At 42.6% G+C, this 258,886-nt stretch overlaps 2 protein-coding genes across 2 annotated transcripts; both read left to right on the top strand.

Annotated features, from left to right (window-relative positions):
- Window positions 1-7,502: 7,502 nt before the first annotated feature.
- Window positions 7,503-20,928, top strand: si:ch211-210p4.6 (malignant fibrous histiocytoma-amplified sequence 1 homolog). Its single transcript, XM_020476636.2, has 10 exons — window positions 7,503-7,678; window positions 8,803-9,688; window positions 9,927-10,224; window positions 10,367-10,553; window positions 10,828-11,009; window positions 12,814-13,313; window positions 13,475-13,644; window positions 20,054-20,228; window positions 20,381-20,448; window positions 20,523-20,928. Exons 1-10 carry the CDS (start codon window positions 7,663-7,665, stop codon window positions 20,552-20,554), a joined length of 2,514 nt encoding a protein of 837 aa, XP_020332225.1. The 5' UTR covers window positions 7,503-7,662; the 3' UTR covers window positions 20,555-20,928.
- A 111,022-nt stretch (window positions 20,929-131,950) lies between these two features.
- On the top strand, window positions 131,951-258,403 carry LOC109874221 (SH3 and multiple ankyrin repeat domains protein 2-like). Its single transcript, XM_031815693.1, has 17 exons — window positions 131,951-132,139; window positions 132,613-132,780; window positions 139,985-140,101; window positions 142,554-142,631; window positions 146,392-146,458; window positions 165,779-166,325; window positions 169,183-169,322; window positions 172,657-172,770; window positions 181,306-181,387; window positions 195,012-195,094; window positions 197,735-197,859; window positions 215,984-216,150; window positions 216,288-216,388; window positions 225,732-225,892; window positions 226,030-226,153; window positions 230,862-233,457; window positions 253,534-258,403. Exons 1-17 carry the CDS (start codon window positions 131,951-131,953, stop codon window positions 254,075-254,077), a joined length of 5,403 nt encoding a protein of 1,800 aa, XP_031671553.1. The 3' UTR covers window positions 254,078-258,403.
- Window positions 258,404-258,886: the final 483 nt, after the last annotated feature.

Here is a 258,886-nt window from a genome sequence, read left to right as displayed (position 1 = left end):
GGGATCAAACACGGGTCTGTAGTGACGCCTCAAGAACTGCGATGCAGTGCCTAAGACCACTGCACCACCCGGGAGCAGGGACATCTTCATTTATCCACCATATTTGGTCGTGCGACTGGACTTTATGCAAACTGGAATCCATATATCCTGAGGCCGCATTTATTGTAGCTGGGGATTTTAACAAAGCAAAATTGAGGAAAATGCTACGGAAGTTCTATCAACACATTGACTGTAGTACTTGCGTTGATAAAACACTCGACCACTGCTAGTCCAAGTTCCGGTATCCCTACAAGGCCCTCCTTTGCACTCCCTTCGGCAAATCTGATCACGACTCCAAATTTGCTCTTCCCTTCCTCTAGGCAGAAACTCAAAACAGGAAGTACCCATGCTAAGGCCTATTCAACTGACCAATCGGAATCCACGCTTGTTTTGATGGACTGGGAAATGTTCCAGGTAGCCTCTAAGAATAACATAGACGAATACACAGATATGTTGACTGATTTTATCAGAAAGTGTATAGGAGATGTTGTACCCACTGTACCCAAATTAAAAGCGCAAACCACTGCATTTAACCATGGCAAGGTGACTGGGATGGCCGAATACGAAAGGTGTAGTTATTCCCTCCTTAAGGCAATCAAACAGGCAAACCTCAGTATAGAGACAAAGTGGAGTCGTAATTCAATGGCTCAGACACGAGGTGTAAGTGGCAGTTTCAACAGACAATCACGGACTAGGGAAAACTAGCCACAACGTCTTGCTTCCGGACAAGCTAAACACCTTCTTCGCCCACTTTGAGGATAACACAGTGGCACTTTTATTTACATTTATTTGTCATATACAATGCCTATAGAAAGTCTACACCTCCTTGAACGTTTTACACATTTTGCTGCCTTAAAATGACATCTAAAAAGGGATTGAACTTTTTCCTACAGATCTACACAACCTGCTTCACATTTTAAAGGTAAAAGAAAGTTATAGAACAGCCCCCCCCCCCCCCGAGGAAGTATCATAATCGGATAAGTCTCCACCCAGAGTTAATATTTGGTGGAAGCACCATTGGCAGCCATTACAGCTGTGAATCATTTGTAAGATACTATCAACTTTGCACAACTCTTATCCTGCCTGTTTGGCCCTGTCTGGGGGTATCGTCGGATTAGGCCACAGTGTCTCCCGACCCTTCCTATCTCAGCCTCCAGTATTTATGCTGCAGTAGTTTATGTGTCGGGGGGCTAGGGTAAGTCTGTTATAACCGGAGTATTTCTTCTGTCTTTTCCGGTGTCCAGTGTGAATTTAAGTATGCTCTCTCTAATTCTCTCTCTTTCTCTCTATCTCTCGCTCTTTCTCTCGGAGGACCTAAGCCCCAGGACCAGGCCTCAGGACTACCTGGCCTAATGACTCCTTGCTGTCCCCAGTCCACCTGGTTGTGCTGCTGCTCCAATTTCAACTGTTCTGCCTGAAGCTATGGAACCCTGACCTGTTCACCGGACGTGCTACCCTGTCCCAGACCTGCTGTTTTCAACTCTCTAGAGACAGCAGGTGCGGTAGAGATACTCTGAATGATCAGCTATGAAAAGCCAACTGACATTTACTCCTGAGGTGCTGACCTGTGGCACCCTCTACAACCACTGTAATCATTATTATCTGACCCTGCTGGTCATCTACAGTATGAACATTTGAACATCTTGGACATGTTCTGTTATAATCTCCACCTGGCACAGCCAGAAGAGGACTGGTCACCACTCAGAGCCTGGATCCTATCTAGGTTTATTCTTAGGTTTCAGCCTTTCTAGGGAGTTTTTCCTAGCCACCATGCTTCTACACCTGCATTGCTTGCTGTTTGGGGTTTTAGGCTGGTTTTCTGTACAGCACTTTGTGACATCAGCTGATGTAAGAAGGGCTTTATAAATACATTTGATTGAATTTGATTGATTAGGGCAACATATGCATAGTTTTTGTCAAAATTGCTCAGGTTCTGTAAATTTGGTTGGGGATTATTGATGGACAGTGATATTTAACCTTGTCTCTTATTGTCACGACTTCCGCCGAAGTTGGCTCCCCTGCCTGTTCGGGTGGTGCTCGGCGGTCGTCGTCGTCGTCCTACTAGCCGCTACCGATCCCTTTTTCATTTGTCTGTTGGTTTTGTCTTATTAGTTCACCTGTGTGTATTTTGGTTTAATTAGCTTCCCTATATGTAGTAGTTTGACCCGCCCTTGTTTTGTGTGGGATTGTATTTTGTTACGTGTGTACATATTAGGTCGTGGTGTATTTTGTTTTCTATACTGGACACCCTGTGGTTTTGGGTTGTCTGGTATAGTGTCCTGCGCCCTGTATTTTATTGGGCTTATCAGTTTGGTGTGCAATAGTAAAGCACTTTACTCCGTTACTCTCTCTCTGCGTCTGATTCCTGCACACACACCTAGTCCCGCGTGACACTTATTTTTTAAGCAGATTTAAGACAGCACCAAGACTAGATCATTTAGGAACATTTAACACTTCTTAGAAAGCCATTCTGTCTTTTGCATAAAAGTTTGTGTAATTGTCCCACAGAAAAATAAAACCAGGGTTAGGTTTTCAGAAGACTGATTCCAGTGAGGTTTGCATGTAGCTTTGAACTGTTTGCTCAACCCACAATTCAGCACTTGAAATTATCTGGATGTGCATTTAATGTGCTTGAAGCAGAGGAAGAGAATTGCCACTAAAATGAGCTGTACTTTATTCTCCCTGACAAAGGAACTAACAATCATGTGACCAAAACTGAAACGTTCATCAAAATTGTTAAAAGGTTTAAAAAAACAATTATAACAGTTTAACAACATTGCAACAGTTTGACACAATGGATGAAGATACAATTTTTCGATCCATCAGGTGTTGACTGAATAGCACATAAAACATTTTACTGGCACGAACAATTAATGAATGGAGTTCAGGTATTTTGGTAGGAATTCAGGTATTCAATTTATTGTAAAATGTCACCGTTTGTTTCTTAGAATGCACTCATATATAAATGTTCTAATGGTACTAAAATAAAGAAAATTATATACGTAATTTCCATAAATACACTGGGTGTATATGTATATATGAATACATTTACATAAAGGGGTGGAACAGGGCCGGAACCACAAATAATTCCTCTGTCTAGACAAGGGATGGGCAACTGGCAGTCTGCGGATCAATATCCCCCAAAAATATAATATTCTTATAGATGCAACAAAAGACAACGGCCTCGTGTGAGTGGTAAGCCGAAAGTAGCTGACTGTAGACGGAAGTGAACAAGTAAAGTTAGGGGAGGTACATATGCACACAACTTTAGCTGTTTCTAGAAAACGCGACGATAGACATGGCATTTGCCTTTGTTATTGCCAATGAAGTGGATGCTATCGAAGTTCCACTTCTCCTACACGAAGCTGCACATGATCAACATGGTCCAAGGAATGAATAAGACTAACATTCACAAGACTTGTTTTATATTATTGTGATGTTTTTTTTCAAAATTATAACCAGGCAGTGTGTGCATAGGCTACTAAAATGAGAATATAAGCATTTTTGCAGCATTTGGGCTATGCCCTGCTGTTTGCCATTAATACATGCCCTTGTACCTTCCTCATTATTATTTGTGTTTATGCAACATGGAATTGTAACAGATGTGATTAAATGTCCACAACGATTCTTACTGTATGGTAATGGTTTGCATGTCAGCATCACTACAGCCTGCAGTGTATGGACTTGTTTTAAGAAGGTCATACCTTGAATCATTTAGCTATGTGAGTTTGAATTTTAGGACCCGTTGAGGTATCTAAAAAAATATATAATTTTATTTGTTGATAAAATATTGAATTTGACCTTTACTACTATAGCCCATAGAAAAGCATTGAATAACACATTCATAAATGGCAAAAAAAAGACAGTCAAAGAACAAATCATAAGGAATAAGGTTTTTAAATGTCTGTCCTATATCTAGGAGTGTCATGTTGTCTAATGATTGGAGACAGGTGCAGGAATACGTAATAGAGGTTTTTATTTTCCCAAAGGAAAGAGGTGAGGTGTAAATCTCAAAATAATATACGGGACGTAAAACAAATGCACAAATACACATAGCATGGAAGCCGATACAGCAGCACAGGTACTCACAGGACCAACGGACACGGTAACAAAAACCAACAAGGACCATGGGGAAGAGAAGGCACATACAGTTGAAGTCGGAAGTTTACATTCACTTAGGTTGGAGTCAATGAAAACTTGTTTTTCAACTACTCCACAAATTTCTTGATAACAAACTATGTTATAAGGAGACGTGTTCTGTCTCCTAGAGATTAATGTACTTTGGGGCAAAAAGTGAAAATCAGGGGGAGGCTTGCAAGCCGAAGAACACCACCCCCCAACCGTGAAGTACGGGGGTGGCAGCATTATGTTTTGGAGGTGCTTTGCTGCAGGAGGGACTGGTGCACTTCACAAAATAGATGCCATCACGAGGAAAGGAAGATTATGTGGATACATTGAAGCAACATCTCAAGACAGCAGTCAGGAAGTTAAAGCTTGGTTGCAAATGAGTCTTCCAAATGGACAATGACCCCAAGCATACTTCCAAAGTTGTGGCAAAATTGCTTAAGGACAACAAAGTCAAGGTATTGGAGTGGCCATCACAAAGCCACTGACCTCAATCCTATATCAAATTTGTGGGCAGAACTGAAAAAGCATGTGTGAGCAAGGAGGCCTACAAACCTGACTCAGTTACACCAGCTCTGTCAAGAGGAATGGGCCAAAATTCACCCAACTTATTGTGGGAAGCTTGTGGAATGCTACCCAAAATGTTTGACCCAAGTAAAACAATTTAAAGGCAATGCTACCAAATACTATTTGAGTGTATGTAAACGTCTGACCCACTGGGAATGTGATGAAAGAAATAAAAGGTGAAATAATTAATTATCTCGACTATTATTCTGACATTTCCAATTCCTAAAATGAAGTGGCGATCCTAACTGACCTAAGACAGGCAATTTATACTAGGATTGAATGTCAGGAATTGTGAAAAACTGAGTTTAAATGTATTTGGCTAAGGTGTATGTAAACTTCCGACTTCGACTGTATATAACATACTAATCAGGGGGAATGGGAACCAGGTGTGCATAATGAGACAAGACAGTCTGGGGTTGGTGGTAACGCATCCAGTTCAGTGACGCCTAGAAGGCCAGTGACGTAGACCTCCGGAGCTGGTGAATGGAAGGAGCAGCAGTACCGGGGGATCCGTGACAAAGAGATATAAGAAAGCTTAAGAAATATATTTCTTTAGCTTTAGACTAGTCCCGGGACACTTGTAAAGCAAAATGGAGAACACAATCGTGTTCGTGAAAGTCTCCCCTTTCTACAGTGGGGTCACATTACTGTAGTTTTAGCTCAAACTGTGCAGACGCTACAGACAAACGTTGGCACACCAGCGTTACCTAATTCAGATGAGTCCCGTGGGGTTTGTGTAGGTCGTAAAGCAAAACGGAGAACACTATCGTGTTCGTGAGAGTCTCCTCTTTCTATAGAGTGTTCATAATAGTTTGTAACCATTTGTAAGCATTTGGATGCTACAAACACATGCTTTTTCACGAGAAGACCAATTTTCAGGATGTCTCCTGGTCTGACAAACAGAGCTGTAGCTCTGTCACTTTCCACCGCAGATGCGGAAGGGTAGGCAGATGTGTTGGATTGAGACACAGCCCATGGAAAAAAACACATCTCTAGCTTAAACTGACAGATTTTGCAGTGGATTTTTTGTATTGTGTTACTTAAATTGACACACCGGTGTGTCAATAGATTAGGGGGTTTAAGGGCCGGTTTCCTTGACACAGATTAAGCCTCTTAAATTGCCAGTGTCGAAATCCCCTACAATAACCCATGTGTAGCCTACAACATATTCCATTTTATTCACACTTAATAAACAATCAACAAATGTGAATTTGTTTGGTGACAGCAATACTACAGACAAGACTAATTGTAGGCTTTAACATGGGACACAACATTGCAGTAACATCTAGATAAATATTGTTGAAAGTAGGATACTGCATTTATTTATGTTTGAAATTTGGATCACATGTAGGCCTATGTAATTAGATTGTAAGGATGTAAGGATAAATATGTATTTAAGTTCTAAATAGTCATGCACCCAAAACAGTAAACATGCATTGATAATAACCAATGATAGGTGGCTATATTTATGAGCATGTGGTGCCTTTCACTTCCAGAAAAACAGGTCTCACACAATGCTGTGGTTCTGACTTCAAGTTGCAGTTGTTGGTGAGGAGCAAATGGAGACATTTCCAGTCGACTGCAGTCGAAAGCTCATGACCTGTGGTCATGTGGTTGTTGTAAAGGTCATGCAGTCGACATGTAGTTGCAAGTTGGACAAGTTTATACCCATTATGCAGCACACTTTGAAAGGCGGTGACCAACGTTGTTCAACGTCTTATCAAAACTGGTCCACTCGAACGCGCCCAATGTTTTCAATTGAGCCCATTTCAGCCAGACCTGTGTGTTCGACAGGTCATTACAAACATTTTCGCAGTCTTAATATTAACAGGCAAAAATGGCAGGCACAAGCAAGAGTATTAAAGGGTCACAGGAGTAAAATGAAACCATTCAAGTGGATTTTGCAACACTCAACCGCAGAAAATAGATGGCTGAAAAAGACAGATCCTCCGGTGGGCTGGGCTTGTGCGTTGCGACTGAAACTAATAACGTATTTTTCTTGGCACTAACTCCGTTATGGTTCGTTGGACAAAGCCTGTCGGGAAATGAATGCCGTTTAAGTAGGGTTTTTCGATAAATGCCGAAGATATGATATGTGGTATACACAGGCTTAGGCGATCTTATACATTTTGTTCTATGGTCATCTTTATCAGCTAACGTGACTTTTTGTGGATTTTGAAGTGTTTATGTCATAAAAAAGCACATAAAGGCTTCATAATTCATAAAGGTAATGTTAACTATCTGATATTATCCATTAGAACAAAACGTATAAGATCTCCTAAGCCTGTGTTAACTTCAGACCTGATTTTTGGCGTTTATCCCGAAACCCTATTTCTTTCCCCATTCATTTTCCCCATGATAATGGCTGAACAAACCAGACGTAACTCATTTCCGTTTTTTAGGACTACAAACTGGTGAGCTCTATACCGAGGGGACATTTACAGTAAACGAAAGTCAAGTATGACAGAGGATATCGAAACCAAAGCGTTCTAGATTTTTGAATGTCGATTAGATACATTGTATATATTATTTGAAATGCATAGTGCCACTTTTTCCCCCTTGCCATTCATTGTCACACAACCGCACTTGGTTCTTTATAGATGCAAAACATCTGTACAATCAGACTATTTAGAGTATCAGAATAATTGTATGTGTTTTGAAAAAGTTTTGGCAGTAAAAATGTGTATCTTGTAAGCCCTTATATTCTTTTTTAAATACCTATTCTGTGTTGTACTTCAGAGTCTATACTTTTCTTTTATGAAAAAGGAGAAATAATCTTGCATGAATGGGATGAGAAGTGAACTGTTTGGACCTGCCTATTAGAGACAACCAGGAAGTAAGAAGAGTGGTGAATTTGCCTGTGTGTAGAGCTCCTTGCATACCGGTTGTGGAAGTGGGTGAGACAACGCACCACAAACACTGTCTGGCAACATGTCTCGACCTAATGGCAAGTACCATGACGCTCTTCATAATAAACTAGCATTAGATAATAGATAATAATTATATGATTGCCTATGTAACTCATTGATGAGAGAGAGGATTGGGGATTTGAAATGAAAATATGAAAGACAGACAACTCTCTTTGCTTTCGTCTCGTTACTTTCTCTTTTGCCATAGTGAAATTCAGTTTATTGTATAACTGACAACTGTTATCAAATGAAGGATTGCGTAATACAACTGTAACTAGATTAAATAATACATATCAGAGTCACATTCAGGAATATAAGGCTGACTTTAACCCAGTCATAAATGACTGTAAAGGAAACATCGTAGTTACTGGTAATGACAACTGAGTGAGCTGATGAGTCATATACTGAGTGTACAAAATATTAGGAACACCTGCTCTTTCCATGATATGAACTGACCAGGTGAATCCATGTGTAACCTTCAATCAGTGTAGATGAAAGGGAGGAGACAGGTTAAAGAAGGATTTTTAAACCTTAGGGAAATTGAAACATGGATTGTGCATGTATGCCATTCAGAGGGTGATTTGGCAAAACAAATGATTTAAGTGCCTTTTAACTTTTATGGTAGAAGGTGCCAGACCCACTGGTTTGAGGGTGTCAATAACTACAATGCTGCTGGGTTTTCACGCTCAACAGTTTCCTGTGTGTATAAAGAATGGTCCACCACCCAAGGGATATCCATCCAGCTTGACACAACTGTGGAAGCATTGGAGTCAACATGGGCCAGCATCCATGTGGAACGTTTTCAACACCTTGTAGAGTCCATTCCCCCACGAATTGAGGCTGTCTGAGGGCAAAATGGGGTGCAACTCAATATTAGGAAGGTGTTCATACATTTACTCCTTATTTGTTTGTGTGGAAACCTCACACATGAATTCAGTCTTGTAACTACTGTTGATAGGAGACTTCATAGATGTTGATGCTGTTGTGGCCAGACATAATCTGCTTTTATTGTGGATAGATTACAGATTGGATTATAAAAGTGTATTAAGTGCCGCTCCTCAATGTAACAACATTTAATTGTTTGCCCTGAATATATACTGCTTCAACAGTGTAAAAGAGATGCCTTCATGGCAAGGTCTCCCTAACATGTATGTCATTTTAGGTACTGGGCAGAGTAAGAAAGATTGGAACCTGTCTGGTACAAAGCTGAAGTCCGTCCCTCCGAATCTCCTGAAGTATGCTGACGAGGTCAGAAGGTTGGACCTCCAGAGCAACAAACTGAGACAGCTCAATTGGATCTCCAACCTGGTAAACCTGAGAGAGCTCAACCTCTCCAAGAATGAGCTGGTGGACTTTCCCCTGGAGTTTAGATCTTTGAAACTTCTGGAGAAGCTCTACATCAACCAGAACAACATCAAGGTCATCCCTGAAGATGTCTTCCCTCATCTGGGGAAGCTACAGTTCCTCAAGCTCAGCACCAACCGTCTGGCCAAACTCCCGGTGGACCTGAGTCAATGCCACAGCCTCACCTACCTCAACCTGTCCAATAACTGCCTGAAGGACATCCAGGCAGTGGTGGGGCTACCTAAACTCAAGGAGCTGTTTGTAGAACGGAATAGCCTGACCGAACTTCCAGCCCAGCTGTTCCAGAAGGGGAACTCGGAGCTGACTCTGTTCAAGGCCACAGGGAACCCGCTGAGGACCCCCCCAGAGGAGGTGTGTGACGCAGGAGTGAGGGACATTCAGAGCTACTTCGCCATGATGGAGGAGGAAGGCCCTGACACGCACACCACAGCCTGGACAGTCAAGACCATGTTCCTGGGTTCCTCCATGGCTGGAAAGTCCACGCTGTGTCGTAGCCTGAAGCAGGGGGGGCCTGTGAGGGTAGATGAGGAGGACAGAACGGAGGGGATAGAGATCAGTGAGATGGATATGGAGGGGATCCGGTTCCTATTCTGGGACTTCGCAGGGCAGGAAGAATACTACCTGACGCATCACGTCTTCATCACCCCCAGAGCCCTCGTTATCCTCGCTGTTGATTTGGCCAGGTAAACATGTCAGTTGATGGAGATCACTGTGCACACGTGTTAATTTGTGGGAAACTGACATTTGTCATTTATCAGTCTTTTACAGTCTTCTAATATTTTCATCAACAGATCGTTTCGAAGATCACTAATGTTTTATTGATAGTACAGTATATTGATGAATATACTGTAGTTTGTTGGTTTTACTGACTTGGGCATGACCTTGCCTTACATGTCAAAATGTATCTTTGTAATGTCTCAGCTACAACATGGAAGACCCCCAGTCTTACAAAGAGAAGGTGTGTTTCTGGATCAATAACATCCAGCTTCGCGTCCCTGCCTCTGTGGTCTTACTGGTGGGAACTCATTGTGACCAGTGTCAAGACCAAGATGAGGTGAGGGAGAAGAAGAGACACATCGAGGAGAATGTTCGAGTCATGCTCAAAGAAAGGAAGGAGGTTTTACAACTACAGCAGAAGAACCTGAAGGCCAATACAAACCCCTCTCTGTTTTCTGAACAGATGAGCGAACTTGACCGGCTTATGGAGTATCATTTACAGGTATTGTGTCCTAATTTCAGTGTTGTAAAGAGTGTTTGCTCTGCAAGTATATGAATTGGTTTCTAATGTGTTTGCAGGTCCTGGAACTTGTACCTAACATTTGATCTGCAAGTATATGAATTGGTTTCTAATGTGTTTGCAGGTCCTGGAACTTGTACCTATTGACTGCACTATGCATGAGGACATTGTCAAGCTCAAGGAGCACATTGTGAGGCATATCTTAACAAAGGATACATTCCCATGTGCTGAAAGGACCCTGCCCAAAAGCTACAAAGAAGTTGAGTTAGTCATTCATGACCTAGTGAAACAAAACCAAATACCTCAACACGGTAAGTTATTTAAAGTTTTAAAAAAAATCCCGATTGAAAGTTAATGGCTTTTGAATTGTAATTTTATAATTAACTTTCTCAAGTTACTGAATTGAAATGAAATCAACTTCAACACTGTTAATTGCATTTTTTATAATTATATTATCAATACTGACATATATCCATGTTAGGACAGTCAAATTGTGCTTGTCCTAATATCGACACAATGAGGTAGGTACCGCATTATAACTAGGTCACATTACTCTAATCAGACGTCTCTTTTCCTCAACACCAGGAATAATTTCTTTTGATGACCTTCTGAGTGACCTCCTTCTGCACCTTGACTTGGGCGAGGAGAACGTCCACTCCATCCTACGCTACCTCCATCGTATCGGCATCATCGTGTGGTACGAGGAGATCCCTGCTCTGAAGGATAGGGTGTTCGTTCAGCCATCTTTTCTCATCTCACTCTTCAAGGTGAGACCTGAGGGTGACGGAAGGAAAACCTCTAAATTAGTGATCAACGATACTTGGTCCAGGAGAGTTACAGGGGTACGGAGGCTTTTTGCCCAGTATTTGACAAATGCATACTCTCAATTAGTTGAATCAGGTACTTTTATGCTGGGCTAGAGCAAGAACTGGTATTTCCTGCCCCTGTAGCTCTCCAGGATTAGGTTAAGTGTGCTTTGAGTACATTGGCATGCGAAAGTATTCACCCCCCTTGGCATTTTTCATATTTTGTTGTCTTACAACCTGAAATTAAACATGGATTTCTGGGAGGTTTGTATCATTTGATTTACACAACATGCCTACCACTTTGAAGATGCAATATATTTTTTATTGTGAAACAAACAAGAAATAAGCGTGCATAACTATTCACCCCCCAAAGTCAATACTTTGTAGAACCACCTTTTGCAGCAATTACAGCTGTAAGTCTCTTGGGGTATGTCTCTATAAGCTTGGCACATCTAGCCACTGGGATTTTTGCCCATTCATCAAGGCAAAACCTTTCCACCTCCTTCAAGTTGGATGGGTTCCGCTGGTGTACAGAAATCTTTAAGTCATACCACAAATTCTCAATTGGATTGAGGTCTGGGCTTTGACTAGGCCATTCCAAGACATTTAAATGTTTCCCCTTAAATCACTCGAGTGTTGCTTTAGCAGTATGCTTAGGGTCATTGTACTGCTGTAAGGTGAACCTCCGTCCCAGTCTCAAATCTCTGGACGACTGAAACAGGTTTCCCTCAAGAATTTCCCTGTATTTAGCGCCATCCATCATTCAAGATATAGCGTTTTCCTTGATGGCCAAAAAGCTCAATTTTAGTCTCATCTGACCAGAGTACCTTCTTCCATATGTTTGGAAGTCTCCCACGTGCCTTTTTGCGAACAACAAACATGCTTTTTTGGGGGGGGCCACTCTTTCGTAAAGCCCAGCTCTGTGGAGTGTATGGCTTAAAGTGGTCCTATGGACTAATAAATCCAATCTCCGCTGTGGAGCTTTGCAGCTCCTTCAGGGTTGTCTTTGGTCTCTTTGTTACCTCTCTGATGGTGGGCGGCCCTCTTTTGGCAGGTTTGTTGTGGTGCCATGTTCTTTTCATTTTTTTAAATAACGGATTTGATGGTGCTCTGTGGGATGTCCAAAGTATCTGATATTCTTTTATAACCCAACCTTGATCTGTACTTCTCCTCAACTGTCCCTGACTTGTTTGGCGATCTCCTTGGTCTTTATTGTGCCGCTTGCTTGGTGGTGTTGCAGACTCTGGGGCATTTCTTTTACTGAGATCATGTGACAGATTATGTGACACTTATATTGCACACAGGTGGACTTTATTTAACTAACTATGTGACTTCTGAAGGTAATTGGTTGCACCATATCCTATTTAGGGGCTTCATAGCAAAGGGGGTGAATACATATGCACGCACCATTTTTCAGTATTTCATTTTTTTCATTTACTTAACCAATTTGGACTATTTTGTGTATGTCCATTACATGAAATCCAAATAAAAATCCTTTTAAATGACAGGTTGTAATGCAACAAAATAGGGAAAAAGGGGCGTGAATACTTTTGCAAGACACTGTAGGTGGCACAATTAAGTAGCAAAGTGAACATGCTGTAATCTATTTCAATTACAGTGTTGTATTTAAATTCTTCTCCAGTACGGTGTCCATATCAGGACAACATCATATGTCCATGAAAGTTGAGCCAGAGTCACTCTGACTGCTGTCCTAATATGGACACCGTACTCCTATTACCAACGTCTCTCCTTTCTACTAACCCAGACCATCGTGAGGCACGACCTGGTCAAGCAGATGGAGGCCATCCCCAGAGACGAGCTGCGGAAAGAGGGCAACCTATTGGTCCACCGGGGCACGTGGGTGGATGACTTCAAGGAGAAGGGCACCCTGCACAACGCGGCCACACGGATCCTGGTACGCAGAGAACTGAGGCGGCTGCGACTGGACGATGAAGACCTGGTGGAGGAGGTGGTGGGGAGTAGGACTAAGGAGGGGACGCTACTTAGCCTCCTGCAGCACTTTGAGGTCTGTCTCCCGGCTAAGGTGGGTAGTCCCCTGAACCCGGCGGCACCGGTGTTCAAACCCGGGGAGAAGCAGTGGAAGTCATCCAACTTGGCCAGGGGTCATCTGGACGGAGCATGTCTCTTCCCCAGCTACCTGCAGGACAATCAAATGGTGGTGCAGATGTGGGGAGAAGACAAGCTGGACGATATAAATGTCTGTGTTTACTTTCTACCTGAGATCCCTCATGGCTTCTTCCACAGGTAGCATTGGAATCTAGTCTACCATTTCATTGCCCTGATGTTTCACCTTAATTGTCACAAATGTCCCTAAAGAAATATTTATGTGCAGTTTATATGGTTTTACAAGTAAACTATTGATAGATAAAATATGTGGTTATTTACGACATTTATTTGTATTTCAGGCTGATCATCAAGACGTGCTCCCTGTACCCGACTCACTGGATAGGGAAGGACCACTGCCTGCTCAGCTCTGGAGACAAACTGGTGCTGATGAGAGAGAACAATAAAGATGGAGACAATAAAGATGGAGATCAACACATACAGATTCGCTGCAAGAGACCTGAGACCAGCGGTACAGTATGCTATTCCTCTATTTCATCTGGAGAGGCAAATTAATGAGAATATGGGGTAAATTCAATCAGTCAGCATAGTAAGAAAAGTGCTCATAAGGACCAGCTGATCACTTTTAGTTTAAATAAGGTCACATACTTGGTGTTCAGAAAATACGTTTTCAAACATTCAAACCATGAAACTGAAAATAATGTATTTGAAGGGCGACTGCGCTTCCTGATTTGGCCTTGTTTTTAATCCATGCTTATTAAGAAATGGCTGAAGGCAAATAAGAGTTGTCTTGGGGCGTGGTTTGATGTGAGTGTGCAGTTGAGAAGTTGAGGACTTCTCCTTTCCCGACTGACTCGCCATCTCAAGATAGTCAGCTAATTCAGTTCTATGTGTAGGTTAAAGCCTGCGCTTACCTTGTGTTTACCCTTAGCTGGCCTGGGCTCCCGAGTGACACAGCGGTCTAAGGCACTGTATCTCAGTGCAAGAGGTGTCACTACAGTCCCTGTTTCGAATACAGGCTGTATCACATCTGGCTGTGATTGGGAGTCCCATAGGGCGGCGCACAATTGGCCCAGCATCGTCCGGGTTTGGCCGGGGTAGGCTGTCATTGTAAATAAGAATTTGTTCTTAACTGACTTGCCAAGTTAAATAAAGGTTAAAAAATATATATTTAAAGCTGAGGCCAGCTACCTAGCATAGCTTGGTGATAGCTGCAGCTGGCTATCCTATCTAGCTGATATTTCTCTGTCAAGTCGGTTATGGCAAGCGCCAGTGTCTGGAATGTGTTTCATAAGACACCCGCTCTACAACGCCTTGCTACGAAAGAAGCTTGCAACTTAATGTCGACGTTTCATCACATCATGTGAAAATATGTTACATTGGAAACGATAGCAACTACTGCGAGTTGAATGCCCGCGGTCTTCAGTCAGTTCAGCTGTCCTACAACACACTATTCTATAACTGCCTAGTTTTGTCTCATCTCTTCTTATGTCCACTGTCAGATTTTTCCCGGGATACAAATCCCAGAACTAATACCCCTACAGGTGTTGGTTACATGTGGACATTGCACAAACATCACCCTGCTTGAGTGTACATGCAGTACATCAACAACAACAACAAAAATCGATGGATGTGTTCCTGTTAAAGAAAGACAAAACATTTTCTGCTGTAAATATCATATTGATGTTCTTATAAAGACAGTTTGCCTACACTTTACCTAACAAATCAAAGTCCGGTGTGTTTAGAGTACAACATCAGCTGTGTAACCAGAACTAGAATGGCATTTCTATGGTCTATTTCCCAAAATCTAGGGTTTGGCTATCTAACACACTAACATGCACAACTCTCTGGGTGAGGTTCTGTCTTCAATTCTCCATGGAGTGATGAAGACCCTTCCGTTCATGTAATGTATTACAGGTTATGTACATGTGCAGTCGGCAGGGTTGGGCAGTAAAGGATTAAAATATAAAGGATTCAAAATAATAATAATGGTCACTGTAATCCGTTACATTACCAGCAAAAATATTGTAATCCGATTACAGATACTTTTGAAAAACTAGGTGATTACCCTCGAGGATTACTTTTAAATTCAGAAAGGATGTTTGCGAAACAAAATCTTTGACACTTTTTCTCAATGACGTTCAAATCAACATTGAAAAAAGGAGCAAGTTTAAGTTTGTTCCACCTGAGTGAGTCTGACCACAAGTCAGAGACCATCATGATGACACACCAAATGTGTTTGATGGATCGCGGGAAAAGAGCAGGAATAGGTTATTGTAGGCTACAGTCCAAGTTATTTCTTCCAATGGTGCGACTGCTGTCGGCATACAAAGATTATCCAACTTGAATAAACGCTTGGAGGTAAGGACGACAGCAGTGGTGTAGTCTACGGTGATATGGGTGTCACTTATTATTATCTACAGAGCGTGTCGATGTGAATCACACTCCTGCTCTCTCATTTAGCTATTTGCGCCTTTCGGATTGTGATTGTTGTGGATGGCTGTTCACAAATCTAAATATATATTAGAACCCAATAATGGTTGAATTCAAGAGGTTTAAGCTGCCTATCAATCATTGTATTTGAAACCAGTGGACAGCCAGTGAAAAATGCGCTCTTGCAACAGCTGCTTAGTGGGGATCCCAGACTATGGAATAAAAGTGGGGCTTTTATTGCTCAATCTAATTCATGCTGATAAAATAAATTAATCCATAGGCCTAATGGACACATGCTCAAACTAGCACACTTTTGATAGACTTAAAGGGGCAATCTGTAGTTGCTACATCCGTTCTTGGGACTTATAAATTAATTATATATATATATATATCCTTTGATTCCTTAATTTCACCTCATGAGCTTAGTTCAACTGTCACACTCCACTGTCACACTCCACACTCCGTGAGGTCGGGCACTGATGTTGAGCAATTAGGCCTGGCTTGCAGTCGGCGTTCCAATTCATCCTAAAGGTGTTCGATGGGGTTCAGGTCAGGGGTCTGTGCAGGCCAGTCAAGTTCTTCCACACCAATCTCGACAAACCATTTCTGTATGGACCTGAACTGGTATTGTCATGCTGAAACAGGAAAAGGCCTTCCCCAAACTGTTGCCACGAAGTTGAAAGCACAGAATCGTCTAAAATACCATTGTATGCTGTAGCGTTAAGATTTCCCTTCACTGGAACTAAGAGGCCTAGTCCGAACCATGAAAAACAGCCCCAGACTATTATTCCTCCTCCACCAAACTTTACTGAAGTTCGCTAGAGAGCATTTGGATGATCCAGAAGAAGATTGGGAGAATGTCATATGGTCAGATGAAACCAAAATAGAACATTTTGGTAAACACTCAACTCGTCGTGTTTGGAGGACAAAGAATGCTGAGTTGCATCCAAAGAACACCATACCTACTGTGAAGCATGGGGGTGGAAACATCATACTTTGGGGCTGTTTTTCTGCAAAGGGACCAGGACGACTGATCCGTGTAAAGGAAAGAATGAATGGGGCCATGTATCGTGAGATTTTGAGTGAAAACCTCCTTCCATCAGCAAGGGCATTGAAGATGAAACGTGGCTGGGTCTTTCAGCATGACAATGATCCCAAACACACCACCCGGGCAACGAAGGAGTGGCTTCATAAGAAGCATTTCAAGGTCCTGGAGTGGCCTAGCCAGTCTCCAGATCTCAACCCCATAGAAAATATTTGGAGTGAGTTGAAAGTCTGTGTTGCCCAGCAACAGCCCCAAAACATCACTTCTCTAGAGGAGATCTGCATGGAGGAATGGGCCAAAATACCAGCAACAGTGTGTGAAAACCTTGTGAAGACTTACAGAAAACATTTGACCTCTGTCATTGCCAACAATGGGTATATAACAAAGTATTGAGATAAACTTTTGTTATTGATCAAATACTTATTTTCCACCATAATTTGCAAATAAATTCATTAAAAACCCTACAATGTGATTTTCTGGATTTATTTTTCTAATTTTGTCTGTCATAGTTAAAGTGTACCTATGATGAAAATTACAGGCCTCTCTCATCTTTTTAAGTGGGAGAACTTGCACAATTGGTGGCTGACTAAATACTTTTTTGCCCCACAGTACATGTCTTGGAAAAGTTTACAGATCTTGTAACTATTAACTTTGATAGAAAACTTAGCTAAATAGATAGAATCTTGAAACCGTGGAGAGAGAAACACCTATCCATTTAGAGGTAGATTACCCTGGTTAATTATTTAGTGATTTCTCAGTTTACGTATTTATTCATGGCTCTACCAACTCCAGGAGAATCCTTTTTCAAATCATGCAAGAAAAAATATTTCTCTTTATTTGGAATGGCAATTTAAATGTCATCCTCCAGAAAAGACCGATCTAATATTAAAGGCAATTAAAATGGCTAATCTTCAATGTACTGATAGAGAAAAAAAAAAAAGTGTTTCTTGTACAAGAAGTGCAAGAAATGTACAAGAAGAGTATAATATTTATGAAGTACGGTAAAATTGCCATACAAGCAACTAAGAACAGTATATGGAGTTGTATGCGCAATAGAAAATTATAACCAACTCATAAAAGTCTTAAGTTCTGCCATAAAATTGGAAGCGACAATTACTTTAAAAAAATATTAATCAATTAGTCTGTCTGCCACCCATTAAAAATCAAATAATGGCTTAAAATTATTAGTATGAATTGAAAAATGTATCAGTCTCACTTAGTCAAAAGGTTTGATGTATAAAATTCAAGTACGTTGGGAACAGGTCTTTGATGTCCCAATACCTTGGCATTGGGCTTATAAACTGATATATAAAACAACAATTGACACATCAATCCATTAGTTTCAAATTGAAATTATTACGGTATATAAAATACTTGCTATAAACCGAATCAATACAGCATCTTTTTCTGGTACTGTCCATCGCTGGCTCGCTTTTGGAGTCAGGTCCAGGAATGGTTGTTATGTCATAATATCAGAGTTCAGATGGACCTGCAAACTGTGTTGCCAGGAGATCTGAAAAAACACGACCAATCAATGGGAAATATCATTATACTCTTGGGTAAAGTATTTATTTTTAGGGCAACATTGGTAGAAGTGTTACAGATAGGGAGGTTCAGGACCCTCATAAGACATCACAGTAAAATGGAGGGATGTATTGCAAAAAGAAAAATGGCATTATACTGGGAAAGATGGGTTAATCTGTGGGCATCGGCAGGTTGGAGTTGAAATCAGAATAGCATTATCCTGGGAAAGATGGGTTAATCTATGGACATCGGCAGGTTGGAGTTAAGCTCAGAATGAATGGAGGATTGGTCGCTGTGGGTGAAAATCCAACACTTGCAGAAAGAGAATATTAGGAACAAACACCTTCCTAATATTGAGTTGCACCCCCTTTTGCCCTCAGAACAGCCTCAATTCGTTGGGGCATGGACTCTACAAGGTGTCGAAAGTGTTCCACAGGGATGCTGGCCGAATGTTGACTCCAATGCTTCCCACAGTTGTGTCAAGTTGGATGGATGTCCTTTGGGTGGTGGACAATTCCTGATACACACGGGAAACTGTTGAGTGTGAAAAACCCAGCAGCATTGCAGTTCTTGACACACTCAAACCAGTGTGCCTGGCACCTATTACCATACCCCGTTCAAAGACACTTAAATATTTTCATGCCCATTCACCCTATGAACGGCACACACACACAATACATCTCAATTGTCTCAAGGTAAAAAAAATAAATAAAATGTATTACCTGTTTCCTCTCCTTCATCTACACTGATTGAAGTGGATTTAACAAGTGACGTCAATAAGGGATCATAGCTTTCACCTTGTCAGTCTATGTCATGGAAAGAGCAGGTGTTCCTAATGATGTGTACACTCAATGTACAGTATGTATAATTTAAATACATGTACCGTATTTGTGAGCGGAAATAGCTGTAAGTAGCAGTAGAAGTATTGTTGTTCATTAGTTTACTCCAATCAGAGGAGGAATGGTAGGGTTAGAGAAAATAAATGATGTAGAAAACATTTCATAAAATAAGGGGGATTAGAAATGATGCAAACAGTTACATTGATAGAACCCCTGGAATACCACAGTTGCTCTACGAGTTGAATTATTATTGTAAGTAAGCTGGCAACATGTATCACACATGTCGTTAGGTTTGCTTGATTATGAGCTAACGTTACCTAGCAGGAATCAAACCTGTCTTCATGTGCACCACATATCTGCCTCACATTTACACATTAGGGAGAGGTTATGTATTTAGCTAGTTACATCAAAGTATCATAGCCTAGTATCATAGCGACATAGGCAATCAAATAATGACATGTAGTTAGCTAGCTATAAACAAAACATAGCAATTTACAACATTCCAGTCTCAGGTTTGACGGTAAACAGCCCAAGTAGAAGCTAGTTGGATGTAATCCATAATCTGCACTTCTCAAAATTGTTGAACAACTTTATGGAAAGCCATTTGTACTAGAATAGCTATTTTCCAAGTTAGTTTTGCGTGACCTGGTGCCCCGGGTGCACGGGGTTCGCTCTATTTTTACCATTCCATTGGTCCTCCTAGGCAAAATAGGACATGAATTGTTCACATGATTGTAATACAAACGAAACCATCAAGTACAGTAAGTCATGTCGCATTCACTAACCAAATTCCATTTTGGATGAGACTTCATAAACCAAAATGATCCTATTTACACTTTGTAGTCAATTTGGAAACTATAATAAATGTTTCTGACTCATATCGATGCCATAGACCGTTTTCAAAAAGAGAAGTTGGTTTTCAAGGGCAGATGACATTTGAGCTCAAACTATGTAGTTACGCTATGAACACAAAACATTTAGTCCTAATGAGGAAAAACATTTAAAAGTATGTCATTAATGTGTTGTAAACAATTTCATCTCATTGACATCAACATATTTGTCTTTTTTTTCCCGAGAAGAGTTCCGTCGTTCTTGGGATCTCTTCCTGTCGGTGATGAAAAAGCTAGTGGAGCTGTCTAGACAGTGGCCTGGCCTATCCCAACATGTCCACACCCCCTGTAAGGAGAAAGGTTGCACAGCCTACTTCGTCTGGAGAGACTGGCAGAACCTCCAAATCTCAGACATATATGACCTGTAAGCCAAATGTATCTAATGTAATTGTTATTTGTCAATGCACAACTGTGTAGTTATTATATTCTTGCACTTATTTCAAATGATAATTATGTTGTTTCTCTACCAATATACTATTAAAATACTTTTAAAACTGAAGTGTGTGTGTTGAACAGTGTGCGGGAGGAAAAACAACTCTGCCGAAACGGACACACGCGACGGACCGAGTTGCTTTTCCCAAAAGGTACCGTATGTTTTTAATCTTAAAGTAAGAAGGATTTACCTACCGTTTACAATTAATATATATTTTTTTTTTAGATCCTGTTGTCAACAAATCTAAAGGACAATGACCAGAACCAAGAAAGCAGAACTTCATCAGAGGGAGATGTTTTCTCTTTCAGTGATGTCTCCAAGTGAACTATCTTACTATCAAAAATCTTTTCCTTATTTGCAATATCAAAATCTTCACTCCTTACAGTTTGGGTTTAGGCTTGAGGTGTCATTTATATATAAAAGTGCACAGAGGGAGCAACCATATTCATGTTTCTCTCTCAATATTATGAAAATATGACTTTTCATATCCTGCCACAGGGTAGCGCTCTTGATCCATTCTGCAAAAAAAAAATACTGATGTACACCTACACAGAACTGTTCATTGCAGTCCAGATATACACTTTTTGATGCCTTACCCTGACACCAAATAAATAATATCAAGTCCCTGACATGACAGAATCCTTTTTTTATTTGTAATGTATTTAATTAATTTATGCAATACTTAATTCCAGATGTAGAATGTAATGGGTTACTTGATATCCAATTCATAAATTCAGCGTGATGAACAATCTATGAGGATAATACAATTCAACCGTTTGTCTTCCATTAATTTCAGAACTGAATTGAAATGGAGTTGACCCAAACCCCTGGCTATAATGTTTTTATACTGAAGGAATTCTCTGTATGTTCTATCGTGGGGGAATGGTGCACCTAACTGAATTACAGTGCCTTCAGGAGGTATTCACGCCCCTTGACTTTTTCCACATTTTGTTGTATTACAACATTAATTTAAAATGGATTACATTTAGATTTTGTGTCACTGGTTAACACACAATATCCCATAATGTCAAAGTGGAATTATGTTTTAGACATTTTTACAAATTAATTAAAAATGAAAAGCCGAAATGTCTTAAGTCAATAAGTATTCAACCCCTTTGTTATGACAAGCCTAAATTAGTTCAGGAGTAAAAATGTGCTTCACATGTTACATAATAAGTTGCATGGACTCCGTGTGCAATAATAGTGTTTAACACGATTGTTGAATGTCTACCTCATCTCTGTACCCCACACATACAATTATCTGTAAGGTCCCTCAGTCGAGCAGTGATTTTCAAACACTGATTCAACCACCAAGACCAGGGATGTTTTACAATGCCTCGCAAATAAGGGCCTTTATTCAAAAACATGCATCCTGTTTGCAATAGGTAAAGCTAAGTACAGGCAAAATCCTAGAGGAAATCCTGATTCAGTCTGCTTTCTAAAATCCCCGGTGAGATAAATTCACCTTTTAGCAGTGGAGGAAAAAGTACCTGATTGTCATACTTGAGTAAAAGTAAAGCTACCTTAACAGAAAATTACTCAGGTAAAAGTGAAAGTCACCCAGTAGAATACTACATGAGTAAAAGTCTAAAAGTATTTGGTTTTAAATAATATACTTAAGTATTAAAAGTAAATGTAAAAGTATAATCATTTCACATTCTTTATATTAAGCAAACCAGACCAGACTATTTTCATTTTTTTTCTTTTTCTTTACGAATCGCCAGGGGCACACTCCAACATAATTTACAAACAAAGCATTTGTGTTTAGTGAATCTGCCAGATAAGAGGCAGTAGGCATAACCAGGGATGTTCTTTTGATGTGTTCTTTTGAAGTGTGTGAATTTGACCATTTTCCTGTCCTGCTTAAGCGTTGGAAATGTAACGAGTACTTTTGGGCGCCAGGGAAAATGTATGGAGTAAAAAGTACATTTTTTTTATTTTGGAATGTAGTGAAGTAAAAGTAAAAGTAGTCAAAAATATAAATAGTAAAGTACAGATAGCCCAAAAAACGACTTAAATAGTACTTTAAAATATTTTTACTTCAGTACTTTACACCACTGGCTTTTAGCAGGACAATAACCTAAAAGACAAGGCCAAATATACACCGGTGTTGCTTACTAAGATGACATTGAATGTTCCTGAGTGGCCTAGTTACAGCTTTCACTTAAAACAACTTGAAAATCTATGAAAAGACTTGAAAATGGCTATCTGGCAATGATCAACAATCAACTTGACAGAGCTTGAAGAATGTTTAAAAGTGCAAATATTGTACAATCCAATTGTGCAAAGCTCTAAGAGACATACCCAGAAAGACTCACTGCTGTAATTGTTGCTAAAGGTGATTCTAACATGTATTTACTAAGGAGTGTGAATACTTATGTAAATGAGATATTTCTGTATTTCATTTTCAATACATTTGCAAGCATTTCTAAAAACATGTTTCACTTTGTCATTATGGAGTTGTGTGTAAATGGGTGAGAAAAAAACTTAACAATTTGATCCATTTTGAATTCAAGCTGTAACACAACAAAATGTGGAATAAGTCAAGGGGTATGAATACTTCCTTGAAGGCACTGTCTATGTCACATTTCTCATTCCTCTTTCCTAATTTACCCCTTGACCTGCTAAATGCCCATTTCCATCAACCAGTTTCCTCTGACCCACTTGTGTCCAACTGCAACGGAGAGACAAAGAAAGTGTGAGAGAGAGGGTAGAAGAATGAAGGTGAAAACATCTGGGAGGTTTGCTCATGCCCTTTTTTGTAAAAGCTGTTTGAAAAGACCATTAAGAAAGAGAGTTCCAAACTTCTTTTCCAATAACAGCTAGTTTTCCCCTTCCCACTCAGACCACTCCCAGACAGTCCTAGTTAAATTATTATTGCTAAATTATTGCTTGAGAAATTGCTCTTTGCTTAGAAGCTATTTTTATTTATTTTGACCATTAATGTGTTAATGTGTTTGATATTGAGATAAAAACGGCTGCATTGGACCTTTTAATGGGCTTTGTGAGTGTGTGTGTGTGTGTGTGTGCACATGTGTGTGAGAGAGAGGTGCGTAGGCAGAGGGGTCATGCCCATAGGGGGTACAGGGGTAAGTGCACCCTCAGATTTGTTCTGTAAAAAATAAAATACATGTTTTTTTTTCTCTGTAATGCTTCTAGCCACTTAGCAATTTTATGAAGTTGGCTAAATATGTTCCCAGTCTCCCAACCTCATAACTAGCTACCAAGAAACCATTTTAGGCGATCAATCAAGTTACAAGTAGCTAGCTTGTCTTACTACCTTAGCTGACATGCCTGCTGGCAAGGTTGGTAGACTTCAGAAAAGCAAGTAATAACTAAATGTAGCAGAGATGCATATTTATTTTCTTTAAAAAAAAAAGAACCACCACCAGTCAGGAGGATGCAGAAAGCTCAAGAGTTATGCTTAAATATGCAGAAAAATATGAATATTTTTTACATAGAATTAAGAATAATGGTTATGGCTCTAGATTGCAGGAACAATGAAAAATGCTAAATTCTCCAATTTACAGGGGGGCCTAACCCCCCTCCGGACCACCTATCAGCCATCCAGACATACTTTGTGCCCCCTTAGATTTTTGGGGTGCTCGACACCCCTATGTGTAAGGGGGAACGAGTACAGGAGTGATTGTGAAAAGGCAAGGAACTACCACTTAAGTGGGACATATCTTTTTCATGACTAGGGCTTAATACTTAGGTGTTTTAGCCAGACAAATGATCATCATTAACTACCATTGACCACAATCCCAAGTGATTCATGCAGGTGTTGAACACAAACATATTTCTCTTTGGTCCACAGTATCACTCTAAGGTCAGATACTGCATACAAGACTTGTTTTAATCTACTATAACATTTACATTTGTATTTCCTTTGGGGGGAGGGGAAGGTCATGGTAGGTGGCTGCAGAACAAGCCAAATGCAGAGCCAGTGGATGGTAGGGAGCGTGGGGGGAAGGTTACTCATACAGCATTCGATTGAATACTTCTCGAAATGCTACATCACAGTCCAATAATGTGTTGACATGTGTATGTTTGCTCTACCTGTGTTTTGGTCATGCCTCACTCTGTGTATGTGTGTCTGTTTGCCGTGTTAGTGGGCACGCCACTCTGGGTTTTAGGGTGAAGACTTGCCATTGTCTTCTGACTCTAAACTCTGCCATGAATCTGTTCTCGTTGGCTTCTCATTCTCTGTTATACAGATTTATGTGTGCCCTACATAGTCTCACAGTATAAAATTAGGTCTGCCTCCACTGTGTAGGAGTGCAAGGACAGTGACATGCAGATTGCTACAGTAAAACTCCTGGAGTGACAGTGTCAATCCTGTGCAATGTCTTATCGCATAAACTGTTACAGATAGAAGTGAGCATTGCACTGGCACATACAAGTTTTCATACACAGAAATTGACCCAGTTCAGTGAACTTCGGTACAACATAGTATGGGGAGTCGCACTCTCCCGACTTCAGTTGAAGGAACTAAAATCACCAATGAAATCCGGGCCTCTCTGGAAGCCCCGCCTTTCACAGGTAATAAGTGATAGGCTCAGATCCATTCCTTCAAATATTCCACTCTTCAACTCAGTGTAAACAGGAATGATTCACACTGCTAAAAACAAGTTGAACACTAGACTGTCTTACGTTGTACTAGACTGTCCATTAGTGGTAGAGCGTGCTCACCCCCTGGATATTGTGTGCTGAAGTTTGCCTGATTCTCATAAGTTTCCTAATCACAAGCAATTAGTTGTTCTTCGGATTGCTTGGCCTGGCTATAGCAATAAGTAAGATGGCTAACGCGACTGAAAGATAGATATTCACGTTTATTGTCTTGTCCAGTTGAAGTGGGAAGTTTACATACCCCTTAGCCAACTACATTTAAACTCAGTTTTTCACAATTGCTGACATTTAATCGTAATAAAAATTCCCTGTCCTGGGTCAGTTAGGATCACCACTTTATTTTGAGAATGTGAAATGTCAGAATAATAGTAGAGAAAATGATTTAATTTCAGCTTTTTCAGCTCTTTCATCACTTTCCCAGTGGATCAGAAGTTTACATACACTCAATTAGTATTTGGTAGCATTGCCTTTAAATTGTTTAACTTGGGTCAAACGTTTCGGGTAGCCTACCACAAGCTTCCCAAAATAAGTTGGGTGAATTTTGGCCCATTCCTCCTGACAGCGCTATTGTAACTGAGTCAGGTTTGTAGGCTTCCTTGCTCGCACATGCTTTTTCAGTTCTGCCCACAAATGTTCAATATGATTGAGGTCAGGGCTTTGTGATGGCCACTCCAATACCTTGACTTTGTTGTCCTTTGGAAGTATGCTTGGGGTCATTGTCCATTTGGATGACTCATTTGCGACCAAGCTTTAACTTCCTGACTGATGTCTTAAGATGTTGCTTAAATACATCCACATAATTTCCCTCCCTCATTATGCCATCTATTTTATGAAGTGCACCAGCCCCTCCTGCAGCAAAGCACCCCCACAACATGATGCTGCCACCCCCGTGCTTCACAGTTGGGATGGTGTTCTTCGGCTTGCAAGCCTCCCCCTTCTCCGCCAAAGAAAACAATGGTCATTATGGCCAAACAGTTCTATTTCTGTTTCATCAGACCAGAGGACATTTCTCCAAAAAGTACGATCTTTGGCCCCATGTGGATTGGCAAACCGTAGTCTGGCTTTTTTTATGGCAGTTTTGGAGCAGTGGCTTCTTCTTTGCTGTGCGGCCTTTCAGGTTATGTCAAAATATGACTCGTTTTACTGTGGATATAGATACTTTTGTACCTGTTTCCTCCAGAATCTTCACAACGTCCTTTGCTGTTGTTCTGGGATTGATTTGCACTTTTTGCACCAAAGTACGTTCATCTCTAGGAGACAGAACATGTGTCATTCCTGAGCGTTATGATGGCTGCATGGTCTTATGGTGTTATACTTGCATACTATTGTTTGTACAGATGAACATGGTACCTTCAGGTGTTTGGAAATTGCTCCCAAGGATGAACCAGACTTGTGAAGGTCTATTTTTTTTTCTGAGGTCTTGGCTGATTTCTTTTGATTTCCCCATGAAGTCAAGCAAGGAGGCACTGAGTTTGAAGGTAGGCCTTGAAATACATCCACAGGTACATCTCCAATTGACTCAAATTATGTCGATTAGCTTGCCATGGCTCTAGAAGCTTCTGATATCATTTTCTGGAATTTTCCAAGCTGTTTAAAGGCACAGTCAACTTAGTGTATGTAAACTTCTGACCCACTGGAATTGTGATACAGTAAATTATAAGTGAAATAATCTGTATGTAAACAATTGTTGGAAAAATTACTTGTGTCATGCACAAAGTAGATGTCCTAACCGACTTACCAAAACTATAGTTTGTTAACAAGAAATTTGTGGAATGGTTGGAAAAATGAGTTTTATTGACTCCAACATAAGTGTATGTAAACTTCCGACTTCAACTCTATGTCTCAGCTCGGTCCATGCATGCTCAGGCTGCCCTCGCTCGAATCTGTTTGTGTGCGGGACTAGGGGACGGCTGGCACAGGTTCTCTTGACAATCGTGTAGCATTTTTTAGGGGGCTTGGAGATTCATATAATTACTTCCTCTCCCGGGGGAGCCGTACCTCGTCTGAGTTGTGGGACCTGGAGATGGATTGGGTTGTTGGTCGGGTTAAATGTCTCACGACTCCTGTGCACTCTGTCACTAGTTACTGGAGGCTACTTGAAGAGAGAGGGTGACTAGGTTCTGTGGGCATCCCTTTGCCACCTATGTCTGCTTTGGTTAAGCAAAGCTTGCCTCTCTTCCTAGACTTACCGATACAGACTTATCGATTATTTGGTCTTGCATAGACTTTCGAGACCAGGCTAGCTAACAAGCGCTGCATAGCGTGCTAGCCAGGTTAGCTAACTCGGTTCACAGAGATCGTTCGCCTGTTGTCGCGGTCCCGGTCCCGTTCTGTTGTCCCAGGTACACTGGCAGGTTTGGCACCCTCGGCCAGAGATTTGGGATCTGTGGGCTTGAAGTTTACTGCGGAACATAATTTCTGCTATTCAGTCCACAATAATTTTGAATGGTCTGTGTGAGGCCCCCTTTGGAACCACTGGAGGCTGTGGATCTGAAGACCCTCTCCTACAGGACAACCCTGCTTGTGGCTTTGGCTAAAAGCGTTGGGCACAATACACAGACTGTTCACAGACTGTTCGCAATACACAGAATTCTACATCTTGCGGGGTCATGTCTAGGTGGTCTACCATGAGCCGTTTCATTTAGTATCCTTTGGGGTCGGCTTGGGGCGGGATTCCATTTCCCCATTGTATATTGACTGACAGAAAGAGAACGTAAATGTTATGACTATAACTACTGTTCCCTGAAGGAAACGAGGGACAACACCTATTCTGCCCCGCACTGCCCGTTCCTTGGCTCAGTGAAGTGCAGTATTATATTGAAGGAATGAATCCAAGTCTCATGCTTATCCTGTGGAAGGCGGGGCTTCTAGCATGGCATGAATTTCGTCGGCCTTGTCAGGCGTGTGTTTAGTTCCTTCAACAGAAGTCACGAGAGTTATACTTCCCCATAGTATATTTGACCCCCTTCAGGGAACAGTAGGTATAGTCATAACATTAAGTTTTCCTAATGGCTATGCTGATTGAGAATATTGCTTGTCCCTTGTGACGTGTGACATGTGACGTGTGTGTGTGTGTGAACTAGCACGTCATTCATTCCTAGTTTTAATTCTTTATTTACGTGGCTGTTAGCTGCCCAGTCAAACTCATTTTATCAGCAGTTTAAAAAGGGGGTTGGCTAGATAACAACAATGCTGGGTGGGGATCCAAAAGCTTACTACAAGCTCTACGGAGACGCAAGATTCGGAGCATAGCACAATGTTGCAATGTCGTTTTTCCGTCACTTAGAGGGTGGCTCCTTATAATACACTCTGGCATTCAACATACTTTTTTACTACCTGAAAAGACATGCCGTATCATTCCTTCCACAGCCATGTGGGCAATGTTGTCACTTGGTTCCTTGATATGATCTATAGAATTTGCTTTAATAACCAAATATATTCTCAGGGACTGTTCAAACAGTAAACAAAGAACCCACTCAAAAAGCTATTTTGTTTAGAAGTAAAAACTAGTGATTACAACCTATTGTGAAATGGTAGAACCTGCCAACTAGCTAGCCATGTGCTTTTTTCTCCATGACTAAAACATGATGATGTTCTATTTTTAGCTGATATGGGAATGAATACACAAGCAGCAATCCAACTGGGAAAATGTTTGAGGTTACACCGGCAACTGTAAAAATATTAGGTTGGGCATATTGTTTATTATTAATCTGATTATGTCACATGGATATGTGGGAAGATAAAAAGGCTAGCTAGCGTGCAATGTTTTTAGCCAGGCTAAAACCAGATAGCCAGGCTGCCAGCTAGATACTGCCACAGACTTTAAAACCAGTATATATTGATAGAGCTGATGTCATCCACGTATTGATATGAAAAACTCCTGATGCCACATGAAGCCAGAATTTTAAGCATGCCATATAGTTGAATAAGGGTGAATGTCTCAAAAAAATTGCTAAGGATCATGTTGAATGTAGCTGTAACTAGCAAAGGATCATGGTCGATTTAGTCGTTTTCATCCTGCCTGAGAGCCTCCTCGTAGCCTGCCGGTCCGTTATTGGTCTGTGTCAGCACGTGGTCCTGTGTGACGACAAATGTAGTAGTCAGAATGGATCACTATTGAATTAAATTACAAACTTTCAAATAATTTACCGTGGGGATGGAACTTGATCATAATAAACGAAAGTTAGAGCCCAAAACAGCCGCCTAAACATTTTTTGTTTGGCCGTTCTGGCGATCGTAATTTACAGTTCATATAGGGAAATCAGTCAATAGATTTTTTTTTATTAGGCCCTAATCGATTGATTTCAAATGAATGGGAACAGATATGCATCTTTTGGTCACAGATCCCTTTTTTTGAAACGTAGGGGCGTGGATCAGAAAACCAGTATCTGGTGGGACCACCATTTGCCTGATGAAGCGCGACTCATCTCCTTCGCTTAGAGATTATTAGGCTGTTGATTGTGACCTGAGGAACATTGTCCCACTCCTCTTCAATGGCTGTGCGAAGTTGCTGGATATTGTCAGGCACTGAAACACGCTTTCGGTTGTGAGGCCGGTTGGATGTACTGCCAAATTCTCTGAAATGACGTTGGAGGTGGCTTATGGTAGAGAAATTAACATAAAATTATCTTGCAATAGCTCTGGTGGACATTCCTGCAGTCAGCATGCCAGTTGCATGCTCCTTCAAAACTTGAGACATCTGTGGCATTGTGTTGTGTGACAAAACTGCACATTTTAAAGTGGCCTTTTATTGTCCCCAGCACAAGATGCACCTGTGTAATGATCATGCTATTTAATCAGCTTCTTGATATGCCACACCTGTCAGATGGATGGATTATTTTGGCAAAGGAGAAATGCTCACTAACAGGGATATAAACAAATTTGTGCTCAACATTTGAGAGAAATACGTTTTTGTGCGTATGGAACAATTCGGGGATCTTTTATTTCAGCTCATGAAACTTTATATGTTCTTTATATTTGTGTTCAGTTATCTAGGGCAGATCAGGGCTTTTGGCACTGTTAGGCTGCTACGCAGTAGCCGACAAGCAGAGCTCATGACTTCAAGCCCCAGACCCTACACTGGGGGCTGGTTACTACTAGCAAGTGAAAGCGACTCTTCTATGTTTTTACCAAATCGAGAAAAAAATAAGAAAGAAAACGTGGCAATTGCCCCCTTGCGAATGGAAGTAGTACCAGCGAGGATATCATGTTACCAAAAGGTGTATGCTGCTCCAAAATTCCCACTCCACCCAGACACGCGCAGGCACATAGATCAATGAAGTGAAGCTTGTTGTAACCCATAGGCTACTCTAATTGTCATATCTTTGCTGGAACAGCATTTTCGTATAAAAATGACATTCTATCCACATGTATCAAAGTTGCAACTTACTACGTTATTTACAGTAACTGGTGTTTTAACTCCTCTTCTCACTCCTTTGGATAGAACTTTGGATAATAGTAGAATGTTGATTTGTGAAACAGTGCTCTGTATATTATGAGTGCATGGGAGGATCTTAGTGGTTGATCCGACCAATGTTTGCACTCAGATTCCCCCTCCTGGTTGTCATGGTGAGAAAGACTCCCCTGCACCCTCGCTGTGGTCAGGAGTCTCCCTTTTTCTCTTTTCTATCTTTCTACCGCTTCCTCTCTCCTTCCCCACTCTTAATAGCATTCAATATCTCTTTCCAACTGTAATGTAACTAAACCACCTCATATAAAATGTGACATTTTGTCCATTGATCAGACCTATTTTTTATACAGCCAAGCCATGATAACATTGGTGAGGAAATGGTGCCGCAACAGAGTGGTGGCACAACAAACCAGGCACGAGGATTCCACATCAATGCCAGCTAGTGAACTCAACAAAGCATTACCTAGAGCAGTCAATTATTCAAGGGCTTCCCACTGAAAACACAACAGAATAGAAAACACCTAACAGGTCCCAGTTTGTTCTAGGGTAGACAAACCTATACACAAACCGTGGTGTTGTTTTTTTTGCAGTGCTCCCTGTATCCCAGGACCCAATCACCCGAACTGGGATGTATGATGGGTGGCATCCCCTGGTTTGCTGTATAAGTGGAAAGGGTGGTGGTGGGGGTTTGGCTGGATTTCACTTTTTCACTGCCATGTTTTACATCCAATTTCAGTGTATAGGCTGCTGGTTTCCATGGGGATGATGGCCATTCATTTTGCAGAAGTCGGTCCAAACTGTTTATGGAATGGGTGACTGGGGGTGGGGAGATCACATCTTTGACAAGAAGAAAAACACATACGTCTTGTTGTCCACATGTTAACTGTGACCCCTGGACAAGATGAGAGCAAAGGGACTGTGTTTCTCTGTTATAGTGAGTTGTATCTATACGAGTGTGAAAATGCACCTTCCAGACAATTGTGTGTGTGTGTGGGGGGGGGGGGAAATACTTTCAATGCTAGAGGGGTATCCCACAGTCTATGTCCAATAACATATATTTACATATCGAATGGCACATCATCATTTCACAGGATCTCTGTGTCCAATAACATCAACTACATGTTGAAAATGGTTATTGCAGACATATAGCCTACAATATACATTCACATTTACATCTACTACATGTTGAAAATGTTGCATTTAGACATATACCATACTATATACATTCACATTTACATGTTGGCTACTGTAGGTTACTGTACATGTCAGTCATACAGTGCAAATATTGAATATGGAAGTAATGCATACACTATGACATCAGTTAGACATCAGTTAGGCACATATGAATAGGTAGTCTTACAGATAGTCCCAATGTAATGTCACAACGTTATCTCGCCCACTCTACATCACTATATAAGAGCCAATTTATGCTTGATCCGATAAATGTGGTCGGAGGCGTTGTATGGATGGTGTGACGCAATTGCCAACACAATTGCGGAGCCTCAGGAGGCACGCAGAGGCCACATTGAGCTCTATACCACATCACTGTGCGCCTCTCAAATGTTGGAACAATTCGGAGGGCTCAGTATAGCTGTCACGAATCCCGCTTCCTGAGTCTGTGTTTGCCTGTGTTTCTGTCCTGGAGTGTTTCCGGTGTCCTGGAACGCACCCTGTCTGGTTGCCGGGCGAATTAGCTTGTTGGGAGATCGATGTTCACCCGCACCTGTATCCCATCAGTAATCTGCACACCTGTCCTGATCATCACCTCTCCCCTTCAAAAGCTCTGACCTGACATCCATTCCCTGCCGGATCGTTAGCCATGAACAGTATGTTGTGCCCACGACCCAGCCTCCAGTTTATAGAGTTTGTTTTGTTTTATTGTTTTTAACGTCTTGCTTGCCTTTAACTTACCGCCGTTTGTTTTGTCTACAGCCATTCACCCAGAACCCATACCCCATCCCTGTCTGCTCGTCGCCAGTGTGTTGTTATCCATTGGATCTGCATATCCACTCCCATCAACCCACCTCCGCTGCCCGCTCCTCCACCCGGAACTATCTACCTCCACGTTCTCATTGATTAATAAATACTCACCATCTTTATACTCACCTTGTCCTGGTCTGCTTCTGGGTCCAATTCTGGTAATCCATGACAATAGCTCTGCATTGACATGAATGGTTGATGGTAGGTGGGGGCATGATGGTAGCTGTGTTCGTATACTGATACTAACCGCACTAACCATACTATTTGTGACATAAATTGAGAATACAAAATGCTTATTGGTCATAGCATGTTAGTATGCCAAAAGTTCCAGGATGTCATACCACATTTGCCAAAATACGAAATATACAAACAGTGGACACGATTTCTGTGCTTTTAGGGCCAATAATGCAATTATTCTGAAAACGGGCATGGCTTAACATCGTCTTCAGATTTGAAGAATATGGAGGAAAATATGCAGTCGAACGAGAGCGGATACAAATTCATTGCTTTAACTAATTATGACAAATGTTAAGAAAATGTTGAGCAATGTAATAAAGTAATGACTTTTCAAATAAGTTACCTTACACTTTATGTTGGCTGACAATTTGTTAGCTACGCTGTTTTACGCACCACATACCGGTACATACTGCTGTAATGATATGCAATGTTAGCTAGCTACCTAACGTTAGTTGACTACTAATACATCACACTTGCCAGTATATTAACTATATTCTATCTAACTAACAACCCAACTTGATTATTCCAGCCATTCTTAGCTAAATGGTATAGTCGTTGTTCGATCTCAATGGACATTCGAGTGCTTTCGTAAATTCACTCTATCTACTCCGATTTCAGAGCACTCTCGTCTGAGTTGTTGAATAACTTACGAACGCTCAACACCCGTTTATTATTTATTTTTATTTCACCTTTATTTAACCAGGTAGGCTAGTTAAGAACAAGTTCTCATTTGCAACTGCGACCTGACCAAGATAAAGGAAAGCAGTTCGACACATACAACAACACAAATCAAATCAAATCAAATTGTATTTGTCACATACACATGGTTAGCAGATGTTAATGCGAGTGTAGCGAAATGCTTGTGCTTCTAGTTCCGACAATGCAGTAATAACCAACAAGTAATCTAACTAACAATTCCAAAACTACTGTCTTATACACAGTGTAAGGGGATAAAGAATATGTACATAAGGATATATGAATGAGTGATGGTACAGAGCAGCATAGGCAAGATACAGTAGATGGTATCGAGTACAGTATATACATATGAGATGAGTATGTAAACAAAGTGGCATAGTTAAAGTGGCTAGTGATACATGTATTACATAAGGATACAGTCGATGATATAGAGTACAGTATATACGTATGCATATGAGATGAATAATGTAGGGTAAGTAACATTATATAAGGTAGCATTGTTTAAAGTGGCTAGTGATATATTTACATCATTTCCCATCAATTCCCATTATTAAAGTGGCTGGAGTTGAGTCAGTGTCAGTGTGTTGGCAGCAGCCACTCAATGTTAGTGGTGGCTGTTTAACAGTCTGATGGCCTTGAGATAGAAGCTGTTTTTCAGTCTCTCGGTCCCAGCTTTGATGCACCTGTACTGACCTCGCCTTCTGGATGATAGCGGGGTGAACAGGCAGTGGCTCGGGTGGTTGATGTCCTTGATGATCTTTATGGCCTTCCTGTACGGGTGGTGTAGGTGTCCTGGAGGGCAGGTAGTTTGCCCCCGGTGATGCGTTGTGCAGACCTCACTACCCTCTGGAGAGCCTTACGGTTGAGGGCGGAGCAGTTGCCGTACCAGGCGGTGATACAGCCCGCCAGGATGCTCTCGATTGTGCATCTGTAGAAGTTTGTGAGTGCTTTTGGTGACAAGCCGAATTTCTTCAGCCTCCTGAGGTTGAAGAGGCGCTGCTGCGCCTTCTTCACGATGCTGTCTGTGTGAGTGGACCAATTCAGTTTATCTGTGATGTGTATGCCGAGGAACTTAAAACTTGCTACCCTCTCCACTACTGTTCCATCGATGTGGATAGGGGGGTGTTCCCTCTGCTGTTTCCTGAAGTCCACAATCATCTCCTTAGTTTTGTTGACGTTGAGTGTGAGGTTATTTTCCTGACACCACACTCCGAGGGCCCTCACCTCCTCCCTGTAGGCCGTCTCGTCGTTGTTGGTAATCAAGCCTACCACTGTTGTGTCGTCCGCAAACTTGATGATTGAGTTGGAGGCGTGCGTGGCCACGCAGTCGTGGGTGAACAGGGAGTACAGGAGAGGGCTCAGAACGCACCCTTGTGGGGCCCCAGTGTTGAGGATCAGCGGGGAGGAGATGTTGTTGCCTACCCTCACCACCTGGGGGAGGCCCGTCAGGAAGTCCAGTACCCAGTTGCACAGGGCGGGGTCGAGACCCAGGGTCTCGAGCTTGATGACGAGCTTGGAGGGTACTATGGTGTTGAATGCCGAGCTGTAGTCGATGAACAGCATTCTCACATAGGTATTCCTCTTGTCCAGATGGGTTAGGGCAGTGTGCAGTGTGGTTGAGATTGCATCGTCTGTGGACCTATTTGGGCGGTAAGCAAATTGGAGTGGGTCTAGGGTGTCAGGTAGGGTGGAGGTGATATGGTCCTTGACTAGTCTCTCAAAGCACTTCATGATGACGGAAGTGAGTGCTACGGGGCGGTAGTCGTTTAGCTCAGTTACCTTAGCTTTCTTGGGAACAGGAACAATGGTGGCCCTCTTGAAGCATGTGGGAACAGCAGACTGGTATAGGGATTGATTGAATATGTCCGTAAACACACCGGCCAGCTGGTCTGCGCATGCTCCGAGGGCGCGGCTGGGGATGCCGTCTGGGCCTGCAGCCTTGCGAGGGTTAACACGTTTTAATGTCTTACTCACCTCGGCTGCAGTGAAGGAGAGACCGCATGTTTTTGTTGCAGGCCGTGTCAGTGGCACTGTATTGTCCTCAAAGCGGGCAAAAAAGTTATTTAGTCTGCCTGGGAGCAAGACATCCTGGTCCGTGACTGGGCTGGATTTCTTCCTGTAGTCCGTGATTGACTGTAGACCCTGCCACATGCCTCTTGTGTCTGAGCCGTTGAATTGAGATTCTACTTTGTCTCTGTACTGACGCTTAGCTTGTTTGATAGCCTTGCGGAGGGAATAGCTGCACTGTTTGTATTCGGTCATGTTACCAGACACCTTGCCCTGATTAAAAGCAGTGGTTCGCGCTTTCAGTTCCACGCGAATGCTGCCATCAATCCACGGTTTCTGGTTAGGGAATGTTTTAATCGTTGCTATGGGAACGACATCTTCAACGCACGTTCTAATGAACTCGCACACCGAATCAGCGTATTCGTCAATACTGTTATTGACGCAATACGAAACATATCCCAGTCCACGTGATGGAAGCAGTCTTGGAGTGTGGAGTCAGCTTGGTCGGACCAGCGTTGGACAGACCTCAGCGTGGGAGCCTCTTGTTTTAGTTTCTGTCTGTAGGCAGGGATCAACAAAATGGAGTCGTGGTCAGCTTTTCCGAAAGGGGGGTGGGGCAGGGCCTTATATGCGTCGCGGAAGTTAGAGTAACAATGATCCAAGGTCTTTCCACCCCTGGTTGCGCAATCGATATGCTGATAAAATTTAGGGAGTCTTGTTTTCAGATTAGCCTTGTTAAAATCCCCAGCTACAATGAATGCAGCCTCCGGATAAATGGTTTCCAATTTGCAAAGAGTTAAATAAAGACCAGAAGACCGCCTCGTTTCCCTCTTTTTCTGAGTCGTTTTTTTGGGTCGCTGCATGGGATCCACTCCGTTGTCCTGTTTGTAAGGCAGAACACAGGATCCGCGTCGCGAAAAACATATTCTTGGTCGTACTGATGGTGAGTTGACGCTGATCTTATATTCAGTAGTTCTTCTCGACTGTATGTAATGAAACCTAAGATGACCTGGGGTACTAATGTAAGAAATAACACGTAAAAAAACTAAAAACTGCATAGTTTCCTAGGAACGCGAAGCGAGGCGGCCATCTCAGTTACACATGGAATAAACAAACATATAATCAATAATACAGTGTTGTATGTGTGTGCAAATGAGGTAAGATAAGGGAGGTAAGGCAATACATAGGCCATGGTGGTGAAGAAATTACATTATACCAATTAAACACTGGAGTGATTGATGTGCAGAAGATGAATGTGCAAGTAGAGATACTGGGGTGCAAAGGAGCAAGATAAATAAATAAATACAGTAAGGGGATGAGGTAGTTGGATGGGCTATTTACAGATGGGCTATGTACAGGTGCAGTGATCTGTGAGCTGCTCTGACAGCTGGTGCTTAAAGCTAGTGGGGGAGATATGAGTCTCCAGCTTCAGTGATTTTTGCAGTTCGTTCCAGACATTGGCAGCAGAGAACTGGAAGTGAACTGGACTAAATGAGGAATTGGCTTTGGGGGTGATGCTACGGGTGGGTGCTGCTATGGTGACCAGTAAGCTGAGATAAGGCGGGGCTTTGCCTAGCAAAGACTTGTAGATGACCTGGAGCCAGTGGGTTTGGCAACGAGTAGGAAGCGAGAGCCAGCCAACGAGAGCGTACAGGTCGCAGTGGTGGGTAGCATATGGGGCTTTGGTGACAAAACGGATGGCACTGTGATAGACTGCATCCAATTTATTTAGAGTGTTGGAGGCTATTTTGTAAATGACATCGCCGAAGTCGAGGATCGGTAGGATGGTCAGTTTTACGAGGGTATGTATGGCAGCATGAGTGAAGGATGCTTTGTTGCGAAATAGGAAGCTGATTCTAGATTACATTTTGGATTGGAGATGTTTAATGTGAGTCTGGAAGGAGAGTTGACAGTCTAACCAGACACCTAGGTATTTGTAGTTGTCCACATATTCAAAGTCAGAACCATCCAGAGTAGTGATGCTGGACTGGTGGGCAGGTGCGAGCAGCGATCGGTTGAAGAGCATGCATTTAGTTTTACTTGCATTTAAGAGCAGTTGGAGGCCACAGAAGGAGAGTTGTATGGCATTGAAGCTCGTCTGGAGGTTAGTTAACACAGTTGGCAAAAAAGTGCAATTAAATTGTTGCCAGCAGCACAGTTACATTTTACAACGCTGCCTAACCAGCTCTGGTACCGCGAGTAAAATGGTAAAAGGGTCAGAGTGAGGTGTTCTCTCATTTGTGTCTGGAACTAGCTAGCCAGTTGGCTTGAGTGCTTGACTGCTGTTGTAAGGTCAAAAAGCTTGAATCAACCTTCCTCTGCTAGAGCGTCCAGTGTGCTCTGGACAATCTGACAAGGCTCTGAATTTTTCGAACGCCCAGAGTGCACTCTGAGCGCACCCTGGCACTCCAGATTGAATTTAAGAACACACCCGAAATTGTAAAATGTCTAGCTGGTCATTTGTTATGGTAACAAGCTAGCAAGAGGTTGCATAGCAACGGCATCAACTTCCAGTAGACAGGCGAAGCACTAGTACACACAACTAGAAGAATACGAAAGAAAACAAGTTTGTTTACGTATACTAAAATGAACTTATAGTATGTAGTATATACTCATTCAGTATGTAGTATACAGTATGTTAGTATGGGTATTCGAACACAGCTAAACTCTTCCATGACAACTGCCCCATGAAGCGAGAGAAGTATGAATGCCCTGACTTCTGCAGAGGCCGTATCACCATAAATGCTGCACGGCCAATGCAGATGGCAGAATGACAAATGAAGCGCCTTTAAGAACAGCTAACAGTCGTTAACTGGCGCCTGCCAACATGAACATTATACCGGTTGTCTGGTGCACGTTCCTTTATCGAATTCTCTCTCTCTCTCTCTCTCTCTCTCTCTCTCTCTCTCTCTCTCTCTCTCTCTCTCTCTCTCTCTCTCTCTCTCTCATCTCTCTCTCTCTCTCTCTCTCTCTCTCTCTCTCTCTCTCTCTCTCTCTCTCTCTCTCTCTCTCTCTCTCTCTCTCTCTCTCTCTCTCTCTCTCTCTCTCTCTCTCTCTCTCTCTCTCTCCAGTCTCTCCAGTCTCTCCAGTCTCTCCAGTCTCTCCTCTCCAGTCTCGCTCTCTTTCGCTTTAGGTGCCAACCTATCCTCATCTGCTTGCTGAGCGTAAAAGCAGCGCTTGGTGTCTGTCGCCGTGTATTGAATAACATCACGCGTCAGAGTTCCTCTCCGGGAGCACAAGCTCGAACACTCCCGTCCCTTCATCCTCCTCCTCCTCGTTCCCACTTTCAGCCAACGTCCACAGAGCAACACCGACTTTTGAGAATAAGTTTCCCAGCCAGTATTGAGGATTGTGAGGTGAAACGGAATAAAACATTGTTCCTTAATAAAGGACCGGGTAAAACCTTCAAGGTAAGACTCTTTTGTTTTTTAAACTTTTTTAAAGTTTAGCCTATCTCTTTTGGTAAACACTGAGCACTCGCTGTTTGTGCAGTGGACAGGTGTTCTCCAGTTATTCGTCGCGGGTATGGAGTAGAATCCCAACAGGCATCAACAGGGCCGGCTGGTTGGGATAATGGTGATTGTCTAATGGAGAAGTAACGGGGTAGGCAATAGGCGTTTGTCATCTTGACGTAGCCTAATTTTTGCATTTCGAGTTAATTAGGCAACGGGAATGCACTGTTTATTCAGAGGTTGATTCTGAGACAGGGTGTACTTGCAGTATATTTTCAGTCATAAGTCCTATTCACAATTCATTCTCTCCCTGTATGTAACTTTGACAGTGATATACACAGACACACACACATACAGTGGTGTGCATTCATGGATGCCTAGGGAATCGAGGCTTCACAAAAAAAAGGACCAATAAAAACATAAAAATACATAAAATAATGTATCTTTACTCTGTGTTTCATAATTTTCCTTCAATTCACAAGAGGCTTAATGTATCTCACTGGAGAAAGCATCCAGGCGAGGGAAACCCCTCTGTCTCTCTATGTGTAGGCCATCTATCTGATGCTGTCTGGTCCAAACGAGGATGACATTGTTGCTGCCATAGTATTGAAGGTAAGGGAAACCAGTGACCCTTGATGAAAAAATTTGAAACATTTGCCAATCAGCATTAAGCTAAACTGAGCGAGCTCAACTGTGAATGGTCAAGGCACACCAAAAAAAAGAGTCAAGGGAAGCCAGCTTGGATTTTGGTGTCACTCCTATCAAATCCAATTTGGAGCATACATCATTGACAAAAAAAAAAAAAGATTTGTTTCTGTGTTGTTGTGTTGTCGTCCTCAGGTGGCTAGCTTGCTAGATAAAATTGTCCCTTTTCTAAATTAGCCATGGATGTAGATAGGGATTTGGACTTGTGGTTTTATTAAGTTCTCCGTACTGGCAAATGATTATAACAGCGATTCTGACCCAATCATTAATCAGGGTTGGTAAGTAACTGTAATCCATTACATGTAAGGGATTACAAAAAAACTGTAACTGTAATCTGTTATGTTACTAGCAAATATATTGTAATCAGATACAGATACTGTAATCAGATACAGAAAAATTTGATTACTTGGATTACTTTTAAATTCAGAAAGGATGTTTGCGAAAAAAAAAAGTATTTGACACTTCTCATTGACATTCAAATCAGCATTGAAAAAAGCATGTTTAAGTTTGTTCCACCTGAGTGAGTCTGACCACAAGTCAGAGACGATCATGATGACACCAAATGTGTTTGATCAATCGCCGGAAAAGAGCAAGAATTGGCTTTTGTAGGCTACAGTCCAAGCTATGTCTTCCAATGGTGCGACTGCTGTCGGCATCCAAAGATTATCCAACGCTTGGAGGTAAGGATGACAGCAGTGGTGAAGTCTATGGCGATACAGATGTCACTTATTATTGATATCTACATAGGGCGTTGATGTGAATCACACTGCTGCTCTCTCATTTAGCTATTTGCGCCTATTTGCGCCTTGTTGTGGATGTTTGTGTATTTGAACCCAATAATGGTTGATTTTCAAGAAGTTTAAGCTGCCTATCAATCATTGTATTTGAAACCAGTGGACAGCCAGTGAAAAATGCGCTCTTGCAACAGCTGCTTAGTGGGGATCCCAGACTATGGAATAAAAGTGGGGCTTTTATTGCTCAATCTAATTCATGCTGATAAAATAAATTAATCCATTGGCCTAATGGACACATGCTCAAACTAGCACACTTTTGATAGACTTAAAGGGGCAATTTGTAGTTGCTACATCCATTTTTGGACTTCATTTTTATATCATGCATGGTCAGTCCTTGCATCCATAGCTCTGTCTATTAGTCTGTGCCTGGTTACATTTCTCCAGGCCCATCCCTCAGCTTTTTACCAAAACAGAGGCGGGGCGACCATTTTGTTATTGTTTTATCTGTGGATTTTCCCTTCAAACAGCTGTATATTATCAAGATATCAAAGTGTCACCAACAAAATGGTAAACAGTAGGCCTATAGCAAATGCAGCATATGGCATTAGTTTTTCACATGAAAATAGCACTTTTCAGTAGTGCTCAAATCATGCCATTCCATGAGTGCAGCATTTATTTTTCAACTCGAATCAATGAGCCCAATCAGTCCTCCATAACAACAAAATCATAAACAACAAAGTAGGGCTGGCTAATACGTCTGTAGTTTTTGGGTTAGGCTCAGGTTAAACAATGGCTAATCTATACTTCCATATTTCAGAGTCCTATTCTTGAAGATCAAGGGGTATAAGATTTATTGGAATGACTGGAATTCTGACAGACTTCGTTTTTTAATGTGAAGATAATTTAATCGTATTATTATATGTAGTAGAAAGCGATGGGTTAGAAGAAACCTACGTAACCAACCCTTGAAGTAAAAGTTTACATCCACATATGGCCAGCTGTGTACATTTTTACATTGATTTGTCCTGCAATAGATGTGGTTCAATTGGTAACATACATTTTTGTCTTCTTCTAATGCCTCTTAAGGGGAAAGTAATTTAAAAGTAACTGAATGTAATCAGACTACGTTACTGAGTTTGGATAATCCAAAAGCCATTCATTCATACATTGTTATGCACCTGGCCTGAGAGGATGGACGTTCAATATGTAGCTAGATGTAGAAGGCTAATGTTAACTAGCTATCGTTATCCATGAATGGAAGTTAGGCAAGGAAGCATTTTAGCCAGGTTGCCTAGGACAACAAAAAATAAAAGCATGTTCTGTATGACAGAGTGATAGACTGTTTCGTCAACATGAAAGAGAGGAGGATGGCATTGGCATGTTTTTGTAATCGCATAATGTGCACGCACACATAAATCAGAACTAAGGACATCATATGTAGCTTGCGTTGATTGGACTGAATTGTTTTTGGTATTTTTTAGTTGTCACTGTATTAGACTAAGCATAGATTATTTGATGACGCTGAAGTTGAAATGGTGCTGGAATAGTGGAGGCAGCCCCTGTTGCCTTTGCGACTTGCGGTAACTCTGTGGTTCTAAATCGATAGTTGTTTAGTGGCACGAAAATGTCAGAAACATTAACTTGCTTTTCCATGCTGTAGGTCATGTAACTCTGTCTTTTACTGTACACGCGATATCCTTTGTGGACTTCTCTGGACAGAGAATGCTATCCAGTTTTGTGATTAAACAAAGCTGTGGTTGAATTTATTCTGCCACGGAGTCTTCTTATTGTCTCGGCATTTAGGCCTATAACATACACTACCGTTCAAATGTTTGGGGTCACTTAGAAATGTCCTTGTTTTTGAAAGAAAAGCTATTTTTTTGCCCATTAAAATAACATAACTCTTTGTTGTATGCTCACACTGCTATGCTTTATCTTGGCCAGGTCGCAGTTGCAAATGAGAACTTGTTCTCAACTAGCCTACCTGGTTAAATAAAATAAAAAATACAGTGTAGACATTGTTAATGTTGTAAATGACTATTGTAGCTGGAAACTAAACATATTTGTTTTATGGAATATCTACATAGGCAAACAGAGGCCCATTATCAACAACCATCACTACTGTCTTCCAATGGAACGTTGTGTTAGCTAATCCAAGTTTACCATTTTAAAAGGCTAATTGATCATTAGAAAATGCTTTTGCAATTATGTTAGCACAGCTGAAAACTATTGTTCTGATTAAAGAAGTAATAAAACTGGCCTTCTTTAGACTAGTTGAGTATCTGGTGCATCAGCAGTTAGATTACAGGCTCAAAATGGCCAGAAACAAAAGACCTTTCTTCTGAAACTCGTCAATCTATTCTTGTTCTGAGAAATGAAGGCTATTCCATGCCAGGAATTGCCAAGAAACTGAAGATCCCATACAATGCTGTGTACTACTCCCTTCACAGAACTGCACAAACTGACTCTAACCAGAATAGAAAGAGGAGTGGGAGGCCCCGGTGCACTACTGAGCAAGAGGACAAGTACATTAGAGTGTCTAGTTTGAGAAACAGATGCCTCACAAGACTGGCCAATAAGAAGAAAAGATTAAGATGGGCAAAAGAACACAGACACTGGACAGAGGAGCTCTGCCTAGAAGGCCAGCAGCCCGGAGTCGCCTCTTCACTGTTGACGTTAAGATGGTTGTTTTGCGGGTACTATTTACTGAAGATGCCAGTATATCACGGTCGCAGGGCATATGAATTAACAGGTTATAGATCAAACAACGGAATAATCACAATACATCAGTTGTAATACGGCTTTTTTGGGGGGTTGGGGTGGTGGGTTGGTTTCCCCAGTTATTTTACCCATGCACTGCTACTGCACACACACACACACACACACACACACACACACACACACACACACACACACACACACGACGAGAGCATTGAAAACCAATTAGGTTACATAGCTGCCTGCTGCTGTTCACTCGTCAATTTGCTGCTTTTGCTCAGTCATTTAACTCTTTTTTAATGGCTCAATTAGCTATATGCCACAACCCAGTTGTTGATGTTCATTTCTTCACTCTTTCAATCTCACTCATGAGAACTTGAGAGCACTGTGCCTAGGTGTGTGTGTGTGTGTGTGTGTGTGTGCCCATCCCATTCCCACCTTCTCTCTCACACAGTTTATGTGGATCTGTGACTGGCCTATTATTACAGGAGATCATCAATTTTATTTATTTATTTATTTTACCTTTATTTAACCAGGTAGGCAAGTTGAGAACAAGTTCTCATTTACAATTGCGACCTGGCCAAGATAAAGCAAAGCAGTTCGACAGATAAAACGACACAGAGTTACACATGGAGTAAAAACAAACATACAGTCAATAATGCAGTATAAACAAGTCTATATACAATGTGAGCAAATGAGGTGAGAAGGGAGGTAAAGGCAAAAAAAGGCCATGATGGCAAAGTAAATACAATATAGCAAGTAAAATACTGGAATGGTAGTTTTGCAATGGAAGAATGTGCAAAGTAGAAATAAAAAAAAATAATGGGGTGCAAAGGAGCAAAATAAATAAATAAATAAAAATTAAATACAGTTGGGAAAGAGGTAGTTGTTTGGGCTAAATTTTAGGTGGGCTATGTACAGGTGCAGTAATCTGTGAGCTGCTCTGACAGTTGGTGCTTAAAGCTAGTGAGGGAGATAAGTGTTTCCAGTTTCAGAGATTTTTGTAGTTCGTTCCAGTCATTGGCAGCAGAGAACTGGAAGGAGAGGCGGCCAAAGAAAGAATTGGTCTTGGGGGTGACTAGAGAGATATACCTGCTGGAGCGTGTGCTACAGGTGGGAGATGCTATGGTGACCAGCGAGCTGAGATAAGGGGGGACTTTACCTAGCAGGGTCTTGTAGATGACATGGAGCCAGTGGGTTTGGCGACGAGTATGAAGCGAGGGCCAGCCAACGAGAGCGTACAGGTCGCAATGGTGGGTAGTATATGGGGCTTTGGTGATAAAACGGATTGCACTGTGATAGACTGCATCCAATTTGTTGAGTAGGGTATTGGAGGCTATTTTGTAAATGACATCGCCAAAGTCGAGGATTGGTAGGATGGTCAGTTTTACAAGGGTATGTTTGGCAGCATGAGTGAAGGATGCTTTGTTGCGAAATAGGAAGCCAATTCTAGATTTAACTTTGGATTGGAGATGTTTGATATGGGTCTGGAAGGAGAGTTTACAGTCTAACCAGACACCTAAGTATTTGTAGTTGTCCACGTATTCTAAGTCAGAGCCGTCCAGAGTAGTGATGTTGGACAGGCGGGTAGGTGCAGGTAGCGATCGGTTGAAGAGCATGCATTTAGTTTTACTTGTATTTAAGAGCAATTGGAGGCCACGGAAGGAGAGTTGTATGGCATTGAAGCTTGCCTGGAGGGTTGTTAACACAGTGTCCAAAGAAGGGCCGGAAGTATACAGAATGGTGTCGTCTGCGTAGAGGTGGATCAGGGACTCACCAGCAGCAAGAGCGACCTCATTGATGTATACAGAGAAGAGAGTCGGTCCAAGAATTGAACCCTGTGGCACCCCCATAGAGACTGCCAGAGGTCCGGACAGCAGACCCTCCGACTTGACACACTGAACTCTATCAGAGAAGTAGTTGGTGAACCAGGCGAGGCAATCATTTGAGAAACCAAGGCTGTCGAGTCTGCCGATGAGGATATGGTGATTGACAGAGTCGAAAGCCTTGGCCAGATCAATGAATACGGCTGCACAGTAATGTTTCTTATCGATGGCGGTTAAGATATCGTTTAGGACCTTGAGCGTGGCTGAGGTGCACCCATGACCAGCTCTGAAACCAGATTGCATAGCAGAGAAGGTATGGTGAGATTCGAAATGGTCGGTAATCTGTTTGTTGACTTGGCTTTCGAAGACCTTAGAAAGGCACGGTAGGATAGATATAGGTCTGTAGCAGTTTGGGTCAAGAGTGTCCCCCCCTTTGAAGAGGGGGATGACCGCAGCTGCTTTCCAATCTTTGGGAATCTCAGACGACACGAAAGAGAGGTTGAACAGGCTAGTAATAGGGGTGGCAACAATTTCGGCAGATAATTTTAGAAAGAAAGGGTCCAGATTGTCTAGCCCGGCTGATTTGTAGGGGTCCAGATTTTGCAGCTCTTTCAGAACATCAGCTGAATGGATTTGGGAGAAGGAGAAATGGGGAAGGCTTGGGCGAGTTGCTGTTGGGGGTGCAGTGCTGTTGTCCGGGGTAGGAGTAGCCAGGTGGAAAGCATGGCCAGCCGTAGAAAAATGCTTATTGAAATTCTCAATTATGGTGGATTTATCAGTGGTGACAGTGTTTCCTATCTTCAGTGCAGTGGGCAGCTGGGAGGAGGTGTTCTTATTCTCCATGGACTTTACAGTGTCCCAGAACTTTTTTGAGTTAGTGTTGCAGGAAGCAAATTTCTGCTTGAAAAAGCTAGCCTTGGCTTTTCTAACTGCCTGTGTATAATGATTTCTAGCTTCCCTGAACAGCTGCATATCACGGGGGCTGTTCGATGCTAATGCAGAACGCCATAGGATGTTTTTGTGTTGGTTAAGGGCAGTCAGGTCTGGGGAGAACCAAGGGCTATATCTGTTCCTGGTTCTAAATTTCTTGAATGGGGCATGTTTATTTAGGATGGTTAGGAAGGCATTTTTAAAAAATATCCAGGCATCCTCTACTGACGGGATGAGATCAATATCCTTCCAGGATACCCCGGCCAGGTCGATTAGAAAGGCCTGCTCGCAGAAGTGTTTCAGGGAGCGTTTTACAGTGATGAGTGGAGGTCGTTTGACCGCTGACCCATTACGGATGCAGGCAATGAGGCAGTGATCGCTGAGATCTTGGTTGAAGACAGCAGAGGTGTATTTAGAGGGGAAGTTGGTTAGGATGATATCTATGAGGGTGCCCGTGTTTAAGGTTTTGGGGAGGTACCTGGTAGGTTCATTGATTATTTGTGTGAGATTGAGGGCATCAAGTTTAGATTGTAGGATGGCTGGGGTGTTAAGCATGTTCCAGTTTAGGTCGCCTAGCAGCACGAACTCTGAAGATAGATGGGGGGCAATCAGTTCACATATGGTGTCCAGAGCACAGCTGGGGGCAGAGGGTGGTCTATAGCAGGCGGCAACGGTGAGAGACTTGTTTTTAGAGAGGTGGATTTTTAAAAGTAGAAGTTCAAATTGTTTGGGTACAGACCTGGATAGTAGGACAGAACTCTGCAGGCTATCTTTGCAGTAGATTGCAACACCGCCCCCTTTGGCAGTTCTATCTTGTCTGAAAATGTTGTAGTTTGGAATTAAAACTTCAGAATTTTTGGTGGTCTTCCTAAGCCAGGATTCAGACACAGCTAGAACATCCGGGTTGGCAGAGTGTGCTAAAGCAGTGAATAGAACAAACTTAGGGAGGAGGCTTCTAATGTTAACATGCATGAAACCAAGGCTATTACGGTTACAGAAGTCGTCAAAAGAGAGCGCCTGGGGAATAGGAGTGGAGCTAGGCACTGCAGGGCCTGGATTCACCTCTACATCGCCAGAGGAACATAGGAGGAGTAGAATAAGGGTACGGCTAAAAGCTATGAGAATTGGTCGTCTAGAACGTCTGGAACATAGAGTAAAAGGAGGTTTCTGGGGGCGATAAAATAGCATCAAGGTATAATGTACAGACAAATGTATGGCAGGATGTGAATACAGTGGAGGTAAACCTAGGTATTGAGTGATGAAGAGAGAGATATTGTCTCTAGAAACATCGTTGAAACCAGGAGATGTCATTGCATGTGTGGGTGGTGGAACTAATAGGTTGGATAAGGTATAGTGAGCAGGACTAGAGGCTCTACAGTGAAATAAGCCAATAAACACTAACCAGAACAGAAATGGACAAGACATATTGACATTAAGGATAGGCATGCTTAGTCGAGTGATCAAAAGGGTCCGGTGAGTGGAGAGGTTGGTTGGTGATTTAGACAGCTAGCCAGGGCATCGGTAGCAAGCTAGCATAGGATGGAGGTCTGTTAGCCACCCCTTACGTTCCGTCAGTAGATTAGTGGGGTTCCGTGTGGTAGAGGGGATTAATCCAAATCACACAACAACAACAAAAATAAAAACAATAGATATAGTTATAGAGGCCCAAGAAGAAAAGATAATAATAATAATTTAAAAAATAATTTAAAAAAAAAATAATAATAAAAAAATTGTCCGATTGTCTATTCAGATAGCAGCCGGTAAGACAGCTAACGGTTAGCAGGCCGCAGATGGGCGTTCAGGTAACGTCGCGACGGAGGAGCCGGCCGAATAACTCCTTCGGGTAGATAACGTCGGCAGTCCAGTTGTGAAGGCCCGGTGGGGCTCCGCGAAGGCAGTAAAACGGGTCCGGATAGGTGACTGCAGCCCAGGTGTGATTGATGGAACTCAGGAGTGATTGACGGAGCTTGCTAGCTCCGATGGTCACACGGATAGCAGCTAGCTAGCTGTGAGATCCGGGTATGAATGTCCAGGGACATGGAGAGAAAAATTGGTCCGGTATGTTCCGTTCCGAGCCGCGCTGCGCCGTACAGAACTGGCGATAGATTTTCGAGCTAAAGGATAGCTGATGACCACAAAACGATTTGCCAGTAAAGGAGCTAACTAGCTTCTGAACTAGCTTCTGGATTAGCTTCTGGCTAGTTTCAGGCTAGCTTCTTGGAGTTTCTGGCTAGCTTCTTGGAGGATTACAGATCTGAGGTAAATAATACTTTTTTATAAATATACATTGGTGAGGCGGGTTGCAGGAGAGTGTTTTGAAGATGAGTTGATGGAAAATAAAAATAAAATGTATGTGAAAAAGTAGTAAATATATATATATACAGGACACGACAAGACGAGGACAAAAGACGTCTGAACTGCTATGCCACCTTGGAGGGAGAATCAGTTCCAATGATTCTTACCTGTTTGTAATTTACACAAACATATGTGGGAGGGCCTTCCCTCATTCACAGTGCCTTGAAAAAGTATGGACATACACACAATTGTCCAAATTGGTGAAGTGAAGTGGTGAAGTGAAGTTCAAAAAATTTGTAAAAAAATATACATGGAAAAGTGGTGCGTGCATATGTATTCACCCTCTTTGCTATGAAGCCCCTAAATAGATCTGGTGCAACCAATTACCTTCAGAAGTCACATAATTAGTTAAATAAAGTCCACCTGTGTGCAATCTAAGTGTCACATGATCTCAGTATATACAGTATCCACCTGTTCTGAAAGGCCCCAGAGTCTGCAACACCACTAAGCAAGGGGCACCACCAAGCAAGAGGCAACATGAAGACAAAGGAGCTCTCCAAACAGGTCAGGGAGAAAGTTGTGGAGAAGTACTGATCAGGGTTGAGTTATAAAGAAATATCAAAAACTTTGAACATCCCAACGGAGAACCATTAAATTCATTATTAAAAAATGTCAAGAATATGGCACCACAACAAACCTGCCAAGAGAGGGCCACCCACCAAAACTCATGGACAAGGCAAGGAGGGCATTAATTAGAGGGGCAACAAAGAGACCAAAGATAACCCTGAAGGAGCTGCAAAGCTCCACAGCGGAGTTTGAAGTATCTGTCCACAGGACCACTTTAAGCCGTACACTGGCCAACACGTTTGGTGTTCGCCAAAAGGCATGTGGAAGACTCCCCAAACATATGGAAGAAGGTACTCTGGTCAGATGAGACTAAAATGTAGCTTTTTGGCCATCAAGGAAAACGCTATGTCTGGCGCTGTAACGGTTTTCTTCCTCTGAAGGAGAGGAGGACCAAAATGCAGCGTGGTTAGTGTTAAACATCTTTTAATATAGACGATAACTGAGAACACTACAAAAATACAAAACAATAAATGTAAAAACCGAAACAGTCCTGTGTGGTGAAACAAACACAGACACGGAAACAATCACCCACAAAACAACAGTGAAACCCAGGCTACCTAAGTATGATTCTCAATCAGAGACAACTAACGACACCTGCCTCTGATTGTTTCAGTCTTTCAGAGATTTGAGACTGGGACAGAGGATCACCTTCCAGCAGGACAATGACCCTAAGCATACTGCCAAAGCAACACTTGAGTGGTTTAAAGGGAAACATTTAAATGTCTTGGAATGGCCTAGTCAAAGCCCAGACCTCAATCCAATTGAGAATCTGTGGTATGACTTAAAGATTGCTGTACACCGGTGGAACCCATCCAACTTGAAGGAGCTGGAGCAGTTTTGCCTTGAAGAATGGGCAAAAATCCCAGTGGCTAGATGTGCCAAGCTTATTGAGGCATACCCCAAGAGACTTGCAGCTGTAATTGCTGCAAAAGGTGGCTCAACAAAGTATTGACAAAAAACACACTCAAGTTATTTCTTGTTTGTTTCACAATAAAAAAAAATTGCATCTTCAAAGTGGTATGCATGTTTTGTAAATCAAATGATACAACCCCCCCCAAAAAATCTATTTTAATTCCAGGTTGTAAGGCAACAAAATCAGAAAAATGCCAAGGGGTGTGAATACTTTTACAATCTGTTGTACATAGAAAATGACCTCCTGGCAATTTTCTAGTCTACACCTGCTAACTTGGTCTGCACTGTCAATTTGTTGGCTTCTTTCTACCCCTCCTTTCATTTGTCAGAAACATCACAACTAAATGCCTCTCGTTAATGGCTCTGAATTTGGACCCAACTTGTCTCTTCCCCATTATGTTTCTCTGATGTGTTTCATCATCATCACTTCTTGTATATAGCCTGGGCACCAGTCTGAGTTATCATTCCACTCCTTGTCGCCCTTTGTCATGCCGATTGCCAAACATGACGTGTTTTCATGACACAGAGTACAGAAAAACAGGTGCTGGATTTCAGGCCATCTTGTATAGGCTGTGAGGCTGTGTCTTATAAGCCCTAAGTTGCCTCCAATAAAGGGACCATTCAGGATCCATTAGTAAAGGTCAATAATGGTCTTGTGAGAATAATAAAGCATCCGGAAGATAAGGAGAGTTAGGCCATCTTCCTGATGTTACATATTGTCATACCAAGGAGGGTTGAGTCCAAATCAGTTGGTATTTCAAATCAATTCAAGTTTTGTTGGTCACATACACATGGTTAGCAGATGTTATTGCGAGTGTAGTGAAATGCTGGTGCTTCTAGTTCTGACAGTGCAGTAATATCTAACAGTAATCTAACAATTCCACAACAACTACCTAATACACACAAAACTAAGTAAAGGGATGGAATAAGAATATAGACTGTATATATAAATATATGGATGAGCGATGACCGAGCGGCATAGGCAAGATGCAATGGATGGTATAACATACAGTACAGTGGCAAGAAAAAGTATGTGAACCCTTTGGAATTACCTGGAGTTCTGCATAAATGAGTCATACAATTTGATCTGATCTTCATCTTAGTCACAACAATCGACAAACACGGTGTGCTTGAACTAATAACACACAAATTATTGTATTTGTCTTGTCTATATTGAGTACATCATTTAAACAGTCAGTGTAGGTTGGAAAAAGTATGTGAACCCCTAGGCTAATGACTTTTCCAAAAGCTAATTGGAGACAGGAGTCAGAACCGGGAGTCCAATCAATGAGACGAGATTAGAGATGTTGGTTAGAGCTGCCCTATAAAATACACTCACAAAATGTAAGTTTGCTATTCACAAGAAGCATTGCCTGATGTGAACCATGCCTCGAACAAAATAGATCTCAGAAGACCTAAGATTAAGAATTGTTGACTTGTATAAAGCTGGAAAGGGTTACAAAAGTATCTCTAAAAGCCTTGATGTTCATCAGTCCACGGTAAGACAAATTGTCTATACTGTTGCTACTCTCCATAGGACTGCCCGTCCTGCAAAGATGACTGCAAGAGCACAGCGCAGAATGCTCAGTGAGGTTAAGAAGAATCCAACAGTGTCAGCTAAAGACTTACAGAAATCTCTGGAACATGCTAACATCTCTGTTGACGAGTCTACGATACATAAAACACTAAACAAGAATGGTGTTCATGGGAGGACACCACGGAAGAAACCACTGCGGTCTTAAAAAAACAAACACTGCTGCACATCTGAAGTTTGCAAATACACGTTCATAATACACGTTATTATACATATCAATAAAAAAATGCAAAACACAATCATACAAACCAGACACATTTGATTATAGAACCATCCGATGAGTAAAGATGTAATCCATCTGAGACAATCTTATGAGAATTTGAAAACAACAAATATTTAGTTCTGCCCGTATTAAGTACGAGTTATAAATCAGTAAGGGCTTCTTGCACAACTGCAAAATCAGACTGTAGCCTTGTCACAGCCAGGTCAGCAATCGGGGCAATTGCATACGTAATAGTATCATCTGCATTTTTTTACAGATTGACTAATAGCATTTAAATAAACTTAATGCGGGCAAGACTAAATACATGGTCTTCTCTAGTTCTCACAAGAATGTTTCGGCTGGACTACATATTTATTCATTTGATGGTTCTCCCGAGTACGTCTTTAGTGTCAATGTAGATGGCTGCTAAGAAGAGGGCAGATTGGGGGAAGAGCTATGAGAGAGGGATTGAACAGAATGTTAGCAGTTGATGTTACTCTTCAATAACACAAAACCCAAAGCAAATCAGGGGAAGGAAAATAGGTTTATTCAAATCATAGATTTTATGCTGAGAGGTAGATGGTCGTTCCTTCCCTGTCTTCAGAGATTCTCTCTAGTGATTCTCTCCTGTGGTTCTAGCCAGTGAACAAAGGGACAGGATGTAGTTTATAACCCAGCCCTAGCCTGTGGTTGACTAATTAGAATTCCTTGTAATAACAGGTATCCTATTTCAGGATCACTGTATAGACACATTCCTCCCATATCTCTGACCCATTGATCCCATGTCTCTGACCCAGTGATTTTGTGTGGCCTACCACTTCGCAGATTAGCCATTGTTGCTCCGAAACTTTTCCATTTCACAATAACTGCACTTACAATTGACCAGGGCAGCTCTAGCAGGGCAGACATTTTTACGAACCAACTTGTTGGAAAAGTGTCATCCTATGTCCTCCACATTGAAGGTCACTGAGCTCTTCAGTAAGGCCATTCTACTGCCAATGTTTGTCTATGGAGATTGCATGGCTGTGTTCACGATTTTATACACCTGTCAGCAACGGGTCTGACTGAAATAGCCGAAACCACTCATTTGAAGGGGTGTCCACACACTCTTGTGTATATTGTGTACATGTGTATAGTGCGTATGTTATCGTGTGTGTGTTACGTGTGTCTGTACCTGGGTGTGTATCTCTGCACATTCCCCACTGTTCCATATAGCACATTTGTATCTGTTTTTTAAAATCTAATTATACTGCTTGCATCAGTTACCTGATGTTGAATAGAGTTCCATGTAGTGATGGCTCTATGTAATACTGTATGCCTCAGAGGTGGTATGTCTTGTGGGGTATGCATGGGTGTCTGAGCTGTGTGTAGTTCAAATGTGTGTAGCTTGTGGGGTATGCATGTGTGGAGCTGTGTGTAGTTCAAAAAGTAGTTCAAATGGACAGCTCGGTGCATTCAACATGTCAATACTTCTCACAAATACAAGTAGTGATGAAATCAATCTCTCCTCTACCAGCCAGTTGAGATTGACATGCATATTATTAATGTTAGCTCTCTGTGTACATTTAATGGTAATATTTGTGGCACCTGACCACACAACTGGACAGTAGTCCAGGTGCAACCAAACTAGGGCCTGTAGGACCTCTGTTGATAGCGTTGTAGTGAAGGCAGAGCAGCGCTTTATTATGGACAGTCTTCTCCACATCTTAGCTACTGCATCAATATGTTTTTACCATGAAATCCAGGGTTACTCCAAGCAGTTTAGTCTCCTCAACTTGCTCAATTTCAACATTATTCATTACAATATTTAGTTGAGGTTTAGGGTTCAGTGAATGATTTGTCCCAAATATAATGCTTTAAGTTTTGAAATATTTAGGACTAACTTATTTCTTGCCACCCATTCTGAAACTGACTGCAGGTCTTTGTTAACTGTTGCAGTGATTTCACTTGCTGTGGTAGCTGATGTGTATAGTGTTGAGTCATCAGCATACATAGACACACAAGAGGCAGGTCATTAGTAAAGAGTGAAAAAAGTAAGGGGCCTAGACAGCTGCCCTGGGGAATGCCTGACTCTACCTGAATTATATTGGAAAGGCTTCCATAAAAGAAAACCATTTGTGTTCTGTTAGACAGGTAACTCTCGATCCACAATATAGCAGGGGATGTAAAGCCTTATCATAATACATTTTACCAGCAGCAGATGAGCGATAATGTCTAAATAGAGACATTTGGAGAGGCTTCCAGCACAATAACCCATTCTAGTGCCATTGAAACAAAACTCTTGACTAAACATTTATGAGGCATCAGATAAGGAATCAGTTGAATGTCAATCTTGGGGGACCATGCTGTAATTTATTTATTTGGATTGGTTTAGCTGGCGGCAGATGGTGAAATCTCTTTACTGAAGCCTAGTTTTCCATGGTTCTTTGACAACCACCAAGGGAGGATCAGAGTGCCTTACTCAGACAAATGATCTCGCCAATGATTGCAAAGTGAAACAAACAATAATGTTGACACATCGTTGGCTCTGAACGAACTTTATTTGACTCTTCTGCAAACTGGAATCCATTTATCCGGAGGCTGCATTCATTGTAGCTGGGGATTTTAACAAGGCTAATCTGAAAACAAGACTCCCTAAATTTTATCAGCATATCGATTGCGCAACCAGGGGTGGAAAAACCTTGGATCATTGTTACTCTAACTTCCGCGACGCATATAAGGCCCTGCCCCGCCCTCCTTTCGGAAAAGCTGACCACGACTCCATTTTGTTGATCCCTGCCTACAGACAGAAACTAAAACAAGAGGCTCCCACGCTGAGGTCTGTCCAACGCTGGTCCGACCAAGCTGACTCCACACTCCAAGACTGCTTCCATCACGTGGACTGGGATATGTTTCGTATTGCGTCAGATAACAATATTGACGAATACGCTGATTCGGTGTGCGAGTTCATTAGAACGTGCGTTGAAGATGTCGTTCCCATAGCAACGATTAAAACATTCCCTAACCAGAAACCGTGGATTGATGGCAGCATTCGCGTGAAACTGAAAGTGCGAACTACTGCTTTTAATCAGGGCAAGGTGACTGGTAACATGACCGAATACAAACAGTGCAGCTATTCCCTCCGCAAGGCTATCAAACAAGCTAAGCATCAGTATAGAGACAAAGTAGAATCTCAATTCAACGGCTCAGACACGAGAACCATGTGGCAGGGTCTACAGTCAATCACGGACTACAAGAAGAAATCCAGCCCAGTCACGGACCAGGATGTCTTGCTCCCAGGCAGACTAAATAACTTTTTTGCCCGCTTTGAGGACAATACAGTGCCACTAACACGGCCTGCAACGAAAACATGCGGACTCTCCTTCACTGCAGCCGAGGTGAGTAAGACATTTAAACGTTAACCCTCGCAAGGCTGCAGGCCCAGACGGCATCCCCAGCCGCGCCCTCAGAGCATGCGCAGACCAGCTGGCCGGTGTGTTTACGGACATATTCAATCAATCCCTATACCAGTCCGCTGTTCCCACATGCTTCAAGAGGGCCACCATTGTTCCTGTTCCCAAGAAAGCTAAGGTAACTGAGCTAAACGACTACCGCCCCGTAGCACTCACTTCCGTCATCATGAAGTGCTTTGAGAGACTAGTCAAGGACCATATCACCTCCACCCTACCTGACACCCTAGACCCACTCCAATTTGCTTACCGCCCAAATAGGTCCACAGACGATGCAATCTCAACCACACTGCACACTGCCCTAACCCATCTGGACAAGAGGAATACCTATGTGAGAATGCTGTTCATCGACTACAGCTCGGCATTCAACACCATAGTACCCTCCAAGCTCGTCATCAAGCTCGAGACCCTGGGTCTCGACCCCGCCCTGTGCAACTGGGTACTGGACTTCCTGACGGGCCGCCCCCAGGTGGTGAGGGTAGGCAACAACATCTCCACCCCGCTGATCCTCAACACTGGGGCCCCACAAGGGTGCGTTCTGAGCCCTCTCCTGTACTCCCTGTTCACCCACGACTGCGTGGCCACGCACGCCTCCAACTCAATCATCAAGTTTGCGGACGACACAACAGTGGTAGGCTTGATTACCAACAACTACGAGACGGCCTACAGGGAGGAGGTGAGGGCCCTCGGAGTGTGGTGTCAGGAAAATAACCTCACACTCAACGTCAACAAAACTAAGGAGATGATTGTGGACTTCAGGAAACAGCAGAGGGAACACCCCCCTATCCACATCGATGGAACAGTAGTGGAGAGGGTAGCAAGTTTTAAGTTCCTCAGCATACACATCACAGACAAACTGAATTGGTCCACTCACACAGACAGCATCGTGAAGAAGGCGCAGCAGCGCCTCTTCCTCAGGAGGCTGAAGAAATTCGGCTTGTCACCAAAAGCACTCACAAACTTCCACAGATGCACAATCGAGAGCATCCTGGCGGGCTGTATCACCGCCTGGTACGGCAACTGCAATACAACTGTATGCACAAGGACTACTTTTAAAACCTCTTAAGGATCTGCCCCTTTTTTTGTTGTTTTGTATTTTTGTTTGTACCGTCATCTTTGAAATGGAAGAGAAAGGTCATAATGTATTACTCCAGCCCAGGTGCAATTTCGATTTTGGCCACTACATGGCATCAGTGTATGTGCAAAGTTTTAGACTGATCAGATGAACCATTGCATTTCTGTTCAAAATGTTGTATGAAGACTGCCCAAATGTGCCTAATTGGTTTATTAATAACTTTTTATGTTCAAAACTGTGCACTCTCCTCAAACAATAGCATGGTAATATTTCACTGTAATACCTACTGTAATTGGACAGTGCAGTTGGATTAACAAGAATTTAAGCTTTCTGACAATATCAGATATGTCTATGTCCTGGGAAATGTTCTTGTTAATTACAACCTCATGCTAATCGCGTTAGCTTAACAGAGTTCGCTTAATAGAGTTGTATGGTTTGTTTAACTTTGCAATCATAGTCTTTTGTTTACATTTGAAAATGAAAAATTTGTTTCAGTGTTAGTCTCTTACTGTGGAATTTCCCACACACATTCCTTTCTATCAACTCCTACCTTCTTTATGTTTTCTTTACGCTGGTGTTCCTAGAGCCACCCACCTGGACTACTATACACTACTATAATAGGCTACCATACTACACGGCCTTTATACGTTCTGACTGTTGGCGGAAACAACGTACTACACTTTAATGCACAGTGACCCATTTTCCTGTTTGTTCTGTGAGTGGATTCATAATTCATATATCCTCTTGTCTCGCTGGGGTGTGTGTGCGCGTGCATGTGTTCCACATACTGTAATATAACCATTGGCAATTTCACCACAGGCTCAGAGGAATGGTGAAAGCTTTGTGTGCAACCCCGAGACCTGGGAGCATAAATCTAGTGTTCTCATGATGTGAAATAAGACAGAGATTCCTCCAGACCCCCAACAGCAGCCATTATAATGAGTCAGAGGGCCTTTAAGAAGCCAATTATCCCTAATGAGCTACTGTTTCTGGCCACCCTGGGGAGAGGCCAAAACACTGCTACACACACACACACACACACACACACACACACACACACACACACACACACACACAACCACTACTCTCAATCACACACAATCTAACACACACAAACACACACTCATATGCATGCAGGGTTGCCTGCCCCAGTGAGTCCTCCCAATTTACTGTCACTAGGAGACAGTTGCCGGGTCCGTGGTGGCCAAGGCAACAGATATTGATCCAAAGACGATCACTGCGTTTGATCTAGGAAGGCTAGTTTGTTTCAGTGGAACAGGATGAGGGTCCTCTAACCTCCCACACTGCTGTCTCCCCTTCTGTGGGTGGGTGGATAAGAGAATCCAAGTCTCCTTAGATGACTGTCATCTTTGTCTTTACTTTGTCTGGTGGCATCCTAAGACACCCAACTGTCAGCACCTTCTGGGAATAAGGTAGAAGTTGTTTCCCCTAATGGTAAGTTAGACTATTTTCTAGGGCTGGGAATAGCCAGGGACCTCACAATATGATATTATCACGATACTTAGGTGCCGATACAATATCTATTGCAGTTGTCACGATTCTAAAGGTATTGCCATTCGATATTGCGATTTGATGTTCCGAACATATTTCTCACCATATCTTTCTGTACAGCACTTTGAGATATCAGTTGATGTACGAAGGGCTATATAAATAAATGATTTGATTTTGATTTGATCTCTGCTGCAGAGAGACAAGAGAAGCCATGAGAAAACAAGCTTTGATGAGTCAGGGAAATAAAAGTGCTGAGTTAAAAGTACCTCATCAATCTACACACAATACCCCATAATGACAAAGCTAAAACAGTTTTTAGACATTTTTGCTAATTTATATAAAATACATTTAAAAAAAGATATACCTTATTTACATTCAGACCCTTTGCTATGAGACTAGATATTGAGCTTAGGTACATCCTGTTTCTATTGATCATCCTTGAGATGTCTAACTTTATTTATTTATTAAATTCAATTGATTGGACATGATTTAGAAAGGCACACACCGATCTATATTAAGGGTACCAAAACATTTCTGCAGCATTGAAGGTCCCAAGAACACAGTGGCCTCCATCATTCTTAAATGGAAGAAGTTTGGAACCAGCAAGACTCTTCCTAGAGCTGGCCACCCAGCCAAACGGGAGCAATGGTCCTTGGTCAGGGAGCTCCAGAATGCCTCTGTGGAGATGGGAGAACCTTCCAGAAAGACAAACATCTCTGCAGCACTCCACCAATCAGGCCTTTATGGTAGAGTAGCCAGACAGAAGTAAAAGGCACATGACAGCCTGCTTGGAGTTTTACAAAAGCACCTAAATGACTCTGACCATGAGAAACAAGATTCGCTGGTCTGATGAAACCAAGATTGAACACTTTGACCTGAAAAAACAGGCACTGCTCATCACCTGGCCAATACCATCCCTACAGTGAAGCATGGTGGTGGCAGCATCATTCTGTGGGATGTTTTTCAGCAGTAGGGACCCGGAGACTAGTCAGGATTGAGGGAAAGATGAACGGAGAAATGTACAGAGAGATCCTTGATGAAAAAATGCTCTAGAGTGCTCAGGACCTCAGACTGTTCACTTTCCAACATAGCTGAAAATAGCTGTGCAGTGACGCTCCTCATCCAACCTGACAGAGCTTGAGTGGATCTGTAGAGAAGAATGGTGTGCCAAGCTTGTAGCGTCATACCCAAGAAAACTCATGGCTGTAATTACTGCCTAAAGTGCTTCAACAAAGTACTGAGTAAAGGGTCTGAATACTTAGGTAAATGTGATATTTCAGTTTATTTGTTATTTTTATACATTTGCAAAAATGTATAAAAAACAGGTTTTGCTTTGTCATTATTGGGTATGGTATGTAGATTGATGGGGGGGGAAACTATTAAATCCATTTTAGAATAAGGCTTTAAAGTAACAATCTGTAAAAAGAGAAGGGGTTTGAATGTACTATATGTATGTATGTATGTATATTTGTGTACAAATCGATACTTAATTCAAATATAATAGAGATACATAGTAATGGCGTTTTTTTGTAGGAACTAACTCCGCCATGGTTCATTAGAGAAAAAAAAAGAAAAATTAGTAAGACTTCTAGTGTGCCCCCCCCACCCCTCTTTTAGGCTGCTGCTACTCTCTGTTTATCATATATGCATAGGCACTTTAACTATACATGAATGTACATACTACCTCAATTGGCCCGACCAACCAGTGCTCCCACACATTGGCTAACCGGGCTATCTGCATTGTGTCCCACCACCCGTCAACCCCTATTTTTACACTACTGCTAGTCTCTGTTCATCATATATGCATAGTCACTTTAACCATACCTACATGTACATACTACCTCAATAAAACCGGTGTCTGTATATAGCCTTGCTACTGTTATTTTAAAATGTATTTTTACTGTTGTTTTACACACACACACACACACACACACACCTTTTCTTTCTCGCACTATTGGTTAGAGCCTGTAAGTAAGCATTTCACTGTAAGGTCTACACCTGTTGTATTCGGCGCACGTGACAAATGATTTGATAGGCTTAATTCTCAATAATAACACAACATGTATTTGTATATATTTTCATTTTTTAAACACAGAAATATGCAGCATTATGCATTAAACAGGATGTAAGTAATTCTCCAAAACATGACAAGATCAAATGCATTGAACAGATATCCATGTTGTTATCAAGAAGATTCATAAATCTCATTAAAATGATCATCCATACAAAATATCATCAAGAATTGAATGCCAAATATGTTGTGATTAATTTTACTTACAGACAATGTTTCTACAAAATGATAGCAAGAAGGATGTCGTTTCATAATGTCTGCAGCTCCACAATGTGACATTCACCATTTTGGAACGTAACAATTCTTCTTCTACAGGATTTAGCACATTAAATGAACAACACACACATCAACACAGGACAGTGGCCCCCATGTGGTCAACAATGGAATTACATGATAGCCTAAACAAATTCAAACCCAACTTCAGGGGCCAGAACACACCTGGTTCAGTGCCTTGCAAAAGTATTAATCCGCCTTGGTGTTTGTCCTATTTTGTTGCATTACAACCTGTAATTTAAATGGATTTCTATTTGGATTTCATGTAATGGACATACACAAAATAGTCCAAATTGGTGAAGTGAAGTTAGAAATATAACTTGTTTAAAAAATTATAAAAAATAAAGTGGTGAAAAGTGGTGCGTGCATTGGTATTCACCCCCTTTGCTATGAAGCCCCTAAATAAGATCTGGTACAACCAATTACCTTCAGAAATCACATAATTAGATTGCACACAGGTGGACCCTATTTAACTAAGTGTCACATGATCTCAGTATATATACACCTGTTCTGAAAGGCCCCAGAGTCTGCAACACCACTAAGCAAGGGGCACCACCAAGCAAGCGAGTATCTGTCCATAGGACCACTTTAAGCTGTACACGCCACAGAGCTGGGCTTTACAGAAGAGTGACCGAAAACGCCATTGCTTAAAGAAAAAAATAAGCAAACACGTTTCGCCAAAAGGCATGTGGGAGACTCCCTAAACATATGGAAGAAGGTACTCTGGTCAGATGAGACTAAAATTGAGCTTTTTGGCCATTAAGTAAAACTCTATGTCTGGTGCAAACCCAACACCTCACCTCACCATGAGACCATCCCCACAGTCAAGCATGGTGGCAGCATCATGCTGTGGGGATGTTTTTCACCTGCAGGGACTGGGAAACTGGTCAGAATTGAAGGAATGATGGATGGCGCTAAATATAGGGAAATTCCTGAGGGAAACCTGTTTCAGTCTTGTAAGGATGCCACCATTAACCATTAAGACTATGCAGGTTAGAACTTCAATGTTACTTATCAGTCTCAGGAGAGAGGAGTGTAGGATAGCCTCTGATACTGGACACAGGAAGGTCTTGCATGACCTCTCCCTTGCTGTCTTGACTTTGACCTTTCTCAACTTTTCATCTCTGCCGGGAAAGGTCTTTGTGACGATGTCCATGGGCCAGTTGTTCATTTTAGATTGGCTGTCTTTCAGCACCACAATGTCTCCTGGCTGAAGGTTGGGCTTCTCATTTTGACACTTCCGATGACTCTGCAGGGAAGGAAGATATTCTTTCTTCCAACGGTGCCAGTAGGTGTTGGCAAGGCTCTGTACTTGTCTCCATTGACAGCTGAAGAGGTCTTTCTCGTTAAAATCCCTTGTGGAGGGGGAATGGCAGCGACCTTTTGGGTGAGTAGTGTCGCTGGTGTCAAGATGAGGGGGGAGTCTGGATCCATAGACACAGGAACCAGTGGACGAGCATTCACAATGGCTGAGACTTCTGCCATAAATGTGGTCAAGACTTCGTGAGTAAGCTTGGATGGACCCACCTTCAGCAACATGAAATCCAGGATGCGCCTCATGATTCTGAACATTCTCTTCCAGCTGATCATACATGTGAACAGCACAGCCTAACTCTTACTCCTTGCTAGGCCACCTCTGGTGTGACATGCTGCAACCATCCATGGCCCAAACACATCCAACCCGATGAAGGAGAAGGGAGGGTCAGTACTAAGGTGATCCACGGGCAGGTCAGACATCTTCTTAGATTCCATCTTCCCACGTAGTCTTCTATCAATGTGTCATTTGATGCGACGTTTCCCACCAATGACAAACAGACCAGCTTCTCTCAAAGCACCCTCAGTGAAGTGGCGCCCTTGATGGTGGACCTGCTCGTGGTGGTGGCAGAGGAGTAGAGTAGTGATGTGTCACCGTACAGGGAGGATGAGAGGGTTGATTTCGTCTTGGCCAAGATTTGCTTGGGACAGGCATCCTCCAGTCCTCAGTAGGCCTGAATCATGGAATTAGGGGCACAGACTGAAGAGTGGGCTCTGCTTAGGAATGGCTTTACCTTCTCTGACGCATTCCATTTCCTCTTGAAAGGTGCTGTGTTGCAGACTGTGTATTATGATGGTCTTGGCCTGATCCAGGTCCTCGATGGAGCAGGGTTTGTCACAGATGTTCCATCCTTTGTTTGAAGGAATGTGCAATGTGCACAAGCCAAGTTGTTGCCTGTGTCAATGCTCGCCAGCTTGAGAACCTCTCAAGCGCTTGAGGTCGAACTTCTTACTGGAGACGTTGGTGGGCTGCCAAGTATCTTGGGAGCGGATCTTGATGTCAGATCCAGAGTCAACCAAGTCAAAAGGTTTCTGAGGAGTTTCTAGCTTTGCTGACCTGAGCAAGGAAGCTGGTCCTGTCAACCATGTGCTGTGAGTCATGCTTCCTGCAGGAACTGATCTCGAGGCATGATCAGCAGAGTCCTGGTCAGTAGGAAAGTGCTTCTGGGTTGGTTGATCTCCTGATATGCTGCACCCTGTTGTTTACATATACATAGTATCATCTGGAGTTGTTGTGAATGTAACCCAGGACTACTTTGCTGTCGGAGTAGAATGTGACAGCGTCAAGTTGGATATCAATGTGCTAGGCTGAGTAGTACCCCAAGCAGACTGTTGTTCATGTTGGGACCGGTAAGCAGGAAGTTGTTCAGCGATACCCTGTGGTGCTGGGTCCTGGAGTCAAATACCACTCTTATCTGTCTGGGTTTTTGTGGATGATACACCCCAAAGATTGGAAGATACCAGCACTCTTCATCTGCTTGTAAGAGTGGAGCGATTTCAGCATGCTCATTCTCGAAGATGCGCATAAACTCAATGAAGTGGTCCTTCATCTCTGGATGTTTCTTGTTCGTACGTGTGAGTGAAGTGAGGCGATTGTTGGCCTGGGCGCGGTTGTTGGGGAGGCATTGCCGTGGCTACGGAAAGTGAGCGGAGCAACCCAGCTGTTTGATGCATCCTGATGGAACTCTTTCTCCGTCATCTTCAGGAAGGCGAGATCCTCCATTGAGGGAGCCAGTTTGTAATCATATTTTGTGTAGCATAATCCAGACTCACCCATGAGGCTTTCTGCGTCGGCTGGCATTTCTCACAGCCTCAGGAACGGGGTGGCAGAACTTTGAGGCTGAGGGGTATGGCTGAAGCTCTCCTTGACGTGGAAGATACTGAGACATTGACTCATGAGGCTGTGGTGCCCATTCTCAAGAATGTTTGTCTTGAAGGCATTGACTGGTGAAGGCTTGTGTGCCCCGCCAAGACAGACATCTCCCACTATTACCAGCCGAGGGTTAGGCACTATGCGAAGGGGGCGTACAGAGGCCTGTTGCGCTGCTCTAGCACCTTGTGGACCTGGATGATGTCTCTCCCTAGTGGTAGCAGGATCTCAACCTGAGGTTCCAGGGGAGGTATCTTGGTGTCTAAGAACTTGAGGTGAGGGTGGTACCTTGCAGCATCTGGTGTAGGGATTTCTGCCCTATTGTTCGGAAGCTCATTCCACACTGAGTGTGGGAAGAGGTAAACAGGCCTTTCCATCAGCTGATTCTACAATGAAGCCTCTCACTCTCCGGCCCATGGTCTCTGAGACACCTGCACACGTTTTGAGGGTGTAAGGTGAGACATTTTACAGTTCTTTGCCTGTGGTTGAGGAGACACCGAAAGCATACAAAGAGTTCTCTTTAAGTGAAGTTTTCTTCTCTTCAATGAGTTTCCCTAAATCATCTACACTTTCGCAGAGGGTGTGGCTTTTTGTGGATAGGGCACTGTTTGTTAGGGTCATCCATCTTAGATTCATCTTCCTGGGTGGCGTTGTCCACTTCTGTCTTGTGCATAGTGATAGGGGATCTTGCCGTTCTCATTGAGAATTTCTTTCCTTTAGATGATAGTTGGCCAAAAGTGGAAGTGATGAAGCTTGGGTCATTCCTCATCTTTGCTTCAGCACGGATTACACTGGAGAAGAATGTGAAGGGTGGGAAGCTGACACCGTGCTGTTGTTTGTATCTGGTCCCCTGTGATATCCACTTCTCTTGTAGGCTGAAGGGAAACTTTTCCAGGAAGGACTGACCCCTCTTGCAGTGTCCAAGTAGGACAGACCGGGTAGGTAACCTTAAGCTTTGGCTGCCTCCAACTCGAGCAGAAGGTCACCTAGCTCTCTAAGATGCTGAGGGTCTTTTTTTGGAGGTTTTTGGAAATTGTTCAAGCTTGTTGAAGAGGGCTGCCTCCATAGCTTCAGCAGACTCCTAGATCTCCTCTAGCCATTGCCAGGCCATACTGAGGGCTGCAGCAGGGTGATTGACATGGACAGACCTCATTCTTCTCACATTTTCAGCAGACTCTGGTCCAAGCCACTTAACCCTTTCATACGTACCATCACACGGGTGTGATTGTTCTACAGTGTTCCCTGAAGCGTACGGTCACACCCGTGTGATTAGAAAGCTTATTTAGAACGGCCAGTTTCGAATGACGCAATAATCAGCATTTGAGCTTGCCACACTTTTTTCAGAAACTATTTCCACAAACACAGTCCTTACAAAATTATGTCCAGAATGTGAGCAGTTTATTTTTGATATTCACAGATGTATCTATAGCATAACACAATCATCCAAACTGTAGGCTACATTTGTCCTAGCACTAACTGAGGAAAGATTGACGCAACACAAGCGGTCATATTTTATAACTCTCGGGCTGACATAAACTACAATATGGATTAGCTAATAGCAATTACTATTTATAATTGATCACATCACGGGTGAGCTCACCATTGATCAAAATAACTGAGTAAAACACTTTCTAGAAATCGAAAGTAATCCGACGATGATTAGTTTCAGCGCGCCACCATGTTTTTCATAGAAAACAAAGATAATAAGAGAAGACAAGATGACTTTGGTCTGTTTATAGTATGCATGTTGAAGGGCTGTACCGTCTACCATCGATCACGTCCCACCATTCACTTCCTGAAGTTCTCAAAAAATTGGAACCCTTACTCACCTTATTTTGTTATAGCATCTTTGGTCCGACAGATGATTACGTGAAACCCAGAATGCATTGAATGTCAACAAACATGGCTACACACATAGCTGGAATTAGCTTAGCTCATCATAAACAGTACAACCTTCAAAAAATGATTTTACATAATATGGGCCCATTACAATCTATGCAAGAATCAGAATGCATGATTTATCACCGGTACTTGAAAGACATGTGAATAAAACAGTAAATGTATCAATTACCACACAAAACATTTTCTGATAGTGATGTATTGATACAAATGGTGCGTGCAGGCAGTCAATCACTTAACCTCTCACTCCCACTCTGAGCCATTCAGTGTTGTTGTTTATGTATGTAGCTAGTGAGCTAAACTGTAGCATTAGCAATGTCTTTCAAAAGGAGACAACTCACAAATGCGGAAATTCTGGAGATTTAAAATCTGACAATGAGTCTGTAAGTCGGGAATCAGATACTGAGAGTGACAGTGAGGAGCTGCCCCCCAGCCATTGAGAACCCTGAATCTGAGGACCCCTTGTCCATTGACAAAGTCCTAGTTCCATTTGAAGATGCTGGTGGTGATGGAGGCAGACTGATAGTGGATGAAGTACAGGAGTTCTGTGGTAGCTGGAAGGCTGCCAGCCATTTCACCCCTCTTGGACCTGCTGTTTGCTTTGATGAGTCCCAGTCTGGAGTGCAACACTCCCATTTCCATCTGAGGCAGAGTGTTTCAAGTTGTTTCTGACAGAGGAGCTGGTGGGAGACATAGCAGAGACCAATCACTATGCCTTGGAGCTACAGGAGAAGAGAGAGCCAGGAGTGGGGAGGCCAACCACAATTAGTGAAATGTATACCCTCCTGGTGACAGTTCTCATGGGGATAGTAAAGAAGAACTCCCTAAGAGAATACTGGAGCACAGATCCTATGTTTGCAAAGGTTATGAAATGAATAACGTTACCTCGCGTGTCCGCGGTTATAAGGAATATACACAAATATATTATGCTCCATACACACAGTGGGCTACAGTATAACACGACATACAGAAACTATTATAACGTAATAAAGCACTTACTTTGATAGAAACACAGTCTGGATTTGAACCTGGGTGTCTGTAGTGATGCCGCTAGCACTGAGAAGCTGTGCCTTTGACAGCTGCTCCACTTGGAAGTCATAAGGCCAGGGCAGCTTCAAAATACAGCACATGCTAATACTTCTCTGATGCAATTAGCATTGTTTTCCAGAGCTAATAGAATAATGTAGCTAGCTACCTAAGCATTGAGTATAACACCATAAAGGTTATGAAATGAGTAATGTTACCTCGGTGTCCGCGGTTATAAGGAATATACACAAATATTATGCTACAGTAGAAATGACATAAGACAACATGCAGGAAATGCAGAAACTATTACAACGTAATAAGGCACTTACTTTGATAGAAACACACACATTTCCAAAGTTATTATTGGTAACGAAAACAACTATGACTGCGATGCAGACAACAGACGGAAAATGGGAACACGTGTGTGCAGGACGGGAAATTAGCAAATGTCTGCAGACTTGAACTGCACAAACAATTGGGAAGTGTTTGGGGAAGTTTGTCCGGGTCAGAAATGTCTGTAAAATGAATTTGTCCGCAAAAGTAAAAATGACTACTTTTATGTGAATGAATGAGGTAGAACACACCTCAATTCAAAAAAAAAAACTTGTTAGAAAATAATTTGACATTGACAAGTTGAAAACAGCCTATAAATAAAAACAGGCTGCGTGCCGTGGTTTTTCGAGCAGCACGTATTAAATGTACTGTTGCGTAACAATCACATTTTGGAATGGAGAGAACGTTCTAAAATCTCATGCATAAAAAAACTCACGCCGGGGAGACCGTTAGAGATATTTGGAACTCACCCATGAAAGGGTTAATCAGTAGGTTGAGATCCTCAATAGGCTTCAGGTCGAGGCCTTCAATGGCATTGGTGAAAGTTGACTTCCAAGCCCAGTAGTTCTCTGGCTTGTCGTTGATCTTGGTGGGTCTGGCTGTGAGGTGGTCACGGCGTGCTTGGAATTTCTGCCAGGTCAGCAGCACCGTCACGATCAGGATGGGCCCCACTGGACTCATGTCGTTCTACACAAGGTGGCTGGCCGTCATCATTTGTGTAGCGCCTGGCACTGGGTCCAGGCATGCAGTAAGTCTTTTGGAGTACTGAGGTGGCTGGAGCTTCGGTGTTAGTGCTAGACCAGAGTCCGCTTCATAATTCATAAAGGTCAAGATAACTGACTGTTATTATCTCATAGAACAAAACATATAAGATCTGCTAAGCCTGTGTTAAGCTCAGATCTTATTTCCGGTGTTTATCACAAAATCCTATTCTTTCCCAATTCATTTTCCCTATAGGAATTGCGAAACAACCCAGAGGTAACTTATTTCCTGTTTTTAGGACTAGAAGCTGGCTCTATATCGTCCCAAAATAATATTGCGATATGTAACTTTTAAAAACATTTCCTCTATCACTAGTGTTTTGTTATCCTCCAATTGGTAAAGATGATGTCAGGCTGACACTGTATAAGTTCAGGAATACCCACACGGTGTGACAAGCTTTCCATATCTCGCTGTCATGAAGAAGGGTACTCTGTTGCACTGTTTCACTCTGCAACTGTTTCTCTGTAAAAGACAGGATGGTTATATTAAATAGTTTATTTTAATATGCCTTAACATTTCAAATGTCTAAGTAATGTTGACAGGCATTGGGTACTAACGACTCACTTTACCATTCATGAGTAATTTACTAATTGAGTCGCTCAGCTAATTATAGCAAAACCGCAGATGTGGAATAGCTTGAAGTGTGACTGCAATCAGAAGGCGCCTTCCTCATTAACAAATGATATGTTTTCAATTGGACATACTCTACCAGTCCAAAGTTTTAGAACACCTACTCATTCAAGGGTTTTTCTTTATTTTTACTATTTTCTTCATTGTAGAATAATAGTGAAGACATCACAACTATGAAATAACACATGGAATCATGTAGTAACCAAAAAAGTGTCAAATAGCCACCCTTTCCCTTGACAGCTTTGCACACTCTTGGCATTCTCTCAACCAGCTTTACCTGGAATGCTTTTCCAACAGTCTTGAAAGAGTTCCCACATATGCTGAGCACTTGTTGGTGGCTTTTCCTTCACTCTGTGGTCCGACTCATCCCAAACCATCTCAATTTGCTTGAGGTCAGGGGCTTGTGGAGGCCAGGTCATCAGATGCACTACTCCATCACTCTACTTCTTGGGAAAATAGCCCTTACACAGCCTGGAGGTGTGTTGGGTCATTGTCCTGTTGAAAAACAAATGATAGTCCCACTAAGCCCAAACCAGATGGGATGGCGTATCGCTGCAGAATGCTGTGGTAGCGATGCTGGTTAAGTATGCCTTGAATTCTAAATAAATCACTGACAGTGTCACCACCAAAGCACCCCCACACCATCACACCTCCTTCTCCATGCTTTACGATGGGAAATACACATGTGGAGATTGTAACGTGTACGCTGGGAGTCGGGAACCAAGTACAGGGAGGGCAAATGTAATAATAAATAGAACATATTACAAAACACGAACAGTGTACAGACATGAAACAGAAACAGAGTCAATAATGCCTGAGGAAAGAACCAGGGGGAGTGACAAATATAGGGGAGGTAATCAAGAAGGTTATAGAGTCCAGGTGAGTGTCATGAGGGGCAGGTGCTGACGAGACAACTGGTGACATCGAGCGCCGGAGAGGGGAAGCGGGAATAAATGTGACAGAGATCACCCGTTCACCCACACCGCGTCTCACAAAGACACAGCAGTTGGAACCAAAAATCGCAAATTTGGACTCCAGACCAAAGGACAAATTTCCGCCGGTCTAATGTCCCATTGCTTGTGTTTCTTGGCCCAAGCAAGTCTCTTCTTCTATTGGTGTCCTTTAGTAGTGGTTTCTTTGCAGCAATTTGACCATGAAGGCCTGATTCATGCAGTCTCCTCTGAACCGTTGATGTTGAGATGTGTCTGTTACTTAAACTCTGTGAAGCATTTATTTGGGCTGAAATTTCTGAGGCTGGTTACTCTAATGAACTTATCCTCTGCAGCAGAGATAACTCTGGGTCTTCTATTCCTGTGGTGGTCCTCATGAGAGCCAGTTTCATCATAGTGCTTGATGGGTTTTTGCCACAGCACTTGAAGAAACTTTCAAAGTTCTTGATATTTTCCGTATTGACTGACCTTCATGCCTTAGTAATAATGGACTGTCATTTCTCTTAGCCCTATTTGATAAAACAGCTCAAATAAGCAATCTTCTGTATACCCCCCCACCTTGTCACAAGATAACTGATTGGCTCAAACGCATTAAGAAGGAAAGAAATTCCACAAATGAACTTTTAACAAGGCACACCTGTTAATTGAAATGCATTCCAGGTGACTACCTCATGAAGCTAGTTGAGAGAATGCCAAGAGTGTGCAAAGCTGTCATCAAGGCAAAGGGTGGCTACTTTAAAGAATCTCAAATATAAAATATATTTTGATTTGTTTAACACTTTTTTTTGATTACTACATGATTCCATATGTGTTATTTCATCATGTTGATGTCTTCAGTATTATTCTACAATGTAGAAAATAGTCCAAATAAAGAAAAACCCTTGAATGTGTAGGTGTTCTAAAACTTTGGACCGGTAGTGTCCATCTGATAACCCCCACATTTGTTAATTATTGCTCGAGGCCTCATATTAATACAATGATAAAATATAATCACTGTTTTCTTATCATTACCACTCTGACAATGCATTGTGTTCATTTAGGATATTACCATTTTTCAATTTCCGTCAGGTAGTATGTGTTGGATGCCCCTACTCTGCCCGGTTTAATAGATCTCCAGGGGAAATTATACACAACAAAACAGCCATTTGGAGATAAGGGGTGATGATTATACTCATTTGAGAAGCCCTTACCCTTTCTCTCTCTTCCTCACCACCCGCAGAATGAGAGCTCAATGGGGGAATCGATTCAGAAATCATTCAGAGGCTGTGGTGGGTATCAACACTCAGAAATCTGCCAGTGCTCTTTTCCAGAAAATGCACAAAAGGAGGCAGGTTTGACGTCCTTTGTTACTTCGGAGGCAAAGCGAGAAAATTTATGGTTTGCACGCTGTGACGATGTTTCCCAGAAGGCTTTGCAGGCGGCGAGAATGAGAGACGAGGTGTGACATTTGTTTATCAGTGACCTCTTGGCTTTTGTCACGGCTCGATTGTCAGAGCAGGCAGGTGGTGGTTGAGATGCTGCCACAGATACGAGCTTTTCTATCTTATCAGTGGTGTGTGTGTGGGGGGGTAGGCAGTAGTGCAGTCAGCTTGATCGGCACCGACGCTTTTGGTACAGTATGGCTGGTTTGCTACGGTGGGTCTTGACCGATCAGTGCTACCTTTAGGACCAGACTGCCAGGCATGTTTTTGACCATTCTCTTTCGTGTGTAGTTTTGACACTTGTAAATCAGCATGCACACACATGCACGGTGTCTGATTAGTTTTTATTTAGAGACCTTGGGTTTGTTGAACATCATTGAGTCGCAAAGGATAGGGAGTGTGGTGTGTACTTGTACTGCGCTCGTCATGCTACAACGGAGGAGAGAACAGTGGAGAGACCAGCTCTCAAACTCTCAAAGTCAAATCAAATGTTATTTTTCACATGCACCAAATACAACAATTGTAGACTTTACAGTGAAGTGCTTACTTCCGAACCCTTGCCCAACAACGCAGAGTTAAAAAGTAATTAATCAAAATAGAAAAAAAGTAACAATATAACACTAACAGCCGTTAGGAGTGTTGGGCCAGTAACCGAAAGGTTGCTGGTTCGAATCACCAAGCCGACTAGTAAACAAATCCCTAATTGCTCCTGTAAGTCGCTATGGATAAGAGTGTCTGCTAAATTACTCAAATGTAATGTAAATATATATACATGTTGGCATTGATATGAAGCCGAAAAAGAAAGGAAATTCACAAGCATCACAATGCCTACTTCACCCATGCTTTTCCAACACACATCTTTGACCTACTACAGTAGCTATGTTGGTCTATTGTACTCCCAACAATGTGTCGGCAGGTTGTTTAGGATTCAAACCTTCTCAAACAGCCAAAATACATATTCTTCATAGAGACAATGGACTTTACAGTGTTCCGCTATTAACTATCACGACTCAGGGTATGACCCAGATGCAGACACGTGAGGAGGATAGTACAGTTCTCAGATGATTTATTAGAGACACGGGGCAGGCAAAGGGCAGGTCGAGGGCAGGCAGAGGTTCGTGATCAGGTCAGAGTCAGGCAGGATACATTTTTGGTAAAAGCTGCGTTCGACAGGATTACCGACACTGACCAGCTCACTGACCAGCTCAAATAGACAGAAGCCCTCTATATGGCAGACCAATTTGAACTCCTCTCTCGGCATGTCCAGCCCAGTAATTATCTCAGCCAATCATGGCAAGTGGGAAGGTTGCCGCCTTTTTCTGTGGCTTAACCGACAAATCTTGTAATTTAACAATTGTAGTCATATTTACAGATGGCATACACGTTTATAATGAAGGCACATGAAAGTTCACATGTTCCAGACGACATTTCTGATAATAAAAAATCAAATAAAAATGTTCAAATGGCTCTCCTGTGAAGTCGTGACTTGCAACATACGCCTAGTTTCCTGAAACGGGTCACATTTAACCCCTTAGTTTCGTTGGCACAAAACTACCTCCATACTTCCATTCATTTGTATAGGTTACCTTCAGACGAGTCCCGTGACACTTGGTGGGGTTGTAAAGAGAAAAAAAGTGCAGAGCACAACGTGAGAGTCTCATCTTTACACTTTGGGGTCATATTAGTTTGTAGCCCAGACGGTTCGGACGCTACAGATGTTTTCATGAGAAGATCTGACAAACACCACTGTAGCTTGGCAACCTTCCATCGCAGCCCATGCAACAACAACAAATATCTCTAGCTTAAACTGACGGATTTTTCTGTGGATTCTTTCTATTATGTTACTTAGATTCATGCACGGGTGCGTCAATAGACACTTGATTTGAATCCTTATGTGTATACAGTATCATTAGGTTATGTATGTGTTAGAGACAGGCCTATTTTAAATGTGTATTATTGTAGCAGCATCATCATAATTGCAAAAACAAATACATAGTAATTTGACAGAAGAATTGCATTTGATTAAATAGGACCATGCTTGCCAAACAAGTGGTTCTGAGTTTATGAGTTTATGAAATGGTTCCAACTGTAAGTATGCATTTCAGTGTAAGGTCTACTACCCCTGTTGTGTTCAGCACGTTTGACAAATACATTTGATTTTCATTTTATGTCAATATTACACTGGTAAGCTAATGGTTACAGAAATCAGACCTCTATATCTATATGAGTGACTGTCTCCAACACACCACCACCTGTTTTTATGTTGGGCACCTACTGACCCCAAAAATATCTTATGAATATTTATTTCAAATTTACATGTATTGTTCAAATAAAAAGTTTAAGGAAATACAGGCAGGCAGCACATTACTACAAGACAAAACAGCTCACTCAATCAAGCCAGATGGTCTTGCGAGTATAAAAGCAAAGCGTGGTTTCATGTAGTTAAGAAAAAGCGTCAGGTGTAGAATGGGATAATGACTTAGTGTGGGGTTAGAAGAATGCAACACCTTACTGTTTATGCAGTATAAATCACGTTATTGTGGGAGCACCTCCTCTCAGAGTGTGAGTTAGGCTGTTTGAGGTTTGAATCCTAACCAATCTGCCTACACATTGTTGGAGGTACATAGACCAACATAGCTACTCCAGTAGGTCTAAGCTGTATGCTGGAAAGCTTTGGTAGACCATGGGTGAAGTAGGCATTGTGGTGCTAATGTGAATTTCCATAATTTTTTTCAGCTTCAGACCAATGCCTACTTCTCACTTAATATCTTTTGGGGTTTTAATACATTGAGCAGCCCATTGTATCAGCCTAGAAGTGCCTTTACATGCATTCATAATGCATCACACATTGCGTGGCTCATAGAAAGTGTTTGTTGTACGACGGCGTATGACGGCGTCACCCACCTTGAGTCACTATGGCATCACTGACGTTCCTTGAGTATTAGTAGAAGTGTAGAAGTGGATATCATCGTTGATGAAAGGGTGGAAGAGCAGGTGGAGAGAGAGCATTTCAAGAGAAAGGCAGAGAGGTTGTTAAGGCCAAGGCAATACATCTCGATACGAAGGCACTAGAAGCTCTCGCTCTCTCTCTCTCTCTCCCTTCCTTTATTAAAAGTGCTTGCTTGCCTTGAATGACTTGTCAGATTCACTAGCAAGTAACGCCGTAGCTCTATGTGAGTAAAACTGTAGTAGGCCACCAGCTGTCTCCTGAGCCATACTGCAGTGTCCACATCCACGTCTTCACTAGCTACCTCATTGGAACTTGTTAGTGAGCCAAATATGTTGAAATAGCTTCTTTAGGCCATAACCCACCCACTACAGATCTACAGAGATAAAGCCTACATGTCCATGTTTTGTTTGTCCTGTCACACACACTTAGGCTGACTGATGAGACTTACTGAATCATGGATTAATTAAATTAGCATACATCTGTTACTTGGCCTCCATACCTGGCCATTCCATCTCTTATTGACCGAGAGGTTGGAGGGAGGGAGGGAAAAACAGGGTGGAGGAGAGAAGAAAGCACACCCAATCCCAAATAGAACCCTAAGCCATATGCACTTGTGGAGATCTACAGTGAGAGGATTGGATTTGTGTAAGGAATATGGTGAAACGTCAACCTAGCCTATCAGAGGACAAGATTGCACCTGTCAAATTCTTTCAGATCTCCACAAGTGCACAGGGTGTAGGGTTTAGTGGTCTGTTTGGGATTGGGACACTTAGTTTTTTGGCTGAAACTCTCAGACCCTTATGGCCCTGGCCTCACCCATCATTGGCTGTTCGGAAGCCAAAAGGATTTCAGCAACACATTCACTGCTCTGTTTGAGGAGGTGCTAGTCTGACACATTCCTTTCTCAAGGCGATAAACCAAGTAGCTAGCAAGCTAGTTATCGTAGCAGACACAGGACTGAAATTCTGGGTCTGTGAGGGTGTTCCAATTCGTATTTCGGTCTTCTGTTGGAGGGCAGCCTTTTTTACGACGGTTAATACACTCCATTTAGACACCTCTCAATTTGGAGAAAGTGCTCCACTGTGTGTTGGCCTATTTGCGTTCACATGTTGCAGTGAGAGACAAAGAGAAAGGGAGAGAAATTGGGAAGGTTGTGAAGTGAGGCTGAGAGACCGAGGGAGAGGGAGAAAGAGAGCAAGGCATGATACTGAGAGATTAGGAGAGAGAATGAGTGTTTGATGATGAGTCTGCGAGAGAAAGAATGAAAAAGAGAATAAAGGGAGCGGTAACAAGTGAAAGTAAAATGGAAGGGGGAAAATGAGAAGAGAAAGCGAGAAAGAGACCTCGTTTGAAGACGGTTCATTCCACGAATCTACTGATTAATCAACTAATCTTTTTCGGTCGACTGACAGCTTTACGACATTACTCATATCTACTCAGTCCTCTCTGATCTGTGAGCACCAAATGGGTAGGGGGCTGGCTGAAAAAGGCTTGTTTGGACTGGCCAAGAGACAACGAGAGGGCGATGAGGAGAGGTTATGTCCAGTCCAGAGAGCCGAGCAGTCCAGAGAGCCGATCCCATGTGGGATCATGGTTAGTGGCTAAGTTCGTTCCAGTCTCGGTTCTGCAATCTGTTGGCTCTATCTGGATACTCTCCTTGACCCTCATTCCTCCAGATTTATGTTCAGAGAAAGCATACTAAATAGTTAAACTTCTATTGACAATGATTCTGTTATTGAAATTATCTACTTGAATCTACTGTAATAATGTATACATGTAGACTTCTGAAAGTGCAAATGCTTAGTACATCTATCACTATGAGGCACTAGGTGACACACACTGCATAGCACTACCAAAATAATGTTAAATAAATGATAGTGTAGGATAAACACATATATTTCATGCACAGTGTATGTAAATAGAGTATGATTGACATGCTTCACACGGAAGCCTCACCAGAAGGGATAGCACAGGATTAAGGAATTAAGGAACCACTGTTCCAGGGAAAATGTTCCTTTAGAGAGGTGTATGTTTATAAATATGTGTGTGTGTGTGTGTGTGTGTGTGTGTGTGTGTGTGTGTGTGTGTGTGTGTGTGTGTGTGTGTGTGTGTGTGTGTGTGTGCGTGCGCAGTGTTTGAAAATAAAGTACCCAATTGTCATACTTGAGTAAAAGTAAAGATAACTTAATAGAAAAGGACTCAATTAAAAGTGAATGTCACCCAGTAAAATACTACTTGAGTAAAAGTCTAAAAGTATTTGGTTTTAAATATACTTAAGTATCAAAAGTAAATGTATTTGCTAAAATATACTTAGCCCTTGTGTTGTCTTAAGGGTAAAAAAAATGTCCTGCCACTATGTTTAACAGCAGAGAAAAAACCCTAAATTATATTTTTTCAACTTGATATTTGGTGACTTTTCCTAGAGTGACCCCAACATTAGAAAAAGTGAAACATCGTCATTGTTCATATTTCCAAGTAAACTGTATACCACCAGGGTAGTGTCATTTTTGACCCGGCAGTTACAAAATCATTTACACACCACAAAGACACACACACACACACACACACTGAGAAATGTTGATTATGTGTGCTACTGATTGAACTCAAACAAAACTAAAACTTTGTGCAGCATCTCCACTCCAAGACCCCACACATGACTCTAGTTTACAGACAAAATAAAAACAATTTCAGACAAAATAAACATTTCTTGAAAGTGTTGTATACTAGAGGGAAATGCTGTCATAGGCTATAAAGGTGCTGCAGATGACAGTCCCTCCAGTTCTCTCTTTGCCAAAGCCATGAGTTCACGTTTCAGTGCCTAACAGGTCATAGATCAGATTTTTTCAGATGTCCAGGAGGAAAAAGAGAACAATGATTTAGAAGAGGAGGAGGTATCTGAAGAAGTAGATGGGGAAGAGCACGATTCATCTTCAGATGAAGAAGAAATCCCCCAAGCTGAAAGAGACATTTTTGTCAAAGAACAGCAAAATAACATGGTCCTTGTCACCATATGACAACCAGGGCAGGATGGCAGCACAAAATGTCATAAGGATGACCCCAGGGCCCACATGACATACAGTTACCCATGGCCAGGACATCGCCTCAGCATTCTACATGTTCTTCACACCAGCCATTGAAGAAATCATCCTGGAGATGACACATTTGGAGGGTGGAGTGCCTGCCATACCTACACAAACCTGGGCCTGAAGTAACAGTGGATGAGCAACTAGTTCCATTCAGAGGTACATTATTATTTTCATATCTGTAATGTAAGTGATTTTCGCTGTTCATTTTATTATGCATTGGTGTAATATCATTAAGTTATGTGATTGTTTTCTGTGACACTGATACTAATTACTGATAGTAAATCTCTTTTGTCAAAAGGTTGCTGTCCTTTCCGGCAGTATATGCCCAGCAAGCCAGCAAAGTATGGCATCAAGATATGGGTGGCCTGTGATGCACAATCCAGCTAAGCCGACCAGTGGAGGCCCAGAGGAGAGCCAGGGGATGCGGGTTGTGCTTAATGTGACAGATGGACTGAGGGGGCACAATGTCACGTGTGACAATTTCTTCACCTCTTATGAACTCAGACAGCAGCTCCTGAAGAAGAAGATCACCATGGTTGGCACAGTTAGAAAGAACAAGCCTGAGCTCCTCCTGCAGTCCTCGCAACAAGGGGGAGAGAAGCCTTCTCATCAAAGTTTGCCTTCACCCCCACCACCATTCTAGTTTCTTACTTCCCAAAGAGGAACAAGAATGTGGTCCTCCTGAGCACACTGCACAAAACGGCTGAGATTAGTGATCGTGAGGACAGGAAGCCAGCCATCATCCTGGACTATAACCACAGCAAACGAGGTGTGGACAACCTGGACAAGATGATTGGAACTTACAGCTGCAGGAGGATGACGGCCTTCTGGCCCCTGGTCATCTTCCTTAACATCATTAATGTCTCCTCATACATTGCCTTCGTGATATGGAACAAGATCAACCCTACCTGGATGCCTGACAAGCAGAACAGGTGTTCCTGGAGCACCTGGGAAAGGCACTTGTAACCCCACACATTCAAAGAAGGGAGCGCCTCCTCCGTACAGCAGCCTCTGCAGCGCTTGTGAAAGCCATTCAGGGGACTGAATCTTGTCCTGATCCACCTGAGGCTGCAGCTGGGGCAGGCAAGAGGAGGCGATATCAATTCTGCTCCCCAAAGAAGGACTGTAAAACAAATGCTATGTGCTGCACATGTGAGAAATACATCTGCAAAGTCTACACACACACACTTGCATACTGTCCTACATGTGCTAATTAGAGTTGATGGATTTATGTTCTTCATGTTTTTGTTTTGTATCTATTATCTTATTTTATTTATTGTTGTTGTTTATGCACCTTGCGGGTGGAGGCAATGGTTCAAAATTTTTGGGAGAAAACGAATATTTTGTAGTTGAATTCCTCATTGTTCAGCATATAAGAATATATCAGTATGTTGCCAAAAACGTTCAAGACTTTTATTGTTTCATTCAAAACTACTTTCTGCACATTTCTGCTACTTTCTTAGGCTATACAAGTGCTATCTCTTGCAAAAAAGGTATGTTTACACCTATGCAGTACCTTTAGCAATAATGATAATGAACCTCTACTTTAGTAAAGAAAATATTAATGACAGGTGTATTGTAATAAAAATGAGTGGTCCACTGATTAAATGCAGTCTTTCTGCATTGTGAAGATGGAAAACCCAGATATTCACAAAGTTTGTGATGAATGACAGGTTGTTTCTAAATGCAAAATAGATTTGGGGTTTAAAATTAAATTAAGCTGCTTCATTTTATTCCATAGGACAAGGGGAATATACAGAATGTTAAGACTACACAAGGGTAAAGTATTAAAAGTATGAATAATTAAAAATTCCTTATATTAAGCAGACCAGACGGCACCATTTTCATGTTTCTTTCAGTTATGGATAGCCAGGGGTACGCTCTAACACTCAGACATGATTTACAAACAAAGCATGTGTTTACTGAGTCCGCCAGATCAGGCATCATTTACAAACGAAGCATGTGTTTTGTGAGTTCGCCAGATCAGAGGCAATAGGGATGACCAGGGATGTTCTCTTGATAAGTGTGTGAATTTAACCATTTTCCTGTCCTGCCAAGCATTCAAAATGTAACGAGTACTTTTGGGTGTCAGGGAAAATGTATGGAGTAAAAAGTACATTATTTTCTTTGGAAATGTAGTAAGAGTAAAAGTTGTCAAAAAATCTAAATAGTAAAGTACAGAAACTCCCAAAAATTACTTAAGTATTATTTTCAAGTATTTTTACTTAATTATTTCACACCACTGTGTGTACGTGTGTAAGAGAGAAGAAGAGAGAGAGAGAAGGAAAGAAAAAGAACGAGAGAGTGAGAGGGGGGATACTTGGGAGACAGAAGTCTATCTCTCTTGTTTATCCCAAGTTGTTCCCCAACTGAGTGTTCTCACCCTTCTAAACAAATTAGATTTCACATTCAGAGAACACAGTGGCCATCTTAATAGCATAGAGATATCTAATAAGCTTACTCATTCAAAACAACCCTTGAAAAAGCGATTTCACAATGACAGCTGCTTTGATGTGTGTGTGTGTCTCGGTGTGTGTGCTTGTGTGTGTTGTTTGGGACCCCTTCCGTTATTACATTTAGGTAACAATGCTGTTTATATTGGATTTGTACTATTCCAGACAATTTCTACTTTAACAAGACTAACAACAACCCTGTCACTTAAGCAACGGTAGGACCCAACAACGATCCCCGTGTCAGTCGTAACACGGGCTAACACGGGCTAAGTACGTGCTAATGACTCCAAGAACACTCACCCGAAAAAGGTTACTTTGGACAATGACAGAAATCACGGCACAAGTCCTTTATCATTCTGTTCACACTTGCTTACTCCAGTCTCTCCTAACACAAACAAGCCATACGTTGCTGCTACAATTTTTTTTATCCTGTTGCTCAGCCACTTTACCCCTGATTGTATGCATGATACCCCTGATTGTATGCACCTCATCGATCACTGATATTGTTATTGATATTGTTCTTGTACATACTGTATATTTGATTTATATCGACACTATCTATTTCAGATATTGCTACTATGTAAGTAACCATTTGGCTGTACCGTTTACACTTGTAGAGACCCGTCCACTTGGCAATATGTGGCTTGGGGTGAAAGCATTTATTTCGCTTGACCCATCAATTTAGACAGGTGTGTCTGGGTAAGCGTCATTCTGTTCTGTGTAAGCATACCTATGTTAGCAATGTTGTATACTAAAATAAAGTTAAACATCACACACAATGTAGAAAACTATTACAACTGGAGCAGGCCAACCCTGCTGAAGGTCTGATGGGTGTGTAGTGTTCCCAGAATTAATTAGACGCATGTCAATCTCTCCTGGCTCAAAGTAGAGGAGAGATTGACTTCATCTCTACTTGTATTTGTGAGAGGTATTGACACGTTGAAAGCACCGAGCTGTCTCTTTATACGACTAGCACACAGCTCAGACACCCCATGCATACTCCACAAGACATGTCACCAGAGGTCTCTTCACAGTCCCCAAGTCCAGAACAGACTATGGGAGGCGCACAATACTACATAGAGCCATGACTACATGGAACTCTATTCCACATCAGGTAACTGATGCAAGCAGTAGAGTCAGATTATAATTTTTTATGTAGAAATGTGTGCCATTCAGAAGGTGACTACAAAAGATTTAAGTGCCTTTGAACGGGGTATGGTAGTAGGATCCAGGCACACCGGTTTGATTTCAAGAACTGCAATGCTGCTGGGTTTTTCACGCTCATAAAGTTTCCTGTGTGTATCAAGAATGGTCCACTACCTAAAGGACATCCAGCCAACTTGACACAACTATGGGAAACATTGGAGTCAACATGGGCCAACATCCCTGTGGAACGCTTTCGACACCTTGCTGTAAAGTACATGCCCGATGAATTGAGGCTGTTCTGAGGGCAAAAGGTGTTCCTAATTTGCAAATAAATTCATAAAAAATCCTACAATGTGATTATCTGTATTTTTTTCTCATTTTGTCTGTCATAGATGAAGTGTACATATGATGACCATTACAGGCCTCTCTCATCTTTTTAAGTGGGAGAACTTGCACAATTGGTGGCTGACTAAATACTTTTTTGCCCCACTGTATACCGGTATATATATATAGTACCAGTCAAGATTTTGGACACGCCTACTCGTTCAAGGGTTTTTCTTTATTTTTACTATTTTCTACTTTGTAGAATAATAGTGAAGACATCAACACTATAAAATAACTGATATGGAATCATGTAGAAACCAAAAAAGGTATTAAACAAATCAAAATATATTTTATATTTGAGATTCTTCAAAGTAGCCACCCTTTGGCTTGATGACAGCTTTGCACACTCTTGGCATTCTCTCAACCAGCTTCATGAGGTAGTCACCTGGAATGCATTTCAATTAGCAGGTGTGCCTTGTTAAGTTAATTTGTGGAATTTATTTCCTTAATGTGTTTGAGCCAATCAGTTGTGTTGTGACAAGGTAAGGGTGGTGTACAGAAGATAGCTCTATTTGGGAAAAGACCAAGTCCATATTATGGTAAGAACAGCTCAAATAAGCAAAGAGAAATGACACTCCATCATTACTTTACATAAAGGTCAGTCAATCTGGAAAATGTCAAGACCTTTGAAAGTTTCTTCAAGTGCAGTCGCAAAAAGCTCTATGATGGAACTGGCTCTCATGAGGACCGCCACTGTCACACCCTTATCTGTTTCACCTGTCTTTGTGCTTGTCTCCACCCCCATCCAGGTGTCATCCATCTTCCCCATTATCCGCAGTGTATTTATACCTGTGTTCTCTGTTTGTCTGTAGCCAGTTCGTTTTGTGTTGTCAAGCCTACCAGCGTTTTCCCTGTGCTCCTGTCTTTCTCTGGTTTCTGTTTTCTAGTTTTCCCAGTTTTGACTGTTCTGCCTGCCCTGACTCTGATCCTGCCTGCCGTTCTGTACCTTGTCACACGACCCTGAATTACCGACCTCTGCCTGCCCTGAGCCTGCCTGCCGTTCTGTACCTTTCGGACTCTGCTTTGGATTACTGACCTCTACCTGCCCTTGACCTGACGTTTGCTTGCTCCCCTGTTTTTGTAATTAACTTTTGTTACTTTGAAACTGTCTGCATCTGGGTCTTCTCCTGAGCCTTGACAACCACAGGAAAGGAAGACCTAGAGTTACTGTATCGTCAAGTGACTATGTGAATTTTATTTTTTAAATAGATGCTAACGATGGCGGGCCTTTGTTTAACAAAACTTTGCCATTCACATACTTTAAATCCTTATACAATTTACATCTCTCTCCTCAGTCCTCTGTTGCTAGGTGATGGGAAAACTGCAGTGGTTGTAGATCAAGTCTGTGTGACCTTTACAGAGAAAATGAAAGGAAACACGCCTGCAAATATAATAATGCACACACTTGCACGCACACACATTTGCACACCAGTGGAGGCACCTCAGAGCAGGAAAGGGAGGACCCTCCTCCTCAGTGAAATATAAAAATGGTGAAACATAAAAAAGTGATCATTTATAGAGGTTGTTTCCTCTGGCAACACCATGGTGGTATCCTACAGAGTGCCGTTGAGGCTACTGTAGACCTTCATTGCAAAACAGTTTGTTGGCATCAATGAATTTACTGAGTTACAGTTATTATAAGGAAATCAGTCAATTGAAATACATTCATTATAACCTAAGGAAGGAAGGGGCACAGCCATGGGTGGGCCTGGAGGGTATAGGCCAACCCACTTGGGAGCCAGGCCCACCCACTGGGGAGCCAAGCCCAGCCAATCAGAATGAGTTTTTCCCGAAAAAAGGTATTTATTACAGACAGAAATACTCCTCAGTTTCATCAGCTGTCCAGGTGGTTGTGAGGCTGGTTAGGTGTACTGCCAAATTCTCTAAAACGAAGTTGGAGGTGGCTTATGGTAGAGAAATTAACATTAAATGATCTGACAACAGCTCTGGTGGACATTCCTGCACTAAGCATGCCAATTGCACGCTCCCTCAAAAACTTTAGACATCTGTGGCATTGTGTTGTGTGACAAAACTGCATATTTTAGAGTGGCCTTTTATTGTCCCCAATGCAAGGAGCACCTGTGTAATGATCATGCTGTTTAATCAGCTTCTTGATATGCCGCACTTGTCAGGTGGATGGATTATTTTGGCAAAGGAGAAATGCTCACTAACAGGGATGTAAACAAATTTTGAGCACATTTTAGAGAAATAAGCTTTTTGTGCAAATGCAACATTTCTGGGTTATTTTATTTCAGCTCATGAAACATGGTACCAACACTTTACATGTTGCGTTTATATGTTTGTCACCGTGGCCGCTGGTGTAACTGCTAAACTGCTTTCTAACTGTACATTGTACTGCATGATTGTAGCGGGTTTACTAACGCATTCATTTTAGTAGCTACATACAGTATGTTGTTGAATTGAAGTTAGCTGATATGGTGACAACGATGAAGGCTGTATTTAGCGGTTATGATAGGAAGGTTTGGCTTGGAAAGTTTTTTTCACCGGCTCGCACACACCTTGATTTTTTAAAATATCTCTTGACCTGTGCACCCTGTTGTAAACTTTCATTCATAGGCTAGGTTGCAGCAACTTCGTGATACAGTTGAAGTCGGGATTTTACATACACCTTAGCCAAATATATTTAAACTCAGTTTTTCACAATTCCTGACATTTAATCCTAGTAAAAAAAATATATGTTTTAGATCAGTTAGGATCACCACTTTATTTTAAGATTGTGAAATGTCATAATAATAGCAGAGAGAATGATTTATTTAAGCTTTTATTTATTTCATCACATTCCCAGTGGGTCAGAAGTTTATATACACTCAATTAGTATTTGGTAGCATTTCCTTTAAATTGTTTAACTTGGGTTAAACATTTCAGGTTGTGAGCATCAGAGGTGAACCAGTTGCATATAGAGCTCGAGCAAGACATTCATCAGCATTTCTCTGACTACGTTCCTCCAGTGAGTCAAAAAAACTTCTGATTCCAGGAGGACCATGAGCTGTTGTTATCGATAAGGTGTCTGATTCATCATTTTCACCTCGAATAGAAATAGAGGGACTTTTGTCAGAGGTTACTTGTTGTGAGCGCTGAGGGAACTTTGTGCATTTGGCCTGATGATTCTGCATCTTTGTTACATTCTTCACATATGATTTGGCACAGTATTTGCAAATGTACACAGCTTTTCCTTCTACATTAGCAGCAGTGAAATGTCTCCACACAACAGATTGTGCCCGTGGCATTTTCCTGTAAAGATAAGGGGGAAAAGTTTTAAAAAACAAATACAATTACATGTACTGATAAATAGTTAGATTAAACAACTCCTTTGTACGATACATGTTTTAAAATGAAACATGTATGGAAACAGGAGAATTAACAATCCTCAGTTAGGAGGCTCAAGCAAGCTAAAACCAACATGGTAGCAAAAACTAACTAGCAGAAATTGTTAACAAACCTACTTTGCTGTAGGCTACTATTTACTAATTAACAACAAATCATGTATGTCATATAAAATATATTCACCCCACCGAGTATTGTAATCAAAACATACCAGAAAGCATGTAGTCCTTGGCTCAGACAGTGTAGTAGTGTGGGCTCAATCGAATCTTATTACTGTGCAAGATCTTGAGAATCAGCTGTACATGTGATGGAAGAGTGCACTGCACATGCAATGGAAGAATGCACTGTGCATGGAGAGGGTTGCAATTCCATTGAATTGGGGAAAGGTTAACCAAAATATGCCACAAGACCTAGAATTGCCTTGTGTATATCCCACAATAAAGGTTCACTGTTATAAGCTAACTTCTTTGATGAATCTAAACTAAATTCCTGGGCTTAACATCCCAAAATGTCCAGAAATGTACCGCATAGTTTTCCACCAGCACTGTACCATCCTCCAGTCCAACTAGCTGTGGGATGTTTACTCATGTCACAGTTTTGTCCTTCGCAACACCAGTAATCTCAGACAAATCGCTGCTTGATGAGGCCGAAGTACCAGTCAGGGGCAAACTTGGTGTGGACTGTGATCAGGAAGTGAAGGTCGAAACTATGGTGAAGCTTGTGCATGGTCCACCAGGCTCTAGCATCCATGGGAACAGAGAGGAGTTGAGTGGGGATACCTAATTCAGAAACTAGGGTAGTGTCCATAAAACTATCATCCGCCCCAGAGTCAATGAGCACCCGGAGAGACTTAGACTGGTCTCCCCACAGCAGTACACAAAAAATTGAGTGGGTGATGGGAAATAGAGGATTCCCAGTCTGGCTCACCAGAGTACTTGTACCTACTTAAGAAATAGGTCTCTATTTACCAGGTAGGTGGCTATATAATGTCCTGCAGCCCCACAGTACAGAGAACAGTTGGCGCTCAGCCTACGGGGACGTTCCCTAGGCGATAGTCCAGCTCTGTACACTTGCATAGGCTCAGGGGTATCCGACTCACTCATCGCCGATGATTCTTGAGGGAACTTGGGTGGCTTTGGCTCTCCTCGGAAGTGCACACTTCGGGGACTTCTGGATCCCTTCGGAGGTGAGCAGGCAGCAGCGGATGAACGAATGTTCCCGAGACCCGACCTCCTCTCACTCCGGCGTTCTTATAGATGCATATCAATCCTAATCGTGAGGGCGATGAGGGAATGGAGGTCCAATGGTAACTCCTGCTCTGCGAGCTCATTATTTTTTTCCTCCGACAGCCCATGAAGGAAGGTATCAAATAGAGACTCCGGATTCCAACCAGTCTTGGCGGCCAATGTGCGAAACTCTACCGCATAGTCTGCCACACTACGGGAGTTCTTGGGCCGCCTCTTTTCGGGCACCGGAGAATTTAATATCTTCCTTACCTCCGCCATGAGATCTTCCAGGTTATGGCAAACGGTGGATTGCTCCCAAATGGCCGTCGCCTAGGAGAGCCCACTCCCGGACTTCGGACATCTTCGATCGATCTGAAGGGAATGAAGATGGCTGTAGCTCAAAAATGAGGGAGCACTGGGAGGCAGGTTCCAGAATCGCCAGCATATCGCTCTGGAGGAGATAAGTGGGGTTCTCGGGGAGCCAAGCTAGGCTGAACAAACCCACCACTAGTAGGGAAGTTATTGAGTGGCTGGGAGGTCTCAGATGTGGCGTGCTGCTTGCGAGCTAATTCACAGAATTGCTCAGTCAGCGCCGTGAACCACAGGTCATGGCGTTCCGCCAGAGATCGGAACCCCTCCATCAGTTTCTGAAGTAGCTCCTCCTCTCTCTTAATGTTAGCTCCCTGCAGGGAGACAGTGTGACGTAGTTGGTCCAAGTCTGCTGATTCAGTCATGGCCAGTTCGTACTATCACGACACAAGGTGAGGCCCAGATGTAGACAGGAGGCAGATGGTTTGAGCTTTAGTGTGTATTATAATCCAAGGGATAGACAAAAGGCAGGTTGGGGACAGGCAAGCTTTCGTAGCCAGGGCAGAGTGCAAAATGGTATGGGGCGGCAGGCAGGCTCGAGGTCAGGGGCAGGCAGAGTGGTCAGGCAGGCAGGCTCAGAGTCAGGACAGGCAAGGAACAAAACCAGGAGGACAAGAAAAAGGGAGACTGGGAGACTGAAAAACGCTGGTTGACTTGACAAACTGACACAGGCAGACAGAAAACACCGGTATAAATACCCAGGGGATAAGTGGGGAAGATGGGAGACAACCGGAGGCGTGTGGAGTAAAGCACAAGGACAAGTGGAACAGATCAGGGTGTGACAAAGGGTAAGGACTATGGTAAGGTTTATAGCTAGGGTTAGGGTAAGGGTTACATTTAGTGTTAGGATAAGGGTTAGGTCCAGGATGGTAAATGTTAATTTTGTTGACAGTTATTTTACCATCTACTGAACATCTACAAACCATCTACTTGGATTCTCAATTAAGTTTCAATACATCTATACTGTATTTGTCTTCAACCAAATACACCCCTTCCCTTACACTACGAGACTTCACATCTGTAAAGGGCATGTAAAAGCCATGAATACAAAAATACATTACTCGCCAGGACCTTCTAGATCTATGTACAGTGCCTTGCGACAGTATAATTTTGCACGCCCAATTTTTCAGTTTTTGATTTGTTAAAAAAGTTTGAAATATCCAATAAATGTCGTTCCACTTCATGATTGTGTCCCACTTGTTGTTGATTCTTCACAAAAAAATACAGTTTTATATCTTTATGTTTGAAGCCTGAAATGTGGCAAAAGGTCGCAAAGTTCAAGGGGGCCGAATACTTTCGCAAGGCACTGTAGAAATGCCATTGCATTTTCATGCGATGTTTCAATAATGCACATACTAACCAGTTCTGTCTATCACCAACATCTGGAGCTTACATTCAGTGCTTGCTGAATATGCATGAGAAGCTATACAGAAGGCAGAGTGGGAAAAACAACACTCTTAACAGTCTAAAGTGCTTTGGAAATTAGGCGTTTGTGAGGCAGTCTATGAGTGTAGTAATCAGCCAGGACTGCCGGTTACCAAGAGAGGTGACGAGAATCTCTCATCATTAGATTCTCTTTCACTAAGCATCTGGCTGCTCCTGGCATGCTGGAAAGAACCGCAGTTAGGTTGTAATATCTTTTAGCAAGGTAGTTGGGCTTGGGAGTCAATGTGAGGTCAACGTGATGAGCTTTTAAAACTGGAGTAGAGTAACAGACATATAGTCTTTTCAAAGAATATAGCTAAACAATTAAGGTCAAAAAACAGATTACCACCAACAGAGCAATGTGCTCATTGCTTGTTGTATTGCTTGCAATATTGCTTCTACCTATTAAATTTGTTCATGTAGACAAGTGTGGGTGTATGTAGGGTTTCTAATAAGTAAGCTGAAGTAAAACCTATCCAGATTAGCATTCAGACAAGGAAGTGTCTTAATGCTAATCTTACCTCACTCTTCACTCTTCAGAACACATCATTAGTCAGTACAACGCAATTCCAAACAATTATTCGAATCATGGTGGCAATCTTAATAACTGAATGCTTACAGTATTTTTATGCTAAATGACAGAAATTATGAAAATGCACTTTAAAGACTGAAAATTGTTCAAATGCAATTTACGGACCATTCACAAGTTCAACCAAGTTAACACACTCTAACAGACAACTCCACTGAGCATCAGGACCACTTACCAGCAGAATGGAAATGAGAGGAATACAAAGTGATGTTTCTGCTTTCTTGGTTTTGAAAAACATCTAGTCCACACACGGTTGTTTCCCCTGTTGTCCAAATCATATCCCTCTCTCTTTTCTAGTTTGTGGTTGCTCTTTGGATAGGTGGTGATCGTTTGTGTGCAATAGATCAGTTGGAGCAAATGGATTGATTTAACCCCAGGTCTCGCCTAATGGGACATGGGACAAAGATGTAGTTGATTGGTCACTCTGTGGTTACTCTGATTGTGGCAAGGAAAACTCTCTAGAGTAAACCACTGCCCATTACATGGTTATGTGCTCTCTGTTGGTGTTTTTAGGCCAGGCTACAGTTCAACACTTTGTAATAAACTAAATCCCACTATCTCTGAATTTCACTTAGATAATACCTTTGGATGATACCAGTGGTAGCAATACATAGTTATACCATCTACAGAAAAGACAGAAATGCCAATGGGGATGGTGTTGCGGTCTATATTCAGAAACACATTCCTGTAAAGCTTAGAGGGTCTCATGTTAAATTCTGTTGAAGTAATATGGCTACAGGTTAATCTGCCTCATCTAAATAAATTATTGTGGGAAGCTGCTACAGACCAAGTGCTAACAGCAGTATCTGGATAATATGTGTGAAATTACTGATTGTCACGTGTGCTCCCTCTCCGGCCTCTAGGTCACCAGGCTGCTCATTATGGCGCACACCTGTCACCATCGTTACGCGCACCTGCGTGTCATCGGACTCAACTGACTCCATCACTTCCCTGATTACCTTCCCTATATATATGTCACTCCCTTTGGTTCCTTGCCCAGGCGTCATTGTTTCTGTTTCATGTCTGTGTTTCGTATTATCTTTTGTTTATTTATTAAAACACTCACTTCCTGACTCTCAGTGCACGTTACATTGATAATGTATGCGATATCAACAGAGAAGTATAATTTCTTGTTGATTCCAATATTCAAATCAAATCAAATGTATTTATATAGCCCTTCGTACATCAGCTGATATCTCAAAGTGTTGTACAGAAACCCAGCCTAAAACCCCAAACAGCAAGCAATGCAGGTGTAGAAGCACGGTGGCTAGGAAAAACTCCCTAGAAAGGCCAAAACCTAGGAAGAAACCTAGAGAGGAACCAGGCTATGTGGGGTGGCCAGTCCTCTTCTGGCTGTGCCGGGTGGAGATTATAACAGAACATGGCCAAGATGTTCAAATGTTCATAAATGACCAGCATGGTCCAATAATAATAAGGCAGAACAGTTGAAACTGGAGCAGCAGCACGGCCAGGTGGACTGGGGACAGCAAGGAGTCATCATGTCAGGTAGTCCTGAGGCATGGTCCTAGGGCTCAGGTCCTCCGACAGAGAGAAATAAAGAGAGAAAGAGAGAATTAGAGAGAGCACACTTAAATTCACACAGGACACCGAATAGGACAGGAGAAGTACTCCAGATATAACAAACTGACCCTAACCCCCCGACACATAAACTACTGCAGCATAAATACTGGAGGCTGAGACAGGAGGGGTCAGGAGACACTGTGGCCCCATCCGAGGACACCCCCGGACAGGGCCAAACAGGAAGGATATAAGCCCACCCACTTTGCCAAAGCACAGCCCCCACACCACTAGAGGGATATCTTCAACCACCAACTTACCATCCTGAGACAAGGCCGAGTATAGCCCACAAAGATCTCCGCCACGGCACAACCCAAGGGGGGGGGGCGCCAACCCAGACAGGAAGATCACATCAGTGACTCAACCCACTCAAGTGACACACCCCTCACAGGGACAGTATGAAAGAGCCCCAGTAAGCCAGTGACTCAGCCCCTGTAATAGGGTTAGAGGCAGAGAATCCCAGTGGAAAGAGGGGAACCGGCCAGGCAGAGACAGCAAGGGCGGTTCGTTGCTCCAGAGCCTTTCCGTTCACCTTCCCACTCCTGGGCCAGACTACACTCAATCATATGACCCACTGAAGAGATGAGTCTTCAGTAAAGACTTAAAGGTTGAGACCGAGTTTACGTCTCTTACATGGGTAGGCAGACCATTCCATAAAAATGGAGCTCTATAGGAGAAAGCCCTGCCTCCAGCTGTTTGCTTAGAAATTCTAGGGACAATTAGGAGGCCTGCGTCTTGTGACCGTAGCGTACGTGTAGGTATGTACGGCAGGACCAAATCAGAGAGATAGGTAGGAGCAAGCCCATGTAATGCTTTGTAGGTTAGCAGTAAAACCTTTTAAATTAGCCCTTGCCTTGACAGGAAGCCAGTGTAGGGAGGCTAGCACTGGAGTAATATTATACATTTTTTGGGTTCTAGTCAGGATTCTAGCAGCCGTATTTAGCACTAACTGAAGTTTATTTAGTGCTTTATCCGGGTAGCCGGAAAGTAGAGCATTGCAGTAGTCTAACCTAGAAGTGACAAAAGCATGGATACATTTTTCTGCATCATTTTTGGACAGAAAGTTTCTGATTTTTGCAATGTTATGTAGATGGAAAAAAGCTGTCCTTGAAATGGTCTTGATATGTTCTTGAAAAGAGAGATCAGGGTCCAGAGTAACGCCGAGGTCATTCACAGTTTTATTTGAGATGACTGTACAACCATTAAGATTAATTGTCAGATTCAACAGAAGATCTCTTTGTTTCTTGGGACCTAGAACAAGCATCTCTGTTTTGTCCGGCTTTGACTGGCTTTCATTAAGCTGCCCACTCAAGAAAAAGCTTCAAACTGTAACCTGTGCCTGCAACCTGGTTCAGTCAACCTACCAGGGTAGTTACAAACAGCAAAGGAATGAAATCAACATGTATTGATCACATCTTTACTAATGCTGCATAAATTTACTTTAAGGTGGTATCCAAGTCCGTTGAATGTAGTGATCAAAATATAATTGCCATATCTAGGAGTTACAAAGTCTGGGCCTAATAGTGTATAAGATGTCATAAAATACATTTTGTAGTGATTCCTATGTTGATGATGTAAGGAATTTGTAGGTCTGGGGTGTGTAATGAGGAGCAAACAGACAATGCACTTAACATATTTCTGAAATTGCTTATTCCAGTTACTAATAAGTATGCACCTATTAATAAAATGACAGTAAAAACTGTTAAATCCCCTTGGATTGATCAGGAATTTAAACATTTCATGGTTGAGCCGGATGAGGCAAAAGGAATGGCAAATACGTCTGGTTGCACAACCAATTGGCAAACTATACTATGAAACAAAGAATGATAGTACAAAGCTTTGGAGCACCATATATTACGTTTTGGGCAAAAACACAAACTCAGCTCCATCATTCATTGAATCAGATGGCACATTCATCACAAAACTCACTGATATTGTAAACTACGTTAATTATTTTTTTATTGGTAAAATTAGCAAACTTGGGCATGACATGCCAGCAACAACCGCTGACACTACACATCCAAGTATAGCTGACCAAATTATGAGACAAGCATTGTAATTTTGAAATCTGTAAAGTGAGTGTGGAAGAGGTGAAAAACTTGTCTATCAACAATGACAAGCCATCAGGGTCTGACAACTTGGATGGAAAATTACTGAGGATAATAGCGGACGATATTGCAACTCCTATTTGCCATATCTTCAATCTAAGCCCTGTCATGTTCGTTTGTAGAGATGGACCAAAGCGCAGCGGATATTGATTTATTAGAAAGTGAAACTTAGCAAAACAAAACAATAAACTAACAACGAACCGTGACTACAGAGGTGCTACGTGCACTAACTCAAAACAATATCCCATAAAACACAGGTGGAAAAAGGTTACCTAAATATGATCCCCAATTAGAGACAATGATTACCAGCTGCCTCTAATTGGGAATCATACCAATCACCAACATAGAAAACAAAACTAGAACCCCACATAGAAAATATAAACTAGACTAACCCCCCAGTCACACCCTGACCTACTCCACCATAGAAAATAAAGGCTCTCTATGGTCAGGACGTGACAAGCCTGCTAGAAAATGTGTGCAAGGGAAGCAAAAGTAATTAGGTTACCCAAGAATAGTAAAGCCCCCATTACTGGCTCAAATATCCAACCAATCAGCCTGTTACCAACCCTTAGTAAACATTTAGAAAAAATGGTGTTTGACCAGATACAATGCCATTTTACAGTAAACAAAATGACAACTGACTTTCAACATGCTTCAATGGAAGGACATTCAACAAGCATAGTACTTACACAAATTATTGATGATTGGCTGAGAGAGATTGATGACAACTGTAAGGGCACAAGACGAGACCCAGATGCAGACACGGGAGGCAGATGGTTTGAGTATTTGATATTTATTAATAATCCAAAAGGGGTAGGCAAGAGAATGGTCATGGACAGGCAAAAGGTCAAAACCAGTTCAGAATCCAGGGGGTACAGTGTGGCAGGCAGGCTCGAGGTCAGGGCAGGCAGAATGGTCAGGCAGGCGGGTAAAGAGTCCAGAAAACAGGCAAGGGTCAAAACCGGGAGGACTAGCAAACGAGAATAGAAAAAGCAGGCTCATGGGAAAAACACACTGGTTGACTTGGAATATACAAGACAAAACAAGCACAAGGACAGGTGAAACAGATTAGGGTGTGACAGATAACACATTTTGGCGGCTGTTTTGTTAGATTTCATTGCGACTTTTGACATCATCAACTACAGTCTGCGCTGGAAAGACTTTTGTGTTATAGCTTTACACCCCCTACTGTATTGTAGATAAAGAGTTACCTGTCTAACAGAACACAGAGGGTGTTCTTTAATGCAAGGCTCTCCAACATAGTCCAGGTTGAATCAGGAATTTCCCAGGACAGCTGTCTAGGCCCCTCACTATACACATCAGCTATGACAGCGACTGAAATGACTGCAACATTTAACAAAAGAGCTGCAGTTATTTTGAGAATGGGTGACAAGGAATAAGTTCGTCCTAAATATTTCAAAAACTAAAAGCATTTTATTCGGGGCAAATCATTCACTATACCTTAAACCTTAAATACATCTTGTAATGAATCATGTGTAAATTGAGCAAGTTGTGGTGACTAAACTGCTTGGAGTAACACTGAATTTTAAACTGTTATGTTTAAAAAAAACATGTTGATACAACAATAGCTAAGATGGGGAGAAGACTGTCAATGATAAAGTGCTGCTCTGGCTTCTTAACCTCTCTGGAGTAGGGGGCAGTATTTTGACATCCGGATGAAAAGCGTGCCCAAAGTAAACTGCCTGTTACTCAGGCCCAGAATCTAGGATATGCATATAATTGGTAGATTTAGATAGAAAACACTCTATAGGTTCTAAAATTGTTAAGATTATGTCTGTGAGTATAACAGAACTGATATGGCAGGCGAAACCCGGAAGACAAAACATCCCATAAAACAAAATTCAGCTTACCACTGTTTTCAATGGCTAGTACTATAATTATAAGCCCAAGTCCCCCCAAATTGCAGTTCCTAGGGCTTCCACTAGATGTCAACAGTCTTTAGAAAGAGTATGGTTTTGGGAATAATGACCCAGAAATGGTTGTTTTTCTAGGTGGCTCCCATTTTGGCTGTAGTGTTTCCAAGCGCGTGGAGGAAAGCGCGTTCTTTCTTATTTATCTCCGGTAATGAACATACTATTCTCCGTCTTAAATGTTATCATTTATTTGCATATTAGGATACCTAAGGTTTGATTATAAACGTTGTTTGACTTGTTTGGAAAAGTTTATTTGTAACGTTTGGGATTCATTTTGTATGCATTTTGATAGAGGGAAACCGAGTGGATTATTGACTGAAGCGCGCCAGCTAAACTGAGTTTTTATTGATATAAAGAAGGACATTATCGAACAAAAGGACCATTTGTGATGTAACTGGGACCTTTTGGAGTGCCAACAGAAGAAGATCATAAAAGGTAAGGCATTTATATATCGCAATTTCTGACTTTCGTGTCACACCTGCCTGGTTGAAATATGATTGCGGGGTGCTGTCCTCAGATAATCTCATGTTTTGCTTTCGCCGTAAAGCCTTTTTGAAATCTGACATGGCGGCTGGATTAACAAAAAGTTAAGCTTTATTTTGATGTATAACACATATATTTTCAAGAATGTTAAATATTTGGATTAGGATTTTGGAATTTCGCGCTCTGCAATTTCACTGGATTTTGGCCAGGTGGGACGCTACCATCCCACGTACCCGTAAGAAGTTTTAACAACGCTATCAACAAGGCAAGACCTACAAGTACTAGTTTTGTCACACTTGGACTACTGTTCAGTCAAGTGGTCAGGTGCCACAAAGAGGGATTTATGAAAATTACAATTGGCTCAGAATAGGGTAGCATGGCTGGCCCTTAAATGTACACGGAGAGCTAACATTAATAATATAATATAATATAATACATGTCAATCTCTAATGGCTCAAAGTGGATGAGAGACTGACTACATTTTAGCAGATGCTCTTACCCAGAGCAACTTACAGTAGTGAGTTCATACATTTTCATACCTTTTCTGTACTGGTCCCCCATAGGAACCGATCACACAACCCTGGTGTTTCAAACACCATGCTCTACCAACTGAGCCACATTGGATTGTACAGGACTTCATCACTACTTGCTTTTGTAAGAAGTGTTGACAAGCTGACTGCACAAAGCTTTCTGTTTAAACTACTAGCACACAGCTCAGACACCCATGCATACCCCACAAAACATGCCACCATGCCACCATTTCCGTTTGCCATCACGGACAAACTGAAATGGTCCACCCACACAGACAGCGTGGTGAAGAAGGCACAACAGCTCCTCTTCAACCTCAGGAGGCTGAAGAAATTTGGCTTGTCACTAAAAACACTTTTTACAGATGCACATCAAGAGCATCCTGACGAGCTGTATCACCGCCTAGTACGGCAACTGCTCCGCCCACAACCACAAGGCTCTCCAGAGGGTAGTGAGGTCTGCACACTGCATCACCGGGGGCAAACTACCTGCACTCCAGGACACCTAAGGCACCCGATGTCACAGGAAGGCCAAAAAGATCATCCAGGACAACAACCACCCGAGCCACTGCCTGTTCACCCTGCTATCATCCAGAAGACGAGGTCAGTACAGGTGCATCTAAGCTGGGACAGAGAGACTGAAAAACAGCTTCTATCTCAAGGCCATCAGACTGTTAAACAGCCATCACTAACATTGAGTGGCTGCTGCCAACATACTGATTCAAATCTCTAGCCACTTTAATAATAAAAAATTGGATGTAATAAATGTATCACTAGTCACTTTAAACAATGCCACTTTATATAATGTTTACATACCCTACATTACACATCTCATATATATATATACTGTACTCTATACCATCTACTGCATCTTGCCTATCCCGTTCGGCCATCGCTCATCCATATATTTATATGTACATATTCTTATTCATTCCTTTACACTTGTGTGTATAAGGTAATTGTTGTGAAACGGTTAGATTACTTGTTAGATATTACTGCATGGTTGGAACTAGAAGCACAAGCATTTCTCTACACCCGCATTAACATCTGCTAACGATGTGTATGTGACCAATAAAATTGGATTTGATTTAAATAAAGATAAAAAATAATACACCTTATGGAACTGCAGGGTCTGTGAAGAGACACATACACAGGTACAGACACACGCATACGCACACACGCACTCTGCACACACCTCCATTGTTGTATGGTGGTATTCTATTGTACTTTATGTATTGTAGATATGTAGTGGTGGAATATGATTTACTGTTGTATGTGTGATGTCAGTGTCTTAATGTGTTTGGGCCTCAGGAAGAGTAGCTGCTGCCTTGGTAGTAGCTAATTGGGATCCCTAATAAGTACAAATACTTTTGGAAAAAAGGGTTCCAAAAAGGTTCTTCATCTGTCCCCATAGGAGAACCCTTTTTGGTTACACCTCTATTTAAAGGGTTCTACATGTAACTCAAAAGGGTTCTATCTGGAACCAAAACGGGTTCGTCAAAGAGTAATCCTAAGAATGTAAACTACTATGACCAACACCTCTTTCGTCTGAGCACATATACGTTTCTCCATAGGGAACCCAATCTGGTCATCTTCAGTAATCTTTTAGGTTATGAACGAGATGAACTGGAAGAGATGAACTGAACTCCCACCCTCTCGTAGGCCTCTTTACCCTCTCCCTTCCCCTGTCTAGGTGTAGAGAGAAGTAGGATGAGAGAGGGGGGGGGGGGGGGGTGAGAGAGGGGGGGTGAGACATGCCCTTGTGTTCCTCAACTCAGCCAGTGATAATCTCACATGATTTAACAAAATCCCCACTTCCAGTATGAGCGAGAGAAGAAAAAGTGAGGGAGAGAGAGATGCCAAAAACCAAACTATTTCACAGCTAAAGTAACACAAAAGCTAAGCTACTTAAAGCATTTCCTATTGGGGCGAATGGGGTTAGCGGCCTAAGGGTACACACTTAATGTTTTGTGAAAAGTGTTATGAAATGTCATGTAATATTTTAAATTGTATATAACTGCCTTAATGTTGCCAAGGCAGCAGCTAAAGGGGATCCTTAATAAATACAAATATGGAGCTGACTCTGCTAAATTGACTCTTTGCCGGGGTTGTTTTTACCAGATTGGAAGAGATACAGCAGCTTCCCTAATGCTTGGTGTAATCGTTTCGGGAGGTTTGGAGAAATCTCTGCGTTAAACAAATCTGTGTCTGTCTGCAGCAAATGTGTAAGTGTGGTTGCGGTGGAGTGTCCTGAGGCGAGAATGTATAGAGAGAATCATTTCAAATTTTTTCTTTGAAAACTGTTTATTCAGTTTACACACAAATCACATCACACACAGTTAGACAACACAATATAAAGAATATACTCACAAAAACAAATAAAGAAATAAGACAAGACTATAAAGATACTATTCTTTAGACAAGTTAAATTCACACTGGGCAAAAGTGTATAAAGGTCCATCTGTTGTTCAAACAAGGAGGCACCCCACCACTGTTCCTATAATCAGCCGAGGAGTGGGGTGGAGAAATGCAACCACTCATATTCACAGACATTCATGGCCACAAAGACTGACCATTCACTGGACCAAAATGAAAGTTAAATATATTTTTTTAAAGATTACATTGTTGACAAACAACAGAGCAAAACAAGCTCACATGTTATGCTCTGAAGGGACACGTGGGCTAAGGCATTCACAAGTAACATTCTTAAAGCATCAATGGGCACTCATCACAAATCTCAATGTCCCCACCTCCAGAAAACACAGAAAAAATATGTCCCCTCCAAGCAGTAAGTCACAGGGATGTAAAATAGAGCTCAGGTTTCATAAAACAGTTTTGGAGTTCCCACGTGTGTGAATAACATTTTCTCTCATTTCAGAGAACACAACACATCTCCCACCCAATATTTATAATACAGGGGAAGCATTTCTGGAGTATGGTAAGGGGAGAAAGCGCTATCACAGTGCCATATACTGTATATAAGAGAAGCATTTAAATATGAATTCCCAGAAACCGACAGTTTGTTACAGTTCCAAAACATATGGAATAGTGTGGCTACTTGTTCGAACACAAAAAAAATAATCCAAATCAGATAATATTTTCCCAAATGTAGCCCTGGACCAGTGATCCACCTTGAATTGGATCTGGCTGTGTCTGGCGCTAAAAGAGGAAAAAAAAATCCTGTGCATCACAGATTCCCAGGTGTCATCCCCAAGTTCCTACCCCCAAATCATTCTCCCGTGGTCTTTAAAGGCAAAAAAGATGGGTTCTGTAAGTCATTTATGATATGTCTGAAATTGCACCCTTAGGAAGCTTGTTTAATTCAAAAAGCTCTCCATTGCTGTACCTGCATTTCTAATGGGAAATTGAAATGTGTTATCTCTAACAAAGTTCCTTGTCTAGAGGGAGGAATAAGTTGGTATGGGGGAGGTCGTAATTTTCCTGTAGCTGAGCAAAAGAGGCTAATGTATTATCAATGAATAATTGGGCTACTGAGGAGAGGCTGAGTGAATGCCTGATGCCAAAAGCCCCATAATTTAAAGATGGAGAAAATAAAATGTTCTGATTGATTGGACCTGACAGAGAAAAGCCTTTAAGGCTAAATGGAACTGATTCCACATTTTAAGAGACTGTTTCACAATTGGGTTGAAAGATTAGTGGAATCTGTGTGGGTAGCTGGACAGGTAGGATGACTGACAGTGAAGGTGAACAGGTGGTCACGTGTCAGGTGACAGAGGAATGGATGAGACTGAGGCAGGAATTCCTTTAACCATAAAGTGGTATATTTACTGAGTAGTCTGTGGTGGATTCATGGATGCACAGAACTTCTGGATCAGATGGAGTTAAGGAAGAGAAAGCAGCGAGATCAGGCGATGGCAATATTCTCCTTTTATGGAGTTAAGATCTGTCGGACATTTCCACCTGACCTAATTAAAGCGCCCCTGGCCCAGCTGAGTAAATGGCAATGAATTAAAGGATTATTCCACCAACTCCATGGGCCTTTACAACCACCCCGGAAATGTGTTAAATTCCACACTCCTCAAAAAAGGCTCATTGCTCCCTGTCCTCTGTCATCTCAGGGAGAGGAATTAGTCGGGCAACTGGCAGGATGTATGTCCGGTTCTTCACCTGGATCTCCACTGATCTAACACAACCATCGGTCCCAGGCATGGTCTTAGTGATACAGCCCACTGGCCAGGAGGCTCGAGGCAGCTGAGGGTCCACCATCATTACTACTTGGCCAGTTTCCAGGCTAGCCATTTCTCTCTACCATTTCCCTCTGTGCTGTAGACTTGGTAGGTAATCCCGGGCCCAAAAATGGTCAGCTGAGACCTGGCTGTGTCGCCACCAGCGTCTGCCAACGAGGTTGGTACCAGCATACATGGCTTGAGGAAGTGACGCATCTCGGCGTCCCATCAAGAGCATATTCGGTGTAACCGGATTGAGGTCAGCGATGTCTGCAGAGACATATCCCAAGGGTTTGGAGTTCAGTATCCCTTCCACCTCTATCAGGACGGTCCTCAAGACAGTTTCAGTGACAGTTTGGTCCCCTAGTACGACTCGCAAGGCCGTTTTTACAGATTTGATCTCTCGCTCCCATGTTCCTCCAAAATGAGGAGCTCCTGGAGGGTTAAATTTGAATGAGATTTGTTGGTCCATCAGCTGATCCTGGAGGCTGGGTGCCATGGCTTGCAAGGCTTCCTACAACCTGGCTTCTCCTGCCTTGAAGTTCGTACCTCTGTCAGCCAGGATCACGTAGGGTTTCCCCCGTCGGGAGATAAACCGCCGTAGGGCCATGAGTAAGGCTTCAGTATCCAAACTCTCCAGTAGGTCCAAGTGGACACATCTGGTTGTCAAACACTTGAATAGAATGCCCCAGCGCTTTTCCACATGACGACCTAGCTTGATCATCAAGGGGCCAAAGCAATCTACTCCTGTTGACCAGAAGGATGGTTTAAGGAGGCGCAAGCGAGCAGGGGGTAAATCTGCCATTTTGGGCACTGTGGCTCCGGCCCGCCGTCTCTGACATTCTACGCAGGCATATTGGTGCTTACGAATGGCTCCTCGTCCTCCAATTATCCAGTACTTCTGCCTCATCTCCCCATAGACCCTCTCTGGCCCTGGGTGGAGAAGCCTCTCATCAGAACTCTTGATGAGGAGCCTGGTAAGAGGGTGTCTAGAGTCAAGGATAATTGGGTGGATAGCATCTGGGTCCAAAACCTCTGCTTTGGCGCAGCCTCCCTCCGACTCTGATCACGGCAAGGATTGGATCATATTCTGGGGCAAGAGAGAGAAGACGGCTGTCCTTAGTCACTTCCCTACCGGCTTTCAGAGCTTTTAACTCCTCAGGGAAGCTAACCGCTTGTGCTTGCTGGAGGAGTAGTGTCTCTGCCGCGAGGGAGGTGGTATAGAAGCCACCCCATCTGAGGTCTGGTTTGTGGCGGCGATCAGATCCGGCAGTGTTTGGGATTGTGTTAGGTCATGGAGAGCCGTTGTTGGTTCCTTAACTCATGAGCTTCAGTTGGTTGCGGAGGGGCCGCACGCCTGGGGGCTGTCGACCACTCGTTCTCTGGTTGGGACAAGAATGGTGGTCCCAAGCTCCAGCGATGGGGTTGAGCCAATTCCTTAAGGGTTTTACCACGAGTAACGTCATCAGCAGGATTGTTTATGCTATCAACATACCTCCAGTCCTGGACTTCTGTTAGGTCTTGGATTTCCGCAATGTGAGTTCCGAAAAACACCTTATACCTGCAGGACTCCGACTTGAGCCAGGTCAATACAGTGGTCGAATCACTCCAGTAGATGACCCGTTGGATTGGCAAGGTGAGCTCGGCTCGCAAGGTAGAGGCCAACTGGGCTCCGGAAAGGGCAGCACTGAGTTCCAGCCTAGGCATTGACAACTGCTTCTTGGGTGCGACCCTGGACCTGGCCATGACAAAGGAGACATGGGTGTGGCCTGCCTTATCCTCCACTCTAAGATAGGAAACAGCCCCATAAGCTCGCTCCTAAGCGACAGGTAGGATGACTGACAGTGAAGGTGAACAGGTGGTCACGTGTCAGGTAACAGAGGAATGGATGAGACTGAGGCAGGAATTCCTTTAACCATAAAGTGGTATATTTACTGAGTAGTCTGTGGTGGATTAATGGACGCACAGAACTTCTGGATCAGATGGAGTTAAGAAAGAGAAAGCAGCGAGATCAGGCAATGGCAATTTCCTCCTTTTATGGAGTTGAGATCTGTCTGACATTTCCACCTAACCTAATTAAAGCGCCCCTGGCCCAGCTGAGTAAATGGCAATGAATTAAAGGATTATTCCACCAACTCCATGGGCCTTTTCAACATGGGTTGACACACATTTTGCCTAGGGCCACTGGGAGAGATGAGCACATGACAGAGGAAAGTGTAGCAGGTTTACATGAATCAGACTTGATCAGGACCAAGAGTGGTCTTAGGCCGGTAGGATCAGTCTGTAGCCAGTAACATCACAGCACTTGATTTGGATATAAAAATAATCTTTATGGAACAAAAGGAACATTTATTGTGTAACTGGGAGTCTTGTGAGTGAAAACATCCAAAGATCATCAAAGGTAAACGATTAATTTGATTGCTTTCTGATTTTCGTGACCAAGCTACCTGATGCTAAATGTACTTAATGTTTTGTCGTGCGATCGATAAACTTACACAGACGCTTGGATTGCTTTCGCTGTAAAGCATAATTTCAAAATCTGAGACGACAGTTGGATTAACAAAAGGCTAAACTGTATTTTCCTATATTTCACTTGTGATTTAATGAATATAAATATTTTTAGTAATATTTATTGAATGTAGCGCTATGCTATTCAGCGGTTGTTGATGACACTTATCCCGTTAGTGGGATTGCAGCCATAAAAAGTTAATATAGCCGGCGACTGTACAAGTATTTACAAAAACAAGTAAACAGGACGATGAACAAAAAGTAGGCCTAATCGACTCAAACAAAAAGCCAGGCTTCAATCATTCCTGCACCTGACAGCATGCCGAACTTACCCTGTCTAGTCTCTATCTGTCTCTCAAACACAGAAATGACAGGGTTTGAATACCAATATCCATCATGCATCTGACCAATGGGAAGAAGCCCTTTCACATCCTTTTCAATTAACATTTAACAGCATGAATTAACATCTAAACGTCTTCAGATGCTACACACACATGAATAACCTTGAGCACACATATCAATAACGGTGCAAACATACTTAGAGTAAATACAATCTGGCATATGAACATGTACAGTGGGGCAAAAAAGTATTTAGTCAGCCACCAATTGTGCAAGTTCTCCCACTTAAAAAGATGAGAGAGGCCTGTAATATTTCTTTCATCACATTCCCAGTGTATCCGAAGTTTACATAAACTCGATTAGTATTTGATAGGATTGCCTTAAGCAATTTAAACTTGGGTCAAACATTTTGGGTAGCCTTCCACAAGCTTCCCATAATAAGTTGGGTGAATATTTTGGGCACATTCCTACTGACAGGACAGGTGTAACTGAGTCAGGTTTGTAGGCCTCCTTGCTCGCACACGCTTTTTCAGTTCTGCCCACAAAGTTTCTATAGGATTGATTCATTCAATTAATTCCATCCATATACTGTATATCCAAAATGTCAATTTATTTTGAGCTTTTGATCCAGAAAAACACCTGTTCCAACTTGCGCAACGTGACTACAAAATATCTCAAAAGTTACCTGTAAACTTTTCCAAAACATTTCAAACTACTTTCGTAATACAACTTTAGGTATTTTTGAAAGTAAATAATCGATAGAATTGAAGATGGGATGATCTGTGTTATACAGGAAGAAAACAAACTGAAGCATGCTTTCTGGTCATGCGCCTCTATCAAACAGTACACATGAAGTGACCCTCGTTCAAGATGGCCATACTTCTTCATTACACAAAGGAAAAACCTCAACTAATTTCTAAAGACTGGTGACATCCCATGGAAGCGGTAGGAACTTCAAGAAGGTTCTTTGAAATCTGGATTCCCAATGAAACCACATTGAAAAGAGAGTGACATAAAAAAAACAAATCTGAATGGTTTGTCCTCTGGGTTTTGCCTGCTACATAAGTTCTGTTATACTCACGTGTACTCGTGTGTACTATTGTTTGTACAAATGAACGTGGTACCTTCAGGGGTCTGGAAATTGCTCCCAAGGATGAACCAGACCAGTGGAGGTCTACAATATTTTTTCTGAGGTCATGGCTGATTTCTTTTGATTTTCTCATGATGTCAAGCAAAGGGGCACTGAGTTTGAAGGTTGGCCTTGAAATGCATTCACAGGTACACCTCCAATTGACTAAAATGATTTCAGTTAGCCTATCAGAAGCTTCTAAAGCCATGACATAATTTTCTGGAATTTTCCAAGCTGTTTAAAGGCAGTCAACTTAGTGTATAAACTTCTGACCCACTGAAATTGTGATACAGTGAATTATATGTGAAATAATCTGTCTGTAAACAATTGTTGGAAAAATGGCTTGTGTCATGCACAAAGTAGATGTCCTAACCGACTTGCCAAAAATATAGTTTGTTAACAAGTCATTTGTGGAGTGGTTGAAAAACGAGTTTTAGTGACTCCAACCTAAGTGTATGTAAACTTCCGACTTCAACTGTATGTCACTCCCTTTGGTTCCTTCCCCTGGTGTTATTGTTTCTGTTCTAGTCTCATGTCTGTGCGTTGTTCATGTTTTCTTGTTTTGTGTTACGTTTATTTTTCAAAACACTCATTCCCTGAGCTTGCTTCATAACTCTCAGCGCAACACATTATAGAATAACGCCTCACCTAAGGGAAGCATCAGTGAATGTTTTTTGTTTCGGTGGGAATGACGTCGGGTCCAGGAGCTGCTACAGGCTCTCATGTCTCAGACCGATCGCCAGGCTCCCCTGCCTCCGCCGGCTCGTCGGACTTCCATGCCTTCGCCGGATCGCCAGGCTCCCTTGCTTCCACCGGCTCGTCAGGCTCTCATGCCTGAGCCGGATCACCAGGCCCCATTACTTCTGCCGGTCTGTCAGGTTCCCACGCTCCAGCCGGAGTGTCACGCCCTGACCTTAAAGAGACGTTTTATTTCTCTATTTGGTTAGGTCAGGGTGTGATGTGGGGTGGGCATTCTATTTTTTGTTTTCTATGTTTCTTTATTTCTATGTTTTGGCCGGGTAAGGATCTCAATCAGGGACAGCTGTCTATCGTTGTCTCTGATTGGGAATCATACTTAGGTAGCCCTTTTTCCTCCTTTCAGTGTCGGTAGTTATCTTTGTTAGTGGCACTATAACCCTGATAAGCTTCACGGTTGTTTTGTTATTTCTTGTTTTGTTGGTGACATTTTATATAAATAAAATCAAATGTACACTCACCATGCTGCACCGTGGTCTCCTTCCAACGACGGCCGTGACACGGAGACAGGTTCTTGTTGTTTCGGTGTGAATGACGTCGAGTCCGGCAGTCGCTACAGAACAGCGCAAACTGGCTCTAACCAGAATAGAAAGAGGAGTGGGAGGCCCCGGTGCTCAACTGAGCAAGAGGACAAGCATTAGAGTGTCTAGTTTGAGAAACAAATGCCTCGCAAGTCCTCAACTGGCAGGTACTATTTAATGAAGCTGCCATTGAGTTTGTTTTTACTTAATTCAGAATGACCATTGTTATACATAGAATAGATGACCATAAAGGAGTTTGCAAGAGAGAACAAACAGATCTGGGACCAGACTAATGTACTGGTCATCGTTTGCTTATACTACTTGTAATGATCCATCGTTGTGCAAGTCATCATTCAATAACACAGTCATAATTACCCATAATTAAGAACATACTTGTTCTTGTATGCTGTGTTATTGACAAGCATCTGGTCACTATAGTAACACCATTTGTAACAGGGACACAGTGAGGGAAATAACTTGGTTTATTTTAACAACCTCAGGCTCTTAGGAGACTGGGATTGTCCGAGCTTGAGATCTGGCCAAAGAGACTTGTACAACAGTATGTGTATGTTAGAAGTAAATAAAAATAAAAATCTCCTTTACCTCCATACACAATAACACATGGTTAAAGAGTCACCTACAGGAGCAATTAGGGTAAAATGCCTTGCTCAAGGGCACATTGACAGGTTTTTAACCTAAATTGGCTCAAGGATTCATACCAGCCACCTTTCGGTTACTGGCCCAATACTGTTAACCATTAGGCTACCTGCCACCCCGTGCTATATTATATGATATTGAATCATGTCCTGAAAAGGAGATAGCTAACAGTTATAGGCTACTGATCCAGAATCAGGTAAATTGGACAGAGAAAAGCTCAAAATGATCGCAGTACAGTCTCTTGAAACTGATTTAATTCAGTAAAACCACATTAGAACTCTCGTCAGTGCCAAAGAAGTACTCAACAAGGGGAACTCAATGACCCTGATCTTTTAGATCACCTCCAAAAGCTAGTTTCCACCACACTTCACATTCTAATTGTATGATTAATTATCTTCCTTTCTGCATCACGAGATAAGAGGGGACTTAAAGGAAGGGCGTTACGGTTTACAATGCTACAATTGTCCCCGACGCGACTCGAACATGCAACTTTTGGTCCATAGCTCTCCTCCATCTAGCCACAACTCTCTTTGGTGAAGTGCAATACACATATTGAAAACTAAATGGTAATCTCAAAATGCCAGCTATCAAACTCTGGAGCCTAAAGCCATATTGTACCAATTTATTTGATAGCGTTTCACATCTGGACAATATCAACACAAATTTAAATATTTGAAGTCATCATTATGTTGGATGTCTTGGATGTCACAGATGTTGCCCATGGAAATATTATATTTACCTGTCTGATTAAATCCATACAAACTTCAGACAATGTTACAGCAAGGTTTTATTGGTTTTGAGAGTGAGGAGATTCCTCGATCAGGGCCAAGCACTTGTCTCCTATTTCACTGAAATGAGAAACATAAGAGAAATGTGAAGGGTTGATGAGGAGTGTGTCACTAAGGCTGTGTTTAGATAAATAGCCCAAAGCTCTGATAAAGTTCTGATGTGATAAGATCTGATGTGATTGGTCAAAATACCAATTAGTGGAAAAAAATATCCCAATTGGGCTGCCTGTCTAAACACAGCCTCAGGCCCTCATATCAATCCTTATGCCTCACAGATAATAATAGTGCCCTGTACGGTTGACTAGCCACTGTGTAGTGTTAGGTTATTCTTTTTCAGAGTAAATAACTCACGGACACTAGAGCAGCTTAACCAGGTGTAATTCTTCCCAAAGGGTAGACACACCTGTATTCAGAAAAAAAAACATTTCTCACAAGTATATACAGTGGGGCAAAAAAGTATTTAGTCAGCCACCAATTGTGCAAGTTCTCCCACTTAAAAAGATGAGAGAGGCCTGTAATTTTCATCATAGGTACACTTCAACTATGAGAGACAAAATCAGAAAAAAAATCAGAAAATCACATTGTAGGATTTTTAATGAATTTATTTGCAAATTATGGTGGAAAATAAGTATTTGGTCACCTACAAACAAGCAAGATTTCTGGCTCTCACAGACCTGTAACTTCATCTTTAAGAGGCTCCTCTGTCCTCCACTCGTTACCTGTTTGAATGTGTTATCAGTATAAAAGACACCTGTTCACAACCTCAAACAGTCACACTCCAAACTCCACTATGGCCAAGACCAAAGAGCTGTCAAAGGACACCAGAAACAAAATTGTAGACCTGCACCAGGCTGGGAAGACTGGCTGGTAAGCAGCTTGGTTTGAAGAAATCAACTGTGGGAGCAATTATTAGGAAATGGAAGACATACAAGACCACTGATAATCTCCCTCGATCTGGGGCTCCACGCAAGATCTCACAACGTGGGGTCAAAATGATCACAAGAACGGTGAGCAAAAATCCCAGAACCACACGGGAGGACCTAGTGAATGACCTGCAGAGAGCTGGGACCAAAGTAACAAAGCCTACCATCAGAAACACACTACGTCGCCAGGGACTCAAATCCTGCAGTGCCAGACGTGTCCCCCTGCTTAAGCCAGTACATGCTTTGGGGAAGTTTTTCTGCAAAGGGACCAGGACTACTGATACGTGTAAAGGAAAGAATGAATGGGGCCATGTATCGTGAGATTTTGAGTGAAAACCTCCTTCCATCAGCAAGGGCATTGAAGATGGAACGTGGCTGGGTCTTTCAGCATGACAATGATCCCAAACACATCGCCCGGGCAACGAAGGAGTGGCTTCGTAAGAAGCATTTCAAGGTCCTGGAGTATAACAGGGTAACAGGATAATAAACCCTTATCCCTCCCTGCAGGGGATTTGACCTGACCTCCTGACCTCAACCCCTCGTTCGCCTGATCTCCTCCTGTCCACCCAGCACATTCCACAGCCACTGTCTTTCTACAGATCTCACTCCTTTATATACTATGCGTCTGATCTATGATGTCTTTAATATCTCAATGTTCAAAGTTTAGAATCCAACAGTAGGTATGTCAAGTAATTTTTGGTAGTAGGCCATTTTAACCTGAGAGAATTGTACAATCTGCCCAGTGGCCTAAAATTGAGAGAACTGCCCTGAATCTTGACTGGCTGAATCATATTTGTACTAGACCACTTTAAATTGAGAGAAAAGTACAATCAGCCCAGTCTACAGTATAACCTATATTCTCAGTATATTAAGTACATACATACATTGCACATTTATAAGCACATCATGAACATGACTGTATAGCTACAGTGATTCCTCCTTTTAAAAGTTGTGTCATACTGCGGCACACCCTGCGTGCTGCTGCAGCATTCTGTGGCATGACATTTAATTCTCAGCCATTTCTTCTGTTACTGCAAGTTATTGCTAGTTTTACCACCAGAGCACATCTTTGAGAAGCATTTGATATTATTCCATATTGGCATTACCAGAGAATTTAAAACCTTTTTTTTAATAACATAGTATATGAGATTGATTTTAAGAAATTTAGCTTAATTAATTTGATTAATATTATGGTGTTTTCATTCAGAGAAAAATTGTCAATTTGTATATTCAGACCGTTTTGCTCTCGGAGCGCACACTGGACGTTCGGGCCGAGGAGTAGGGTTGATTTGAGCGTTTTGGCCTTACAACGGCAGTCAGGCACCCAAGCTAACGTTGGCTAGCTACTTCCAGACACAAATGAGACCACTCTGACCATTTTACTCGCCCTAGCAGAGCTGATAAGGCCGTCGTTTTGAAGTAATCGCGAAAAAACAGGCCTTATTTTTGTGCATTTTTCACCCTGCCAGCTCCTATTAGTTCTATTGAGCACTGTGGCTCCAAATCGCCTTCCGAACATTCTATTCCCAGCTTATTGTTCAACGTCACAATGCCTGCTTCGCTATTGTTGGCAATGAGACCTGCTCATGTTGTTTTATGGAAACAACAAAAATAATTTTGGAACTCTGCGGTCTTCCCATTGTTTCCTATGGGGGAAATATAGGCATGTCTGTCTATTTCGGCAAATATTTCACAATGTGTATATATATTTTTCAAGTCAGGTGTAACTGGTGGCTGTTGTCTATGTCTGCAGAGGGTCCTAGGTTCGAGCCCAGGTAGGGGCGAGGAGAGGGACGGAAGCAAAACTGTTACACGGGCACCATTTTAATCAGGAGAATCTCCTCTTTGTATGTAAGTCTTGGCAGCGAGCTCATTTGTCATCAGTCGCTAGACCATAAATAGTCAGAAGTTTGAATTTTTTTCCCTACTTTTTCATTACACAGACATAAGCACAGTTGACACCATCAAGGTGCGGATGTTTACTTTCTACACAAGTTGTTTTTTCCCAATCTTGTCCGACGAACAGATTGTCGTGGTAAAATAAAAAGGGAAACATTTTTTAATGGAATTCTAAGCATCACTCCAGTCAAAACAGACTCTGCGAATGTTCGATTCCATTAATTTGCTATGGGCTCACGCTAGTGTTCCAGTTGACCAACGTTCTTAAGCCGTTTGCCAGCCTTGGTTGAATTTTTGACTCATTCTCTTGTCCAGCCTATAGATAGCCAGAGCGAATTTACGAAAGCACCCGAATGTCCATTGAGAAAGCACAGACTACACCATTTAGCTAAGCTAAGAACGACGAGAATAATCAAGTCAATAAACGTTGGGTAGTTAGATAGCCTATAGTTAATATACTGGCAAGTTTGATGTATAACTACAAACGTTAGTTAGCTAGCTAACATACCGGTACATACGGCTGTAATGATATGCTATGTCGTTCGTAAGGACAGTCAACATAACGTGTAAGGTAACTTATTTGAAAAGTCATTGCTTTATTACATTGAGTAGCAAGCTACCCCTGGTGGTTAGGGCAAATCTGGTCTGTGATAGGAGGGGGGGGGGGGGGGGTTTCACACCTAGCTCAGCTATTAGACTATTCTTTAGTAAAGGTTGAATAGTCTATTGTTCAGCTATTAGCCCTCCTCCCCAACTTGCAACAAATAGCTGTTCCCATCTCATTCCTTTCCCTCTTCCACACATCATCATTCTGCTCCTGAGTGGCTCGTTTTTGTGGGTGTGCTGGCCGGATATGGCAGCATCTTCGTTGAAGTAGCACGTTTGTATGAAGGTGTAGTTATTCACAGGCAAATTGTTATACGCTATGGAGGTACATTGGTGTCTTTTTGTCGAGAGCAAAACCTTTTTTATTTTCAATCAAAAATAATTGTTCTGAAAGCAACTTTTTCCGACACGAAGGAAGTGAAAGCGGACACCTACGAAGATGGCATCTCAGGTAAGCAGCACTGGGCTGTATTGATGTATCCTAAAAATGACATCTGCTGCTTTTGATTGAACGGTCATATCTCAGTTATTGCTTTCGTATCCATAAAGAATAAGCTGTTTTCTTTACTTTCAAAGAGCGAGCTGATCAAGGGGTCAACAATGTAGATATTGCCAGATGTTCACTGTCCGAGAAACAGGCTGTGGAAGCTTTATTGCTGGCAAAAGTGTCCATAACCAGAGGTAATTAAACTGTTCTGTGTTCTTTTTCTCCATCTCTGCCTGTCTTGTTGTACATGGAACCTTTCTCACATGCATTAATTAAAAAACCCTTAAGATGTCAGCTGCTAATTTTCAGATTTACACCACATAAACACAGTCATTTTCACTGGACTATCTGTTTCTGCCAAGTCATGATTTGGTGGTGAGACACATAGCCCTCTATTTTTAAATGTTTCAGGTACACTCCGATAGGTGTCTGTGTCACATACAGTATCTTCTATTGACATTATCTTCTATTGTTTGTCCTCCTGTGTCTGTTTTTCAGCATAAAGTACTCTGTAGCCACTTAGTGTGGACACCAGGTGAGACCACACACACACACACAATAACAGTCTCTCTTCTTCACTTCATCCCTCTCCCCCTTCTCCCTAAATCCTCTAGGTTATATCAGCTGTTTTGGTGAACCCCTCCCGCATCTGAACTGGCTGACACAGAGGGCACAGCATAAAGTACTCTGTAGCCACTTAGTGTGGACACCAGGTGAGACCACACACACACACACACACACACAATAACAGTCTCTCTTCTTCACTTCATCCCTCTCCCCCTTCTCCCTAAATCCTCTAGGTTATATCAGCTGTTTTGGTGAACCCCTCCCGCATCTGAACAGGCTGACACAGAGGGCACAGCATAAAGTACTCTGTAGCCACTTAGTGTGGACACCAGGTGAGACCACACACACACACACACAATAACAGTCTCTCTTCTTCACTTCATCCCTCTACCCCTTCTCCCTAAATCCTCTAGGTTATATCAGCTGTTTTGGTGAACCCCTCCCGCATCTGAACTGGCTGACACAGAGGGCACAGCATAAAGTACTCTGTAGCCACTTAGTGTGGACACCAGGTGAGACCACACACACACACACACACAATAACAGTCTCTCTTCTTCACTTCATCCCTCTACCCCTTCTCCCTAAATCCTCTAGGTTATATCAGCTGTTTTGGTGAACCCCTCCCGCATCTGAACTGGCTGACACAGAGGGCACAGCATGAATGGGTCAACAGGAAGTATTATTAAAGAGATGCTTTACATTGAAATACAGACAGAGATGTAGTAGTCCCAGAGTTAATGATCCAAGGTCAGTTTTGCAATTCAACGCCTGATTTAAGATGACTGACTGTGTTAGAGTAAAAAAAAACAAGGCTTAATCATGCTCTCTCATCTGCAGGTATGTTTTGAGAGAGGAAGCCAGTCTTGTCATCGCCACCTCACCCGCCCTTAAGATAACCTTCGGGCCAACTGGGGCTATCATAATTATAATGAATTTATGTATTTATAACACCTGGATAATGAACTTCTTTCAATAAAGCATTTCACATTCTCCACTGGTTGAAATGAAGTATCTCATTGAAATACTATCCTGTGACCTCAGATATGCATAGTTTTTTTTTTCTGTATGTATGACTTACAAATCAATCATGTTTATAGTCTATTGCATAGTTACAATGTGTAATCATTGATGTCCCAGGAGCAGGATTAGTAAACACTGTTGAAGTGTATAATTGTAATACATACATGCAGACACACAGTTTGATATGACTGAATAAGAATGTCTCAAGAGATTCATACCTGAACTGCACCTTTATTTGCCAAGGTAGAGTACATGATCAGTGAAAATATTCAACGTACAGGCTACAATGTGGGAATCTCATGCGTGGTAATAACTACAGTACATGTGTATAGGACTTGCATCCTTGGCACAATAAAGTTATTATATTCTACTCTAACCATAGGCTTCATTCATGCCATTCAGACTTGAAGTTGATACAACAGCTATGATAGCTGAGGTTCATAGATTGGTATGAATATTAGTTCAGAACCTAACGTTTTAGGGTCCATACACAGATCGGCTACATACTGTAGCTAGCTACACATCCATAGGCATACAGTTATTTTTATTCTCCACGACACAATAAGCAAGTAAATAGTTAGCTAGCTTTGTTACTTCAGCTACATTGCAAAGAAAGCTTACACAATTGTACATTCAATTTGCAGTAAATGCTTTAGCTAGCTAGATGCTTTACATCCACTGTTTCACAAGACAACAGCCTGGTTTGCTTGTTTTCTCAGGAGTCCCTAAAACATTAAACAACACGAATTACAAATTCATTCTCCTAACACTAGCTAGCTGGCTAATGTTAGCCAGTCAGATAACTTGCTAAATAGCGATTTTCGTAAATGAACTTTATGACAAAAAAATATGCACAAACGTTTGTCTCTACATTAACTAACATATTTCTCTCAATTGTCATTTTTTTGCTTGACTCATTATGACGTTATAACAACTTACATCTGGTTCCACCGTAATGTTTTGTCAGCCATCTTTGTTGAAGAATGCCACAAGGCAAGGGTGGCTCGAGGCAAAATTCGTAATTGGAACCCCTCGATGATTGGTTAAATAAAAACCTTGGGACCCAAATGCATAATGAGTGCTCTAACTCCTCCGTGTGGTTGTCTGGAGCAATGAAGCCGTGACGCTGGGTACCTCTAAGTGCAAGCTCGCAACATTTAAAGGAGGAACCACTGTATATAGAGCATTATTAGAGCTTATCTTCTAACGTCATATTTTCACTTAGTCATGTATTGATGTCAATGGGAGAGAGACTAAGTTCAAATGTAGGATTCGTCTCAAAGTTGTTTTTTCTAAGTTGTTTACTCATAGTTTTCTACTCCTCCAAAGCTGAATTCGTCTGGCCTACTGACTATGCCCCGGAGTCCCACGTCCAGTGAGGATGAGATGGCCCAGAGTTGTTCTGACTACTCCGTGGACTCCGCCTCTGACAGCTCCCGTGATGAGATCATCTACGAGACCATAAGAGCCACCGCTGAGCCGACCCCAAGACGCATGGACGACATACACACTCACTCTCTGGTTGTCCGCGTCCTCATCCCCGACCTGCAGCAGACAGTGAGTGTGTGTGTTTGCGCATGTTCGTGCGTGTTCAAGAGTGCGTGTGCGGTGTGTGTGTGTATGCTTGCCTATATTTACTCAGGAACGTGCAAAGGAGTTGTATGTTAATTTGAGTCAGAAAGAAATGTTTGATGTACCAACTTATGGGTTACCTTTGGAGGGTTTTTTACACCCATTTTTCTTTTTAAAGGATCAAACTGTTTAATCCTAGACTCATAGACTGACTCAAAGGGTTTTTAAAGAAGTTCAAGTGATGAGGGCTTAGATTACACTTGTTAACATCCTTTCTCTCATTTCCCTTTGGTATAATACCTTTGTTTTAAGCCAGCTCTGGCCATCCATTATCCTGGCTGTGTTGCATCCTTTCGCCTGGTGGAGAACACACGCAGTGTGAACGATCTGTGGGCGCTGACGTATAGACTTTTTCCTCTAAGGGAAGCTTCTATCAACCCTTGTTTCGTAATAGAAAAAATAAAGCAGTGGGGTTTGTGTATCTCACAAATTTATGGGGACATGCATATCGCTCCCCATTCTTCTCTTATTACCAGACCCGGGTTCAAATACTATTTGAAATAATTTCAAATACTTGAGCTGGGATTGATTGACATGCCTGTTGCAATGGAACCAATAGAATAGCTGCAAAAATATAAGTCTGACACTCCAGCCAAACGCTAAAAGTATTGTAAAGGTTTCAAATAGCATTTGAAACCAGTTCTGCTTAATATCTGCTTAATTCTAGTTGTGTTTTTGTATTTTAGCATTTCTTATGTGCCCTCCTTTGATGTATGTAATTCTGTCACTAACTCCTTATTTGATGCTTATTTTAAATCAATCTCTTTTCGACAGCATCCCTTTTGATAAAAAAAATTAATAATCCATACGTTTGCCCATAAAGTGGTCGGAAATTGACTTTTTGGACCTGAATGCCCAAAACTTCAGGAGATAAATGTGCTCAAAGTTGACCCATTTTTCAACACTGGGAAATATAAATGGTTGAGTTTGATATCATTCAAAAGCTTATCAACAGGGTTGTCAAACTATTGTCTTGAAAAAATAAGTCATGATTTGTTTTACCTTTAACGTCAATTATCTAAAAACACATAAACTTATATTTTTTTCATTTTTTTATTTTTTATTTTATTTTACCTTTATTTAACCAGGTAGGCAAGTTGAGAACAAGTTCTCATTTACAATTGCGACCTGGCCAAGATAAAGCAAAGCAGTTCGACAGATAAAACGACACAGAGTTACACATGGAGTAAAAACAAACATACAGTCAATAATGCAGTATAAACAAGTCTATATACAATGTGAGCAAATGAGGTGAGAAGGGAGGTAAAGGCAAAAAAGGCCATGATGGCAAAGTAAATACAATATAGCAAGTAAAATACTGGAATGGTAGTTTTGCAATGGAAGAATGTGCAAAGTAGAAATAAAAAATAATGGGGTGCAAAGGAGCAAAATAAATAAATAAATAAAAATGAAATACAGTTGGGAAAGAGGTAGTTGTTTGGGCTAAATTATAGGTGGGCTATGTACAGGTGCAGTAATATATAGTAGTATATTTTTTTCATATTCGCATATGTTGTAGCTTAGACCATACTTTTCATCTTCTGATATTTTTGTGTTGTGGCCGCCATCGGTTGAGACACAACATTCTCTTGAATACAGTGTGGGTATCATTTTTGTACATTTATTAGCCAAAACATGACACCCACCCTGTATTCAAAGCATGTTGTGTCTCAACCGATAGCGGGCACAACACAAAAACCTCAAACTATGTCAAATAGGTTTTAAGCTACAACATATGCCACAAAAAAAAAAAAGTTTGCTCGTTTTTAGATAATTTACTTTTAAATGAAAAAAAATGACATAAAAAAAGATAGTTTGTAAGCTTTTAAATTATATACATCTCCACCGTTTACCTTTTCCAGTCATGAAGACATGGATGTCTTCCGGTATGGTGGGTTATGCTTTAATAGGTCAACTTTGAGCACCTTTATCTCTTGAGTGTTTTGGAATTCAGGTCCATAAGTAACTTTCTGAGTACTTCTACAATGGGCAAACATGTTTGGAAAGTTTGTTCAAATCAAAAGGGGTGCTCTCAAAAAGTAATTGAATTCAAATGGATTTACCCAAAAGAGATATTGGTCTCAATGGGACTCCCCTGTTAAAAAATAAAGTTGAATTATTATTATAAATGTTTTAATCAATGTAGGCATTAGCTCTTCTACTGGTCCAATGAAAGTAGTGGGGTAGGGAGATGGCAGTGATATACAGTCCACAAGCAGAGAGATTGATTGCATATTGAATTGAATGATTTTTTTAAGGCTAACTGTACGTCCAACCCTTAGTTGAACCCACACTGTCATAGGAAGCATGACATAACACATGAATTTAGATTACATTGGATTGTTCATCTTTAAATCTCACTGTATGTTAAATCCCACGCTTTCATAACACATGACATTATAAGATGACATTTCAAACTGGTATCTCATGGATCTAGTAGTGCTATTGAATGTTGGTGGCTTTCAAAGCAGATAGATTGAGTTTTTAGGTGAAATTTGTTGGTCGAGGTATTTGGGGGGTTCCAGTGACGTGTGAATGTATATTCATAATTATGTAATAGATATTTCATACATGTCATACAAATTCATTGTAAATAATATGTATGTATGTGAAACACTGAACTACATTTATTTGGAAGGAATTTGCTATATAAAAAAAGTGAGTTCATTTGTCTTGATTCCCTAGATCTAAGGCATATTTTTGTCGAATTTTGAATATTTTTCATTTATTTAGTGGCTAAACGTTTTTTTTTTTTTTTTTTTTACCACAGCAATGTGAATTGGAATAGTTCTCCGTAACAGACTATGTGTCCAGGATAGTGGCTATTCCTTTGCTGCATTTGAGGCAGGATAAAAGGCAAGCATTAGGCTACGAATTGATAGAGAGAGAGCAAGAGTGTGCACAGCAGGAAAGGGTGGCCACAGCACTCAAGGGAGTGATTGAAAAAGCTTCTTTCACTTTCCCCAACGCACAAGTGGTTATCGCCACCCTGCTACTTCGAAAGACGTTCACCCTGCTATCATACAGAGGGTAAACTCAAGCATTTCCCATGACTGTGCCTCAAAACTGTAATGCCCGGGGTATCATGGAGGAAGAAGTCAGACCGGGGAAACAGAGAGTTCAGAGTAGCGCTACTTCTTTATTCACCACACAGGTGAAAACGACGCCACTCAAACAAATGCCCCAAAACACAGGGGATCTTAACAGTCCCGAACAACACACGTACACGTAAAACCGTGACTTACAGGCGTGCACAAGAGTACACATTAAACAATCCCGCACACCCAGCAGGCGGATAATAAAGCCCAACTAATTATTAACCTAACTAAACACAGGTGTAACTAATAAACAGACAAGGGGGGGGGGGGAGAAAAGGATCAGTGGCAGCTAGTAGGCCAGCTAGTAGGCCGGCTGGATAATAAAGCCCAACTAATTATTAACCTAACTAAACACAGGTGTAACTAATAAACAGACAAGGGGGGGGGGGAGAAAAGGATCAGTGGCAGCTAGTAGGCCGGTGACGACGACCGCCGAGCGCCACCCGAACAGGAAGGCGAGCCACCTTCGGTAGGAGTCGTGACAAAAACCAAATGTTTACCTGGCCCACCGTACCCCATCCTGAACTTGAACAGCCTTTATGACCAGGTCCACCTCTACAAACCAGCAGTCCTACTTTTGCAAGGACCCTGAAAGACATTGCCCACAAAAGCAGCCCCAGCACCTCACACAGGAGCAACAGAGCATCGGACAGCCCGCCCAGACCAGCAAGGCCCCCCACCTGCACCTAGAGGACCCACGCCGAGAGGACCCACACCAAGAGGACCTACATCCAGACCACACTGATAAGACCACACTTATCAGTGTCCCGAGCCCTGCTCATATAATCACTACCATTGTGTCACTGAGTTGTCGTAGTGCTGCTGCAAATGTACATTGTCCCAAAGGCATTGGCAGTCATAATGCAAATAACCTAATTTATGTCCCTCTAACTCCCCTGAATGCCCCCTGTCAATCGTACAGCAATTGTATGCTGTTATCATGCGCCTATGAATGAGTTATACTGCGGAATACCTGACCACTGTGCCAAAATTAATAAAATACTTGACCATGTGCAGACTCAGTGAATAGCCTTGCTATTGAGAGAGGTTACCACATGATAGGGTCACACATCAGACCCGGCTTTCGAGAGAAGACAGGCCATGTGCCCACTGCCCACAAAATGAGGTGGAAACTGAACTGCCCTTCCTAACCTCCTGCCAAATGTATGACCACATTAGAGAAATATATTTCCCACAAATCACACAGACCACAAAGAATTTGAAAACAAATCAAACATTTGTTCTCCCATCTCCCCTGTGGAGGAGGAGGTTTCTGATGAAACCAAGATTGAACACTTTGGCCTGAATGCCAAGCATCCCGCCTTGCACCAGCGGCAGGGACTGGGAGACGAGTGAAAGATGAACAGAGCAAAGTGCAGAGAGATTCTTGATGAAACCTTGGTCCAGAGTGCTCAGGACCTCAGACTGTGGGGAAGGTTCACCTTCCAACATTGCAACAACTCTAAGCATATAGCCAAGACAACGCAGGAGTGGCTTTGGAACAAGTCTCTGAATGTCTTTGAACCAGGCAGATTCCGGACTCTGACCCGATCAAACATTTCTGGAGAGTCCTGAAAATCGCTGTGCAGTGACACTCCCAATCCAACCTGACAGAGCTTGAGAGGATCTGCAGAGAAGAATGGGAAAAACTCCCCAAATACTGTTTTGAGTTTTCACATTTCATTGTTTTGTAGTTTATTCATGTATAGTTTTCCTTTATTAAACAAACATGAATCATCATCATGCCGCATTTTGGTCCGCCTCTCCTTCAACTAAAGAGAACCGTTACAGTTGCTTCATACCCAAGAAGACTCTAGGCTGTTAACGCTGCCAAAGGTGCTTCAACAAAGTACTGAGTAAAGTGTCTGAATACTCACTTAAATGTTATTTTTCAGTTTTTAATTCGAATTAAATGTGCCAAAAAATCAAAAAAACCTGTTTTTATTTGATCATTATGGGATATTGTGTGTAGATTGATGAGGGAAAAAAGATATTTAATCAATTTTAGAATAAACCTGTAATGTAACAAAATGTGGAAAAAGTCAAGGGGTCTGAATACTTTCTGAATGCACTGTAAACTCCCATATCTGTTAGGCTAAATACTGCAGTGGGCAATCACAACACACTAGTGGAACACAAACAACATTGTAAATACTACCAATATTTGAATGTCTTTATATTTTTTAAACCTTATTGAGTGCAATATTTACTGTTAAATTATAATATTTTTTGTTAGTGTTTTGTGTCTTCTCACTTTTGTTTATTGTTTATTTCACTTGCGTTGCAATGTAAATACATGTTTCCCATGCCAATAAAGCCCCTTTGAATTGGAGAGAGAGAGAGAGAACAGCTACAATTAACAACTGTTTTTATGTCCCTCCACTACTCCACACTCTCTTGCTTTTACAGTAGGTCCATTTCTCACTTTTTCTTTGTTAGTCGCTTTGTCTCCCTTCTAAACTGTTTCTTTGTCTCCCTTTCTCCCTCTGTCTCTCCTCTTGATCTTGTCTCTATCTCTTTGTTCATTCCTATAAATGGGAAACATGTTGTTCAACTATGGAACGGTTATGACTCTTTATGGTCAGGGATAGGTATGGAGGGGAGGGTTTATGGTAGGGGGTGAGTGGGCCACATAGTGGGTGGAAATCTTTGGGGTCAGTTTGTGTTGACCTACATCTGAGCCTGATGCAATTGTGATGTAATTAACTTACGGTACAAGACCACCCACATAAGTACAGTACAGTACAAGACCACCCACATAAGGACAGTACAGTACAGTACAGTACAAGACCACCCACATAAGTACAGTACAGTACAAGACCACCCACATAAGGACAGTACAGTACAGTACAGTACAAGACCACCCACATAAGTACAGTACAGTACAAGACCACCCACATAAGAGCTTCTGAAAGGAGGCGGTTTTGTACTCTATAGTGTTGAATAAATCAAAGTACTGGGATGAACTATTCCTCCTCTCTCATATATATTCAAATGACTTAACTTACTTATTAGGTTGAATTACCATTCGTTAATTTTGAGTCATAATTGACTCATTATATTAGAATGGGCTTGTGGTGGGCACTGGAGGATTTTGTTAGATCAGTTTACCGCTTGGTGACTGTAGCTGTAACATCAGTGGGCTGTGTGTGTGTTATCGTGTCTGAGAGAGGGGGAGAGAGAGAGAGAGAGAGAGAGAGAGAGAGAGAGAGAGAGAGAGAGAGAGAGAGAGAGAGAGAGAGAGAGAGAGAGAGAGAGAGAGAGAGAGAGAAGAAGAAAAGGCAACCAGTGAAGAACAAACACCATTGTAAAAACAACCCATATTTATGTTTATTTATTTTCTCTTTTGTACTTTAACTATTTCCACATTGTTACAACACTGTATATAGCGATAATATGACATTTGAAATGTCTCTATTCTTTTGGATCTTTTGTGAGTGTAATGTTTACTGTACATTTTTTGTTGTTCAATTCACTGTTGTTTATTACACTTGTTTTGGCAATGTAAACAAACACACGTTTCCCATCCCAATTAAGCCCTTAGAATTGAAGAGAGGATTACATGTATGTTGATGTGTTTCCCAGTGACAAACAGCCTCTGTTTTGTCTTTCTCAGCTTCCATCCCTATACCACCCCTGCTCGGGTTGCACTTCAAACCCATTTCAGCCATTTCACTGTCAGAGAGGCTTTCAAATAGCTACTTCACTATTTCATAAAGTTTCCCCTGTTTCATTACATGTTTGTCATTTAGCATTAATCTTATCCAGAGCGACAGAGTATTGAGTTTATACATTTTCATATTCATTTTTGGTACTGGTCTCTCGTGGGAATCGAACTTGTGGGATTTTTTGGTTTAGATTTTTGATTTGAACCCACAACCCTGGGGTTGCAAGCGCCATGTTCTACCAACTGAGCCACACAGGACCACATAACAACGTTTCTCCTGAAACTTCACCTTTCGATTTACTGTTCTGAGATGCACTCATGATGAAGCTGGAGCATAATGTAACATGATGGGAGATTTACTAGCAAAGTAACATACTGTACTGTTGGAATGGTCCTCAGCCAGGTGGAAACAGCCCATTATCTCTCCACTGACAGATGCCAGACATCTGTTCCTGTACACTATCCTTCCCTCCATCCCTCCATCTCCTCCTCACCTACTCGCTGCCAGCCAGGGGGTGTTATGGGTAGAGTTCAGAGTGTTCATCAGCCTCAGTCTTTATCACAGGCACAGGTCCACTATCACCAGTTGAGCAGCACATCCAGAGGTAAACACACACACACACACACACACACACACACACACACACACACACACACACACACACACACACACACACACACACACACACACACACACACACACACACACACACACACACACACACACACACAAACAAACACTGAACGTAGATAACCAGGAAAACACACACACACACACACACACACACACACACACAAACAAACACTGAATGCCACGGCCGTGGCCCATAATCCTCTCTGATTCAGCCAGGTCTGGCAGATGCTGCTGTATTGTTTGTTTGTTCAGCTCGGATGTAATCTGGCTGGGTGCAGGAGAGGGGTCAGTTGGGTGGTGTGGTGTGACTGTCATGCTGTACCTGCGCCATAGCTGAGGTTGTGGCCCTTAGAGAAGATGTGGGAAATGTGTTTGTATGGGCAATGTTTTTTAAAGGGATAGTTCACCCAAATTACAAAATTATATTGGTTTCCTTACCCTGAAAGCAGTCTATGTCTACCGGTTGTCGTCGGGAGAAAGAGAGGACCAAGGTGCAGCGTGGTAAGTATTCATTGTAATTTAATAAAGAATGAATACTGAAACGAAAACAATACACGACAAACGAACAGTCCTGAACGGTACAACAAAACACAGAACAGAAAACAAACACCAACAACTCAAAAGTGAAACCAGGCTACCTAAGTATGATTCTCAATCAGGGCCCATGATTGACAGCTGCCTCTGATTGAGAACCATATAGGCCGAACACAGAAAATCCCAAATGATAGAAAAAAGAACATAGACAACCCACCCAACTCACACCCTGACCATACTAAAACAAAGACATAACAAAGGAACTATGGTCAGAACGTGACACTATGGACAAGGTATGATAGCAATCCATACTTTGCTTTAGTTTCCCTGGCACTGTTTCCACATGCTAATGTTTTAGCATTTGTGGCACAAATCCCATTCAAGTTATGATATTAGCATTTTTTCAAATTATCTACAAGTAAGTTTGTTGAGCTTCACAAACAATGTTAGATACTTTCGGATGATTTGGACATGACGAGCAACCAATTCTAAGATCGATCCCATGACTTGAATGGGATTTGTGCCAGAAATGTTGAAATGTTAGCATGTGGAAACAGTGTCAGGGGAACTAAACCAAAGCATAGATTGCTGTCATACCTTGTCCATAGACTGCTTACAGGTTAAGGAAACAAATGTGTATTTTTTTTACTTGGGTGAACCTTTAAGTATTTGTATGTATAAACATTTGTTCTCCCATCTCCCCTGTGGAGGAGGAGGTTTCTGATGAAACCAAGATTGAACACTTTGTCCTAAATGCCAAGCATCACGCCTTGCACCAGCGGCAGGGACTGGGAGACGAGTGAAAGATGAACAGAGCAAAGTGCAGAGATTCTTGATGAAACCTTGGTCTTGGCCTACAACTGAAAGTCTGTGACCTGTTTTCTTTTACCATGATTCTCACTTTTCCCCTCTCTAACCCTACCCCTTTCAACACCCCTATTCCCAACCCAACCCAAACCCCTCACGCAGAAATGTATGCGGTTCAACCCTAACGCGACTGTGTGGGTTGCCAAGCAGAGGATTCTGTGCACGTTGAGCCAGAGTCTGAAGGATGTGCTGAACTATGGCCTCTTCCAGCCCGCCATGAACGGACGTGATGGGAAGTTCCTGGATGAGGAACGACTCCTCCTGGAATACCCACAGCCAATCAGCAAAGGAGTTCCAGCTCTGGAGGTAGAGTGCCAGCCAATCACTGAAGTTGTTACGTATTTAAAAAGGTGTGGTATTTCTATTTATTATGGATCCCCATTAGCTGCTGCCAAGGCAGTATAATTACACTATAAATCAGTCCGCGCTGTTCCATAAGGTATAAGGTATAAGGTATAAGGTATATACCATAAGGTATAGTTTTATACAATACAAGTCTGATTGTATTGCTTGCATGAGTTACTTGATGTGGAATAGAGTTCCATGTAGTCATGGCTCTGTGTAGTATTGTGCATTTTCCAGAGTCTGTCCTGGACTTGGGCACTATGAAGAGACCCCAGGTAGTATGTCTTGCGGAGTATGCATGTATGTCCAAGCTGTGTGCTAGTCGTACAAACAGACAGTTCGTTGCTTTTAACATGTCAATACCTCTCACAAAGACAAGTAGTGGTGCAGTCAATCTCTACTTTGAGCCAGGAGAGATTAGGGCTATACTGGTATTGATGCACGGACCGGTTTAGGTTTTTTCTTTACCTTCTATAAGCATATTTCAAAGTTTGGTTTATTAAATGCAATATGCCGTGTATAAGGTACATTTTTATAGTTCACTTCGCTACTTGAGTCATATCTCTCCACTCTCTCTCTTCATTGTAATTTGCCTATGTCCCTCTTTGTGGCACTTGACCATATGACTCGGCAGTAGTCCAGGTGGGACAAAACTAGGGCCTGTAGGACTTGTTTAGTTGATAGTAAAGTCAAGAAACACTTTATTACAGACAGACCTCTCCCCATCTTCGCTTCCATTGCATCAATATGTTTTGACCATGGCAGTTTAAAATCCAGGGTTACACCAAGCAGTTTAGTCTGCTCAACTTGTTCAATTTCTCCATGATTCATTACAATATTTAGTTGAAGTTTAGGGTTTAGTGAACGGTTTGTCCCAAATGCAATGCTTTTGCATATTTAGTTTATGACATGCCACCCATTCTAAAAACTGACTGCAGCTCTTTGCTAAGTATTGCAGTGATTTCAATTGCTGTGGTAGCAAACGTGTATAATGTTGAGTCATTAGTAAAGATTGGAAAAAGTAAGGGGCCCAGACAACTGGATTAGGTTGGAGAGGCTCCCATTAAAGAGTACCCTCTGTGTTTGGTTAGACAGGTAACTCTCAGATCCACGATATAGCAGGAGATGTAAAGCCACAACACGTACGTTTTTTTCCAGCAGCAGATTCTAACCGATAATGTCAAAAGCTGCACCGAAGTCTAACAAAACAGCTCCCACGGTCGTCTAATTATCAGCCAGGCATCAGTCATTTGTGTAAGTGCTGTACATGTTGAGTGCCCCTCCCTATAAACATGCTGAAAGTCAATTGTTAATTTGTGTACTGTGAAATTGCACTGTATCTGGTCAAACACATTTTTTTTCCAGAAGTTCACCGAGGGTTGGTAGCAGGCGGATTGTTCGGGTGTTAGAGCCAGTAAAGGGTGTTTTGCTATTCCTGGGTCGCAGAATGACTTTTGCTTCCCTCCAGGCCTGAGGGCACACACTTCCTGTAGGCTTAGATTGATGAGATGGCAAATAGGAGTGGCAATATCGTCCGCAATCATCCTCAGTCATTTTCCATCCAAGTTGTCAGACCCAGGTGGCTTGTCTTTGTTGATAGACAACAATTATTAATTCACCTCTTCCACACTCACTTTACGGAATTCAAAATTACAGTGCTTGTCTTTCATAATTTGTTTCAGTTATGCATGGATGTGTAGGTTCAGAATTTGTTGTTTGTATGTCATGCCTAAATGTGCTAATCTTGCCAATAAAAAAACAATATTGGTGGGTTTTGTGATGAATCAGCCATCTGATTCAATGAAAGATGGAGCCAAGTTTGCCTTTTTGCTAAAAATAATTTAAGGTGCTCCAAAGCTTTTTATTATCATTCTTTATATAATGTATCTTTGTTTCTGTCACGTTCTGACCATAGTTCTTTTGAGTTTTCTTTGTTTTAGTCTTGGTCAGGACGTGAGCTGAGTGGACATTCTATGTTGTGTGTCTAGTTTTCCCGTTTCTATGTTTGGCCTGATATGGTTCTCAATCAGAGGCAGGTGTTAGTCATTGTCTCTGATTGGGACCATATTTAGGTAGCCTGTTTTGTGTTGGGTTTTGTGGGCGGTTGTCTTCTGTCTTCGTGTGTCTGCGCGAGACAGAACTGTTTCGGGTTTTTCACATTTGTTGTTTTGTATTTTGTAGTGTTCACATTTATTGTCTTTATTAAACATGATGAACACTAACCACGCTGCGCTTTGGTCCTGTCCTTCGTCCACAGAAGAAAGCCCTTACAGTTTCATAGTACAGTTTCTTCTTTTTGTTCAGTTTGATTGCTCAATTTACAGTACGTTTGCCAATCGGTTGTGCAGCCAGACTTATTTTCCATTCATTTTGCCTCATCCCTCTCATTCATACAATTTTTTAATTCCTCATCAATCCACGGGGATTTAACAGTTTTTACAGAAATGTTCTTAATTGGTGCATGCTTATTAGTAACTGGAAAAAGCTATTTCAGAAATGTGTCAAGTGCAGCGTCTGGTTGCACCTCATTACACACCACAGACCAGAAAATATTATTTACATCTTCAACGTAGGGATCACCACAAAACTTATTGTATGACCTCTTATACACTATATTAGTCCCAGCCTTTGGAACTTGGTTTTCCTAGATATGGCTACTATATTATGATCACTACATCCAATGGATTTGGATACTGCTTCAAAGCAAATTTCTAGAGCATTAGTAAAGATGTGATCAATATATGTGGATGATTTCATTCCTGTGCTGTTTGTAAATACACTTGTAGGTTGACTGATAACCTGAACCAGGTTGCAGGCACTGGTTACAGTTTGAAGCTTTTTCTTGAGTGGGATAGCTTGATGAAAGCCAGTCAATATTTAGGTCACCCAGAAAATATACCTCTCTGTTGATATCACATACATTATCAAACATTTCACACATATTATCCAGATACTGACTGTTAGAACTTGGTGGTCTGTAGCAACTTCCCAAAATAATAGGATTTAGGTGAGGCAGGTGAACCTGTAGCCATATTACTTCAACAATATTTGACATGAGATCCTCTCTAAGCTCTACAGCAGTGGTTCCCAAACTTTTTATAGTCCCATACCCCTTCAAACATTCAACCTCCAGCTGCGTACCCCTTCTTGCACCAGGGTCAGCGCACTCTCAAATGTTGTTTTTTGCCATCATTGTAAGCCTGCCACACACACTATACAAAACATTTATTAAACATGAGAATGAGTGTGAGTTTTTGTCACAACTCGGCTCGTGGGAAGTGACAAAGAGCTCTTATAGGACCAGGGCACAAATTATAATATAATAATAATCCAAATGTTTCTCTTTATTTAGCCATCTTACATATAAAACCTTATTTGTTCATCAAAAATTGTGAATAACTCACCACAGGTTAATGAGAAGGGTGTGCTTGAAAGGACGCACATGACTCTGCAATGTTGGGTTGCATTGGAGAGAGTCTCAGTCTTAAATAATTTTCCACACACAGTCTGTGCCTGTATTTAGTTTTCATGCTAGTGAGGGCCGAGAATCCACTCTCACATAGGTATGTGGTTGCAAAGGGCATCAGTGTCTTAACAGCACGATTTGCCAAAGCAAGAAACTCTGAGCGCAGCCCTATCCAGAAATCTGGCAGTGGCTTCTGATTAAATCGATAAATTAATAAATAAAGAGGTGACTTTTTGAAAGAGTTTTACTTCCGAGTCCCAACCAATTAGCATGGCGTCTCTAGGGAGACTATTACCTTCTCATCCAATAAGAAAAACTGTCATTGCTACATGACACCATGTCATACATATCTGACTGACCCAAATCCTATTTTTTTTCCTCTATCCTCTTTTCCACAGTTCCGCTACAAGAGCCGAGTCTACAGGCAGACCCATGTGGAAGAGAAGCAGATTGCCAAACTTCACACCAAGGTGAGTGGTGTGGACAAATGTCACACTCTCTCCTAACAACCAGCTGGGGTCTTACTGCACACAATGCACTCACACAAACACAAACGCACACTGTTGGGAGTGTCAGAGATGCTGGAGTGTCACTTTATCTCACTGTCAACACACAGACACACAAACATCTTCAGTTATGTCAGCTGTTATCACTGTGAGCCTCTGTAGTCTCTCTCTAGTGTCCTGCCTGCATGTCTCTCTCTACTCTATGCTCTCCTGTCCACATGTCTACTCTTTACTTTCCGTAAGAGTCAAGGAGGCAAGAAGATGGTGATATGGAGAGAGGAGGTTGGTCGTTATTTGCTCAACCACAGAGAGCCCGATGGCACCATTAACTTATTAAACTGATAATAAAACCCTTGCGTAGTTCAATCATGTACTGTATGGAGTTAAATTAGTGCCACCCTACAGTACGCACTCAGTTTTCAGAATAAATTATTAGCTTTGATTGTGTTGAGCTGGAGCAAAAATGTGCAGCCCGGGAAGGCCCATATCTGGAACTGAAAACCCCTGTTTTAGGGGATGTTTGTTGAGGTGTGTGGCTCTAAGATCCCTTGTTGTGGGGGGACCAGTCCACCTGGGCTCTCTCTCTCTGTCTCCTGACAGGTGACATTTCTGGGTTAGGACTGGAGCAGCTCACCCTTTATGGTGTGTGTGTGTGTGTGTGTGTGTGTGTGTGTGTGTGTGTGTGTGTGTGTGTGTGTGTGTGTGTGTGTGTGTGTGTGTGTGTGTGTGTGTGTGTGTGTGTGTGTGTGTGTGTGTGTGTGTGTGTGTGTGTGTGAGAGAGAGAGAGAGAGGAGATACAGACAGGGAGAGTGAGGGGAACCTGTCTCGTACCTTTTAAATGCCACGTCCAACACTGGCATTTCACACCTTATAACCACACTCAATTACACAAGGTTTCGCAGCAGTCTGAAATTGAACCAGTAGAAGGTGGAAGAAAGCCCCAAAAAATGTGGATACAAATCTAAGGTGCTGTTACCAAGGTCGTGGGTGGCATTATACAAGTCCATTAGGCCAACAACCTTCATAGGAAGTGTGAGAGACAAGTTCGTAATTGTGGTCCATTATCTGTTGGCGAGTTGAGTCAGGATGCCGTGGCAAAGGTGGAATTGGCCTGTAAATTATTCAATGGACGTATATTTCATGTCTCGCTTGTGCCCACTTAACCTGGATCATTGTGCATGTGCTCACACATTAGCACACAGAATGCGCACTTTGCATATCTGCCGCTGGTAAATGTTCACTGACTGTATGAGGAAAAACTATGAATACATGATATATAATAATTATTAGATGATATTAGATTATTAAATGATAACTTGATGGTGCGTCATATTCTGTTCTAATTATGTCATTATACATGAATTTATGCTAAGGCAATACACACCTTTGTATTATGTGCCAATAAAGAATCACTGAATTGAGAGAGCAGTATCTGACGGAAAACGAAGGGAGGGTGATCTAAAGAGAGGGTGGGAAGTGAGCACATGCTGGTCTCCATACTGGTGTACAGTTCCATGTACTGTATTTCTGACACATATAGATTGACTCTGATGACGCAGATGAGGTGTATACAGGTCCACCCCCTACTATGTTCTGCTCTTTCCTCCTCCCTACATTTCTCTCTCTACCTCCATCTCTTCAAAGATTCTTATTTTTGTCCCCTCCCTCCCTCCCTCCCTCCTCCCTCCCTCCCTCCCTCCCTCCCTCCCTCCCTCCCTCCCTCCCTCCCTCCCTCCCTCCCTCCCTCCCTCCCTCCCTCCCTCCCTCCCTCCCTCCCTCCCCAACTTCTCCATATGTTCATCATCATCCTGTTCTCCTCATTCTTCCTCCTCCCTTCCTCCTCTCCTCTCTTCCTATAGTGTTTAGGGAGCTGTTCTCTTATCTATTTATATCTGCCCTGGAAAGCAGATGAGAACACTCATCCCATTGTGTACTCTGTGCTCCAATCAGCACACCCCAATCATTCAATCTATCTCTCTTTCTTTTGTTCTCTCTCCCCCCTCTTCTGTCCCTGTTTTTCTCTCTCCTTCTCTCTTTTTTCTAACCTTCTGCCCTTCATATCTCTGACCTGCTCTCAAACACACACACGCACACGCACACACACACACACACACACACACACACACACACACACACACACACACACACACACACACACACACACACACACACACACACACACACACACACACACACTCTCTCTCTCTCTCTCTCTCTCTACACTCTCTCTCGCTCTCTCTCCTCTCTTTCTCTCTCTTTCTCTCTCTCTAACTCTCCTTTTTTTCTCATTCTCCATCTCCAGGCCAACTTGAGAAAGTTTATGGACCTCATCCAGCACCATCAGGTGGAGAAAGTATCTAGGCTGCTGGAGAGAGGACTGGACCCCAACTACCAGGATACAGAGACCGGTGGTAATACTACACACACACATGCACAAACACACAGATCATGAACACGGGTGGTTTGACATAATCACAGAGCTAACAAGATAGTTTGCGCAGTTCTAATAGAGTATATATACATTTTTCTAAGCTCTGTATGTTCACCTCTGCTCCCTCTTACCCTGTTCTTATCCCTTGTTGCTAACTCTGTGTACACCACACAGGGAGGCCTATGGCCACTCTGCCACTATGCTAATGATACTGATCTCTGAGATGCAGTGCCTTAGACGCTGCGCCATTCGGGAGCCCAACCATGTTTTAACCATGTCATAATTGTAAACCGTGTTCGTTTACAATTACGTTCTTACAAACAATGGAGTAAAACAAGCTTATATTGTGGTTTCTGATGGGTGTTCTTCAAGAATCAATGGCTATAAAAAATCTTTCAAAAGTAAAAAAAAATGTATGTAACAATAACACATTGCACTTTTAAGACAGGTATACAAAGATACCAATTCCTCTGTGAGATCTTGAAATGAATTTAAAGAATTCAAATGAATATGGAATAGAACATAGTTGTATGAGACGATGTTCTGGGCGACACAGTGGGTGGTAAATTTTCGGGGGTCAATTTGTGTCGGCCTACATCTGAGCCCTATGTAATTGTGATGTAATTAGCTTGGGATTTACAACAGAACGTGTGTGTGTGTGTGCCTGACTATGCCTATGTCCATGTCTGTGTGTGCACTTCTACAACCAAAATCAATAGTGAGCCAGAGCTCTATAATTGAGCGCTATTCTACAAGCTGCTCTTATCCCTCAATCTCCCAGCAATAAGGCTTAATCTACCATTACCACTTATATCCCATTAAAACCCCCTCAATTTCCCTGCTACGAGCCCTAACACCGGTTTCCTTTAGGTTCTTCTTTAATAAGCCTTAACTGAAAGGCTGCATTTGCTCTGCATTTATCCAGCTTGTCCAGTACTTTATTCACACAATGCTGACTGTGTCCCCAGCTCTTAAAATGCCGCAATACCTCTAACTAACTTGTGAAAATCTTTAGACCCTTACAGTCCTAATACGCCTAATAGCTTCACAGATTGCCTTAAAATCTCAACTATCCCCCCTCTTAGCCCCCAAATACCCTCCTGCGTTTGTTAATTTATGCTCAGAGCGTTGGAGTACATTCTAGCGGTACATAATGCCAGTTCAATGATGCTTCATAGGATAATTTTTGGTTTTACATTTATTTTATCTTTATTTAACTAGGCAAGTCAGTTAAGAACTAATCTTATTTTCAATGACGGCCTAGGAACAGTGGGTGCTCTTTTAGTGTAAGAGCTATTTGAAAAGACTGCCTGAAATGTCAGCCTGTTTTGGTGGGAGGGAGTTGTGGCCTACCTGGTGAAATCAAATTGGTTAATAGACCAATAAGACAGATATTTCCAAACCTCTGCCAATAACCTCTACCTGACATGATGACTCCTTGCTGTCCCCTGTCCACCTGGCCGTGCTGCTGCTCCAGTTTCAACTGTTCTGCCTTAATATTATTGGACCATGCTGGTCATTTATGAACATTTGAACATCTTGGCCATGTTCTGTTATAATCTCCACCCGGCACAGCCAGAAGAGGACTGGCCACCCCACATTGCCTGGTTCCTCTCTAGGTTTCTTCCTAGGTTTTGGCCTTTCTAGGGAGTTTTTCCTAGCCACCGTGCTTCTACACCTGCATTGCTTGCTGTTTGGGGTTTTAGGCTGGGTTTCTGTACAGCACTTTGAGATATCAGCTGATGTACGAAGGGCTATATAAATACATTTGATTTGATTTGATTTGAATAACAGCTAGTTTTCAGTTTCCCCCACCCCACTCAGACCACTCCAAGACAGTCCTAGCAAAAAAATAGCTTGAGAAATTGCTCTTTGCTAAGAAGCTATTTTTGTGTATTTTTGACCATTTTAACTTGAAAAACAATCACAGGTTTCCATCCAATTTGTGACAGATTTTGAAGCAAATAGAAAAGAAATCTGCATAAAACAATAGGGGCATTTTCCACCAGAGAAGTGTTTTCATCAAACTGACTTTTTGCGGATCAAAGGCTGTACGTATATGTAGTGCACTTAGAAATAACTTTTGCCGTTAAATTCCGTGTCTTGAATGAAAAATACAAGTTAAGTGGGTTTCCATCACATTTTCAATTCTGCTGATTGTTTTGTCACAAAAAAACGGTTGCGCTATATAGCAAATGTTCCCACTCTATTGAGATAAATGTTCCCACTCTATTCAGATAAATGTTCCCGCTCTAATTCAGATAAATGTTCCCACTCTATTCAGATAAATGTTCCCACTCTATTCAGATAAATGTTCCCACTCTATTCAGATAAATGTTCCCGCTCTAATTCAGATAAATGTTCCCACTCTATTCAGATAAATGTTCCCACTCTATTCAGATAAATGTTCCCACTCTATTCAGATAAATGTTCCCGCTCTAATTCAGATAAATGTTCCCGCTCTATTCAGATAAATGTTCCCGCTCTATTCAGATAAATGTTCCCACTCTATTCAGATAAATGTTCCCACTCTATTCAGATAAATGTTCCCGCTCTAATTCAGATAAATGTTCCCGCTCTATTCAGATAAATGTTCCCGCTCTATTCAGATAAATGTTCCCGCTCTATTCAGATAAATGTTCCCACTCTATTCAGATAAATGTTCCCGCTCTAATTCAGATAAATGTTCCCACTCTATTCAGATAAATGTTCCCGCTCTATTCAGATAAATGTTCCCACTCTATTCAGATAAATGTTCCCTCTCTATTCAGATAAATGTTCCCTCTCTATTCAGATAAATGTTCCCGCTCTAATTCAGATAAATGTTCCCGCTCTAATTCAGATAAATGTTCCCGCTCTAATTCAGATAAATGTTCCCTCTCTATTCAGATAAATGTTCCCACTCTAATTCAGATAAATGTTCCCGCTCTATTTCAGATAAATGTTCCCACTCTATTCAGATAAATGTTCCCACTCTATTCAGATAAATGTTCCCGCTCTAATTCAGATAAATGTTCCCGCTCTATTCAGATAAATGTTCCCCCTCTATTCAGATAAATGTTCCCACTCTAATTCAGATAAATGTTCCCACTCTATTCAGATAAATGTTCCCACTCTATTCAGATAAATGTTCCCACTCTATTCAGATAAATGTTCCCACTCTATTCAGATAAATGTTCCCGCTCTAATTCAGATAAATGTTCCCGCTCTAATTCAGATAAATGTTCCCGCTCTAATTCAGATAAATGTTCCCTCTCTATTCAGATAAATGTTCCCGCTCTAATTCAGATAAATGTTCCCACTCTAATTCAGATAAATGTTCCCACTCTATTCAGATAAATGTTCCCACTCTATTCAGATAAATGTTCCCACTCTATTCAGATAAATGTTCCCACTCTATTCAGATAAATGTTCCCACTCTATTCAGATAAATGTTCCCACTCTATTCAGATAAATGTTCCCGCTCTAATTCAGATAAATGTTCCCACTCTATTCAGATAAATGAAAATGACTACATTGGATCTTTAACCAATGTGTCAGTGCCACTGCCAGTAGAAATCCACTTATTGACCAATGGACGGACGACAGTGTAGATGAGTGAGTGGCCGAGTGTGGATGCATTTCGTGTGACTGCGGCGGTTGGATGATGAATAACACTGACAGTGGAGAACCACTTCGATTCCTGAGAAAATATGTCTGTGTAAGCACAGAGTAATGGACGGTGTTGTCACCATCACTGCTGATCTGAGTTTAATCGATGCACATTATTCTCTCCCTGTCTATGTTCTGTTCTGTGGTCTGTTCTTTTCTGTTCTGTTGTCTGTTCTCTTGTCTGTTCTGTCTTGTCCTGTTCTGTTCTGTTGGCTGTTCTGATCTTTTCTGTTAGCTGTTCTTTTCTGTTCTGTTGTCTGTTGTGTCTGTGTTGTGGTTCCTCTATGCAGTGGTGTAAAGTACTTAAGTACAAATACTTGGAAGTACTACTTAAGTAGTTTTTGGGGGTATTTGTACTTTACTTTGCTCTTCATATTTTTTGACAACTTTTACTTTTAATTCACTACATTCCTAAAGAAAATTATGTACTTTTTACTCCATATGTCTTTCCTGACACCCAAAAGTATTCGTTACATTTCGAATGCTTAGCAGGACAAGAAAATTGTCTAATTCACACACTTATCAAGAGAACATCCCTGGTCATCCCTACTGCCTCTGAACTGGTGGACTAACTAAACACATGCTTCATTTGTAAATGATGTCTGAGTGTTGGAGTGTGCCCCTGGCTATCCGTAAATAAAATAAATACAAATAAAATGGTGCGTCAGGTTTGCTGAATATAAGGAATTTGAAATAATTTATATTTTTCCTTTTACTTTTGATACTTAAGAATATTTTAGCAATTACATTTACTTTTGATACTTAAGTATGTTTAAAACCAAAGTAGGAATTCACTGGGTGACTTTTACTTGAGTAATTTTCTATTAAGGCATCTTTATTTTTATTCAAGTATGACAATTCGGAACTTTTTCCACCACTGCCTCTATGGCCTATAATTCCTTTATGGTTCCATTTGGTCTGTTTTCTGTTCTGTTTCTGTTCCATTCCGACTGTGTTCCTATGTTATGTTGCATTCTGTGCTCTGATCCATCTTTGGTCCCTTTCTTCTCTGTTCTGTTCTCTTCTAATTTGTCTGTGGTGTTCTAACCGTACTCACAAACAGTCTGTTCACTGTGTCCATCCCGTTCAGAATCACCAAAATGAAAGCTACTGTAGACAATCAAGGAACATCGTAATTGTTGAAAAAAAACGATGGACCGAGAGAATGTTAACCTCGTTCGAACCATCGTAAACGCGCAAGCTTCCATTCTGAAACTAAATGAGAGTGCAGCGGTCAACATGGTGGATCAGTCTAACAAAATGTGGCCTCAGGCAAAATAAGGTAGAGACCCATGGTCTACACTTTATCCTGTCCATGTCATTCTGCAGAGACCCCCCTGACATTTGCGGCCCACCTGGATAATGTGGTGGAGATTATAAAGGTTCTGAAGAATGGAGGGGCTCACCTGGACTTCAGGGCCAAAGATGGCATGACGGCCCTACACAAAGCTGCTAGGTCCAAGAACCAGGTTACTCTGATGGTATGGACACACACATGTTGGTGTGGTACGGACACACACACACCAACTCACGCATGCATACTCACATGCACATGAACACACACAACATTAACCCTGCCACTCTTAAGCTTACCCATACCTTGTATTGATAAGTATTGTATTTGTTTTTATTATGGATCCCCATTATAGCTGCTACTCTTCCTGGGATCCAGCAAAATGAAGGCAGTTTATATTTGAAAAACATTACAATATATTCACAACAGATTTCACATCACATGAAGTATGTGCCCTCAGGCCCCTACTCTACTACCACATATCTACAACACAAAATCCATGTTTACGTGTGTGTACAGTGTTATCGTGTGTCTGTATGCATGTGTCTGTGCCTGTGTTTGTGTCTCTTCACAATCCCGCTGTTCCATAAGGTGTATTTTAAATCTAATGTCAATGTGTGTGCGCCTGCCCGCGTCTGTGTGTATGTGTGTGTGTTGCAGACCCTGTTGGAGCTTGGTTTGTCTCCAGACTATAAGGACAGTCGGGGTCTGACGGCGCTCTATCACACAGCCATGGTGGGAGGAGATCCGTTCTGCTGTGAGTTGCTGCTACATGAACACGCCACCGTCTGCTGCCAGGACGAAAATGGCTGGCATGAAGTCCACCAGGTACACACACACACACACACACACACACACACACACACACACACACACACACACACACACACACACACACACACACACACACACACACACACACACACACACACACACACACAGAGAGGCTGAGGAAAAACACACACACAGGCACACACATGTACACACACATATTTTTTCCCTGTATGTGTGTGTATGTGCGTGTGCATGTGTGTGTACTGATGGTTGATAGCTCTCCTAGACCCTCTCCCTTCCTGTTCTACTCTGATTGCTATCAGCTCTAGCCAGCAGTAATGTCACACTTCCTGATGTACTGTGCTGTCTCTCCTCTAGAACATGCCACTGTCAGCATATCAAACACAACCCTCCTCTAGGCTAGCCTATCAGTTAACTATCATCAAAACGCATTAATTTTCATCCTCCGAAAACGAGCCTTGCCCATGGGCTATGGAAATGCCTGTTTCCTTTGCTCTCTCCCTCGCTCCCCCACTGACTCTCTTTCACTCACTCTAAGTCAACCTGATAATATAAATTACTTTGGATCTATGTAGGCTTTCGAATTATACTTTGATACATCATTCCTAATTTAGCACTGGTGTCTTTCTACATCTGTTCACTACACCCCCCTAGAATTGATTCTTCCATCTGATGACTGGGTTCAAACTAAGGACGTAATATCACAAACTCCAAGGCCTCAGTGCTGCCTCTTATGCCGAACACTGACATCTACTGGACGTGGCATGCAACTGCAGCCTTAATCTAGGGAAACGCCAAGACTGAGACTGTTATATAGCTTGTTTCACCATGTGTATCATATGTGGTATATTTAACCAATAAGGCACGAGGGGGTGTGTAAGAACAGCTAAGGGCTGTTCTTACAGACAACGCAACGCAAAGCGCCTGGATACAGTCCTTAGCCATGGTATATTGGCCATATAGCACAAACCCAGAGGTGCCTTATTGCAATTCTAAACTGGTTACCAACATAATTAGTATTATTTTGTCATACTCGTGTTATCTGTTTATAATTATAAAAAGGGTGGTTCGAGCCCTTAATGCTGATTGGCTGAAAGCTGTGTTATCTCAGACCGTATACCAAGTGTATGACGAAACACATATTTTTACTGCTCTAATTATGTTGGTAAGTATTCAGACCCTTTGCTATGAGGTTCAAAATTGAGCTCAGGGGCATCCTGTTTACATTGATAATCCTTGAGACCTTTCTAGAACTTGATTGGAGGGAGTACCAAAACATTTATGCAGCATTGAAGGTCCCCAAGAACACAATGGCCTCCATCATTATTAAATAGAAGAAGTTTGGAACCACAAAGACTCTTCCTAGAGCAAACTGAGCAATCGGGGGAGAATGGCCTTAGTCAGGGAGGTGACCAAGAACCCGATGGTCACTCTGACAGAGGTGCAGAGTTCCTCTGTGGAGATGGGAGAACCTTCCAGAAGTACAACCATCACTGCAGCACTCCACAATTCAGACTTTTATGGTAGAGTGGCCAGACTGATGCCACTCCTCAGTAAAAGGCACATGACATCCTGCTTGGAGTATGCCAAAAGGCACCGACTAAAGGACTCTCAGACCATGAGAAACAAGATTCTCTGGTCTGATGAAACCAAGATTGAACTCTTTGGCCTGAATGCCAAGCATCACGTCTGGAGGAAACCTGGCACCATCCCTACGGTGAAGCATGTTGGTGGCAGCATCATGCTGTGGAGATGTTTTTTACTGGCAGGGACTGGTAGACTAGTCAGGATCGAGAGAAAGATGAACAGAGCAAATTACAGAGAGCTCCTCGATGAAAACCTGCTCCAGAGCACCCAGGACCTCATACTTTAGCGAAAGTTCACCTTCCAACAGGACAACAACCCTAAGCACACAACCAAAACAAATCAGGAGTAACTTCGGGACAAGTCTCTGGATGTCCTTGGGTAGCCCAGCCAGAGCCCGGACTTGAACCCGATCGAACATCTCTAGAGTGATCTGAAAATAGCTGGGCAGCGATGCTCCCCATTCAACCTGACAGAGCTTGAAATCATCTGCAGAGAAGAATGAGAGAAACTCCTCAAATAGAGATGTGCCAAGCTTGTAGCGTCATACCCAAGAAGACTCGAGGCTGTAATAACTGCCAAAATTGCTTCAACAAGGTAAAGTGTCGGAATACTTACAGTATGTAAATGTGATATTTCAGTTTAAAATGTTTATTAAATGTGCAAAAAAATAATATAATATTTTTGTTTTATCATTATGGGTTATTGTGTGTAGATTGATGAGGGAAACATTTTTAAATACATTTTAGAATACGGCTGTAACGTAACAAAATGTGGAATAAGTCAAGGGGTCTGAATACTGTATATAAACTGTATATGTGTATCTAAAAGTGATTAAAACCTCTTAGGGATAGGCGGGACGCAAATGTCTCAACTGGCCAATTGCTAGGGAAAATGCAGAGCGCCAGATTCAAATAAAATGCTATAAAATTCAAGCTTTCATTAAATCACACATGTAAGATACTCAATTAAAATTACACTCGTTGTGAATCCAGTCAGATTTTAAAAATGCTTTTCGGTGAAAGCATAAGCTATTATCTGATAGCCTGCACCATCTGATCCAGCAGTGAACAAAGGAGCTAGCATATTTCAACCCTGCAGGCGCTACACAAAATGCTGAAATAAAATATAAAACATGCATTACCTTTGACGAGCTTCTTTTGTTGGCACTCCAATATGTCCCATAAACATCACAATTGGTCCTTTTGTTCGATTAATTCCGTCCATATATATCCAAAATGTCCATTTATAAAGCGCGTTTGATCCAGAAAAAAACTGCTTACAAAAACACAACGTCACTACAAAATATTTCAAAAGTTGCCTATAAACTTTGCCAAAATATTTCAAACACCTTTTGTAATACAACTTTAGGTATTTTTAAACGTTAATAATCGATCAAATTGTAGACGGGGCAATCTGTATTCAATACAGGAACGAAAACAAACCAGCGCTGCTTTTCACGTCTTGCGCAACTCACAAAAGTGTCCCCAGTTCCGAGTTGGCCTACTTCTTCATTGCACAAAGGAATAACCTCAACCAAATTCCAAAGACTGGTAACATCCAGTGGAAGCGGAATTTGCAAATAAATTCATTAAAAATCTTACAATGTGATTTTCACGATTTTTTTTTCAAATTTTGTTTGTCATAGTTGAAGTGTACCTATGATGAAAATTACAGGCCTCTCTCATCTTTTTAAGTGGGAGAACTTGCACAATTGATGGCTGACTAAATAGTTTTTTGCCCCACTGTATATCCATTGTTTTGTCAAAATTGCTAAATTCAGGTTGGGGATCATTGATGGACAGCGATATTCAAACCTTGTCTCGGATTTTCAATCAGATTTAAGTCAGGACCGAGACTGGACCCCTCAGGAACACTGAACTCCTCTTGGAAAGCCAATCTGGTGTGTCATTGGCATTAAAATTGCGACAAGCATACACACACATACCATGACGATGCCCAACCACATAAATTGAAAATACAGATGGTTTCACTCTGTGTGTTTTATTGGAAGTTTTCATTTTGAGCCAAAAAGTTTATTCCCTTCTCATGTTGTCTTGCAGTATTACTTAAGGACCTTTTTGCAAACATAATGGAGGATTTAAAATAAATGTTTTAACACAGACTGTCACGATCGCAGTCGTCGTAGAAGCGTACATTTTTCTTTATTATAAATGTCGCATACAAAACAAGAAACAACAAAAACGAACGTGAAGCTTACTAGGGCTATACAGGCCACTAACAAAGACAACTACCCACAAATACAAAAGGAAAAAAGGCTGCCTAAGTATGATTCCCAATCAGAGACAACGATAGACAGCTGTCCCTGATTGAGAACCATACCCGGCCAAAACATAGAAACAAAGAACATAGAGTTTCCCACCCAAGTCACACCCTGACCAACCAAACATAGAGAATAAAAAGATCTCTACAGTCAGGGCGTGACACAGACTTCCTTTTTGTCACTTTGTCATACCGGCCAGTAATGTGGAGAGAATGCAATGTTGTGAAACCCTCTGTATTTTCGAGTATTTTTGTTTTTGTATTTATTAGGGATCCCCATTAGTTCCTGTCAAGGCAGCAGCTACTCTACCTGGGATCCAAACACATTAAGGCACTTACATTACATATCAAACAGTGCATCATATAACATTAGCGCTTGTGTGTGTATGCAGTGTGTCTGTACCTTTGTGTGCGTCTCTGCACATTCCCCACTGTTCCATAAGGTGTATTTGTACCTGTTTTTAAAATATGATTCTACTGCTTGCATGTGTTACCTGATGTTGAATAGAGTTCCATTTAGTCATGGATCTACTGTATGTAGTACTGTGCACCTCCCATAGTTTGTTCTGGACTTGGGGATTGTGAAGAGACCTCTGGTGGCTTGTCTTGTGAGGTATGCATGGGTGACCGAGCTGTGTGCTAGTAGTTTAAACAGACAGCTCGGTGCATTCAGCTTGTCAACACTTCTTACAAAAACAGGTAGTGATGAAGTCAAGTTCTCTTCAACTTTAAGCCATGAGAGATTGACATGCATATCCTTAATGTTAGCTCCCTGTGTACCTTTAAGGGCCAACCATACTGCCCTGTTCTGAGCCAATTGTTCCTCTTTGTGGCACCTGATCACACTACTGAACAGTAGTCCAGGTGTGACAAAACTTGGGCCTGTTGGACCTGCATTGTTGATAGCATTGTTAAGAAGGCAGAGCAGCACTTTATTATGGACAGACTTCTCCCCATCTAAGCCACTCTTGTATCAATATGCTTTGACCATTACAGTTTACAATCCAGGGTTACTCCAAGCAGTTTAGTCACCTCAACGTGCTCAATTCCCACATGATTAATTACAAGATTTAGTTGGGGTTTAGGGTTTAGGGACTGATTTGTTCCAAATACAATGCTTTTCGTTTTTGAAATATTTAGGACTAACTTATTCCTTGCCACCCATTCTGAAACTAACTGCAGTTATTTGTTAACCTATCTGGGATATGTGGGACGGTAGCGTCCCACCTGGCCAAAAGCCAGGGAAAATGCAGAGCGCCCAATTCAAATAAATTACTATAAAAATCTAACTTTCATTAAATCACACATGTAAGATAGCAAATTAAAGCTACACTTGTGAATCCAGCCAACATGTCAGATTTCAAAAAGGATTTTCGGCGAAAGCAAACAATGCTATTATCTGAGGATAGCCTAAAGGCGCAACACAAAATGCAGAAATAAAAATATAATTCATGCCTTACCTTTGACGAGTTTATTTTGTTGGCACTCCAATATGTCCCATAAACATCACAAATGGTCCTTTTGTTCGATTAATTCCGTCAATATATATCTATTATTTTGCCCGTTTGATCCAGAAAAACACTGGTTCCAACTTGTGCAACGTGACTACAAAATATCTCAAAAGTTATCTGTAAACTTTTCCCAAACATTTCAAACTACTTTTGTAATACAACGTAAGGTATTTTTTTAACGTAAATAATCGATAAAATTGAAGACGGGATGATCTGTGTTCAATACAGGAGGAAAACAAACTGTAGCTAGCTTTCTGGTCACGCGTCTATATCTAACAGTACACTTCAAGTTACCCTCGTTCAAGATGGCCGTACTTCTTCATTACGCAAAGGAAAAACCTCAACCAATTTCTAAAGAATGTTGACATCCAGTGGAAGCGAAATTAACTCCAAGAAGGTCCCAGAAATCTGGATTCCCAATGAAACCTCATTGCAAAGAGAGTTACCTCAAAAAACAAATCTGAATGGTTTGTCCTCGGGGTTTCGCCTGCTAAATAAATTCTGTTATACTCACAGACATGATTCAAACAGTTTTAGATACTTCAGAGTTTTTCTATCAAAATCTACTAATGATATGCATATCTTATCTTCTGGGGATGAGTAGCAGGCAGTTGTATTTTGGGCATACATTTCATCCGGACGTGAAAATACTGCCCCCTGTCACCAAGAAGTTAAGTGTTGTAGTCATTTCAGTCGCTGTGGTAGCTGACGTGTGTAGTGTTGAGTCATCTGCATACATAGACACACTGGCTTTACTGAAAACAAGTGGCATGTCGTTAGTAAAGATTGAAAAAAAGTAAGGGGCCTAAACAGCTGCCCTGGCTAATTCCTGATTCTAACTGGATTATGTTGGAGAGACTTCCATTCAAGAACACCCTCTGTTCTTTTAGACAGGTAACTCTTTATCCACAATATAGCAGGGGATGTAAAGCCATAACACATACATCCTTCCAGCAGCAGACTACTATCGATCATTTTAAAACAGCCCTCACAATCTTTTTTATTATCAATTTCTCTCAGCCAATCATCAGTCATTTGTGTAAGTGCTGTGCTTGTTGAATGTCCTTCCCTATAAGTGTGCTGAAAGTCTGTTGTCAATTTGTTTACTGTAAAATATCATTTTATCTGGTTAAACACCATTTTTGGTGGTGGCAACATAATTTTATGGGTATGCTTGTCACCAGCAAGGACTGGGAAGTTTGTCAGGATAAAAATAATTATGAAAGGAGAAAGTCCAGGTAAAATGTGAAAGGAAAACCTGCCTCAGTCTTCTGAATACCTAACCCTGCGATATAGTTTTATTTTTCAGTGGGACAATTACACAAATATTAATGAACACACATAATGGATTTTCAATAGGTGTGGAGTGCTCCCAATAGGTCCAGTCTCAGTCCTGACTTTAAATCTGCTTGAAAATCTGAGACAAGGTCTGAATATTGCTGTCAATCCATCATTCCCAACCAAATTTTTTGAGTTGTCTTGAGCTGGTAGAATCATCTAAAAATGATTTACAGATGTAATTGCTGACAAAGGTGATTGCACCAAGTATTAAGTCTGGGGTGTGAAGACATACGCGTTCATTTTAAATGTTCGATACTTTTTCTTTCAAATTAAAAATGTGCAGCAAGTTGTGTAGATCTGTAGGAGGGGAAAAAATGTAATGTAATCCTTTTTTCGATTTAGAATGTGACAACTGTGAAAGCGGTGTGTAGACTTTCACTAGTCACTGTATAATAAATATAGCAATTATAATAAACATTTATTGTTTTCTATGTGTGTGTGTGTGTGTGTGTGTGTGTGTGTGTGTGTGTGTGTGTGTGTGTTTGTGTGTGTGTGTGTGTATGTGTGCGTCTGTACAGGCTTGTCGGAATGGCTATGTCCAGCACCTGGAGCATCTGCTGTTCTACGGGGCGGACATGAGCGCACAGAATGCCTCAGGGAACACAGCACTGCACATTTGTGCTCTCTACAACCAGGTGAGGTGTGTGTGTGTTTGTTTGTTCATACAAGTATAACTGCCCTTCTCCCATCTGGTTTGATTGTGTAGGCCTGGAGGTCTCCCTGATGTCTCTCTGTTAACCTATTCTACTTGTGTTAAAGTCTGTTAAGTGTCTGAGCGAATGAACTGAACACACCACCACTCATCATTGACCTTAGACACACACACACACACACCTGCTTCTCGTTCCGTTCATATGAGTTTGAAGTATATCTACAATTAAACGGCAGTTATTCTCGTTAACATAATTATTTTCCGCAATTAAGAGAAATTGGAGGAGAGGATCATGAGTAAGGGTGGAGAATGAGTGACAAGGGGTTAAGTCTGTCTCTCAATCCGACCATTCAGCTCTCCTACTCTAGACTCAATGAGACCCCAGATTTGCACATGTTCATTAGCTAAATGTGTTCTATTGAACATCACATCGTACATCATAGCATTTCTTAAATGCATTTGAGTCCTGATCCCACTCTTGCTTGAAAAGCTTTTCACATCTCAACCCACTTGTTTCTCAACTCTCCCACTACATCCTTATTCAGAATCATCTGACTCAATTAGCACTATGGCCTAGAATAGAATTAGAATAGAATAGAATAGATGTTGCGTACACTAAAAACATAGAGGACATTAGTACATTCACTTACAACTGACCTCTGTCCCAGCTGCACTGGATAGATAAGACATATACCGCTACAATTGACTTTGCATTTAGTAGTCCAGCACAAGGAACAAATGAATGAACAGCACAAGGAACAAACGAATGAACAGCACAAGGAAGGAACAAATGAACAGCACAAGGAAGGAACGAATGAACAGCACAAGGAAGGAACGAATGGACAGCACAAGGAAGGAAAGAATGAACAGCACAAGGAAGGAACGAATGAACAGCACAAGGAAGGAACGAATGAACAGCACAAGGAACAAACGAATGAACAGCACAAGGAACAAACGAATGAACAGCACAAGGAACAAATGAATGAACAGCACAAGGAACAAACCAATGAACAGCACAAGGAATGAACGAATGAACAGCACAAGGAAGGAAAGAATGAACAGCACAAGGAAGGAACGAATGAACAGCACAAGGAATGAACGAATGAACAGCACAAGGAAGGAACGAATGAACAGCACAAGGAAGGAACGAATGAACAGAACAAGGAAGGAACGAATGAACAGCACAAGGAATGAACGAATGAACAGCACAAGGAAGGAACGAATGAACAGCACAAGGAAGGAACGAATGAACAGCACAAGGAAGGAACGAATGAACAGCACAAGGAAGGAACGAATGAACAGCACAAGGAATGAACGAATGAACAGCACAAGGAAGGAACGAATGAACAGCACAAGGAATGAACGAATGAACAGCACAAGGAAGGAACGAATGAACAGCACAAGGAAGGAACGAATGAACAGCACAAGGAACAAACTAATGTTTGATCACGCTCTTCTATCATGTCTTGTATCTATCCTCCTCTCTGTCTCTTCCTCTCACTGTCTTCCTCTTCATCCCTTTCAGATTTGGGGATTTTTCTGCAAATGGTTGAGGGCGGAATCCCCACGTCTCCTAATGTTCGGTAGTTTAGTGTCTGTACACATACACTGTTCTCCTGGTATTTAAACCTTCAAGTCGTATTATCCTGTGACAGGGCTACAATTAGAGTTGGGGGGAGGGGTCAGAGTGAGAGAGACAGTGGGAGAGAAAGAGGACGGGCAGAATGAGAGAGAGAGGGGGGTTTACACGTCATCCATTTCTATTTCCAAATAAGCTTCAATGCAAATGGAGGGTGTAAAATGCCAATACATGGGATTGTTAGTTTGTTGAACGTGTCGAAATATAGAGAGCATATTATGCACTCTACAAATGCCAGAATTCACATCCTTCATGTTAGTTACTTTGCAAACTGGCATGAGTACAGAATTGATTGTGTGTGTGTCTTTGTGTGTGTGTTAATGTGCGTGTTTCTGTATACAACACTGTTCATGCGTGGTTGAGCACTCTGTGGGCGAGTTGTGCTGCACATTCTTTAACTGTCTCTCTCTTTCTCTCTTTCACACTCTTTCTGTTCAACAGCTTTTTTCCTTTCCTTCACACATAATCTCCCTTCATACAGGTAGCTGTGTGTCTGTCAATATCTATTTTATTCTCTCTCTCTCTCTCTCTCTCTCTCTCTCTCTCTCTCTCTCTCTCTCTCTCTCTCTCTCTCTCTCTCTCTCTCTCTCTCTCTCTCTCTTCCATTTTTGGTTTTTAAAATTTGGGGGTTGCGCCCACCTATGTTGCTTTTTTCCCAGTCTACTTGTTTACTGCTAGTTCAAATAATCGAACACTGGCTTCTGGACTATTCGGGTTACTGCACAAGTGTTCTGTCTAGTCTTTGTGAAACTCAGAACCGCTCCTCAGATTCCTGTTCTTCCCTGTATTTTCTCAGGATAACTGTGCCAGGGTGCTGCTGGTCCGTGGAGCCAACAAAGAGGTGAAGAACTACAACAGCCAGAGTCCCTTCCAGGTGAGACCCGTAATACATCCTCCCATCCAAAAGCATTACTGTAGTTCTGACATATCAGTGCCGTGGGTTTACTTCCATCATGGGCTACATAGTTTATCCAATATATTCTGGGTCATATTCTGCCTGTTAGCTAATGGCTTTATAACATCCTCCAACGTTCCTCCTACATTCAGCTTAATGCTCTCATAGCATTATGCCGTCGGTTCAGATGGAGAGAGAGAGAATGTGTACTGTCTCAGACTTCTTTCATGTGCTGCTGTGGGGAAGTGTCCTTATCAGCAGGTGAAACCTGGGTCAGAGATGGCAGTGTGAACGGGACTCTGTTGAGAAAAACACATGTTTCAAGTCCCAAGTAATACCAAGGATGCATCTCAATAGTCGGAAGTGGCTTCCTCTAATGTACCTGACTCCTCTACTTGACTCCTCTCCTGTAATCTGCATCTGAAAAGCAAGTGCTGAAGGGAATGGTCTTACTAGGCTACATAGTTGTGTGTTTGACGCAGTTTTAAACATCTTACAAAGTTGCATATGTCCATGGGTTGGCTAGATATTTTGCGTGTTTCTTGCAGAGATAATGTGTAATTGCTTGAATACACAGAAGGCAGTGCAGCTGACATTATTGATTCCAATGAGAGTCCCGCATGAGTCACGTCTGAGTCACAAAGGAGCGTTTTGATGTAAGGCAGTCCTCGGATCCTCGATGGCCCTCCACAGGCACTTCAGTGGCCCTTTTAATTACTCTGGCCTTCAGTGGGGTTGGACAGAAAAAGTTGAACTTGTCTAATTGTCTCCTATTCTTTTCCAATTGGAGAGAAGGAAAAGACACACGCAGAGGATGGCTCAGTGGATTAGAACATGCTTCTCCCAATACCATGGTTCTGGGTACAATTCCCGTATGGGTCCCAGAAACGGAATATAGGTGTCTCTACTAACGTTGCCAATTCATTGATCAAGTATTGGGGCAGAGTTCAATGGAGTGGAAAAAAAAATGTGTGTGTCTGCCTGTGTATCTGTAGCTAAAAATAGAATCCCAGCAGCACAATGAGATCCATCTATTAGAGCTCTGCTGAGTGACTCAAAATCCCTCCTCTGTTGGCCCTAGCCTGTTGTATATAGGTGTTTCACAAGATTCTTATGTTCAGCATTTGCCTATTTCAACCTTACTCTCCCCCCTGTTCCCTTTCTCGCTCCCTTCTTCCCAGACGTGTCCTTTATCCCTTTCACATGTTTTCATTTTCTCTCCCTCGTCACTCTCTTATTTGATTCTTTCTTCACTATTCCCTTTCTACTTTATTCCCATTCTTTCTCATTTCCCCTCCCTCAGCTCTATTCTCTTTTTAATGTTTCACATTTTCTCTCCTTTTCTCTCCTCTCGTTCTCTTTAAATGTTCTGCTCACTTGTCTTTCCTTTCTCCCATTTATTATCCTCCTCTCTCTCTCTCTCTCTCTCTCTCTCTCTCTCTCTCTCTCTCTCTCTCCCCCTCTCTCTCTCTCTCTCTCTCTCTCTCTCTCTCTCTCTCTCTCTCTCTCTCTCTCTCTCTCTTTCCATCTCTCCCTCTTTCTTTCTGTCAGCAGTGGAAAGTGAGAGCAGTTTCTTTCACTGTGTTGCATCCAGATGAGATTGGAATCCCGCTGGGAAGACACTGGTTGAATCAACTTTGTTTCCCATGTCATTTAATGTAAATTACGTTCAACTGTCTGTGCCCAGTGGGATGTGGAATAAGAAACTGGAATGAGATGAAACACTGGAATCAGTGAAACATGCAGAAGTGTTCAACACTATACTGAAGCTCCAATCGCTATTTGTCTCTCGGCGAAAGTCTACCCTTTTAGCCCAGGGTATGGGCTGATCTTTATCAGCATTGAGAAACTCACGATGAGAAACAAGAACATGCAAATTCAAGAACGAGGGGAAGGGAAAGAGAGTATTTCGGCTCTCTGTATCTCTAACAATTTATCCTTTCCCATCTCCTTTCCAATCTCCTCCATTTTCCCTGCTCGCGTTCTCCTATGTGCCTGGCCCTTTAAGGATTCTCCCTGGTCTTGAATCAGAATTAATTTCCTCCCTGAGTTGTTGGATGTAATTTCAGGCACAATTCTCCACCCATTCCTCCTCCCCTACCTCAATCTCTTCCTGCTCCTCCTCCTCTCATCCATCACCATAGACAACAATGTGTCTTCATGGGAAACAAGGGGTCATTCCAAGCATTTTTATGCCATGGGAACGTGAAGGCGTAAGGGAGTGAAGGAGGGGGATGCAATCAAGGCGTTAGTGGACTGGTTTCCCCTATACAAGGCTGTGCACTACACTACAGCCGTGTGGGTTAGATGTGGTCTTTCGACTTTAAACCACACGACAGCTGTACACTGAGCAAAAAGGGTTCAAAAGAGTTCTGCCGTTGTCCCCATAGGAGAACCCTTTCTGGTTCCAGGTAGAACTCTTTTGGGTTCCATGTAGAACCCTCTTTGGAAAGGGTTCTACATGGAACCCAAAAGGGGTTATTCAATAGGTTCTCCTATGGGGACAGGCGAAGAACCATTTTTGGTTTAGATAGCACCTTTTTTTGAATCAGCTGTAGGCTTCATTCTGTACCTTCCATCGCCTCAGTGCTATCGCTCTCAGTTGACCAGTGTTCAGTTATGATACCCAGTGATCTGCAATCGGTGTTATACCTATCACAATGGCTCATAAGAAATGAGGGCATGTTATGTTTAAGCGTGGAAGGTTTGGATTTTGTTATTAAGTGTCGTCCAAAAAGACTGCAGTAAACCCCCCCACATACCCTCATCCTCCTCCCTCCTCCCCACTCTCCCCCCTACTCCCCCCTACTCCCTCTCCCAGGAATTAGTTCTCCTGTAATGGAATCAAAGCGCTGTCCCTCTCACTGTACACTATATGTACATCCACTGCACCCTGGGGACACTATGATATTGTGCCCTTTCCTCCAGTGGGTGAGACTGAGGGTGACTTGTCACCAATCCATAGATGCCCATGCTGCCATGTTGACCAACTGACGGTGGCGCTGTGGTGCCAAAACGCATAAAAACGGTCATGGCTGCTTGCTGCTATATTAAGTTTGTTTTTGTCCTCTGATGGAGAAGTGGTAATGAAGAGAAAGGGCAGAGAGGAGGGGAGAACGAGAAAGATGAGAGAGGAGAGTAAGAGGAAAGAAAGATGAGAGGGGACGGGTGAATGCGGGTTTATGATTCTTTCATGTCACACGAGGCTAGTGAGAGGGTCCTTCTTCCATTAGAGCCATGCTAACAGGATGCCACAGCTGACCCGCCAGCCACCACACTCGGTCTCTCTCATGTGTAGGTAGCTCAAGCTTTTCTCACAACATATCCCTATATCCCTCTCTCTGGCGACCCTTTGCTTTCTCTCTCATCCCTCTCTATTAAAAACTATTGCTCCCTGTCTTCACTTTCTTTCTCCTACTTGCTCTCTTCCACCACTGCTCTCTCTCTCACCATCTCTCACTCTTTCGCTGGTGGGTGTGGGTGAGTGTGGGCATGTGTGTACGCATGTTGGTATGCACATGTGTGTGTGTGTGTGTGTGTGTGCTAAAAGGTCAGGATTTGTAACAGGTTGCAGATGGTTAAAACCAGATAAGAATTTAGTGGAATCATGTCCAGATTACTACTCAGACACACACACACACACACACACAATGAATTGTTTGAATTTGTAGAGTTTGCAGAAAACCAAAAGTGGCCCTCAAATTGCAATCCTCCTGATCCCCCCCCCCCCCTCTCACAGGTGGCCATCATTGCGGGGAACTTTGAACTGGCCGAACTAGTCAAGAACCACAAAGAGACAGATATAGGTGAGTAACCATGGTTACCCTCCTGTTTTCTATGTCTGAAATGGATATATTATTGGATAATAGGTTGTTGATCTTTTCTTGTGTCTGTATGTGAGTGCATCTGCCCTTCTGCAAGTATGCTCTCCATCATTTTATTTAACTAGGCAAGTCAGTTAAGAACAAATTCTTATTTTCAATGACAGCCTAGGAACAGTGGGTTAACTGCCTTGTTCAGGGGCAGAACGACAGATTTGTACCTTGTCGGCTCAGGTGATTCAATCTTGCAACCTTTCGGTTACTAGTCCAACGCTCTAACCGCTAGGCTACGCTGCCACATGTATGAGTGTGTGTTTGTGAGTGTGTGTTTGCGTGGGTGCGAGGAAACCATGACAGGATTTGACATTCAATACAGCCCCCCCCACCCCACCCCCTTTGTGGGATTACCCTATCACACTGGGGAATCCAGGATCCTTCAGGTGGCATATGAGAGAAGGGTTAGGGAGGGATAGAATGGGGCAGAGATATTTCCTCACAGACTCTCTACTAAATCCCTGCTGAATAAAGGGTTTCCTTCTTCCAAAGGAATTTAAAAAACAGATTTCTACTTTCTCTGTGGGTTTATCTGCCATGCACTCCACACCCCCCACGGCCCGACAACAGCATCATCTTTCTTAATTCAACTATTTCACATGGAGGAAAAAAGGTTAAGCGGGAGGGATTACCATCCCCAGACAAATGAAATAAAAATGTAATAAATAAATAGAAAAAGAGTGAATAGATAAATAAACAAAATCATCTAAAGATGTAATCCACGATTGCCCCCCCCCCCCCCCCCCCCCCCCCCCGAGCGAAATTCCCGAGGCCTCACAGCTGCAGCGAGGGCTAGATGAAACGCAGCGCTGCAGGATTACCCCGCGTCTCTCACATCTGCTGCCGTCGTTCCCGCTCCCCCCTCTCAGAACCCCCATCCCGCTCTCCACGTTCAGCATGGACCCTCTCACACCGGGACGCCGTCGCACCTCAAACTCTGGTGGGGCCATGAGAGCCTGCCACGCCCGAACTCTGCCATTGACCATTAGATGTTGCTAGCGGAATGAAAAGTCCCGGATAACTGTCCTCTGTTACAGTCCTCGTTGCTTTTTCTTTCTCTCTGTCTTTCTCTCTCTCTACCTCTTTCTATCTCTCTCTTTCGGCTCACTGTCAGTTTGTGATGGGATATTGGCGATGCCGGATTATCGGTGATGGGTTCTGCATGTTGCAAAGCAAAGAAAGGTGGGTGGTCTGAAGCTCAACCACCCCCCTCCTACCTCCTCTTCCCTCCTACCCTCTGCCCTGTCCAGCCATCCCTAGTCCCCTTCTCGCCCGCTCCAGGTGGGTGGTAGCTTGCTATGTTGGGATAGAGGTCGAATTGTGTTTCTCCGATATGGTGGGTAGTTGTCTATCCTGCCTGAGCTGAGGCATTACCCTGGCATGGGTACATAATTGATTGTGTATGTGTGTGTGTGTGTGTGTGTGTGTGTGTGTGTGTGTGTGTGTGTGTGTGTGTGTGTGTGTGTGTGTGTGTGTGTGTGTGTGTGTGTGTCTGTACAGTATTTAGAATGTGCACTAAAGAGCATTAGCCCAGAAAGAGTAGAGTCGGTAGCACTATGCGTCATTAACACTCACACACCTTCTCTCCCTCTTTCTCCCTACATCCTTCTCGCTCCGTTGTTCCCAGATGTGTGATGGACAGTGTCAGTGACATTATATTCTCTCTCTATCTCTCTTTCTTTGTGTTGGAGTTTGATTATAAGATAGGCATGAATGTAATCCTGTACAAGAGAGCACAGAGCACTTCAGCTAAGCCTGACACTGCCTATCCCTAGAACCCAACTCAAGGTTCTCATGAATCAGTGTATTATTTATTTACTATCATGGTATGTCCCAACACTCATATTCAATTAACTAGTCTGTTATTCAATCTCTGTATTAGAACCTTAGGAGATACCAGAGAATCAGACCAAAACAGTAGAAATGATTGGATAGATTATGGTGGATGGGTTATATTGCCATATAATGTATGCTTAGGTTTTTGGACTGGGTTAGCAAACACAAGGCTAATATATGAATATTAAAGTAGATGAATTAGGGATGGATAGAGCAGAAATTAATCTCCTAGGCGTCATTCTCTAGCTCAGCCTATATTGAGAATTCCCAAGTGTGTGTGTGTGTGTGTGTGTGTGTGTGTGTGTGTGTGTGTGTGTGTGTGTGTGTGTGTGTGTGTGTGTGTGTGTGTGTGTGTGTGTGTGTGTGTGTGTGATCTACATCTATAGTAATGACACAGACAATGGCGGGAGTGATGAGAGGTGAGTCTCGCTGTGTTCATCTCTTTTGAGTCAGCAGACTCTCGCTCCTAGTGAAAGCAACACACTCCTAACCGGCAAACAGGTTACCATGGCATCAGAGCCTGTGTGCTAATCATTACAAGACTATGGCATCTGGCTGATGCCCCAGATGGTAAGAGAACATTGGGCAGAGGTACAATTCCCAGTTTGAAGGAAAGTTATAGAGAGGGGATAGTTGGAGATAAAGGAGGGGTGGGGAGGGGTGGTGGAGAGATGTTGTAGAAAGAGAAGTACAGTTGGAAAGGGGTAATACTGTAGATAGAGATAGGGAGGGGAAATAACTAGTGACAGAGAGGGATCTAGTAGAGAGAGAATTGTATAGAAAATAATAGGACTTTATTGTTCATTTGCATTGAAATGTGTATTTTTACTGACACAGTACTCCACGACCTTACAAGGAGAAAAATGCTACAGGGTCGCTGGATAATGAGCATTCTGGCTGTGACCCCATTCTCAGGGGGTTTCTAAGGGAGAGTTGGGATATGCCAAAAACACATTTAGGATCAAGTTAAGCACCCATCCATATCCTTATATCACTCTGACACAGCAACATGGTCAGCCACAGAGCAGCACCCCAGGAGAAGTTTAGCAGAGAGGGGTAGCAAATAAAGGTGGTGAGAGCTATAAGTAGATATAGGGGGTAGTAAGTAGAGGTTAAATTGACATAGAAGTTAGTGTGCAATGTGTCCAATCGATCAGTGCTTTAGTAACTAGGTGTGACTGAATGTGTCCAGACACTCTGCTTTGGTAGACAGGATAGTAAATCTGTTTCTTAAATCCAGTTAGTTTTTTTCCCCATTCTGCCGGTAAGCCTCTCTAAGAATGATTGGCAGATGTGTGTATTAGACATCACGCTGCAAGAGCGTGATAATCCGACATGGGGGTCAAATCAAACACACAGATACACAATGTGCGCACCATACACAAACATGCACACAGAGACACGTGCACGCACACACTCAACACACTCAACACACTCAACACACTCAACACACTCAACACACTCAACTTAGCACACAAATGGCCATCCAAACAAACACTCAACTAAACACCCAGACGACCAAACACACACTCGACCAATGCTCAGCGACAACATGGCATACTCTTGCAGGGCTATGACGTAATTTAATAAGCCACTTTTTAGCAGTTCAAATAAGTCTTATGTCTCCTCCTTAGTGTACCATGGTAGTGAATTATTGTCTTAATGTCACTGACTAGCAAATCCAGTCTCCCTAGTTAAAGAACAAACACAGCCTGAGTAGCTGAGTAGCTGGTCACACGGTTCACTGCAGCCTGTTCTACACAGCTTTTGATGAGACAGCCAGAGAGCACCCTTTAGTGATGGGATTTAGAGGAGACTAAAAACAGGTAGCCAGCGGAAGATGAAAGGAAGTGAGGGAGCTACTTCCTGCTGTTGAGGAGAAGGTTGAGTAAGTGTTGTGGAATATATTGTGTTTCCTAGTTTGCTGCGGTGGAACGTGTGTGGTGGGTGTGGATTAGGGTTTAATGGGCGGAATCAGGGTTACCGAGATTTACCGGGATTTCCAGCCAAAACCCATTCACTTTTCCCAATAAAGTCAAATGTTAATTTAAATAAACATTTACCTATTGCATTCGTTACCATTCATTAGCATTAGTTAACCAAAACAATCGATAGTAAGCCTATTTCTAGAAATAAAGTAACATTTTAATTTAAATAAACATTTTAAAACAAAACATGGAGAAATCAGAATCTACCAATTTTCCTTCCCCAGAAAATAGCAAGAAATTAACCGTCTTTCCAGTATTCCCATTCAAACCGGAAGTGCTATTTAAAAGCAAATCATTCCATTGAAAAAAATCTGACATGATTATAACACTTGGGGGATCTCCAGATGGTGGTGCGGTTTGCCCAACGCATCACCGGGAGCACACTGCCTGCCCTCCAGGACACCTACAGCACCCGGTGTCACAGGAAGGCCAAAAAGATCATCAAGGACATCAACACACCGAGCCATGGCAATAGGTAAAAGCGAACATTTACCGATTGCATTGGCTACCATTTATTAGCATTAGTTAGCCCCAAAAATCTATGGTAATCCCATTTCTAGCAATAAAGTATGAGTTAGATTTAGATTTTAAAACTAATGTTTTAACATTAGTATTTACAGTTGAAGTCGGAAGTTTACATAAACTTACGTCGGAGTCATTAAAACTCATTTTTCAACCACTCCACAAATGTCTTGTTAACAAACTATAGTTTTGGCAAGTCGGTTAGGACATTTACTTTGTGCATAACACAAGTCATTTTTCCAACAATTGTTTACAGACAGATTATTTCACGTATAATTCACTGTATCACAGTTCCAGTGGGTCAGAAGTTTACATAAATTGAGTTGACTGTGCCTTAAAACAGCTTGGAAAATTCCAGAAAATGATGTCATGGCTTTAGAAGATTCTGATTGGCTAATTGACATAATTTTATTCAACTGGAGGTGTACCTGTGGATATATTACAAGGCCTACCATCAAACTCAGTGCCTCTTTGCTTGACATCATGGGAAAATCAAAATAAATCAGCCAAGACCTCAGAAAAAGTCCACAAGTCTGGTTCATCCTCGGGAGCAATTTCCAAATGCCTGAAGGTACCATGTTCATCTAAACAAACAATAGTACGCAAGTATAAACACCATGGGACCACACAGCCGTTATACTGCTCAGGAAGGAGACACGTTCTGTCTCCTAGAGATGAACGTACTTTGGTGCGAAAAGTGCAAATCAATCCCAGAACAACAGCAAAGGACCTTGTGAAGATGCTGGCAGAAACAGGTACAAAAGCATCTATATCCACAGTCCTAAATCGACATAACCTGAAAGGCAGCTCAGCAAGGAAGTAGCCACTGCTCCAAAACCGCCATAAAAACGTCAGACAACGGTTTGCAAATGCACATGGGGACAAAGATTGTACTATTTAGAGAAATGTCCTCTGGTCTGATGAAACAAAAATATAACTGTTTGGCCATAATGACCATTGTTGTGTTTGGAGGAAAAAGGGGGATGCTTGTAAGCCGAAGAACACCATCCCAACCGTGATGCACGGGGGTGGCAGCATCATGTTGTGGGGGTGCTTTGCTGCAGGAGGGACTGATGCACTTCACAAAATAGATGGCATCATGAGAAAGGAAAATTATGTGGATATATTGAAGCAAAATCTCAAGACCTCAGTTAAAGCTTGGTCACAAATGGGTCTTCCAAATGGAAAATAAACCTGAGCATACTTCCAAAGTTGTCGCAAAATAGCTTAAGGACAACAAAGGCAAGGTATTGGATTGGCCATCACAAAGCCCTGACCTCAATCCCATAGAAAATTTGTGGGCAGAACTGAAAAAGCGTGTGTGAGCAAGGAGGCCAACATACCTGACTCAGTTACACCAGCTCTGTCAGGAGGAATATGCCAATATTCACCCAACTTATTGTGGGAAGCTTGCGGAAGGCTACGCTAAACTTTTGACCCAAGTTAAACAATTTAAAGGCAATGCTACCAAATACTCATTGAGTGTATGTAAACTTCTGACCCACTGGGAATGTGATGAAAGAAACAAAAGCAGAAATAAATAATTCTCTCTACTATTATTGACATTTCACATTCTTAAAATAAAGTGGGGATCCTAACTGACCTAAGACAGGGAGTTTTTACTAGGATTAAATGTCAGGAATTGTTAAAACTGAGTTTAAATGTATTTGGCTAAGGTATATGTAAACTTCAGACTTCAACTGTACCTTTAAATGTTACTTTATTGCTAGAAATAGGCTTACCGTAGATTTTTTGGGGCTAACTAACGAATACAATAGGTAAATGTTCACTTTTATGTCAAATATAACCTACCTTAGAATGGCATATGATTTTTGGCGAGTTTCGATTCATGTACAATGTACAACCACAGCGCTATCCATGGTATTGAGTATTTTTGATTAGCAGAAAATCGGGATATATTCCTCCTGACAAGATCACCACAATAAAAAAATGTAAAACAGCAACAACCTTCCCAATTCCCTCGATGGCCAGGTGCAAGGGGAGAGAAAAGGACAAAGCTGCATCTTTCCGTAAGCTAAAATGAATGTCAATAGAGTCTAAACTCATAATAGTTTAGCAGTTGGCCAACAGTGGCCAGTTTAAAACTAGACTACATCAACAAAATTGTGCGGTGACTTTGAGAGAACTTTGAGTTGATTCATTTGCAACAAATACAACAAGAAACCGTTCGATTCATGTGTATATTTCCCCGTTTACATATCAAATCAAATGTTATCGTTCACCGACACACATTTAGCAGTTGTTTTTGCGGGTGTAGCGAAATGCTTGTCTTACTAGCTCCAACAGTGCTGTAGTATCAAACAATACAACAATACACACAACTCTTAGAGTAAAATAATGGAATTAAGAAATATATAAATATTAGGACGAGCAATGTTGGAGTGGCATTGACTAAAATACAGTAGTGTAGATTACAGTATATACATATGTAATGAGTAAACCAGTATGTAAACATTATTAAAGTGACTAGTGTTCCATTATTAAAGTGACCAGGGATTCCAGGTCTATCTACATGGGGCAGCAGCCTCTAAGGTGCAGGGTCGAGTAACCGGGTGATTCCCAGAAATTGTGTTTAAAAAATGGTCAAAGACAAAAGCGTTTTAAAAAAGACATTTATAGTACAATATTATGGGGAATGGGAGGGCTACTTACATCGTGTTGGAAAGGGATCACAGCAGTGATTGAATGAGGGTATGAGGCATGAGTTGAGGTGTTCAGAGTCTTGACCAGCGCAGGACAGGGTTTTACTAGGAAGACAAAAAACAATAACACAATACACTACACAGTTAGACAAAAGAGCTAAGAATGAGTTAGTCCAAGCAAGGAGTAAAATCATTGATGTGTAATAATGTGAATGTGTATGTGATTGACTCTACATACAGTAATGAGAGACAATTGACAGGGGTACTCACAGTGCTTGGTGGGGAAACATTCAATGTGCCAGTGGATGAGCAGGCACATGAGATGTGGTTTCAGTTCATGTCAGGAGAAATTTGACAATGGTAGTGGAGTGGTCATCACCTCTTAATCAGGGAACAGGAGGTGACTTAGATGTAAATACAAATAGCAGATACATTCCATTACAGCTGCACCATCATAGGTTTGGACAACGAGTTTCTCTATGAACTTAAACTCAGACATCTCAAAATTCATGAAGTCAAACACAGACTGTGCATCTCGCCCACTTGACACATCAAAGTATTCCAAGAAATGTTCCTGAATAAAGCCCTGATCATCCACATACCTGACAACTGCAAGCAGACTGGTGGCACCATAGGTCCCAGAGCGGTGGGGCAATTTTTACCCCATGGAGCCTGTATTTTCCTTATATGTTAACCTAACTAGGAAAACGGTGGACCCTATAAGGTATGACATTGATTAATCCGTTGTAAAAATGTTTGATATGGGCTGTGATGGGGATCAGTTTTTCCTAATCAGGTCACAACTACTGGCCCTGGGGGGGGGATGAAAACCCTTTCAAACTGCAGCTACCTTATATTTGTTGATATACATTTAGACTAGATTATGAGGGGGATTACCTCTAACCAGACTTAAAGACAACAACTGATAGACAATATAACTCACAGGGCAGAGCTTTCTTTATGCATGTTTGCATCATGCAGGCCTATGCAACTGTAGGCCTTACAAAAAAAATGTACTCACATCTGTCGTCACTATTATGTTGAATCATTAATTCCAGTTAATAATTTTGGATTAAAAACATATAGGCAGCCTAGTCAACCCAATTTTGAATATGTTTTTAATATTTCTCCTGACACACAAATAGACCATAAATACATAATGTTACCAATTAGTTTACCCTGACCAATCGACAGGGCGCATAGGCTGTATGCAGCTGCTCTTATTAGTAGCCAACGGTTGATCAGACTGAAAAATAGTCTCATTTTCAACCCATACAGCATGTCAGATTTCTAATGTTTAGGTGTAACCTAGGCTGCGGTAACATTTATATCATGAGTTTTTGCTTGTGCCTGTCCGGATTGATTATGTGTTATCATCTTTGCTAAATAAATACTGGAGGAAAGTGAAAAGTCCTACTTGAGCGGACGCAAATAAATGCACTGCTTCTACCTCTTTAGTGGTTTAATGAATGATGTGATAGAAGCTATCAAATCATTCGGAGTTGACAGTCGAAAGTTTGAAATGTTCAGCAAGTAAAGCATCGTAACGTGCAATTACCTCTGCAACCTTCTTGTAGTTGCCCCTGTCGGTGGAACTTTCCCTCGTGTCCTCTAAAAGCAAATTATTGCATGCCCAAAAACTCAGTGCTGTTGATACGTTGGCTTGAGAAAGTATTCACCCCCCTTTGCATTTTTCCTATTTTGTTGCCTTACAACCTGGAATTAAAATAGATTTTTGGGGGGGTTTGTATCATTTCATTTACACAACATGCCTACAACTTTGAAGATGCTAAATGTTTTTTATTGTGAAACAAACAAGAAATAAGACACAAAAACTGAAAACTTGAGTGTGCATACAGCTGGCGCTGCAGTACAGCGCCCTTAACCACTGCGCCACCCGGGAGGCCCCTGTAGACCCACATATTGCATTAATTACAGCTGCAGTACTTTTGGGGTATGTCTCTATAAGCTTGGTACATCTAGCTACTGGGATTGTTGTCTATTCTCCAAAACTGCTCTAGCTCCTTCAAGTTGGATAGGTTCTGCTGGTGTACAGAAATCTTACCACAGATTCTCAATTGGATTGAGGTCTGGGCTTTGACTAGGCCATTCCAAGACATTTAAATGTTTCCCCTAAAACCACACCAGTGTTGCTCTAGCAGTATGTTTAGGATTATTGTCCTGCTGGAAGGTGAACCTCCGTCCCAGTCTCAAATCTCTGGAAGACTGAAACAGGTTTCCCTCAAGAATTTCCCTGTATTTAGCGGCATCCATCATTCCTTCAATTCTGACCAGTTTCCCAGTCCCTGCCGATGAAAAACCCCCACAGCATGATGCTGCCACCACCATGCTTCACTTTTGGGATGGTGTATTCTCGGGGTGATGAGAGGTGTTGTGTTTGCGCCAGACATAGCGTTTTCCTTGATAGCCAAAAAGCTCCATTTTAGTCTCATCTGACCAGAGTGCCTTCTTCCATATGTTTGGGGAGTCTCCCACATACATGCCTTTTGGCAAACCCCAAACGTATTTACTTTTTTTTCTTTAAGCAATGGCTTTTTTCTGGCCACTCTTCTTTAAAACCCAATTCTGTTGAGTGTACAGCTTAAAGTGGTCCTATGGACAGATACTCCAGTCTCTGCTGTGGAGCTTTTCAGCTCCTTCCGAGTTAACTTTGGTCTCTTTGTTGCCTCTCTGATTAATTTCCTCCTTGCTTGGTCCATGCGTTTTGATGGGCGGCCCTGTCTTGGTTTGTTGTGGTGCCATATTCTTTCCATTTTTTAATAATGGATTGAATAGTGCTCCGTGGGATGTTCAAAGTTTCTGATATTTTTTTTTACCCAACTCTGATCTGTACCTCTCCACAACTTTGTCCCTGACCTGTTTGGAGAGCTCCTTGGTCTTCATGGTGTCGCTTGCTTGGTGGTGCCCCTTGCTTAGTGGTGTTGCAGACTCTGGAGCCTTTCAGAACATATATATATACTGTTTATATATACTGAGATCATGTGACAAATCATGTGACACTTAGATTGCACACATGTGGACTTTATTTAACTAATACTTTGACTTCTGAAGGTAATTGGCTGCACCAGATCGTATTTAGGGGCTTGATAGCAAAGGGGATAAATGCATATGCACGGATCACTTTTCAGGTTTAAATGATTTAGACATTTTTGAAACAAGTTATTTTTTTCATTTCACGTCACCAATTTGGACTAATTTGTGTATGTCCGTAACATGAAATCGAAAAAATATATATTTAAATTACAGGTTGTAATGCAACAAAATAGGAAATATACCATGGGTGATGAATACTTTTACTTGGCACTGCTTGAGAACATCCCTGTTTCTTCTTACATCTTCATTGTGTTCCGCAGTTTGAATACGCAGACCTTCGTCCTAATTGATGCAGCTTTTTCCCAGATGCTTGAATCTGATCTGGGCATTTATATGCTCCCTGCTTTTGTTTTGCCGTTTAGCTGAATGATTGATGTTGTTAGGGTCACTGTACCCACCTTTCAACCAAGGCTCAGACTTTCCAAAAAGCAGGCAAGGCCAGCAAAACAGGCGGCTTGATGAAAGGCTCCCTGTTAACCAGCTATATACTTTTGATACCAGTTGGTTTTGAACACCCTCACCTTTTCATCCTTATTCATGAAACTGATCTCTGGCGGTCGATCCTCGCAGAGGTCGATCCTCGCATTTAATTTGCACCTTTTCTGTGTTCCTCAGAGAATTAAAAGGGTTTTTCAACAAAAAGTCCACAACATTTTCAGCAGCGTTGCCCATTCTATCATTTTGTCAGAGAAATCTGCACACTCATGCTGGTAGCTAGCTACCTATTGAAGTTTGCAAGGCACATTTAAATAAATTGCACTGACTGGACACAAAAATGAAGTTCTGAAAACAAGAAACAATTATAATAATATAATATACCTCATCTGTCTCCTGTAATTTGAAAAACGAATTTGAATTTAATAATATCCCCAAAATGCTCAACTATCACCTTTCACTCTTAATCTCTATCCAACAATGTCACCAAGCTTCTCAACACATTGAACCCCCATAATGCTCTGTGGCACAATCCCAATACAACTCACTAGGTTCATTCTCTGATCTTAATTCCATGATTGGATGGACAACATGTTAGTTCATGCTGAAAAAGCTTTGAGTGGTTGGAGGACGTCCTCATAATTACTATGGAAGAGGGTGAGGCCTACGAGACTCCTAGGTTTTGTGTTGAAGTCATTGTAGCCAGAGGAGGACGGAAGCTAGCTGTCCTCCAGCTACACCATGGTGCTACCCCAGACAGTGCTGTTGAAGTTACTGTAGACCGGTGTATTTTAATCAATTATTTGGTGACATATGAATACATTTATATAGTTTTATCTAAAAAGCATAACTTTTTAATGTTTGGTCCTGCCCTTCCTCCTCTGAGGAGCTTCCACTGGTATCAAGCACACCCATCTCATTAATGTTGGTGAGACATTATGTCAGACTAATTTGCAATTGACTGTCATAGCCCCACATTAAAAGTATGTGATGGTGAGTTGAGAAGACAATCAGAAATAGTGTTAGAATGTTTTTCAATTGACTGCCATAGCCCCAAATAAAAAAGTAAACATTTGCTGTTAATTACATCATTTTTGTTAACATGGGGTCGAGAAAATGTTCAGATATCAAAATGGGATCTTGGGCCCAAAACGTTTGGGAACCCCTAGCCTAAGCCTTGTACTTTGCAGGGTGAATGAGTTGAGCAATTAACAGTATATTATTGATAAACAGTCAATTAACAGATTAATTGTGTTTATGGTCATTCCATATGATTTCAATCACTTTCTGACTGCACACCTTTTTATTTTAACGAAATCTTCCATACATGTTGCCCATGGTAGAAGTGGTCAGAAAGAGACTTTTTAGTTCTGAATGCCAAAATATTCAGGAGACAGGGGTGGTCAAAGTTGACCCATTTTGCATACCATGACGTCACCCAAAAAGCTCTCAGTCTCACACAAGAAAAAGACGTTCATCCATGTTTCTCAAACGTCAAATTTTGAAGTTGTTCCAAATGTCAAATGTTGAAGTGTTTGGTTACTTTTGTGTATCATTCCAAGGTTATATTTAGGAATTAACTCCAAATTCTTAAGGTTATGCATTAACTCAGAATGGTTAAGGTAAGGGTTAAGGTTTGGGATAGGCTTAAAGGGATACTTCGGGATTTTGGCAATGAGGCCCTTTATGTACTTCCACAGAGTCAGATGAACTCGTGGATTCAATTTATATGTCTTTGTGTCCAGTATGAAGGAAGTTAAAGGTAGTTTTGCCAGCCAATTCTAACTAGTGTTAGCGCAATGGCTGGAAGTCTATGGGTGTCTTCTAGCATTTGTGCAACTACCTCTAACTTCCTTCATACTGGACACAGAGATATAAAAATGGTATCATGGAGCTTATCTGCCTCTGGGGATGTAGATAAAGGCATTGCCAAAATCTGGAAGTATCCCTTTAAAACATATTTTTTTTTTTTAAATGATATTGCTGGATTGACAACTTAGATATTTTTGTTTTAAAGGGATACTTAGGATTTTGGCAATGAGGCACTTTATCTACTTCCCCAGAGTCAGATAAACCTGTGGATACCATGTTTATGTCTCTGTGTCCAGTATGACAAAAGTTAAATGTAGTTGCACAAGCATGCTATCCGATACTCATAGACTTTCAGTAAGCGTCTGCCTCTGGTTCCAAAGGTTGCATGTTCAAATTGTTGGGTTCTAAGGTTCTGAGAATATGAAATATACTTATTACTTATAGTGCTGAGGTTTAGAGGGTCTACACCAGAAGTTAATCTGCAGGGGGAAGGTATATAGTGTGGGCAATTAAGCTTGGAATGTGTTGAGTGCAGGGAAGCGATCACATGTGGCAGGCGTTGATAAGGGGAGAGAGCCATGGATTAGTGATGAAGAGGGGTCAAGATCAGGTCAGGTCACGTTAAGGGAGAAATAAACGTTTTTAGCCCGTATCACTCAGTGTCCTGCCTAGCAGTAAAGATACAATGTTTGTACAGATGTGTAGGAGGAGACTCGTAGGAAGGGTTAAATATCAGTACTTGTGTGAAAATGTTTTTGTCTAATGCAGCTGTATTGACCCTCTCAGAAGAATAAACTTAAACTTTCATAGTGTCCAATGGGTTTTTTACTCTGAGAATTAGAACCTAACACAATCCAGTGATAGAAAGTTGTTTTGGATATTTTTGTTTTAAAGGGATACTTCAGACTTCATTCGACAGTGGGTGGACTGGCGGCCATCTTTCTAGTAGTAATTGGAAGTTAAAGTTTCAATTCAATTTAAATGTTAATGGTGTACCCGCTGAATTGCAGGGCTCTGAAGTGATAGGTCCATTCTATGAATTATATTTCTATGATTGAAATGACACCCACCATGTATTCAAGAAGATACTGTGTCTCAACCAATTACTGGCACAACACAAACACTTCAGATTATGTCAAATAGAATCTAAGCTACAACAAGCTTTAAAAAATGACATAGTTGTTTAATTAAAATAATATAATAGTTTGACAACCCTGTTTGTAAGCTTTCACATTATATCAAGCTTAACCGCTTATCTTTTTCAGTGATGAAGACATGGATGTCTCATGGTAGGATAGGGTATGCACAATGGGTCAACTTTGAGCACCTCTATCTCCTGAATGTTTTGTCATTCAGGTAACTTTCTGGCCACTTCCACCATGGGCAAATATGTATGAAAAGTTTCGTTAAAATCAGGAGTGCAGTCCGAATATGATTGAAATCATGTGGAATGATCTTTTAATGAATTAACAACATCAGTCAATGAAACATTATGTCAAGTTCACCTTAAAATCCGTATATTTCCAACTAGTCTATATTTCCAACTAGAGAGAGAGAGAGAGATAGATGAGTGGCAGTATGGCAGTGAATGTGCTTTCGCACCTCTGCCAGGTGGGGTCATGTGCGCGGCGCTCGGGCTCCCGATTTCCAGCGAGCTAAACTCCATCGGTCGCTGTCCGTGGTACCTGCCGCTACATTCTTCAATTACCACAGTGAAATTCTTCATTTGTTCCGTGCTGTTTTGAAAGGTGCACTGATTATGCAGTTATTGTGAACATTGGAGTAACATAAAAAAAAAGGGTGAAAATGAAGTCTTTTCTCAATGCCTTAAAAAAGGAAGGTAGGTCTAACACCTTTATGAGTCTGGGTCCAAGTTTTATTTGCTTTTGACTCATAAATAGATGGAATTCTCTACCTTTGCTACTGCGTGTTCATTTTCAACTTTCTCAGGGGGTATTTTTATCCCTGCGTGGCACAAGTTCAATCATTTCATCTGCTCCAGGAAGTAATTCTACGTGGGCTTTTTTGAATGTGACGAATATAGCAAGGTCTTTGCGTTGTGGATTCATGCGTGCAATTGTCGTCCTAATTTAAACTAGTGGTACCTATAAAAGGAGATGTGTGTCGTTCTTTTTGGGCTAGAGGTTCTTTAACATGCAGGATAGATTATAGGTTATGTCATAGATTAAATGTTGGCACGCATTTGAGTGGTTTCCAAATAAATGTGTTATGATTCAGTCTTCTACAAAAGGTATTTATAGTCTCCTCCACCAATCACCTACCGTATGTAGATTATAGCCAGCGAGAGGACACACGGTGTATCTATCGTTCTCCTGGTCCACGGGGGAGAAAACACACCCACTAAAATGAGTGGATGACTAACGTCACCAAAACGGCTCTGCCGGGTGCATTATGGATCCATCTGCCTGTGTGTGAAAACAGTTGGTTCCTTAACCCTTTACTTCCAACGGACAGACTATTTCTCAATGAGATTTACTCAAAATGGATATATGAGTACAGCATTTTTTACTTTTATTTCAAAGCGTGGTATAGTTCCATTGGTAGGCTACATTATGTCAAATCCCTTGGTTGCATGACACTGACCAGAGCTGATCACTCATTGCCCTTTGAACTTAGTTCTCTTAGTATTAGGGAGCAGCAGTAAATTATATAGATCACACTGATTGCTTTCCTCTCTTATATAAGACAGCTCTGGATATTTGTCATGTTCTTTTCCTTGCTTCTCTATTCCTACAGAGGGAATGTGTGCTTATTACATTCCACAATTGAGAGCACAATTAAGAGCTGTGTGTGTGTGTGTTTGTGTGTGCATGTGTGCACGCATATGTCTGCCTACTTGCATGTACAGTGCCTTGCAAAAATATTCATCCCCCTTGCCGTTTTTCCTATTTTGTTGCATTACAACCTGTAATTGAAATAGATTTTTATTTGGATTTCTTGTAACGGACATACACAAAATAGTCCAAATTGGTGACGTGAAATGAAAAAATTAACTAAAAAATCAAAAACGGAAAAGTGGTCCGTGCATATGTATTCACCCACTTTGCTATGAAGCCCCTAAATAAGATCTGGTGCAACCAGTTACCTTCAGAAGTCACATAATTAGTTAAATAAAGTCCACCTGTGTGCAATCTAAGTGTCATATGATCTGTCACATAATCTCAGTATATATATATATATACACCTGTTCTGAAAGGCCCCAGAGTCTGCAACACCACTAAGCAAGGGGCACCACCAAGCAAGCGGCACCATGAAGACCAAGGAGCTCTCCAAACAGGTCAGGGAAAAAGTTGTGGAGAAGTACAGATCAGGGTTGGGTTATAAAAAAATATCAAAAACTTTCAACATCCCACGAGTACCATTAAATCCATGTTTAAAAACTGGAAAGAATATGGCACCACAACAAACCTGCCAAGAGAGGGCCGCCCACCAAAACTCACAGACCAGGCAAGGAGGGCATTAATCAGAGAGGCAACAAAGAGAAAAAAAGCCATTGCTTGAAGAAAAAAATAAGCAAACACATTTAGTGTTCACCAAAAGGATGTGGGAGACTCCCCAAACTAATGGAAGAAGGAACTCTGGTCAGATGAGACTAAAATTGAGCTTTTTGGCCAACAAGGAAAACGCTATGTCTGGCACAAACGCAACACCTCTCATCACCCCGAGAATACACCATCCTAACAGTGAAGCATGGTGGTGGCAGCATCATGCTGTGGGGATGTTTTTCATCGGCAGGGACTGGGAAACTGGTCAGAATTGAAGGAATGATGGATGGCTCTAAATACAGAGAAATTCTTGAGGGAAACCTGTTTCAGTCTTCCAGAGATTTGAGACTGGGACAGAGGTTCACCTTCCAGCAGGACAATGACCCTAAGCATACTGCTAAAGCAACACTGGAGTGGTTTTAGGGGAAACATTTAAATGTCTTGGAATGGCCTAGTCAAAGCCCAGACCTCAATCCAATTGAGAATCTGTGGTATGACTTAAAGATTTCTGTACACCAGCAGAACCCATCCATCTTGAAGGAGATGGAGCAGTTTTGCCTTGAAGAATGGGCAAAAATCCCAGTGGCTAGATGTGCCAAGCTTATAGAGACATACCCCAAGAGTTTTGCAGCTGTAATTGCTGCAAAAGGTGGCTCTACAAAGTATTGACCCTGGGGGGGTGAATAGTTATGCACACTCAAGTTCAGTTTTTTTTGTCTAATTGCTTGTTTTTAAAAAAAAAAAAAATTATTTTGCATCTTCAAAGTGGTAGGCATGTCGTGTACATCAAATGAGGTTGTAAGGCAACAATATAGGAAAAATGCCAAATTTGTTCAAGTACTTGACTTAGTTTGCCCAGTACAATAGAACCAATCAAAGGAGTCGAAAAGTTTGAACTCAATTCTCCCTGGCGGGTAGGAGTGTTGGGCCAGTAACCGAAAGGTTGCTGGATTGAATCCCTCGCTCGGATGTGTGTATTGCATTACCGTCCACTTTGACTTTAATGTCTCGGTAAAAATACCTAGGAATTAAGCTGTTTTTTTCTTCCCCTGAAGAAGGCAGTTACCCACTGTTCCCCGGGCGCTGATGACGTGTATTTCAATGAAGGCAACCTCCCCACACGTCTCTGAGTCAGAGGGGTTGGGTTAAAAAAAATATATAATTTTTTTTATTTCACCTTTATTTAACCAGGTAGGCAAGTTGAGAACAAGTTCTCATTTACAATTGCGACCTGGCCAAGATAAAGCAAAGCAGTTCGACACATACAACGACACAGAGTTACACATGGAGTAAAACAAACATACAGTCAATAATACAGTAGAAACAAGTCTATATACGATGTGAGCAAATGAGGTGAGATAAGAGAGTACAATATTGCAAGTAAAAATGCAGAAGACACATTTCAGTTGAATGCATTCAGTATTACAACTGACGAGGTATCCCCCCTTTCCCTTCCTTACTTCCAGATCACGTCAGTTGTGCTAGGCATTGGCCTTTTATTTGTTCCAAAGGTCACAACCAAAAATGTTTGGTGAGGATACCTTCAGCCACCATGGTTCTGGCCTTTGGAACAGCCTGCCGGACGTTTTTATTTATTTTATCCCATATTATATGTCTTATTTATGTTTTGAATGCATTAGTCTCTCATATCCACTGTTATTTTATAATTGTTTTTACTATTTGAATATCTCTTTTAGAAAATGCAGTGTTTTATTTGTCTTGATTGGGGTGGAAGGTAGCCTAGTGGTTAGAGCGTTGGGCCGGTAACTGAAAGGTTGCCGGAACGAATCCCAAGCTGACAAGGTAAAAATATGTCGTTCTGACCACGAACAAGACAGTTAACCCACTGTTCCCCGGTAGGCCATCATTGTAAATAATATTTATTTCTTATCTGACTTCCCTAGTTAAATGTTATTATTTTTTAAATGTAGGTGTATTCATTGCCTTTGTGTGTAACGTAATCACGTCAGTGACACCAAGCGTGTTCAGCATCCTCCAACACAAATGGATACTGTTTTCGTGCCCCACAAAACAGATGTGCACTAGTATGGTTTACTGTAAGTGTTTGGAATGTGGTTCGTTATCGTTGGGGGTGTGGTAAGATAGCAGTCTGGTCAAAGTTGTGGTCAGGGAGTGTGGTTGTGGTCAGGGTATGTGTTTGTGATTTAACAGGATGTGGTTGTGGCCAGGTGGTTTGTAAAGCAGTGTGGGCCTGGTTGAAGTTGAGTTAGAATTGATCAGGCTGTGGTTGTGATTTTGATAGTGGTTATTGTTAGGTAGGGTGAAGGTGTATTAAGATGGCTCCAGTCTCTGCTAAATCCAAAAGCCTGGCTGGCAACATACACACTCTCTCTCTCTCTCTCTCTCTCTCTCAAGCACACACACACACTCTCTCAGGTGTGCGTAACAACCCCCGCAGTGTGTGTGAAACGCATGCAGTTCTAGTTCAGTGCGCTCAATCAAAGGCTGCTTCATATCTCATACATTTATGAGGAATCAGATTGTTGATCGCCTTCTCACATTGAAAACATTATTGGGTCTTTGGTGCGACTCCAGGCTCCCTGCTACTTCCTCCACTGCTTTAATTTCGAGTGGAGACGAAAGTGCCGCAGTTGCACACTTGTCAGTGTGATATTATACTCTAATGCTGAAACTCCACTGGGAAATAAGGTTCAATCATACCATTGCTGGTGGGGCAGAGGAGCTCAGCTGTACTTGGTGCAATAATCATCATCATCATACTGGGATCATAATGACTTGGATTTTTATGAGAGGGCCAGACAGGGCCATCGAATAATGCAGAGCAGACATCCCCCAGGCAAGGGTGTGTGTGTGTGTGTGTGTGCGTGTACGTGTATGCAGTGTGTGTGTTTAAACTGTTTTACAATAAGGGATAGATGAACGCCTTTGGGGAATAAATTGTTCTTGACTGATTCCCATCAAGAAAATCAATCAGACACATCGCCCTACAGGTAGTGATTGATATTCTGTGTTCATGTGCGTGTTAGTAAGCAAGTAAGTGTGTAAGTACGATCATGCTTGCATGTGTGCTTGTGTGAATTTGAGTAAATCGCAGGGCAATAAATTAATTATTGAAGGTTATCTCTTGGAGTGCTCTCCATTTCATTCTCTACCTATCAGGTAGGCTCGTCCCAGAACAGTAGATGTGAAGGAAGGGAAAGGGAGGAGTGCTACTCTGTTCCTCATGTGTCTCTCCACCACAAAGTCTAGCTCTCTAAGACATGAACATTAACAGAGAGTGAAATGGCTCATCAGACACAGACACCTATTTGCAAGGGTCAGGTAGAACTGGTTTATCAGATAATCAATGACTGGCCCTCTCTCTTGCTCTTTCTTTCTGTCTCTCATACCCAGTGCCTTTCCACGAGGCCCCGGAATACTCCAAGCGGCGTCGGGTCCCTCCCTCTACCAGCAGCAGTGGTAGCTGCCTGGTGGCCCCCCGGGTCCTGCTGCGCTCCAACAGTGACAACAACCTCACAGTGAGCCAGGGGCCTCCCCAGGACTGGTCCCAGCCCCAGGGACCCCCCCAGCACCACGGATCCCAACAGGGAGGGGTCGGACCCCCCACCTCCACCTCTCACCGTAGCCTCTCTCCACAGCTGCTCCAGCAGATGCAGGGGAACCCAAATGGCACTGTGAGGACCATGGGCCAGAGGTCCCGCAGTACAAGCGTGGGGGTGGTCCCGCGGAGTCCGTCCCCGTCCCTCAACCGGCTGGGAGAGGAGGCCTGCAGGCCACACCCGCAGACACATGTACAGACACAGCAGACTCAGCACAGACAGACCAGGTCAGTAGAAGGAGGAGAAGCAGCAGAGACACACAGCCATGTACGTAGGCACATACTCTTTACCCACACACCACCCACACACACACGCATGCGTATGCACATATGTGTGTGGCTGTATGTTTGTGTGTGTGTGTGCGTGCGTCCTGTGGATTAGACACTGAAGGCTTTATATTGCTGGTGACGTAACCTTGGCTCTGCACAGTACTGATTAAGACACCATGCTCCCTGTCCTCCTTGACAGATTAATACACATATGGCACTGTCTTTCATCCACACAGTCTGGTGAGAGAGAGAGAGAGAGAGAGAGAGAGAGGGAGAGAGAGACCAATTAAGAGCTTGACAAAGAGAAACAATGGGCGAGGGGGGGGGGATATAGGGAGGAGAGAAGACATACGGAGTGAAGGTTAACAAGGGAAAGTCAAAAAGATAATGAGGGGATAAGTGTGTCTTTTGCCCTTACATGATGACAGCCATGTCATTTTCCTATTTTGTATGTTTAACACTGCAACCCAGGAGGATGGGTTGGACGTTGGGGTTTCATCTCCATCCTCCCCTCCAAGTCCTTCCCAATCCCCATGTCCATCTTGCCTCTGGTCCTGTCCACTTCTTCATGTCCTTCATCCCTTCTTCTTCCATCCATCAGCCTTTCCCTCCTTATTTCTTCCCTCTTACCACTCATTCCATCGTACTCTCCTCTTTGCTCTCAGTCCATCCTCCACCTCCATTTCCCCCTTAAGGCGTCGGCATGCTTCAGTTTGGCTGACGCCTAGCCGAACCAATTGTGCTCGAATACTCCCTTAAAAGACCTTAGATTGAAAAACAAGAAAAAAAGCGACAATAGTACAATTTGTCAATTTTAAGACGCCGTATACCATTCCGCCGTATACCATTCCTCAAAATAGTCAGAATTTAACTAAAATAACTCATTAAATTCATTAATCTTTCATGATTAATCTTTGCTCAGGAGATCTTAGTCATGCAATTAACTAAGCTGTGTGGTGTAGTATTTTTCTATGATTTTTATTAATGAAAACGAGTTGTATCTTGTTGAATGACAACAAAGACTTAATTGAAGAATCCCTACTGTTGACCAATCACCAACGAAGGGGCGTAGACTTCGCCTCCAAACTTCAGCTTGCCTCCAGAAACATGTTTGTGTGCCAAAACAGCCGTGGGGAAAAAAACCTCACCGAAGTCCAAAATGAACAAAAACGTCACAAAATCTCATGGTAATATATGCACAAACTCTACCAAACTGTTTCGGCAGGGAAGCATGCGGACACCTTTATTCTGCCCGTTCCCTCCATCCTACATTTTCCCCTATTTTCATCAACTCCCTCCCTCGCTTCTCTTCTCCCTCTCCTCTCCCCCTTTTGTTAACCCTCCTCAATCTTTCCATCCATCCTCTCTCCTCTGACTTTTTTGCTCTAGAAAAAAAACTTGACGCATAGCTGAATCAGAAACTATGGCGACGGATCCTCGTCCTACAGCCTGAGTTTGTGCCTAATTCACGTACTCTCCAGAGAGTCTAGACAAATCAAATCAGATTCCCTCTCTCCTGCAAGAATATTCTTACCCAAGACTTTCCAATACATAAATACGATGTGGACTAAAAGATCAAATAAGATCAGTATTTGATTCTGGAAGTCTTGCTTAGCATAGTGTGTGTTGTAACCTTAACTGCAACCTGAAGATTAATATTAGCTGCCAAAGCTAATGCCTTGGGCTATAGCTTGGAAGGCTAAGGTCGTCTTCAGCCACCGAAATGACCCAGATTCGTTTCTGCAATCAATGTGTACTTATTTTTCTATCTTATCAGCACACCAATTTCCTAACAATTCACCCGTATGTCCTGACGTGGTAGGAAAACAATAACTTTTCTGAAAAGTCAGGACTGTTTTAATGTCCTGTATTTGTTCAAATGTTATTTTAAGCTTAAGGGTTAGGTTAAGGGTTTAAGGTTAGGGTTAGGGTTAAAGTTAGGGTTATGTTAATGATTAGGGGTAGGGTTAGGTGTTAGGGAAAATAGGATTTCTAATGGTCAAACATTTTTACTCCCCAAAAAGTCCTGAAATTTAACAAATAGTAAAAGGTGTGTGTGTGTGTGTGTGTGTGTGTGTGGATCTGGAATGGGGCTAGATCTCCATAGGCTCAGGGTTGAGGAGAGGAGTGGTGTGGTGTTCAGGATAAGGTGACCCACTTACCGTGTCTCTCTCTCACTCCTCCTAAATGCCTCCTCCCTCTCTCTCTCTTTCTCTCTCTGACAATCACTCTCATTCTATCCCACCCGCTCATTGTCTCTTTCTCTCCGTTTGACTGTGTTTGAATACTTACAATGCTGCTGTTGCTGGGGCTTACCACCAAGTGGCGCTCCAATACAATACTCTAACAGATCAACCCAGACACCAATGGATACACAACATTAGGTCCATCTCAGTAGTGTAGTAAACATGCGTTTTCATCTGTAGTTGGACTCAAGCAAATGTACACGTGTGCTTGTTCCTCTCCTTTGGTTATGCTGGCGGGGTTTTGGCGGGTACACTCGTAAACAAAATAAAGATCTGAGACTTCCTGTAGGAAATGTATCAATTGCGTCTCAGAAAGGAAAGCACAGACTCTCTCTCTTTTCCCTGTGTTGGGATGTCTTTCTGCTTGTGTGGTGGGTGAACCCAGTGTCCTCTCCTCCCTACCCAGAGGACACTGCAGGGATCTGCAATACTTTATGTGTCAGCTTCCATCCTGCCCCATATACAAGCTCCATAAGGACAGCGGTGTAACTTAAGAGTTTGCAATATATACTGTGGTACTCTGTCAAATGTGGCATGTACTAATATGCACTACTCCTCTATCTACCTAGTTAAATAAATGTTAAATAAAATAAAATATTCCTCCTATCTCCTCTTCTCTCTCACCCCTCTTCCATCTCCTCTCCTCTCTTCCCTCCTTCCCACCTCTCTGTCCCCACCCTCAGCCCCAGTGGTCATGTGGAGGTGGTGGTGCAGCGGAGGAAGCTGTACAGTGCCGTACCAGGTAGGCACTTTGTGGTGGTCCATTCCTACCATCCACGGGCCAAGGGAGAGATCACCCTCTACAAGAACGACAGGGTTAAAGGTGAGACATTAGGAAATGTTAAGGAGAGAACATACAGATACAATTGTATTATGCTTAACGCTGCTCTACCACGGGATACATTTGTGACACTGGTGGAAATGAGCTGTGTATATAGCTAAATCTGGTTCAACATTTGTTGCACATGTGGTCCCTGAGAAATAAACTAATAGAGAGCAATAATAATGGCGTCTTTTTGTAAGCACTAACTCCACCATGGCTTGTTGGCCAAAGCATATGGGGAGTTTGGAGGATGGTTTGGATACTCGTAGAAAAGAAGTTCTGTGGTAAACACAGGCTTAAGAGATCTTACACGTTTTGTTCAATGAGATCATCTTCAACAGCTGAAGCATTTATGTATTGTAACAATGGCGTAACAATGGTGTAACAATGGTGTAACAATGGTGTAACAATGGTGTAACAATGGCGTAACAATGGTGTAACAATGGTGTAACAATGGCGTAACAATGGTGTAACAATGGCGTAACAATGGTGTAACAATGGTGTAACAATGGCGCCGGAGAAGAAGGCTGACGTTTTACGTGTCCCCAACCGATTGTGTTTTTTGTTTGTTTATTTGCATTGTTTGTAACTTGTTTTTTTACTTATTTTGTACATAATGTTGCCGCTACCGTCTCTAATGCCCGAAAATAACTTCTGAACATCAGGACTGCGATTACTCACCCCGGACTAGCAGAATCCTTTTTTTCCTTTAACGATGCTGACGAGCCCGGCGCGAAAGATATACTGTTTTCTCGGGAACAGGCCCAGATCCCCGTGATTTGCGCAAAGAGGAGGCAGAGAAAAAGGGGACAGAGGGCGGGCTGCCTTCTGAGAATTCGTAGGCAATCGAATGAACCCCCACTTCCTTCAATTCTGCTAGCAAACATGCAATCTTTGATGAATAAATTGGTGAACTCCTCAATTCCCTCGGAGGAATCGCGGAACATATTCCAGTCTGTGCTAGCAAAACAGTCCTGTAGCTTAGCATCTGCTTCATCTGACCACTTTTTTATTGATCTAGTCACTTAATTTTTGCTTGTAAACAGGAATCATGAGGATCAAATTATGGTCAGATTTGCCAATTGGATTTTTTTATTTTACCTTTATTTAACTAGGCAAGTCAGTTAAGAACAAATTCTTATTTTCAATGATGGCCTAGGAACAGTGGGTTAACTGCCTGTTCAGGGGCAGAACGACAGATTTGTACCTTGTCAGCTCGGGGGTTTGAACTTGCAACCTTCCGGTTACTAGTCCAATGCTCTAACCACTAGGCTACGCTGCCGCCCCAGTCAAGGGAGAGCTTTGTCTGCGTCTTTGTGTGTGGAGTAAAGGTGGTCCAGAGTTTTTTCCCCTCTGGTTGCACATTTAACATGCTGATACAAATTTGGGAAAATGGATTTAAGTTTCCCTGCATTAAATTCCCTGGCTACTACGAGCGCCGCCTCTGGGTGAGCGTTTTCTTGTTTGCTTATGGCGGAACACAGCTCATTCAATGCTGTCTTAGTGCCAGCCTCAGTCTATGGTTGTATGTAAACAGAAAACTCTCTAGGTAGATATTGTGGTCTACAGCTTACCATGAGATACTCTACCTCAGGCGAACAATTGCTCGAGACTTCCTTAGATATCGTGCACCAGCTGTTATTTACAAAAATACATAGTCCGCCGTCCCTTGTCTTGCCACATGCCGCTGTTCTACCCTTCCGGTACAGCGTATAACTCGCCAGCTGTATGTTGATAGTGTCATCGCTCAGCCACAACTTCGTGAAGCATAAGATATAACAGTTTTGAATTTCCCATTGGTAGTTTAATCTCATCGACGGGGCTGCAGTGGAGCAGGTTGAGAGCTTCAAGTTCCTTGGTGTCCACATCACCAACAAATTAACATGGTATTAGCATCCCAAGACAGTCGTGATGAGGGCACGACAAAACCTATTCCCCATCAGGAGACTTGGCATGGGTCCTCAGATTAGGCATGGGTCCTGAGATCCTCAAAAGGTTCTACAGCTGCAACATCGAGAGCATCCTGACTGGTTACATCACTGCCTGGTACGGCAATTGTTCGGCCTCCGAACGCAAGGCACTACAGAGGGTAGTGCGTACGGCCCAGTACATCACTCGGACTAAGCTGCCTGCCATCCAGGACCTCTACACCAGGCAATGTCAGAGGAAGGCCCTAAAAATTGTTTAAGACCCCAGCCACCCCAGTCATAGACTGTTCTCTCTACTACTGCATGGCAAGCGGTACCGGAGTGCTAAGTCTGGGACAAAAAGGCTTCTCAAGAGTTTTTACCCAAAAGCCATAAGACTTCTGAATGGGTAATCAAGTGGCTACCCGGACTATTTGCATTGTGTGCCCCCCCCCCCCCCCCCCCCCCGACCCCTCTTTCATGCTGCTGCTACTCTCTGTTTATCATATATGCACAGTCACTTTAACTATACATTCATGTACATATGTACATCTTACCTCAATTGGCCCGACCAACCAGTGCTCCCGCACATTGGCTAACCAGGCTATCTGCATTGTGTCCCGCCACCCGCCACCCACCAACCCCTCTTTACGCTACTGCTACTCTCTGTTCATCATATATGCATAGTCACTTTAACCATATCTACATGTACATACTACCTCAATCAGCCTGACTAACCGGTGTCTGTATGTAGCCTCGCTACTTTTATAGCCTCGTTACTGTATATAGCCATGCTACTGTTTTTCACTGTCTTTTTACTGTTGTTTTTATTTCTTTACTTACCTATTGTTCACCTAATAACTTTTTTGCACTATTGGTTAGAGCCTGTATGTAAGTATTTCACTGTTGGACCTAGACTTTGGCGCACGTGACAAATTAACTTTGATTTTATTTGACATATGCACATATTACCTCAGCTATCCGGTGCCCCCACACATTGACTCTGTACCGGTACCCTAGTGAGGTTAAGGGCTCGTAAGTAAGCATTTCACTGTAAGGTCTACATCTGTTGTATTCGGGGCATGTGGTTAATACAATTGTATTTGATTTATTCAAAACAAGCACATAAACCACATGAAGGCTTCATAATTGTTAAAATAATGTTAACTGGCTGATATTATCTCATACAACAAAATGTATAAGATCTCCTAAGCCTGTGTGAACCTCAGGTCTTATTTTTGGCGTTTATCCCAAAACCCCATTCTTTCACTATTCATAGGAATGGCTGAACGAACCAGAGGTAATTAATAAAATAAAAATTAGGACTACAAGCTGGCGAGCTCTATAAACACAGGTACCATGCATTCTGCGAGTGACATTTACTACAGTACATGTGCTGCGTATAATGATTCCCTCCCTCCCTCCAGTTCTGAGTATCGGAGAGGGGGGGTTCTGGGAAGGCAGTGCCCGGGGCCAGGTGGGCTGGTTTCCTGCGGAGTGCGTGGAGGAGATTCCCGCCAAGCCCAGCGAGGAGAGGACGCGTAAGTCATTAAGCATGCTGACCCAGATATTTGGGAATAGGAGAGTTGGAAAGAGTGGTTGGGGAGCTCTGTGGAGGAGGAGGGATGATTTCTGCTCTATGGATCCCCCTGGTGGCATCCTAGGGCACCGAGACCCACTTTTCCACCCAGTAGATGGGCTCTGCACAGAGACTGTTCAGTGTGTACAGATCCAAAATATTTGGATTGGTGTAATGTGGAGGAATATGGAGGAAAGTCCCCTAAGCCCAATTAACACACTAGATGGAGCCATCAGCATTTGACTGCCTACCAAAGGTGTGTAGGGGCTCGGGCAGACCTAGGCAATTTCAGTCCTCGGGGGGCCTGATTAGTGTCACACTTTTACCCCATCCTTAGCAAACACAGCTTATTTAAACTAATTGCATTTTTAACTGAAGATCATGATTGTTGATTATTGGAGTCAGGTGTGTTAGCTTGGGCTGGGGCAAAAGTGTGACACCAATCAGGCCCTTGAGGACTGAAGTTGCCCAGGCCTTGGCTAAGGGGTCTTTCCAGGCTGACAGGAAGGAGGAAAGAGAGGTAGAGAGCGAGAGACGGAGGAGGGAGGGAGTTGTCTGGTCAAAAAGACTAAGACATTGTTACCGCCCGTTTGGATTTGGCTTCACACCAACGACATCACATCAAAAGCAAAACTTAATTTACAAAAAAAATTTGAATTGTAGCATTTCGTTGTGTTTTTGTTCTCTGGTGGTTAGATAGCTAGCTAAAATCGTTCCTTTCTTAAATTAACTATGGAGGGAGATAGAGATTTGGACTTTACTTTACTTTTACTTAATTCTAGATACTGGCCAATGATTATAATGGCGATTCTGATCCAACCATAAATGCATACATTATGCCCCTGGGCCTGAGATTAGGAATGTTCAATGTAGCAAGCTAGATGTAATAGGCTAATGTTAACTTGCTGGGCTTGCACATCGTTGCCCATGAAGGAAGTTAGGATAGCAAGCAAGCATTTTAGCCAGGTAGCCTAGGACAACAAAAACTTTGTGTGTACTGTATGACAGACAGACAGTTTCGGCAACATGAAAAAGAGGAGGATGTCATTGGTGTTTCTCTAGAAGTAGGGTGAGTCAACATGTTTTTTCTACTGGCACGCATGGACACACACACACACACACAAATCAGTAACATGGGCAGCCACATCATATTTAGCTTACGTTGATAGGACTAAATAGTTTTTGGTATATTTTAGTTGTCACTGTATTAGACCACGCATAGGTGATTTGATGATGAATTTGAAGCAGCTCCTGTTTTCTTTTCGACTTGCGGTAACTCTCTGTGATTCTAAACCAATGGTTGTTTATTCGTCCGAAAATGTTGTAAACATTAACTTTCTGGACCATGCTATAGGTCATGTAACTGTTTGCTACATGCAATATGCTTTGTGGACTTCAGAGGTTGCTCTCTGGTTTTGTGATGAATTTATTCTGCCATTGTCTTCTTATTCTCTAGGCCTTAGGCCTATATACCGCGGTAGCAAGGCAAAAAACCAGTGGAGGCTGCTGAGGGGCGGACGGCTCATAATAATGGATGGAATGGAGTCAATGGAAAGGCATCAACCACATGGAAACCACGTGTTTGATGTGTTTAATATAATTCCATTGACTCCATTCCAGCCATTATTATGAGCCGTCCTCCCATCAGCAGCCTCCACTGGTATTAACTAACAGGTTATAGAGCAAACAATGCAATTATCACAACACATAGGTTGTAATATGGCTTTCTTTCCCTGGCTTGGCTTCCCCAATGATTTTATCTATGCACCGCTACTATGCTTTGAGCTAGTATGTTACTGTGTGCATGTTCACTGCTGTGTCATCAAAAACCCTTGGATATATTTGCCAGCTTTGCACTGTATGATCTGCCTCATGCCCTTTAAAGCAAGGGGTCTTCTGGGGATTATACACTGGCATGCTGGCACAAGTGTGACATCACTCCTGTATGTCATGGTTGTCATTCTATTGCTGATAACCACAATTATTTCTAGGAAGAAAAAAAAAGAAAAAAATATATATATATTTCTGGAGGCTTAGCTTGGGTTCCTTCCCATTCCCATACTATTGGTCAATAACCAAGTTAGGCTCCAGAGTGGCGCAGCGGTCTAAGGCACTGCACCTCAGTGTTAGAGGCGTCACTACAGACCCTGGATCGATTCCCGGCTGTATCACAACCGGATGTGATTGGTAGTCCCATAGGGCGGTTCACAATTGGCCCAGCGTTGTCCGGGTTAGGGTTTGGCCGGGTTAGGCTGTCATTGTAAATAAGAATTTGGTTAAATTAAAAATAGATTTTAAAAAACTGCATTAGCAATCACTCTATCTGTGCTAGCTCAGTTACTGTGTTGCTAAGCATAGTTCTGTAAACATAACAGAAATCAGTGCTCTGCTTTGTGCTACCTATAGCACTGGAATGGTCGTGGCAAGAGCCAACTTGCAATCCTACTTCTGTTAGCCATAGCAAAGGATCATTAACATTACAATTACAATTTTCAGACTCAGTGTAGGCTAAATGTACTAGCTAAAGGTGAAGGGATGTCAAGGAAGGAAGTGATAGTGTGTGTTAGCCTCTCTCTGTCTCTCTCTCACACTCTCTTTCTACATATACATGTGCTCCACATGAATGGGCCCTGTCTCTCTGTTCTCTCTTCTCTCTGCTACACTAGGCTAAGCGCTACACTGCGCTGCTAAATCAGCTGTGTTCTAATGTCCTATGGGCTGCAGGGAAATTAACACATCATGCTCCATCCCCTTCTCTCTTTCTTTCTCAAGCTCTCTTTCAAATGGCCCATTTATTCTATCTATGCCCACTCTCTCTCCCCCACTTTTTGTCACCTTACTCTCTCTCGCTCTCTCTCTCTCTCTCTCTGTCTATGTCAATATTCCTCTGTTTTCTTTTATTTACTCTGTCTCGCTCTCAATTAAATTATATTAATTTTGCTTTGTTGGCATAATTGCATAATACAATATGCATTATCTCTTACCCTTCCTAGCTATTTCTCTCTCTCTGTCTCTCTCTCTCTCTATATATATATATATATATATATATATATATATATATATATATATATATATATAGTCACGTGTGCTTTATTGCGCCCACCTGTCACCATCGTCACACGCATACGCGCCTAATGATACTCACCTGGACTCCATCATCTCCTTGATTATCTGCACTCACTCCCTTTGGTTCCTTCCCTAGGCGTTATTGATAGGTTCCCATGCCTCAGCTCACTTGACATGTTCCCATGCCTCAGCGGGTTTGACAGGCTCCCATGCCTCAGCTGGCTCAACAGTCTTCCATGCCTCAGCAGGTTCGATAGGCTCCCATGCCTCAGCGGCTCCGATAGGCTCCCATGCCTCAGCTGGGTGAACAGGTTCCCGTGCCTCGGCCGACGCAACCAGGGAGGTCTCAGACGGCTCATCAGGCTCTCACGCCTCAGCCGGTTCGTCAGGATTCTGTGCCTCAGCGGAGACGACCAGTCCGCTCCTGATCCCCAGGACTCGTCCCTTTGGTTGGCGTCCTGCGGCTGGAGCTGCGCACCGTAGAGGGGGTACTGTCACATATGCTCTCTCTCCGGCGCCATGCTCCCATGCCTCAGCCATATCGACATGTTCCCGTGCCTCAGCAAAGGTGACCGGTCCACTCCTGATCCCCCGGGATCGTCATTTTGGTCGGAGTCCTGCGGCTGGAGCCGTGCGTCGGGGAGGGGGTACTGTCACGTGTGCTTCCTGTCCAGCCTCTAGGTCACCAGACTGCTGATTATTGAGCATACCTGTCACCATCGTCACGCACATCAGTGCCTAATGACACTCACCTGGACTCCATCACCTCCAAAATTATCTGCCCTATTTATGTCACTCCCTTTGGTTCCTTCCCCAGACGTTATTGTTTCAGTTTCATGTCTGTGCATTGTTCGTGTTTCTTGTTTTGTATTATGTTTTGTTAATTTATTAAATTATTCACTCCCTGAACTTGCTTCCCGACTCCAAAGCGCACACATTACATATATATAGACAGTACCAGTCAAAAGTTTGGACACATCTACTCATTCCATGGTTTTTCTTTATTTTTACTATTTTCTACATTGTAGAATAATAGTGAAGATATCAAAACTATGAAATAGCACATATGGAATCATATAGTAATCAACAAATTGTGAAACAAATCTAAATATATTTGAGATTCTTGAAAGTAGCCACCCTTTGCCTTGATGACAGCTTTGCACACTCTTGACATTGTCCCACACTCTACATGGTTCAGTGTCGAGGCAAGCAACACTGAACCATGCATGACAGCACCAACTGTGCCGGAGGACTGTGTGACCACGCTCTCCTTAGCCTCTGCAAGTAAGACCTTTAAACATGTTAACAGTCACAAGGCCGCAGGGCCATAAAGAGTATCAGGACGCGTACTAAGACTATGCGCGTACTCAGACCATCATTGACATTTTCAACCTCTCCCTGACCCAGTCTGTAAAGCCTACATGTTGTAAGCAGACCACCATAGTCCCTGTGCCCAAGAACGGCAAGAACCTTTCTAAATTACTATTCGTGTTCACATCACGAAGCATCTATCATGGTCCACATACACCAAAACAGTCGTGAAAAGGGCACGACAACACCTCTTCCCCCTCAGTAGGCTGAAAAGATTTGGCATGGGCCCTCAGATCCTCAAAAGTTGTACAGCTGCACCATTGAGAGCATCTTGGCTGGCTGCATCACCGCTTGTTATGGCAACTCCTTGGCATCTACATTGGGTAGTCCGTACAGCCCAGTACATCACTGGGGCTGAGCTCCCTGCAATCCAGGACCTCCATACTAGGCGGGGTCAGAGGAAGGCCCTAAAAATTGTCCAGCCACCCAAGTCATAGACTTATCTCTCTGCTACCACACGGCAAGTGTTAGTTACATTGTTAGTTAAATAGTTTGTCTGTGTAGCTATTTGGTTAACTATTTACTATCTGTATTGACCCTTTTTTGACTCATCACATACGCTGCAGCTGCTGTTTATTATCTATCCTGTTGCCTAGTCACTTTATTCCTAGTTATATGTACGTAATTGAAGTAGATATGTACGTACCTTGTACCCCTGTATATAGCCACATTTTAGTTTCTCATTGTGTATTTATTATTACTTTTATTATGTGTTATTGCTTTTCTATTATTTCTCTATTTTCTGTTTCTCTGAATTTCTGGGAAGGGCCCGGTAGTAAGTACGTCACTGTTAGTCTACAACTGTTGTTTACGAAGCGTGTGACAATCATGGAATCATGTAGTAAACAAAAAAGTGTTAAACAAATCAAAATATTTTATATTTGAGATTCTTCAAATAGCCACCCTTTGCCTTGTTGACAGCTTTGCACACTCTTGGCATTCTCTCAACCAGCTTCATAAGGTAGTCACCTGGAATCTATTTCAATTTACACGTGTGCCTTGTTAAAAGTTAATTTATGTAATTTCTTTCCTTCTTAATGCGAGAGAGAAAGACACAAACACACCCATGCGGGTGTTTCTTTGAGAAGGAGAATGCCGCACAGACAAAGGTCAATCATATACAGTGGGGAGAACAAGTATTTGATACACTGCCGATTTTGCAGGTTTTCCTACTTACAAAGCATGTAGAGGTCTGTAATTTTTGTAATTTTTATCATAGGTACACTTCAACTGTGGGAGACGGAATCTAAAAATCCAGAAAATCACATTGTATGATTTTTAAGTAATTCATTTGCATTTTATTGCATGACATAAGTATTTGATCACCTACCAACCAGTAAGAATTCCGGCTCTCACAGACCTGTTAGTTTTTCTTTAAGAAGCCCTCCTGTTCTCCACTCATTACCTGTTATAACTGCACCTGTTTGAACTCGTTACCTGTATAAAAGACACCTGTTCACACACTCAATCAAACAGACTCCAACCTCTCCACAGTGGCCAAGACCAGACAGCTGTGTAAGGACATCAGGGATAAAATCGTAGACCTGCACAAGGCTGGGATGGGCTACAGGACAATAGGCAAGCAGCTTGGTGAGAAGGCAACAACTGTTGGCGCAATTATTAGAAAATGGATGAAGTTCAAGTTGAAGGTCAATCACTCTCGGTCTGGGGCTCCATGCAATATCTCGCCTCGTGGGGCATCAATGATCATGAGGAAGGTGAGGGATCAGCCCAGAACTACATGGCAGGACCTGGCCAATGACCTGAAGAGAGCTGGGACCACAGTCTCAAAGAAAACCATTTGTAACACACTACGCCGTCATGGATTAAAATTCTGCAGCGCACGCAAGGTCCCCCTGCTCAAGCCAGCGCATGTCCAGGCCCATCTGAAGTTTGCCAATGACCATCTGGATGACCCAGAGGAGGAATGGGAGAAGGTCATGTGGTCTGATGAGACAAAAATATAGCTTTTTGGTCTAAAATTCACTCGCCGTGTTTGGAGGAAGAAGAAGGATGAGTACAACCCCAAGAACACCATCCCAACCGTGAAGCATGGAGGTGGAAACATCATTCTTTGGGGATGCTTTTCTGCAAAGGGGACAGGACGACTGCACCGTATTGAGGGGAGGATGGATGGGGCCATATACTGCGAGATCTTGGCCAACAACCTCCTTCCCTCAGTAAGAGCATTGAAGATGGGTCGTGGCTGTGTCTTCCAGCATGACAATGACCCGAAACACACACGCAACTAAGGAGTGGCTCCGTAAGAAGCATCTCAAGGTCCTGGAGTGGCCTAGCCAGTCTACAGGCCTGAACCCAATCGAAAGTCTTTGGAGGGAGCTGAAAGTCCGTATTGCCCAGCGACAGCCCGAAACCTGAAGGATCTGGAGAAGGTCTGTATGGAGGAGTGGGTCAAAATCCCTGCTGCAAAACCTGGTCAAGAACTACAGGAAATGTATGATCTCTGTAATTGCAAACAAAGGTTTCTGTACCAAATATCAAGTTCTGCTTTTCTGATGTATCAAATACTTATGTCATGCAATAAAACGCAAATTAATTACTTAAAAATCATACAATGTGATTTTCTGGATTTTTCAGTTGAAGTGTACCTATGATAAAAATTACAGACCTCTACATGCTTTGTAAAATCAGCAGTGTGTCAAATACTTGTTCTCCCCACTGTAGTTGTTGTGCCTTTGCTGTGTAAGCCTTCAAATACTTTAAACCCTGCTAAGTTCATTTATTACTCATAAATCATTTCTTATTTGTCTTGCACATTTTGTGTCCTTTTCATTCCCCCAGTAGGAGGGAGTAGGAGGGAGGGAACAGAGGGAGGAATGTGGGAGGAAAAGTAGAAAATAGGGAAATGCAGGTCAACAAAGACCTCCCTTCACGTTGAACTGTAACCAAATCAGTAACCGTCCCCCCTCTTCCACACACACACACACACACACACACACACACACACACATGCACGCACACCCTTCAATTATTCTACCACTCCACCTGCACACCCACACATTCAGATGTAGACACACACACACACACACTCACTAAGGAAAACTTCACAGTGACCACACATGCACGTCATGTACCTTCTCCATTGATCGGTGGTCATGGAAACAAACTCCATACAGTACACTGGTGGTTGCTATGGAGTGGGCCTGTTGTGATGAAGTATGTATCTCTTTCACCTCCCTCCTCTTTATTCTCTCTTCTCCTTTACATTATGTTCTCTTCTCAGCAATAACCACAGAGCTCAACCCAGATTATATCCTTAACGCTCAGTGGGATTGCCTGTCTGGTTTTCTGGCTTTTCTCTAGACACTGTGGATTTGGGCATTTCTGGACATTCAAGGCATGTCCCTGCCACTGATTGCATCTGAAAGAAAGGGAGAGAGTGAAAGAGGAAGAGCGAGGGAAAGACATAGAAAGCGTGTCTGAAAGAATGAGAGTGATAGAAAGACGGTGTATGTTAAAGACAGAAATTGAGGGAGAGAAAGAGGGAAGAGACATTTATTTAGGAGTGCAAATGGAAAAAACTGGCTCTATCGGGAGGAAAGTTTGTTTTGGAGGTAACTGTGTGTGTGTGTGTGTGTGTGTGTGTGTGTGTGTGTGTGTGTGTGTGTGTGTGTGTGTGTGTTGCTTGAGTTGATTTATTGCTTAAGTGTTGTTTATTTTTACCAAAGGAGATTGTAATTATTTGCATTACAGTGGTGCACACTTCTGTAGCTTGTTGTTATCAGTCACCTTATCCAATCCTTTCAGAGTTACATACTTGAAGTGCCTATAGGGTGGTAGGGGTTGGGGTTCGATTTGTAATTTGTCATTCGTTTTGTACTTTTAGAATGAAAACTGGAGCGTGTCCATATTTCTATGGTTGTTTGCACAGTTGATTGGATTCCAGAGCTGCACTTTCTTGTAAAGTAGTTTCACAGTTTGCATGTTGCTGTTGTTTGTTTATCTCTTTCTATTAGGGATGAGAATTGATTTCTGTAGCCATGCATGCGGTAGGTGACTCATGTGGTCAATGACTGTTGGTCCTCCTGTTCTTCCACAGACACAAGAGCTGACCGCTCGGACAGGAGGAAACTCTTCCGACACTACACTGTGGGGTCCTACGATAGCTTTGATGCCTCCAGGTAAGGTTACTCAGATGCCTTTATTAAAACACACACGCATACACACACAAGCACACAGGGTGATTAGCTAAGTGGAAGTTTATGTGAAGTGGTAGCTTGTCTCAGAGCAGTGTTTTGAGGTTTGTTTTTGCTCTAGTTTTCAGTTGTTATCATTACATTTTTCTCCTCTTCTTCTCTCTCATTGTCTTATCCACTCCCTTTCACAGGCCTACTTTCCAATGTGTTGGATATGACCACTAGGTGATAGTGATATAGGCATATCTCACATAAGGGGCCGTTTGAAAATTACTGTGGGGGACCAAGATAGGAGAGGGAGGGGTGCAGATTTTTTATTTGCTTTGGGGAGGGTTCCTTAGTTTTTATTGGACACACAGTGGAGGGTATAGTGCATTTCCCCCCTATTTACATTCACTGTTTTGGCAGGTTTTCCTATATTCCATCCTAGCCAACTTTCCCATCTAATTAGATATGCCTCCCCTATGGAACCTGGGGTTCGACCAATAGAAAATATTATATGGGACACCTGTACTGCCACTGACAGGTCGTGCTCTGCAAGACACAGGTTCGTTGTGTGAATGAATGAATGAATGGATTTCCCTCTGTTCTCTATAGGCTACGTGTACAATGCATCAGTGCTGCAATATATCAATTTATCACCGCCAGATCACATCCCACCAGAGCTATATGTAGCCTACGATCTCGCCATTCAATCTTCCCCACCAGTTCATTTTGATTGCCTATTTTATATTCAGCAAGCAAGAGTGCTTCTTCTCCTCAAAAAAAAAAGCTAATTTATTGAAAAAAAATATTACGAACTAAACTATAGGCCTGAATAATAGTGAAGACATCAAAACTATGAAATAACACATATGGAATCATGTAGTAACCAAAAAAGTGTTAAACAAATAAAAAAATATATTTATATTTAAGATTCTTCAAAGTAGCCACCCTTTGCCTTGATGGCAGCTTTGCACAGTCTTGGCATTCTCTTAACCAGCTTTTCCAAAAGTCTTGAAGGAGTTCGCACATATGCTGAGCACTTGTTGGCTGCTTTTCCTTCACTCTGCGGTCTAACTCATTCCAAACCATCTCAATTGGGTTGAGTTCAGGTTTTTGTGGAGGCCAGGTCATCTGATGCAGCACTCTATCACTCTCCTTCTTGGTCAAATAGCCCTTACACAGCCTGGAGATGTGGGGTCATTGTCCTGTTGAAAAACAAATGATAGTCCCACTATGGATGGCGTATCGCTGCAGAATGCTATAATCACTGACAGTGTCACCAGCAAAGCACCCCCCCCAACATCAGACCTCCTCCTCCATGCTTCACGGTGATAATCCATTCACCTACCCTGAGTCTCACAAAGACACAGTGGTTGGAACCAAAAATCTAAAATTCAGACTCATCAGACCAAAGGACAGATTTCCACCGGTCTAAGGTCCATTGCTTGTGTTTCTTGGCCCAAGCAAGTCTCTTCTTATTATTGGTGTCCTTTAGTAGTGGTTTCTTTTCAGCAATTTGACCATGAAGGCCTGATGCACGCAGTCTCCTCTGAACAGTTTATGTCTCTTTGCTTATTTGAGCTGTTCTTGCCATACTATGGACGTGGTCTTTTACCAAATAGGGCAATCTTCTGTATACCAACCCTACCTTGTCACAACACAACTGATTGGCTCAAATGCATTAAGAAGGAAAGACATTCCACAAATTTACTTTTAACAAGGTCCACCTGTTAATTGAAATTCATTCGCAGTGGTTAAGGGCGCTGTACTGCAGTGCCAGCTGTGCCACCAGAGACCCTGGGTTCGCGCCCAGGCTCTGTCGCAACCGGCCGCGACTGGGAGGTCCGTGGGGCGACGCACAATTGGCCTAGCATCGTCCGGGTTAGGGAGGGCTTGGCCGGTAGGGATATCCTTGTCTCATCGCGCACCAGTGACTCCTGTGGGGGGCACAGTGCACGCTAACCAAGGTTGCCAGGTGCACAGTGTTTCCTCCGACACATTGGTGCTTCCGGGTTGGATGCGCGCTGTGTTAGCAGTGCGGCTTGGTTGGGTTGTGTATCGGAGGACGCATGACTTTCAACCTTCGTCTCTCCCGAGCCTGTACGGGAGTTGTAGCGATGAGACAAGATAGTCTCTACTAAAAACAATTGGATACCACAAAAAAAAAAATATTATTTAAAAAGAAATTAATTCCAGGTGAAGCTGGTTGAGAGAATGCCAAGCGTGTGCAAAGCAGTCATCAATGCAAAGGGTGGCTACTTTGAAGAATCTATCTAAATATATTTGGATTTGCTTAACCCTTTTTGGTTAATGATTCCATATGTGTTATTTCATAGTTGTGATGTCTTCACTATTATTCAACTTCTGACTGGTACTGAGAGAGATGTGTGAGGACTGATGACAGGTGCCAGTTTTGTGCTTCCTCTCTTATTAAATGGGAGGAACTGAAGCAAACACTCCTGTTGTCACGTTCTGACCTTTATTTCCTTTGTTTTGTATTTATTTAGTATGGTCAGGGCGTGAGTTGGGTGGGCAGTCTATGTTTGTTTTTCTATAATTTGGGTATTTCTATGTTTCGGCCTAGTATGGTTCTCAATCAGAGGCAGGTGTCATTAGTTGTCTCTGATTGAGAATCATACTTAGGTAGCCTGGGTTTCACTGTGTGTTTGTGGGTGATTGTTCCTGTCTCTGTGTTTTGCACCAGATAGGGCTGTTTAGGGTTTCACACGTTTCTTGTTTTTTTGTAATCAGTTGTTCATGTGTACGTTTACATATTAAAAGAACCATGGACACTTACCACGCCGCATATTGGTCCTCTGATCCTTTTCGCCTCTCCTCTTCGGAAGAAGAGGAGGAAATCCTTGACACCTGTCATAATTTAATAATCTTGTAATATTTTTGGTAGCCTCCATTATTTCTCTCTCATTAGCCTCTCTAACCACTTTGAACAACATATTGAAATGAGAATAGTAGGGAGAGTGAGCTCGCCCACCGAAGTCGTGGGTGGACCCTCAACCTTCTATCCCATAGCCCAGCATGGCATCAACTGTGCCACAAAACCAAGCTTAAGTGGCAGAGTCGATATCGGCGCTTAGAAACACAGGGTTGCTACACTATTGCCAAGGCAGTTACTGTTGTCTTAATCATTGTTAAGTTAATTAAACAAAACTGGAGGGTAATATACGTTTTTTCAAGTATAAGGTGAGGGTCAGGTGAAAATATTTTTTATGTTGGGCAGGGAGGTAAAAAAAATCATGACAACTCGAGGAGGGGGGTTGGATCCCTCCTCCCCCCTAATAATTTTTGAATGGTCCCTAACTCGACCAGATAGTCAGACCCTTTGACTTTTTCCACATTTAGTTTGATTAAATAAATACAAATCTACACACAATACCCCATAATTACAAAGGGAAACAGGTTTTAGAAATGTATGCACATTTATGAAAAATAATAGACGGAAAAACCTTATTTACATTAGTATTCAGACCCTTTGCTATGAGGCTTGAAATTGAGCTCAGGTGCATCCTGTTTCCATTGATCATCCTTGAGATGTTTTTACAACTTGTTTGTCCACCTGTGGTAAATTCAATTGTTTGGACATGATTTGGAAAGGCACACACCTGTCTATATACGGTCCCACAGTTGACAGTGAATGTCAGAGCAAAAACCAAACCATGAGGTCAAAGGAATTGTTCGTAGAGACCAGAGACAGGATTGTGTCGAGGCTCAGATCTGGGGAAGGGTACCAAAACATTTATGCAGCATTGAAGGTCCCCAAGAACACAGTGGCCTCCATCATTCTTAAATGGAAGAGGTTTGGAACTATGAAGATTCTTCCTAGAGCTGGTCGCCCGGCCAAACTGAGCATTCGGGGGAGAAGGTCCTTGGTCATGGAGGTGACCAAGAACCCAATGGTCACTCTGACAGAGCTCCAGAGTTCTTCTGTGGAGATGGGAGAACCTTCCAAAAGAACAACCATCTCTCCAGCAATCTACCAACCAGGCCTTTATGATGGAGTGGCCAGACAGATGTCACTCCTCAGTAAAAGGCACATGACAGCCCGCTTGAAATTTGCCAAAAGGCACCTAAAGGACTCTCAGACCATGAGAAACAAGACTCTCTGGTCTGATGAAACCAAGATTGAACTCTTTGGCCTGAATGCCAAGCATCACATCTGGAGGAAACCTGGCACCATCCCTACGGTGAAGCATGGTGGTTGCAGCATCATGATGTGGGGATGTTGTTCAGTGGCAGGGACTGGGAGACTAGTCCGAATCGACAGAAAGATGAACGGAGCAAAGTACAGAGAGATCCTTGATGAAAACCTGCTCCAGAACGCTCAGGACCTTACACTGGGGGAAGGTTCACCTTCCAACTGGACAACGACCCTAAGCACACAGCCAAGATAACGCAGGAGTGGCTTCGGAACAAGTCTCTGAATGTCTCTGAGTAATCCGAAGGAACATCTCTGGAAAGACTTGAAAATAGCTGTGCAGCGATGCTCCCCATCCAACTTGACAGAGCTTGAGAGGATCTGCAGAGAAGAATGAGAGAAACTTCTCAAATACAGGTGCCAAGCTTGTACCATCATACCCAAGAAGACAAGAGGATGTTTTTTTATTTGTTTTTTATTTCACCTTTATTTAACCAGGTAGGCCAGTTGCGAACAATTTCGCATTTATAACTACGACCTGGCCAAGATAAAGCAAAGCAGTGCGACACATGGGTTACACATGGGATAAACAAATGTACAAAAAAATGTTGCAAAAAATAAAAAATGACTGTTTTTACTTTGTATTTATCGGGACTGTGTGTAGATTGATAAGTGATTTAAAAAAAAATACATTTTAGAATAAGGCTGTAATGTAGGAACATGTGGAAAAAGTCAAGGGGACAGACTATTTTCTGAATGCACTGTAAATATGCAGGAGCTGTGTATGTACTGCATAGGTCAAGGTGAACAACTGATAGTGGCAACTGGTCATCATGGAATAGCCTATGATAACAGATAACTCAGCAATGAGCTGTCATTGCATCCAAACCTGACTACTAAGCTTCTATTATCTGTATCCCAAGTTGAAGTAGGGCTTAGAAAATGCTTCTAATTAACTGTTTGAAGTTGTGGACAGGTGTCTTTTATACTGATAACAAGTTCAAACAGGTGTATGTAAACTTCCAATTTCAACTGTAAATGGCTCTGCCTGTAACATTTGGCATTTGGTATTTTATTAGGATCCCCATTAGCTGTTGCAAAAGCAGCAGCTATTCCTACTGGGGTCCACACAAAACATGAAACATTACTTAATATAGAACATTAATAGACAAGAGCAGCTCTAGGACAGAACTACATCAATAAAAAATAGACTTAAAAAAGGCATACATATCAATACCGGTAATTTGGTTCGACATTTGAATTAGTGCAGTGGTCACATCACCAGGACTACCATGCGTTGATATCCCACAGAAGCCTTTTGCGGGCTTGGGTTCTGGCCTCACATTGTACCCGTTTTGACACTTGTATCTGTTATTGTCACTCGGGTGGCTGGATAGAGAGGATTCAATCGATAACATGCAAACTCTCCTCTGTCAAACCATAGGAAGTTGTTAAATCAACAAAGCGGCGACGCTTCAGGTGATAACGGTGCGATTAATGTCATTGACCACTGGACTCCATGTGTGACAGTTCATGGGCGATAACCTCATGGGCTATTTTAATGTGTGATCTTATTGCTTTTGATCTTGCTGATTATCCTTAAAGTGTTTTGAATAAACTTTATTTCAATAAAAAGTTGTATTATTACTATAATAATAATAATAATAATACCAATAATAATATAACCAGTATGTTGTCCTTTTTTTGTAAACAGATTGCGTTGCTAAGGAAACTCTGCATTTGCTGCTCTGTTGCTAGGAAGGCAGTTGCAGCTCTCTATCGCTCCTCTCATCCCTCACCATGCCTGTTTAATGTGTCCCATATCTCATCCACTGTCTGGGTGGATTTTACAGGTTTTTTTACCCCTCATTTGCAATTGTAGAGTACACACACACACACATACACACAGAGAGAGAGCTTCTTGGGGGCCATCGTGTGAAGGAAGAATAAAATTAGGGAGATTGTGAGATTTACTGCCAATTGAAAGTTCAATAGGTGCCTTTCATTCCCCCCTAATCCCAGCTCTTATGGCAGATAAACGTTAGCAAATGTGTATGCCACACTAGTCACACTGTATATATATATATATACATATATATCACTGTCTATGTGCATATATATTTACATTTACAAAAGTTTGGGTTCACTTAGAAATGTCCTTGTTTTTGAAAGAAAAGCACAGGTTTTGGCCATTAAAATAACATCAAATTGATCAGAAATACAGTGTAGACATTGTTAATATTGTAAATGACTATTGTAGCTGGAAATGTCTGGAAACACTAGTCTCAACGGCAACAGTGAAGAGGTGACTCGGATGCTGGCCTTCTTGGCAGAGTTGCAAAGAAAAAGCCCTATCTCAGACTGGCCAATAAAAAGAAAAGATTAACCTGTTGCGACGAGCAATCCCGTATCCGGGATCCTATTTATAGCCTCAAGCTCATTACCATAACGCAACGTTAACTATTCATGAAAATCGCAAATGAAATTAAATGAATATATTTGCTCTCAAGCTTAGCCTTTTGTTAACAACACTGTCATCTCAGATTTTCAAAATATGCTTTTGAACCATAGCTAAACAAGCATTTGTGTAAGAGTATTGATAGCCTAGCATAGCATTAAGCCTAGCATTCAGCATGCAACATTTTCACAAAAACAAGAAAAGCATTCAAATAAAATAATTTACCCTTGAAGAACTTCAGATGTTTTCAATGAGGAGACTCTCAGTTAGATTGCAAATGTTCCGTTTTTCCAAAATATTATTTGTGTAGGAGAAATCGCTCCGTTTTGTTCATCACGTTTGACTACGAAAAAAACCTGTATCCAGGAGTGTAATTATCGCAGCAAGCTCATTAGCATAACGCAACGTTAACTATTCATGAAAATCGCAAATGAAATGAAATAAATATATTAGCTCTCAAGCTTAGCCTTTTGTTAACAACACTGTCATCTCAGATTTTCAAAATATGCTTTTGAACCATAGCTAAACAAGCATTTGTGTAAGAGTATTGATAGCATAAAATTAAGCCTAGCATTCAGCATGCAACATTTTCACAAAAACAAGAAAAGCATTCAAATAAAATCATTTACCTTTGAAGAACTTCAGATGTTTTCAATGAGGAGACTCTCAGTTAGATAGCAAATGTTCAGTTTTTCCAAAAAGATTATTATTATTAGGACAAATCGCTCCGTTTTGTTCATCACGTTTGGGTAAGAAAAAACCCGAAAATTAAGTCATTACAACGCAAACTTTTTTCCAAATTAACTCCATAATATCGACAGAAACATGGCAAAAGTTGTTTAGAATCAATCCTCAAGGTGTTTTTCACATATCTATCGATGATAAATCATTCGTGGCAGTTTGGTTTCTCCTCTGAAGAAAATGTAACGTGCATGGACCTGGAGATTACGCAATAATTTTGACGGAGGACACTGGGCGGACACCTGGTAAATGTAGTCTCTTATGGTCAATCTTCCAATGATATGCCTACAAATACGTCACAATGCTGCAGACACCTTGGGGAAACGACAGAAAGTGCAGGCTCATTCCTGGCGCATTCACAGCCATATAAGGAGACATTGGAACACAGGGCATTCAAAATCTGGACCATTTCCTGTATGAAATTTCATCTTGGTTTCGCCTGTAGCATTACTTCTGGGGCACTCACAGATAATATCTTTGCAGTTTTGGAAACGTCAGAGTTTTTTCTTTCCAGAGCTGTCAATTACATGCATAGTCGAGCATCTTTTCATGACAAAATATCTTGTTTAAAACAGGAACGTTTTTTATCCAAAAATTAAAAGAGCGCCCCCTATCTCGAAGAAGTTAAGATTGGCAAAATAACACAGACACTGGACAGAGGAACTCTGCCTAGAAAGCCAGCATCTCGGAGTCGCCTCTTCACTGTTGACGTTGAGGCTGGTGTTTTGTGGGTACTATTTAATGAAGCTGCCAGTTGAGGACTAGACACTCTAATGTACCTGCCCTCTTGCTCAGTTGTGCACCTGGGCTTCCCACTCCTCTTTCTATTCTGGTTGGAGCCAGTTTGTGCTGTTCTGTGAAGGGAGGAGTACACAGCGTTGTAAGAGATCTTCAGTTTATTGGCAATTTCTCGCATGGAATAGCCTTCATTTCTTAGAACAAGTATAGACTGACGAGTTTCAGAAGAAAGTCCTTTGTTTCTGGCCATTTTGAGCCTGTAATCGAACCCACAAATGCTGATTCTCCAGATACTCAACTAGTCTAAAGAAGGCCAGTTTTATTGCTTCTTTAATCAGATCAACAGTTTTCAGCTGTGCTAACATAATTGCAAAAGTTTTTTTAAATAATCAATTAGCCCTTTTAAAATTATAAACTTGGATTAGCTAACACAACATGCCATTGGAAGACAGGAGTGATGGTTGCTGATAATGGGCCTCTGTACGCCTATGTAGATATTCCATTAAACATCAGCCATTTCCAGCTACAATAGTCATTTACAATATTAACATTGTTGACACTGTATTTCTGATCAATTTGATGTTATTTTAACGGAGGTTTACATACACTAAGTTGACTGTGCCTTTAAACAGCTTGGAAAATTCCAGAAAATGATGTCATGGCTTTAGAAGCTTCCGATAGGCTAATTGACATCAAGTACCTGTGGATGTATTTCAAGGCCTACCTTCAAACTCAGTGCCTCTTTGCTTGACATCATGGGAAAATCTAAATAAATAGATTTAATAGATAAACCCACTGGCTCCAGGTCATCTACAAGGCCATGCTAGGTAAAGCTCCGCCTTATCTCAGCTCACTGGTCACGATGGCAACACCCATCCGTAGCACGCGCTCCAGCAGGTGTATCTCACTGATCATCCCTAAAGCCAACACCTCATTTGGCCGCCTTTCGTTCCAGTACTCTGCTGCCTGTGACTGGAACGAATTGCAAAAATCGCTAAAGTTGGAGACTTTTATCTCCCTCACCAACTTCAAACATCAGCTATCTGAGCAGCTAACCGATCGCTGCAGCTGTACATAGTCTATTGGTAAATAGCCCACCCTTTTTCACCTACCTCATCCCTATACTGTTTTTATTTATTTACTTTTCTGCTCTTTTGCACACCAATATCTCTACCTGTACATGACCATCTGATCACTCATCACTCCAGTGTTAATCTGCAAAATTGTAATTATTTGCCTACCTCATGCCTTTTGCACACATTGTATATAGACTCCCCCTTTGTTTTCTACTGTGTTATTGACTTGTTAATTGTTTACTCCATGTGTAACTCTTTGTTGTCTGCTCACACTGCTATGCTTTATCTTGGCCAGGTCGCAGTTGCAAATGAGAACTTGTTCTCAACTAGCCTACCTGGTTAAATAAAGGTGAAATAAAAAATAATAAAAAATAAAAATAAAAAAATCAGCCAAGACCTCAGAAAAATAAATTCTCCAAAAGTCTAACTCATCATTGGGAGCAATTTCCAAATGCCTGAAGGTACCACGTTCAATAGTACGCAAGTATAAACACCATGGGATCACGCAGCTGTCATACTGCTCAGGAAGGAGACATGTTCTGTCTCCTAGAGATTAACGTACTTTGGTGCGAAAAGTGCAAATCAATCCCAGAACAACAGCAAAGGACCATGTGAAGATGCTGGAGGAAACAGGTACAAAAGTATCTATATCCACAGTAAAACGAGTCCTGTATCGACGTAACCTGAAAGGCCGCTCAGCAAGGAAGAAGCCACTCCTCCAAAACCCCCATGAAAAAGTCAGACTACGGTTTGCAACTGCACATGGGGACAAAGATCGTACTTTCTGGTCTGATGAAACAAAAATAGAACTGTTGTCCATAATGACCAATGTTATGCTCGGAGGAAAAATGAGCAAGCTTGCAAGCCGAAGAACACCATCCCAACCGTGAAGCACGGGGATGGCAGCATCATGTTGTGGGGGTGCTTTGCTGCAGGAGGGTCTGGTGCACTTCACAAAATAGATGGTAACATGAGAAAGGAAAATTACGTGAATATATTGAAGCAACATCTCAAGACATCAAGCTTGGTCTCAAATGGATCTTCCAAATGAACAGTGACCCCAAGCATACTTCCAAAGTTGTGGCAAAATGGCTTAAGGACAACAAAGTCAAGGTATTGGAGTGGCCATCACAAATCCCTGACCTCAATCCCATAGAAAGTTTGTGAGTAGAACTGAAAAAGTGTGTGAAAAAGCGTGTGAAAAAGTGTGACTCAGTTACACCAGCTCTGTCAGGAGGAATGGGCCAAAATTCACCCAACTTATTGTGGGAAGCTTGTGGAAGTCTATCCGAAATGTGTAACCCAAGTTAAACAATTTAAAAGCAATGCTACCAAATTCTAATTGAGTGTATGTAAACTTCTAACCAACTGGGAATGTGGTGAAAGAAATAAAAGCTGAAATAAATGATTCTCTCTACTATTATTCTGACATTTCACATTCTTAACTAAAGTGGTGATCCTAACTGACAGGGAATTTTTACTAGGATTAAATGTCAGGAATTTTAAATGTAAATGTATTAGTTTAAATGTATTTGGCTAAGGTGTATGTAAATGTCTGACTTCAACTGTGTATATATATATATATATATATATATATATATATATATATATATATATGTATGTATGTATATATATATGTGTATACAGTATATATATATATATATGTATATATATACATATATGTATGTATGTATATATATATATATATATATATATATATATATATATGTATATATATATATATATCTATATATATGCATATATATATATATATATATATATATACATATATGTATGTATATAGATATATATATATGCACATAGACAGTGTGACTAGTGTGGCATACTAATTTGCTAAACGTTTATCTTGTAGAACTAAGAACAGATATAGCCCTTGGTTCACTCCAGATTTTACTTGCACTTGACCAGCACAAAAACATCCTGTGTCGTGCTGCATTAGCATCAAATAGCCCCCGCGATATGCAACTTTTCAGGGAAGTTAGGAACCAATATACACAGTCAGTTAGGAAAGCAAATGCTAACTTTTTCAAACAGAAATTTGCATCCTGTAGCACAAATTCCAAAATGTTTTGGGACACTGTGAAGTCCATGGAGAATAAGAGTGCCTCCTCCCAGCTGCCCACTACAATGAGGCTAGGAAACACTGTCACCACCGATAAATCTACGATTATCGAGAATTTCAACAAGCATTTCTCTACGGTTGGCCATGCTTTCCACCTGGCTACCCCTACCCCGGCCAACAGCTCTGCACCCCCCTCAGCAACTTGCCTGACTTAGAATATGTGGACAACTACAAATACCTAGGTGTCTGGTTAGACTGTAAACTCTCCTCCCAGACTCACATTAAGCTTCTCCAATCCAAAATTAAATCTAGAATCAGCTTCTTATTTTGCAACAAACCCTCCTTCACTCATACCCTTGTAAAATGACTATCCTACCGATCCTTGACTTCGGCGATGTCATTTACAAAATAGCCTCCAACACTCTACTTAGCAAATTAGATGTGGTCTATCACAGTGCCATCCGTTTTATCACCAAAGCCCCATATACTACCCACCACTGCGACCTGTATGCTCTCGTTGGCTGGCCTTCACTTCATATTCGTCGCCAAACCCACTGGCTCCAGGTCATCTTTAAGTCTTTGCTAGGTAAAGCCCCACCTTATCTCAGCTCACTGGTCACCATAGCAACACCCACCCGTAGCACCTGCTACAGCAGGTATATTTTACAGGTCATCCCCAAAGCCAACTCCTCCTTTAGCCGCCTTTCCTTCCAGTTCTCTGCTGCCAATGACTGGAACGAATTGCAAAAATCACTGAAGCTGGAGACTTATATCTCCCTCACTAACTTTAAGCATCAGCTGTCAGAGCAGCTTACCGATCACTGCACCTGTACACAGCCCATCTGTAAATAGCCCACCCAACTACCTCATCCCCATATTGTTATTTATTTTACTCTTTTGCACCCCAGTATCTCTACTTGCACATCATCATCTGCACTTCTATCACTCCGTGTTAATGCTAAATTGTAATTATTTCACCACTATGGCCTATATATTGCCTTACCTCCCTAATCTTACTACATTTGCACACACTGTATATAGATTTGTTCTATTGTGCTATTGACTGAACGTTTGCTTATCCCATGTGTAACTCTGTGTTGTTGTTTTTGTCGCACTGCTTTGCTTTATCTTGGCCAGGTCGCAGTTGTAAATGAGAACTTGTTCTCAACTGGCCTACCTGGTTAAATAAAGGTGAAATATATTAATATTTTTAAATAATACATCTGCCATAAGAGCTGGGATTGGGGGGGAATGAAAGGCACCTATTGAATTTTCACTTGGCACTAGACACTTATCTCACAGTCTCCCTCATTTTATCCTTATATATAGTATATAGATAGACTGAACGGTTCCAGCAGCAGATGTGGCAGGTAAAGGGTATATAGCAGTACTGCTGGTAGCCTGGTTGCCCTACTGTGGTGTTGATGGGGCTGTATTGCTTGGACCACGTCATTGCTGCTGGTAGATGTTTTTTTTTTTTTTGTTATAGAGGTGAAGAGATGTCTGAGAATTGAATAGTCTGATTGAATGTGGCTGTGACTGACGTGGTGGCATTCTGTTTTTGGAGTATGAGTGCACAGGTTGGAGTTATCACCTTTATTCCCAATCTAATTTGGAGTCAGGCTGATCCAACAAAAATACATTTTATAAAAACTATATCAACGCCCCCCATCCGTTATTTTAAACCACAGCAATCAAAATGAAAGAAACATAATTACCTGAATATCTTTCCCTCCCTGTCTGTTTCGCTCATTTCATTAAAGAAAAATGTCATGCAAGCGCATGCGGGCTGCGGGGCTCTGTGTCATCCACCGCCACCCCACGCCACTGAGTGAGAGGACACCCACCTCTCGACTCGAGTGAAAGGGTCAATCACTCACGCATTGCCTCCTGTCGTCGTGCCCGCGCACTGCCATGCTGGTCCCTCTCTCTTTTCTCTCATCCGTTGCGCGCACTCCTCGCCTAGGACTATTTTAACTGCCTGCCCTCCGTTCCGTTTCTCTCCCCCTCCTCCGCGCCAAGCCACGCTTTCATCATCATTTATTTAGTCGGTAATGCTGCTTCTATCTGACGTCACGCTTCGACTTAGTCGCCAGCTCTGGCCTCCGCTTGTCGCTCCTCCGAGTGGTTTTCGGCGGCAGAGGATAGGAGAGGAGCGGCGGCGGCTTTTCTGGAGATGCGGGCGCCGGACTCCCACTGCCAGCGTTGTCGCGCAATTCATTTGAGCTAAAAGGGGCCGAGGCAAGGAGCCCCTCCATCGGGGGCTGCCCAGAATAGTTTACCGCGATGAACCTGCACTCGGGGCGGGCGGCTGTGGCCATGATGCGGATGATGGGCTGTAATAACGGGCGCTTTGCGCGGTATTTTCTCCACAGCGACTGCGTGGTCGACGAGAAGACGGTGGTCTTGACCAAGAAGGAGAATGAAGGCTTCGGCTTCGTGCTGCGAGGGGCCAAAGGTAAGAGGCTACCCTGGTGTCTCCCACATTCTCCTGGTCACTGTATATGTAGGCACTGCACATTAAACAAGATAATAACAGCCTATGTATTTGATCTATGTCTCTATATGGGAAAAGTTTAATGAGATTAATATGGTTTTGCCCACCTGATGTAACCACAGGAACCCCTCCACTCTGTATGGCAATCACCTATAGCCTACTGTTTAATGTAAACAGTAGGCTATAGGCTAATGTCTGTCTGTCTGTCTGTCTGTCTGTCTGTCTGTCTGTCTGTCTGTCTGTCTGTCTGTCTGTCTGTCTGTCTCTGTCTGTCTGAGCATCAATATCAATGTCTAGCCAGCCAGGCACAACACACACGCATAAACACACACACAAAGACTAACAGCACTTCTGTCCACCTCTCTAGAGCAGAGCCCTTCATGGGTCCAAATAGTTGGACCCGTTTCGAAATGGACCTGGGGCTTTCCCATCTCCATAAATACATGTTTTAATATAGAGACCTGTTCCGAACGGACCCGAGGACAACTAAACCCGTTCCTTATAGATCTGGCCGGCTCCAGACCCGGATGGATCCGAGGGAGAGAAGCAGCAGAAAGTCCATTTTAAACTCCTTTTTTAACCAGAGTTTTTTTTAACAAGCATTTCGCTACACTCGCAACAACATCTGCTAAACGAGTATGTGACCAATACAATGTGATTTGATTTCAAGCGGAAGGAAGAGGGGGTAGTTACAAACACAGTTACAAACAACAACAACTCCATTCAGAATATAAAGTCGTAGCCTACCTGTTGGCTCTTGGTAATTGTAACCTATTCTCCTTTAACTTTTAATTCCATCACTTTAATTGCATCTTCCGTTGATTAATATCTCATAACTTATTGCCCACATGGAGGCTCTATGACTGTAGCCTATTGCCTCGTTGATGACTTATGATTGGCCAACAATTGCCTCATGCGCCACTCCGGTGAAAATTAAAGAGCAGAAGGATAAATTATAAATTTCTCTCTCTCTACTGCAGCAGTCACATTCAGATCTATATGGGTCCTTCCAGACAAGTCTGTCAAAATTACACATACCCGAGACCCGTGACAATCATATCAGATCCGACCAGACCCTTGACACTATTTAGAATTCTGGATCTCAGGTGTTCGGATACAGGTGGATCTGTGAAGACCTCTAATCTAGAGCACACACTCGCAAATGCACATACTCACAAATGCACATACACACACACACACACACACACACACACACACACATCAATATCAGCCTGCGTTTAGGACATGTTGTCAGGACATTAGTGCGATTGTCCACACATAATTTGATATTCCACCCCTCATGTGATGCTGTCTAAAAATAGCCCGCTGAGCGGCTGTTTTGGTTTCTATGACGATTACAGCCATGTCATAATCCACACTGTCAAATGCTGCGAGGTGGCATACTCTCATTGGTCTGCACTGTCGAGAGGTACATTTTCTTTTTTAGAGACATGGATAGAGGAAGAAAGTGACAGCGAGAGGAAGAGAGAGAGGAGAGTCATTTAGCATTAAAAACAACAAGCAGAATGTACTACAGTTGTTCTGACACTGCCATCACCCAAGGGAACTGAGCCAGCCTTCTTTATCCTCTGGCACTGTGCACTTCACACACACACACACACACTCTGACGCTCACAAACACACACAACGGAAACACACAAAATCGCACAAAAACACAGACACACAACGCACCCACTCTCACATAAAATCACAAATGAATACTTGCGCAAACACGCTCCCACGCACACAGTGCCTAGCATCTCTCTTACAGCAAGAGGGAGATTGATCAGAAATGTCACTTGTCACCATAGGTTTCTGGCTGCCATGAGGACATCATGTGAATATCACTGGTCAGTGGAAGGTGGAAGAGAGGAGAGGAGAAGAGATGGGAGAGGGGAAAGAGAGAGAGGGTGACAGGGGAAAAGGGTGATGATAGGGAGACGGGGAGAGAAGATAGACAGGAGTATAGGAGATGGGAGAAAGAGATCTTACTGGCCCCTACTACCAGAGCAAACCTTGTGTCTAGACACACACACACACACACACACACACACACACACACACACACACACACACACACACACACACACACACACACACACACACACACACACACACACACACACACACACACACACTGCCATGCATAGACATTAGGACAGCAGTAATCTAATCTGGCTGTGTTGATGACAGCACAGTGTCTGCAGCCTTCTACCTTATTGAATTGGCAATGACCTTTGTGGGTATATTGGTGATGAATGGATTCTCTCTGCTTGTCTGGTGAATACTCAGATGTTTGTTTTGTTTGTTTGTATGTTTGTCCGCCGACCACAAAGCCAATGCTAAACCCTGTTATTTCATTCTCCCCATCCACCCTAAAAATGTCATGTAAATAAAGCTGATTGTGTGTGTGTGTGTGTGTGTGTGTGTGTGTGTGTGTGTGTGTGTGTGTGTGTGTGTGTGTGTGTGTGTGTGTGTGTGTGTGTGTGTGTGTGGATCTGGAATGGTGCTAGATCTCCATAGGCTCAGGGTTGAGGAACGGAGTGGTGTCCAGGATAAGGTGACCCACTTACCTTCTCTCTCTCTCTTTCTCTCCCATAGCGGACACGCCCATCGAGGAGTTTACTCCCACTCCTGCCTTCCCAGCCCTCCAATACCTGGAGTCGGTGGACGAGGGAGGAGTGGCCTGGCAGGCGGGGCTAAGGACCGGGGACTTCCTCATCGAGGTAAGTGTGTGTGTGTACGTGCGTGCAGGTGTGTTCATGTATGCGCTTTTATGTGAGAGTGTGTGTGTGTGTGTCATACTACTCTTCACTTCCTTTCCCAAACAGAGTTCTTTCTTCCTGCTGCTAGAAGCAATGAGATTAGTTGTAGAGATCCTTTTTGTGATGAGTGAGAGCTGATTGGTGATATCTGTTGGCACTTGATCTTTGGTTCAACTTGATCTTAGGTCCCTCTTTATTTTACAGACCGCTATTTACCTGGCATTTACTTAGAAAGCACACGATGGTATGATCATTATGCAATAATAATGTTATAATTAAATGTTGTTTCTTTAGGATTAATTACAACAAGCCCAACTTTGCAGCTTTTTGATACCAGGTATCACCACTTGTCCTGTCTCTGCTCAATTCTTTGAGTTTTGGAGTGCTTTTGGATCAGACCAGTGAGTCCCAAACTCTGGGTGAGGATCCACCACCAAGTCAAGGGTAGTTCCATGTCTTGTGGCAGATGAAGATGTGATTATGTCCAGTAGGATTGTTTTGTTTATTTGTGGTGTAAGGCATTAGGTGGGTCACAGTCAAGGATGTAGTGGGAAGAGCTACATCCAGGTAGTGATAGCCAGCTTAGGCTAGTATCACACAATAACAATCCGGAGACCTGAAGAACTGTTTATGTGGGTACTTTTTGTGTTCTGTTTTTGTGGGATAGTGGTTATGATGGTGCTGTTTGAGATTTGTTATGAACATGGTTGTGAATCCCTGTTGGGCTTGCGTGCAATACTGTATGTGTGTGTAACGAGTGCAAACAGTGCAACTGTAATCAGTGCAGTGCTGAGGTTGGCTCTATTTCACACACCTCAGCTTTCACAACTGGTTCTCTAGGAGGCGCTGAAGGACTTGTCGGACATGGAGGACGTGTTCTTGAGCAGGACGGGAGAAAACAAGGATGTCGTTGAGGTAGACAAACACAAATCTATTCAACATGTCACGGAGCACATTGTTGACCAGGGCCTGGAACACTGCGGGAGTGTTGTTGAGTCCAAACGGCATTACCAGGTACTCATAGTGTCCACTAGCTGTGTTGAAGGCCGTCTTCCACTCGTCTCCTTCGCGTATTCGAACTAGGTGGTAGGCATTCCGAAGGTCCAACTTGGAAAAGATGGTTGCCCCCTGAAGACGTTCGACAGCCGAGGAGAGGACTGGTAGAGGGTAACGATTATTCACTGTGATGTCATTGGTAGTCGATACATGGACACAGGCTCTTGTCATTTATTCCCACAAAGAATAACCCTGCGCCGGAAGGGGAGGCAGATGGACGAATGCTCCCAGCAGCCAAAGTGTCCTCAATGTACTCCTCCATGGCCTTGGTCTCAGGGCCAGACAGGGAATATAGCCACCCACGAGGCAGTGTTGTGCCCGGGAGGAGATTAATAGCGCAATCGTAGGGACGATGCGGAGGGAGGGGGGTGGCGCGAGCCTTGCCGAACACCTCCAGGAGGTCCTGGGATTCCGTGGGAACAGCGGAGAAATCCGAGGTGTTACCAGAGCCCGCAGGAGGACATCCCAGAACAGGCTGAGCCACCTTCAGGCAATGTAAGTGGCAGAACGGGCTCCAACCCAGAATATAACCAGTGGTCCAGTCAATAACGGGGTTGTGTCTCTGGATCCATGAAAATCCCAAAACAACAGGAACATTGGGAGATTCAATGAGAAGAAGCTGTATGGACTCACTGTGATTGCCCAACACACACAGGTTAATGGGCACCATGCTGACCCTGCCTATGGTGTACCCGTCCAGTGCTCTGGAGCCATAGGAATGGAGGGGGGTTGTGTGGAGATACCAAGCTCCAATACCAGAGTAACCCATTAAACTCTCATCAACTCCAGAGTCAATGAGCACCCGGAGATATTTAGACGGGTCACCCCACAGCAGGATAACATGGAAGAGAGAATGAGTAATGTGAGTTAGAAAACTCCCAGTATGACCCACCATGGTACTCTTACCTAGCTGATGAGTCTGGTCTTTTACTGGACAGACGGATTTGTAATGCCCTCTAGCACCACAATACAGGCAATTGTTGGAGTTAATCCTCTGTCGTCATTCCTGAGGTGACAATCTAGCTCTGCCCTGTTTGATAAGCACTGTAGAAAATGAGTCGCTCGCTCACGATGATTCCCGAGGGGTCTCGGGTGACTTCGTATCCTGTCAGTGTCAAAGGTTAAAGGTGGCAGTTTTACTGCAGGTTGCTGGTAACATGAAATACACAGTTCACCAGGGCTGAGTTCACCAAGCTGCTTTTGGAGATGAAGGATCTCCCCCCTCCCCTCTCTTCTCCTCCCCTCTCCTCTGTTAAACTGTCTGTAATGTTGAGACTCCTTGCTGTTAGAACACTGTTTATGTCTGACCTCTTGTTCCTCAGACATTGCAGTTTTTGGCAAATGATTGTGCCCTTAGCTGATGGGCTAGACTGCATCCCAAATGGAACTCTATTACCTTTATAGTGCACTAACATTTACCAGGGTCTTGAACAGGATGCGCAATATACCAAAACACACTTTTTATCCCCAAAATGATTTGGCAGTTAATGCCAAAAACATATTTTTCATTGAACTTCCATTTCCTTCCAAGAGGCTGAATGTCTCTTGCCTATTCAGTCTATAAAGGCTACGGCTTAAGAACCAGTGGCTTACTAATGTTAAGTGGAGTGTATGGCCCAAAGTATGGAGTGATTTCAGTGCCAATGGAAATTGTATTTCAATTTCATAATTTAGAAGTTGTATTATGATATTGAATTTTAATTTTATATCTTTTTTTATTTCTAATACATAAATGAAATCATTGAATTCATAAATTTAACTTGTATTTAATGATTTGAAACTAATTTCAATTGATATTGCATTAAGTTCTTTACATTTCTTGAATATTCCAATTCAATATTTACATATTTATTTTCAATATGGTAGCTATTACATTCAATGTCTGTGAATCAAATTTACAAACTATAATTTCAAGTTTATCAAAGTTTAAAATATTCAACTTCTCAGATGCATTCAGATTCCGTTTTCAATTTCAGTTCTCCAAATTCAGATTAAAAACCAGAGACAACATCCTGGTACTTTGCCAGCCAGGAACGGAGGAGAATAGATAGAAGCAAATGCTCTCTGTGGTAAAACAACATTTTAAGTAGAGAAATTGTAGAAATAGGCAGAGTTTATGAATTTGTGGCTGTGGTAACTACTGAAATCGCTAAAATACAAGTAAAGTATTTTGGGTATACTGGACTGTAAGTGACTGCCACAGCAGTTTGAGGTCCTTAGTTATCTACAGGGGTGCTGACAGGGCTAAGTAAGATTGTGGTGGTTAGCCCAGATCAAGACTGTTAGCAGATTGCTACAGTACATAGTCATTTCTCAAATGTAGCAGCTCCCCCCTCTCACTTTCCCACTCTCTCTCCCTCTCTAATTCTCCTACAGCAGTTCATAGAGATCTCTGGCATCCAAGACAATGAATATGGTACAGTACAGTACACGGATGTTCTCGCTGTATCTCTCTGCCTGAGTGTGTTTGACTAGAGATAGCGGGATCGGGAGGAAGACTGTTATATAACGCTCTGCTTTCCCGGGTCAGGAGAGTGCTGTGTGTGACCACTGTATGTATGCAACGGCAGCTGCTCCCCTCAACCCCCGGGTGTGTTTGTGTGTTTGTGTGTGCGCGCGTGACAGTCAGATCTCTTCCCCACTGCTGCATATTCTGAGCATTTTACTGTCAATCTAGTGCTACACAAATACAGCAGATACAAATGCAAAGCCTCTTACCAAACCACAATTCTACCAGTGGACTGATAACGCCATCTCTTTATCCAGTTAGTTACAAGAAACCACTAAAGCTAAGTCTTCGTCATTTTAGCGCATTGCTAATAAACACTTTGCTGTGTGATATTCTAGCACTGTAAAAATGCTACGTTGCTAGCTAGCTCAGTTCCATGCTATTATAGCAGCCAACCATGCTTTCCCAACAGCCCCCATGTCTGTGCTCAGTGATATTGATTGGATTACAACCATTGCCCTTGACCCAATTATGCCTGAGTGTGTGGCCAATTTTCTCTCTGACAAGCAGCATTGTGATGATAGCTAAAGGGTCTGTAATATCTAGCGCTGCAACCTGTTAACTTGTAAACTGCATCCACTTAGCACTATGGATATGCAGTGTTCAGCAGACTATGTTTGAGATTTAGAATGCTAGAAGAAGGCACTATGGCCCTATTCAGGAGGGATTAATTTGACTTTAGGAGGTCAGGTAATGTATTACTACATGCACGAGCACAAAGCACCACAACCATCATTTTTGTCCCGTCTTAATCTGCCATGTCACATGGTGGGAGAGTTTATTTGTTTATTCACATTCCCGGTAGCTTAAGCCGAAGCAAAAGGGGTCCACACAAAAACATAAAACACGACAAGTAACAAAACACTGATAGACTAGAACAGTCACACAAATGTAAAATACTATGATATACAAAAAATACAACTAAAGAATAGCGTGTGTGTACTGTAGATTGTGTGTGTTAGAGTGTTTGTATGTGTCATTTCACATCCCCTATTGTGCCATGAGATGTTGTTTTATAAAAAAGAAATGAGGGAATATTGCTGTTTGCATGATTAATTGGATCATGGCTCTGTATATAATACTGTGCGTTGCCTTGAATTTGTTTGGAGACTGTGAAAAGACCACTGTTGGCATTTCTTGTGGGGTATATATGGATGTCTGAGCTGTATGTTATTTAATTATGCAAACAATCTGGAATTTTCCTCACAGTAATATTTCTCTTAAAAACTAGAAGAGAAACAGTTAATCCATCCTCAACCCTTAACCAGGAAAGACTGGCATGCAAGTTGTTGATGTTGCTGTATGTGCAGGTAAGGGCATGGTGTGCTTTTTTTTGTGCCAGCTGCAGCTTTGCTAGGTCTTTCTAGGTCTTTCTTTGCTGCAATTGACTATATTACCAGACAGTAATCAAGATGGGACAAGACCAGAGCCTGAACCATTAGTACAGTTGATTTCTGTCAAAAACGCAGGACATCTTTTTATAACAGCCGCACCTCTCCCCATCTTCACACCAACTTTATCAATTTGTATTTTTATTTATTAGGGATCCCCATTTGCTGCTTCCGAGGCAGCAGCTACTATTCCTGGGGTCCAAGCTCATTAAGGCACTCACATCACATATAAAACAAGATAAGACAGTACATCATATAACATTATAGCAACACAACATGCAGTGCCTTGCAAAAGTATTCTTCCCCCTTGGAGTTTTTCCTATTTTGTTGCATTACAACCTGTAATTGAAATAGATTTGGATTTGGATTTCATGTAGTGGACATACACAAAATAGTCAAAATTGGTGAAGTGAAATTTAAAAAATAACTTGTTTAAAAACTGCGTTTATTTTCAGCAAAGTTAACGTGTAAATATGTGTATGAACATAACAAGATTCAACAACTGAGACATAAACTGAACAAGTCCCACAGACATGTGACTAACAGAAATGGAATAATGTGTCCCTGAGCAAAGGGGGGTCAAAATCTAAAGTAACAGTCAGTATCTGTTGTGGCCACCAGCTGCATTAAGCACTGCAGTGTGCATCTCCTCCTCGTGGACTTCACCAGATTTGCCAGTTCTTTCTATGAGATGTTACCCCACTCTTCCACCAAGGCACCTGCAAGTTCCCGGACATTTCTGGGGGGAATGGCCCTAGCCCTCACCCTCCGATCCAACAGGTCTCAATGGGATTGAGATCTGGGCTCTTCACTGGCTATGGCAGAACACTGAAATTCCTGTCTTGCAGGAAAGCACGCACAGAATGAGCAGTATGGCTGGTGGCATTGTCATGCTGGAGGGTCATGTTAGGATGAGTCTTGAGGAAGGATACCACATGAGAGAGGAGGGTGTCTTCCCTAAATCAAATCAAATCAAATCCAATTTTATTTGTCACATACACATGGTTAGCAGATGTTAATGCGAGTGTAGCGAAATGCTTGTGCTTCTAGTTCCGACAATGCAGTAATAACCAACAAGTAATCTAACTAACAATTCCAAAACTACTGTCTTATACACAGTGTAAGGGGATAAAGAATATGTACATAAGGATATATGAATGAGTGATGGTACAGAGCAGCATAGGTCAGATACAGTAGATGGTATCGAGTACAGTATATACATATGAGATGAGTATGTAAACAAAGTGGCATAGTTAAAGTGGCTAGTGATACATGTATTACATAAGGATACAGTCGATGATATAGAGTACAGTATATACGTATGCATATGAGATGAATAATGTAGGGTAAGTAACATTATATAAGGTAGCATTGTTTAAAGTGGCTAGTGATATATTTACATCATTTCCCATCAATTCCCATTATTAAAGTGGCTGGAGTTGAGTCAGTGTCAGTGTGTTGGCAGCAGCCACTCAATGTTAGCGGTGGCTGTTTAACAGTCTGATGGCCTTGAGATAGAAGCTGTTTTTCAGTCTCTCGGTCCCAGCTTTGATGCACCTGTACTGACCTCGCCTTCTGGATGATAGCGGGGTGAACAGGCAGTGGCTCGGGTGGTTGATGTCCTTGATGATCTTTATGGCCTTCCTGTAACATCGGATGGTGTAGGTGTCCTGGAGGGCAGGTAGTTTGCCCCCGGTGATGCGTTGTGCAGACCTCACTACCCTCTGGAGAGCCTTACGGTTGAGGGCGGAGCAGTTGCCGTACCAGGCGGTGATACAGCCCGCCAGGATGCTCTCGATTGTGCATCTGTAGAAGTTTGTGAGTGCTTTTGGTGACAAGCCAAATTTCTTCAGCCTCCTGAGGTTGAAGAGGCGCTGCTGCGCCTTCTTCACGATGCTGTCTGTGTGAGTGGACCAATTCAGTTTGTCTGTGATGTGTATGCCGAGGAACTTAAAACTTGCTACCCTCTCCACTACTGTTCCATTGATGTGGATAGGGGGGTGTTCCCTCTGCTGTTTCCTGAAGTCCACAATCATCTCCTTAGTTTTGTTGACGTTGAGTGTGAGGTTATTTTCCTGACACCACACTCCGAGGGCCCTCACCTCCTCCCTGTAGGCCGTCTCGTCGTTGTTGGTAATCAAGCCTACCACTGTTGTGTCGTCCGCAAACTTGATGATTGAGTTGGAGGCGTGCGTGGCCACGCAGTCGTGGGTGAACAGGGAGTACAGGAGAGGGCTCAGAACGCACCCTTGTGGGGCCCCAGTGTTGAGGATCAGCGGGGAGGCGATGTTGTTGCCTACCCTCACCACCTGGGGGCGGCCCGTCAGGAAGTCCAGTACCCAGTTGCACAGGGCGGGGTCGAGACCCAGGGTCTCGAGCTTGATGACGAGCTTGGAGGGTACTATGGTGTTGAATGCCGAGCTGTAGTCAATGAACAGCATTCTCACATAGGTATTCCTCTTGTCCAGATGGGTTAGGGCAGTGTGCAGTGTGATTGAGATTGCATCGTCTGTGGACCTATTTGGGCGGTAAGCAAATTGGAGTGGGTCTAGGGTGTAAGGTAGGGTGGAGGTGATATGGTCCTTCACTAGTCTTTCAAAGCACTTCATGATGACGGAAGTGAGTGCTACGGGGCGGAAGTCGTTTAGCTCAGTTACCTTAGCTTTCCCTAACGCACATCGTTGAGATTACCTGCAATGACAACAAGCTCAGTCCGATGATGCTGTGACACACTGCCCCAAATCGATCCCGCTCCAGAGTACAGGCCTCGGTGTAACGCTCATTCCTTCAACGATAAACGCGAATCCAACCATCACCCCTGGTGAGACAAAACAGCGACTCGTCAGTGAAGAGCACTTTTTGCCAGTCCTGTCTGGTCCAGCAACGGTGGGTATGTGCCCATAGGCGACATTGTTGCCGGTGATTTCGGTTGAGGACCTGCCTTACAACAGGCCTACAAGCCCTCAGTCCAGCTTCTCTCAGCCTATTGCGGACCGTCTGAACACTGATGGAGGGATTGGGCATTCCTGGTGTAACTCGGGCAGTTGTTGATGCCATCCTGTACCTGTCCCGCATGTGTGATGTTTGGATGTACCGATCATGTGCAGGTGTTGTTACATGTGGTCTGCCACTGCGAGGATGATCAGCTGTCCGTCCTGTCTCCCTCTAGCGCTGTCTTAGATGTCTCACAATACGGATATCTGCGGTCCTCATGCCTCCTTGAAGCATGCCTAAGGCACAATCACACAGATGAGCAGGGACCCTGGGCATCTTCCTTTTGGTGTTTTTCAGATTCAGTAGAAAGGCCTCTTTAGTGTCCTAAGTTTTCATAACTGTGACCTTAATTGCCTACTTTCTGTAAGCTGTTAGTGTCTTAACGACCGTTCCACGGGGGCATGTTCATTCATTGTTTATGGTTCATTGAACAAGCATGTTTAAACCCTTTACAATGAAGATCTGTGAAATTATTTGGATTTTTACGAATTATCTTTGCAAGACAGGGTCCTGAAAAGGGGCTGTTTCTTTTTTTGCTGAGTTTATATTCACCCCCTTTGCTATGAAGCCCCTAAATAAGATCTGGTGCAACCAATTACCTTCAGAAGTCAGATAAATACAGTTCACATGTGTGCAATCTAAGTGTTACATGACATGTCCCATGATCTCAGTATATATACACCTGTTCTGAAAGGCCCAGAGTCGTCAACACCACTAAGCAAGGGGCATTACCAAAAGCAAGCGGCACCATGAAGACCAAGGAACTCTCCAAACAGGTCGGGGACAAAGTTGTGGAGAAGTACAGATCAGGGTTGGGTTATAAAAAAATATCCAAAGCTTTCTACATCCCACGAGTACCATTAAATCCATTATTAAAAACTGGAAAGAATATGGCACCACAATAAACCTGCCAAGAGAAGGCTGCCCACCAAAACTCACAGACCAGGCAAGGAGGGCATTAATCAGAGAGGCAGCAAAGAGACCAAAGATAACTCTGAAGGAGTTGCAAAGCTCCACAGTGGAGATTGGAGTATCTGTCCGTAGGACCACTTTAATCCATACACTCCACAGAGCTGGGCTTTACGGAAGAGTGGCCAGAAAAAAAGCCATTGCTTAAAGAAAAAAATAAGCAAACACGTTTGGTGTTCTCCTAGAGGCATGTGGGAGACTCCCCAAACATATGGAAGAAGGTACTCTGGTCAGCCTAAGATGTATTACCTTTTAGTTTTATGTTTGGCATTAACACAACCAGTCACAATGTTTAAATCTGATTAGGCTACTTCAAAAGTCTTCTGTAGGCTACCTGCGCACGTTTGTCCACTCTAATTCAAACATCCAAACATTTGATGAATGGAAACAGACCTGTTCCAAAACACCAACAAGTTTAATGACATTCAGAGATTGTCAAGCCAAGCCTTCAATAATGGGTGTAAGGTAGGGAGGGATGTATTTTCTGTTTGTCAAGACTGGCATACTCTACGCAGACCATAATGTTGAAGTGCTCGAAGTCAGTATGCAGTTATGCTTTGCTTTGCTTATTGGTTGTGTGAAGTATTAGCACAGGAACCTGTTGGTGGAAAATCCATTGCATATATTTTATATAATTATAAATATAGCATAAACATTTTGAAAATCTGATTTCCCCCTAACTGGTCGTTGTCTGCAGCCAGCTCTGATTGTGACATGGTAAGGTTGGTGACAGGTGGAACCACTGCAGGGTGTCTCGGACCAACAGATGCTGAACAGTGTCGGCCGGGCGACCATCAACAAGTTTAGGGGGCAGAGGGGCAGGTGTGGAAGGAGAGAATGGACTGGTCCTCACCATCTTGAGACGGGAGACATGGAAGAATGGATAGACACTCATAGACACTCATAGACCTGGGAAGCTGGAGACAATAGGTGACTCATCTTGAATGGTCCTATGTAGCGTGGAGCGAGCTTCTGCGAGTCCACCTTTAAGGGAAGATCACAGGTGGACAGCCACACCCGTTGACCTGGTCGGAGGAGCCGAAGAGGCCTTCAGTGCTGGTTTTCCTGGTGTTGGTGTCGGGCAGAGGAGTGGAGCAAAGAGGATCGCCCTCTGATCCAGGTACGGCGTCATCATCGAATGATTGCCTCAGCTGATGGCACCCCCACTTCGGCCGCTTCTTCAGGAAACAGTGGCGGGGGGAAAACCCGAACTCACACTCGAACGGTGGAAGAGTCCAGTGGAAGAGTTCGGCAGTGTGTTGTGAGCATACTCCGCCCAGACGAGGAACTTCCTCCAGTTGCTGGCCTGGGTGGAGACAAAACAGCGGACAAACATTTCCAGCTCCTGGTTTGCCCTCTCCGTTTGCCCATTTGATTGTGGGTGGAATCCCGAGGAGAGACTCACTGACGCCTCCAACAGGGAGCAGAAGGCTTTCCAATTCCATGCAACGAACTGGGGTCCACGATCCGAGACCTGTCCTGGGGAAGTCCGTGTAGTTGAAAGACATGGGTAACCATGAGATCAGCAGTCTCCTTCTCTGAGGGCAACTTGGGTAAGGCAATGAAATTGACTGCCTTGGAGAACTGATTAATGACCGCCAGGATAGTGGTAACCCCTTGGGATGCAGGTAACCCTGATAAAGTCCATGGACAGGTGGGACCAGGGCCAGCTGGGGATGGTCAGAGGTTGGAGCAACCCAGCCACGTCGCTGTCATGAGGACTTGCTTTTGGCACAGGTGGAACAGGCCGCAACAAAGGATCTCACATCCTCAGTCATGTTGGGCCAACCAGAATTTCTGCCTCAGGAACTCCAGTGTCCGAATAACCCCTGGATGCCCAGTTAATTTAGAGGAGTGTCCCCATTGTAGTACTCGGGAACGGGCTGGTCGCGGAACGCTAAGTCTGTTAGTGGGTCCCCCGCCGGGGTCAGGTTCTCGGATCTGGGCTTGGTCTCAATACTCCATATCACAGGGACCACAATACGGGATCTGGGGGTGATGGGCTCAGAGTCCCTCTCCTCGTTAGAGACATCGTGTTGGCGGGAGAGGTCTGCTTTCTGATTCTTGGTTCCTAGGCTAGTGTGAAATCAAACCTGTTAAAAAACAGAGCCCATCTCTGGTAAACACACACTATATGAAATAAAATCCTAGTTTATTTGTCACATGCACAGGATACAGAAGGTGTAAACGGTACGGTGAAATGGTTACTTGCATAGCTAGCTAACTAAGCAATGAATCATAATCCCAACTCATCACATTACTACCCTGCATGAATCTACAGGTAGCTAAAGCTAACAAACTAGGTTCAATGTTAGCTATCTATCTATCTATCTAACATTAGGCTATAACTGGTAATGCTTATGGCTCTGAGATATGAATAATATTATTACACAGATCATACATGTAACGTTAGCTAGCTAACAGTACTCTTTAACTTGCAATGAAACCAACTTTCTGCCAAAATTGGAACACTACTGGATCAAAAGTACTCTTTCAAGGGTTTTTCATTAATTGTACTATTTTCTACATTGTAGAATAATAGTGAAAACAACAAAACTATAAAGTAACGCATATGGAATCATGTAGTAACCAAAAAATTGTGAAACAAATCTAAATATATTTTATATTTGAGATACTTCAAATAGCCACCCTTTGACTTGATGACAGCTTTGCACCCTCTTGGCCTTCTGCGTTCTCTTTTCGACTTCCTCTGCATTGGCAATCAAACTCCTGAATTTTCTCAATTTTACTCTGATCCACCGAGCATTCCACTGATTTCAAAACTCTGTCCTCCAGAAAGTGGAGAGCTATCTTTCAAAATAATCTGTGTTAGAAAGGATTACCTACACATACTGAGCAGCTCATCATTGAGCAGCTCATTAATAGACTCTCTTGCGAGAGAAAAAAGGTTTGAATTTCTGAAAACTCCATTGACGAAAAACCCAGATTGTCAACCTAACCCCTTTAATAATAAATGGTACTTGCCCTTTTTTCATACAGCAACACCGCACTCCCACTTAGAATGGTTACGCAGTGCAGCAGTCATCTAGCAACCATCGGCGCATTGTGCCTGCATGTATAATGCTGATGATAATGATGCACGCGGAGGGAGAAGCCTTCTGAGCATGTGCGTCAGAGAGACACTCTGGTATCGGCAGAGAGCACAGGAATCAAACCTTATTGGTCAGGTCTGAAACCCTGGGTTCAGAGGAAGGAAATAATGGTGGAGAAGGCCAAAGTTATGTCACGTCAGTCCAAACTTTGTTTGTTGTGTATCAATATACCTTTTATTCACATGAGGTTGGTGGCACCTTAAATTCAGGAGAACGGGTTTGTGCTAATGACTGGAGCGGAATAAGTGGAATAGTATCAAATACATTAAACACATGTTTTCCAGGTGTTTGATGCCATTCCATTTGCTCCGTTCTGGACATTATTGTGAGCCGTTCTCCCCTCAGCAGGCTCCTGTGCTTTTATAATAGATAATTATTGGCTGATAGTTCATTAACTTATTATCATTACAGAAGGTATGGTCTTTGATTTGGTACCTGATATGATGCATTTGAATGAATAAGTAAAAATCTTTAAGAATTCTAAGGCATAGATTAAAATTGATATTAAAGGCATCCTTATGTATAGTGTAATGAAACTACAATGATTCACCCTCATCACGATGTTCCTTCCTCAAGAATATTTGAAACCATCGTGTGTGTGTGTGTGTGTGTGTACAGTTGAAGTCGAAAGTTTACATACACCTTAGCCAAATATATTTAAACTCAGTTTTTTACAATTTCTGACATTTAATCCTAGTAACAACTCCCTGTCTTAGGTCAGATAGGATCACCACTTGGGTCAAACTTTTTGGCCCATTCTTTCTGACACAGCTGGTGTAACTGAGTCAGGTTTGTAGGCCTCCTTGTTCGAACACACTTTTTCAGTTCTGCCCACACATTTTCTATAGGATTGAGGTTAGGGCTTTGTGATGGCCACTCTAATATCTTGACTTTGTTGTCCTTAAGCCATTTTGCCACAACTTTGGAAGTATGCTTGAGGTCATTGTCCATTTGGAAGACTCATTTGCGACCAAGCTTTAACTTCCTGACTGATGTCTTGAGATGTTGCTTCAATATATCCACGTAATTTTCCTACCTCATGTTCCCATCTATTATGTGAAGTGCACCAGACCCTCCTGCAGCAAAGCACCCCCACAACATGATGCTGCCACCCCCGTGCTTCACGGTTGGGATGGTGTTCTTCAGCTTGCAAGCCTCCCCATTTTCCTCCAAATGTAACGATGGTCATTATGGCCAACGGTTCTATTTTTGTTTTATCAGACCAGAGGACATTTCTCTAAAAAGTACAATATTTTTCCCCATGTGCAGTTGCAAACCCTAGTCTGGCTTTTTTTATGGCGGTTTTGGAACAGTGGCTTCTTCCTTGCTGAGCGGCCTTTCAGGTTATGTTGATATAGGACTCGTTTTACTGTGGATATAGATACTTTTGTACCTGTTTCCTCCAGCATCTTCACAAGGTCCTTTGCTGTTGTTCTGGGATTGATTTGCATTAATCTCTAGGAGACAGAACGAGTCTCCTTGCTGAGTGGTGTCACGGTTTTCCTTAGGTGAAAGAGAGTCAGACCAAAATGCGGTGTGGCTATTGCGATCCATGTTTAATGAAAACAAAGTAAACACGAATCAAATACAAAAACAATAAACGTAACACGAAAACCGAAGCAGCCTAATACTGGTGCTAAGTAACACAGACAGAACAAGGACATAAGGGCAATCACCCACACCCCCCAACACCAAACAGGCTACCTAAATATGGTTCCCAATCAGAGACAATGACTAACACCTGCCTCTGATTGAGAACCATATCAGGCCAAACACAGAAACAGACAAACTAGACACACAACATAGAATGCCCACTCAGATCACACCCTGACCAAACAAAACATACAAACATACAAACATACAAAGCAAACTATGGTCAAGGTGTGACAGTACACCCCCCCCCCCCCCCCCCCAAGGTGCGGACTCCGGCCGCAAAACCTGAACCTATTGGGGAGGGTCTGGGTGGGCATCTGTCCGCGGTGGCGGCTCTGGTGCTGGACGTGGCCCCCACTTCACCATAGTCTTAGTCCGCCACCTTGTCCGCTCCCTTGGCCTCCTAACTACGGCGACCCTACTACATGACCCCACTGGACAGAGGGGCAGCTCGGGACAGAGGGGCAGCTCGGGACAGAGGGGCAGCTGCTCGGGACAGAGGGGCTCTGGCGCCTCTGGGCTGAGGGGCTCTGGCGCCTCAGACTCCGGCAGCAGCGCCGGACAGGCGGGAGACTCCGGCAGCAGCGCCGGACAGGCGGGAGACTCCGGCAGCAGCGCCGGACAGGCGGGAGACTCCGGCAGCAGCGCCGGACAGGCGGGAGACTCCGGCAGCAGCGCCGGACAGGCGGGAGACTCCGGCAGCAGCGCCGGACAGGCGGGAGACTCCGGCAGCAGCGCCGGACAGGCGGGAGACTCCGGCAGCAGCGCCGGACAGGCGGGAGACTCCGGCAGCAGCGCCGGACAGGCGGGAGTCTCCGGCAGCAGCGCCGGACAGGCGGGAGACTCCGGCAGCGCTGGAGAGGAGGAAGGCTCTGGCAGCGCTGGAGAGGCGGGAGCACCTGTAAGGATGATCCGGAGAGACAGCCTGGTGCGGGGGGCTGCCACCGGAGGGCTGGTGCGTGGAGGTGGTGACGGATAGACCGGACCGTGCAGGCGCATTGGAGCTCTTGGGTACCGAGCCTGCCCAACCTTACCCGGTTGAATGGTCCCGGTCGCCCTGCCAGTGCGGCGAGGTGGAATAGCCCGCACTGGGCTATGTAGGCGAACCGGGGACACCATGCGCAAGGCTGGTGCCATGTAAGCCGGCCCAAGGAGACGCACTGGAGACCAGATGCGTAGAGCCGGCTTCATGGCACTTGGCTCGATGCCCACACTAGCCAGGTCGATACGCGGAGCTGGAATGTATCGCACCGGGCTATGCACCCGCACTGGAGACACCGTGCGCTTCACAGCATAACACAGTGCCTGCCCGGTCTCTCTAGCCCCCCGGTAACCACAGGAAGTTGACGCAGGTCTCGTACCTGGCTTCGCCATACTTCCTGTGAGCCCCCCCCCAATACATTTTTGGGGCTGACTCTCGGGCTTCCATCCACGACGCCGCGCTGCCTCCTCATACCAGCGCCTCTCCGCCTTTCCCGCATCCAGCTCTTCCTTGGGGCGGCGATATTCTCCAGGCTGTACCCAGGGTCCTTTACCTTCCAACTCATCCAAATAATGCAGCCTCTCCCACTGCTGCTGCTGCTGCTTGTTACCACGCCGCTTGGTCCTGTTATGGTGGGTGATTCTGTCACGGTTTTCCTTAGGTGAAAGAGAGTCAGACCAAAATGCGGTGTGGCTATTGCGATCCATGTTTAATGAAAACAAAGTAAACACAAATCAAATACAAAAACATTAAACGTAACACGAACACCGAAACAGCCTAATACTGGTGCTAAGTAACACAGACAGAACAAGGACATAAGGACAATCACCCACACCCCCCAACACCAAACAGGCTACCTAAATATGGTTCCCAATCAGAGACAATGACTAACACCTGCCTCTGATTGAGAACCATATCAGGCCAAACACAGAAACAGACAAACTAGACACACAACATAGAATGCCCACTCAGATCACACCCTGACCAAACAAAACATAGAAACATAGAAACATACAAAGCAAACTATGGTCAAGGTGTGACAAGTGGTATGACGGCTGCGTGGTCCATTGGTGTTTATACTTGCGTACTATTGTTTGTACAGATGAGCGTGGTACCTTCAGGCATTTGGAAATTGCTCCCAAGGATGAACCAGACTTGTGGAGTTCTCCATTTTTTTCTGAGCCTTTGGCTGATTTCTTTTGATTTTCCTATGATGTGAAGTAAAGAAGCACTGAGTTTGAAGGTAGGCCTTGAAATACATCCACAGATTCAAATGATGTCAATTAGCCAATCAGAAGCTTCTAAAGTCATTACATAATTTTCTGGAATTTTCCAAGCTGTTTAAAAGCAGTCAACTTAGTGTATGTAAACTTCTGACTCACTGGAATTGTGATACAGTGAAACAATCTGTAAACAATTGTTGTAAACTTCCGACTTCAACTGCACATGCTGTAGATACATCGTACATTGCTTAAAGCCAGTGACATGTCATTAGTAAAGATTTCAAGATTTCAAGACAGCTGCTCTGAGGAATTCCTAATTCTACCTGGATTATGTTGGAGAGGCTTCCATTAAAGAACACCCTCTGTGTTTTGTTAGACAGGTAACTCTTTATCCACAATTTAGCAAGGGGTGTAAAGCCATAACACATACGGTTTCCAGCAGATGACTATTATCGATAATGTCAAAAGCTGCACTGAAGTCTATCAAAACAGCTTCCACAATCTTTTTGTCATCAATTTCTCTCAGCCAATCATCAGTCATTTGTGTAAGTGCCAACCGTGCCGTCCATGCATGTTGAATGTCCTTCCCTATAAGCATGCTGAAGTCTGTTTTTTTGGTAACGGGCTTATTGGTCAGCTATTTGAGCCAGTAAAGGTGGCTTCACTATTCTTAGGTAGCAGAATGACTTTTGCTTCCCTCCAAGCCTGATGGCACACACTTTCTTTTAGGCTGTAATTTTCGCAGTAATTTTCCATCCAAGTTGTCATTGTTGATAGACAACAGTACTTTTTTCGCCTCTTCCACACACAATGCTTATCTTTCATAATTTGGTCCGTTATACTTGGATGTGTAGGGTCTGCGTTTGTTGCTGGCAAGTCATGAAAGTATTTGCCAATATCAGTGGGTTTTGTGATGCCATCTGATTCACTAAATCATGTGGCTGAGTTTGTCTTTTTTCCCTAAATGTAATGTAAGGTGCTCCAAATATTTTGACTATCATAGTATAGTTGCTTCTTCTTTTCATTCAGTATTGTCACATGATTTCTCAATTTTCAGTACTTTTGCAAATCGGTTGTGCAGCTAGACTTATTTGTCATTCTTTTTGCTTCACCCCTCACAACCATACAAATCCTCATCAATCCATTCATTTTCATAATGGGTACATTCTTATTACTAACTAGAATTTGCAGTTTCATAAATGTGTCAGGTGCAGCATCTGGTTGCTCCTCATTACAGACCATCAAATATTATGCCCTATATTAGCCCCAGCCTTTGGGAACTTTGGTGTTCCGAGATATGGCTACTATATTGTGATCGCTACATGGATTTGGATACTGCTTTAAAACAGCATTTCTGCAGCATTAGTAAAGATGTGATCAGTACATGTGGATGATTTCTTTCCTGGGCTGTTTGTAAATACCCTGGTAGGTTGACTGATAACCTGAACCAGTTGGCAGGCACAGGTTACAGCCCAACACGGGCCAGCCCATACCAAGCCCACACCAGCCCAACACAGGATAGCGTGCACCAACCCATCACAGGCTAGCCCACACCAGCCCAAGATGGGCCAGCCCACACCAGCCCGACACGGGTTAGCCTAGAATAGCCAGACACAGGCTAGCCCATATCAGCCCTACACAAGCCAGCCCACACCAAGCCCAGCACAGGATAGCCCACACCAAACCCAGCTAGAGGTGGGCGCTCATTCTAATATTTATATTGTGGTTTGCACACAGTTCTTCTTGTGCAACCGTTACTGAGAATGTCGTTCCAGTTTTAGTATTATGGGATCCCTATTTGTTTAAATGATGAAAAACGCAACAGTTTCTCTTGTAAAAATATATGTATGATGGTAACAACTTCCCTAAATACCACTCTTTCTCTCTCTGTGTGTGTGTGTGTGTGTGTGTGTGTGTGTGTGTGTGTGTGTGTGTGTGTGTGTGTGTGTGTGTGTGTGTGTGTGTGTGTGTGTGTATCTTAGTATCACATGTGGTCTGTGCTCTGGCATTACATGGTTTCACTCGCACACATTCTGATCTGGAACATCTGAATGGATTAGGTCCCATGGCTACTGGACCAAATTCACACCGTCATAACTGTATTGTGTTATACTGTTGTGTGTGTGTGTGTGTGTGTTAGGGCACAGATATATAAATATGTGTATTGTAAGAGTATGTGTTGTGTGTGTTGTTAGGTGAACCAAGAGAATGTGGTGAAGGTGGGCCACAGGCAGGTGGTCAACATGATCCGTCATGCAGGGAACAGCCTCATCATCAAAGTGGTAACGGTCAGCAGGAATATGGACCCTGAGGATACCGCACGTAAAAAAGGTACTACACCCCTACACCACTTCATGTTATGGTAGAAAAAGGTACGCACCATCTCAGTAGTAGCACAATGCTGTCCCAACAACCAACGCTCATGCAAAAATGATACATGTATTTTGTGTGTTGAAATGTGCCAATAAAGGCCAAATTCCAAATGTATTTTTCTCTCAGCCTCTCTCTCTCTCTCTTAGCCCCCCCACCGCCAAAGAGAGCCCCCACCACCGCCCTGTCTATGCGCTCCAAGTCTATGACCTCTGAACTGGAAGAACTAGGTAAGGGGCAATCTGATAGGCTCTCACAAAGGAGTCACTGAGACGAGACTCTCTAACCACACCCTCTTTTCGATCTTTCTCTTCTGTCCCTATTGGTTTGTTATTTATCTCCCATTAGTGGAAATCAGTAAAGGTAAGGAGTGAAGCTAAACATACACTAAGTGCATCTAATATTCAACATATTCAACATGCTGATTCATTGACATTTTATTCATCTTTTGAACCCGTGAAGCTACGCTATAGTGTCAAGCCCATTGGTTCAAACCTAACATGCTGTTAATTATGTTAACCATGTATTATTTTAGATTGTAATATTTTTGCTATTATTTTTCACTGGGATTTCTCACAGTGATTTTCTGCGTCATTGCATGAGAAGTGGTCGTTTGTGAAAATACCTCCACAGAAATTTTTTGTGTAACTACCATGGAAACGAGGAGCTGGCATGTTGTAAAGATGGCATTAGAGTTGCATTAATGTCTGAGTGGAAGAGAGATGGCGCCGACAGAAATGGTCGCCTCACTTCGCGTTCTTAGGAAACTATGCAGTATTTAGTTTTTTATGTGTTATTTCTTACATTGTTACCCTAGGAAATCTTAGGTATTTATATGTACATATTCTTATTCATCCCTTTACAATTGTGTGTATGAGGTAGTTGTTGTGAAATTGTTCGATTACTTGTTAGATATTACTGCACTGCCGGAACTAGAAGCACAAGCATTTCGCTACACTCACATTAACATCTGCTAAACATACACATCTGCTAACCATGTGTATGTGACCAATAACTTGATTTGATTTGAGTTAGTAACACAGACACGGTTGTGAATGTGTGTCTGTGTGAGAGCGTGCGTCTGCGTGTGTGATTATGATAATCCGTTTGTGAGTGTGTGTATGCACGTGTGAATGGGTGTATGTGTGTTGGGCCAAGATCTCATTTGAGGGCCCGTGTGTGGAATGGGAGCGCAGTGTGGTGGTAATGTGTTCTGACAGAGGGAACAGTCAGCGCTTCTGAGAAGGGTTGCTCTAGACCACCGGTGAGAGGAGGAGAAACTGGTGGGTAGCTAGGGACGCACGCTACGCTATAGCACCACAATTATAACTCAGCTAGGGGAAAGAGAGACAGAAAGAAGAGGAGGAGGAAAGATGGATGGAGAGAGAGAGAAGAGAGATCAAATACAAGAAATAGGGAGAAACAGAGAAACAGAGAGGGAAAATGGGAGGGAACCAGGGAGAGAGAAGAGAGAGAGAGACGCCTGGGAGGAAAGTCAGGGAATGGGGAGAGGAAGAGAGAGAAACAGAGAGGGTGAATGGGGTTGAATCTTGTGGTGTTCATTTTGGCCTCTATTTTCAATGTATTTTTAGTCTTAGTCACATTTTAGTCATTTCAACCTTTGTTAGTTTTAGTTAAATTCAGGACAATTTTTGTGTAGTTTTAGTCATAGCCATTTTAGTCCGTGCATTTTTTTTCTATTAAATCTGCAATATGAAACTTTTTAAGTTACCTGACCAAATTCACATAGAAATGTGAGTTATAGATCGTTCATTCGCTTTGAAAGCAAGTTTAAGAAGCAGTAGATATGTTCTATGTCGGCTATTTCTATGCTTCCTGTTCTTAAGTTTAGTTTTTGCGTATTTTACTTAAAGTTTTCTACACTAACAGCTGAAAATACAATATTTTTGGTTATGGAAAATATATTTCACAGTGTTTTAGATGGTTTAATGATTCTCTACACTATACTTGTTTTGTCACATGAACTGAAGTTTTTGCAACCAGGAAATGGTATACAGTGGTTACTCCTTTAAAAGTTGTGACATACTACAGGAGACCTTGTGAGCTGCTGCAGCATTCTGTGGCACGTTATCTAATTGTCACCCATTGTTTCTGTTAATGCAAGTTAGTGCTAGTTTGACCACCAGAGGGCATCTTTGAGAAGCATTTGATAGTCTTCCATATTTGCATTACTAAAGAATTTAAAACCTTTTTTTGTAATAACATAGCATATGGGATTGATTTTAAGAAATTTGGCTTAATTAATTTGATTAATATTATGGTGTTTTTATTCCGCTAAAAATGAAAAAACGAAATCTTCTGGGTTTCCGTTAGGATGAAATGGAAAATATGGCGCTGTAAAACGTGACGGTCGGGAGTAGGGTACAGCATAACAATTCTAAATTGTTTGCCTTCATTAGACAACTTTGTTCCAATGTTTCTGTAAATCAGTGATATTTATTCCCATAGTAATTCGTCATGAATCCATAACTAAATAATCAGCATTTTGAAAGAGTATTTTTATCATTATTTTATTAAAGAAAGCATAAAAGATGCTGATAAAGAAATACAGTACTGTACAGTATATGCTTTTACGTTTGGATAATAAAGCATTTTGAAGATAAGCCACCTCCATTTGTTTATTAGGCAACTGTGCAGTCTGACAAGTAAACATAGCCTATAGTACATACTGTAGGAAACATGGGAAAGTGCCTAATTCCTTACATAAGGGAGAGAAAGCCATGTCCAGACTTTCTTGGTGAACTCAAGTACTCATTAACTCTGTCTTTAATGCCTTTTCGGGTTGCATCAGTCATGGACAGAAACTTCTGAGACACAGTATTAATGAGGAACACCCGGAGGTTCACTGGTAAGCCACATTTGCCTCGGATCCATCCCAGTTTGTATTCTGCACCCGCTCGTGGTATCTCTTCGGTTACACATCCTTGGAATAGCAGAACAGCATATCGGTCCGGGCGGTCCTTGCTGTGCCTGGTGAGCAGTTGGTCAAGTTCTGTTGTCAGAAGAGGAATGGAAATGTCAGGGTGAACTGACGCCCTGACGAACCTGCCACATATGTTGACTCTGCCTGTCGGAGGTGGAGTTCCAGAGCTCACAGGTGTACCTGATATGGATTGTGACTCCATCTCATTACTCGCCCTTTTCAACACGTCATTCTCCACCTGACTCTCCACAAATGCCGCCTGGCTCTGGACCAATGCATCAGCTGTCGCCCGTATTTCTGCCCTCAGATAATGTTTCTCTTTCTGCTGGTCTGCCTTAAATGACTCGATCGCAGTCTTCAAAGTTTGAATCTCATCCATGAGCAACTTCATCAGACTCCAATACCTGGACTTTGTTGTCCTTAAGCCATTTTGACACAACTTTGGAAGTATGCTTGGGGTCATTGTCCATTTGGAAGACCCATTTGCGACCAAGCTTTATCTTCCTGACTGATGTCTTGGGATGTTGCTTCAATATAGCCATTTTAATTTTCCTGCTTCATGATGCCATCTATTTTGTGAATTGCACCAGTCCATCCTGCAGCAAAGCAACCCCACAACATGATGCTGCCACCCCCGTGCTTCACGGATGGGATGGTGTTCTTCAGCTTGCAAGCCTCCCCCATTTCCTCCAAACATAATGATGGTCATTATGGCCAAACATTTCTATTTTTGTTTCATCAGACCAGAGTACATTTCTCTAAAAAGTATGATATTTGTCCCCATGTGCAGTTGCAAACCCTGGCTTTTATATGGCGATTTTGGAGCAGTGGCTTCTTCCCTGCTGAGTGGCCTTCCAGGTTATGTCGATATAGGACTCGTTTTACTGTGGATATAGATACTTTTGTACCTGTTTCCTCCAGTATCTTCACAAGATCCTTTGCTGTTGTTCTGGGATTGACTTGCACTTTTCACACCAAAGTACATTAATCTCTAGGAGACAGAATGCGTGTCCTTCCTGAGCGGTATGACGGCTGCGTGGTCCCATGGTATTTATACTTGGGTACTATTGTTTGTACAGATAAATGTGGTACCTTCAGGCATTTGGAAATTGCTCCCAAGGATGAACCAGACTTGTGGAGGTCTACAATTTTTTTTCTGAGGTCATGGCTGATTTCTTTTGATTTCCCATGATGTCAACCAAAGAGGCACTGAGTTTGAAGGTAGGCCTTGAAATACATCCACATGTACACCTCCAATTGACTCAAATTATGTCAATTAGCCTATCAGAAGCTTCTAAAGCATGACATAATTTTCTGGAATTTTCCAAGCTTTTTAAAGGCACGGTCAGCTTAGTGTATGTAAACTTCTGACCTACTGGAATTGTGATACAGTGAATTATAAGTGAAATAGTCTGTCTGTAAACAATTGTTGGAAAAATGACTTGTGTCATGCATGAAGTAGATGTCCTAACCCGACTTGCCAAAACTATAGTTTGTTAACAAGAAATTTGTAGAGTCTCCAACCTAAATGTATGTAAACTTCTGACTTCAATTGTACATGTAGACACAGCATCATTCAAAGAATGGTGTTTGATACACCTGCTTTTGGATATGACTGACAGAAAACCTTGCTTAATAGCGATTTTCATAAATGAACTTTATGACAAAAAATATGCACAATCGTTTGTCTCTACTTTAACCTCTAGCGACGAGCAATCCCGTATCCGGGATCGTAATTATAGCCTCAAGCTCATTACCATAACGCAATGTTAGCTATTCATGAAAATCGCAAATGAAATGAAATAAATATATTGGCTCTCAAGCTTAGCCTTTTGTTAACAACACTGTCATCTCAGATTTTCTAAATATGCTTATCAACCATAACTAAACAAGCATTTGTGCAAGAGTATTTATAGCTTGCATAGCATTAAGCCTAGTATTCAGCAGGCAACATTTTCACAAAAACAAGAAAAGCATTCAAATAAAATAATTTACCTTTGAAGAACTTCTTATGTTTTCAATGAGGAGACTCTCAGTTAGATAGCAAATGTTCAGTTTTTCCAAAAAGATTATTTGTGTAGGAGAAATCGCTCCGTTTTGTTCATCACGTTTGGCTAAGTTTGGCTGTTTGAAATTTCATCTTGGTTTCACCTGTAGCATCAGTTCTGTGGCACTCACAGATAATATCTTTGCAGATTTGGAAACGTGAGAGTGTTTTCTTTCCAAAGCTGTCAATTATATGCATAGTCGAGCATCTTTTCGTGACAAAATATCTTGTTTAAAACGGGAACGTTTTTCATCCAAAAACTTTAATAGCGCCCCCTAATGCATAACTGGTTAACTATCATATTCCTCTCAATTGTACATTGTTTGCTTGACTCGTTATGACGTTATAGTTACTTACATTTGCTTCCACCGTAATGTTTTGTCAGCCATCTTTGCTGAAGAAAATTACAAGCAACAGGTGGCTCACATCAAATTCATCATTGGAACCACTGGATATGAGTGGTCATATTAAAACCTTGGGACCCAAATTCATAATGAGTTCTCTAACTCTTCTCTAACTGGGTACCTCTAAGTCCCATGGTGTAAGCTCGCAACTTTTAAAGGAGGAACCACTTTAGTGCATCTTTAAATAATTAATATTTAGGCTACCTCTAACTTCCATCATGTGCACATTCAGAAAGTGTTGTCCAACTAGATCTACTATCCACTTGTATACCTTAGCTGGCAATATTGATATTGTGGCAGATTGTAACCAATGCCAACATAATTAACCATATAGGCTAAAAAGCCTTCAGTAGAGGTTAAACAATTTACAGCTCTGATTTTTTTCTCCATCATAACTGTCAAGGGTGTAAATAGAAGCAGTTTCCTTGAAAAGGGGAGAATTTGAGCTTTACAAAAATGCCAGAAGTATTACTGTTCTCTTAATATTCAACAAATAGCATTCATGTTTCCCATAGGAAAAAAGCAAACGCGACTCCAATTTGCAGACCGCGGCACAAGAGCTGCAGTACAGATGGGAAAATAGAGCTTCTGACGTGATTGAAGCAAAAATAGCCTCCATGAAAGTAATAGAGAGTGTAAAAATGGTTTCTAGTTGAGGTTAGTTACAAGTCAAGTGTCCTGGCTTCGCATCAGTTCAAAAGATTGACTAATGACTGAAGTGACCGCCTGGGAGCTGTGTGGGAGAGCCAGGCAGATCAGCTCAATCAGACTGGGCAACTGAAAGATGTTAATTCTGCCAATGAGGGGATTGCATGAAATATTATGCATGCATGTTTAGGATTGGACAAAACGGTTAAAAACAAACTTCATGTCAAATTACATGTCCATTAGTCTCACATGGAATTCTCATCACATTTTCATCACTGAAATTAAAAGTAACTTATATTTTTTTTCCAGGGCCTTTTGTCAAGAAAAATAGGTAGTTGACAAGTGTCAACTAGTGTGAAATTAACACTGTGTGCAAGGTAGAAAACAGGAGAAACACTTTACACATCAATAACACTACTGAAGGAACACAGTGGGAGGAAAGGAAGAGAGAGATTGAGATAAAGAGGAGGAGATCAATTAAGGGAGAGAGGAGAGGCTGGGGATAGAGAGAGAAGTGGAGAGGTGAAGAGAGAGAGAAAGGGAGATCTTGCTGAACTGAAAAGTGTCAGGCCATTGTCACTATTGTATGTTATGTCCCTGATCTCAGTTGACGCATGCATGAATTCTACTACTAATTTTACTGTTCATTGCTATTTTAATACCGTCTTTTCTTGCTGTATAGGATAGAGAATGTCAGAGTATTATCTCTCTGGCTGTCATTACAAATTTGGTGCATGCATATACATTTACAAAAAGTATGTGGACACCTGCTTGTCGAACATATAATTCCAAAATCATGGGCATTAATATGGAGTTGGTCCCCCCTTTGCTGCTATATCAGCCTCTACTCTTCTGGGAATGCTTTCCACTAGATGTTGGAACATTGCTGTGAGGACTTGCTTCCATTCAGCCACAAGAACATTGAGTGAGTGAGGTTGGGGACTGTTTGGCGATTAGGCCTGGCTCCCAGACTGTTGCCACGAAGTTGGAAGCACAGAATCGTGTAGAATGTAATTGTATGCTGTAACGTTAAGATTTCCCTTCACTGGAACTAAGGGGCCTATGCCCGAACCATGTAGCATGTAGCGTTCTCTTGGCATCCGCCAAACCCAGATTCGTCCGTCGGACTAACAGATGGGGAAGCATGATTTATCACTCCAGAGAACGCGTTTCCGCTGCTCCAGAGTCCAATGGCGGCAAACCTGTCAGCAACGGGTGTGGCTGAAATAGCCGAATCAATTAATTTGAAGGGATGTCCATATACTTTTGGCCATTTAGTGTACTTTTCATCAGACCCGGGTCAAATACACATCAAATACAGAGCATTCTTTCTCTATCCCTCCCAAGCTACACTAAGGAAAAAGAAAGGTGGTAAGTTACGTAGGCATGTTTCACACAAAGTACAGTATGTTGTATGGATGACTTGAGGACTAACCCACAAATCACTGACTTGTGTATTGGTTTTATTGACTGTGTTAACAATATTTTGTAAATTATATTTACAAAGTGTCTCTGTATCATTTACAAAATGTGTTTCCCCCTGAGAAACATACCTACTTAGTATGTCATTGTCTGGTAATATTTGCATGATAAAGTCGGTACAACCAGCAGGTTTGGATCAGTTCCATTCAAATTCCAGTCAGTAGACCCAGCCGGTATTAATAGAACGATCCTGCCGGCCTGTGAGGAAAACAACCTGTGGATACTTAGGTTACCCCATTAGCTCACAGCAAAAACTTCACCTTTTTCAGACCCAATATTCTTGTTTGCTTGTTTTACTCAATTACAAAACTACATTTAAGAAAAGTACATGTCTAAAGTTTACTCTTCAACATTGCCTGCTCTCTAGCTTTCTCACTACTTAGTAAAACTTCCCTCATGCACCTTTTCATGACGATGCTAGCAGCCACTTGAGTGAGTTAGTGCTAACTAGCTACCAACCGGAACATTAAGCTAGACAAGACCAACAACACAAACAAACGGACTATACAGCTACAAGTAGTGGGTGGAGTTACAAACAGACTGTACGTAACAAGTTAAATGTCTTACCTATGATTCAATGTTTTCCGCACACATAGCTACGTGTAGCCTACTTGGACACCTCGTCTCCACATTACCCAATCTCCCACACCGAATAGCCTGAAGCCATAGGGCTCTTCTCGTAAACTCTATTTCCTTATGTGGGAGCATTGCGAACCGTAGGTCGAGATGTTTGACCTGTCTACATGTACTTTGAACGATACAGCAGCTTTTCAGCATGTTTAATTATATCTTGCATAACAAAAAATCTACAACGAAGTTGTCTCTTTTACAATGGGGGTCAATAGGAAAGTATGAGGGTTTTCCACAATTTGTGGCCGTGGTCGAGGGGAATTCCTTTTTACATGAATACCAACTGTGACTATTCAGAAAGTAAACAAAATTCCAATTCCCAATATCAGTTAACTTCCGGAATTGACTGGAAATTAAATGGAATTGACTGTACTAAGTTGATTTGTCATTGAATGTAATTGTTTGAACCAATGAGAATGCATGATTTCATTCCAGTCTAATCTCTGTGCATACTGAATGGACATCACAGACTCAATAACGTGATAACATGCTATTATATTTCAAACATTGCTTATGTCACATAGCTGAAAATCTCAACTTTGGTTTATTCAGGTAACTCAAGAGCTATTAAATGGATAGTTCACCCTAAAATCAAAGTTTGTCAGAGGTTTTCACATCTCAAAACTGGTTCATGCCATCTGTTTTATTGATCCTGCTACATGAATTAGGTGCACAATTGGCACAGTGTCGTCCAGGTTTGTAAATAAGAATTTGTTCTTAACTGACTTGCCAAGTTAAATAAAAATAATAATATTAAAAAATGAATTAGAATAAATCTGCAATTCAATCCCATATGAATGGAAAGATTGGCAACAGATTAACAATAATGTTAAATAGCAGGATCTACACGGCGTAGCAGATTGTATGGAATATGGATGAATTTGGAGTGGTTTCATTTACTGAAGTGGCATCGGAAACAGAATCTATACACATCATGCCTCAGAAAATAGAAGAAGTCACCCATAGTGTCAGAATATGTGTGTATGTTCGTATGATTCTGTGTGTGTGTGTGTGTGTGCGCATTTCTTTGTGTGTATGTGTGTATGTGTGTATTAGAGGTTGTTACTAATCTAAGTCCTGGTTAAGGCTGAATCCACTCTCTTCCCTCTGTGTGTAGATGGTCAGAAGAAGAGGATATGTTTTCAAGTCACTCTAAGTACAGTAACATCCCCAAATGCATGGAGCCTTTCCAAAAATGAATACAACTAAATATTACATAATATAAGCTATATAAGCAATATAAGGCTTGCACGGCTTCCAAGGCTGGCCTCTTCCCCAAATTACATGTTTTTTAATGTCATTTTATTGTGTTTCTTTTTTCTCTGTTTCAGCCTCAGTTTAGTTTGGAAACTGAGGAAGGGGTTATGAAAATGACTGGCTTGCGAACACATTTGGCCCATGACATATTTAGGTTTAAGGAAGTCCTGCCCTATTTACCCTGTCACTCATAGGGGGTGGGGTTTGTCTTTCAGATAAAGTGGACGAGGTGTCACCTTCCCAGAAGGCCGTGGACATGAAGGTGGCCACCATTAAGCCACGCCCCTCCAGCCGCTGTTTGGTCACGCCTACTGACATGAATGTGAGTTACTCCACACAGTATAATATATGCCATTTAGCAGACGTTTCTATCTAAAGCAATGTACAGTACGGTATTGGTCAATACTCAGTATGTTGTGAATATGTCAAACTCTAACCCTACCCAACTCTGGTTTACAGTCCATGTACGACCGCCAGGGTGGGGTGGCAGTGGTACCACCCACTGTGCCAGGCAGTCCTAGACGGGGGGCATTCCTGGGCATACTTGCCAAGGGTGGCACCATGAGGAGACAGAAGTCCATAGGTATGTGTGTATGTGTCTAATGTCTAATGCCCTTTACTATGATTGCCGTTTCCAGAGAGTTCACTTCAGAGAGTAACTGGCTTCATTAAATGTGATAATTAACAAATTAGAGTGATCCACTTGCCAAATTGTGCTCTGAGGCGACAATATTATACCCCATTAACCATACACTGAAACCACAGTCTATGATTTAATAGAAGCAAATTATATTAATGGTCCATCCAATTCATCACGGCACTCAGAGCCAATAGTAGCCCAAAGGCAGGTCTGTGTGTTATGACTGCAATAGCTACAGTAGCTAGTAACTTCAATATATGTCTTGGTGTCCCAAGACGGCGTAGCCGTCGGACGTGTTTTTGTCTTGTCCCATGTAATTAGTCTGTTTCTTCATTTTTTTCCCGTATATATTTTATTCTCACTTTCCATCTACGAACTAAATATACTTCCTGCAACCCACCTCACCCAATGTGGTACGGATCTGCTATTTTTATTCTTTATAACTCAAACTCAACTCAACTCATTACTGCCGCAAGCTCTGGACCATTACACCGGATCATCGCAGCTATCTAGCTGCAACCGAGTGGCTATTGTTGGCTAACGCCCCTGTCCCGAAGCAAGCACCAGTTAGCCTTGAGCTAGCCTCGAGCTAGGTCCATCTTCTGGCTAGCTGACAAAGTATACCAGCTAATTCTTGGGCTACAATACCTCTTTTGCCAATTAGCCTGGACCCTTTATCGTTGACACGGAGCCCCGCAGATCCATCACAACTGGTCTGCCGCCGTAATCGTCCGATGTGGTTTCAACAGTCTTTTCCGTTGCGATGTCGCCAAACATCCATCTGCTAGCCCCGGCATGATAGCTTTCTGAACGCCTTGTCTCACGCTCGCCTAGCGTAGTAGCGACTACCGAACGGCTCCCTGACTCACCTATTGCTGCTCATTGGACCCTATGATCACTCGGCTACACAGCTGATGCCTGCTGTACTGTTCACATACACGGTACCTAATTTTGTTTTTCTGTTGGCCCCATTCTCGAACTCAGGTCCTGTGTGTACCTAACAGACCCTCTCTGCCCATTCATCGCCATTTGCTCGTTGTTGTCTTAGCTCTGCTGATCAACATCTGTGATTGCTTTATGCCTCTCTCTAATGTCAATATGCATTGTAGACTGCTGTATCGGTTAGTTCTTATTGTTTTATTTCCTGTAGAGCGCCCAGTCCCGCTCAACATGCCTTAGATAGCTCTTTTGTCCTACACCCCACACATGCGGAGACCTCACCTGCCTTAACTGGTTCCTCCAAAGATGCAACCTCTCTCATCGTCACTCAATGCCTAGGTTTACCTCCACTGTACTCACATCCTACCATACCCTTGTCTGTACATTATGCCCTGAATCTATTATACCATGACCAGGAAATCTGCTCCTTTTATTCTCTGTTCCCAATGCACTAGGCGACCAGTTCTTATATTCTTTAGCCATACCCTTATCCTACTCCTCCTCTGTTTCTCTGGTGATGTAGAGGTTAACCCAGGCCCTGTAGCCCCCAGTACTACACCTATTCCCCAGGCGCTCTCATTTGTTGACTTATGTAACCGTAAAAGCCTTGGTTTCATGCATGTTAACACCAGAAGCCTCCTTCCTAAGTTGGTTTTATTCACTGCTTTAGCACACTCCGCCAACCCTGATGTCCTAGCCGTGTCTGAATCCTGGCTTAGTAAGGCCAGCAAAAATTCAGAGATTTCCATCCCCAACTACAACATTTTCCTTCAAGAACTGCCAAAGGGGGCGGTGTTGCAATCTACTGCAGAGTTCTGTCATACTATCCAGGTCTGTGCCCAAACAGTTCAAGCTTTTTATTTTTTTAAATCCACCTTTCCAGAAATAAGTCTCTCACTTTTGCCGCTTGTTACAGACCCCCCTCAGCCCCCAGCTGTGCCCTGGACACCATATGTGAATTGATTGCTCCCCATCTATGTTCAGAGTTTGTACTGTTAGGTAACCAAAACTGGGATATGCTTAACACCCCGGCCGTCCTAAAATCTAAGCTAGATGTCCTGAATCTCACACAAATTATCAAAGAACCTACCAGGTACAACCCTAAATCCGTAAATATGGGCACCCTCATATATATCATCCTAACCAACTTGCCCTCTAAATACACCTCTGCTGTCTTCAACCAGGATCTCAGCGATGACTGACTCATTGCCTGCGTCCATAATGGGTCCGCGGTCAAACGACCACCCCTCATCACTGTCAAATGCTCCCTAAAACACTTCAGCGAGCAGACCTTTCTAACTGACCTGGCCCGGGTAGAGGATGCCTGCCTCATCGCGTCAGTAGAGGATGCCTGGTTGTTCTTTAAAAGTGCTTTCATCACCATCTTAAATAAGCATGCCCCATTGAACTAAGAACAGATATAGCCCTTGGTTCACTCCAGCACTAATTCCAAACAGTTTTAGGACGCTGTAAAGTCCATGGAGAATAAGAGCACCTCGTCCCGGCTGCCCACTGCACTGAGGCTAGGAAACATTGTCACCACCGATAAATCTATTATAACCGAGAATTTCACAAAGGATTTTTCTACGGCTGGCCATGCTTTCCACCTGGCTACCCCTAGCCCGGCCAACAGCTCTGCACTCCCCGCAGCAACTTGCCCATGCCCCCCCCACCCACTTCTCCTTCACCCAAATCCAGATACCTGATGTTCTGAAAGAGCTGCAAAACCTGGACCCCTACAAATCAGCTGGACTAGACAATATGGACCCTCTCTTTCTAAAATTAAAATGCCAAAATTGTTGTAACCCCTATTACTAGCCTGTTCAACCTCTCTTTCGTATTGTCTGAGATCCCTAAAAATTGGAAAGCTGCCACAGTCATCCCCCCTCTTCAAAGGGGTAGCCACTCTTGACCCAAACTGTTACAAACCTATATCCATCCTGCCCTGCAAACAAACAGATCACCGACCATTTCGATTCCCACCGTACCTTCTCCACTATGCAGTCTGGTTTCGGGGCTGCTCATGGGAGCACCTCAGCCACGCTCAAGGTCCTAAACGATATCATAACCGCCATCGATAAAAGACAGTACTCGGCAGCCGTCGTCATCGACCTGGCCAAGGCTTTCAACTCTGTCAATCACCGCATTCTTATCGGCAGACTCAATAGCCTTGGTTTCTCAAATGACTGCCTCGCCTGGTTCACCAACTACTTCTCAGATAGAGTTCAGTGTGTCAAATCGGAGGGCCTGTTGTCTGGACCTCTGGAAGTCTCTATGGGGGTGCCACAGGGTTCAATTCTCGGGCCGACTCTTTTCACTGTATATATCAATGATGTCGCTCTTGCTGCTGGTGATTCTCTGATCCACCTCTATGGAGACGACACCATTCTGTATACTTCTGACCCTTCTTTGGACACTGTGTTAACAAACCATCCAAATGAGTTTCAATGCCATACAACACTCCTTCCTTGGCCTCCAACTGCTCTTAAATGCTAGTAAAATGAAATGCATGCTCTTAAACCGATTGCTGCCCGCACCCGCCCACCTGACTACCATCACTACTCTGACTTAGAATATGTGGACACCTACAAATACCTAGGTGTCTGGCTAGACCATAAACTCTCCTTTCAGACTCACATTAAGCATCTCCAATCCAAAATTAAATCGAGAATCGGCTTCCTATTTTGCAATAAAGCCTCCTTTACTCATGCTGCCAAACATACCCTTGTAAAACTGACCATCCTACCGATCCTTGACTTCAGCGATGTCATTTACAAAATAGCCTCCAACACTCTACTCAGCAAACTGGATGTGGTCTATCACAGTGCCATCCGTTTTGTCACAAAGGTCCCATATTCTACCCACCACTGCGACCTGTATGCTCTCGTTGGCTGGCCCTCTCTTCATATTTGTCGCAAAACCCACTAGCTCCAGGTCATCTATAAGTATTTGCTAGGTAAGGCTCCGCCTTATCTCAGCTCACTGGTCACCATATCAACACTCACCCATAGCACGCGGCCCAGCAGGTATATTTCACTGGTCATACCCAAAGCCAACACCTCCTTTGGCCACTTTTCCTTCCAGTTCTCTGCTGCCAATGACTGGAACGAATTGCAAAAATCACTGAAGCTGGAGACTTATATCTCCCTCACTAACTTTAAGCATCAGCTGTTAGAGCAGCTTACCGATCACTGCACCTGTACACAGCCCATCTGTAAATAGCCCACCCAACTACCTCATCCCCATATTGTTATTTATTTGCTCTTTTGCATCCCTGTATCTCTACTTAAACATCATCATCTGCACATCTATCACTCCAGTGTTAATACTAAATTGTAATTATTTCGCCACTATGGCCTATATATTGCCGTACCTCCCTAATCTTACTACATTTGCACGCACTGTACATATATTTGTCTATTGTGTTATTGACTGTACGTTTGTTATTGTTTTTGTCGCACTGATTTCCTTTATCTTGGCCAGGTCGCAGTTGTAAATGAGAACTTGTTCTCAACTGGCCTACCGGGTTAAATAAAGGTGAAATAAAAAAATAAAAGAAATATGCAGTAGCTTGAGCATACTTTTATAATATCTGGAACATAGAATGCAGTCCTCACACCTGACCCATAGACAACTTCCTAAAACTGATAACAGAATATCGCTTTCTCTCTCTCCATCTCTTATTCTCTCTCTTTATTTCTGTCTCTCTCAGGTATAACAGAAGAGAAAGAAGAGAAGGCGCTCCTCTCCCCTCCCCCACTCAAGTTCACCCGCAGCCTCTCCATGCCCGACACGTCCGAAGACATCCCCCCTCCCCCGGCCATCTCCCCCCCATCTCCCCCCTCCTCCTACAACTCTCCCTCTGTCTCCCCCTTGCCAAGGGGCTACGGCACCACCCGACCGGGCCTCACCCTCAACTCCGCTGGAAAATGTTCCAACGCCATTACCCTTGGCAACCGCACGGTAGATGTAGGGACGCTAAGGCGAGGTTATCACCGCCAGAGCTCAGAACAGTACGATAGTAGAAGCCGAGGACGGGCGCACGTGCCCGAGAACCCGTACTCGGAGGTGGGCAACAAGGCGCTGTACGTGCCTGCCAAGCCGGCGAGAAGGAAGGGCATGCTGGTCAAGCAGCCCAATGTGGAGGACAGCCCAGAGAAGACCTGCTGCACCCTGCCCTCAGGCGCCGTTTCCATGCCGACCACACCCACTGAGAGGACCTTCTCGTCCATTCCCATCCCCACCATCATTGTCAAGGAGCCTTCCACCAGTAGCAGTGGAAAGAGCAGCCAGGGCAGCAGTATGGAGATTGAGCCAACCACGCCCGAACACCCACCCTTAACGCCTAGGGCAGGGGGCAGGGGGCTAAGGCCTGAAGACCCCATTGTCAACAACCCCTTTGCGGCTGCCATCGCAGGGGCAGTGAGGGACCGGGAGAAGAGGCTGGAGGCACGGAGGAACTCACCTGGCTTCCTCTCCACCGATATGGGAGATGAGGACTTGGGAGACCCCACCCCGGCCCCGCGGCTACGCCAGTCCAAGTCCATTGACGAGGGGATGTTCAGCAACGACGAGCACCTGCGGAGGATAATGGCACCCCCACCGGCCACCATCCTGCTGCGGTCCCAAGAAGGGGTTGACCGTGGCGGTAACGTGACAGACTTCAACACCCCTGAGCCCACCCAGGTGGTGAGGGAGCCTCTGACCGCACGTACCGGCCAGTACCCCAACCTGGACAGCCCCGTCAGTCTCCCGGACAGTCCCGTCAGTCTCCCGGCCACCACGCCCAAGACCTACAGCTCAAACGGAGGATGGGGCTACCTGCACCCCGTCACGGGTAATGCCCTGGAACCTAACTCGCCCCTCGCCCTAGCGCTGGCAGCCCGGGACAGAGCCATGAAAGAGCAGACACAAACGACCATGGCAACGCAAGCCCCACCCCCTTCTCAACCTCAACCGCACCCCAAGAGCAACGTCCCCCAGACCCTCCCCCCCAACCCCCACAAACCTGGCCTCAATCAGCCCCTCTTCATCGATACCAAGCTCCGCTCCAGCATTGAGCCGGGCTTCACCAACTCCACGACAACCCTGGGGCGAGGCATAGGGGGGGACCTGAAGAGTCATATGACGGAGCAGAAGTACGAGTCTGACGGAGAGAGGGAGGAGAGGCAGCAGGCGGTGGAGGATGGGAAGGGCATACAGATCGACGTTGTGGACACGTCACAAACGCAGAAAGTAGCCGGTCTGCTAATGGTGCACTCCAAAAACAGCCAGGAGGAGGAAGACAGGGGGCAGGAGAACACACCAGCCCGGGACAACAACATCCCCAGCGAACTGAGAGACCCCAACCAGCCAAAGCCCCCCAACAACAGCCACAGTACCAAGCCCCTGCCCCCCGTGCCACGGGGGAAGACCATCACGGCCGGGGGTTTGGTCGACGAGCCAGTCAAGCTGTCCTTCCGCATGCCCCCTCCCCCGCTGGCCTCGGTGGACATTGAGGAGGTGGAGGAGTTTGTCTTCTCCGAGCCCCTGCCGCCACCGCTGGAGTTCGCCAACAGCATCGACATCCCTGAGGACCAGGCAACGACCATCGCTGAGTTGCTCAAGCAACGGGACCAAGAGAGACGCAACGGGATGGGAACCAGGGGGCCACATCCACCCCCCTACTACACTCACGCCCCGACCCCTGTCGGCCAGTTCAGACGAGGGAGCGGGGTGTCCAATTGCATGCCCCCACCCTTCTATCCCCCTCCGCCCCCCGACGGTGGCTTTGAGAAAGGTGTCACTGACTCAAGCATCGAGGAGGTAGACAGTTGCAAAAGTGGAGACCCCCATGTAGAGACTACCAGCACCATTTCCACAGTTTCGAGCATCTCTGTACTGTCGTCAGAGGGCGGGTACAACAGCGCCCTGGAGAACACTTCTATGGTTTATACTGACGGCCAGGCTTACCTCGACGACCGACCCCCCGTTCCCCCCAAGCCCAAAAACAAGCCCGTCATCAACAAGAACACTGCACTTTACCACAACGTCCTCATGGAGGAATCCCTGGACTCCTTTGAGGCGCCCCCTCCTGTCCCTCCCCCTCCACCCGGGTCCATATCCCCCCCAGAACTCCCCAGGACTCCCCCCCATCGGTCGTCCAAGCTGTGGGGCGAGCCCCCGGAGCTAAGGAGCCCACCCACGCCCGACCCCAAGGCCACGGTTATCAACGAGCTGAGCTCCATCTTATCACAGATGCACCGGCCCAAACCGGGGGACTCCCTGGACTCACCCACCACAGGGGCCAGGGGCGGCTTTGGAACCAGGTAACACATAAATCTACCTTCCCTTTGACCTTTACCACTTACGCCGACACCTCTCACCTTTGACCTTTAAACAAACCCCTACCCTCCATCTCCAAAGAGCCAAGCTGCGGGCATTAAGAATGTTAGATGGTCTATATTTTCTATTTTTATATATCCATCTGCTGATCAAATATTCCCTCTGAAACTTGGTCCTGGACCCTCCCCCCAGGGGTAAAGTTTTGGTTGTTTCCCTAGCACTACTCAGCTGATTAAAATAACCAACTCATCATCAAGCTTTGATTATTTGAATCAGCTGTGTAGTGCTAGGGCAAAAAACTAATCTTGCACTCAATACGTGCCCCATGACCAAGTTTGGAAAACCCTGCTTTAGCCATCCTCATGTAAATTATTCAAATTTCTGGTATATTTCTTCAGATAGCCCTAATGATGCAGTTATTTTTGACATGTGCTGAATACAACAGGTGTAGACCTTACAGTGAAATTCTTACTTACAAGCCCATAACCAACAATGCAGTTTTAAGAAAAAATGTAAAGAAAATTAAAAATGAATAATTAAAAAGCAGCAGTAAAATAACAATAGCGAGGCTATATACAGGGGGTACTGGTACAGAGTCAATGTGCGGGGGGCACCGGTTAGCCAAGGTAATTGAGGTAATATGTACAGTTATGGGACACCTCAGACACATGCTACCTGGTCATTCCACCAATAGAGTGCCTTTTAGGTACAATTTAGGGAGAAAAAAAATATTCAATTTGTATTTCTAATTTTAACATTCTGTCATAATGTTCAACTTCATTACAAACTTGTTCCCATCTCAAGAAAAAATATATATTACTAGAGTTAGTGCCAATTAAAGTAACAGGGTTAAATATTTAATCTTAAATCAGCTATAAATCCCTTTGTGACAGGAGGAAGGGAAGCGTGATGTGTGCAACAGGGAGGGGCAATTGAATGCAAGCACCACAAAAATATGAAATTGTGAACACATTTCTAGCATTCATTTTTCTACCACAAAACAAAAATTGGGTTAAGTGGGTTCAAATCTTCCTAGAAGTCGGAAAAACAATGCAGTTTTTTTGTTGTACTTTAGCAAGTCTTTATTCATATTATAAATCAGATTTTTCCATGTTGTTTATTTTAAAGGGCACTATATATAATATTACAGGCTTTTAAAATTCAATATTGGTGCAAATGTTCTACTTAAAATATCAAAGGCACTTAAAATGCACTCTATTCTTGGAACTACTGTACTATATCTACTGATAAGGTTAGATTTAGCCCAATGCTAGCAAAATTATGTTTGTAATGCACTAGATGGTTTCAGCTGCAATACAAGCTAAGTCCTCTGAATTGCGCATGGAACGTTAACCACAATGCTACACTAGCTAAGTGCAAACTACATTGCAATGGAGTCACAATGATAGCTATGGCTAGATCTATCCACAAGGCTTCTGACATTATGTTTATGCCATAGGTCATGCATGCATTGTGTATGTTATGTTTTAATTTTTCATTTAACCTTTATTTAACTAGGCAAGTCAGTCAAGAACAAATTCTTATCTACAATGACGGCCTACCCCGGCCAAACCCTAACCCGAATGACGCTGGGTCAATTGTGCACAACCCTATGGGACTCCCAATCACGTCCGGTTGTGATACAGCCTGGAATCAAACCAGGGTCTGTAGTGACGCCTCTAGCACTGAGATGCAGTGCCTTAGACCGCTGCGCCACTCAAGAGCCCGTCGTTAAACCTTCATTGGAATTTCAGTTTGCTTCCTGAATTGACAGCCTTCAATTCGAATTGACTCCAGCCCTGGTGTGTGTGTGTGTGTGTGTGTGTGTGTGTGTGTGTGTGTGTGTGTGTGTGTGTGTGTGTGTGTGTGTGTGTGTGTGTGTGTGTGTGTGTGTGTGTGTGTGTGTGTGTGTGTGTGTGTGTGTGTGTGTGTGTGTGTGTGTGTGTGTGTGTGTGTGTATTCAGGTAGCTCATGCTTTTTTAAGCTGCCCTTCCACTTGCGTAATGAAGAATAAAAAAATATGTTAAATCATTCACGGGTCACATGCATTTTGTATGAAACAGACCATCCTTCATATATATATATATATATGTGCTCCTTTCTCTTTATCTCTCTCTCCTCTTCCCCCTGTCTCTATCTCATTAAGATGACGATGGGCGGGGGTGGAAGTAATAAAGTAAGAGGGCTTGGCTCTGTTCTATTTCTAAGAGGAGGTTAGAGGTGAGTTTCTGTTCTACTTGTGCTGACAGGAAATGGTTGCCTAATGGCTTAAAATTCATTCTTCCACTGCTCTGTGTTTGCTACATAATTCACTCTGAGACTGCTATCATTGAAGCAAATGGTGACCTCACAATGAGGGGCGTTGTACAAAACAAAGTCATCAACAATTGGATCATCTCTAACCAATCAGTTTCAAAGCCATCTCGTTTCAAAATCATGGGCTTTAGTTGCCCCCCCCCCCCCCCCCCCCCTTTGCTGCTATAACGGCATCCACACGTCCGGGAAGGTTTTCCTTCATTAAAATATATCATGAATCATCATCACGCTGCATTTTGGTCCGATCCTTGTTCTACCTCTTTGTCAGAGGAGGAGATAGAAGAGAGCCGTTACAGAATCACCCACCACACCCGGACCAAGTGGCGTGGTAACAGGCAACAGCGGCAGCAGGAGCAGCGCAACAAGAATTTCTGGACTTGGGAGGAAATCCTCGACGGAGAGGACCCTGGGCTAAACCAGGGGAGTGTAGCCGCACCAAGGTGCAGCGAGAGAGGGACTGGACATGGGAGGACGAACTGGACGGTGAAGGACCTTGGGCTCAGCCTGGAGAATATCGCCGCCCCAAGGAAGAACTGGAGGCGGTGAAAGTGGTGAGGCGCTGGTATGAGGAGGCAGCACGGCGACGGGGATGGAAGCCTGAGAGTCGGCCCCAAAAATGTCTTGGGGGGGGGGGGGGGCTCACAGGGAGTATGGCTATGCCAGGTAGGAGACCTGCGCAAACTCCCTGTGCTTACCGGGGGGCTAGAGAGACCGGGCAGGCACCGTGTTATGCTATGGAGCGCACGGTGTTTCCAGTGCGGGTGCATAGCCCGGTGCGGTTCATACCAGCTCTTCGTATTGGCCGGGCTAGAGTGGGCATCGAGCCAGGTAAGGTTGGGCAGGCTTGGTGCTCAAGAGCTCCAGTTCGCCTGCACGGTCCGGTCTATCCAGAGCCACCTCTACACACCAGTCCTCCGGTGGCAGCTCCCCGCACCAGGCTTCCTGTGCGTGTTCTCTATCCAGTTCCACCAGTGCCAGCACCACGCATCAGGCCTACAGTGCGCCTCGCCTCTCCAGCGCTGCCGGAGTCTCCCGCCTGTTCAGCGCTGTCGGAGCCTTTCTCCTCTCCTGCGCTGCCGGAGTCTCCCGCCTGTTTAGCGCAGCCAGAGCCTTCCGTCTCTCCAGTGCTGCCGGAGTCTCCTGCCTGTTCAGCGCAGCCTGAGCTGCCAGTCTGCATGGAGCAGCCTGAGCTGTCAGTCTGCATGGAGCAGCCAGAGCTGCCAGTCTGCATGGAGCAGCCAGAGAAGCCAGTCTGCATGGAGCTGCCAGTCTGCATGGAGCAGCCAGAGCTGCCAGTCTGCATGGAGCAGCCAGAGCTGCCAGTCTGCATGGAGCAGCCAGAGCTGCCAGTCTGCATGGAGCAGCCAGAGCAGCTAGATCCGCCAGTCAGCCAGACTCTTCCAGATCTGCCAGTCAACCAGACTCTTCCAGATCTGCCAGTCAACCAGACTCTTCCAGATCTGCCAGTCAACCAGACTCTTCCAGATCTGCCAGTCAACCAGACTCTTCCAGATCCGCCAGCCAGGATCTGCCAAAGCCAACTACCTGCCTGAGCTTCCTCTCAGTGCTGGGCTTCCTCTCAGTGCTGGGCTTCCCCTCAGTGCTGGGCTTCCCCTCACTGCTGGGCTTCCCCTCAGTGCTGAGCTTCCCCTCAGTCCCGAGCTTCCCCTCAGTCCCGAGCTTCCCCTCAGTCCCGAGCTTCCCCTCAGTCCCGAGCTTCCCTTCAGTCCCGAGCTACCCCTCAGTCCCGAGCTGCCTCAGTCCCGAGCTGCCCCTCAGTCACGAGCTACCCCTCAGTCCAGTGGGGTTCTGGGTGAGGACTATTAGGCCATGGTCGGCGGCGAGGGTGGATTATCCCAGGACGCGAGGGGGAGGAACTATGACATTTATGGAGTGGGGTCCACGTCCCGAGCCGGAGCCGCCACCATGGACAGACGCCCACCCGGACCCTCCCTATGGTTTTGAGGTGCGTCCGGGAGTCCGCACCTTAGGGGGGGGGGGGGGTTCTGTGACGCCTTGGTCTTAGTATTTTGTGTTTTCTTTAATTATTTGGTCAGGCCAGGGTGTGACATGGGTTATTGTGGTGTGTTTTTGTCTTAGGGGTTTTGTGGGGTGTCTACGTAGTCTATTGCTGCCTGAGGCGGTTCTCAATCAGTCAGGTGATTATCGTTGTCTCTGATTGGGAACCATATTTAGGCAGCCATATTCTGTGAGTGTTTTCGTGGGTGATTGTTCCTGTCTTTGTGTTTGCACCAGATAGGGCTGTTTCGGTTTTCATTATTTCATTTCGTTAGTTTTGTAGTTTCTGTATGTATAGGTTTTCCTTCATTAAAATATATCATGAATCATCATCCCGCTGCATTTTGGTCCGATCCTTGTTCTACCTCTTCGTCAGAGGAGGAGATAGAAGAGAGCCGTTACAGAGATTGCATGAATCAGGCCTTCATGGATGAATTGCTGCAAAGAAACCATTACTAAAGGACACCAATAATAAAAAGAGACTTGCTTGGGCCAAGAAACAAGCAATGGACATTAGACCGGTGGAAATCTGTCAAAATTTTAGATTTTTGGTTCCAACCGCCGTGTCTTTGTGAGACGCAGAGTAGGTGAACGGATGATCTCCGCATGTGTAGTTCCCACCATGAAGCATGGAGCAAGAGGTGTGATGGTGTGGGGGTGCTTTGCTGGTGACGCTGTCTGTGATTTATTTAGAATTCAAAGCACACTACCACAGCATTCTGTAGGGATACGCCATCTCAACTGGTTTGAGCTTAATGGGACAATGACTCAAAACAGGCTGTGTAAGTGCTATTTGACCAATGAGAGTGGAGTACTGCATCAGATGACCTGGCCTCCACAATCACCTGACTTCAGCCCAATTGCGATGGTTTGGGATGAACTGGACCACAGAGCGGAGGAAAAGCAGCCAACAAGTGCTCAGCATATGTGGGAACTCCTTCAAGACTCTTGGAAAAGCATTCCTCATGAAGCTGGTTGAGAGAGTTAAGCTGTCATCAAGGCTAAATGTGGCTACTTTGAAAAATCTCAAATATAAAATATATTTTCATTTGTTTAACACTTTTTTGCTTACTACATGATTCTATATGTGTTATGTCATTGTGTTGATGTCTACTATTATCCTACAATGTAGAAATTAGTAAAAATTAAGAAAAATCCTTGAATGAGTAGGTGCGTCCAAACTTTTGACTGGTACTGCACATTGTTTAAAAATATATATATATTTAGATTTTCCTTTATTATTTTACCCTAACCCTAACACCCCTTCCGTAATAGGAGTAGACTAATGGACAACAATACATAGGCTTCTACTTTTACGGACACAGTATATTTTACATTAGTTATCTTTTTTTGTTTTAGTCCCTCCCTCCAGCTACCCTCAACCCCTCCCATATATCTCGGAAGACCATCTATTTATGATTTCCAATTACCATATTTTTGTTGCTGTGATGTTTCACAAAAGTTCTGAACCTTTCTATTTTCATAGTTTATACAGATTGTAAATTTAAGATAAGAGTGTTATTATATTATTGGTCGATTGACTATGACTTTTAAAATCAACCAGAAGTGCTATTTGCAGAGTTAGCTCGAGATAAATGTTGCAATTCCTGGACCTGCAACCAAAAACAAGCATTTGGCCAGTACCAAAACAAGTACCAAAACAAGTGATATTATCACGTTTAGGAGAAGACCCAGACGCAGACAGTATCAAAGTAACAAAAGTTTATTACTAGAGCAGGGGTCAGGCAAAACGACAGGTCAAGGGCAGGCATAGGTCAGTAATCCAGATCAGAGTGCATAAGGTACAGAACGACAGGCAGTCTCGGGGTCAGTGCAGGCAGAGGTCAATAATCCAGGGTGGTGTGACAAGGTACAGAATGGCATGCAGGGTCAGGGTAGGGAGAAATGGTCAAAACCTGGAAAACTAGAAAACGACAAGAGCAAGGGTTAAACCGCTGTAGACTTGACGAACAAAACAAACTGACCACAGACAAACAGAGAACACAGGTATAAATATACTGGGGATAATGGGGAAGATGGGCAACACCTGGAGGGGGGTGGAGGCAAGCACAAAGACAGGTGAAACAGATCAGGGTGTGACAGATATAATGATTCTGTCTCTTCACAGCAAAATTTGCAGAGCTGGGATGGTTGTATATAACATTCTATTGGTTGCAAGAATTTTGAATAATAATACAAAATGTAGAAACTAAGAACTGTTGAATCCAGCGTTGTTTTGTGTATCATTTCATAAACCCTGTGTCATGGAATCGGTACATCGAAAATCTCTTCCCAACTATTTTGCAACCTGTATGGCGCAGCTGTATTTCTTTGGTCCTTAAATTAAACTGGTATACTTTTTTATTTATCACAATTGTCTTTGAACAATTTTGGTCTTTAATGCGGGGCCGACAGACAAGTTCCTTACCTTCTCCCCCTTCCACTTCTCTCAGTTGGTCAATCAGTTGGTTGTAATTTGGATAGAGCAGACATTTCCAGATATTTTTGCTAACTGCACATGTGACATAATTCCACCAGTCATATTTATGATATCATTTACAAAGATTATACAGTTGTCTTTTTTTCATTCAAAAATGTTTTTATCAATTAGTATATTTGACTTCAGTCATAATATTTCTTGTAATATTTGTTCTGTCTTTTCTGGTGGATTAAAGTGCAATTGCAACCAGCTTTCTATGGCTTGTTTTAAAAATAGCCATATTTTGGGGATGATACATTTTTCAAATAACCGAAAGTGAGAGGTAGTAATCTGAATAAAGGGCAAAAGCCCATTCTTGAACATGGGGTAAGCCATTCTTACTAATCTGCTGGAGAACCAGTTTGGATTTAAGTATAGCTTTTGTATGACTGAAGCCTTTAGTGAGAGGTCAAATGCTTTAATATTTAATCATTTCTGCCCTCCGAGTTCATAAAATAAAGTGGAAATAAAGTGGAATATTTTTTGCTCATATAATAAAATAAAAAAACAAGTCATTATGTGTAGGCAGGGCTATAAGTAAATAGGTAAACTGGGATATGAAAAACGAGTTAATCGTGGTGATTTTTACACATATAGACAGGTGTTGTCCTTTCCATGGTAGCAAGATCTTATCTATTTTTGCTAACTTTCTATTAAAATGTATTGTAGTGAGATTATTTATTTATTTCAGGTTCTGAATACTTCTCCAGTGTTTGCAGATCTGTTTTTTGACTAGGTATGAGTAAATTATATGGTGATGGTTTCCACTACACCTATCCCTCCAATGGACTGACCAGAGCTTCCTTCCGCTATATTGCTTACAGCTTTCTGGTTCACCACAGATCTGCAAACACATAAGAGATAGGGACTAAGGAAAGGTTGGAGGCAAAGGTGTTTGGGACTGGCATATTCTGTCCATTTCAAGCTGATTGATTGGAATAAGTTGGACCAATGATATTGACCGAGTTTTCCAGATACACTACTTAGTGTAGGTTAAAGGGGCACTGTACTGTATAGTACAGCCTGAGGGAAGGAGAGAGATCATATAGAACAGTGAGGAAGTGTGTGAGGGATTAGGTAGCAGAAGGGGAAAGGTGCCATGTAGCTGAGCACATGGAGCAGATGGATATGAAAGAGAGGGTGGCCTATATTCTCTCTCTCTCTCTCTCTCTCTGTCTCATTCTCGGGCCTTCCATCTCTCTTTATTTCTCTGTATCTTTCTCTTTCTGTCTGTTTATTTCTGTCTCAGTTTCCCCCCCCCCTCTCTAACTTAGACAGGTTCATAAGAAACAGTCTCTCTCCATCGTCAAACGCTACGACATGAGTGATTTGTTTTTCCTCCTTTTTTAGCATTCTTAAATGTTTTCCTTTTCACTTTTATCCCTGTCTTTGAGGTTCACAGATTAGTGCGCTGGTGAATGAAAGGAGTTGATGCCTGCTGGAGTGGTGTCGGTGGGGGGGCATGTGTGTGTCAGGCCTAACCGTAGTTCAGTGTCATCACAGTGTGCACATCCACATCACGTGCCACCTCCTTTACTAGGCCACGGTTGCATAACATATCCGAGTGTGTGTGTGTGTGTGTGTGTGTGTAAGTGCATGCAGGCATGCGTGCATGTCTGAGGGTGTGTGGTGAGATGGAGAAAGAGTCTGTTTTTGTGTGTGTATGCGTGTGTACAGTACATTATATCTATAATGGTTCAATTCACTGCACTAAGTTGGAGCATCCAGTACTAACTCTGTAGAAAATGGCTCAGATGATGTTGTGTGTGCTCTCTAATGACACGGTCAAAGCAGACCCATTTATACACAGAAAACCATTCAGCTTCTGGGCTATTACATCTACTATGGAAGGTTGGAGCGAAAGCTTGGTCATTAAAGCAAGCAAGTCAGAAGGTATCATTCTACTTTCATTGCTGGATAATGTCTGCCCATGTGTGGTCCAGGGTGTGTTCTGCTCTGTCACAGTAGGGTATTGACACCCTCATCCCTCTCCCACCTCATCAGCATGATGGTATTGATTGTGATCACAAGTTCAACAGCAAGGTATTGTTCAGTTAGAAATGGATCAGTGTGTCAGATAACGAAGCATCGACTTCTATAACTTTATGGTGCATTCATTGGGCATGTGCAGTTCATGGGCATGCACAGTATATGTGAACTATGACTGTTAGAGGTAAATTACGAGATTTCTGTTCTGTGAAGTGAATTTTTTAAGTCCCATCTTCCCAAGCAGGTTATCGCGTTGGAGTGAGTTGTCAGTTAAGAAGGACAGATGTTCTTTCTTCACTACATTTAGTCAGATTTTGTGTTCCACTTTTTCCCCCTTTTTGTGTGTGTGTTCGTGCGTGATAGAGAGTTTGTGTCCCTCCATGTGTTTTGTTGTTGTCTCATCTTTTCATGTGTCCTCTGTTTCACTCCATCGCTCACTCCATCACGACGACTTCCTGTGGAAAAGCTGGTGCTGAAAAAACCAGCTGTAAGTTTTACTCATGGTGCAAAGTGCTACAGGTCCAGAGGGGGGACTGAGTGCTTTCACATTGGCCCAATTTGAGGGACAAATAACGCCCTTGTGTTCTTCACTTCCCCTCCCTAACTTCCCTCAAGTTTATCCATATAGTACGAGGGAAAGAAGGGACAACCAACCCGGGCACCAAGGGCTGCTGTGTCTTCTGGTTTTGTCCAAACTTAGGAGTGTAATTACAGTATACAGTGGCAAGAAAAAGTATGTGAACCCTTTGAAAACGCATAATTGTTTGTGAGTTATTAGTTTAAACAGACTGTGTTTGTCTATTGTTGTGACTTAGATGAAGATCAGATCAAATTTTATGACCAATTCATGCAGAAATCCAGGTAATTCCAAAAGGTTCACATACATTTTCTTGCCACTGTATTTAATGACTTCTACACATATATTAGTCGACGAATTAGAAGGCATTGCAGCCCTTCAGAGCCCGATCAGTTTGGAACCACAGAAGGAAGTTTAGAGGTGGAATTGAAAGAGGGTGTTAATCTGAATGGAATGGAGCATAGTTGTGTTTGTTTTGGGGGGGAGGTGATGGGTTTGCCCTGTGTGTGTCCCTGCTCTCACACCATACGCCTCTTCATCCATCTCCCCATCGATCCATCACTCATCTCACCACTCCATCTGGTGCTGCACAAATCTCTGTGGTCTGTGGGGGGCTGATATGTACACTACACACTACACTGTTCCTAAAAATGTATATTTACATTAGATTGCAAACCAGATCTAGGTTCTCTCTTCCGTCCCTCTAGTGTTGTGTCAAGCCCACTGCATGTTTGTGTTAGGTATATATTTTTGTGAGTCGAGGATACTGTGATGCTGAAGCCAGATGGTCAAATGGTATTCTTCTGGAATTAACTGCTGGATATGACAGTAATAATCACCTCATAATGATTCATCCCAGCTGTGCTGACCTCAAATACTGTATAATCCTCTTCCTCGATATGTTACATTGTTGTTCTATGTACAGTTCAACTACCAAAAGGTGTGTGTGTGTGTGTGTGTGTGTGTGTGTGTGTGTGTGTGTGTGTGTGTGTGTGTGTGTGTGTGTGTGTGTGTGTGTGTGTGTGTGTGTGTGTGTGTGTGTGTGTGTTTCCCTGGTTATCTACGTTCTTCTCTAAACAGAGTCTGTTACTGTTACTGTTTTGTTAGACTTCAGTGCGGCTTTTGAAATTATCGTCATAGTCTGCTGCTGGAAAAACGTATGTGTTATTGCCGTTACACCCCCTGCTATAGGTCAGGTGCCACAAAGAGGGACTTAGGAAAATTACAATTGGCTCAGAACAGGGCAGCACAACTGACCCTTAAATGTACACAGATAGCTAACATTAATAATATGCATGTCAATCTCTCATGGCTGAAAGTGGATGATAGATTGACTTCATCACTACTTCAGAAGTAGACATTCCACAAGACATTCCACCAGAGGTCTCTTCATTGTCCCCAAGTCCAGAACAGACATTGTGAAGCGCATAATTCTACATAGAGCCATGAATACATGGAACTCTATTCCACATCAGGTAACACATGCAAGCAGTAGAATCAGATTTAATAAACAGATAAAAATACACATTATGGAACAGCGGGTACTGTGAAGAGACACACACACCCAGGTACAGACACACGCATAGGCACACAAACGCTAGCACACGCACTCTACACACACGTACATTGTAATATTGTTGTATGGTGGAATTATACATGTTGTATTGCAGATATGTAGTGGTGTAATAATGTTATATGATGTAGTGTTTTATCCTTTGTTAATATGTTTTGACCCCAGGAAGAGTAGCTGCTGCCTTGACAGCAGCTAATGGGGATCCCCTAATAAATACAAATACTGTATTGTGAACCTTAGAGGGAATGCCAGCTGAAATATGCAATGGTGAAAATCACATGTGATATTTGGTTATTTCAATTTAAATGAATTCCCCAGTCAAATACTGTTCACTGTTTAAATGTTGAATGCCACATCCAAATGACAAAGTGTTTGTACCAATGATGTATATAAATCCTAAGTATTGGCCATTAAAAGGCTTTGAAGTCACCCATATTGGCACTCCGCAGGAGCTGTCTTCCATAGGAATGAAAAGGACAAAATTGCCTGTAAATATAATTTTTGTTGTTGTACTGTGGACAGTAACATTAGCAGTCTCAAAGAAAAGTAGATTTTTTACTATGTTTAGCTCACATAATATAATATGAAAGTATGTATTAAGGTGTCTAATATAATAAATGTGGCCAAAATTTATGTAGTTATTAATAAAGGCATTTCTATAGCTTCCAAAATATATTTTTTAAATGGTGAGGGAGTGCCAAGATGTAGGCACGGTGGCTTCAGCACAGCGCCCCCTACAGTTATCTAATGTACAGTGCATTCGAAAAGTATTCAGAACCCTTGACTTTTTCCACATTTTAATACATTACAGCCTTATTCAAAAATGTATTAAATTTTAAAAATTCCATATCAATCTACACATAATACTGCTTAAAGACTAAATGAAAACGGGTCTTTAGACATTTTTTAAAATGTTTAAAAAATATACACTACCGTTCAAAAGTTTGGGGTCACTTAGAAATGTTGTTGTTTTTATAGGAAAGTGGAGTTTTTGTCCATTAAAATAACCTCAAATTGCTCAGAAATACAGTGTAGACATAGCTCATGTTGTAAATGACTATTTTAGCTGGAAAAGGCAGATTTTTTAAATGGAATATCTACATAGGAGTACAGAGACCCATTATCAGCAACCATTACTCCTGTGTTCCAATTGCATGTTGTGTTAGCTAATCCAAGTTGATGACTTTAAAAGGCTAATTGATCATTTGAAAACCCTTTGCAATTATGTTAGCACAACTGAAAACTGTTGTTCTGATTAAAGAAGCAATAAAACAGGTCTTCTTTAGTATCTGGAGCATCAGCATTTGTGGGTTTGATTACAGGCTCAAAATGGCCAGAAACAAAGAACTTTCTTCTGAAACTCATCAGTCTATTCTTGTTCTCAGAAATGAAGGCTATTCCATGCGAGAAATTGCCAAGAAACTGAAGATCTCGTACTACTCCCTTCACAGAACAGCGCAAACTGGCTCTAACCAGAATAGAAAGAGGAGTGGGAGGCCCCGGTGCACAACTGAGCAAGAGGACAAGTGTGTTTAGTTTGAGAAACAGACGCCTCACAAGTCCTCAACTGTCAGCTTAATTTAATAGTACCAGCAAAACACCTGTCTCAATGTCAACTGAACCTTATTTACATAAGTATTCAGACCCTTTGCCGTGAGACTCGAAATTGAGCGCAGGTGCATCCTGTTTCCATTGTTCATCCTTGAGATGAACATCCTTGAGCTCTTCTTTGCCTACACCCATTTAGCATCGTTTATACCCTCTTAAACTTTAGCCACATCCATCTTGTTTCACTCTCGGAGCGTTCAAAGCTCATACTTGATGCCCTGGCTGATGATTTGTTTACCTCTGGATAACATGAAAACAGCCTAACCAGCTCTGCTGGCAACAATTTCATTACGCTTTTTTCGCCGATGTTTACTAACACCGGCCATATTCAACGGGTGTTGTGCGTTCATAAATTAATCAGTTATTCTGAAATCTGGCATACTCAGCTAGACAACAATACACTTTAGCGTAAAACATGTAGCTAGCTAGCTAGGTAGGTAACAATGAAACTAGCTAGGTAAGCAATGTGTAAGGTCATACACGTCACGTAATGTTAGCTAGCGAGCCGGCCAGCTAACGTTAGCTAGTTAAACAACAATGAACATTGTGCCAACTCATGACGTTACTATGGGGCGGCAGGGTAGCCTAGTGGTTAGAGCGTTGGACTAGTAACCGGAAGGTTCAAACCCCCGAGCTGACAAGGTACAAATCTGTCGTTCTGCCCCTGAACAGGCAGTTAACCCACTGTTCCTAGGCTGTCACTGACTTGCCCAGTTAAATAAAGGTTAAAAAAATAACATTTAAAAAAGTAATTGGCTCTGAGATAAGAATAATAACATCATACATGTAACGTTAGTTAACAAGCCAGCCAGCTAGCTAACATTAGATTCTAACTAGCCAAGCAAACGGCTCTGGGATACGAATAATAACATCATACGTGTAACATCAGCTAGCTAGCTAACAGAACAATTTACCTTGAAATGAAACTACTTCCTGTCAAAACTAGAAACGTGCAATATCTGAAAATGTAGCTAGCATCATGCATGATGGCCGCATCTCCTTGTCATGGATGCCATGCCACAGCTGCATGTGAGCTCTCACATTTTCAACATGTTTTTACAAAAAGATAGATTTGGAGTTAGATAAACTTGGATTTTTTCAGCAGGGACATATACAGGATGCTACCCTCCACAGCATAACATTCACTACTGATCAAAACTCCAATCCTACAAGCTAATTTTGGACGAAATGACCTGCAAGGATTGATACACCATCCAACCTGGAACTGAGACAGACCAGACAGACCATATACAACTTCAATTAGCACGGAGGTGTGAAGTGAGAGGTGTCAAAGACTTTGAGCCCAACCAATGGCAGGCTACCCCACCTAAATCCAGAGGCCTTGAAGCCCACTCTTGCTGTTCAGAGACAGTGGCGTTTTCACCAAGAAATCTGCTTCCAGAAATATAAGCTTCTCCCTAGTGGGTGTGACACCTACTCCCATTGCCTGCTGCACTGCTGCTTGGATTCCACCTGGTGATCTGTACACCGTCTGCCCTGGTCGTCTCCCCCTGTCTGGTACAGGTACCCCCACCACACTCCCCCCTCTCTCCCGAGTTTTTGCTCACCTCCAGCACACAGGCACTGTTGGGGCAAGTGACTCTGAACTTACAATGGCTAGCCCCAAGTCGTTATTATTTTTTTCTTGTGCATTTTGCTATTTGCCTCATGACTCCTGCATGCTTTGTTGACTATGAACTTTCATGTTTACCCAACTGTGGGACAGACTATGTTATACACTCGGGATTCTGACTATCTATTGGTTACACTGATTATTGGCCTCCCATCCTATTCTAACCACTGGCTTTGTATTCATGTTACCTGATGTAATTGCTGTATAATATGATCTTGTTGACATCTAATGCACATTCAACTGTCATAAATCATCACTGCAGAGCTCTCCCTGTCCTCTACCGTGCCTTGATTGTATTAATGTTGATGATATCTGGAAATGTACATGTCCCCCCTGGCCCATCTGCTGTTGCTAGCCCCAAGTCTGACTTGTGCTCTGATATCTGTTTCACTGATTTCTGCTCTCGTAAAAGCCTGGGTTTTCTGCACATTAACACTAGAAGCTTATTACCTGCAATGGATCAATTGAAAGTCTGGGTTCACAGCTCCAATCCAGATTGGTCATTACTGAGACATGGTTAAGAAAGAGTGTTTTGAATACTGATGTTAACCTTTCTGGTTTAAACCTTTTTCGGTAAGACAGATCTTCCGAAGGTGGCGGAGTGGCAATCTTTACCAAGGATCACCTTCAGTGCTCGGTTGTCTCAACAAATTCTATCCCCAAACAATTAGATTTTCTGTTTTTAACCTCTTGAGTGTAGGGGGCAGTATTTTGATGTTTGGATGAAAACCGTACCCAAATGAAACTGCCTATTTCTCAAGCCCAAAGCAATGGGACTCCCTAAATCTTTCTCAGATTATTACCAATCCCACAAGGTATGACCCCAAAGCTACTCTCCTCGATGTTGCCCTCACAAATAATCCTGATAGTTATCAGTCTAGTGCTTTCTGTAAATACCTTAGTGATCACTGTTTTACAGCCTGTGTTCATAATGGCTGCTCAGTGAAATGACCTGTCCTGATTTGTCATAGACTAAAAAACTTGAATGACAAAGCCTTACTTCATGATCTGGCCTCTGTAAATTAGTATAGAATCAGCTTGATCCCCTGTGTTGAAGACGCTTGGACCTTCTTTTAAAAAAATATTTTCAGTGATATTGTTATTAACAAACACCACCCCCCCATAAAGACAATTTGAATTTAGAAACAGGTTCAGCAGAGTTACTCAAGAATTCCATTTGTCTAAAGGCCTGGCACACGCATACTCAGGCTGACTGGCTCTCGTTCAGGCAAATGAGAAATAAGTGCACTCAGGCTATCCGGAAGGCCGAAGTTATTTACTTTAAGGAGCATTTCTCTCTCTGTGGGTCTAACCTCAAGAAGTTCTGGAAAACGGTTGAAGACCTGGAGAATAAACCTTCCTCCTCACAGCTGCAAATGTCCTTTAAAGTTGATGATGTGGTTGTTACTGACAATAAGTACATGGCTGAGCTTTTAAATCACCACTTCATTAAGTCAGGATTCCTATTTGTCTCAGCCATGCCTCCTTGCCCATCCAACATTTCCTCATCTCCCACCCCTTCTAATGCGACTAGCTCCGATGCTCCTCCTTCTTTTTCCCCTGCCCCGCTACAAAGTTTCTCCCTGCAGTAGGTCACTGAATCCGAGGTGCTAAAGGAGCTCCTTAAACTTGACCCCTAAAAAATATCTGGGTCAGATGGTTTAGACCCTTTCTTCTTTAAGGTTGCTGCCCCTATAATCGCTAAGCCTATCTCTGAACTTTTTAACCTGTCTCTCCTCTCTGGGGAGGTTCTCATTGCTTGGAAGGCAGCCACGGTTCATCCTTTATTTAAAGGGGGAGATCAAGCTGATCCTAACTGTTATAGATTTGACATGGTCCTGAGATCCTCAAAGGGTTCTACAGCTGCAACATCGAGAGCATCACTACCTGGTAGGGTAATAGCTCAGCCTCCGCCCGAAAGGCACAACAGAGGGTAGTGCGTACGGCCCAGTACATCATTGGGGCTAAGCTGCCTGCCATCCAGGACCTCTAAACTAGGCGGTGTCAGAGGAAGGCCCTAAAAATTGTCAAAGACCCCGGCCACCCCAGTCATAGACTGTTCTCTCTACTACTCTCTATCTACATGTACATACTACCACAATCAGCCTGATTGTCTGTATATAGCCTCGCTACTTTTATAGCCTCACCACTGTTTTTCACTGTCTTTTTACTATTGTTTTTTATTTCTTTACTTACCTATTGTTCACCTAATATCTTTTTTGCAACATTAGTTAGAGCCTGTAAGTAAGCATTTCACTGTAATGTCTACACCTGTTGTATTCGGTATGACAAATAAACTTTGATTTGATTTATAGGCCTATTTCTATTTTGCCCTGTTTATCAAAAGTGTTGGAAAAACTTGTCAATAATCAACTGACTGGATTTCTTGATGTCTATAGTATTCTCTTTGGTATGCGATCTGGTTTCCGCTCAGGTTATATATGTGTCACTGCAAACTTAAAGGTCCTTAATGATGTCACCATTGCCCTTGATTCTAAGCAATGTTGTGCTGCTATTTTTATTGACTTGGCCAAAGCTTTTGATATGGAAGACCATTCCATTCTTGTGAGCCGGCTAAAGAGTATTGGTGTCTCTGAGGGGTCTTTGGCCTGGATTGCTAACTACCTCTTTCAAAGAGTGCAGTGTATAAAGTCAGAAAATCTGCTGTCTCAGTCACTGCATGTCACCAAGGGTGTACCCCAGGGCTCGATCCTAGGCCGCACGCTCTTCTCAATTTACATCAACAACATAGCTCAGGCAGTAGGAAGCTCTCTCAATCATTTATATGCAGATGGTACAGCCTTCTACTCAGTTGGCCCCCTCCCCGGATTTTGTGTTGAACGCTCTACCAAAAGAAAATTGGTGTCCAACAAGATTTCTCTGCCCTTAACCTTGCTCTGAACACCTCCAAAACAAAGGTTATGTGGTTTGGTAAAAAGAATGCCCCTCACCCCACAGGTGTGATTACTACCTCTAAGGGTTTAGAGCTTGAGGTAGTCACCTCATACAACTACTTGGGAGTATGGCTAGACGGTACACTGTCCTTCTCTCAGCACATATCAAAGCTGCAGGCTAAAGTTAAATCTAGACTTGGTTTCCTCTATCGTAATCGCTCCTCTTTCACCCCAGCTGCCAAAATAGCCATGATTCAGATGACCATCCTAACCATGCTATATTACAGAATATATCATTTATAGATTGTCGGGTAAGGGTGCTCTCGAGCGGCTAGATGTTCTTTACCATTCGGCCATCTGATTTGCCACCTTATAGGACACATCACTGCACTCTATACTCTTCTGTAAACTGGTCATCTCTGTATACACATCGCAAGACCCACTGGTTGATGCTTATTTATAAAAACCCTCTCAGGGATCACTCCCCCATCTGAGATATCTACTGCAGCCCTCATCCTCCACATATAACACCATTTCTGCCAGTCACATTCTGTTAAAGGTCCCCAAAGCACACACCTCCCTGGGTCGCTAGTTTTTTCAGTTCACTGCAGTTAGCGACTGGAACGAGCTGCAACAAACACTCAAACTGGACAGTTTTATCTCAATCTCTTCATTCAAAAACTCAATCATGGACACTTACTGACTGTTGTGGCTGCTTTGCGTGATGTATTGTTGTCTCTACCTTCTAGCCCTTGTACTGTTGTCCGTGCCCAATAATGTTTGTACCCTGTTTTGTGCTTCTACCATGTTGTGATGCTGCCATGTTGTATTTCAACCACGTTGTTGTCATGTTGTGTTGCTACCATACTGTGTTGTCATATGTTGCTGCCTTAGGTCTCTCTTTATGTACTGTTGTGTTGTCTCTCTTGTCGGTATCTGTGTTTTGTCCTATATTTGTATTTATTTTATTTTTAATCCCTGCCCCCGTCCCCGCAGGAGGACGTATTCTTGTAAATAAGAATATGTTTTTAACTGACTTGCCTAGTTAAATAAAGGTTCAATTAAAAATAATAAAAAATGGTTGCCCTTAGTATGAAAATGTAATCCGGAGATCTCTTTAGCTATCATACTCTAATTCCACTGATTTCAAAACTCGATCCTCCAGAAAGTGGAGATCAATATTTATGCAGCTCCACTATATAATACATTAAAAAAGACGCGTTCGACAGGATTACCAACACAGACTGACCAGGGGAGCAGGGGAGCAGTGGGGTGACCAAGAACCAAATGGTCACTCTGAAAGAGCTCCAGAGTTTCTCTGTGGAGATGGAAGAAGCTTCCAGAAGGACAACCATCTCTGCAGCACTCCACCAATCAGGCCTGGTATAGTGGCCAGGTGGAAGCCACTCCTCAGTAAAATGCATAAGACAGCCCGCTTGGAGTTTGCTAAAAGGCGCCTAAATGACTCTCAGACCATGACAAACAAGATTCTCTGGTCTGATGAAACCAAGATTGAACTCTTTGGCCTATATGCCAAGCGTCACATCTGGAGGAAACCTGGCAACCTACGGTGAAGCATGGTGGTGGCAGCCTCATGCTGTGAGGATGTTTTCAGTGGCAAGGACTGGGAGACTAGTCAGGATCAAGGGAAAGATGAACGAAGCAAAGTACAGAGAGATCCTTGATGAAAACCTTTCTCCAGAGCGCTTAGGACCTTACACTGGGGTGAAGGTTCACCTTGCAACAGGACAACAACCCTAAGCACACAGCCAAGACAACACAGGAGTGGATTTGGGACAAGTCTCTGAATGTCCTTGAGTAGCCTAGGCAAGGCACGGACTTGAACCCGATCAAACATCTCCAGAGAGACCTGAAAATAGCTGTGCAGCGACGCTCCCCATCCAACCTGACAGAGCTTGAGAGGATCTGCAGAGAAGAATGGGGAGTTTCTCCCAAATACAGGTGTGCCAAGCTTGTAGCGTCATACCCAAGAAGACTCAAGGTTATAATCACTGCCAAAGGTGCTGAATACTTATGTAAATGTGATATAATGTATTCTTTTTTTGATACACTTGGACAATTTCTAAAAACCTGTTTTTGCTATGTCATTCTGGTGTATTGTGTGTAGATTGAAGAGGTAGCTTGCTTGTCTGTCTTAGCTGGCATGCCTGCTGACAAGGTTGATAGACTTTAGAAAAGCAAGCAATTACTAAATGTACTGAATAAGACTCACATTCCTTTAAATCTTCTACCCAGATTTGAGCAGAGATGCAAAGAAGCATATTTAGTTTCTTTAAAAAATACATCAGGAGAATACAGACAGCTCAAGAGGTATGCTTAAATATGCTGAAAAATAAACATATTTTTTACACAAAATTAAGTATAATGATTATGGCTCTAGATTGCAGGGAAAAAAAGCTTTTTCAGGTGTTTGAAAAATGCTAAATATGGATAGCCTACTTGTTAAATAGTAGACTGTAAAATACCAGTGAAGTAAAGGTTTAGGTAAAAATCCACTTACAACACTGCACCCTAGTGGCTCTTTCAAGTATTTCAGTATAATTCTGTGCTTAGATCAGTAAGATATTGAATGTTCATGAACTTTGTGTTTATTTAGAAAGCTCTAGGTGAACCCCACTTCCACACCAAGCCTCAGCAGGTTTACCACACGTCAAGGTCAGCGAACACTAGCCAGGTCTGAACACACACACACCCAACCACACACGTATGCTGTAGTGGGGGGATGTGAGTCACATGTGGAGGGGGAGGAGTCTGCTTCTTGGCGGAGGTTTCTATCTGGCCAAGTTTCTCGAGGTTGCCATGGTCTTCTTTGGTTGCTATGTTCTGATCATTATGGTCTGGACTCGTTTGTACAGCCACTCTATACCATAGTTCATCACTGTGCCATACATATGTTAGGTTCTCATGATCTCTCTTTTCTCCCTCTCTATTTTCTCTTTCTCTCTCTTCAGCTCTCCAGCCACAGGAAGCCAGCGGAACTCCAGCGTGTCTTTCAGCCTGCCCCCTTCCTCCTGCACCCCTCCTTCCAGCCTGCCCCCTCACCTCTGCAGCCCCCCGGACACCTCGTCCCTCTCCTCGCCCCCCTGCCCCTCTTCTTTAACCCACTCTTCCTCACCCAGCCTTAGCGACCTTTTCGGCCTGCCCACCCTGCCCATGGAGAATGTGAGAGGCTTCGGCAGCATGGGCGGTAGCCTTGGTGAAGGGTCCTCGTGCGGTGGCTCGCGCTCCCCCTCGCCGCTTACCCTAATGCAGGCCATAGCCACCTCGGGCAAGCCCTTTGCCTCCAAGCCCGTGGAGCTGTGGAGCAAGCTGGACGTGGCCGACTGGCTGGACAGCCTGAATCTGTCGGAGCATAAAGACGCCTTCCTGGACAACGAGATCGAAGGCGCCCACCTGCCTTCGCTGCAGAAGGAAGATCTGATTGACCTGGGGGTGACGCGGGTGGGCCACCGCATGAACATCGAGAGGGCCCTCAAAATGCTGCAGGACAGATAAAGCCAGGGGGTGTGGATTTATCTGGAACACTCTCTCTCCTACCTGTTTTCCTTCTCAGTCTTGGAAAGTCTTGGACGATTTAGGAATCGGCCTCTGACTACTCCCTTCCTGCCTCGCCTCTGTGGCGTGTTTGTGTTTGATCACTCCCATTCTGCTTCCCGAGTATCGGGGGATGTCGGAATCCTGGAGGAACTGCTGGGAATAGCCTGGAGAAAGGCGGCGTTCCCAAATCCAGAATGGAGAAAGAGTGGAAAAAATCCTGCATCTTTTTAGGGATGCTCACAATACAAAAGACCACACTTTGGAATACTCTTGAAACGTAGCCCTCGAACACTTTGAAATATTATGTATTGTATTGGAATACTCAATCCTTTTTCAAGCTCCCCCAGCGCGGGTGTTTGAAACCAGCTGAGCTGGTTGGCACTCCTTTTCTATCTTTGCTAGAGTTTCTTCAGAGAATATTTCTTCACTAGAGTAAAACCATGGGTTATGTTTATGGATGCATCTGACGTTGTAGAGACATTTGAAAAACAGACTTTTGAAAAACATTAGAAATGAGAACCTTTGCAGAAATGTTTAGCTGAATCCTAAACCATATCATTCGCCACACACACACACACACACACACACACACACACACACACACACACACACACACACACACACACACACACACACACACATACACACACACACACACACACACACACACACATACACACACACACACACACACACACACACACACACACACACACAACGGCCTTCTCCTGAGGGGGAGAAACATAATGATGTGTTAGTCACTCTAATGCATGGCTGGAGGGGCTCCACTGTAGCAGGCGCCACTGTCCCCTTCACATCCCTGTTCACTGTGGAAGGTGTGTGTATTTGCATTTTGTCAGAGACATGTTTGTGATGTACGTGTGTGTGTGCGCACGCTGTGGGAGGTTTGTTAAATGTGTTTTAGAAAGACATGAGTGAGAGTGCAAGGCCTAGATTCTGTCAGCCTATTCAAGGTGTATATTGCATCTCACATTCCAGTATTCGAACTTGTAAACAGGGCTCCATGGGATTTATCTTAATGCAACTCCGTACAGCCAATGGCAATGTCCGTTTTAGGTATAATGCTGGGAGCCGCTTGTGGATTTGACAGCTCTAACACAGTTCCACCTCCGACACCACAAAAACAACAGCTACGCGGGTGTTGGATGGCATGAATCTGATAGAATCTAGCCCTAAGTGTTGGCATCATGTGTGTTGTCATCGTCTTCCACACACTTGACAGCGACCCCAACAGGAATGGGATGCAACCTCTCTACCGCCCAACCGACCAATCTCCCTTCAGGCCTATAACAGAAATAATCCACCTATCACAACAACTTGGGGAAACTCCATTTTCTGCCACAATATCGCCATCTCTCCTCTTTGTTCAGCCATCTTTAATCATTTCTAGTTATTGAGTGATTCCTTTCGCAAATCAAACATTGTTTTTATATTAGTACCAGTGTGTGCTGTTGTGGTATAGGTGAGGGCTGTATTTTCTTTGGTTGACATAATGATTCTCGGCGAGAATTTGAAGACGCCCACTTGGAAAAAAGATGAGAGCAAAACGGACGTTACTTCGTGGTCTCTGTTAACGTAGGACACTGTGGTTGACCGTGTGCTTGTTTTTACACAGCTCACCTACAGTATACTGTGTAGTGCAGGGGCCAAGAATAGTAGGAATAATAGGAATTCACTCAAAACTCAAAAATGTGGGTTCCTGAGTGGCGCAGCGGTGTAAGGCACTCCATCTGAATCCAGGCTGCATCACAATTGGCCCAGCCTCGTCCGGGTTAGGCTGGGGTAGGCCGTCATTGTAAATAAGAATTTGTTCTTAAATGACTTGCCTAGTTAAATAAGGTTACATTAAAAATATATATATATAATAATAATAAATCTACTACCCAGACATTCACACAATCACCGAAGAGGATTTAAAAAAAGATTTATAGGAACGTTTACAAAGTTTGTGTATAATCAGTGTTTGTATCGCCGATGAATCACAAAACGTAATTATTGACAATCCTATCTGGTGTTTCCAGAGGGAAGAAAATAGGTGTGACACAGCAGCACTGACCGAGCAGGCTTTAGATGATGCATTTGGTCCCTGTTAATTTGAGAATGAGAGGGAGAGTCCTCAGTAACACTTTACTTAAGCATGCAGGTATAACCATTCTGTAAGGCTTGCTTGTAAAATGTTATAACGTATTATTTATTTATTTTACCTTTATTTAACTAGGCAAGTCAGTTAAGAACAAATTCTTATTTTCAATGACGGCCTGTACAGGGGCAGAACGACAGATTTGTACCTTGTCAGCTCGGGGATTAGAACTTGCAACCTTTTGGTTACTAGTCCAACGCTCTAACCACTAGGCTACCCTGCCGCCCCAGGCTTTAAGTAAAGTGTTACTGAGTCATTTTCTCAACACCAGTGATAAGCTCTCACACCAATGAGCAGGTAGAACAAGCTTATCTTCTAATCAGAAATCCCATCTGACAGCCAATCAATTGTCTCCATCCCTTTTCATGAAACACCATTACTTCAATGTTAATATGAGAACTGCTGATAGGTGAGTACCCAGGAAGTGTTTGGTGGCATTGGTTTTACGTAAATTGAATATATTTATTGCTTTGAATGTGTATAAAGGAATGATTTAAAGAAAAGAGTACATCTATAGAATAATGATATGTATAATATTTCTAAAAGGTTTAGAGAGAGAATTTCTATGAAAGAATATGACCATTGCATCCACCCTCAGAACTTATTTCCTTGTCACTTTATCACTATTTTGTGTTTGGATAGTGCCTCAAATAGCTCATTATTCTCTACATAGTGCCCCATTTCTGGCCTTTCTGCCTCTGAACTAGATTATAACTACCCCATTGCACTGCAAAGAGCAGTGTGGAATCCATGTATTCTACTGTACCCAGATTACCTATATATTATAACATATCACTAAAACGTGAACAGTATGTGTGATCATTTGAGACATTATCCATGATTCTATCAGTTCACAGGGATGTTCTATGAACATAACCATGATTGTTTGGATTGTCTGCAATTTAGGGTCTCCTGTTGGACCAAAAAAAAAGCTCCCTTGGTGAGATTCCTTTCTCTCGCTCCCTGTCCCTGTGTGCAACTGTAGGATGATGAAGGGAAGACAAAGGGATGATATAAAAAAAAAAGGGGGAATACTAGGCCCGACAGAAAGAGAGGACCTGCAGGAGTTTTAACACTTCTATAATCCATTCAATATTTGAAAAGAAACAACAAAAGAGTGACATAGAAAAAAAACACAGTATTTTTTATGATTATATAGAATTATATGGAATTTTCTAAAATAAATATATATATATATATATATATATATATATATATATATTATATATAAATATTAATTAATAGAAATTAATATTATCAGATTTATGAGGAAACTAAGAAGCAATATTTTTACTGAATGAATCTCCTTGGTTGTGGTTTTTCCCAGTCTTAAGATGAACTATCATGATATATCATCACCTGTTGATGTTATGAACACTGATAGCTAGAGTGGACAGAAGACATTTGTCCAATCAAAATGTATTTTATATACTATCCTCTGGCCATCACCTGCCTATCTTGAATATTGTAATTTTTGACAATTCCAATCACTTAGTCTGTGTATAATGTGTGTATAAATGACTGAAACGCTTTAAATGTATACAAGCTCACAGTCCACTGGATCGAAAACTGTCCCGATGACACTTTTATGCTCAACTTACATAGACATGTACAAAAAAAGACTAGTTGTGACTGTTGACTTCATGGAAGAAAAAAAACATATCACTAAAGCTAATTTATTTGCAGAATTATAGAACTGAGTAGTCGTATTAAGATGCTATACAAACCATCACTGTGTGACTATAAGGCTATGCTACATAAGGACTGGCATGGCTCACTATCATCACTACCATCACAACACAGTCATTCACTTACCCATCAGCAACTATTTTGATACTTTTGTTATTTTCTCTTATGGTTTAATTTTTTTATTTTATTTTTTATTCTACATAATTACAAAGACGTTTCCGGCTCTTTTGTGCATATTTGTGTTCATGTTCCATATGTTGTAATTCTGCATACTTAGAGTCGACTATCTAATTATCAAAATGAAAAAGAAAGAGAAGTTCCTTGTAACTGCACTCTTCCTTCCCCCCAAATCCTCAATACTTCTTGTATGGCAACCAAACAAAAGTTACTGTAAGAAATAAATATAACATTGCACTATGGTTGTATTCATTTAATTCCTGATGTGCCGATTTTTGTGTTTCAAGTGTCTTGCTTCTTTAGATCCGTCTCGAAGGACCATGAAAAAGAGTGCCACCTCCCAAATCAACAACAAGTTATCCCAGTCATAACACCACTGTAGTGGGGGTCACGCTGCCGCTGACAGTATACTGTAGCCTCTTCACGAGCACTTACTACTACACGTGAACACCCTCTCACTACAAATGAACACCCTGTCAACAACTGCCTTAGCCAGCTAAGCCACCGGAAAACTAGCAATTTGATAGCACGGGAGGTGGCATTGCAAGTGAGGTTAACCAATTCAACTCAGTTGCACTTGTTGGCAGTTGATGTTACTCTTCAGTAACACAGACCCCAAAGCAAATCAGGGGGAGAAAAATAGGTTTATTCAAAGAGGACAAATCATAGATGTTATGCTGGGAGGTAGATGTTCATTCTCCCCTGTCCTCGGTGATTCTCTCCACAGAACAAAGGGACAG

The sequence above is a fragment of the Oncorhynchus kisutch genome, linkage group LG3 (assembly GCF_002021735.2).
Source record: "Oncorhynchus kisutch isolate 150728-3 linkage group LG3, Okis_V2, whole genome shotgun sequence".
In the NCBI taxonomy this organism is placed as follows: Eukaryota; Metazoa; Chordata; class Actinopteri; order Salmoniformes; family Salmonidae; genus Oncorhynchus; species Oncorhynchus kisutch.
The sequence above is the reverse complement of the archived record's forward strand: the minus strand, read 5'-3'. Positions and strand labels throughout refer to the sequence as shown.

Excerpts from the sequence above, each read along its gene's own strand:
- LOC109874221 (XM_031815693.1), top strand. The coding sequence starts at position 131,951 with ATGGTCTACACTTTATCCTGTCCATGTCATTCTGCAGAGACCCCCCTG. Across the intron at positions 142,632-146,391 it reads ACAGCCAGAGTCCCTTCCAG|GTGGCCATCATTGCGGGGAA; the intron begins GTGAGACCCGTA and ends CCCCTCTCACAG. Across the intron at positions 172,771-181,305 it reads GCCCAGCGAGGAGAGGACGC|ACACAAGAGCTGACCGCTCG; the intron begins GTAAGTCATTAA and ends GTTCTTCCACAG.
- si:ch211-210p4.6 (XM_020476636.2), top strand. Across the intron at positions 13,314-13,474 it reads CCTCATGGCTTCTTCCACAG|GCTGATCATCAAGACGTGCT; the intron begins GTAGCATTGGAA and ends TTTGTATTTCAG. Across the intron at positions 20,229-20,380 it reads ATCTCAGACATATATGACCT|TGTGCGGGAGGAAAAACAAC; the intron begins GTAAGCCAAATG and ends TGTGTTGAACAG.